At 38.0% G+C, this 250,680-nt stretch overlaps 3 protein-coding genes across 6 annotated transcripts; 2 read left to right on the top strand and 1 right to left on the bottom strand.

Moving 5' to 3' along the window:
- Positions 1-22,227: 22,227 nt before the first annotated feature.
- Positions 22,228-91,851, top strand: pcloa (piccolo presynaptic cytomatrix protein a). 2 transcript variants are annotated; one of them, XM_028449169.1, is made up of 27 exons: positions 22,228-22,740; positions 29,340-30,528; positions 31,907-32,893; positions 50,143-50,331; positions 53,923-57,988; positions 58,296-59,522; positions 59,644-59,798; positions 60,986-63,056; positions 64,292-64,339; positions 65,218-65,300; positions 65,457-65,532; positions 67,082-67,207; positions 68,645-68,753; positions 69,619-69,683; positions 69,803-69,981; positions 70,674-70,724; positions 71,926-72,056; positions 75,837-75,863; positions 77,660-77,753; positions 79,710-79,781; positions 79,852-80,098; positions 80,596-80,862; positions 83,894-84,035; positions 84,131-84,189; positions 86,673-86,807; positions 88,054-88,199; positions 89,066-91,851. In XM_028449169.1, exons 1-27 carry the CDS (start codon positions 22,541-22,543, stop codon positions 89,207-89,209), a joined length of 12,285 nt encoding a protein of 4,094 aa, XP_028304970.1. In that variant the 5' UTR covers positions 22,228-22,540; the 3' UTR covers positions 89,210-91,851. The 2 variants fall into 2 exon arrangements, with proteins under 2 accessions (XP_028304970.1, XP_028304971.1); XM_028449170.1 differs by lacking the exon at positions 64,292-64,339.
- Positions 91,852-108,630: 16,779 nt separating this feature from the next.
- On the top strand, positions 108,631-241,308 carry cacna2d1a (calcium channel, voltage-dependent, alpha 2/delta subunit 1a). 3 transcript variants are annotated; one of them, XM_028448506.1, is made up of 40 exons: positions 108,632-108,908; positions 133,685-133,766; positions 137,703-137,819; positions 159,986-160,051; positions 165,529-165,564; positions 166,826-166,946; positions 174,035-174,166; positions 174,728-174,797; positions 175,343-175,393; positions 176,513-176,612; positions 181,380-181,538; positions 185,792-185,896; positions 186,002-186,080; positions 187,053-187,102; positions 187,201-187,290; positions 188,777-188,839; positions 189,511-189,594; positions 189,747-189,821; positions 192,486-192,557; positions 192,645-192,716; positions 192,809-192,870; positions 193,780-193,856; positions 196,879-196,887; positions 199,546-199,554; positions 200,256-200,316; positions 200,941-201,047; positions 205,947-206,031; positions 206,205-206,267; positions 208,244-208,362; positions 209,197-209,268; positions 210,569-210,636; positions 210,735-210,773; positions 210,844-210,915; positions 215,848-216,000; positions 217,067-217,119; positions 218,795-218,850; positions 222,986-223,112; positions 223,576-223,688; positions 225,129-225,211; positions 239,808-241,308. In XM_028448506.1, the coding sequence occupies exons 1-40, from the start codon at positions 108,829-108,831 to the stop codon at positions 239,928-239,930; spliced, it is 3,255 nt and encodes a 1,084-aa protein (XP_028304307.1). In that variant the 5' UTR covers positions 108,632-108,828; the 3' UTR covers positions 239,931-241,308. The 3 variants fall into 3 exon arrangements, with proteins under 3 accessions (XP_028304308.1, XP_028304309.1, XP_028304307.1); XM_028448507.1 differs by lacking the exon at positions 196,879-196,887 and having other exon boundaries at positions 108,631-108,908; XM_028448508.1 differs by lacking the exons at positions 196,879-196,887; positions 199,546-199,554 and having other exon boundaries at positions 108,631-108,908.
- On the bottom strand, positions 232,903-234,999 carry LOC114464388 (rootletin-like). Its single transcript, XM_028448509.1, has one exon. The coding sequence runs from the start codon at positions 234,907-234,909 to the stop codon at positions 233,029-233,031; it is 1,881 nt and encodes a 626-aa protein (XP_028304310.1). The 5' UTR covers positions 234,910-234,999; the 3' UTR covers positions 232,903-233,028.
- Positions 241,309-250,680: the final 9,372 nt, after the last annotated feature.

Here is a 250,680-nt window from a genome sequence, read left to right as displayed (position 1 = left end):
GGATTTTCCGTTCAGAAAAGGATATTTGAAAAAAAAGAAAAAGAAAAGAAGTGGTTATTTGATTTTCATTTTAAATTTGTTTTTGTTTTTAGAAACAAAAACAAATAAAAAAAAATTATGCAAAAAAACAAAAAAATGGATCGAGGGGAAGTTACTGTTTTCAAAGTAAGAGCACTTTTGGGGACGGTGCTGTTTAATAGTGTTACAGAGGTTCGTGGACAAGGATCAGTATATTGTTTTTGAAACAATAAAACAGTGTATCTTGGGGAAGAGGACACGATTGCAGAAAAAGCTGAAAAACAAGGAGGTTTCTGCAGATGACGAGCTGTTTAGGAATGTCAAACATCATGATAAAGTAAGATTCCAAAGTCGATTTAGCCTGGGCGAGGGGAACCACAGGTCTTCTAACACACCTGTTCCCAATCAGGGGTAAGTGTACTTTTGGGGGTACTTGAACACATCTTAAAGGAACATATAAACATTTGTCAATTGCAATTTTCACATTTTATGACACATTTTTACATGCACACAGACATTTTCCTCATCCATCGATATTACATTATGGCACAACTCTTTAAAATATATCAAACATCTAAAATGGACAAAACATCAGAAATAAATGGATAAAAGGCTTAAAGCTGAGGTTAATGTTGGACACAATAAAGTGTTTAGACACAAAACCAAAACTAAAGGGGGCTCGCAATAAGACAGTAGGGATAAGGGGTACGTGTCACAAAAAAGGTTGGAAAACGCTCGTCATTTTGTTTTTAGAATCAGAAAATGAAAATCAAAAGCAAGTCTTTTTTAAATAAATATATTCTTTTTTTTAAGATAAATCCTTTGACCAAAACATCCACTGACCAACCCATGTGCTCCCATGAATTCAGTGTAAGTTATTCTGTTCTGTCACGTTCTCTGGGGTTAAAGTATGGACACAAATCCCCTTTTAAGTTCTATACTGAAAACCCAGTGTGAAATGAGACTGTTTGTTATTTTTGTGTACATATATACAACAATCTTAACCCTCTCTGTATATACAGTACATATAGAGTACAAAAACACCACTTGATTATTATTTATTGCTCATTTTTTTTGTGAAAGGGTTGCATTTATTTTTGATATTATGTCTATTGTTTTTTTTTTTGTTTTTTTTTTTTTTTGGCTCATCAGTATATTGGAGAAAACAATGACAACAAGAACAACTTTGATGGACCAACTGGGTGAAATCAATCATCTCCCTTTGTTTTAGTGGGAGATGTATGAGTTGTACACAAAGTCGATCTAAGAGGGGTTCACGCATTCGTCTACCTTTTTATTTCAGGGCTGAAATAAGCACAATTTTGTCTTCTTTGTCTTTCGAGAAACCGTTTTTTATTTGTCCAGATCCAACCATGTCATCTATAGCTAATGTGTGTAAGATAAGTCCCCAAACTAAAAAAAAATAAATAAAAAATAAACCTTAGCTGTGAATCTCTGTAAGAAATAGTGGAGAAAATGTTAAATCTAGTCTGAGGAGAAGACACATTGTACTGCATGTGAATGCTACCTACAGTAAGTGCATCTTTTTTATTGTCTTTTTACTTGTTCTGTGTGAAAGCAGATTTTTATTTACTTTCTCCCTCCCGCGAGCAAGGTGTGAATCACGTTATTCATTTTGCCAAAACAGTGATGATAACTATTCACTTTGACCTCGGCCAAAATTATCCAGAATCCAAGCTGCTTAATCTTGAAAAGATGCCTCCTTCTGTCACCCTTGCCTCTAAACACTTCTCAAAGGGTAACGAGTCGATGCAATAAATTAGAGCAGACAGTGTTTGGAGCCAACACGTGTGTGTGTTTGGGCTCTCCCTCTGAAATGTGAGAGAGCTGAAAGTTACTGGTGCTGTAACACAGTTCTTCCTGGCATGCATTCAGTTGTCTAAATAAACATCTCCTTTACAAAAGAAAGATTTGTTTGTTCTCATTCTCACTGTCGCCGTTCAGATGATACAGAGTATGGTTGGGTTCGAAATCGCATTCTATACTCGTACTAAGTTAAAATCAGTATGTAGTGCATTGATGTTAAATAGTATGAAAAGATTGAGTGTTAGAATCCGAATCAGAAAGAATCAAAATCAGAAAGGAAGTTTATTTGCCAAGTGCAATTTAAAAACAGTACAAGGAATTTAACTTGGTAGTTGGAGTGAAAGAGCACATATCAACACACCAGAGGGCGGCCATTTGCGCGCCCTCATATTTAGATGAACAAGTGGGATAAAAACAATGGGAGAGATTAAGTGGAAAAGGCCATTTTTATACTGAGTTCCCTATTGGAGAAAATAGTACAAATATAGGAAAAAAAACACTCAGCAGACATGTATTAGCAGGGAGACGAAGACATAACACTTGGGGGGGGTTAGGTGGTTCGTTGAGGGTAGGGGTAAGGGCGAAGACGGGGTAGGGTATCTAGCCACTGGATGACGCAAGCGTGCCGGCACGGGCATGTAGCGTCTGGCCGCACCACAGGCTCATCCCAGGCACAAAGGGGGGAGGGGGCGGGACGTTGGCTGATGAAGGTGTGGGAAAGTAAAACCTCATTCCTGAAACAGTCAGATGTGGTGTGGCGGCCTTGGTGGGCCTAGTTCACGAGATAAGAGTTCAGGTGGAAGGGAGGAGGGGGGAGGTGTAGGACAGAGAGTCCTGTCTGAAACTTCCAACGGTGAAAATGAGGCATTGCATAATGCATGTGGCGGGAATCCAATGGGTGATGAAAAAATATATTTTCTTGGCAGGTCAGCACATTATAACCTTGAGTCTTTACTGGTCTCCGTGATAATTTTCTGGCTCAAACATCAGGTGGCCGGGCATTAGACCTTTCCAATCTCTCCAAGATCGATTCCATTCCCCGCAAACGTTCTAGAGTGGCATCAAGCTTGCCTGTGAGTTCGTTCAGCGTGACAGTCTGAGAGGTCGTAGCCCGGCCCCATCCTTCAGAAATGACTGGCAACCTTCCCAAGACGGCCGCCAACAAAGCACAGACTTGCCTATAAATCAGGAAGCCGCTGGGCCCAATGAGCAGCAATCCTGTTACCATGATTTTGATCATGTATAAATCTTCGACGTCCTCCACAGAAAGCATAGTCAGGCATACGATCTTCCACTGATCAATAGCATTAAAAGACCAATTCCATAGTTAGCTTAGTCTTTGAAGTCTGCAGAGAGACTCTCCTGAGACAGAGCAGACAGAATGGTCAGATGGGAAAGAGAGTGGGAGGAGACAATGTGACCACCTTTGTCAAGTAGCAATAGGACCAGGATGTATACTATGTCGAGAATTTTTCTAAGTATGCACGGTGTGCACGCTAATCATACTCAACTGCCCCACGATGTATTGCTTTGACGTCATTTGGAGCCAGAGTCTGCGCAGTATTGTCCGATGGGAGGAGCCCTGTAACACGCCCCGCCCATTTAGCGTACTGCCCTGATGACTTGCGCAGTCCCGGCTAGGCCACGAACTTAAGTATCTCTCCCACTGGAAATTCTACCAACGGCTTAAAACAGTTTACTGCAGAACAACTCATTTTGGCAGCTCAAAAAAGATGAAAAAAACTGAAGCTAAAAATTAAATAGCGTCTCTGCTTTTCTTCACAACGTAACTGCTATTCACAAAGAGAGCTACGCTAGACCTGAGGCTGTCAATCATCGTCATATAGTGATGTAAAATCCTGTTTTTCAACCTCAAATAACTTGTTTAAAACAAACTTCACATAAAAATGAGCACCTGAACACAGCATAGGGTGATAATAACTAATGATCGCAGCAGAGTTTAGGTTTGGAAAAACATTATGTGAGGAATATTTTAACATTACAGTTTGACCCACATCCCATATGTTATCATTGAGGAGGCAGGGTTTATGACCTATACTGCAGCCAGTCAGCAGGGGGAGCTCTAAAAATAAAAGCTTCACTCCACCAGGGAGCTTGTCCGTTTCTCAGCATGTCTGCTGTAAATCCCCGGATTAGATCTTGCTCCGTCCGTTTTACTGAGCATGCAATCAGGGGAAACTTGTGCGTACTCTACCAGCTATATTTCCCAGCATGCACTTCGAACACGCGCATGATTTCTTTATTATTATTACCATTTTGTAAAAGAGTTTTTACCTTTTCTTCTTCACTTATTATTATTATTTTTCAATTATTATCATTAATCATTGAATTAATAAATGTATTTATCTACTTCATCCTTGCACCATTAGTAGCCAACTATTAAAAACAAGTAAATGGCCAATAATATAGACCAGGGGTCTGCAACCTTTACTCTCAAAGGAGCCATTTAACCTCATCTCACCCCAAATAAAGTCCTCCTGGAGCCGGAAAAATACCGCCTCAATGTATACAATACAGTGTATTCAATTCTATACAGTTAAAATTATATAGAATAATGTTTGATTTAATTTGATTTGATCAAGTAAATGGCAACTTAAAAACAGTTTAAAATAAAATAAAATGAATTGACATAAAAAAAATAACAACAAAACCATGTCTTGCATTTTCAAATTCTTACGCATTTCAGTTTACATGAACACAATTTATATAAATAATATTTTTTATGTTAATGTATTTAATGTATTAATGCATGATCATGTGATCAACACATGCTAATTGCTAATTTCTTGCCACACATAAAACATGCATATTTAACCGGCACATTGGTAGTTAAAATAATCTGTTCTCACACAATTAAAATCTCTATTTTCTTCCAGAATAGTGTTTTTGTTGGTTTAGTTTCTTACCAGGAATTTAAAACTTAAGGTTAGCCACAGGTGCAGGAAAGTTGATGGTCTGTAGATGTTGCAGGAGATGAAGTAGGAATGTGCACAACGTGATTTATTTTTAAGTTAACAAATTGTTATATCATGATTTGATTTGTCATTAATCATTAATAGCCTCTGTAAGAAAACTCTTTATTTCAGTATTTTTTTAAAGCTATATGGAGCTATATGGCAAAGGACTCAAAGAGCCACATGAGGCTCCAGAGCCGCAGGTTGCAGACCCCTGATATAGACCATGATAGCATACTCCGACACAGTAGGTGGCAGAAAACTAAAAGAAGAAGATACTGAATGATCCAGCAGAGGGCAGTGTTTTCCACTCTGGGCCTTTGCTTTAACTGAGCTGTGTGTAGTTGTGTGTCTCACTCTGACAAACTCTCAGTTATTACAGCTCAGCTCGGATGGTAAGTGCTGCTGTTGCTGTGAGTGTGTCAGCAATCACACTCCTGCCCTCATGCTTCACACGTGCTTATGTTGCCATGACAACTGTCTGTCTGATGGCTGGGAACACTGGGTTTTAGATGGAGGAAAGATGGTGTTTAGATGTTAGAGGGTTTTATAATAATCCTGCCTTTTAGTCTCTCAAGTGTTTTCCACCTCTCTACTCACTGTTGTGTTTCAAATTCTTTTGTTAACCTTTGCACAACCAGCATTTTATAAACATCCTGATTTACATCATCAAACAAGGTAAACCATAAAGTGTTATCATTGTTGCACCTGCTGACATGGAGGCTTGTCACCCTCGTGTACGTCAATAATATTATTATTTGCCATTTTGAGATTTCATGCATGTTATGTTATACTTTTGTCAGTAGGATGATGCAAGAATCTTGTTTTTCAAAACACTACAAAATCAAAAGTGCAAAAATCCTCTTTTCTAACTACAATTTCTCCATTTTACTGTTAAAATAAGGTCAGATTTAGGATTGAAATGATAAACTGCCACGCGTAGGGTTTCAACAAGTCTGATTTTTGAATTTTAAGCTCTCAACACCAGTTTTAAGTCTGTTGTAATTGTGAACCACTTATTTATGCATGCCTGTCAAGAAGCACACATGATAGCACACATGCATCTCGCCGACATCGGCACGGCGAATGAAGTTGCATCGGTGAAACGTATTATGGAGAGTGTTTGCTCATTGGGCAGATGTCGCGGAGACATCGGCGTTTGGACGATGGATTAAAGATGCTCAGTGCGGCCTCTCTACAGATTATTTTACCCTTTATTTAGCTCGGATCATTCAATTAGTATAAATATCTTCATATCTATAGTCTAGTATTTACTTAAATCTGATAGGAATATGGCAATATCACAACAACAACAACAAAAAACAATATACTACCACTAAATAGCTTATTATGTGTGGACAAAATAAAGAGAGACAAAGTTCATGATCATAAATGTATTTTCAGCAGCATAACCAAAACAGCCCCAGCACAAAAACAGCTTCATGGAAGTGACATTTCACAGTTCTACAGTGGTGTCACTGATTTGGGGGGAAAAACACACACAAAATGACGCATTAGGAGTAGAATGCCGACATCAGCGAGACGTATGCATGCTTTCTGGGGAAGTATTGATTTATGTCTTTTTTATTGGTTTACAACACTGGTCCCCAACCAGCAGGCTGCAGACCAGTAGGCCTACTGGTCCATGTACCACTTGGTAAAGAGGCGCAAAGAAAAAAACAAAATAAAGTGTATTTTATTTCAGTTAGTGTTCAGGATTTTTATTCTTGAAGAACACTTCCACTTTTGTGCTTTAGATGTCTTGATTCTCAAACAAACCTGCTTTAATAAAAGTGTGATTGTCGGCTTTGCAGAAAACTTGTTAACATGCGAGTCATGACAACAACATTCAGCAACTGATAAAAAATAAGTTTTATGTTAATTTAGGCCACTTGTTTTAGTTCAGGGTCCAAATACTGAGCAGTTTTAGATTAAAAGAGACATTTTATAGGCGGGTAAAACAAGCAATTTCAACATTAATGTGCCTTTGTTTATACAGTACTCCTATGTATCGGTTCCTGCAGAATTTTTACTTAAGTTTTTTTCATTTTTTGACAAATTTTATTTATTTATTTATTTTTCTTTAATTCATTATGATTGCCAGAATTTGAGGAAGAAAAACAAAATAAATGAATTTGTGTATTTGGAAAAGCTGAAAGATCTACAACTTATTTAGTTGTTCATCTATGCAATGGTTCATGTTTTCTCTGTCATTTTTACTTTCTCCTGCTTGCCAAATGTGATGCTCTAAAGGGCCAGATTTGGCCCCCGGGCCTTGAGTTTGACACATGCTGGTCTGGCTAAATAAAAAAGGTTTTATTTTAGTTTGCACGAGTCGGATGTGTTGCATGTGCCTGGTATTTATGCATGCACGTTGGAGGCTAGTCACGACTCGTGAAAGCAGCCTCAGCATCAGCAGCTCTGACTCATTCCTCCCTACGTCGGAGCAAGCCCAAGGGATTGTGGGAAATCACGTCTATAGGCAAAAAGAGGGGGAGGAGATTAAGGTCAAAGGCAGGACACGACAGCAGTACAATGACTTTAGATCACTATAGTTTACTATTATCTGCACATTAGTGGGTTTATTATACCTGTTCTTTTTGCTTGATAGTGCACTAATTTGCTGGCTGTAAAACTGTATGTTTTAAATGTGTACATTTAGTGGTTGTGTAACTAAACATGATAAATTAAGTCTAATACAGGTGTGCTTTCCTTTAATCTAGTAAAAAGTTTTATTCCAACAACTAGAATCTCTGCAGGTGAATGGCAGCTGTCACAGTAACCATGGTAATTAGGGTGGGATCTGTTGCTCAGCAGCACTTCTTGATGTTTGATGGCATTTCCTATTAAGACTCATACCTGCTGTGAAATCTACCTGCTGCTTTCTATTCTTACCCACTCACTCATTGTATTGACTTTTGATCATAAAAGGTTTCGTTGGCATTAAGACTCTCATATAATTGATTATAGGTTATGTTTCATTATAACAAAAACAAAATAGAGGATAATACTGTATATCTATGGTTGAATAAACAAATAGTGTTGAGCTAAGCTTTTATTGTGATAGCCTCAAAGTTGGTGTTCCTTGTGTACTTGACTTTATGCACCCTTCATTAGTAAAAAGTCAGATTGGGAAAATACACTGATGATAAACTAGTAAAACTAAGTAATTCACTTTTACTCGTGTGCATCCATGCATAGTTTATATCCAGGAATATGGAAAAAGATGGATGGATATTTCTACATATTAATGTGGTATTATATTTGCCTAAATATTTGGTAACCTTCAACATAATGGGAAGAATTTTGTTCAAAAATAAGGCCATTTAATGTCAGTAGATGAACACATATAGTGTCTGAAATAGGATATGAAATTACTCATTATGTTAAAAATCTGGGTCTGTGTCTGGTGAATCCTTTCGGAACCAGGGAGGGACATGAACAGAATGCTTGAAGCTGATTGGGTGAAGCGCCTGTCCACCATGATTTCTTTGAGCCAATCACACGGCATGCGCCGCAGAGACGCTGCTACAACGGCAACAAGGCTCTGCTGCTGAAAACTTTCTATTAGGATAGTAATGCTGCGGTCATTATGTCGTTGAGTGAGCTAAGGGCACGTTAACCATCCTCCTGCCTCAACATCTTTCTTTTTTGATTCGGAGCTATGCTAATAGCGGTATGCCAGCTAGTTCTCTTCCCGCAACTGCGCATGCGCAAGTTTTGCTTCAGCGCTTGCGCCTTCTTCACACCCAGATATCCCGCCCTAAACCACAACACTGCCTTATGATTGGTTCGAATCGGTCCGGTTCGGTTTCGAAAGGCAAAGGCGGGAACAACACAAGATGGATCCTGGTGTTTGTGAACACCAGGATAATCCATCTTGCAGGCAAGGTTAGCCTGAAAGCGCCTGACTTCAGTCGAGCAGCCAATAGAAATGCCCAAAACAGCTCATGGAGCACACGTGTTTGAAGAAAGATCTCTGATTGGCTGACATCCAGATTCCAGAAGCATGTATTTCAGAGCCAGTAGAAGGAGATGAGAATGAGATGAAACTTTGGATTTCAATATGCTCAAAGATGATTATGGATTTTTGACCAAATTATGCCCAAAAAAAAGTTACAAATTGCAGCTTTAATCATTATTTTCACTCTCAGTCAGATTTTGCTGTGCTGTACTACAAATTCACACATCTGGATTTGCGTACACAAGGTGACATCTGAAAAGTGTCAAAGAGTAAACAAAGTGAATGCTTTTTAGGACAAAATGCAACACCTACGTTAATCAAACCCAGTCCATTTGAATTTTATTTTGAAATACCCTTGAGGGAGTGTTAGAGTTTGCCCAGTGTCCTCTGGGATTGGTGTTTCTCCATCTGTCATTAGGAAGACATAGACATGATTTACTGCTGTGATCAACACCATAAACATGAACAGCTCACACACGTCCACTAGAGTAGCGTCCTGGACCGATGCTGTGATCACTGACCTATTCCTCATCGTATAGTAGTGTTGTACACCAGGATGAATAGGATTTCTTTCTGTGCTGGCATTGTGAGAAGTGCCTGAAGCCATATGGAGCCCACCAGCTGTGGAGCGTTCAATATATCCCATTCGTTCCAAATATGTGTTTCCAAGCACATTTGTATCTGCTCTGTGTGACTCATGTGTTTATCTGAGGGACGTAAAGCACTGACGCTGCAGCCTCTGACGCACCACCTCCACAACAGGTGTGTTCATTAATGATTCATGAACCAGGTGAGGACGTAGCACTTGATTAACATTCAAGGCACATTATGTTATCATTGATCTTGTCTCAGTAAGTCAGCCCATTACGCCCCCTGTGTAACCTCAGTGGAAATGGACTGGACTTTATTCACAGTGAGAGGAAAGAAAGGAGAATGTTTGTTTAAAGTTCACTATACTGTACATAATAGCTCCTCAATGACGTAACATGGCTGTGAGACTTTCGTCGCTTTTTTCATTTCTTTATGATTCGCAAGTTGTAGCCCTGTTCTAAGAGCGGCAAGGCAGAGCTGAACACATTTTGTTATTTCCTCCACCAAGGACTGGCCGAGGAAAGGGAAGTCTGGGCCTCCCTGCTAAGGATGCTGCCCCCGCGACCTGGCAACAGATAAGCGGAAGAAAATGGATGGATGGAATTTCTGGGTTTGTAATTAACCAATCTTTATGAAATTTGACTCAGTTATGTCAGTTTGGTTGCTCAATTACTCCACCTTGTTTCGTCCGGATTCAATCTGGATTGCACATTTCATCGCAATTTTTCCAAAAAAAAAAAATGAATGGGTGCATCCATACATCTGGACCTAATGTATCGTTATTGGAGATACACATTTCTTACAAGCCTTTAAAGTGTGAATGATCATGATTCATGCTACCAAGATCATTCACACAAAAAGCACTTTTTTTGTGGCTGCGGTTGAGAAACCTGATTTCATTTTGTAACATTTAGTGGGAGAAAATTCGTACGGTTGCTGTACGGACAACCCCAGATGCTTTTGGTACGTTTACTGAACTACACGTATGTAGCGTCTTAGGGTTAGGGTTAGGTTTAGGGTTAGGTTATAACCCTATATTGCAACAATTTTTAGGTTTAGGGTTAGGTTTACGGTTAGGTTTAGTCTCAGTCACGTGACCTAAACTGGCCAATGAGGTATGCTGCGTGATGACATCATCATTCGAGTCAGGTTTGCTGGAGCAGGAAAACATCTAAAACATGCTGGATTTTGGGACTGTCGAGGACCAGACGTAAGAAGTTGATTTACAGTAAGTGCTATGGCTGTAACAAAATAGTCAACTCATGATATGATATGAAATAGAATATAGGGCTCATGATACAAAATACTTACAATACGATATAAAAAAATCACAAAAATTCCCAATGAAGAGTACCCAATGTGAAACAAATCTTTGTTGATGAAAAACAATTTGACTGCAAAAGATGGAGACAGTGGGTGGGAGTGTTTGGCTTCACAAATAGATAATAATAAACAAATGTACCAATCTAACTGTTTTTTTATTGTTATCATTATTTCTCATTTCTGTATGATAAACGTTTTGAAAGCTTTTGTCTTAGGGCCTTTATACTTTGAACTTTCCATTCATTAGCTCCTCTTTCACTACTGCGCCAGTGTTTTTGCCTGTGTGTGATTCAAATATTACTAAGTAGCTAAACTACTACAGGAAGCAAGAGAGTCAAATGTCATTGCATCCTGAAAAGTTTTTTTTACTTGATTTTGTGCACTTTTGAATCTTCTATCGCTGTTTTTTTTTTTCTATTTCGCAGACTTCCGTTCCACTTTGCTGCTGGTACATCTCTGGGACTCTGGACTAGTTTGGATGTTGGCTTTTCTACAATGACCCAGAAATCCTATTAGGAATCCTTTCACCAACTAACAATCTCTTTCCTTGCCCTTCACCACAGCACAACAATCTGTAGTCATTTCTATTCAAGGAAGTAGGAGGAAACTACAGTAAGTAACAAGGGACATTTTAGCTCCAAGACTCCTTACAAAGTGCAAGAAGTTACAAGTTTGTGTTGTTGTTTTACTCGAAATAGCCCATTAGAGATGATAAAAACACGAACACATGTTCTAGTGTTTGTTTTAGTGAAATAATTTTGCGTTACGGAGCATTTTGTTCGTCTTGAGGGAAAAGTTAATCTTTTGTTGGAGAATTCAGCTCCTGCTGCAAGCTCATGTTTTCTGTTCCAGTGCAGTTACTTTAGTTCAGACTAAAAAATACATTAGCAGGAGATGAATAATAGACTACGTTGTTTTATCTAGTTGTTGTTTGTTTGTTTTTGGTGCGTTGACATGACCTTCAGCAATGGTGGAATCTGTGCACACATGCATTCTGTTCCGCGTGTACGAGAAAACAGCTTATAGTGCTGAGCAGTGCGTGATTGGTCCATCCCTCAGAGGAAAAGAAGATTAGAATGGGCTACTTACGTCTGTGCACGAGTGTCTTTGTCTGTCCTATTGAGTGTGTGTGCGTGTGCAGCAGGTATAGCCTACCCACATGCACTCTGTTGTGCACGAGGAGAGGGAGACAGGTTGAGGGAAAGAGAAGAGAAGTGAAGAGCACACCTCTGCGACTTTAGGAATATTTTTAGTCCACTGTATGTGCAGATATTGGCGTAGAGGCTGGACTTAGGCGCGTTCAGGGATGTTAATAGGGATAAGTGAGGCTCAGTCCGAATAAAGCAGAAAGTAAACGTCACTTGGAAGTACTCAGTCACCTGGGAAACTGCTTCACCTCATCACACAGTGACTTGGAGGACGTTCATTCTCACAGGTATGGAACTGTTTTTTCTAAAATGATGTGTTCCACAAGGAAGACACTCAGGGTTCATTAAAGTATTTTGACTGAAATGACATAGTCAACAGGTTGTGTGAAGGTGTGTGTGTGTGTGTGTGTGTGTGTGTGTGTGTGTGTGCATCTGTCACACTAAATTTCAGGTTTTTGCACAGCCACCAGTTCTCAGTTTTATTCTTCTCCTGGGTATTTAAATTTAATGAATGCGGTGCTATGAGTTATCTGGTTACCAGATCAAGTTACATCAGAGACGCTGAACACACAGCGAACAAACACACAGGGTTGTATCACTGCATTGAATATAGATTAAATATACCTCAGCATTTCTACTCTGCATACTTTGATGCCCCCTCAGAAAGCATGAATACATTCTCAGTAGGTATTAAAAACAAATCATTAGACATTAGGCATGAATTATTAACAAAATGCTACAGCATTAGCTACATTTAAAAAAAGGAAGCCATGAAAAGAAATATACACAGGAAACAAAGTGTCAGTAGACAGTAGAAACTGTTGTAAAATATGTTTATCAATCTTTATCATTCGTACACATACTTTTTAGCAGCTCAATGACCAACACTGTGACTAAAAATATGCATTTTTATTACAAAGCACAAAGGTGCCTTCATATGAAATAGAAAACCTCAGTGCCATATTATTATTTTTTTTTTTTATGTAAACAGAACACAGGGCTATGTACATCCGTCCTATATTTGTCTAGTTTTCTGTGGAATAAGTTTTTTTTATTAATGTAAACAGGTCATAACTTAATGTATTGTTGTTGTAATAATGTTGACGCAATAACTTACTTTTCAGTTTTTTGTTTTTTTTTAACAATTTTGTCATTTTAAAATTGCTTTTTCATGTTATTGTAGCCTATTTCCTGATCATTGTATAAGCATGGCCTGCAGGAAAAAGTAAAAATGACAGAGAAAACATAAAATATTGTGTAAATATTTAAATTCATTAAGATGTAGTTATATTCCAGTGCTTCTAAATTCCCAAATTAAATAAACTCCACAGTATTTGCAGGGGCTCGCAATTTTCCCATGCCTATAACACATGATGGCAGCCATTTTTAATCGCACATTGTTCAAAAGAGCTCTCAATTTTTCTAAAATCTCACAATCTATTGTTTTGATATTGTCAGTGTTTTACATAATTTACATCATTTATACTTGGAAGTGCAAACTGAGCATAAAAGAATGATGTGTTTGCCCCAAAAACTCTGCCAAAGTGACTTCCCAACATATTTCTGGTGTCTTCACGCACTAAAAGTTCTGACAAAACATTAGCAGATGTTTATTCTGGGGCTTACACCTAAAAGTTAACTTCTTACGCAGTATCGAAAACAAACTAGAACAAAAATAGTGTTTTGTCTGATGGAAAAAACACAAGAAATCCATGTAAGAATGAAGTAAAACAACTTCTATGCATTTGTCTACAGGATTCCACATCTTATAATGCACCAAACGTTTCTGACAATGTCAACAATTTATTTTCATTTTTTTATTTTTTGAGCAAATGATCTTAAATGTGATCTATGAGTGCCTACACTGTGTTTTTATTTAACCAAGAGCAGTTTTAAGTGAATGCATGTGGTTAGCATTGATTCTAATTAGCTCACTTAATTTCAGCTCTAGCTCCTTCCAACATGTGCCTCCTTTGAAACTATGTGTGTATATATGTATATTCTGAAATATTTAAGTCTTAAATAATTTTTCTTGTTTAGTGTTTTTCTGTCATGATTTCGGTCTCCCTGCTTTTGTTTGTATTTATTTTTTTTTTTTTTTTTTTTTTTTTTTTTTTTTAATCTACGTACAGTATACTGTATTAGGAGAAAAATAAATAAATCTATAACAAACTCTATGAAGAAAGTGACCCCATAAAAGAGTTCGAGCTGCTTTGCTACTTGTCAACAGTTGTGGTAAACATTCCATATTTAAATGTTGTGTAATCTAATTCAAGCCATTTCCACCATTTCCCTCTTTCTATGCAAAGGTAAGTGTTTACATGTTTTTTTTTTTTAAGTAAGTCATTTTTATTTAGAAAGCGCTTTTCTCAGATAAAAATCACAAAGTGCTGTACAGAACAGAGGAGAAATTAAAACAAAAAGAGCAACATCATAAAAGGAAAGTAAAACAGAGGTAAATTTACAACAACAGCATCATAAAAGGATGATAAAAGTTAAAAATCCATTTAACCAAAGGTTTTTCTGAACAGCGCAGTCGTCGAATGATTCTTAAGAGTCCACACAGTCAATATATCAGGAACATACTCTACAAAAGTACAGTATGTGTCCATACTATATATATATATATTTTTTTTTTATGATTCTAAATAGTTTCTTGTATCAATCCTTAACCAAAATAGTTAATGTATAATTAATGAAGTGTATTTGTTTATGTATGATGTCACATGTGAAAAGGCCCTGACTGCCGTGTACTAAAGTGCATCCTGGTGACTGAGCATATGTTCGTTCCCAGGCTCGTGTTGTTTGATGATGAACTCCTCCACCTGTGTATGTGTGTGTCAGTGTGTGTTACTACCCTGTTTGTCCATCTGCCTGTCTAGGCCAGTGCGTTTACCCCGCATGGCTGAGCACTTGGGTCAGTGTGTTTATAGGAATATGTGGGTGAGATACACACAAAGGAAAAGAAATGAAAGTGTATGTGGGCTGCTTCTGCTCCATGGCCTAGAGACCATCAGGTCACGCCTCAGTGGTCAGGAGGAGGAAGGGGCGGGACTAAGAGATCATCACACTCTGTTTCATCATTTGTGTGAACGAACCTATTTCTAAACACACTGTCACCAACGTGAGGAAGAGGAATACAATCTAAAATTCTAACAGTTAAGTCCCTCAAAATAGATGTATATAATGTAGATCTGAATGTAGACAGGAAATCATTGCCTGGTTCATCATCTACTGTATCTATCCAAACCAGATAATCTTAAATTTTATGATGACAAATGGCAACTTTAGACAAATTACAACTTGTTCACTTCTGATACAATACATGTATTGTAACCTTGAATATTGGCTGATGGCAATATCGAACAGATACAATATCAGCACGTACCATAAATACTTTTATTACTTATTATACAACAGTTAGTTCCGACCAAGTGATTTTATTGGATGCCAGACATTCCAAGAGTGCTGTTATAGAGTAACAACAGCACCGGGACTTCTCACGGATCATATCACTCCGCTGTACAGCTGATCTAAAATACCGTTAAATTTAATACATCTTGGGCTACACACTGTAGAACACTGTCACTACCTTCACACTGCAGGTCTTATTGCACAATTCAGATTTTTAAAAAAAAAAATCTGATTTTGTGATTGTTCATATTACATTGTAAATGCATCTTCAATCAGTTTGGAGCATAGATGGAATGTGACACTGAAGTGACCCACATGCTCAAATCAGGTACTAAGGTGACCCATGACCCCACAAGCTACGCTGTTTACAGAAGTTTGTATGAAGGCATCCAGTGTAAGACTGTGTGTCGCACCGAGAAAGTTTTTTTCCAACGGAAGTCAGCACTACATACTGTACCTTTAAGGAGAGTGAAAGAGTCGAGGGCCACGTTTATTGCTCTAGTCATGTGCAGTGTGATGGATACTACATCTTTACAGCAAACTGTTTGGATGCAATGACGTAGGAGTCATAGACTGTAAAAAAAAAAAAAAAAAAGTGTCTATTTGTACGGTTGCCGTACGGACAACCCCGGGTGCTATTGGTACGGATACCAATGTACAAGTATGTAGCGTCTTAGGGTTAGGGTTAGATTATAACCCTATATCGCAACAATTTTTAGGGTTAGGTTTAGGGTAAGGATTAGTCTTAGTCACATGGCCTAAACTGGCCAAATAGGGGTGCTGCGTACGTATAGAATGACGGTATATTGATATGCCAACTGTACGGCTAGCCACTGCCTTGATTATTTGCTAAATTTGGCATATAGTGTCAGTGTCCAACATCCATTGGTACACAGAGGACCAGCGTCACCGGTTGAATGGACTGAACAAGCTCCACCGCAAGGAAGCTTAGATTTTTAGAGCTCCCCCTGCTGACTAGCAGCAGCATAGGTCATAAACCCCACCTCCTCAATGATAACAGGTGAGATGTGGGTCAAAGTGTAAAGTTAAAATACTCGTCACACAATTTTTTTCCAAACCTAAACTCTGCTGTGATCATTAGTTATTATCACCCTACATTGTGTTCAAGTGCTCATTTTTCTGTGAAGTTTGTTTTAAATAAGTTATTTGAGGTTGACAAACTGGATATTACATCATATATGATTGACAGCCGCGGGTCTTGCGTAGCTCTCTTTGTGAGTGTGTGTTAGCAGTTATGTTGTGAAGGAAAGCCGAGACGCGTGATTTTCTTGATTTTTAAATAAAGTACGTTTAGATATTTGAGATGAAATATACTGTAATGTGGTTTTGTACTAACCTCTATGATCTGAACAAGCCGTTGGAAGAATTTGCAACGGGAAAGATACTTAAGTTCTTGGCGTAGCTGAAGTCATCAGGGCAGTACGCTAAATGGGCGAGGCGTGTTAGCAGAGCGCCTCCCACCGGACCTTACTGCGCAGACTCGATGGAAGATGGAAACGCCCCTAAGCGCCGTATTTTGGCTTCAAGAATATTAAATGGAAACACATGCAGTCACATTGATATGAGTCACATCAGATATGTATTGGATTTAGGACTGCACATGATGTTTGGTTAGATTTGAAAAAAATAGAATTCTGCTGTTCAGACTGTCGCATTTGGGCAAAAAGATCGGATACAGGTCGCAATTGCCTGCATTGTGAAAGTTGCTGCTGTTGTTACTTATTACAAATAAAATGCAGTTGTAGAACTGTTGTATAAAAGCAATATCACACTCAAGGTCATGCTGTTGTGTTGAAATATCAGCACTGGTTGGATTTGGCCGTAGCCTTAAATAACAGATAACTAATATAGGTTACTCTTCCTTGTCTTAGTAGTTCTAAAGTTTTAAGTTCCTTCTTTTTCCTGAACATTTGTCGGATATTCAGCCTTGTGAATGATAATTGCTCTTTTTTGATGAATAAATAATGGCTGTACTGTAGCCTTGTAAATATTTCCCCAGATGTCAGGACAGTAATTGAGATTGCTGTGAGACCAGTGAACAGTACAGAAGTGTCTTGTTTCAGTCAGTGTGATGATGACGAGCTGTCTGAGACTCAACATTCACCTTAGTAAACTGTACATATTGAGGTGATGTATCTGCTGTTTGGATGTTTGTTTAGCTTGTTTATCTTTATTTGTTTACGTCAAAATGACTATGTAGTACGTTCACATTAGATAGTATGGACAGATTGAGTACGCGAGAAATACCCAGATATATATTACATCGGGACATTTTCTAAGTATGCATGGTGGGGATAACAGTCATACTCAATCGCTCCATGATGCATTGCGAGCGGAATGTAAAATCGTCCTGGGACCAGCTTCAAGCTAAAGGTCAAATATCCCCTTTTCAAAACAAAAGCATCCCTTCTTGTCTTCCGTTAGTTTTCAACGCTTTTGTAAATATGGCTCTTGTTTTGAAGTTAAAGGGAAGTTTAGTCGGTAAATGGAGGGTCTCCGAAAATCTCTGCAATGTCGGAATGAAATGTGTATACGTGAGTTTTATGGATCAAATGTTCAGATGTTGATGTTTTACTTAGTCACTTTTTCACTTAAAATGCTTTCAGAGCTTTCAAAGGTGGAGAATCAACAGAGATATTTAGCCTCAGTGTGCTTCAGGTTTTTGTCCTTGTAGGTTCGAAATGCACGTTGGGTTAGAAGTATACTTCAGGGGGGATTTGGTCATCATCCTAATCCTCCGAACCCTACTTATAGTATAATAGACAGTATATACTTGTTGAATTTGTAGTGCATAGGTCGGAATATGCAATTTCGAACACAGCCTTTGACACAGTCATTTAGATACAGAAGTGTCTTGTTTCAGTCAGTGTGACATTGTCTGAGACTCAACATTCACCTAATAAACTGTACATATTGAAGTGATCTCTATAACTTGTATATATTGAAGTGATCTCTATAACTTGTAGATATTGAGGTGATCTCTATAACTTGTAGATATTGAGGTGATCTCTATAACTTGTAGATATTGAAGTGATCTCTATAACTTGTAGATATTGAGGTGATCTCTATAACTTGTAGATATTGAGGTGATCTCTATAACTTGTAGATATTGAGGTGATCTCTATAACTTGTAGTTATTGAGGTGATCTCTATAACTTGTAGTTATTGAGGTGATCTCTATAACTTGTAGATATTGAGGTGATCTCTATAACTTGTAGATATTGAGGTGATCTCTATAACTTGTAGATATTGAGGTGATCTCTATAACTTGTAGATATTGAGGTGATCTCTATAACTTGTAGATATTGAGGTGATCTCTATAACTTGTAGATATTGAGGTGATTGCTATAACTTGTAGATATTGAGGTGATCTCTATAACTTGTAGATATTGAGGTGATCTCTATAACTTGTAGATATTGAGGTGATCTCTATAACTTGTAGATATTGAGGTGATCTCTATAACTTGTAGATATTGAGGTGATCTCTATAACTTGTAGTTATTGAGGTGATCTCTATAACTTGTAGATATTGAGGTGATCTCTATAACTTGTAGATACTGAGGTGATCTCTATAACTTGTAGATATCGAGGTGATTGCTATAACTTGTAGATATTGAGGTGATCTTTCTGCTGTTTAGTGAAACCAGCACACGAGTGTTGCTCAGGGCTGAGCGTTGGGTCCACTGAGGACACATCTGCCCTGAGCTCCACAGGGAGCACCAAATGAGCACTGGCTGTCATATCACAACACGTCTCCTTGATATGCAGCAAAGCAGAGCTGATGTACATTAATATCCTTCTCCATGGATCTGCACATTTCCATGTCTGTGGCGCTAAATATAACTTGTAGCTGATTTGCAGTCATTTTGGTATGTCAGCGGCTGATGAAGGACCACTTTACCTGTGCTGTGTGTTCACATCTGTGACTCCAAGTTGGATTTTTGATTATTTTTCTGTCAGATTACAGCCATTTAAATGCAGGCGGTGTCTTTGTGATAACACAATCAATCAAATCTCTACAAGAAGAGAGTAGATAAGGAATTTATTACCATTTGTCTGATGACAAGTCGACAAAAGCTGTTTTCCCATCCTCGCCTCTGTAGCTGCCAGCCGCATTTTCATATCTGATAATGGAACGGGTTTACGTTGAACGTGAGGAACGCTATAAACGCCCCAAGCAACAGAGATAATAATCATCATCATCACATGATCTGTGGAGCTTCTGCTCTGTGTGGACGTGAGAAAAAAAAAGGAAGTGTTCATGCAGTATACATGAACCTGTGTGCGTTACCCAGGAGCCCCAGATACTTGACCTACTAACTGTGTTTACCACAGCCTGTGTGTGTTTGGTGTCACCTACTTCTAACACATCACTGACGTCACCTGTCCTCCATTTTCCCTTTCCCCCCCATAGCAGGAAGTTTGTTAGGCAGAAAGACTGGAGTTAGCCCCCTTTAAATAGCTTTTTTTTCCCTGCCCACACTGATGTCTTCAGATCACCTATCAGAGAGAGGACATGCGCACTAGGCAGGAAAACGAATGAGTCTGTGCTAAGTTTACCACAAAAATCAGAGGAAAGGGTGACGGCTTCCTTTCAGTGTAATGCAGTAAAAAGTTTTATTTCTTTATTTGTTTTTCTGAAGTTAACAGGATATTTTCCCATGAAACAGATTAATCTAATCATTGATACTTATTTATTTATTTATTTGTCTATTTATTTAATTATTTAAGTATGTCATACATTGGAGTGGCCAAACATTTGTCTGCTCGTTTTAATCCCTATTTTTTCTTTGATTTAACTGTACTAGTGCAGTGCCCGTAAGAAGTATGTCTTGCTATAGAAAAGTGGGAGTTTAGGTAGCTGTTTCATGGATGGTTTACATGGGAGATTTAATTCAGAATTAAAGTTAATTCCTCTTTAACTTGACCTTGTAAACACTCAATTCCTAATGGACATTTAATTCAGAATTACACACACACACACACACAAACGCTCAATTTTTTTTTTTATTATTAGGCACGAGCGCCACAAGCTGGTGAAGGGCCTCTTGCTCTCGTACTGGCCACACTATGAGGGAAGGGGCGGAGCCTATGCGAACACCACGTGCCCGTCAGTGACCAGGGACCCTTGTCAAGTTGGAGGCATGCCCCCGCGCTTTCCGAAAATGTATAGTTCATGGTACTCAAAAAGGGGGAAACAGTGGGTTGGATAATTATTTTCTTTCTTTCTTTTTTTCTTTCTTTGACGCGCCAGCGCCCCCAAGTACGCCAAAAATGCATTACAAGATTGGAATTGCCAAAAAAAAGAAAAGTAAAGTAAAAAACATTATTGAGATCACGGCAAAAAATACACAGGAAGTCCAGAATCTTGAATTGAAAGTAGAAAATTGCAAAATTGCTATTTTCACTCACGTTGTATTTTAACGCATTTCTCCTAGGGCGTTTCACTGACGTTGCAAATGAGGGCATTTTTGGAAAATGCTCCCATTTGCACATACAAATTCCGATTTGCATCAAATGTGAATCAGATGTTAAACTCCCGGCCCTAAACCAGCTCAATGTGGAAAAATGGACATTGGCGTGTTAGCGCCCCCTACAGAGTGAAGAGAATTTAATATGGGGCAAACGTATTTTAACGCACTCCACCTAGGGTGTTTCACTGACGGGCTTAAAATTGCTGGAGATGATCTAGAGAAGTGGGACATCATCAGGATGGCCAAATGGTCTAAGGCTCCAGACTCAAGGATTCTTCCTTCTGCTGCCGTGGGTTCAAATCCCACTTTTGACATAAACATTTTTCATTTTAACATTTTTAACATGGCACAGTCCACCTTTAAAAATACATATACGACAAAAATAAACATTTTAGGGTATTTCCTGAGTTTGGGTTAGGGTTAGGGCTAAAATAAAAGGGTTAGGGGGGTAGCTAAAAATAAATAGCTAAAATACAACTGACGGAACTTTAAGTCACATGGTGCACCTATCACGTGACCGAAACTGGCCAATGAGGGGTGCTGCGTATGCATAGACTGGCAGTCTATTGATACATTTCCGTATCACGAGCCACGGCCTAACAATTATTGATTCACTTATTGCTGATTATTGAGATTTCATTTAACACCTCACAGCACCCTCAATATTCTACAGTGGAATTAATGCTTCTAAATGAAAAGGAATATAATTAATTAAATAATCGAATCATCAATAATTAAATCGGGATTAACTGATTATCAAATTTTTCAGCACCTCTAGTAAATACATCAAACATCTGCTTTTTTTTGGGTGAAAAAAACCAAATCGATCAAATGCTTTATTTAACCAGGATAGTCTTTTCCACTGCAGGAGACATTATAACTGCACAAAGAATTGCGCTGAAACCTGGGCATGTTGACCAGCTTGTGTTTTTTCAATCAAATCTAAAAAGAAAGTACTAACTTTCTGCATTTATTTGTTGTGCTAGGCTTATACCTCAGTTAAGTTGCACTAAAGTCAAAGTTGGTTTAAAAGACAGGCAGATTGTATGTTATTTATTATTATTTTAAGTTGTCGGCACATGGCATGTTAAAGCCAATTTTTTGAGTGTAAAATATGCCAATAAAATATATTTCATACATAATGTTACCATGAAGGTGTACAAATTTACACGAGTTGTTTCTTAAATCATATATTAAAATCAAAAACGTAATAATCGCTCTATACTTTAATATGGGGATATATTGTATCGTATCGTATCGTGACATATGTATTGGGATACGAATTGCATCGCCAGATGCCAGGCAGTACACACCCTAGTATATACCATGTATCATATAAATTCCAAATCGGTCAAGAGTTTTATTGTGAAATACTTTAGTTTAGGGAAATATTGCTGAGGTTTAAATCAAGCTTTTACTTTTATAAGCTAATACGGGAAAGGCTGTAGTTTTATTTTGTAACAGCCTACCGGAAGCCCGCCGTGGGAAGGTGAGCAGTGGTGGAACAGTGATGACTGTGGAGGGAACCGTAGTGTATGAAGAGCTGCTGCTGGGAGGATGTTAGCCTGAGAAAAACAAGGAGAGGCGATGAGATGGAACAAGCACTGACTAGTGCTAGTGCTAGTGCTGCTAGTGCTGAGCTTTAACCGGCGGAGATGCTCCCAGACGCAGAAAAGCTCCGCGTTTTGTGGAGCTAAAACAGCCAGAGAAGGAAGGAGATAACACGGTGGTGGTGGTGGTGGTGGTGGTTCAGGGAGACGGAGACGGAGACGGGAGGGGCTCGTCATGGGGAACGAAGCGAGCCTGGAAGGAGCCGAGGGCCCACCGTCTGAGCTACCGGAGGGCCTGGCCCCGGACGGGAAGGGCGGCTTCGTGCGGGTATCGGACGGGTCTGCGGTCAGACTCCAGGACCTGAGCCTGGAGGACCGGAGGATGATAGCAGCGGCGATGTCAAGGACGCAGGGAACCGCGACTACTACACGAAGGCAGGGCTTTAAACTGCATTTATTCTGACGCATTTATCACCTTTACACATGAGACACAAACAGGTGCAACATCCAGTCTAATGATGCTCACAGTCTGATTCTCATCACAGCAAAATGCACCAAGAAATGCTGTAGTCTAGTGTTTGAATAATGTGAATAATACACCTATGGATGTGTGCATGAGTGAGGATGGATGGTGCCTTTAAATGCTGTGGGAACATCCAGTGTTCCTTAGAAATAGAATGAAACCACTAGTGTTTATTGGTACCACTCTGTGCTCTTTGTGGTTGTGAGTGACATCACTGAGACACACCTCCATCCACTATTTGAGCACATACGCAAAAATAACTGCCTTTCAGTGTGTTTTCTATCATATCTTACCAGAGAGAAAATAATGGATTACACGTATTCACGTTACTGTAATTGAGTAGCTTCTGTGTGTATTTCTAAATCAGTGTTTTTACTTATACTTAAGTATGTTTTAAAGTAAGTAATTTGTTACATTTCTACACCCAACCGTTACTGAGTAAATTATTATATTTTGTTAGGGCTGGGTATCACCAGATACGTCACAATACGATACATCACAATATGTTTCACACGATAACGAAATTTCATCCCCGATACGTCGCGATATCTGTGTCACTGAAGAAATTCAGAATTTATTGACGGCGCTGAATCAATTTCACAGGAATTACAAAACATTGTCAATGAATGACAGCCAAGTAAAATAAAGTGTACAGTATACTACACGCGCGCGCACACACACACACACACACACACACACACACACACACACACACACACACACACACACACACACACACACACAGTGTAAATTTGTAAATATCCACTCCTCACCTATTGTTTCATTGTACTGTGTATGTACTGCATTATCTCTGTGTATCGTGTGTGTGTATATATATATATATATATATATATATTGTTTTCGTCATGTCTTGTATGTTGCAAAAAAAATCGAAAAATAAAAATCGATATTTGGCGCCGGCGAATCGATAACGTATTGCGAGACGCAACCTCGCGATATATCATCGTATCGATATTTTGGCACACCCCTATATTTAGTGATTTTTATTTATTTTTGTTCTGTTTCAAGACACATTGAACATAATCCATATGTTCTTTGTCGTGCCATTTCTGATCAACACCCAGCCATGGCACTGGTTTAAAGGTAATACATTGAGCTTTACTTAGAGCACATATGTCAAACTCGAGGGCCCGGGGCCAAATCCGGCTCTTTAGAGCATCCGATTCGGGAGGAGGAGGAAGTGAAAATAACAGAGAAATCAAGAATCATTGTGTAAATTACCATATAATTCACTTGTAAATTGTTGTTGAAAGAACTCCAAAAGCTTACAATTTTTCTCAACTTATTCCACAAAATCTCACCAAATGAAATAAAAATTGATGATAGTAACTAGTCATTTTTGCTTTGAATGCTATTTAATTGACTACTTTTTAATTGTACTTGAACTTAAGTGCAATTTCAATAAAGTTACATTACTTCTATTGGAGTAGAATATATCAGTACTCTTTACACCTGCAGCTCACTCATGAAAACAGTAAACCCCCTCCAATCATGGCGTTTTTCTTTGATTCCACAGATTAAACATTTATTTTAAATAATGAAAATGATCTGCCTTGGTTGAATGTATGTTGACACAATTTTTTTTCTCTCCATTGGCTTTACATAAAATGCCACCATGTGTCTCACAGCTAATTGGCTTGGACTGAGAGGGAAATTGTTATTTATAGCCAGGCTGAAGATGGGGGCAGGGATAATATTAATATTAATCAGACTATAAATAGAACATAGACCCTAATTACTGTTTTTGTATAATGTTTTGTGTGACTAATAACGCCTCTGGAAATCTTCCAAATACTAAATCTAGAGATGGGCAACTTCTTATCACGGAGGGTTCCTTAAAAATATGATTGTCTGACCTGAGAGCCACATTATTAACATTAGTGTCAGCATTTAGAAAAATAACTTTAATTACAGGAATTAACAACATATTTTGTGTATTTCACTTGTTGTTTTGTCATTATGTGTGTTTTACAGTCTTTTGTGTGTATTTGTGTTGTTTTGTATATTCTTTTGTATTATTGTAATGGTCTTCTTGTGTGTTTTTGAGTGATTTTGTCTGTTATTGTTTTTATTTTTATTATTTTTTTATTTTTACATTTGGTGTTTTTGTCATCCTTTTGTGTGTTTTTCTGTAATTCTTTTGTGAAATCCTGCTGTTTAATCTATTTTTCGATAATTTTGTTTGTTTTTTGTAATAATTTGTGTGTAATCCTGCTGTTGTTTAGTCCATTTTCCTATACTATATTTGTATTTTTTGTTTTGTAATCATTTTTGTGTAAATCTGCTGTTTTGTTTATTTATGCCGTAATTTTTGGTATTTGGATATTTTATTTTTGTTATCCTTTTGTGTGTTTTTCTGTAATAACATTTTGTAATTTTAGTGTTGTTTTGTGTATTTTTCTATAAATTTGTTTGGTTTTTGTAATCATTTTTGTGTAATCCTTCTGTTATTTTGTCTATTTATGCTCTAATTTTTGGTATTTTTGTTATATTTTTGTGTTTTTCTGTACTTTTATTTTCTGCAATCATTTTTGTGCAATTTTGCTGGGGCTTTTTTTTGCGTGTTTTTCTGTAACTTTGTATGGTTTTTTTTGTAATGATTTTTGTGTAATTCTGCTCTTATTTTGTGTATTTCTCTGTAATTCTTGGTTATTACTATGAATACTGCTCAAAATTAAACGCCCGTTCAGTTGCCCATGTCTGCTCCAATGTATACTGAGTCCGGTTGCTGTCCAAAGTGCTAGAACCACATCAGCCTCTGTCCATGGTTCTGAAACCCTCTGCAGAGTCTGCCAGCAGTCGTTACTACACCTCCACTCACAGTGATTACTCACACTCTGCCATTTACAATCTTCTGTTACTCACATTAAACATTACCAGCAGCTCGGTTCATTGTAATATTTAATGGCCGAACAAGTGCCTCTTTCCATGTATACATGGGAGACCTGGAAGCCATCAATGGTCTGTTGGCGAGAAGGACTGTGACCTGTTTTGAGTTGGTGTTGGGGGGTTTATATACTGTAGCTGTTCACATGATCTAACCTCCAGACAGCTAGAGCAGGGATGGGACACTTTTATCACAGTGGGGGCCAAAAAAAGTGACTGTGTATGATTTGAGGGCCACTTTATCAACATTTATGACAGCATTGAGAATAATGACAAATCTGAGCATCAATTCAGGAAATAAAAATAAGGGTTTTTGTATGTGTTATTGTTGTCATTTTGTATGTTTTTCTCTCATTTTGTGTGCACGTGATGTTTTGCATTTTTGGATTCATTTTGTGATTTTCTGTCTTGTAATTTTCTGTTTATGGAGTCATTTTACCTATTTGTATTGTCGTTTTGTAATTTTTTCTGTCATTTTGTGTATTTTTATTGCCATCTTGTATATTTTTCTAATTATTTTCTGTTTGTTGTTGTTGTTTTGTATTATTTCTGGGGTCATTTAGTGTGTTTTTGGAGTCTTTTTGTATATTTTCACAGTGGTTTAGTATATTTTTCTGTTGCTTTCTGTAATTTTTTGTCATTGTGTGTTTTTGGACTAATTTTGTGTATTTGTTGTTTCTGTTTATTTTTCTGTCATTTTGTGTATTTTTGTTTTCATCTTGTATATTTTTCTCTTATTTTCTCTTTGTTTTTTTGTATTATTTCTGGGGTAATTTAGTGTGTTTTTGGAGTCATTTTGTATATTTGTATTGTCATTTGGTATATTTTTCTCTCATTTTGTGTATTTTGTTGTCTTTTTGTTTATTTTCATAGTAGTTTTGTATGTTTTTCTGTTGCTTTATCTTTTTTGTCATGTTGTGGGTTTTTGGAGTAATTTTGTGTGTTCTTGCAGTTTTTATGTGTTTATTTTGTCATTTTGTGTGTTTTTGGAGTAACTTTGTGCATTTGCTTTGGGTGTTGGACATACTCTGAGACAGTTTTCCTCTTATAGAATGATTTCCATACTTTGTTTTCATTTCAGTCTGCACTTTGTACATTTCTGTATAGATATGTATATTACATTCATACATTTCACATCTGCCATCTCTTCCTACTTTTGTGCCTTCCTCTAAATGGTTCGTTAGCGCTGACGCTCTGTGTGTGATGTGAACTGTGCCTTTTAGCCTGAGCTAACAAAGATGTGTCAGCTTACCCACACAGAGTGGAGCATCTCTTTCTTCTCATTCTACACTCCACACATCCTGTCAGCTCTACCCCAGGGCGGCCTACTGTACGTTGGGCATTCACTGATGTGTTGAATAGGGCTGAGAGCTAACTAAGCCATAGTTGTGACATATTAGCACAACGATGCCACCTCAGGCACATTTTAGACCCAATGTGGCTGTTTTAAAATGGCAACCACAAAATATTAATATTGCAGGGGTTTTAACTTTCCAGTAGAGCTGCAACTTTTCATAATCGATTAATCGGTCAATAAATGAATCGATGAACAATATTTTTAGAAAAACATACAGTTTATTTATAAAGCACATTAAAACCCTGCTTAAGCTGATTAAACTGAAATGAAAGTGTCTCTCACACACAAACACTCGTACAGGCACACACACAAACACTCGTGGTGCGCCCACACAAAGACTTGTTGTGCACCCACACACAAACACTCGTTGTGCACCCACACACAAACACTTGTGGTGCACACGCACACACACAAACACTCGTGGTGCGCTCACACACAAACTCTACTGGTGCGCGCACACACACACTCATGGTGCACTCACACACACACTTTGCGCGCGCACACACACACTTGTGGTGTGCGCACACAAACATTCATGCGCGCACACACACAAACACTGTGCAAACTCAAACACTCATGCGCGGCCACACACAAACTCTCGTGGTGCGCGCACACACAAACACTAATGCATGCCCACACACAAACGCTCTGTGCACACACACAAACACTCGTGGTGCGCCCACACCCAAACACTCGTGGTGCGCCCACACACAAACACTCGTGGTGCGCCCACACACAAACACTCTGTGAGCGTGTACAAAGCTGATTAAACTGAACTGAAAGTGTCTCTCACGCACAAACACGCACGCACGCACACAAACACTCATTCGGGCACACACCCAAACACTCGTGGTGCGCGCACACACAAACACTCTACGCACGTGCACAAAGCTGATTAAACTGAAATGAAAGTGTATCTCACACACAAACACGCACGCACACACACAAACACCCGTTCGGGCACACACCCAAACACTCGTGGTGCATACAAACACATACAAACACTTTGCGCGCGCACACAAACACTCATGCGCGGCCACACACAAACTCTTGTGGTGCGCCCGCACACAACCACTCATTTGGGCACACACACAAACACTGCGTGCGTACACAAAGCTGATTAAACTGAAATGAAAGTGTCTCACACGCTCGCACACACACAAACACTCTTGGTGCATGCACACACAAACACTTTGCGCGCACACACAAACACTTGTGCGCGGCCTGACACAAACTCTCGTGGTGCGCGCACACAAACACTCGTGTGTGCACACAAATCTCTGCAGGTGAAGCAAACGACTCTGCGTCACAGTCAGTGACATAAATCGCACGAAGCAAAGAATCAGCAACTAAATTCGTTGCCAACGCTTTTAATAGTCGATTTTAATTCGTTGTTGCAGCCTTACTTACCAGGTTTAAAAACTAGGGAACAATCATCTCTTCCTCTCATTTACATGTCTATATATTTCTTTTATCTAGAATAGTTTTTGTTTACTGAAAATCTGACGGAGAACAAAGAAAGTATCCGTGGATTCTTACAATAAAAATCCTATATGATGATGACACTGTTTTATTCCAAACAATTGGAATATAACAAGAAATAATATTACAATTAACTAAAGATTTAATGCATATGGCTTCCCTCCAGAAAAAAAATAAAAATAAAACAATAATTGCGTATATTACTGCACACACATACTTTTTGTGTTTGAAAGGGAGTACGTGGAAGTATAAACGGAATGGTCCCACCTCTTTTCCTACATTACAGTAGCAAATAATCAATTTTCAGCATCATGTTTTCCAATCATTGCTGCTGTTAATACATTTATTTTGTCTCATCTTTATATGATTTTGATTAAATATATACAAAAAACATATTACACACTTTCAAAATTGTCATTCAACGTAAATACATTTTCTTTATATATTTTTTTAATTTCTTGATATTTGTACACTTTTTTTAATTTCTATTGACAAACTGTTCCAGAATCTTATTCCACATACCTTGTTGTCCGCACACTCAGAGCAAAAAAAATGTTACTTTTAAGTTTGTAAGCCCCTTCCCTCTCAATAAAGAGCTTTTGAACGTTTTCTGCTGATAATTTATTCTTGGCCTTAAATACAACTTGAATAGTTTGAAAAACAACTAAATCTACAAATTTGAGTAACTTTGACTTGACTTAACTCATTTAAAACAACAAAATAACAATAAATAATCATTGCTATCACATCTTGTCTCTTTTCCAGACCCTCAGAATCTGATGCCCAGCGGTCCCAGCAGGTAGGGGCCTCCAGGGGCCCTGCAGGTCTCAGCAAAAGTCGAACTGTTGACGCCTTTAACCAGGGGCCCCCCAGCAGGGGCACACCAGGGCGCAGCCCCTCATCGCTCAGCCTTTTTGAGAACAGATTCCGGCAGGAGCCAAAAGACCCAGAGACCAAGTCCTCAGGCATGTTTGGCTCCAGTTTCCTCAGCGGGGCCAACCCCCTCAGTGCAGTGTCCTCCATGACGTCATCCGTCTCGTCTTCTATAACCTCAATGGGAGATGCTGTCAATATTCCTAAGTTTGGACTGTTTGGAGATGAGGAGGAGGGACATGCATCTGCACCACAAGAGGGCGGGAGACCTCAGGGAAAGGGCCCCCAAAAACAGGCTCAAGGCCCTCCTGCAAAGGGGCCAGGGCAAGGTCCCAGGCAAGGTCAGGCCCCACCAGGTCAAGGCCCAACCAATCAGGGACCTACTGGGCAGGCCCCAAGACAAGGGCAAGGCCCTTCTGGTCAACAGGGACCCAAACCAGGCCAAGGCCCTCCTGGTCAACAGGGACCCAAACCAGGCCAAGGCCCTCCTGGTCAACAGGGACCCAAACCAGGTCAAGGTCCCCCTGGTCAACAGGGACCTAAACAAGGCCAAGGCACTCCTGGTCAGCAGGGACCCAAACCTGGTCAAGGCCCCTCTGGGCAACAGGGACCCAAACCAGGCCAAGGCCCCTCTGGTCAACAGGGACCCAAACCAGGTCAAGGTACCCCTGGTCAACAGGGACCCAAACCCGGTCAAGGACCCCCTGGTCAACAGGGACCCAAACCCGGTCAAGGACCCCCTGGTCAACAGGGACCCAAACCAGGCCAAGGACCCCCTGGTCATCAGGGACCCAAACCCGGTCAAGGACCCCCTGGCCAAGGCGTAATGCAAGGATGCCCACCACAGCAAGCACCAGGAAAACAAGGTTCCCAAGGACCTGGGGTCCCTCCTGGAGAACCAGTGAAGAGTGCAGGACCTCCTGGTCAGCAGGGAGGGGGACCAGCTGGAGGTTGTCTTTGTCCTCTGTGTAAAACCACACAGTTAAACATTGGATCCAAGGAACCACCAAACTATAATAACTGCACTGAGTGTAAGAAGCAGGTCTGCAGCCTCTGTGGTTTCAGCCCGCCGGACTCAGCCGTAAGATCTCTTTCTTTACCTTAATACATCTGATTTATGAAGTAATCTTTAACTTGTATATGTTTACAACACTCTTTCTGAATCTCATTCAATCAAAACAAGTTCCAGCCTTCCACACCAAACCTGTGTCATTGTTGCACTTGGATAAGGTCACTTAATTTTTCTCAGCAGAAATGATAACTAAACAGTAAACATGTTGCTCATATGCAGAATTATAATTCAAGTTGAGTCTTGCATTAGCCTTTTGTGCTAACCTCTCTTGGGTAGAGGAAGCATTTTTTTTTTCATTAGTGGCACATGAGCTGAGAAACAGAGGGACCAGATGGACGCTGGGAATGTTGATCAAGGTGACTCATGCTATGGCCACAGGAAGATACAAGGCCAGGCTCTGCTGCAGAGAGAGTCAGTCACACATAACACATGAGTGTAGCACAGCAGAGGAAAGGGTTTAGTCAGGCTCACTGGTTATCCCAGGATTAGTTGCTTGTCAATGCTTGGGTTGTTTTGTGAAGCAGAACCATCAAAAATGGCAAAATGTCAGCCTAATATTTCACCACAGGCCTTTGACTGATCTGAAGTCACCCCACTGCAGCCTTATGTAATCAGCAACACACCGAAACATAGTGTCACATGGCTTCTTATTGGAAGGTGTTGAACCAATGAAAAATTATAATTTATCAAGGTTTCAATTAAACTCTTTATTATTTGTAAATACATATTAGCCCTTACCCTTGTTAACTGCAGCATTGAATGACGGATGGAAATTAGAGTTTAGCTAAATCTGGTGTATTTACAACTTACTACAAAAAACACAATGATATGCGCAATCCTGATCTGATCCAGATGAAACTTGGTTTGGTAAATGAGGAACCAACCCAACACAATTGAGTCCAGTTTCATAAAGATCAGTAAATTACAAACTGATTTTTGAAATTTTGCCAATAATGAGATCTAGGGATTTTTATTTCTTTTCAAACTGATCCAGAATCAGTATATTGATCTGGATCCCCTCCAAAATTAACTGAAATCTTCCATTTTGTAAGGTCTATCTTTGGTTAAAGTTTTGTCAAAATGTGTAAAGTAGTTTTGACATAATCCTGCCAGACAAATAAATGTTGGTGAAAATATTTCCTCCTTGGTGGAGTTAAAAATTCAATTTTAGTTTATTTCATAGAGGTTTTCTGAAGAATATCTTTCCTTAAAATAAAATAACTTTGTGCATTTCTTTTCAGTTAAGATATTACCTGGTATTTAGGTGTTGAGTCCAGTCCAGTGCATACATCACATAATGAAACATATAAACATATACAGAACTGTTGGCGGTTTAATGTGAGTGAACTGTTTGAATAGAATTAAACCCTTCTTCTTTTACCCACAGGGAAAAGAGTGGCTGTGTCTGAACTGTCAGATGCAGCGGGCCATGGGAGGAATGGATCCCCCGGGCATCACCAAACCCAAGCAAGGTTCGGCCCCACCGTCTCCACAGAAGGAGGGCTCTGGCAAACCTGGCAAGCTTTTGATCAAGCAGCAGAGCACCACCGACCAGGGTCTGACACCTCCAACCACGCCTCGGCAAAAATCCCCAGGCCCCACGTCTCCGGGACCGCTTTCACCAGGCTCTTCAATCGGAGGATCCCCCAAAATCGACCCCAAGACAGGTCGGCCGATGCAGCAGAAGTCCAGTCCTCAACCGTCTCCTGCCAAAGCCAAGCAGGAGTCCAGTTTCTTCGGGGGGTTTGGAGGTATCAGTCTAGGTGGCCTGACAGATGCAGCTAAGCCTCCTGCAGCTGCAGAGTCTGTTACCGGTAAACTGTTTGGTGGGTTTGGGGGTTTGATGGACTCGTCAAAGCCTCAAGCTTCAAAACAGGAAGAGTCCGTCAGTGGGAAACTGTTTGGAGGGTTTGGAGGTTTAACTGAATCAGCCAAACCTCCTGCAGCTGCATCTCAAATGTTCAGCTTTGGATCTTCTCTTTTAAGTTCTGCCTCCAACCTTGTCACTGGAGAAGAAGGAAAGGCTCCTCCGCCTGGATCACCTCCTGACTCAGGACCGGATTCTCCTGCAGATTCTGGACCCGGATCACCTCCAGATTCACCGTTTTCTGCTCCTGGGTCACCCCCAGACTCAGACTCAGCTCCTGATACGCCACCTGCTAGATCCAAAAAACCTCCCAGAGCCATTTCTGTGGACAAGGATGAGAAGGTCTCTGAAGCTAAAACTGCTCCTGTAACCCTGGCAAACTGCCCTCTTTGTAATATAGGACTGAATATTGGTTCATCAGATGCCCCAAACTACAGTATTTGCACCGAGTGCAAGAAGGAAGTTTGCAATCTGTGTGGATTCAATCCCACTCCTCACCTAGGAGAGGTAGGAGTCCTTTTTTGTTTTACCTTTCTTTGCTTGTATTGTTTTGCACCTTTTACATCCATTTTGTTGTAAATAAGTAACGCATCAACATCCTTCATTTTAATGGATCTCAAACTAATTCGTTGGTAAGACTCCTGGGAAATTGTGATTTTTCTTCAATGATTTTCAATGTGGTGGAGATTTAGGCCACTTCCTCCGTGTGAAAAACATTCAAACCCAGCTCGATTCTTTTGGATGTTATACCTAGACAAGCTTATATTTATAGGCCAGAGATAGGCAATTTTAATCACAGAGGGGGCCACATAAATGTCATTGTCTGATCCAAGGGCTACGTTATCAACATTATCATGTCAGCATTTAGAATAAAAACCAATCTGAGCATTAGTACAGGAAAGAATAAAGGGTGTATTTTTGTTGTTGTTTTGTGTGTTTTTATATTAGTTTTGTTTATTTTCTAGATTATTATTATTTATTTTCATTTTGTGTGTGACTGTTGTTGTTTTGTATATTTTTTGGTAATTTTTGTATATTTTTGTGTGTGGTGTGTTTTTGGAGTCATTTTGTGTAAATTTGTTGAGGTTTGTAAATTTAAAAAGTTATTTTGTGTATAATTGTTTGTTTAGGGTATTTTTGTTGTTCTTTGGTGTATTTTTGTGTATATTTTTTAGTTTTTTGATGTCCTTTTGTGTATTTTTGCTGTTTCTGAGTTTTTGGGGTCATCATTTTGTGCATAATTTTGCACATAAAATTAGAGCGATTCTGGTTCCAGAATTTCTATATTTACACTCAAGTCCAAAGATTTCTGAGGTACTCGGAGCGAATCTTAAAAAGCCTTAATTAAAGTGTGTGCTGTAGGATTATTGAAAAGTAGTCTGACGTGTTTCAGTCGTCAGGGCAGGTATACTAGAACCTGTTCCTAATGTTCTATGTTTATATTTGTGTTTATATGCACGCAAACGTGCTGGAAACTGAAAAATTTGGCCTCCATGTTCCATGATGTTCTAGGGACCAGATTGATGGCTTTTCTGCAGCATGGTCACAAAACTGTGAAACAGTGAAAAAAGTGCACAGTGCAGATGGTGTTCTGTGGTGAATAAGCAGTGTGCTATAGTTTGCCAAATACTGTTTCCAGTTGAGCGGTTTCTCTGTGTGCAGGATAAGAATATCCGATGATAACTTAAATATAATGCTTCTCAATTAGCACTTATTTGTTAATGTGACTCATTGAGATGTTTTTATAGTGACAGGTTGTGCGAGTCAGGTGTTAGTCAGTTTGCAGTGTTGCATTCACATGTTTAATTCAATTCAATTCAACTTTATTTTTATTGCACAAATTACAACAAAGTCATCTCAATGTGCTTAACAAAATATAAAGTTCATAGTAAGAATAAACAACTCAACAAGATCCACAATAACAAGCATTTAGCAACAGTGAGAAGAAACAACTTCATTTTAACAGAAAGAAATTTACAGCAGAACCAGGTTCAGAGGTGGCAGCCATCTGCTTCGACTGGTTGGGGTTAGTGGACAGAAGGACAAACAGAGCAGGATGGGATATAGACCATCAGAGTGTCCCAGACTAGTTGAGCCGTGAACCATTGATCAGGAGCTGCCAGCTCCAGCATCAAGACACCTGAAACAGAAAAGAGAGAGAAGGGCGAGGAGAAGCTTTGTTCCAAGTGGTTAGGTAACTTCCAACGTCTTGCGGCGTTTGCCATGGTCTGAAATGCTACCACTACAGACGAGACTTCATCTTGTACTGGGCACACATAATGGTCTGTGATTGTGACGATTATAGACGAGACCCTGTCCGCTTTAAGTTAACGCTATTATACGGTATACGCTTTAGTAAATAAGTACGTTTTGAGTTTAGTGGTTGTATGTAATGGTCTGAGGTGTTGACCATTACGTGTAATGGTCTGTGATTGTGACCATCACAGAGGAGACCATGTCCATTTGAGGTTTTTGCTATTTTACGTGAGGAAAAGGTAGTAGGTTTTGAGTTTAGCCTTAAAGGTGGAGAGAGTAGCAGCCTCCCGTACTAAGATTGGGAGCTGGTTCCAAAAGCGATTAGCCTGCCTCCTACTTCCTGTTCTACTTCTAGACACTTTAGGAACTTCCAGAAGTAAACTGAAAGTGGAGTGTTCTGATTTTTAAGGAGAGGTTTGATTACAGTGGTTTTAATGCTAATTAGTGGAAAATCATCTTTAAATAGTGGAGTTGGGATTGGATCTAAAAGACAGGTTGTTGGTTTAGAAACACTAACTATTGAGGTCAACTCAGATAGACCAATTGGAGTGAAACTGTGCAATGTTGAGGATATTTTAGGAGCTGCTTTGTTTAGGAAATTATTGAGCACTCCTGCAAGGGGGACTTTTCTTTCTAATTGTTTGAATTTTATCAGTAAAGAAGTTGATGAAGTCATCACTGCTCTGGTTGACAGGAATAGAGGGTTCAACACTGTAGCCTGGCTACAGTGTTGAATTCTTGTTTTCTTCTGTTAAAGTTGAGTAAAGTCGAGATTTTATAAGCTATCAAACTCTTTCTCCAGGCTAAATGAACCTCTACCATGTTTGAAGAGAGCCACTTCCTTTCCAGTTTTTGCGGTGCCAGTTTTATGAGACGCAATTCAGAATAATACCAGGGAGCGACCTTTTTATGGCATATCGTCTTCTTTTTAAGCGTCCAGCATCCAGAGCTGACAAAATTGCACTGTTGACAAGATCATCTATTTTCTCTGTCATAGGACATTGATAGCTACTCTCTGTTGATATATTATATGGATCAGAGGTAAGCAGTGATGGAACTAAATCTTTAAATCTAGCTACAGCTTTTTCAGACAGTGATCTACTATTGTGTTCTCTTCTCTCAGAGTTTAAGCAGGCTGATGTTCAGAATTCAAAGGATAACAAGAAGTGATCGGAAATAATAGGATTTTGAGGATATATTGTCAGATGGTCAATATTGAAACCATATGTTAGAACAAGGTCAAGGGCATGATTAAGAAAATTAGTTGGTTTGTTTACATTTTGTGTAAAGCCGATTGAATCTAGTAGTGAGGTTATTTTGTTTAGGCTGTTGTTTTCATCATCAGCATGAATGTTAAAGTCACCTACTATTATGGCTTTATCAGTGCTCAGCAGTGAGAAAGTCAGGGAATTCAGAGAGAAACTCCGAATATGGACCAGGAGGACGGTAGACTATTGCCAGTAAGATGGGTTTTTCTATTTTAATTTTGGGATTACGAATTTCAAGGGAAAGGCTTTCAAATGAATTCTGGTTAAGTTTAAACACAATTATTTTTCTGGTTGTATACGTATATTTTACATTGCCATTTTGAGAAAAAATATTGACGTATTCATTTTGGTCCATGTCTCCCAGCCGTATATATTGGCATTGTTGCTTCATCGGAAAGCAACAATTTACTGTTGAACAATATGGGCATGTCAGATATCAACAAAAATCTAATATTGAACATTACCTATAAGTCATTTTTCAACTCCTTTTTCACACAAACACACATTTTCACTTCCTGGGTTGAGTCATCTGTATCCCCTCTGCAACATAGTGGGCCCTGATTCCTTGTCATCCTCTGTCATAATGTAGCTGTCAGCAAGCATCCCTTTGCTGACGCATATGAGTGGGTCACTGCGTGTGTGCGTGTGTGTGTGCGTGTGTGTGTGCGTGCGTGTAGGGGAAGGGTTGGTGAGCAGTGAACTGTTTTTGAAAGATTGTGCCTTTACTGAGACTGACAGCATCCTAGGCTGCCCCCAGTGAGCTGGTAGAGATGTGTTTGTTTGTTTGTTTGTTTGAGCGACTTTTCATCACATCAGAAATATCACAGTTACCACAAGATGTAAATGTTAAATTGTGTTGCTCGATGCCTGATCAGTGGAAGGTCTGGTGTTGAAGGGCACGAGGGCGTGCATACTCAGAGGTGTCAACATGTGTGCGTGTGTGTGTGTGTGTGTGTGTGTGTGTTTAGGAATAATCTGCTTCCTAAAAGGATTTAAAGGCCAGCAGGAAGCCTGTTATTTCTATCGAGGTTTAAGTGTTCCATTAAACCCTCATCGATGCAGGATGGAAAAGTCAGAGTTCTCTCCTAAAAGATTTATTTTAGTTCCTCTGTGTTCACAGTCTTTTTTTTTTTTATTGTTCTATTATTAGAAATCTAGTATTGAGGATTTCTTCTTTTAATTTAGTATTTTTCCCATAGGAACCTTCCTTTGTGTTGCTTTCCCTCAGCTTTTCCTGCCTTGGCTTCTTTTGATGTAGGAAAAGCCTGAAAATGTGCTGCTCGGTGACGATACTGTTGCTCAGGCTCCGTGTCACACGTGTCCTTCTGAACAATGTGTGTGTTCACTGGAGAAGAGTTGAGTTATATAAAACGAGGGAAGGTGCTATTTTGGTCACAAGCATTTTGCGAAAATCAAGCAACCTGACTTATGAGGAAGCTGTAAGTAAGAAATAAAATGTGAAATAAAAAGACTAAATAAATGTGAAATAAGGAGGCAATAATCACGCTATTAATCTGAACTACAATTTCTCATCTGTTTTCATCTTTTCTTTGGTCGACCCCTATAGGGACGTGCACTGGCTCTGTATTACTTCGTCTATCCAACCCACAGTATGCAAAAACAAATCAATCATTATATTAAGACAGTTTGTCCAGGAAAATTTTTGACAGATTTAGATGTTTACTACTTATTAGAAAAAAAAACTGTTGTTACATTTAGTCACTTGTATCTAAGAATCTTGGCTTTCTTAGACAGCCAATGTACCAGCCTGAAGAGTAAATATTAGATTAGATAAAGAAACGTGTGGCTACAAGGTGGGTGGAAAATTTCCTAACTTGACTTTCAGGGTTTACACGGTTTACACATTTTCCGTTTTGTTTCTATATTATCGTCTTTCCCTGTTTCAATGACTTTATTGACTGTTAAACTTCCCGAATCGCACCAAACATGCTGAATAGGGTTAATAGAGTCAACTAATATTATTAATTTTACTGTAGGGAATTTACATAAACAGAAAATGAAATCACGCAAGGGTAGTAGCAGGAGAAGCAACATTAGCTACGCTTCTAGACCTTCCTTCAGCCTCCCATTTAAGAGGAAAACATACCATGGAAAATTGTGACATTGTCCCAAAACCTTAAAGGTGCAGTCCGCAACTTTCAGATCCCTCTCTAGTAGCTAACAAGCTGTTAGTCAGACAGCAACATCCCAGTAATATAACATGCACTGTTAAAAGCATATTACTGCAGCGCTTCTCTCTCTCAATGTGCACACACCAATCTATAAGCAGCAGGAGCAAACAACACAGTGTCACTTACAGCAGCCACACGAAGGCTGCTGCGCGCACACAAACAACACATGCACTACAGAGTTCTAGTGTAACAATTACAAATCAAACATAATGTAAATCAAGCAGCAGTAATTACCTTTCAAGCAGAAAAGTCACCAATTCCATCTTCTACTCCTTCAGACCATACACTGTAAACAACAGCTGTCAGTCAGTCCATCAAACACAATTCTGGCTCTGATTGGTTCTTTTTGCTCGGTCGCGGTGCATTATGACAATATGCCAAAAACAGCAGGAGCAGCAGGCGGGACTCAATGAGCCTGTTTTTTTCACACAAACTACTAGCTTGATGTAAGGCTGTCTTTGCATAGTGACAGCTTTAGCAAATATGACAAAAAGTCACTTTTATAAGAGTTGCAGACTTCACCTTTAATGTGACATTTTTGATTACTGCTAACTGGCGAATTGGCCTCACATTTTTCACCAAATTTCACACAGCTGTGTGATTGTTGGTGCAATGCTTCTGCCATGGTATGTCACCAGGTAAACTCATCAAAACCACACTTTGATGAAGCTCTTCATTCATTTTTAATCACAGGGTTAACACGGTTGCTAGTCGAACCTTAACATGTAGAAGATGATTATGAGCAGGATTATCAGCAGAATTGAACATATTTGTCTGTTTGTCACACAGAGCCCTATTTACAAAAGTGTTAATAACTAATGGAAGACCAGCAGAGATGCTTTTATTTTGAAAAGGGGATGTTTGACTTTTAGCTTGAAGCCAGTCCCAGGACAATTTTACATTGTGCTGGCAATGCATCATGGGGCTGTTGAGTGTGACTAGTGTACCCACTGTGCATACTTAAAAAATGTCCCGATATAGTATACATCCGTGTATTTCTCACGTGCATAATCTTTTCATAATGTGAATGCACTACGGACCCTTTTTGTCGTCAGACTTAATATGAGTAGTACGTTAGTATGACATTACAAACACAGCCTCAGTCACCTGTTTTCCAGTGAAAAATTTCTGTAATTCATGTTATTGTTCCAAAACCATGGTGCATGTGAGGCATTTACATGTGAAGTTGTCATTTTAAATAAAGAAGAGAGAAATATGCTTCTCTTTTTCAGATTGCTTTTACTGTTTTTAACACGTAATCATGGAAAATCAGAGCTCCTCCATGCTGTTCAAATCAGACGTGAAATGTATTGATAAAGGGGAAAGTCTGTTGATTTTTTGAGTAATGTCTGTGTGTCAATATTACCTATTTTACTTTATTGTTTATTTGGACAGTGCACATTAATGAACACCAGTACAATACTTGTGTAAATGTTGCCAGATTTAGCCATGAGCTACTTTCCATCCATAATCCTCTACATTTAAGACAATGACAATAAAAATACAGACATGGACATAGTTAACACATGGACATGGACATAATATATACATTATGTACAACTATAACTTACAATTTATTATTGCTATAAAACCTGACTGATTACTATTTATATCAGCTTCTTTAGGCTTTAAGTTTTATCTTCATATTGCAATTGCAGTCTAATTCTAGTAGCATTGTTTTTTTAACAGAGCATGCTTGAACAAACTTTGTTTACTTCAAATAGTCTGAATTACCAAATTAGCTAAATGTCAGCACAAGAATGAAGTGTTGAATTGTACCACTCCTTAAAGTTACGATTATTTCTTCTTCTGTTTTTTCTTAAACCTTAATGATTATTTTGCACTAATCGAGATTTGCTATACACAGACTTATTTTGGCTTATCTGTGGGAAGATTTTGTTTGTGTGTTTTGTTGTCATGTTGAGTCCTGATATGTTAACATACACCCACTGCGTGGTAATTTCTCCATCATCCTTCCTCATTGTTATTCTGCGATGGTGTCCACACCTACGGCCACAGTCTGAAGCCTCCTGAGGATGCACTGGTGGAGAAAATAAAAAAACTCATTCACAAATGCAACCATTCATCACCCTTCACAATCTGGTGTCACTGGACTGTCCCCCGTATAGTAACTGTAATGATTTCTATCATCTCTAACACTACATTTTAAATCCTGAAACACGGTTATTAGGACAATCTCTGCAGTGCACAGTGTCTGTACAGCTCAGTGGCTTCACAGCTCTCTCCCATCACTTGGCCAGGAGGCTGAAGTGTATAAAAATAGTCACAGCAACAAAAGCGAGTCATGAAGGGAGAACGCCAGCGTCTCCGGGGCAGTTTTCCCCTCCTCTCATGGAGTCAGTTGCCTTTTGTGTTCCCTCTTTCATTTTTTCCTCCTGAACTGGGCAGTTCTGACAAGGCAACCCACAGAGTCCCCACATGGCCATATGTGATGCTTCTGTATTATTATCGGATATTTGTTTGAGCTCCGTCCATCCGTCCGAGTTAAAAGGGACAGCTTTTTTCAGAAAACCGTTTAAGATAGGATAACCAATTTCAGTGTGTGGCTTTGACGTATCAATACCTTGATGAGTTTGAAATGAGAAGCGCGCATATTTTTTTCTGGAGTTATTGCCCTTGTTCTGGTTTTTTTTTACTCTGTTCGAGGTATCTTCAAAGGGGACAGCTTTTCTTAGAAACCCTTTAAGATAGATGTGTGGCTTCAGGGTGTCAATACCTTGATGGAGTTCAAAACTGAGAAGTGCACAATTATTTTTCTGGAGTTATTGCCCTTGTTTATTTTCTTTACTCTGTTCTGTCGAGTATCACCAAAGGGGACTGCTTTTCTTAGAAATTGTTTAAGATACGATACCAAATGGAGTTCCAAAATGAGAAGCCCACAAGTATTTTTTCCGGAGTTATTGCCCTGTTTCCTTTTTACTCTGTTCGAAGATCTTTAAAGGGGAACTGCTTTTATTAGAAATCGTTTAAGATAGGATAACCACATTTGGTGTGTGGCTTCAGGGTATCAATACCTTGATGGAGTTCGAAAATGAGAAGCGCACAATATTTTTTTCCGGAGTTATTGCCCTTGTTCCGTTTTTTTTTTTTACTCTGTTTGAAGTATCTTCAAAGAGGACAGTTTTTCTTAGAAACCATTTAAGATTTTATATTGTGATGTGATTATATTTTTTATGCTATACATCTAAGTTCTTAGATTTAGGGCAATTTAGAAAATGTTGTGAGTTATAATGGCAACCAATCTGGCGGGGGATGTTGATGACTGTCTTCTTGTTATTATTATTATTAACATTGTAACCATTTGAAAGCAGGGTTGGGTTCAATTACATTTTTCAGGTAAAATCACGTTTTCAATTACCCATGTTCGGTTACAATTCAATTACGATTGCAGTGACCAGCATTTTCACCAATTACAATTACTTTACAATTACAGTTATGCTCTAAATGGCTAAAGTTCAATTAAATGCAATCACAATTGCTGGAGCCTGAAATTAATGACCTAATAAAAGTTCACCTTACTCTTGTTCGTTTTCTGTTAGCATCTCTTATGATAACAAATTCTAAATCAGCTGTAAAATACACCAATAACAAATATCTGTCATCTAATTTACAGTATTTCCTATCTATTGGTTACCTTATTAGGCTTCCTAATCAATGAAAATATAGGTTTTAATATTTTTGGTGTGAGCATTTGAGCAGTATAGCCCTTGATAACATTTTTTTTTTAAATGGTATAATGTGGGAAGCTGGATATGAAACACATTTTAATAATTAACTGCATATGTGTAGAACTGTACATAGAACTGTAACATTGTTCCCCAGTTTTCCCTTAAATTATGATTGACAATTTTTATAGAATTTTCATGGCAATTACAATTACTAAGTCAATGACCTAAACTCAATTACATTTTAATTTACGATTACAACAGCAACAGATTTTTTTAAATTACAATTATAATTAACCCCAACCCTGTTGTTGGGTTTGTACTGAGATTTTTCAATTTTGTTTTTAATATTAGGAATACTCTCGTCGATGCGTTTTTATAGCCCCTTTAAAAATGATTAATCATCATTCCTTTTTTAAAGCGACAGGACTCTGCAGGTGTAGCAAAACCTGATGTTTAGTAACTGATCTTTCGAGACCAAGAAAAAAAAAAAAAGCCAAGACATCAAATGTGTCGGCAAAAGAAATGAAACGGCATAGATGCAAAGATGTTTGAAAACACACATTCTGATAGAGTTAGCTTAGCACTAATGCTGAAACTATTGCCCAGACTATTGTTGATGTCTTTAATTTGTGCTGATGTCCTTAAAAACTGTCTCTTTAAAAAGTGTATTCTATTTGCCAAGGGCACCAATTTAACTTGGAAACTGTTTCACCTCTAAAAATAATTTTCCCGCATTAAAGACAGATGAAGAGTGAAGTGGATGGGCTTATTTCCTCTCATACTGGGCTTGGTTTTGTCCTCAATGTAGGAAATGAAAAACCGGAAGGCTAGAATTAAAGGCAACGACTGACAGATTGCGAGAAACAAACACAGTCACAGGCGGAAACTGTTGTTTTCCATGGAAAAGCAGATTTAATTGCCTAAGAATAGAGATGAACTGAGTCATTGGGGGCAACAGTGGTAAGAGGTCAGAAATTGTTGTTTTTCCTTATTTCTCCATGCATGCATTAACTGTCCATTAGTACTTTGATTTGTTTAATGTAATATTATAGCACGTTCAGTTTTTTTCAGAATAGCTTGATTCAGTATCTTAATGTTTTTTTTAATACATTTTTATACACAGAGCTGAAGCATGAGTCTCCGACTTGCTGAGAATTTATATATTCCTCCTTTTTTCACATTTTCACCTAAAAATGATGGTTTACAAACTACAAATCACACTTTGTCATTTCTTTCTCTTTCTTTATTTCCACTCCCACATAATGTTAATTAGTTAAAATGGGAGATTTATTAGATTTGTATTTATTTTAGCTAGCAAACAAACTTATATCGACAGGCAGTGGTTGCAAAGATAATACTATGTAATGAGGGTCCTACAACAAAACGGTAAAATATCTCATGAACAATGTTGCTTTGGAAACAGAATTTTTTAATATAAAAATGGCAAAATGTAAGGCAAGGCAAGGCAAATTTATTTGTATAGCGCATTTCATACACAAGGCAACTCAATGTGCTTTACATGATAAAACATTCAATTGTTTAAAATCAATAAGAACATTTAAAATCATCAGTAAAATCAATTCAAATCATCAACAAACACATTACATCAACAACATGACCAAAAATCTCTCTCTCAATCATACAGTATGTAGCTAGCATTAGGCTGAAAGACCTCAAATCGAAAATGACAAAAATGTAACAATTCCCAGATCTAATGTAAATTTGGCAAATAAAAATATCTAAGTAAATTCAGCAAAGTTTAAAGGTTAGCATTTAAATACACGTTCATTATGAAACAACATTATGAATCGCCCAAAGCTAACGCAAATTTAATTATATAAGGTGAGAGTAAATGTGAGGTCCATTCATTTCCACTGTGTAGTTTTTAGGTTTATTTGCAACCATTCCAATGTTGACTTGGCATTTGATATGTAGATTTACATGTGTAATATCATGTTATGGTTGTTGGCAGGAGCGGATGTGTTGAGTCACTTCCAATGGTTTTAGAGGTTCTTAACTCTCACAGTCTGTTTGATATTCGTTATCCTCCCTTTTTCCCATTTATGAATTATTTGTTCTTCTTCACTTTGACGCCTTTATCAATCATTTCACTTCATTTGTTTGTCTCTGTTTAGGACATTAACTGTAGGGTGCACATCAATACTGTAGGTCACGTGTCAAACTGAAGGACCGGGGGCCAAATCTGGCCCTTTGGAGCATCAGAGAAAACAGGAGAAAGTAAAAATTACAGCAAAAAACGTGAATCATTGTGTAAATAAAACTCAACACACCTGGTGCTTGTTTTGCATGGTTGCAGTCATTTTTTGTGTTAAACTGTTGAGAAAACTCAAAATTCTTACATAGTATACGTTATTTTTTCTTTAATTAAATAGAAATTGGTCACAAAATCTAGGAAAGTAAAGATCCTGTTTGTAGCGCTATCTATCACTTATTTAATTTGATTAATTTCATCTTTTATTTGACAGGGACCATGCTCAGGAGCATTAATCAGCATATGAAAATACATGCTTTGTACCAGACTTTAGCTCTTGAAGCTATTTTCCATCTGCAGTCCCCATTGCTTGGATATTGTTGGTTTCTTACATATTTTGTATGGTATGTAAAGTATACATAGGAGTGCAAATTATGGCACAATAATGTTGAAATTACTCGTTTTCCCTCATAAAACCTGTGGTCACCTTGAGATCAAACTGGGCTGTATTTGGCCCCTGAACTAAAATGAGTTTGACGCCCCTGTGGATAGTGGAATTAATTGTATTGCAGTTAAAGAGAGAGTAGGGAAAAAAGGAATAGTGTGGGTTTTTTTTTTTTGTAAAGTTAGTGTTTAAAGCAAGTAATTTAATCCCACCTCTACGCAGGTTGTATCTAAATTTAGTTATATAAAGTCCCACTTTAGATCCCTGGCCTTAATATCACAATCCCTCAACATGTGAAAAGATTATCACGTCACAATATATCTAGTTACCATCTATGGTTGTTTTTTTTCCTCCAGTCTTTTAGCTCAAAGTGAGCTTGTAGAAAGACAATGATAGAGCTCACGATACGTTTGTGCTCATCAGTGGCGGATGCTTTAAGACTACAAGGGAACCTCAGCTTCCCCTAAAATCAGTGGTCAAATATGTAGTGTTGTGTGTACATTTCATTGACTAAATATATGACAGAACACATGTATGTTTAGTTCAGAATCAGCTTCTTATAACAGGAAACTGACAGTGACAGCGTGACGTTCTTCATTCATTACCGCAGCGTCACAGTGTTAATAAACAGTGGTGAAGTTCAGCTTCAATTGACTTCAATGGGACAGGATTTAGGGGTTGATCCACTGCAGTCAAACTAGACGCTCATTGGATAAATGCTCGGTTATGACGCACTTAGTCCCGCCCATCGGACGCCGGGCTTCACAGGAGGTCTATGGAGCAGTGGGCTGGATCTGTCTGTTCCGGACGCTGGAATAATGGATGATGATTGGATGATCTGTCTCAGGCTAATTCAATTTTGATTGACAGCGAAATGAGCCAATCAGAGAGTATGACGTTGTAAGCACACAGGCGGGTTTTTCAAATATTTCAGTCCGTTGCTCTGTGTTGACACGGAGACTTTGCTGATCCTCTCATAGCGAATTAACTTCTGACAAACCTAGTGTCTGTTTTTGGTGTTTGTGGAGACTGTTACTGCTTGTGTTGTGAGACTTTTGACCAAACACTCACACTCCAGCGAGCAGCAGCTAAGCGCGTGCGTGCGTGTGTGATAATCTACAAATAGTTGTTGACAACAAAATGTGAATTCTACTAGAATTCACATTTAAATAAACAGATACATTTTCTGAAGTAGGCAGAAAATGAGCTTCCCCTGCATGAAAGACCAGCAGCCGCCACTGGTGCTCATGTAGGTAACAGTTTTAGAACACGACAGATGAAGTGACAGAGTTGTCGTGACAAATTACGTAAATAATTTTTGAGTAGTGGAACTAAAGTTTTTAAGTTTGATTGAAATAAAAAAAAACTATGTTCTCAGTTTACTCAAATGTTACCTTGATTCTATCCAAATTTCTAAGTATAAGCAACTAATGCAGGGGTGCCCAATTTTTTTCAGCTTGCCAGCTACTTCTACCACAGACAACTCTTCACGATCTACTTTGTTGGGGGCTGCATAATATATTTTATGCAGCCCCCAACAAGTTTGACAGAACTTAAAAAATATACTTTCATTATACTCAAATGTCATCTTGATTCTATCCTAATTTTTAAGTATGACTAACACAAATGTATTTTCTAGTTTTGCTGTGAGAACTAGGCAGTCATTTCCTCCCCAAGGATTTTAATGCCTTTTCTCAATTTGTGTCTGTTGCTGACACCGTCATAGAATCATCTCTGTGGGTGTAAGAGTGTGTCAGTTCTTTGGCTCGTGTATGAATGTTAGAAGAAGTCCTTGAAGTGAGTGATTGAGTCTACTTTCATGAATCATCCAAGCAGCTGTTTCTGTGGGAAGACTGGATCTCACAGAGGCTGGTTACGTCCATTAAAGCTGCAGTAGGAGCAATAGCTCGGCCTGACCTGTCGTCATTCACATTCATTATAAGGCAAGTGGATGAATCAGATTCAATCATTGATATTCAGAAATCATTTCACAAAGTATCTGGGCCTTTCGTTGATCATCAAAGTAGGCTTTACATCATCAGGATTTTTGGGCCGAGCACCTATCACGATCAAAGAGTTTAAAAAAAACCATTACCGATCCGATCATATGAATTCAGGTTGGTTTTTTTAGGTACAGACCGAATTCCTTTGGTACTACCTGATACAGATTCACAGAAAATCAAACGGTACCTATACGCAGCCTTGTGACTGTGGGGGAGTGGAAGAGTTGAAGAATTTCCATGCAGGACCAGAACATAACATTTGTTGTCAGAGTGTGCGTGTGGGTGCGTGGCCCTTTAACTGCTCGACCAGTGTGCGGAGTGAGGGAGCGTGTTCGACCTGAGCAGATTGATTATAATGCCGTCTTTGAGTGGCAAAATAAACGTTGCAGCTGTTGAGCTCTGTGTCCACCATCACCCTGAAATGGACAGAAGTGTCCGGTATGAAAGCGAAGGTAAACGGGAGTGCATCTCATCGTTCTGCTAAGACGATAAAACAATACAATGGAAGCATCGACAGAAAGTTTAATCACAACAATGACGTCATTGATCGAATCAGCGAATTAAGACATTACAGCCGATCACATTAATTGCATAAAATGCAAAATATCGGCCAATCCGATGTAGCCGACCAAATCGGTGTAAAGCCTAGATCAAAGTGAATTTTTTCTTTTTGTCATAACAATATTAACAGTAATAGTTCCAGCAAGTTCATTTTGTCTTCTTTTTAGAAAAATATGTTAAGGTTTTGTTTATTCATGGAAGTTTTTTTCAGGAAATGTTTTGGATACATCAAAGTAGAGCTGCACAATTAATCAAATTTTAATCGTGATCACATTTTTGGTTGCCACGAATAAATTAATCTGATCGTTGGCGATATTTACATTTAAAATGTGGGCTCTGCTGCATATCTTTTTTTACCATTAGTTAGCGACAGCTCTGAGTGATTTGGTGGATTGACGAGAGCTGTGATTGTTTCCAATGAGTTGCATTTTGTGATAGAGCTCCATAATAGTGTATTTATTCAGTTTACTCTTGGTACATTTTAAATTATTGGGTTAATTTCTTTTTTTTTTTTTTTGCATACATTTTATTTAAAGCTTCATTTTGCACTGTAAACTGATCGTAAATAGCTTTTTTTTTAAGTAGTTCAAAAGATATACAGATTTTCCCCCAACATGATAAATAATTGTGATTGAAATATTGATCAAAATAATCATGATTATCATTTTGGTCTTAATCGTGCAGCCCTACATCACCTCTGAGGAAGACTGGCAGTTGACACTCAGAACATGTCAGGAGATCAAATTTCATGAAAAAAACTTGGTTGAATAACCTTAACATATAGATATTAACAGTAAGTTATCTGGAAATGATCATTTTCCCTTCACATGCCATTGTGTGAATCCTGAGTATTTTTTGTGTATTTTTAAAACATCAAAAGAGAAAACAGGTTGCCAGGTCTTGCAAAAGTCTTTGTTAAAACTATATAAGTGGGACATATTCATTTTAAAGGTAATATGCAATTCTTTTAGCATGTGCGAGTGAGTCAATAGTAGGTGCTATTTCTCTCAATGTTTTATTGTCCGTGATAGTGGCAGGAAGAGCTTTAAAGGGGCCTGTTATAAGATTTTGATTACTCTGATTTCGACGGGCCTATAAGTGGCTAAAGCCTCACTGTGACTAAGCATTTCCTGTTGACCATCGTCTTGCCAGCATTCTGTTCATGCTGTGAGGAGGTTATCTGATACCGCTGTCAGGCCAGAGAAACCCTCGTCTTAAGCCTTAATAGCCAGTAGGAGACGGAGGACTGAGGCAAACAACAACAAAATGCAGTAGATCTGGATTGTGTCTATCATCATGGTCACAGGATCAACTGGCTAACGTGATGCAATCTCTTGCATTGATTGAGTCCTTTTCCCGTTAGTTTTCTTCAGGGTTCAGCTTTATTTCTAAGTGTGACATTGTGCTACGAAGGCTGATAATAAGTGATAGTTTATAAGTGTAGGCTAACATCATCCTTTTACCATTGCTGTCCCAAACTTTTTATGGGGATGTTCTAGGGCTGGGCAATATGGACCAAAACTCATATTTCAATATACGATATAAATCTCAATAATTTTAATTCAAATAAAGTCGGACCAGAAAGACAATTCTGGGATAAATATGCTGATGCAAAATACCACACAGGCACATTTATTAGCAGCTGCACAATGTGTCACTTTTGGCTTTTTTTTCTATGGGACAGCATGTGTGAGTGAGTTCTGTAGTGTGGTTTGTCTAGGTGACGGTCTGGGTTAGGATGCACTCAGAAATCCATCTAATCTAACTCTGCTTATTATGCTGTTCTGAGAAGTAGCAAAAGCAAATAAATGGCAATAAAAAAAATAAGCGATTGAAAATATTTATATCGATATAGGCGATATTGTAACATTCTTTATCGTCAAATTGGAAAACTCGATATATCTTAAATATTGGTATATCGCCCAGCCCTAGGATGTTCATTAGAGTTATTAACCCTGGAACACTATCACGAAAGTTACTAACACCATCACTAACGCAAAGTGATTTATACTTATCTCATCTTCTTCAGCTTATCCGCTGCCGGGTCGCAGGGGCAGCATTCTTAGCAGGGAGGCCCAGACTTCTCTTTCCCTGGCCACTTCTTCCAGCTCCTCTGTGGGGATCTCGAGGCGTTCCCAGGCCAGCTGAGTGACATAGTCTCTCCAGCATGGCCTGGGTCTTCCTCAAGGTCTCCTTCCAGAGGGATGTGCTCTGAACGCCTCACGAGGGAGGTGTTCGGGGTCATCCTTCATATAATATACTCAATGAAAACTACTTGTCATCAAATTATGACAATACATGACAAATTGGAGTTGTACGTGATATAATATACCCAATAAAAAGAAAAATACACAAACCCAAAATAATGAAAATCATGTAAATAGTTACGCATTAGTGCGCTAGGCTTAATTCTTTTGATTCAGGTTCACCTCATATTGCTGTTCTTTATTTGCAGGCTTTTGGTAGTTTATTTGTGGATTTGATTATGTAAAAGAACAAATAGTCACACCAATCAAATCCAAATAATAAGGGATCTTATTATTTTTAAAAAAACAATTGAATTTAGGTTACACTTAGCAGTGAGTTGCTAGGCTATGCTTTGTGTGAACTTGAAGTGTGTTACAGAAACATACAGAGCATTTATACAAACATGAGTGGAGGTTTGGTGTATTTGCTTGTCAATGTGCTTTTTATGTAATATGTTCTGTTTTCCTCTGCCTACACTTAAATAGTGGGTACATGTATTTTGAGTTTTTTCAATCAGAAATCCAACATTTAGTCATCGACTTTAATCAATCAGCCTGGTACATTTTACACCTGTAATAAGAGCAGATGTTGAAATACGTTCCAGAATGTTTTTTTTACTCTAGCTTGCATTGGGCTTTATTACCTGAAAAGAGAGGTTTTTAAGCACCATGGTCACTATTATAAGTAACTATTATCCATGAGTACTAGACTGGGCATTTTTGTTTTTCTACTGGTTTTGTGAGCCTTGCAATATTTTCTTAAAATCATGAAATGAAAACAAGCAACTTCTTAAAACCTGCTATGTTTAATTTCCGTAGTACATTTTTTTGGGGTATTTAATGAGATAATTTTAATCATTCTTTTTCTTCTCTTTTGTTTATAGAAGGAATGGCTTTGCCTCACCTGTCAGACGCAAAGAGCAATGGCCGGCCAGTTGGGACACATGCCGCCTCCATCCGTTGCATCACCAAAGAAGGAACCACCTGCTCCCCTTCCCTCCTCCACCCCCATCCCTCCTGTTGTAGTTAGTAAACCTGTGGTAGAACCAGCAACCACTCCTTCAGACACCAAGGTAGAATCCTTACCCATTCCTCCAGAAACATCTTCTGGTGACCCAAATTCACCTGATCACAGCACACATTCCTCTGAGATCATCTCGCAGGAAACACTACATGCTGAAGAGCTAAAACAAACATCTCAGGATAAATTATTGGTAGAAAGTGTAGTTCCGCCGGTGCAAGTGCAAAACGCTACAGTCCACAGTGAAATATCAGCAAGTAGTGAAAAAGTGAAGGTTCAACCAGAGGTACATGGGTCGGATGTCGGTGAAATCCCAGTAGTCCAGCAACCACAGGTTAGCTCTGTCAATATGACAGATGACCTTTCCTTGCATGTGCAGGTAGAGTTACGAAATCAATCAAATAATGCAGGTCCGGACAAGGCACCCACCGAGGAAGAATTTGAATTTAAGACTGTTCAGAGTGAGGCCGCAGGTCTCCAGACAGATGCTGAGAATGTGGTGGTGTCTGTGGAAAATGATTTAGAATTGAAAACAAACACACAGGAGATGGAGCCTGTTCAGGAAGAATGCACAGATACAAATTTAAAAGAGGAGAACATTGCAGTGGGTCAAACAGGTGAAACCCAACTTACACAAGTTGATCAAACAGATACAGCAAATGCATCTTCTGTAGATGAATTAGACGTTTCTATAAAACCTGAGGGTGACAGTTTAACCCCAAGTGTTGACAATAATGCTGAAACAGAAATCATTACACAAAGAGAGGTCATAAATGCAACATTGTGCGATGACAAAGGTAATGCTCTTGAAGCTGATGAAAGTATGCAAGAGGTAAAACCAGAACCAGCAGAGAGTACAGGATCTAACAGTCCTTCAGAGGCATCGGAAAAACTTTCCGCCTCATCAGCAGAGTTTAAAAGTGAAGTAGTTGCAGCAAAAAACAATTCAATCGAAAAAGAGAAATCTCCCCTTTTGCAGATGAAAGATGAATCACCTCCGATGTCTCAGTTTGAAGGGGGGACTAAAGCTCAAGCAAGTGAGGTTACATCAATTCAAAATGAAATTAGCCAGCCAACTGATGAGGGCAAAATAACTGAGGAGAACAAACCTGAAGGTGATGATGAGATAACGTCAGTCAAAGCAAAAACATGTGCTGCGAAAGAGACAGCTGTAGAGGTTTTCAAAGATAAATCAGAACAAAAACCGGATCCAAACGCAAACTTACAGCAACCTTTGAAGGAGGTGGACAAAGCAATTCCTGGCCAGGCACTCGACATTTCAACAGAAAACACATGTCTTGAAAGTGAGACTAATAAATCAGAAACAGTGGTAGAGTCTGCACCAATTAAGCCCAGGGAAATACCAGGAGAAACACTTAAACATAATGAGATCGTGACAGAAACGGTGAAGGAACCTTCTCGTAAAAGCACTGTTGTGATAGAATCTGATAATTCAGGGCAAAAAGACGAGTTTATTGTTGAAAATGAGAATGTTTTGCTCCAAGAAGAAAAGCCTCCATCTGAATACACACCGTTAGAAGCAGGTGATAAAGCCAACAACGGGGTAGTTAGCTCTCTTTCTCCATCCCTCAAATCTGTACAAGAGGAAAAGGTCAATGTTGAAATAAAAGATCAAGCTTCAAAAATGGGGCGATTCTCTCCTCCCATTAGTGAGACACAGGTCAAAGATGAAGTCTGTGAGAAAGAAGTAGTCCAGAATGGGATGGTCGCTGGTTTAAAAGAGGCAAATCCTATCACAGGCAGTCATTATAAAGCAGAGGAAGAGGCATTAGCGCCAAGCAGCAGTGATGAAAGAGAGCCACAGTCTGTTAATGTCATTCAGGAATCTGTATCTGTATCTGAGTCAACAGCAGTGCACGGCAGTGTCACTACTGCATGCCTTAATGAGAAACAAAACCCAATTTCAAACAACAATATTGTCTCAGAGACAGTTACAGATAAAGAAAATATTCCTCCATCTGTAGCTTTAGTACCTGTAGATGAACCTAAGATCGCAGTCTCTGCAGCTAGTGAGCAGGACAAAACCCTAAATGAGGAGGCCACTAACAAAGATGATAAACCGAAAGCTAAAGCTCCAACTTTGGAAACACCCAGGGATGAAGATGCAGATTCTGAGGTGACAAACGCAATTAGCACTACTGTGTAGCATACTATTTTAGTGTAGTTTAGTTTATTTGAGCAATTTACATTCATATTTTTTACAAAACACAAGATACATCATTAGACTGTAATGAAAGCTCAAAAGTAGTAGGCCGAGGCAAGAAAGCTTTCAGGCAATTATTATTACAAACATACAAATAGCAACATCAACAAGAGAAAAGAAGAAAAAGGAATTTTAGTACATTCCGACACCACACAGAATTATCACAAACTCCACACATTTATACATATATTATATTGGTGTTTATGATATAGCATTTATAATAATTCCAAATATTACGTGGTTACTTACAATTAAAAAATAGCTATGTTTTAATGTAATTTGCATATTTCTCCAAAACACTTTTCTTATAATGTATTTTGAATTTCTGCAGATGAGTAGCACTTTTCAGGTTTTCATCTAAACTATTCCATAGGTTGACACCTTTTTGTGTGATACATTGACTTTTCAGGCTGGTACGAGTATACTGTACCTTCTAGATATGTGAATCTCCATCACTGACACCTATTCGATATGCATCTCGATACACTACCGGCGATACATTAGCGATACATTGAATCCCCTGGCGATACGATGCAATTCGAACAGGTATGGGTTCCTCACATCTGGAACCTGTTTATCACACTTTCGCAACTTAAACAGTAAACAGTGAAACAACATCACTCTCAATGAGTGACTTAAATTGACACTTTCAATTGTACAATGTCCATAATCCTTTCTGCCACACAGATACTAATATGAACTCTTCAGCAGCGGCGACGTATCAATACGAGTAAGCCCCTCAGTTTGTGTAAGGTTTAGCAGCACTGCATTTTTTACAAACCACATAATTCTTGTCAAGTTTGTCTTTCTACTTCTGATTTAAAGTTTTTAGGTGCGTTATAAATCTATAGCTGCTGCTGCTGCTGCTCTCATGGACCTCCGTGTTGTAACTTTGTTGCGGTAACAACGTGCTTCCCAGCTTTTCAGTTTGTGTTCAAAACAATACGCGAAGCAGTGATGGCGCATTCAATGTGCCTCGGAAATGCAGGATAGAATGAAATACAACATGAAAAAAAAGTGACCGATGCATCTCAATTTCACTCGTCAATTGTACCAATGCACACTGAAGGAATCGATACACTCTCATTGCGCACGTTTGTATCTAGATACCAATCCGTATTGATTCATCTCCACATGCTTAGTACCTTCTCTATTAGCAAGCTTTTGTTTGATTTATTTATTGGAAGTTGGATATTTCTGGCATTATACATTATTAACAGAGATTTTATTTTTATCAAGTTTTATAGTGTTAGATTTTAAGAACAGTGAGTTGGTATGGTCCCTATAGCCTACATTGTGTACAATTCGAATTGCATTTTTTTGGTGCTGTGAAAATAAAACAGGACCTAAAAACATTACTTTGTTACTTTGTGTTTGAATGTTGCTGCACTATGTAACAAAAAATGTGTGTGTTTTCAGGTCAAGATTGCGGATGCCTTGAAAGAACCTGCAGTTATTGAAATGGCAATCAAGGAGTGCAGTCCCACCAGCCCATCAGACCTAGCAAAGCTAGAAAGCACTTTCCTTCCTATTCTTGAGGCCCAAGCCACCCCGCAAGAGGAAGTGAAGCAGACAGACACTTTAAAGGCAAGGCGCAAATTGGAGGTCCTTCCCTTATCACCTGATTCACCAAGCTCGGAGGAGGACAGAGAGCATCCAGAGAATGCCAATGGAACAACAAAGAAAAAACTCCTCGTGCCAGTAGAAATCAAGGCAGATTCCCTCGATGACAGTAGTGAAAGCTATGGAAAAGAGAGCCCCATGTCCGGAGATGATGAGGAATTCATTAGAAAACAAATAATGGAGATGAGTGAGAATGAGGATGCTTCTCCATCTGATGAAGAAAATGAAATTCGTCATAAGATCAGAGAGGATGAGAGAAGACAAAAAGAACTGGAGAAAAGAGAAATTGTAGAAAAGAGCACAACAGGAAAAGCCAGAAAACTTACCAAGAAAAGCACGATAAGTCCAGAAGATGAAGATAAGGAACTTTACACCTGTTTGGATAAAGATGGCATGAAAGATGGAGCCGAACTTATAGAAAAAGAAAAGAGTGACCAAAGCAGCACTGCAGTTCGCCAATTCCCAACTATTGAGTTAAGTGCAATAAGTACCCCCATCTGTATACCTAATTATGAGGGAGATCCTGAAATGGAAATTCTGACTGACTCTCCAGAGGATCGGTCAAAAGGTGATGCTTCATCCAGTCTACATGCATCTAGCTTCACCCCTGGAACATCTCCAACCTCCATGTCATCACTGGATGAAGACAGTGACAGCAGCAGCCCAAGTCATGTCCGTTGCGGTGAAGGCAAGCAACACAGGAAGGCCAAACACAGACAACCTGGTCAAATTCTGCCAACTATTGAAGACTCCTCAGAGGAAGAAGAGCTACGGGAAGAGGAGGAGCTGCTCCGAGAACAGGAAAAACAAAAGGGCTCAGGGAAAAAATCTAAGAAAGACAAAGATGAAATTCGAGCCCAGAGGAGACGAGATCATTCAAAGACTACACCAAGTAACCTTTCACCTATTGAAGATGCCTCTCCAACCGAAGAACTAAGGCAGGAAGCTGAAATGGAGGAAATCAGACGATCATCTTGCTCAGATTTTTCCCCAAGCATTGAATCCGATCCGGAAGGTTTTGAATTCCATGCTGCGAAGATTGCAGCTGTTCAGAAAACATTTCAGCTGCCAACATCAGTGTCTCTTCACTCACCAACAGATGATCAAAATATTGACCAAAACATGAAAAAAACTCTGAAATCTGCTGATGAAGCTTATGAGGAGATAATGCTAAGGGCTAAGTCCCCAACATCTGACAATAGTGATATTCAAACAGAAAAAGAATCCCTATATAGTGGTATGCTCATTGAAGATTATGCGTATGCATCTCTTATTGACAATTCAACATCTGATTTGGAGGATCCTGAAAAGATGAAAGTACCTGCTCAGCCCAAAAAGCTGAGATCTCCAGATGAAGTTTATGAGGACATGATAAAAAAAAGACAGGAGATAATGCGGTTAGAGCAGGAATATGAAAAAATACAGCCAAGAAAAGATAACACAACCCCAGAAATTGTGCTGCAACCAGCTGAAATGTCTTTATCCACAAGTACTACAGTGACATTAGGCAAAGATGGGGAGCCGTTGTTGGATGCTGAGTCTGCTTATGAAAAGCTAATGAAAAGAGTGCTAACTCCTGGGACAAGTCCAACTCAGCAGGAGCCAGAAGCAGAAGCCGCTGAGTTTAGAAGGGCACTACATCCTATCCCAGACTTAAAAGTAACACAATGCTCCTCGGGAGAATTGTCTTCTGATGATGAAAGTATGATTAAAAAAGAATTTGAGACTCCCATTGACACACAATCAGCAACTGACACTGAACAAGTGCAAGATCTTTCTTGTTCATCTCCATCCTCTACATCCGATTATCCTTCTCAGCCCACAATCACATCAACTCAAGCCGATGCTGTGGATTTTTCAAGTGCAGTACCAAAAATATCAGCCCCTATAATTTCCAGTGTATCACCCTTGCCAACAGTTCCCCAGTACACTCCGGGTACAACAAGTATAGTGTCCACTGCTCCTCCTGTACCCCCTAAGCCAAATATCCTACGCAGAGCTAATTCTCAGGAAAGATCAGATGAACAAGTTTCACCCCCAATGCCTCCTCCCAAGCCATCTGTTTTTCCAAGAAAAGCTCCAGTTCCTCTTCCACCTCAAGCATCAGTAACTACAGGACGACCAGAGACAGTGGCTATAACCACATCTCAAGATTCTCCTACAAGACAAGTTGTTACTCCAACATACAAACCTCATTTCCCCCCTCCTGTTCCTCCAAAGCCATCCATTCCGACTGGAATTGGGGAAAGCCATAGACCAGCACATGGTATCAAACCACCAATTGCACCAAAACCTGGTTCACAGCCTTCTTCACCTGCCCATGTTTCTCATCCACCAAGACCTACTGTACTGACCACAAGTTCTGATGCAGCGGTCAACCTGAGCCCTTCCTTTGAGAATAAACCCACTCAACCTTCACCAAAGTCTCCCTCTTCACCAAGATTTTCTAGCAATCTTCATGACACTTATGTGGTCATTACACTTCCCTCTCAGCCTAGCTCTCCAGTAGAGAGTGTGACAACTTTTGCTCCCTCCAGCCCTGGCCCAGCATCTCCTTCACGGCCAGCATGGCAAGAGAGTCACCACGCACCACAGCCACAATCTCAGTCATATGTGCAACAGACTCAACAACCGATTCCTCCTCAATCTACCAGGGTGCCTCTGGCATACACACGAGTCATGGAATCCATTGAGAGTCAAGAGATCTGTAGCCCTGAAAAACATGTTTCTAGCTCATGTCATATAATTGAAGCAATATCTGCCTCAGCACAGGCACCAGTAGTCATGCCTAACCTCATCTCTCAAGTGGTCAAAACAGAAGTCCAAAGGACCACTGTCTCCGTTGTTCATGAAAGGTCACCACCACCAGTTCCAGCTCCCAGGGCAAATGGTATACCAATATCAATGGAGAAACCAAAGTCTCAATTACCAGCACAGAATGGACAGGCCATTCAACCCTTTGAGGTGGTGGATCTCAGGACTGTAAAGGTAGATCAACAATCCAATATGAATGGTGTGGATCTGTCAGCAGGTCCAGACTCAAGACATCAGTCCTTTACAACAGATGCCAGTCGACAGAGCACTGCAGTGCAGTCTCCTGTGATCAATCTTAGTGCTGAATCCTCCACAGTCTCAATAGTGACCGATAGCATCACCATTGTGACATGTTCTGCTACAATTCCACAATGTGAAACTGACATTTCTCAAGCACCTTCAGTGCCTCTTCAGCTGACAAAAAATAAGTCATTTGAACCCCTTTCTCAAATTGTTTACCGGCCAATTGATTCTCAGCCATCCACTCATCCTACCACAGAGATTCCTATTAATCTTTCATTCAGCTCAACCACAGGTGGTGGAACATTCCAAACCACCCCAATTTCTGTTACATCTTTATCTGCTGCAAGTTGTACTGCCAATGGATTAGCTACAGGCACAACGACTGTTGCGGGAGCTGTTGACCTGAGTACAACCAAGGCGTTCAGTACTGTGGTGTCAGTGGATGTTGCTTCATCCGAAGTGGTTACAGCAGTAATCACAGATGATGGAAAACCAGTTGATCTAACAGCAGGAAAGAGGGCAGTATGCTGCGATGTTGTGTACAAGCTCCCATTTGCAGGAAGTTGCACCACTCAACAACCTACCACTCCACTACCCGAAGATCGCTTTGGATACCGTGATGATCATTACCAGTATGACCGACCATCATACAATATGAGGGGGTTCAGTGGAATTAAACCTTCAATGTCAGATACTAACCTAGCAGAAGCTGGACTCTTCATTTACAAGAGTAAAAACAGCTATAATTTCAGTGGTACAACAGAGGGTGCAGTAGATCTTACCTCAGCAAAGATTTCTGATGCAGGTCAGTGGAGTGACGTTGCCGACCTGTCACTTAAATGTCACTTTGAGATGTCTCTACTCATTCATGGCTAATGTGGCATTTTCCTTTTTTTTTCTTTTTATCATCTGCATGGACTCATTTTTTTTAGTTAACTTTATTTTAGATTTTCCAATTTGTTTGCATGCCATTTTACTTTTTCACTTCTCTCTTGGATTTTTCCACGCGATATTACACTTTTTTTTATTATTTGGATCACGCATGGCTTGCTTCAGCTTCAAATGAGACACTGTTTTTTTGGGACTGAACTGATATTTTTGGCTTTTAACAGGTGAAGCTGTTGACTACTCCAAGAAAGGGACGTACACAGGAATGACGATTCCCCCCTTTTCCCAACCCAGGGTCACAAGTGCAGTTGGTACAATCTTTGGCACAAGCAGTGTCTTAAGGTCATCAAATGGAGTAGTCTATTCATCTGTTTCAGCACCAGTTCCTTCTACATATGCTATTACCACTCAGCCTGGGTCCATATTTTGCACATCATTCAATACCGTTTCAGGTATGCACACCAGTGACACTATGCCATCCCTGTCCACCCTCCAGAACTTGCCACTTACAAGGTCCCACAGTTTTATCTCCACAATTTCCACCACTGAAGAACAAGGAGATGCACCTCTCAATCTTGAGATTTCAAGAGGTAGCACAAATGCAGTTGATGCCACCACTGCAAGAACAAGAACTACCTCTCTATCTCTGGATACTTACACAGATGCATCCCTTGAAGCCATAGCTGCCTCATTGGAGGCTTTATCTTCACCGATAGTTCCTGGGGATGGTCAATATCAGGTAGAGCACGATAGGCTTGAAATGGAAAAACTTAAACAACAGCGGCTGGCTGAGGAATTAGAATGGGAACGGCAAGAGATTCAGCGTTTTCGTGAACAGGAGCAGCTTCTGGTCCAAAAAGAACTTGAAGAGCTACAGGCTATGAAGCAGCAGATACTAACCCAACAGGAAGAGGAGAGGCAAGCTCATCTTATGATGCAAAAAGAAACATATGCTCAGCAACAACAGCAGCTTGAGCAGATCCAGAGACTCCAAGAGCAACTTCGCCTCCAACTAGAGGAGCAAAAGCTTCGTCAAATGTACTCAGGTGGGGACACACCCGGACATGGAATCCAAGAGGCAATTGTCATTGGACCTGATGGCACTGTGCTGTCCCGCAAGATCACAGATAGTGGATGCCAAACAGATGAGGAGGATGAAACTATCAGCAACGCTTACACAGCAGGCAGAAAAAAGAAAAGCGTTAAAAAGAGTGTTGACAGCTGTGTGCAGACGGATGATGAGGATCAGGACGAATGGGAATCTCAGAACAGAACCCGACAAAGCCGACCACGCACTGCCAGAGGTGAACGGAGTGGGCAATCAGAAATGTCCCTTCAAGCCCACACTGAGATATCAATACAAACGGACACAGAAGGAAACATCAGAATGGATAGCAGGATGGAGCTCTCTGACTCAGAAAGGACCTCCCCAAAAAAACATTCGATCCAAGGTCAGTGTCCTTACCTTAAATCTGATTCTAACCCTCACATAGTTTTACATTACCCTGCAGATCCCATTATTCATCATCCTACAATCTTATCTTAAGTTTGTATACCTTGATATTTCACCAGGTGATACTGGCTCACAAAAGATTAGGAGTGGTACAGATCCCTTGAAAGTCTCTCCAGGAAGCCCCAGAGATGGCAGATCTTTACAGAGATCCATGTCTGACCCAAAACCAAGGAGTCCAACAGGAGAAGTTAGCCAGTATGGTGATGGATCTACAGTGAGTATTTGTTCCTAATACAAAAACCTGAAATGTAAGAATTCTTAGCCTCACTAATAAACACATCATGCAGATTTTGTTAATTTGTTATAAAGTAATCCCTCGCGGTTCACCTTTCGCAGCCTCTGTGTTTTGCAGATTTTTTTTACAGTGCAATTTTGGATGCACTTTTTACGGCATATGAACGCGCATTGTGTTTTGCGTCCTGATTGACATCGGTAAGTTTCACTGCCTGCTGAAGCGAGGAGCTGTGCTCTTTTTCTCCTCTCATAAACATAAACCACAAGGGAAAAAAGCCAGTGTGATTAGCGGCTAATGCTATCTAGCTCAGTGCTACAGAGAGAACTTTTACCTGCTACTACCACCTCCTCGCTAATTCTCATCCACGCCAAATCTTTCCTAGTCCGGTCCCGGTTATAAAGGCTGTGTCATACAGCTCCAGGTGGTCACACACAGCTTCTACTCCATGCTTGAATGGGTGAACAGACCGGTGTCCGTGTAACGGCCTGACCTCATTGTCAATAAAGACTCTGAATGCGTTCGGCATCAATGTCTGATCACTAGGTTTATGTTTTAAAATCTACGAAGGTTTGAACTTTGAGAGTGTTTAAACAAGAAAGAAATGTTAATTCCTGTCTGAGAAAAGTGTATACAGTGTGTGGTGAGGGGTTTTTCAGCCTTAAAACACGTATAATAATTATAAAAAATAATGCTGACTACTTTGTGGATTTCGCCTATTGCGGGTTATTTTTAGAACCCCCGCGATAAGCGAGTGACTACAGTATATGATTTATTTGCGATGGTTTAGAGAGGCATTTTCAATTGTATTTATATTGTGAAATTAGGTTATACTTAGGCGACTCTCCTTTGAGATTTGAGATTTTATAACCACACTGGAGGTAAAAGGTATTCATGTAATAAGCAGACAGGTGTTTATAAATTGAATAGGCATTCTTCTCAAACCATGGTGCAAATTAAGCACTCCTTGATGTTCATTTGAAAAGATAGTTTACCAAAACCCTTTATATTTCTTCATAGCTCTTATCAATGTCTCTTTTAAAAACATGATCTGCAATACCTGCACATTTTTTTATTCATAAGAATTTTTAGCAATAATTCTCAAAAACCTCTTATTTGTTTATGTATTCTTATTTTATTTACAATATTTATGCTGTGTTTTCTTACAGGGTAAAAGCTCAGCCAGCACACCTACAGGCACTCAAAAGAAGGTAAAGAGGACTCTACCAAATCCTCCATCAGAGGAGGAGTCAACAACTGGTTCTCAGACTGCATACAGCACTGGATCCGCTCGTCGAAGAATGTGCCGTAACTCCAATATGGCACGTGCAAAGATCTTACAAGATATTGATCGTGAGCTAGATCTAGTAGAGCGTGAGTCCTCGAAGCTCCGCAAAAAGCAAGCAGAATTAGACGAAGAGGAGAAAGAAATTGATGCCAAGCTCAGGTACTTAGAGATGGGCATTAATCGAAGAAAAGATGCCCTTCTGATGGAGAGGGAAAAGAGAGAAAGAGCCTACTTACAGAGTGTTGCAGAGGATAGAGATTACATGTCAGATAGTGAGATTAGTAGCATCCGTGAGTCAAGAGGTGGACATATAGGTGGTGATGAAGAGGAACTTGAAGGTCATGGTCTTGAACGTCCCAGGACAGCTCCTCAGTCTGAATTGGATGACTTTATTCCACCTCAAACCAAACATGAATATGGAAAATACTCCCAATATCAATACCCTCAAAGCCAATACCAGGAATCTATTTACCAGTCACCTCAGTCTTATCCATCTCACTCCATCTACTCTTCTGTTCCTTCACTCACTAGCTCCCAACAGCAGAGTTACCACCAAATGCTTTTGCTGCAGCAAAAAGCTGCCCGCCAAGCAGCCCTCCTCTCTGAGTTAGATTCAACAAAATATGATGTCATTAATCGTCAGCCTGACCCCACATCATCAGCTTACCTGGGCGTCAAGTATGACAAATACGGCAACCACCTTGATCTCAGAGCCTTGGATGTTGGAAGTATAGCAGGTAGTCCCATGTCAACTATGTCAGATTCCTATTACACAGACGTTGACCACCACACACCTCGAAGTTACATGCTCCTGGAAGATGCTGCAGAGCTAGCCAAAGGTTCCACAGGTATGTCCTCTTCTTATAGTCTGGCAGAAAGGGAACTGGCCAAAGCAGAGAAATTGCTGCGAAGGAGTGCTGCAGACCTTGGCTCAACGGAATACCTGGGATCAACTTCCAGACTCCATACTTATGGAAAAACTCCTGATGAAGAAGATACAATGGAAGAACCCTATGAGCTGAAACTGCTGAAGCAGCAACTCAAGCAAGAGTTTAGAAGAAGTACGGGTGGCACAGAAAGTTTAGATCAACTCACAGGTCTCTCCCAGCACTACTATACTCCAAGCTCTAGCCTCTCTAGTTACTCACAAAGACATTATCCCAAGTCGGAAAAGTACAGTATGAGTCGACTTACACTTGAGAAGCAGGCTGCTAAACAACTACCAACATCTATGTTATACCAAAAACACAAAACTCCACTATTAGATTCTAAAATTTCTTCAAAGTATGCATCTATAACAGACGGCAGGGGTTTGGAAACAGACTATAGCAGCTATCTTGGGTCCACAAGTGCATCACCAAGATCCAGTCGGCTCATGCAGGATGAGATTACCTTTGGCCTTCGCAAAAACATTGCAGAGCAGCAGAAGTACCTTGGGTCCACCTTAGGAGCAAACTTGGCCGGGTCCCTTAACTTTGGCCAGGGTCTAGGTCTAGACTCGGCCTATCCAAGTGGTAGCCGCTCAAGACCATCGTCCAGGCCAACTTCCTGCTATGGTCTGGACTTATCTCTCAAAAGAGACCCTTCTAGCTCATCACTAAGGCTTAAGGGAGACGGTGAGGCGTCTGGAGATGGAACAAGCTATCAAACTCCATCTGGTCGTACAAAACCCACTAGCCTTCCCATTGTGCAAAGTGGACGTGGTCGAATACCCATAGTAGCTCAGAACTCAGAAGAAGAAAGTCCTCTGAGTCCAGTTGGGCAACCTATGGGAATGGCTCGTGCATCAGCCGGACCTCTGCCACCAATCTCAGCCGATTCAAGGGACCAGTTTGGCTCTTGCATGTCCCTGCAGGATTCCCAGCAGCAGCAACATATCAGGGAAGAGCCAACCCGGGGTAGGCCTTATGTGCTGCTGGATGACCTTCAAAGCACCATGTCAGATAGTGAAGGTAAAGCCCAGACTTGTCACTCTATCGCCTACCTGTTCATTGTTTTATTTTCAAGCATTTGTGACTTTCATTTATTTTGCATGCATTTAGCAACAATTAAAACGCATTTTTGTTATCTTGTTTGTCGAACAAATTATATATTCATAAAACTTAACTACTTGTAGTTTGCATGCTTTGTGTAGATGTGCATGATATCCATATCTGAATATTCGGTTACATTTGGAAAATGTGTATAATAATACTGGTTTCTTGATATTGTTGGAGGTACTGAACCCTGCAAGCTTGACCAGTAAATTCACCAAACCTTTCGTAACTGGATAAATGAAATAAGATTTCTTCAAAAAATAAGTATGTATTTTAATCCGACCCACGTTTGCCTGGGCTGATTCTTTGCGTTGTTATAACATAATAACTCAATAATAATAAAGTGCCTCTATCGCTGAAATGGATTGCAGAACTGCTCATATTCCAAGGGCTGACATACTGTAAATCAACCAAAGAATTTTCTGTAGCACCAAAGACAACAAAAGCAGAGTTGAATTTGTGTCTGTCTGTTGTGTTGACATTCAATAGCCAGTGTGTAGGCATTGATCATAATTGTATGAATACTTGTGATTTAACTCATCATAATAGATGTTGGCTTGTAGAAAGACTAAATAGGTGTGGGATGCAGGTGCATGCATGTTGTTTTCTTTCTGCTCTTTTGTCTTTAATAAATCTGAATGTAACCTTGCATGTCTTGTGTTAATTGTTCTGTGTTAGAATTTGGTTTTGCATGTAGTCCTTTAATACAAGTTGAAGTATGAAAGTAAATACATCCAATTATTGAGGCATATTGTATGTGGTTGGACACTATGCAAGATTGAAATTAAATGAATGTGCAGAATAAACTTTTGCAAGCAAATAAGTAAATTTATTTAGGGCAAACAGATATATTTCACACAACATACATAAAGAAGATACTGTCAATGATTTGAGGTATTGACATAACCATATGAAGTAAGGCATTGAAAAATTACACTTTTAAAAGATCATGTTACTGTTTATTTTCAATTTAGACACTAATGTAAATGTAAAATGTGTTTTCTCACTCTATTCTCGTGAGAATGCTATACTAATCCAACATGTTTTGATGTCTTACTGTGCAGTCGTTTTGAATGAAGAATACCTAGTAACATTAAGAATTTTCTCAATTTCATTCTTCTGCAATGTAAACCCATTTGCCTTGATTCCAGCTTTAAGTGGTCCCCTGATGGCTTTGAACAGAGACGATGCAACCAATGGTAGAGTATTAGTTCAGTTCTTCAGCTATCCATCTGCTAATACACTCACTTGTGCCAAGACTCACAATCACATCAATCACGTTTGTTACTAACGGTTAGGGACATTACAAAAGCATACATTTCCAAAGGCTTTTGATCCATTTCTACCTTCATATATGAAATCATGTGTACATTTGACAAAAACTCTGCATTTCAATTTTCTCGACGCAGCATTTAAAAAATGTAACGCACTCTGACGCTCCTTAGCATATTACACTAACTTTAAATGTCAACATATTACTTCCTACTGAGTTACCTAATGTTTTCTGTAATTTCTTTAAATATTCTTCCAACTTGCACAATTATTCCACAAGGCATTGAAGGGATTTTCATCTGCTGTATTATATTTTAATTTACCAACAGACTTTGAAATATAGAGGCCCATCACTTTGGAACGATTTAATTCAGACTCTGAAATCTATAACCACTTTGAACTCTTAAAAAAACATTTGCAGAAGTTAATTTTTAGAAAAGTTTTTTTTTTTTTTTTTTTGTATTTGTATTCATCTGTTGCTTTGTATATGTTAATTGTTTACTTCTAGTTGGAATTAGTGAAGTGGCTTTATAAGACCCTTTGGTCTTCTTAACCTCAACCAGCACCATTATAAATGTTTGATGGAATGTTTTGTATGTGCAAACAAATAAACATTTTGCCAGGCATTAATTTTCAAGGTCAATTGAACTGTGAATTAGATGAAATAATTTTTATCTTCCTAATCTATTAAGTCTAACTAATTGTGTAATTTTACAATACTTAATCAAAACCTGACCTATTAAGGATTATGCTGTCGATCTGGATGTTATGAATGCTTTAATAGTGTTCGTTCCCATCTCTGAAGCCTACCACCTCAGACGGGAAGAGACAGACTGGTTTGAGAAACCCAGAGATGGGCGACCAGAGAATGGACAGGAGAAAAGACAGGTGACAAATAATGCAAACCAAACACCTTAAGTTGTATTCTATTGCAAGGCCAAGCACAAAAAAGTACTGTAATGCATGCAAACTGGATATTTCAAGTTTAGTTTATTTGTGATGTTGCACATTGCTTAACATCTCACCACTGTGTGTGGACAACAGGGAAAAGGTCTGTACTATCCCTTCCCTCACCTAAGGGTCAATTTACAGAGGGATTCCAAGGATCGCAGTGTCTCAGGTAAGTACCACCACTGTAGTCTGCAACGGTTAAATATAGCACCCTACGATAATGTGCTTTCAGAGGCACACATTAGGAGATGATGTCTTATTGACTGCAGTTCATGGGTAGCGCTCATCGCTTACTGACTATCCATTATGCAACTTCACTTCGTAGATATTGTTCTCCTATGATTAAATATAAATATTCATTTTCAGTAAAATGATTACACTGTTAATATGCTTAGTGTAGCTTATTTATTGCTCAAATGTCAGATCTGCGCTGCCCCTCTCATGCTTTGCCATTACATTATATTATCACAGGAAAGAAGATTTAAATATCTTTCTTGGCTTGCTTTTTGCATTTGGCACTTGTCCACCGTCATCAGTCACCTCCATGCTTAAAATGGCGCATCCCTCACACTTGGAATTCACTGTTGCATTTAATTAACAGCCTGCCATTAATTATTCTCTGAACTAATTCATATTATTTGGTCAGTTTGTGTTTTATTGGGCAAAGGATTCAGATTTTGTGTAATGGAAAGTTGTCAGTGTTGATAATTGAGGCTAGTGAAATTCAAAATAATTAACATGATAGGGGCTGTTCTTTTTTTAATCTTTTGGTTAGTTAGTAATCATGCTCATTATTCAAACAAATATAAGCTATTATACAATGAAATATGTATGGTAAGCATATAAAAGGGAAAAGAAAATTAAAACAAAAAACTCTACCTTGCTAATTTGTTAGCGATAGTATTCCGCTAGCAAGACAAGCTAGTTCTCCTAAAAGAAATCCTACATTAAATGCTTATTATCATATAGTCACCTACTCGGGCTGAGGTTGTGTAGATATTTAATGTAATTGAAGCCAAAAAGCTTCTACAAATGTATAATATAATAATTGATATGATTATTCTAATGTGTTTGCTAGTTATACTAAAGTAAGGATAAGGCATTGTTTAAAGGTTAATAAAAATGTTTATGTCACAATCATAATGCATTACTGCTCTATTTAAAAAAACCAAGTAGTAATTGTCGGTTGCTAGTTTATGTCATGAGCTGTATTAGTAATATAGAGCATTAAGGTGATCTAGTAATGACACAGGAAGTTGCACAATAATCAGGAAACATTTTGATATTCTAGTCATTTTGTAAAACTCAGAGGAAAAGATGCTAAAAACAATGAAGGAATCTGAGGATGTTTCATTTTTATCTTACATAACTACATCTATGAATACTCAAGTCACTTCCAAAATTACTCATTCAATCATGTGAACTCATGTTCATATAAGTAGAATATATTGGTTGCTAAGAGAACTGAAAGACCTCATGCTATGTTGCCTGTGGCTAATGTCAATGCTAGCTCCAGTGTACCACATTTACAAAATTCAGTGCCTTGGAAACGTCAATGTTGTTTATGTGTTAAATTCTTCGTTTGTGCTAACATTTATGCTAGCTGAATAACTTATTATTATTATTATTATCTGGGGCATTATGTCTGTATTTGTTTTTTAACTGCTTGGATGTATATTTTCATTCAAATTAAAGCTCCATTTTCTGTGATTGAATAGGAAATGGTCTGGGTATCCGAGTGGTTGGAGGAAAAGAGGTCCCGGGAAGTAACGGAGACATTGGAGCCTACGTTGCTAAAGTTCTGCCTGGTGGAGTTGCAGAACAAACCGGAAAGATTCTTGAAGGTAAAAAGTCCTTTGCTTTAAATAGATTTGGAGTCATTGAATTAACAGATGATGTTCTAGCTCCATTAGTGAGATTAGAAAATGTCTTTTTCTGAAAAAAGACTTTTTTTTATTTTTTTTTTAATTAATAATAATTTACTCCCTGCTACCCTGGACAATTTAGCAAGGGGTGATAGATGGTAATAATAATTTCCTGCTTTTGGTATGAATTAGATAGGCTGCTGTTAGTGTTTGGTAATACCATTAACATATATATATATATATATATATATATATATATATATATATATATGTGTATATATATATATATGTGTATATATATATATATATATATGTGTATATATATATATATATATGTGTATATATATATATATATGTATATATATATATATATATATATGTGTATATATATATATATGTGTATATATATATATATATATATACTGACACCACCTGCAGATAAATTGCTGCGTGGTATATTACCAGGAACACATTTTACAAGGTGCTATTGATTTCACGTAAGAGGGTTATGGGAACAGTTAACCCCACAAACCATCTCTGTCCATCTGGCTTCTTTTAGACGGCGAAGCATTTTCAGAGCTGCCAAACTGGTGATCTGTCTGTGGGCAGTGAGAAAATCACTGAGCCCTGTGAGGAACTGTGTTAGATCCATATATATTTAGAATCATTTTTAGCCTTTTTGGTGGTGGTTTCTTGTGCCATAGTTTGTAAAAACAAGATGTGTGAGGGCCTACTCTTGTATAAATGATATCAGTTTAAATATACTTCTTGCCTTTCACTGACGCATGCAGCACGTGAGTATCATCGCAAACAGAAGACTCTGTGGATGAGCTGTTTCAATCTGTGTAAGTCCTGCCAGTGTGCAGGGTGTTTGTGTTTTGTTGGAAACGGTGTGTTTGCAGTGCTGAATTCAGCTTCACAGTTAAATTAATTCTCTGTATTGTTTAGAAGATGTCTGTCTTGGTTTGAGTGGATTGAATCGTGTTGAACTATCTCCACCAGTGGTTCTTAAACTAGGGTCACACTCTTCTTTAGTACTGCAAAGTATCTGTTTTTTTACTTAAGGAAGGTGTGACAGAACGCGTTTGACAGCAACAGTGCAAGGCTTCAATGCATCATATCGTCCTACAAAGTTTCTATGGTGAAATATTGACAGACAAATGCTATTTTTTGACTTGGTTTCACCCATTAATGACCGAGGTTCATCAATCAGCTGTTGTTAAGGCCGTCTACCCCCATGTTTTTCTGAAGTTGTTGCCTGGCACTCGAGTAAAGATTAAGGCTTGTGTTATGTTAAAGAAGATTGCCTTGGGCAAATCTATTAGACCCTGCTCAGTCAAGGTGTGGTTTGGTTTGGTTTGAAGTGAAGTGTTTGAAATGTCTGGATGTTTACCTGAGTGTGTTCACCATGTTTAGGAATGCAAGTGCTGGAGTGGAACGGCGTTCTCTTGACCGGGAAAACCTATGAAGAGGTTCAAGGGCTTGTTGGGCAACAGTGCAATGAGGCAGACGTGTGTGTCAGACTGTGAGTATACTTTCCACTAGTGTTGTGCTCAAGACCACATTATCTGAGAACAAGACTTGCCCGAGACCAAGACAAGACCAAGACTTTTGGGAGGCGAGACCGAGTGAAGACCAAGACTGAGACAAAATAAGTCAGAGACAAGACCGATGCCATAGAAATAAATTTCAAAAACCATGACAAGGTTGAACAGTTAAAGAACATTCTCTTTTTAGTTTTAGTTTCTTTAAAATACAATTTACCGACAAAAAAAAAAAAGGTAACGCATCAAAGATATTTATCGTTTTACCAAGTTCTTCTCTTCATTATCACAAGACCAAGACCATTTAAATATGGTTTAGAAACCAAGACCGATCTTGAGTACTACAACACTACTTCCTACAGTTTTGGTGGTCATTTGAACTTTTCGTTATCAGTTTTTGACAATATTGAAAACTTGTATTTTCAATAAACATTTTTACTTTTAACTAGGGGTGAAACGATACACTAAGTTCATGATACTATAGACAATAGTAAACTCGCGATATTGATACGATGCCAAATTTTCGAAAAGGAAAAAAGACCTACGGCATTGCAGTTAGAAATATAACCATGCTTTGTCTTGACTTTAACTCTGGACATGATTAATTAAATAGAAATATTTTAGACAAAATTAAAAACATAACGATTGGGTGGTTTGTGGATCGTGGGGATTTTGTTTTTATGACACCTCCTTCGCGATACGTTTTATTTCCTTGACAATCACAACCATCTTGTGACATTTTAATATCACAATATCAGATTTTCAAATGCAATGTTTGTTAGTTTGTATATTTGCATCTATGATTGTATGAACATCTACGCTAACCATGGTGATTCTGTCTTTCAGTGATCTGAACATGTTGGCTGAGTCGGACGATTCACAGCACTTGGATTACCAGGAACACAGCAAAGGTGAGTTTCAGTGTTGTTTTTAGATATTTTTGGTTGTAACGCACTGATTATCCCATGTTTGAGCTATTATCTGAGTTCTTTGGGATGTTTTGCCAATGCTTGGTTTATGAACTTTTCAGGGGACAGACCACCAAGGTCACCTGGTGTTGATCCTAAGCAGCTGGCCGCTGAGCTACAGAAAGTGTCCCAGCAGCAGACGCCCTCCTCTTCCTCAGGTCTACCCACCACCACCTCAGCGACCTCCACCCCCGGGCAGCCAGGATCGCCCGCAGTTGGCAAGAAACGCCACAGCAGCAAGGCAAGTTTGTTTGAATAGCTGAAACAGGTCAAACTTCTCTGCTAATTTAATTTGGCTAAAATCTTTTAATTCTATAAAAATATGGAGCATTAAAAAGGCAACGTAAGAGGTTTCTATCATTTACATTTTTTTGCACGGGGGGGAAATTAGCATCCATCTGTAAAATTTTTTTGTGGCATTTTTAATGTGATAATAGCAGATGCTTAGGCGTCTTTGTCCCTGTCATCTGGTATGAAATGATGATGTTTTTCAGTGAATAGGAATGGGCAACAATGTCAAATGCTAACCAGAAAAATAGGAATTTAGCAAATGTACGCGTATATTGCAAAGTTAAATTGATTTTCTTATTTGTAAATTCAGAAGTTATTGAACCTAGATAATTGCATAAAAACTGACTGAAAAGATTTTACTTTTAGAAATAGAAATAGAAAATGCTTTATCATCATTACATGTAATTACATAATGAAATTTGAGTAGCAACTCATTATAGTCCCAAAAACAAAAAAAAAACTGTGTATGAAAGCACACAATATATAAAAGATATACAGTATATTAAAAAAAAACACTCATTCGGAATTGAATGATACGTTAAATATTGCTTTTTATAGAAGTTGTGACAGTTTTCATGTTTTTACTTCAACCACGAAAGATTATTTAGCACTATCTAAGCATGTTGCTCTTCTTTTTCACAGGCTTCAGAGGGAACCAAGACCCCATCGCACCCAATTTCTGGGGAGATACAGGTCTGTGCAACTAAGCAAAAACTGTGATGTCATAAGAATAGTTTTATTAGTCATTCCATGTCATTTCAACAAATTTTTTTAGACATTCCACGCATTTCACTCTAAACTAATTCAGATTTTTTTTACCAATTGTTCCTTAATTATTTTAAAAAGTGTCTATTTGTAGGGTTGCCGTATGGACAACCTCCGGTGCTATTGGTACGTTTACCGAAGTACACGTACGTAGCATCGTAGGGTTAGGGTTAGGTTATTACCCTATATCGCAACAATTTTTAGGGTTAGGGTTAGTCACGTGACCTAAACCGGTCAATGACTGACCTTATCACGTGACCTAAACTGGCCAATGAGGGGCACTGCGTACAGATAGAATATCGGTATATTTATACAGCGATCATACGGATAGCCACTGCCATATTTTAATTGGCACACTGTAAAGGGGGGTATATGTCGATTTTTGTGCGTCCTCATTTTTCTTCCATTTTCAGTTTCCAATATCTAAGAGATTACATCACATAGGAAACTGAAATGTGGTATAGTAATACAACTCAACCTACTCTCTCAGAATATATAAAGAGATTTGCTATGCATCCTTTCTGGTGGATATGCCAGCACCTCAAAAATGGGGTTGTTGGGTTTGGGGCTGGAACATGTTTGGTCCTTCGGTAAACAACTTTGCATATGCCTCAGCTCCCTGTGATTTGATCAGCTTTGAGCTATGAACATAGACTGTTCACATCACCAATGATTTGTCACATATATGGATTGTTTCATAGGTGAAATCCAAAAAAATAAAAATTTTAAAACTTTTTTTTTCTTTGGCCTGTAACAATAAAATAAAAAAACATTTTTAAAAAAAAAATATATAAATAAATAGGATGTATAGCAGATGCTGGAGAGTGGGAGGAGCTGTATTACTATACTAAATTTCAGCTTCCTCAGTGATCTATTTCCTGAGATATTGGAAGAAAGATATTAAAATGGTCATATCTCAAAAAGTATCTATCCGGTCAAACTAAAAATGAATAGTGTGTCTATTGAATTATCAAAAAACAATTGGTAAAAATTGCAGAATTTTTTGAGACCGAAATGACGAAGAACAAACCATTATTAAATATTGGGTAAAAAGATCCTTGATATTGAATGTGAGGCTTCTATCATGGTTAATTTTAATTCATTATGTCTATTATGTTTCTTTTTGCAGCTTCAAATCCATTACGATAAGCAGCTTGGAAACTTGATTGTTCACGTGCTGCAGGCTAGAAATCTCGCACCCAGAGACAACAACGGCTACTCCGATCCATTTGTCAAAGTGTATCTGCTGCCAGGGAGAGGGTGAGTGAGGGCCAGGGGGAAATGGGCTTCATTTAGCACATAATGATTTCTCTGACTGTGAAAATGAAAGGCTGTCCTGTTTTAGGCAGATTTGGAGTAAAAAAGAAAAAAGAAATCTTTAAAGATTTCTCAATGGAGCGAGTTGCTTTGTCAAGCTCAAATCTAATTTTCATTCATTGAAAAATAAAAAAAATCGATTTACAATTGATTTTGGCTGACCATGACATCTTTCTATTTACAGCACATAACATTTGTTTTATCAGCTCCATTGCACACACACATTTTCTACTCAGTGGATCCATCAGGTGTTGTGATTGATGATGTAATTCCAAAGGTTTCATTTAGTTACAGCTCCTATAGTTACAGACCTCATCATGCAGGGCAGGTGACACAATAACACAACGCAAACATCATGTAAGAGCTTCACTGCGCACTTTTCCTACCCCTGTTTATGGCTCTAGGTGTGAGCGCGGCACAAATCAATAGCTCTCATACTTACTTGCAATACAACCTGCACTATACCTCCTCCAATGCTCCCTTCACACTGTAATTGCTCTATAATGAAATTCACTCCTTCACCTTCTCCCAAAGGAATGCGTGCTTTTTTTCAGGAATCATTTCAGATAAAAGCAACGATGCACGGCTCTGTGCTTTTTCACATGCTGCTCGTGCACAGTGACACATGCACAGATGTAAACAACAGACTGGGCTAAAGATAGAATAAGAGAATGGCACCCTCTATGTCATGTTTTGAACTTTTAGCTCACTTTACTCACATTTAGCTCATTTTTCTTTCATTTGAGACAAATTCATGTAAGACAGCATGTTCTATATCATTGATAAAAATGTGTAAGCTAAAATATAAATGTAAAAGAGAAATACAAATGTTAAATAAAAATCTAAATGTTACTTCTAAATGTTTAATGTATATCTTAATGTCACTAAATCACTCTTCCCCTCTCCTCACTCACTGAACTGCAGTAGGTGGTGTGGGCGCTGACCTGCCCACTTTGCATAATTTCTAAACATTTAGCCTTACACTAGGCAACTGATTTAACATTTAGATTTAGATTTAACATTTAGGTTTACATTTAATATTTGGATTTAAAATTGAGGTTTACATTTAACATTTAGATTTAACATTTGGGTTTACATTTAAAGTTTAGATTTAGATTTAACATTTAGCTTTACATGTACATTTAACATTTAGATTTAGATTTAATATTTAGGTTTACATTTAACATTTAAATGTAACATTTAGATTTAGATTCAACATTTAGGTTTAGATGTAACATTTACATTTAGATTTGACATTTAGATTTAGATTTACCATTTAGGTTTACATTTAACATTAAGATTTAACATTTAGATGTAACTTTTAAATGTAACGTTTAGATTTAGATTCAACATTTACATTTAGATTCAACATTTACATTTAGATTTGACATTTAGGCTTACATTTAACATTTAGATTTAGATTTAACATTTAGGTTTACATTTAACATTTTGCTTTATATTTACCATTTACATTTAGATTTAACATTTAGGTTTACATTAAAATTTAAATTTAGATTTATTTTTCATGTGTACACATTTTTAAAAATGATGTAGAACATGCTGTTTTAAATGATTTTCTGTCTCAAATGAAAGTAAAATAAGATAAATTGTTTACAATATGTCGGCTATGTAAGAGTTTTTATATTCGGCACCCCATAACCCTCTGTGCACGCTTCTATACAAACATGCTCACTTAAGCACAGAAGTGCACATGCTGGTGTATATATGCAGTGTGTGTATACATGAGCTCCCACAGCTATCAGCAGTCACCCATGCAGAGCCTGTTCAGTTGCATCACACACGTCTCTTGGTTACCACATGAGGATCCAGTGGAAATAAAGGCTTAGCAGGTAGAAACTGTACAGAAACTGTTATTTATAACACGCAGTTAAACACAACATTCACATCATGTGATTGCTGTAGTTTTGACTGCACAGTTTTTTTTTTTTTTTTTACTCAGCCTTAACAAAACAACAACTCAACAGTGTTGTTTATGACAACCTATATTAAACCATTACACACACTGTGACTTAATCAGCTGTTTTTTATTCAGAAACTCAAAATACAATAAATAATTTAACATTATGCATTGTTATTTAATAGGGGTAGGACAATATCTCACTTAATATCACGATATTGAAACGTCACAGGATGTCTAGTCTGGTGATCCGCGTGTTGGGGGAGCGAGGCCAGTCGCACTTTAAAACGGAAAAGTCTTCTTTTATCCTTTGAAGTTTCCATGTTATTCAGAAACGAGACTAAAACTATTTTGCTGGAATTATTACGCAGAAGTCAAGGAAGCTTCAAAGGAAACATCAAAGCGATCAGCAGACACCTCTGACAAAGACTGGCAGTTGACAGTCGAAACAGGTCAGGAGATCAAGGTGGATTTCCTGAGGAACAGTAGTCTGAATAAATGAAACCTTTACATATTATTTTATCATTTATCTTGATTTTTTTTTTCTTAAATTCATTTTGGAGTAAAAGTCAAATACATTTTAATGTATAATTAATTAATAAAATGCTGTCATTTTTTTGTCATTTTTCTTTTTTGTATCGATCTTGTGAATCCACTAGCATGTATTGTATCTTATCTTGGAATATGTGTATCGACCCGGCCCTATTATTTATTATAAACACTAAACTGAAAAACATTTTACCATTGATTGCTGGAATACAAAAAGAAATAATTACATCCCCGTCAATGTAAAAGCACAGTGCCCGCAAATTACTAAAAATGGGTCTGCAACCCACTTTTAGGTCTTGACCCACAAATGGAGACCCCTTTTTTTTTTAGCCCATTAGAAAGTTGCATGAAGCCAGAAAAGCAGAACTCAGTCCTGAAGGTTTGTTGATGTGTTATCAGATCCTGTAAAGGGTGAATGTTCTATATCTATTTGGAGAACGTCATACAGCGCATTTTTAAGGAATGTTGGACAGAGAATCTTTTATTTTTAGGAAGTCAAGTGGCTCCCTTTGTATATACACTACTTTTGTTGTGCATATAGTCAATAAACCCATTCTATTCTATTCTATTCTAATAGGTAAAATGTAAAATGTTCTCTTTTTTTTGGCAATGCCACATTACATGTGTCTCAGTTGCATGTTTTATAATTGGTGCACTGGTTATGAATAGATGGTTAAAGGAATATTGGAATGTGAAAACTTAATATTTATTCTAGTCTGGATCTAGAATAGCATATCTAGGATATGAAGATTCATATGAATATGAAGGTGTGAAGATTAGGCTTTTTATTTAAAATAGGTCTTTCCAATGCACCAAAAGACAGTAGTCTAACACATGTTCATCTAAAATGAAACTCTTTATCTATGATTAAATATTTGTTCTGTGATAAAGGAGAACTTAACTATTAATAAGCACTCACAAGAAGGAAAAAAAAGTAATGTGATACTTCCACAGTTTGGTTTGACATTTGAAGTTCTCCACTCTAGTTTCCACATGATGCTTCACTAGACCTGAAGGTCCTCTCAGGCTCACCCACACATGTGCTTCCTGACTCTTTACAGCCCCCACTGTAGCCCTCCAAGCCCCTTTTCCCTAAAACCAAGCCCAACTTTTCACGCACTAAAGTTAAAATGTACAAGCATCTAATAAAATACACGCACACACATTCCACACGGTCGCTGACCCCCCCCACCTTCCCTCTGACCACTGTTTTTGTATGTTGTTTTCTATATTTAATGCATGCTGGACCCCCTCAGTCAGGTCATGGTTGTCCAGAATGCAAGGTATGTGACTTGCCCGCTTTGGGAATTTGGTTCTGTTTTAGTTGCAAATTGGTTGTCAGTCTGGTTTAAAAAAAAAAACTCCTTTTATCCATCTTTAAGTCTACTCGTAAAAGTAGCCACTAACTCTACTCACCCTTAAACCGCCGCATACCCCCCCCGTTCAAATGTTCCCATAACGTTCCCTCTATTGTTTGTAGTGTTTGTAGTGTTAGAGGCATCAATATATCACCATGTCTTATAACCTACATTAAGAAAAACTCCTTTTTCTCAGAAAAACCGTTGTGTTTTCCTGGTTGGATGGTTGGATGTTGTTGTTGTTACTGTAAAATTATTCCTTGACTGATTCTGTTTACATGAGTTGACCCCCCCCCCCCCCCCCCGTCGCTCTGCATCGTAGCACACAAACAACCCCCGCCCATGTTCAGTGCAGCCCTTTATTGTTTTCTAAAACTTTATTTTACGTCATTGTTTTTAACATTATTACGGCGATAATTTTATCGTTTTAACCTCACTCTCACTGACTTCCCCATATTCTATAATCTGACATCAAACCCTTCACACAACACTGCAAAAAACATCCATATTAACAAGTCATTCACTTTACTGCCACCAATCTGCTGGGAAACAAGGTGGTTTTTTTGGTGTTTTATTTCTTTATTTTACAAAAAATTAAAAATTATTCCATTAAATCCAGTCAGGGTTGGCGTCAATTATAGTTGTAATTGCGTACTTGGTAATTAATTACAATTATGGCGTAAACATAATTGTAATTGTAATTATCAAAAATCTGTTGCTGTCGTAATAAATTGTAATTGAGTTCAGATAATTGACTTTGTAATTGTAAGTGCCATGAAAATTCTATAAAAAATGGTAATTTATAATTTAACGCAAAACTGGAGAACAGTGTTACAATTATATGTACACACATGTAGTTAACAATTATTAAAATATGTTTCATATCAAGCTTTCCCACATTTTACCATTTAAAGAAATATAAATCTAGGTGTATACTGACAGAAAAAAGGCTCAGATACCCACAACAAAAATATTAAAACCTATATTTTCATTGGAACCCTAACAAGGTAACCAATATATAGGAAAGTAATTCACAATAGATATTTGTTTTTAGTGTATTTTACAGCTGATTTAGGACTTGTTATCATTAGAGATGCTAACAGAAAACTAACACAAGAGGAAGATTAGCTTTTATTAGCTTATTTTTTTCAGACTGAGTAATTGTGATTAATTGTAATTGAACTTTAGTAATTGAGGACGTAATTGTATTTGACCTTCTGAGGATAGAAAATAATTGTAATTTAATTGTAATAGGAAAAAATGCAGGTCACTGTAATCATAATTGAATTGTAATCGAACATTGGTAATAGAAAACTTCATTGTAACTGAAAAATGTAATTGACCCCAACCCTGGTTACAATTATTAATTTCAATTTATTTATTTGCTATTTCCCTTTATAGCTTCAGCCAAAATTTTTGTTTGGTGCTGTACTTTGATGATTTAATTCATCAAAATATCTCAATCAAAATGACTTGATAAACACGCAACTGGAATTTTTTGCAGCCCATTTTCACGTCGTCCCACTGTCCATGCACGCAAACTCCATACATCGTTACCATCCAAGCAACGTGCCTCACGTTTAATCTCTTCCCTTGACTCCAGTAACTTTTGTATGATGGTTTCCCCCCTTTAATCAGTCACGTCTTTCCTGTGCCTTATGACGGACTCTATTTGCGTGTGTGCATGCTTGTTTGTGTGCACGTATGTTTGTTTCCCTCAGTGCGGAAAACAAGAGGAAGTCAAAACACGCTGGAAAGAGCATCAACCCAGAGTGGAACCAGACCGTCATCTATAAAAACATCCACCTGGAGCAGGTAATGTGGGCGTGGCATTGGTACTGATGTTGACTCACTGTTTTCGTTCTCACAACACCTTTTCAACTGAAGGCTAACTGTGTGTTGAATTATAAACAATAAAAGTACACTAAATTTAACCAGTAACTGATTAAAAAACAAAAAAATAAGACAAGTGTTAACACAGGGGGTTAAGGGTTAGGGTTCAGGGATAAAGTCTCACTTTTATTGCTTTGATATTGCTTTGATGTTGCTTTTGTTTTGCGAGGTTTAAGATAAAGACTGGAGAAAAAAAGAAAACAAAGAAACTTCCAGCAAGATTCCTTTTTGTTTTCTTTTTGAATGGTATGTTAAGGTTTTGTTTATTCAGACAAGGTTTTTCAGGAAATTTTTAACTCCTGACATGAGATACTATTCAAAAAGAAGTTAAAATTAATCTTGCTGGAACTATTACGCAGAAGTCAAATTAAACTTCAAAGGAACCATCAAAGGCGATCAGCAGAACTCCTCTGATGAAGACTGGCAGTTGACAGTCAAAACATGTCAGATAAACATTTCCTGAAAAAACTTGTCTGAATAAACAAAACCTTAACATACAAAACAAAGAAATGGTTAGGGGACTTCCTGTCATCCTTGTATTGAATCTGGGTTGAAATGTAAATTTGCATCCAATAAGTGTGAATTTCTTAGTTGGACTGTGAAAAAAGAGATTATTAATAGTGGGCAGTGTTGGATCACGAATAAAATCTGGAATTCAAGGGATAGAATGTAAATCATGGTGCTTTTAAGCAAGCTAGGAACGTGGAACTTAGAAGCGATTTTAATTCATTCAAAAAGCAGCAGGGTGCGGCAATGAGTATTTTTCTTTAGATGTGAATATGAAATTTATGGTTTAGGTTTGCCTTTTTTTCCTGTAACCCTATTATGAATTCCCATATAGTGAAATAGATATAAATGTGAAATTGCTTCCAGATTCCTGTTTTCAAATATTAAATAAGGAAATGAGGACAAAGGCCTAACCCGATTCCAGGAATTGGGAATTTGGTTAGGGTTGTAAAAGTGAAATCTGGAAGTACTGTACCTAGGATTGGTGCCTCCAATCCTGCCCAGATAGCATACGGGTGGTCCACATCTTGCAATGATCCGGCACTTTTGCCATTTTTCTGGCCTGCACTGAATAGACGTGAGCCAAAATTGGCCCAATTTTGGCTGAATTATGGCAAGTTAGCATCACTTCAGACGTGGCCCTTGGTCCAGGCAACAATTTGATTTCCCACGCCTGGTTACAAGCTTCCAGATTTTCCCTAAATTTCCCACCCATATTTTCACATTTACCCTTATCAAAGACGGCCAAAATATGACCAACTTCCTTTGTACTACTTTCTTGTCTACACCCATTCTCACTTCCTCCAAGACTATGTCTATCAGCCACTTCCACTGAGGCCCAACAATCAACCATAAGTTACGTACATACACGAATAAATTAAACAATAATGATTGGTACAGATGACTAAATTGTCCTTTGATGCCAACTTACGAGGTTGGATTTTAGCCATAGTTGGATTCATTTTGCGTTTCATTGTAAATCACAGATATTATTTTTAGATGCGTTTTAAATGTAAAGACAGAAGCATAATGCTTCTCATTAATATCCAAAGTCTTCACTTTCTCTGACTAACCCATGTTAAGCCAGTTACATCTACTGTACTCAGTGGGTAGACATTTTAACAAAGTCAGTCAGAGCAAATTTCAGATGCATCATTGTCGAAATCAGTTCAAGTAGCCTCTGGTTTTTAAACTAAAATAAAGTTATTCATTCTCCAACAAGAACAACTAGAACACAGTGTTTTGAGAAAAGAATGCACGTTTTGTTCCGGCCGTGAATTAGAGAAAAAGGGAATATAATCATCACAACAGGTTTGATGCTTGCATTTTCTGTCCTTGACTATTTGTATTTGTATCCTTTGACTTTTCCAGCTCAGGAAAAAGACTCTGGAAGTTAGTGTGTGGGACTACGACAAGTGCTCCTCCAATGACTTTCTGGGAGAGGTAAAATATCATTCATAGCGTTTCGTAATTTCAGTTTTTGAGCTACTTTTCAAACTCATTCCATTTCCAGGTTCTGATCGATCTGTCCAACACGGCCCAACTGGACAACATCCCTCGCTGGCTTCCTCTGAAGGAGCAGAGTGAGGGGGAACACCAGAGACGTTCCCATTCAGGCCAGGGTAGACACGGGTCATCCAAACAGTCTTCCCAGCATTCCTCCCCGAAAACCACCGGTTCCTCACATGACATTCAGGATTCCCCCAAATCCTCTGTCATCAAGAGCCGAAGCCACGGGATCTTTCCTGATCCAGCCAAGGGTAGGATGCAGTGAATTCCCTTCACTTGCTTGATCTAATCACCATCACCCACTAACAACACTTTACGCTTCACTGCTGCTACCGTCACCTTCCCCCCAAGCTCTGTTTCCTTTCTTTCTGTCTCTTCTTCTTCTGCCTGTCAATAAGTCTTGTTCTTCTCACTTTTTGGTCCCACTTCCTTCTTCTGCTCATTGCTGCAGTCAGCTTCTGCTTCATGCTTTTTGCTTTCCCGTGCTCCATTTGTCACGAAGCTCAGAGGCCTAGCCTTACATGCCCTTCACATTTCCTCTAACACAGAGGGCAACATGGCCGAGGAAGGCTTTGAATGCTTACAAGAATGTTGACAAACTACCTTCAAATTAATTGAAGACAGAAAAGCAGATTACACTGGCTAGTTTGTGTATTACCCCTAGCCAACAGCACACGCAGAACAGCAGCAACACAAACGTAAAAGGTATGCAGTAATTATGGTAATTTGGTGAATTTGGTTGTTTTAGACACGCAGGTGCCCTCAATCGAGAAATCTCACAGTAGTCCTGGCACATCGAAGCCTTCCCCGTCCGAGGGCGGCCACAGCCACAGCCGCAGCCACAGCCATGGACATTCTCGCTCACACGGTGCTTCACGCTCCAGCAAAAGTGCCGCACGACACCATCATCAGGAGGGCGATGGCAATGGGAGCGGCGGAGGTGCTGCCATAGCAACGGGCGATGATGCCCAACAGCAGCAGGCGCTACCGCAGCCACCTCAGCGCCTCCAACCAAGTAAACCCAGGCGCAAATAAACACCACCATGCAGCATGGCCGCCATGCACTCATCTCTTCAACTTTGGTTCAGTTTTTATTTGGTAATTGTTTCTTTTTAGTTTCTTTGACCATCAGCTCCCTCTGCTCCTCCTCCCTGTTGTAGAGTGAGTCATTATTTCATCGCCTCTCTTCTGTACAGTATGCCCATGCACCTATTAAGACAATCACCTGTTTAATAGCACAATACTTTTAAATTAATTCATCTATCATAGACTGTAAATGGGAGTTATCTTATGATGGCCTAAAGTGCTTGGGGTCGGGACCCCATGTTGGATCGTCTAGAAATTGCTAAAAAAAAAATGAGTAAAACGGATAAAAAATTACAAACTATTATTATTATTATTCAAATTCACATAACACACAATACATATCAAATAACTGTATTCTATACTTAAACTTTCTCAAATACAAATCTAGTTAAAATAAAATGCAGTGTAAAAATATCTGATGGGGAAAAACGTTGGGAACGTCTGCCCTAAAGTTTTCCAGGATTATATTTCCTTTTAAAACTAGATTGACCTCAATTATAGTTATTGGAACATGAATATGTGCTTAAAATGATACAGTTAAAGTGTTTTTGAAACCAGATGAAATAATTGATGCAACTTCTCACTTGTGAAACAGAAGAAAGCTGCTACACCTCCCCCTTAAAATATTTTAACCTCTTTTCTTTTATTTTATTTTTTTAAGTTCATTCTGGAATTTTTAAAAATTTTTTTTTTTTTTTTTTGATGAATTAGCTTTTCTAAACTCCCCCCTCAGAGTTGGCTGTGCATGCAGTCCCCCTTCCCCCACTTTGTGTTCCAACCACCGCCCACACTCACACTGCACCCCAGTCGACGCTGCACAGCCTCGCCCATCTGTGACACTTGGGGACAGACAAGTGTGTGCAACCCCTCACTGCGGCTGCATGTGATTTGACTGTCGAAGCTGGTTACCATGGTGAGGATAAACCGCTTTCTGAATCTCCATCTTGCTCCTCCCTTCGTTCCACCTCCGTATCCCGGCGTTGACACTGTGAACACACACACAACAAACCCCCCCCAGGCCAAAGAGGCCGACTCTCGCTGAGAAACCAGAGGCACAGCGTAGTGGGCGTGCTCACCATTCAGAGAGCCCAATCCGATTGGCTGCCTGCGCTGCCGTCACTCGTGTCAGCCAAATGGAGCCGAGCAGACGGCAGACACCTGACCCTCAGGAAAGCCGTCTCAGAGGAGAGGCCGCAGAGCACTGGAGGTGAGAGTTTGAAAGCCAAAGAGTCTCCTCTCTGTCATGTGACTGAAACACAGATGGAGAGAGAGAGAATGAAAGAGAGAGAGAGAAAGAGAGAGAGAGGATGCTACTAACGCACACCAGCAAAGAAAAGAAGGGACGTCAGGAAGGCAGAAACACAACAATCACGTCACTGGAGATTCATGCAGTGACAAACTCTTCCTTTAAGGCCACCAACTGAGCCACTAATACCAGGAAGTCAATGTCTGATTGGAGTCTTTGAGCTTCATTGAACTGGTATTAGTGGGATTGACTTCATGGTGTTTGGTGGCCTGAAAGTGAAGAGTGTCTGCATGGATCTGTTCATCATCACATCATTCATGCTCCATCATTCTACCTGATCACATGTTAAATAATCCAATTAAAAATTATATTCATACACAATGTTTACTTTAAATACACTCAGATGTAAAAGTTGGATGTAATTTGAGCTCAGGGTTTCTCATACAGACGACTAACAATGTCAGCTTGGGTGTATGTTTTAGGACATCCTCAGGTCTCAGAGTGAGGTATCAGGAAAACCTCGGTCACTTGTCTAACCAAACGGACTCATGATGACTCAGCAATACCTCCATCAAATGAAACACTGTCAAATGACATGGCCTCAGGCTTCAAACTAAGTCGTCTGACTCAATGGCTTCAGGACATAAAACACCACATTGTATTTTGAAGAAATCGGAAATACACATAATGTCATCGATATGTGCTGCATCGGATACAATACAGACCCGCTTTGTCCTATCTCCAGCTCACACTGGGCACTAGGCAGGGGTACACCCTGGACAGGGCGCCAGTCCATCGCAGGGTTACATTCATAAAGACAGACAATCACTCACACGCCCATGAACAATTTCGAGACTCCAAACCAATGCGAGAACATGCAAACTCCACACAGAAAGTGTCCTCCCTGGGGCTTGAACCGAGGACTTTCTTGCTGTGAGGCGGACGTGCTAATTAATTTAATCAAACAATACATGAATATGTCTTTACTTTTGAAAAATAAAAGGGAGGAATGGCTTTTCAACTTGCTTCTTCATGTGCACTTCCGGTTCCTTCAAAATAAAATGCCATGTCGTGTTTTACGTTGTCACGTACTGAGTTTGTAACCATACTGAAATTGTAACCTAATCCAATAAACAAATAAAACATGCGTCCGTTCACTTTGAAAACAAAAATAAACAAAACTGAATTATTATTTTTTTTAGCAATAATTCATTTTCCGATTGTGCGCATGTGCATATATGTGCATATCAATCTCGGTGGGATGCAATCCCAGTACGCCACAATGGACTGATACTGTTGAGTCTGACGACTTTTATTTTGAAGCCTGAGGCCATTTCATTTGACTGCGTTTGGTTTGACAAGTGAAGCCTTTTTTATCTGACGGAGGTTTTCCTGATACCTGATACTTCACTCTGAGACCTCAGGACGTCCTACAATGTACAACGTACCTTAAGCCTCTTCTTAGGTTTGCATAATCATAAGTGTGTGACACCTCTGGCTTTATGTGTTTGTTTTATGTTACCTTTACATGTGACTTTTACTTTCTGGTATAAATATCAAACACACATTATCCATCATGCTTGTGTGCTGCTGTCTGTTACAAACAGGTCCACGTGTGTTTATAATCATTGTAATATCACACAATAGAGCTGATTAACAAGCCTTTACTTTACTGTCTCCCACTGATGATGAGTATGGTCGTGTCTCTGCACAGCTCGTGCTGGCTACAGATCGGGCGACGCCCCCATCATGGCGGCCTCGTTGGACAGCGGCCTGAGCGGCAGCGCCTACAGCCTATTGGATGAGGAAGGAGAGGCCAACGAGGTGGACAGCGCCATCTTCCAGGTTCCCCGACTGTGAGTCGCCTTTAGTTGTACATCCAGTCCTCACACTGCCCTCAGGTACATTCTAGTACAATATGTCTATGCTTTCATCGCACGTGTTTCTGTAGTGGGAAAATCTCCAACGGCACCGACGGGTTGAAATCATCTCTGGGACTCGACGGTGAAGGTTTGATTGATTTATTTAAATTTGACATTAGATTTGACTGTCTGTTGTTTGTTTATTATTTATTGACTTATTCACTGTTAAGTAAAGAAGGGCAGAATGTGACTCCATTATGTCGGGTTCATTCATTTACTATACCACAGACTTTGTTCTGGATCAGATCCAGATTGTGATTTCATCACAATTTAATTTTTTATTTTATTTTTTTAAATGGGCGTGCCCTTACATTAAGACATTCTGTATCATTATTGATTGGGTTATACATTATCTTACAAGCCTTTAGAGCCTGTATTATGAACACGGATTATCATATCTCTCCGTTGGCGGGCTTCACCTAACCAAACATTCTCCGTCACAGAGCAGCTGTACTATGAAGCAGGATATAAACACGTTCACTTTAGACAGGTGATTTCAGCCTGGCGACATCTACGCTCTAGTGACAGAGGTGGAGATGGCATCGCCAGATTCACCACAAACACGGAGAAACTGTGTAGAGCAATTTACATCACAATTGACGAATAATTCTTTAAGAATATGAAGAATTAAAATCCATAATCCAGACCAAAAACAACACTGTTGATGTAGCATAAGCAGGAATGAATGAATGAATGCAGGAATTGATGTTAATACTAAAATTGGTGAGATTATTAAGGGTGCCTCGATCCAATATTGATATCAGATATCGGTCCGACATCAGCCAGAAAAGGAATATCGGATTTATTATAATATACTTATTCAATTGTAGAATACTGTAGATATTATGTTGAAGGTTATAATGTACGTAAGCAATTGATTAATAATAAATGGGTCAGTTTTACTGTTGCTGACTATTATTCTCTGTTTGAATAACATCACTTGATCAAGCCTTTTCTAACATTCTACTCGCTCAGATCCTACCCAGAACAAAACCTGGTCCCGATCAGGTTAGCTGTTCAGCCTAAGTTACCATGGTGATTTAGCCCGGTAAGAAGTTAGCCAGCTTCATAGTACAGCACACACTGAATAAATCCTGGAAGTTAGTGCAATAAGAGGAAATCCAGCTTTGTAGTACAGGCTCTATACACATTGATTTGAGTAGAAAGTGTGTGTGTGTGTGTGTGTGTGCTGTTGTGATGGAGATCTAGGGTGCACCTCACATCAAAAGCAAACTAAAAATGGTGTGAAGTGATTAGATTTCTACAGTAACCTACAGATCGTATTCATCACTTTAATCCCTGCTCGTCCGTGTTGCTGTGAGTCATTTTATGATGACTAATAAAGCCAATGTGAACACATAACCTTTAAAAACACTTCACACTCACTCTCTGTTTCATTCTCAGATTTGCTGCAAAGTGTGAGACAGACATTTGTATGAATTCACACGTTCTTTCTTCTGTCTTTTCCACTGAGTTGTTCACCTACACCTACACCTACACCCAGCCCTAAACCTGTGACTGAATAGCTACAATTTATTTTATAGATTTCAACCACCCGCCCCCCTGTAGGGAAGTGGATCCCCTCTGTGCAACTGTATAAACAGATCCATTTCTCCACAGCATGAGGAACACAACGTAAACACAAACCAGCTGCATTTGTTGTTGACCCAACTTTCAAAACTGTCACTGACATTCTGTTACCACGGAAACTGGCATGCGTCATAACTTCCGTAACATCCTGATCGTTTTTTTTAAAACCATGAATTTTGTCTTTTGTGCAGCCTATTTCTGATATTACCACCACCGTACATTTACATGTAGTGAACAGTAGAGGGACACATTGCAGAGAAACATTGAATAGTGTAAAGAGTACTGATTTATCCTACTCGAGTAGAAGTACTGTTACTTGATTAGTAAAAAGAAGCTCAATTAAATAGTACTCAGAGTACAAGTTACTAGTTACTTTCACCCAATAATAACGATTTTATTCATATAGCGCTTTTTTAAGGAGATTCAAAGCACATTATAGAAACCATTATTCATTCACACCAGGGTGGTAAGCTACATTCTAGCCACAGCACCTACATACCACCAACATTCATGCACAATTCATACCTCTTCAAATAAGGCAATGTGGGTAAAGTGCCTTGCCCAAGAACACAACGACGATGACTTAGATGGACCGGGATTCAAACCCACAACCCTTAGCTTATTGGACAACCCAGTCTACCACTGATCCATAGTCGCGTATAAACTTAAACAGGCACACACAAAATAAAAGGTTCGTCAAAATGTACAAATCTTTTTTAATTAAAATAACACCGTTGAATCCAATTAAAAAATAAAAAATAAATTATCATGCTCCAAGAATATCTACATTTATGAAAACAGTGCCAGGGTAACAACATAACAGGTAGAAAACACAACCTGAACCCAAGAAATTGCCTATTTGACTGTGTGTGTGTGTGTGTGTGTGTGTGTGTGTGTGTGTGTGTGTGTGTGTGTGTGTGTGTGTGTGTGTGTGTGTGTGCGTGTGCGTGTGTGCGTGTGCGTGTGCGTGTGTGTGTGTAGGTAAGACCCAGGTAATGGGTGAGATCAAGATCGCTCTGAAGAAGGAGATGAGGACGGAGGGAGAACATCTGATCCTGGAGATTCTTCAGTGTCGGAACATCACCTACAAGTTCAAGAGCCCAGACCACCTGCCAGGTACCACAAGCCCCTCCTCCAACCCCACTCATTGGATCCGTCAATCACATTTGTAATAGAAACGCTATGACAGCTTGGAAAGTACAACACACACACACACACTTGTTCTGGCATCAAATCTTCAAGTGTTTGCCAGCTCTAATGGAACAACTGCTGCAGTCGTCCCCTCATACAGGCTTCCTAGCTTTACCGTGCTTTTAACTCAAGACAAAAAAAAATGAGCAAGAAGAATGTACGACACAATGCAATGTGTTCATGTTGATTTATAACCATCAAATGTGCAAATAGAAGTTCATCATGAGAATGTTTGATCAAAACGTCCTGTTACACAACCGTAGATGGTTGTATTGTAAAGCTGGGACAATTTATCGTGCAACAAAATATCGTGATATTAAAAAGAAAAGAAAGATGTATCGCCGAGGGTGGAGCTGCACACCAGATTATTAAGGTTTTTTTTTTTTTTGTATATTCCTATTGAATTGAAAAAGGTCATACCCCGGAGAAAGTCGAATAAAAGAATGACTATTAGGGATGTTTGATACAAGCTTTTTCCCAATATCTGAATGCCAATATTGTCCAACACTACATTTTCGATTTCCGATTTTAACCGATACCGATATGTACATAACACCTCTTCCATCTAATTCGAGGTCACATGATATGTAAATAAAATTAAACACTAAATAACAGATTAAGCCTACTTTCATACTTTTATAGAATACTTTTTAATCTTTAGTTATTGAAAAAGTGCCATATTTGTATTTAATGTGTTTCCAAAAAAACAGCACACATTGTTTTTTTAATATCGGTGGAAAAAATTATACCGATGTCAACCAATATTACATTGTATGGCTATTATCAGTGGGCCAATATTTTTTGTGTCTTTTTTCTTTTCTTGATATTGTATATTATGTTTATGCGAGTATAATATGTTAGCCATAGTTGGTTATTGTATCATATCTTGAACTCAATGTGTTGTCCCACCTCTAATGTATTGTTTTTAGATTATTATCAGATTACTTCAACAGTTAAACATGTTTTTACCTTTATGTAAATCTTAGATCTGATGAGATGCAGTCGCAGCTCTCGTGTGGTTGTCTTCATTGTGTTACATAAGGAGGACCAGTAAAGTGTTATATTGTTGTAGCACATCCTGCTTTTTTTCCTTTTTTTCTCTTTTTGGCTTTTTTCTTTTCTTCTTTCTCTTTTCCTTCGTTTTTTCACTGACACACTGTTATATGCACAGATCTGTACGTGAAGCTCTACGTGGTGAATATCGCCACCCAGAAGAGGATCATTAAGAAGAAAACCAGGGTGTGTCGACACGACCGCGAACCGTCCTTCAACGAGACCTTTCGCTTCTGCATGAACCCGACCGGCCACGCCCTACAGGTAAACACACAGTGTGTCACCGACACCAATGGTGTATTTTATACACAACACCACGTATAGTAGATAACCTGAACATATCACCAAGTTTATGGAACTATGAAGATAGGTGACATTAGCGCTTCTTGCTAACGCAAATAAAACCCACCATATTTTTTTGTTTTGATTTTTTATCTTTCTTTTTGTCTTTTTTACTCTTTTTTCTTTTCTTTGTTTTTCTTTCTGTTTTTCTTTTTTTTCTTTTTCCTTTTTGTCTTTTTTTTCTCTCATTTTTCCTCTTTTCTTCTTCTTTTTTTTTTCTCTTTTCCTTTTCTCTCTTCCTTCTTCCTCTCTTTTTCCTTTCTCTTTTCTTTTTTTCTCTTTCCTTTTTCTTTTCTTTTTTCTTTCTTTCTCTCTCTTTTTTTCTCTTTTCTTTCTTTTTTTTTCTTTTTTCCTCTTTCTCTTTTTTTTTTTTCTTCTTTTTCCTTTTCTTTTTTTTTGTCTTTTCTTTTCTTTTTTCTTTTCTTCTTTTTCTCTGTCATTTTCTTTTCTTTTTGTCTTTCTTTCTCTCTCTTTTTTCTCTCTTTTTTCTTTGTTTTTCTCTTTTCTTCTTTTTTTCCTTTTTCTCTTTTTCTTTTTCTCTCTTCTTCTTTCCTCTTTCTTTTTTCAATTTTTTCTACTTTTCCCTCTTTTTTGTTTTTCCCTCTTTTTCTCTTTTCTTCTTTTTTTTGCTCTTTTTTGTCTTTCTTTTTTCTGTTTCTTTCTTTGTTTTTTTCATGTCGTCTTTTTTCTTCTTTCTCTTTTTTCCACTGACACACTTTTATAAATACAGATCTTTATGAGACGGCTCACTATATCATTTCTTCTTCTCTCTGCTTTTTTTTAAAAAGCTGTTCCTGGTGTCCAACGGAGGGAAGTTCATGAAGAAGACTCTAATCGGTGAGGCGTACGTTTGGCTGGACAAAGTCGACCTCCGTAAGCGTGTGGTGAGCTGGCACAAGCTGCTTGCCAGCACAGCGCAGATCCACTCCTGAAGGAACTCCCACGTGCAAAGCATTCTGGGAGCCTCGGGGTCTTCATCACTGCACTATTGTCATCAGGGGAACGCAGGGTTTGGGGGTCGTCTCTGTTCCAATGCTTTTTTTAAAACGGTCTCATGATTTTATTACTCGTGTACGGGCACTGAACACGTTTACAGGGCGTAATCAAAAGTAGATACTCAGATACACGTTTACATTACCATGTGGTCATTCTTACGGGAACGAAAAACCTTTGAATAGATACAGGAAGTGAACACACACATAATTTATTTAGATGTTTTATCGATTAAATAAGAATTTAAAAAAAATATGGCTTCCAAAAGACCACAACAGAGACATTTTATTTATTTTTGTATTATATTTGTATCATTTATCCTCTATTATTTAAAACTCTACCTTTTGAAGGGGAATCTATTTTCTAACACACTACCTAGCATTCCTGTTCAGGAAGTTTGAAAAAAATATATAAATAAATCAAAGGCAAGCATCAAATTATACACAAAAAGTGCTTGTTCTGCACCATTTTCCTCATCTTTCCACTCTATATCAGAATCAGACGCTCTATACTGTGCACGTGTGTGTGTGTACATATGTTCGCCGTGCACAAACACACACACACCCACAGTCTTTAACGTTGTATATAGTGAGGTGTCATAGCAGAACATAATATAATAGTAGATGACTTTATCGCAGACAATCGAGTCTTGATGATTGTGACATAGAGATTTTATTTACCCATGATGCCCCATTAGAATGTGAGATGTTTACGTTTATCCTTGCCTTCTTTTTTGTGAAATCCAAGCACATTACGAGTGTTCTACAAACCAGTCTTGCTTTTTATTTAGCGAAGGGCAGTCGACGACTTTCCTTTTGTGGCTTTTTTGCACTTCTTCTTCTTCTTCTTCTTCTTCTTCTTCTTCTGCGTAGAATGTATAACTGACAACATAAAAGATGGAGGTTGTTTTTTGTTTTTTTGGTTGTTTTTCCAAAGGTGAGGAAGTAGTAGAGAAGTAAGATAAGAGGTTATCACTAGAGCGAGCAAAAACACAAAATGTGCCAGAAAAAAAAAAAAAAAGAGAAAAAAAAAAAGCACTCACAAAGAAGCACTAAAAACAATCCCACGATGTTGCCGTTGCTGCTGATGTTTTGGTCCAAATTTTTCATTTTTATTTTGTGTGAGCAAAATTCTGTGTTTTTCATCGTCTGTTTAGAAACGTCTCGCCCCCTTTTCCGTCAAAGCTGGTTACTTAGCAGTGATGCTACACTTTGAATCTAAGTGATCTCTATGCAACATCACACATGTGTCACTGCGCTTTGACTATAGCCAGAAAAAACAGGACAGAAAAAGCATCACCCTCCTCATTTTAATTGTTGCACTGCTGTTTGTTTATATCACCGACCGACTGGTCATCGCTTTAATTCGTTTTATCACGTGCTTTTTGTATCTTTTCTTTCTTTATCTCTTTCTTTTTTTTATTGTTGTATTATATTTGTTTACAGTACATATCAAGTGTACAGATAGTTTTTGTTTTTATACTCAGTGTAGTGCTTGTTTACAATGCTTAGAGGGCCTGAAACTCAGAGAACCAACATTTTTGCCCTTGTGCATGAACACACACACACACACACACACACACACACACAAATAAATTTCACCAAGCTTGTTATTTAAAAAAAAATAAATAAACAAACATTCCTGATGCATCTCATGTTGTTATGCACTAACTCGTTAGATTGTTTGATTTTTAAAGCTGTATGCATATATAAGGGGAATTAGCCCACTTTAAAAAAAAAACAATTTCTTCTTGAATGAAAAAAGTGGTCATTAAAAGCTCACCGTGTGTGTTTCTGTTTGTATTTTTAACTCGTATACCCATGTGCTTGTGTGTGCAGCCTCTTCATACCAAGTCCATGCATGCCATTGCCCTGGAAAAACCTTCTTTTAAATGTTGTCTGTTGGAAAAATATCAATCCTCACACTGAAACCACACACAGATGCTAACTCTCTCTATTTCCAGCCTTGTAAATACATAGCGTTTTTTATACAGGGGGTTCGGGAAGCAATAGGTATTTTAGCATATGACAAAAAAAACAAAAAGCATGTGGTCGTAGAGAGAGAACAGGACCTTTATGCTTTTTCTCTGGATCACTTGTACAGTGGATACACTTCTTAAAGGGATACAGACACACCTGACCCTTTACACCGAAACACTGACATTTTCCCAGTCCCAACACGGAAGTTTTATCTTAACAACTCGACTTGTAGTTGCAGGAGAATTTAAATGTGCTCAAAACTGGATGTTGCATGTTTCGTTGGTGGTTGATGATATTTTTATGTCCAGATATTATCAATAAAGACAAAAAAATATATAATATGACTAAGGTAGATACAGAACAAAATGTTATAGAAAGGGATACTATAAGGAAAACCTATAATTATTGACATTGTATGCTGACTGTACAAAGATTATGCTTGTAAAACCTGTCTGGTTTTTACTTGTAAGTAAACGAAAAAATAATAATCTAATGTCATGGTTTTTGTGATTGTATACGGAAGGTATTGATAAATTATGCAAAATGTGCTGTAAAAATGGCTGTTGCCCTATGTCTAAATATTAAATATGAGTACAAATGAATTATTTCTCTTGCACTGACTCTTCATTTTCGTATGGCATGTATAAACAATACTGCTTCTTTCTCATTTTTGTGTCCTACCTCTGTGTGATGTAATGACACTATAAAACCACATGGTGGCGCCACTATACATATTTACAAGGACGACATCAAGGCCAAGATGATCAAGTAAGACCAAGTTAAATAAGGAATATGACATTTAATAATGATAACCGATGTGATTATCATTATTAAACATGTAATATTTGGTTTGTTATTTTACTGAGAACAAAAACAAACAATGTATATAAGTTTCAGAAAAATACCTGTAAGAAATGAGAGTTGATTCAAAGTTAGCTGCTATGCTAGCTAGCACAGTTGAATCTTTTTAGCACTCATTTTTAGACTATAGATCTGAACCTCATTATCAGTGAAAATTGTGCCTCCCATAGGTAACATTTATCAGCTAAAATATGTTTATACTGTTAAAGTGGTGAAAATTTAGAAATGTCTAGCATTACAGCTGCTCCGTACAAAAAAAGCAATTAGCTATGTTTAGCTTCACAGCATCACACAAATGGTTAGTATTCACCCATTTTGAACTCTGTGGGGATTACTGACAGAAAGTATAGCTGCTGCGCAGCAATGGTCAGGGCCAGGTAATTTGAGGCAAAAGAAGGCCGCAGCTGTTAGCATTTAAATGCACATTTTAAACAGCTGTCAAAAATTCAGTTATTAAGATAAAAATTTAAAAAAATTAGACCGCATGGAGATGTTGGTAATTAGTTTTTGACAATGATTTATCACCTCTATAAATGAAAAACTGATGTTTAAAAATGCCATTTTTGCACCCACTCGAATTTTTGGCATGAGTGACAAATCAAAGTGGTGTAAAAAAAATTAAAGTAAGGTAAAATTCTGATATTTTTCAAACTTCATCTACCATGACTCCAACATTCTTATCATATAGTTTAATGAACTTTAAAAATGAATTGTGCACAAATTTGAAAGTAGTCTATATTCATACAATCTGATGCACTGTAGAATCCGTGCATTATTCGTTCATTCGTTTTTCATTATGTAACAAAAACATGAAAAACGAAAAAAAAAAAAACACTCATTATAAGCAAAAGAGCTTGAATTTGAAAAACAAGGCGTTTTCTGTTTTTTCATTTTGGTTTTGAAAACAAATATCCAATAATGAGTGTTTTTTTTTTGTGTGTGTATTTCTGAAAATAGCAGGATGATGAACTTCACAATATGTTTAATTGCACAAAAGTTTCTTCAGTAGGCCTATTGAGGCTACATTTTGGTGAATGTTGTTGATATGTTGTGAATTTCTAACACTTTGAACTTTAGAAACTTGCTATAGTACCACCTTTAGGACCAGTGGCTTGTTTTTGTAGCTCAGTCAATCTGGCATGGGACTGCATCTTTGTGCAATATGTGGTCGTTGTCATGCATGGGAAGTCAGAAGTAAGTAAGCCAAAGAAGAACGTGCACGATGACAAAAGTTCCTGGCAGCTTAGGCTGCCTAGCCTAAGTTATATTTACGTTCTTTTACCTCCATTAATATGCATTGACCCTCCAAAATCAAGGACATAAATTAGAAATGTTGGCAGTTTAATTTGGAAATCCAGGGTAAATGTGCCAACTGTTTATTTTGTGAAGAGTGTAAAACAGGGGTGGCCGATCCTGGTCTTCAAGAGCCGCTATCCAGCATGTTTTAAATGTTTCCCTCTTCCAACACAACTGATTCAAATGATTAACTCATCATCAAGCTCTGCAGAAGCCTGATAACGATCCTGGTCATTTCAGTCAGGTGTGTTGGAAGAGGGAAACATCTAAAACATGCTGGATAGTGGCTCTTGAGGACCAGGATTGGCCACCCCGGTGTAGTAATGCCTGCCTTGACTTTACTCTGCCTCCAGGGGGAGACAAAACACTGTTTCACCCAACCAGGCCTTGACTGAAATTAATCAAAATGCTACAGATGCTTTGTCGTTTATGGCTAAAACGTACATTATATTTTGACTTCATATTGATTTGTTTTGAAGCAGAACCAACATAGGCTAAACCTTTAATAGTTAATGATAAGGTGTAGATACAATCTTTCAATAGACAGTTGGGACACACCTGTTGCAAAGCCTGTACATTGCTGTGGTTTCTGTATGAAGCCTAAACTATACTTTAATAGCAAAAAAAAACCTCCATTTGAGTAAACGAGTGTCTGTTGTTTGTTATTAAACTTAGTGTTACAGCTCTTTGACAAGTATGATGTGTGTCATAAAAGATTGATAGAACTCTTATACCCCAAAACCTTGGTAACAAGTAATAAGTGTTGGTTATGTTGTATTAATGAAGGGGTCTATCAATTTATTCAGGTTGTATGCTACTTCTAAAAGAAAGTTTTTATACTCAATAGCTAATTAGGAGAGTTTTGTCAGTAGTTTAGAAAGTTTGCAGTTCTATAGGAGTGTTTAGTTTAGGAACTTTAATCAAGTTCTTAATGAATGATAATTCCTTGATGAAGGTTCTTTGGAGAAACCTGGAACTTTGAAAGTCAGGATTAGTCTAACATCTCAAAAGTGTTTGCTGTTTGATCAAAGGACTCAAAGCACTGTCAGCCGCCTCCCACTCTGACGCCTGTATTCTTCCAATCTGTATCCTCTTTGTGTTTTATGTTCCTCATTTCATCTTTTATTCTCACCCTCTCCATGCCTCTCCCCTTCTGTTTTCTCCCGCTCTCTTTCTGCTAGATCCCTCAGATCTTCCACTTCTAAAGATTTGTTTGTTCCCCTCTTTTGCCTTCAAAAGATGTGTTCTGCATCAGACAGAAGGCCTGGAAACACGCTCCTGTCACCTTGCGTCTTTGATCCGCTGAGTGCTTAACTTGATCAAAACGACAGCGATCTGGCCATTCGGCATCAGGAGATGCTGTCGGATGCGTTGGCTCATCCAAGGTCGGCCGGGGGTCTCACATCTGTCCAGTATAACTCGATCACGACGATGTGTCGATATTAAAGATGTTGCTTGTGTATATATTAGGTTATTCAAAGAAGAATCATGATGATTGCTGAGGATGAGATGACTCAACATTCACCATCAATGACTTCTTATCCTTTGGTTGATTGGATGACTATTCGTCAAGAGTTTTAATCAAACTTTATGATATAAATCTTGTTTCAGAGGATGGATCATAATACCTGGTTTTGGTTTTCATTGGCAGAGCTAAGAGAATTGTACTTTTACCAAATGGCTTATCTTTAACTATTTGCAATTCAGCTTTAGTTTATTTCCTGTTTGTGACATTTTTTGTTACAGGAGTGAAGTTGGTGTGCTTCATCTATACAGATGAACAGATCTGTGTATCATCAGAGTAACATTTTTATTGTGAACCCTGATAATGTTGTCCGCAGGAAACATATATAATGTGAAAGGTATCGGTCCTAAAACAGAACCTTGTGGAACTCCATGAATAACTGTATGCACAAAAGGAATCATTGGTAACTTAAACCCAGGGGGACTCTGAGACAAAATACTTAATGTTTCCAATTAAAGTGGACTTCTAACACAAAGACATGTTGGGTATTGAATAGCAGAGGATGGATGCCCGACCAAAGCCCAACGGGTCGGGTTGGGTTTGGACAAATATGTTGAACTGCTAGTCGGGTTTGGGTCAGACTCGGTCACATAGTGTCCTTGCGTGCAGCGTTCTTGCCATACCGCAGAACAAAGGAGGACAGCCTTGAAGCTTTCAATCGTTGATACAATCCTTTTTCTGAACAAGAACATGGTGTATCCTTAGCTTTGATACCTGGATTATGTAAATAGATCCACTGGGTCTCTTGTGCACACCGCTCGTCTGTTTGTGTTTGACGATTGGTTGTTGCCTCGTTCGCTGACCTGTTCTGTTTATAATAACAATTGTTTGGTATTAAAAGCGAGCTTAGCACTAAAACAAACGTAAATATGTCATTTGTAATCGGAAAAATTAGATTTGAACTGTCTGTTTCGGGTCCGGTTATTGCTTTGTTGGGTTTGGGTCGGGCTTGGACAAAAAAATGCGGCCCGATCCGCATTCTATTGAATAGGGATGGGATCAGAGAAAGACAGATCACAATATAATTCCATAGACGAGCATGGGCTCACGAACATTAAGATGCAATACTTTGTAAGGGGAAAGAAGACCAAAAATTTGCAGTTGGAAAAATAACCATGCTTTTATTTAACTTTAACTCTGGTGGACATACTTGTTCTGAGTATGACCTTTTCAACTCAAATGGAATATTAAAGTCTACATGGCCCAGATTTAAGATATGGGCATGTTATTTTTTGAACAATAATAGCATGTCTACATTTTCTGGCAGCAGTGGAGACCTTTGGAGGCATTGTGTCTCCTGCAGTGGAAAAGTCACGCTCGCTTGGGACAGATGTAGCAGGAATGGAGTGGAGTTTTTTTTTTTTTTTTTAAAGGATTTTTTGGGCTCTAGTGGCCTTTATATGACAGTTGCTTGACAGGAAGGGGGTTGGAGAGAGCAGGGAATGACACGCAGGAGAGGGTCCCAGGCCGGGAATTGAACCTGGACCCGCTGCAGGTGAGGAACTATAGCCTCTGTACATGGGGCGGGCGCTCAACCCACTGAGCTAAACACCACCCCTGGAGTGGAGTTTTAATATAAAGATTTACTGTTGCACAATTTATTGTACCTTCAGTGTTGAACCATAACCATCTAGGATTTGGTTTATCAACTTGCTTTAAATGATGAGCAAACCCAGATATTTTACTATCCCCCGCCACAAAGTGTGAAGAAGATATAGGTTTGAGCTTTTTCCGTCCGTCCGAGTTAAAGGGGACAGCTTTTCTCAGAAACTGTTTAAGATAGGATAACCAAATTTGATCTGTGGCTTCAGGGTATCAATACCTTGATGGAGTTCAAAAATAAGAAGTACGCAATTATTTTTTCCGGAGTTATTGCCCTTGTTTTTTTTTTTTTACTCTGTTTGAGGTATCTTCAAAGAGGAAAGCTTTTCTCAGAAATTGTTTAAGTTAGGATAAACAAATTTGGTGTGTGGCTTAAGGGTATCAATACCTTGATGGAGTTAAAAAATGAGAAGTACGCAAATATTTTTCCGGAGTTATTACCCTTGGCCTCTGTTTTGAACAAAACATTATTGTTAACTATTAAGCTCCAAATTAATAACAAAAAGCAAAGAAAAAATAAAACTGTGACGGTATGAGGGATTAACCATTACGTTAGAAAACATAGGGCTGCTTCCTACTTAGATTCCTCCAAAAAATGATCTCGTCACTGAGTGTCTCTTCTACCCAGAGGCCCCTCTTTGCTGGACCATAACTTCTACTTCTGACAGAGTAGCTTCCACTAATGCTAATGTAATCAGGCAGTGCGCAGAGGGGACCGAGGCTGCCCTTGTCCCGACTGAGACATCATATCACACACACTCGCCACCATTTCCCTTTCACTGAGTCTATAAGGTGTAACCATGACATGGAAAAGACTTGGCTGCAAGAAAATAGACTTATTTTAGACTTTTTTTTCCATTTGTGACCTACAAACACTGTTTGGGTCATTACTCAGAAGTAGTGGAAGGCATAGTAGGGGAAGAGCAGCATGCTCAAATCAGAGTAAACATTCTCTTCAAATTATGTGGGAAATGGATTGTAATGCATTTATAAGAAGCTGATGAAGAAAACTACTATTCTTTTTAAAAATGACCCTTCAGCATGTTTTCTTACTTGAATATAAGAAAACACCTATAGGTCTTGCTTAGCTTTTTTATTAGTGACCTTAAAACTTGGTTAGAGATACTTGCAATTCAATTCAACAAAGTCAACAAGTCATTTCTTTTAGGCAAAATTACGTCTTAGTTCCCATTCATGTCTATGGGAGCGTCAATACAGAAATCTCAAATGTTACTCAAGATAGAGTTGAAGATATCTTCAACTTGGTTTTGACTAGACAATTTCAATATAACTCACTTGCTTTTGTTCTGCTTCATCAAAATGACATTTGAGATACAATATCTGTAATGAGCCCCGTAGATATAAAAGGGAAAAGTGACGTAGATTTGTCTAGGCAGAGTGACATTGTAGATTATGGAAATGTTCATTTTAACGTGGCAGAATTTAATTGCAGATGTCTTTTACCTAAACTTCAAACAGCATCTTTGATTCCCTCTGAACAAGTTCAAATCCTTGGTGTTATTTTAGACTCTGAGCTCACTTTTATTCATCACATTAAAAATATAACAAAATTAGGTTTTTATCATTTGAAGAACATAGCCCCATTCTCTCTCAGGCCAACACAGAGATGCTAATGCTTTTATCATGAGTCGGTTTGACTACTGTCATGCCCTGCTTTATAGTTTTCCCAAAAAGAGTATTTCAAGTTTACAATTATTAAAGAATTCAGCAGCACATGTGCTGATGAAGACCAGGGGGCGGAAACATGTTATACCCATTTTAAAATTGCTGCATTGGCTCCCCGTGTGTTTCAGAATCGATTTTATGGTTCTCTTACTGGTTTTTAAGTGTCTTAATGGTCTTGTTTCAGAACTACTTCATCCTATGAGCCTTCCCGGGCCCTGAGGTCTTCTGGCGCTGGCCTTTTAATAATCCCCTTCACTTTGAGCTGCATTTTCTTTGTATGAAAAGTGCTTTTTAAAAAATAAAGATTGATTAATTGATTTTCCAGGATAGCAATTAGAAGGTAAAACAACATTAGTTCATCAACTAATGCTAATGCTAACATATTTCAACACAATCTTATGGGGGAAATGTGTGCCAACACAAGTTTCTCATTTTTTTTGTGCTGCTTAGAACGAATTTCAAACTGATGTATTTCAATTGGAAGTTATTTTCTACTACCCAGATTAGATTTCAATCCCAGTTAGGTTTTAAGATCAGGGTTTTATAATTCCTGTTAATAAAAATGAGTTGACAATTTCACAATCCAATGTGAGACTGGGTTGCATATTTGTAAATTCAACTGGTGGTCATATTTATTAATGGCAGTGGCTATCCGTACGGTTGCCTTATCAATGTACGTGATAGGTCAGTCATTGGCCAGGTTTTAGACTAAGACTAAACCTAACCTTAAACCTAACGTACGTGCACTTCGGTAACATTACCAGTAGCACCGGGGGTTGTCCGTACGGCACCCATATAAATAGACACTTTCTTTATTAATACAGCCAAAAAAAAGGTTTTATTGCTCAGAATCATAATATTCTGTTATTTGTAAGTAGCAGCCTTCATTACAAAATGTCAAGTATTTCAAACATGATTTTTTTGTTGTTTATGCGTTACTTCCTGAGAGAATCTTTCAGTGAGAGGAGGGTGACCAGATATTTAAAACAGTAATTTAACCAAAGGGGGTGACAGATTTTCAAAACAAACTATTTGTATATATGCTTTTATTTGTAATGAAAAAATGTCACATAAATGACGTTTCATTTTTCTTCCTTTTGGATGAAAAGTATTATTGCAACGGCTGAACCAAATTTAAAGTGGCCATCAGTAACAAAAAAAAAACATTTAAGTTAACATAAAATTGTTTTCAATAATAATAATAAAAATTCTTGTTTTGCCATCGACCATTCAGCATTGAGTTGCAAACGCATAGAAAACTTTTGAGCTTTTTAATTGGTTTATATTGCAAACGCTACTATGGCAACTGTTGTGATTGACGGCTGACAGTCCGCAGAAATCACGTTTTTAAGCGAGACGCGCTGCTGCTTTCACAGTCTTTTCCGTCAGCGGCAACAGACCAGACATTCCATTTAAACGGAACAAATGGAACTGAGCTTGTGAAAAACCGGAACAAATAAATAGTTTTGGGGAAATCGACCTGGACACGGGACGTAACTCTGAAAACTGGGACTGTTCCAGGTAAATCGGGACATCTTATTCACACTAAGAAAGAGGGAGTTACAGCTAGCAAACTAAGCTAGCATGTTAACTTTCTTGTAGCATGCTAGCTCTAAACGTGGGATTCAATCAATTTTTCAAGCTCCAAAAAATCCTCATTTTTTTGTCTCATTTTTCTTGTTCTGTTTACTTCTTAAAGGTTTTCACAGGGCTTTGCATCCCAGAGCTTTATATTAAACACACGGCTTAGACAAATTTATGAAAATAAATTACTCTTGGCAACCAATCTTTTTGCTTGAATGCAGTTTCTTTCAATATTCAGCACTGCTGAATGACGACGCTGTTAACGTGTCAATTTGTCTTGGCAAATGCAGAAAAATGTGACTTCATAAGCAACAGTGACATTTTAGCTTTTCAAACAGGAGTCAGACTTGACAGATGCTTCATCATATTGTCTTACGTCAGTGGGTTCGGACTGCTTGCCGTACACTTGACAGCTTGTGTTTTACTTTCCGTAATGTCAGTCAAGCAAAAAAAGAAAAAAAAAAGGACAACGGGATTTCAAAGTGTGAAGCAGCTTTAGATCCATAAAAAATAATTTGAAAAGCTTCAGCCCTGCAAATGTGCTCTAATGAGCTTATGCACACATTATAGAATTAAAACTCATTACGAGGCTTTCTCTTATTTGCCTGGGAATTAATATTTGCACATGAATGGTGGTTTATTGCAGTGGTTCTCACATGATTTGGCTTCTGGACCAACTATTAACCCTTAAAAACGGGGTGCGACTCAAATTAAGGACATTTTTCCAATATTAACAAACATTTACACAAAAATCTGGTGCAGTTTGTATCAAAATATTTTTCATAATGTCACTGTGCATTAGGCCAACTTGAGTAGTTGTGGAAATAAACTGTAGGTTTTGCTGATTAAACACATCCATTAAATTATTGAATGAAATATTTCTTAATATGTTTTTCTTCCATAAAGAAAAAAGGTATCTTCTAGGGAATAAGATAATGAAAAACTACATTAGTGCCCCTATGTAAATCAAATAATCAAATTAAACTTTATTTATATGGCGCTTTTTATATTCCAAATGTAATTCAAAGTGCTTGACATTATTAAGACTTTACATAGATTAAAAAAAAAACAATCCACAAGATATTCCAACAACATCACACAATATCACACACACAGACACATAGAATTAAGATGAGCACAATGACACATGATGTCCATGATGTGAGAAAAAATGGCTTTAAAATCGTTCAAAAAAAATACATATATCATATTTAATTTAAATTGTTTTTTGTTGTTTTTGTGCAAATCACTACGACCCATTGAAAAAAAGTATGCATCCCACTTTTGGATCCTGACCCACCGGTTGAAAAACCCTTGTCTATTGTGCTTAGAGATATTTGTTAAAGCTTAAATCAAGATGTGTCTACTAGATGGTACATGTGTTTTCTTGAAAATATATTTTAAAATTTTTTAAACTATCCCTACAAATGTATTTTCTGGATTCTAAAAGTCAATTAGCAATGCAAACATATTCCTATTAATTATTATGAACAGTTTTCACACAATCGCTATAAATAGATGATAAGAAGGGTTTTTTTTTTCAATCAAATAAAAGTTTTTGTGAAGTTTCCGCCTGACTTCGTATTTGTTGGATGAAGAATTGTTGGTTTTCCCACACTGGCTCCTGTAGTGAGGTGTGCAGCAACAATCAGCATCAGCAATGGGGAAAACAACAGGCTTGTGGTTCAGCAGTGAGGATGATGGATTTGTTGCTAGGCGACAGCAGCTTGGCTATATTCCCTGGATAGGTGGGCGGGGTCGGAGCAGATGATACGAAGCCACACCTTCTGCTTGCCAGTGACACACACACACACACACACACACACAGAGAATTCACACAGAAGAACAAGGCCCTCGTTGCCCTCACATTGATTTCTAACCTTTCTGCTGCCCTTTTTCAAGAAAAAGATGAAGTTTTTATACACATTGATCTTGGAAAACTTTAAACATATTGAAAGTGACAAGAGAACATTATCCATCCATCCATTTTCAGACCCGCTTGTTCCTGTTTTTCAGGGTCGCGGGGGGGTCTGCCGGTGGCTATCTCCGGCTGGATAACATTATCCTAGGGTTAAACCTTGCTGAAGATGATTTGCAAATGTTGGTAACAATGTTTCCACTTGTTGTCATGTTTTATGCCTTTTCCTATAAGTGATCCACTGTTTACTTTCTTTTATATTGAATTTTTTTTTTTGTTGAGCTTGAGGATAATGTCTACTTCTGGGTGTGAGTCTGTCTATCCATTGTCACGGCAAATTTGCGGTTGACCTCATTTGGAGACATGATTTATGCTCTGTGTTGAATGATGATGTCCAGTCAAAGCTTGATGATTTTATAAAAAAGGATTTATTATAAAACTAAATGAAAAAGAGTACAAAAAAAGAGTGTCCCATCTTGTATAGGAAGGGCAAGCAGCCAGGTACTAAGTAGGATGGTCCAAAAAAGTTTTTCCCTGGCTCCGGATATGCAGGACTGACTAACAGTTTCACAGCTTAAGCTTCATACAGATATGAGAAAAAGTCCCAACCCTGAAGGAAAGAAAAGGAGGGGGTCAGATGCCCAACAGTGGAAACGTTGGAGAACGTGTATGTTATGAGGGAGGCTAGCGCCACTGATATCTGTCCTTGATAGTGTGTGTGCGTGTATATCTGCATGTGAGTTTGAGTTTGGCCTTCACAGAGACTGTGTGTTGCTGGCACTGTGGATACAATACAATCTGTACTGTTAATCTAACATGACTCAGCTGTTCAAAAGTGTAAAGAGTAATGCAGTCACTGTGTATTAAAACATGACAAATTGTACATATGAACACACATTTGACGATATGATGATGAATATAATAATTGCCATAACACCATCCATCCAGCCATTCAACCAGTGTATCTTCTTCCTTAGAGACCCCAAGGTGTTTCCAGGCCAGCATAGTGGCATAGTCTCTCCAGTGACTCCTGGACCTTTCCCTCATGGGCCTCCTCCCTGTGGTACATGCCAGAAACACTTCCCTAAAGGCGGGCATATACAGTGTGAGCAGTCAGATCGTGTCAGAGTGTCGGCCCATACAGTGGGAGAACATGCATCGTGAGCTGCGCACATTCGGGCTCTGCACCTGAGTCGCACAGTTTGAGCTGGAGCTGAGTGCGACGATTGAAAAAATCTCACAGTGTATCCCAGCCTTAAGTAGGTGACCAGGGGGACATTGAAAACAGATGCCTGATCTAACTCAGCTGGCTTTTCTTGACATAGAGGAGCAGTGGCTCTACTTCAAGCTCCTCCCACATGGCACAGCTAGTCACCATATCCCTACAATAGGTAGAGCCCTGCCAGTCTGTGGAGGAAACCTGTGGAGGTAAACTTTAGCTTAGAAAGAAAACCTATAAAAGTAACTTATGTGCTACTGAGAAAAAATAGTTAATTAAGATGGATTGTGTTAATATGAAATTCAAAGGCAGCCAAGAAAAAAGGATCAAATAGACCTTACGCCATAGAAGAGTTCATACAATTTTGGAGGGGCTCAGAATCGATTTACTGATTCTGGATCAGTTTCAAAGATCAAAAAAAAATTAATCATTGGCGAAATGTCAATAATTCATATCTTGGCTGGTAATTGACTGATCTTTGTGAGATTTGACTAAGTTATGTGGGGTTGGTTCCTCAATTACCTCACTAAGTTTCATCCAGATCAGCTCTAGATTGCACATCTCATCTCAATTTTTCCAAAAACAAAAACAAGGGGAGCCCATACATTTTAACCTACTGTATCAATATTAATGGGAAAAGAAATGTCTTCCAAAGCATTAAAGTGTGAGTGATCATGGTACCAGATAACTGCCAATGTCTGGCAAATAATATATATATATATTTTTTCTACTTTGTCTGCACATGCTGTCGAAGGTTAACATTACAAGAAGTGGTCTTTTTAAGACAGCAATGCATGTTTTGTTATTGCAATTAAACAAAGAAATTTATTTTATTTCATAGTTGTGACACTTTATTGAAGGGAGGATATCAAAAGAGAGGGAAGTGTTACACCTAGGGGAGGCAGAAGGGAACAAGGAAGAGGGAGTCAGGGTAGGAAATAGAAAGTGTGAGGAAGAGTTGACTGTTTTAAAGTGAGAGTGAAATGTGATGTTGTAGTTCTGCATACTGTGCTTATTATGTTGTGTAATCCGTTCAGCCAGTCTGGTGACAAGTTTGGAGAAATTGATGGTGGTGACAGCACTCAGCTTAATGGCGGAGCCCCAGGCCACCCCACCATGATCAAGCAGCCCCTCAGACGCCCCTGAGATCCCAAGCCGAGAGGCAGACACCGCCCAAGCATGGGCCACCCCGCGCCGCACCCGCAGGCATGCAAGGTCAGTGTCCGCGCCGCCCGCCCCGGAAGATCCCCGCCAAGACCGGCCCAGCCAGCGAGCCAAGCCCGCAACCCCCAAGGGCGAGCCTCCGGGCGAACCATCCAGCAGGACCGCACAGCCTCAGATGGCACAAGGACAGCAGCCAAGGCCCCCAGCCCACCAGTGCGCGACCAACCAACAGCCAACACTGCGAGATGGAGGCATACCATCGGTATGACAAAGAATATTTGCCGCTTGACAGAGGTTTAGACTCTCTCAGGGTTCTCATTCTTAGTGATTTAAATACAGTCCTGTAAATGTGGGAGTGGTCTGGCCCACTTGGTTTCAAACAACGTCATTTTTAGCACCTGAACTAATTGTATCTGACACTGTGTTGATTTAATTTGGTACCAGTATGAGAAAAGATGGCTTCGCATCCTTTTCCTCCTTTGTCAGATTTGTGCACTTTTCAACTCTGTGAAGGCTAATGTTCCCTTCTTCTCTGCTCTGTAAATACATACCCCTCTCCCCTACATTCTAGTCCTGCCCGGCAAGAGGAGGTGTCAAGGGAGCGGCTTCTATATGAGTTAGTGAAACTTGAGAGGTGAAGCATGGATGGCTATTTACAGAGCCATTCTATTTGTGTGCTTCACATAACAAACAGCAGGTGAGCTGCCTCTTTATGCTTTGACCCTCAGTGGCAGGTGCCCCGTGCTAATACACACATTTATGTTCCTTAAAAAAAACCCAGACAGACCAATGTTCTTGGAGGAAAGGAAGTGTTTTTCATTTTTATTTTTTTAAGGAAAATGAAGTACAGCAAACTCTTCTGGCGTAAATTTAGCTGATTATCGCCGCTCAGGGAAAATGCCACTTCATATTAAATTAACCACAGCACTTGGTGGAAGTTGAATGTATTACCACATGTTTGCATAAGTGGAAACACTGCACTATTGAAATTAAATGAAGGCCTGTAATGTTATACCTAAAAAACCAGAGAGTATGTATTTGTTTACTTTGCATGCTTAATTAAATTGGACATGAATTGCAATCAGCCTGAGAACCTGAAACGCTTTTAGCCACACATGTGACACAAGACCAGAAAATTGTCCTCAGAATCCCTTTGTGTGGTAATATGTTGATATAAAAAATGTGACAGAAGCTGAGAAATTGAGAAAACACACAGACACACACAATCTTAAACCGCTCAAACAACTTAATAAAATAATGTTTATAATGGTTAATTGTGACTGTAGCGTTCCAATTAATCATTGGGCTGTAACTTCCTGGGTGCGTTCAACTTCCGGTGTGTTCCTTTATTGTGAGTCAGGTGCTGTAAGCACATATCTATGTGTGTAAAAGAGAAGAAAAAGGCATCATGGTGGCGTAGTGGTTAGCACTCACTTTTCTGTGTGAAGTTTGCATGTTCTCCCAGTGCTTGTGTGGATTTTCTTCAGGTCCTCTGTTTTCCTCCCATCATCTAAACCTTGACTGTAGGAGTGAATGGGAGTATGAGTGGTTGTCTGTTTATGTTGACCCTGCAATGGACTGGTATTTAAAACACGATACACAAAAAAAAAAGAAAAACTTCAAGGAATCAGTCCACCACCTGTACAGAATTATGTTTACAATGAATTCCCTTAAAGCCACACCGCTGACTTTTTGACCTAAAGTGTTGACCCATATAAGCTATTTTAAATGATTCCTCAGGCCAAGATACAGTGCTTGACAGTATCAATGCTCCGAGTGGGACTTCCCTCTTGAAATACCGCCCATGTAAGTTTGGAGAGATGGACCGTCTTTGGCCAGGTCATGTGACCTGGAGAATGCCTGGAGAACGTATCACTTTACGGCAGTCATGGCTCAGATATACTCATTGGGCTAAGGCCTTTGCTAGTATTTTTCCACCTGTTTGAATCCTGGTCATGGCCGAGGCAAGCAAAAAGTTTCAAACTGCTTCTGAGGAGGCTAAAAAGACGCCGCCAAGACCTGGCCCAGTCCATCGACCCGCCTTCTGCCCGGTGCCGGAAACTGCCCTGGGTTGCTCGTCCGCCCGACCCTGGCGGCGGGGAGAGAAGGGCGGCAGCAGCGGCGCGAGCCCAGCCCCACTTCGCACCCCAGCCCGACCGACCCAGCCCTTAGAGCCAATACTTATTCCGAAGTTACAGGTCAACTGTCTGCATATACAATCAAAAGACAAGGGAGGCTGGCCCGAATGACTGTTTGTTGATTTTTATGACAGTGCTGCTGCGCTTGTGGCCACTAGGGGCGCTTGATGTGAAAGTTGCGGGTTTAGCGCCCCGAGTGGTCAAAAGTTACACAGTGTGCCTTAAAAAAGGGTAAAGATCATGAGTCATCATTTTTTGTTTTAAATATTGTTAACAGGTACGAAAAGTAATGCGTGACAAAAGTAACCATTTAAAAAAAAAACGATTTACTCTGACCCAGCTGCACGTTAACGTCTCCACTGACATTAACACGTAGAGCGCCCAACACTTTACCAATTCAGGGAAAACTCCTGGTGACATCACAATCCAAAGTTACATCTGGAAGAAAGTCGGCGAGTAAATTAATTAGTGGTAAACTTTTGAAATCAAAAGGTTGTATTTTTATTGTTTCATGTGCCACATTAGTCTTTCAGTTTAGAAACAATCATATTATCATTGTCATGAGTGACTGTTGGGCCCCCGCTGCTAATGCTTGCTGCACTTTTCATTAAATGTTAATAATCCTTTCCTGTTGAAAAGCTCATGTTAAAATATAAAAATAATAAGAAAATAAATAAGCGATGAAAAATGAAAGAGTAACTAAACCCTGAGGTTTTGGCTGACGTGCGTCTTGGCTTAATATTCAAAACAAGGCCTTGCAATTCTCTCAAGCTAGTTTTTATAGAAGGGGTGGGGCCAACAGTGGTGGTTTGTGATGTAAGAACCCCTCAAAACAACACAAACCACTATTTTCAGCCAATACAGAAAATCTATTGTAATAGCAACCCATAGAGGGCAGTCACTCTTACATTTTTAAAACAAAATGCATCAGTTTCAAACACTTTGACTGAAATGTCAAGATTTGGACCAGGATCAATCAACAACACGAGTTCATACCAAAACACATTGGTCTTCAACAGAAAAAAGGTTGGTTTTTACTCGTCACTCTTTAAAGTGTAAGTCCACACCCAGTCACAGCAGCCCTGCCCCCACAGTGCTGAGTAGTTTCGCATGGAGCTGTCAATAGATGCCTCCTCCCATCTTTTATAGGAGGGGCAGGGCCAACAGTGATGGTTAGTGACGTTAGTGACACATTCCAATATGTGCCGTTCATTCCATAGAGGGCAGTCACTCTGATATTTTACAACTAAAAACCCTAAATTTAAATACTTAGACTATAATGTGAAGAGTGGGACTAGAATCAATAAACCACATTACTTACCGAATCATATGTATTCAGTGGAAAAAAAGTGGGTAATACTAATAATTCATAATGCACTTTACATTTAAAGGCAGGTTAGTTAATTTTCAAAAACTAGCTTGATTTTGAAAGTAGCATCCTCTGAGTGCTGCGCTTTTACCCGCCCCCTCCCCTTTGTGCTCCCTCTAAAGCCACGCCCCCACTCACATGCACGAACGCCAATGCTCCAATAGCAGACCTAAGTTAATCGCTTGTGTTGTGTTGAAACTAGGTCTCATGTCTCGTTAAGTAAACACTAAACTTTATCATTATTATTATTATTAAATGTTTAAAAATTTGACTAAAAACTGTTTTAATTGTCACCGGTGACGCGCTCTGAGTGTGGGCTTGTGCACGCAAGGGGTCGAGAATGAACACGGAGACGTGATTGGTTAAAAAATAACGAACAGTCTTTTTTCATTGATCTAAGTTTTTAGAGGCTTACAGCTGCTACAGATGTATATTTCCTTTGTTCCTGTTTCAGAGCACATATGATCTCAATTTCTGTCCGGACATAAAGAAAATTTCAACAAAAAAACTTTAAAAGTGTATCTGGGGAAAAATTACCTACCCTACCTTTAAACCAAATCTCAAAGTGAAAACTTTTAGGGTGTACTTACACTTATACAGTGTAAACCACAGGAGGCAGTCAAATAAAAAGGGTGTGGTGAAAGGGGGCGTGGCTCTGTGCTCAAGAAGCCAACCAAAACAGAAAATAGCATTTTTAGAGTCAAGGGTTTTCATTTAGAATGAATGGGGAGCATCTGTTGAATTGGCGGATTAAAACATATCAGTGTCTGTAAAACTTTGTCCAAGAGAATAAAAACATTTAGAATGAATGTACACGCCACTTTCCACTTTCATAGAAAGTGATTTTGGTGACTGTTTGTTGGTGCGTAATGGCACCGCTCTACTGGCCAAACTGGGGACCATAGCGCACTCCGCCCCCTTTCAGTTTTTGACACACACACCGCAGCAGTGCCTAAAGCAGTGAGACTATCAAACACACGCACTCACGCACACGCGCGGTGAATCTAAGAAAAGCACACTCCTCAGCCTGCTCATGGGGGTGGGAGGGTAGATGGTGGGGGGTGTAGATACCAGATGAGATTTGTATCCAAACGCGCACCGATGGCCGTGTGAGCCGATCGGCTGGGAACGCGCACATCTCCGTTGGATCTGTGGACATTATTTGGCGTCACCTCCCCGCCTGGATACACTTTTGTTGGGAAATAAAAACAGCAGCTATGGATTATTCCGTCTGTTTGTTCTTAATCATCTCAAGCATTTCGTCTGCGTCGACCGGACAATTCCCAACAGCGCAGATGTGAGTGGAGCTTTCCAACAGCCTGTTGGCTCTGAAACCACTGGCTAGTTTTTATTAGTAGCAGAAAGAACAACTTACTGTACTTTACTATAGAACACATGCATGAAGTGTTGATGTCTGTGTGTTTAGAGGAAAAAGCTGGACTTTATTTAAAGCTGATGTTTTTGGCTGTCACACCAATCATCTTTGGAAAGGTCTAAACTTTTACTGAGTCACAGGAAACCTGAAACTGGGAATATATTATTACAGGGGTGTTAAACTCATTTTAGTTCAGGGGCCAAATATGGACCACTTTGATTTTAGGAGGGGGGAAAGAACAGTTTTAACATCATTGTGCCCTAGTTTTTAATATCAGTCTCTGCAGGGTCTTCTCTTAAAGAATTCTTCATTTTATAACCAATTTTTGTTTAATTCAGAGGAATTTTGTGGATTTTTTTTTTTTTTTTTTTTTAGAAATTGCAAGATTTAGAGTTATTTCCCCAATTTTCAATTAAAAATGACTTCATTGATGTGATATAAACAAGGGAAAACTGCAAGCCCCTAAAAATGTAGTAGAGTTTAATTATAATTGGTGAATTTGAGAAATTTACAATTGGATTATTTGGTAATTTACACAAAAGTTAATGTTTCCTCATTTTTGCTATCTCCTGCCGTCCAAATTGGATGATCGAAAGGGCCGGATTTGGCCCCCGAGCCTTGAGTTTGACACTTGCGTTATTAGATCACATAATCTAACCCTGGTCTGCTGATTCATTAAAATGCAAATCTGTAAAACTTCATTTTTCTTCAATATGTGGACTTTTATTATTTTTCTGTTATTTGATATAGTGTAATTTATATCTTTGGTCATTTTTAGATCTTATTTCACCATGTTTGTAGTTGGCTCCTACAGTACTGAGAAGATACTGATACTGTTGGAATCTCAAATTGTCATTAGTCGTTGATTAGTTGACATAATTTAAAATTAGAGATCGGCAATATTATTGGATCACCGATATTAGCCGTATCGGTTTACATCAGATATTGAGTAACTGATACTCATTAAACACTCTTATTTTGTTGAATTCATTGAGTGGAACATCACATTAAAAGTAGCCATAACTTGTTATTGCCATGGAGAGTTATACTGTGTGACCTAAAATTAGGTTGGCAGGGAGGACATCTGTGTGTATATATATATATATATGTATATGTGTGTCGGCTATGGTCAAAAATGATAATATTGAACATCCCCACTTAAATGAGACATTTCCAATACTATCTATTTGATTTTAACTTTAAGTATTAATTAAAACCCACATTGTGACGAGAAAGGAGAAGGAGATTGTGTAACACCCATTGATAATATTAACCATCTAATATTCACAGTTAATGGTGATTCAATCAAAGGTGCAGAGAATTCATAACAAATACTGTATATAAATCGTGGGCTGTTATATGAAAGGCTTTGGCCCAAACTTTTGTTTTGCAAACTCAGATTAGACACTTTGTCGGGCCAGATTTGGCTTGAAGGCTGAGAGTTTGGCACAAATGCTCAAAACCATTTCAATAGTGAGTAATGGTTTTACAATTTCCCAGCATTCAGGTAAAAAACAAAATATAACAATTTATTATTATTATTTTTTTTAAATTATTCACCATATTTAATTCCCTTGTATTCAGACATTATTATCCAGGCTGAAGAAGCTGCCTAATATTACTATCTTTGGAATTAATTGATTAATATTGTTTGTCTTTGATGTGATAATGTGCACAGCCCAGGTTGGGAATTACTGGTTAAAGTGGTTTGATCTTAACTACGAGGTGTAATATTTCTGCTTACTCTGCATAATTTGGTTTAAATTGTATGATTGAGTTGATCCATTATCTGAATTAATTTTACAATGTTTATTCCAAACAGATTATATTGTATATCTAAATTGGCAGGGATACAACATCACTGATTGCAAACTTGCTTTACAAAACAATCGATTCAACAGGTTTTGGGTTATTTCCAGATGCTTCTAAAAGAAATCAAGACAATACTGAGGCTGAATTTTCTGAATTCCTCCCAGAGAGCCGGTGAGCCACGCTGGTACTTAGCCTAATGGCTAAACACGATGATGTCAGACTAGGCCAGCCCACTCCCTATATTTCATGGGCACTAAGTGGATTGATCTGTGGGCTCGGTAGCTGACATGATATCCACATTGGCCTGGCAAACAAGCTCAGCCGTAGCCCGGTTGTCTGTCTTTGGGAATCAGAATTAACTGAAGAATTAGAATTTTGATTATGAAAATAATCATCATCTGTCAACATCGTTGATTCTTAGCCAGTGCGTGTGAATTCAATCCTGATTTCTTCTCCACGGATCATCTAACTCACTCTGTGACTTAGAGCAACTGTATCTCGATGTGGTTTGTTGTAATGATGCTGATTGTGAATGACAAGCTTCACTTTGACCCCTCAAGGTGGAAGCAAAGAGGAGAAAGTAGAAGGGCAAGGCGGAAATGTGTGTGTGCTTTCCTCCCTTCCTTCCTCGTCACACTCCACTCGTACTGTGACTGTCTCACTGTGCTGGGCTCCATCTCAAACCTCACATTCCAGCTTCTGCCTGTTACAGATCTGTGTCCCCTCTCCGACTCTTGGCCCCGCCCTCCATGTTTCTGACTCGGCCTCTCCCTGTCCATCTTATTTCTGTTGTCTATTTATCCATCCTGCTCTCCTTTTTTGTTGCTCGAGGGCAGATGATTAGAATCGTTGTATCTAAAATACAAAGTCTGATGTCACAGACCAAGCCTCAGAGATCTCAGAACTAGAATATAGAGATAAAAACACACGATAGAGAAGGACTAGAAGCGGGAAGGGTAGATATCCAAAGATTAGATTAGTGGCCTGGTTGGTTTAAAGCTGCTCCCCCTGATAATTTTCTATTAGTTAAAGTCATAGTATATGCCTCATAAGCTGCGTTTCCATTATCCTTGGAAATGCACAAAATCTAACAAAAACATTTAAAGGAAACGCTTGAATTTTCGAAAAAATACTTAAATAACACTTTCACGAGGAGGTTTTTCAGACGTTTTGATATTAAAATGTGTCGCAAAAGTGCTATGGAAACACTTTTTCCGCAAATACATGTCATAGAGCGTGACGTACATGGTCACATGACCACTTCTCTCCGAGTAAAAATGGCGCGGTACATGTAAACCGAAGAGGAGACCGGGACATTTCCTAGCATTATACTTAAAATTTATCACTGACACATTAGACGTGAAACAACAAAGGAATACGGAGTGTTATAAGAACATTTGGAGCATCAATTGTCCTGCAGCAAAGTCTCGCGGGATGAGATTTCACGGGAGTTACTAGGCTCCTGCGCAAAACAACCTTAATCGGAAACACGTTCAAAGCGCAATTACACTTTGTTGACATTTAGAAATGTTGCTTTTATTTTCCGAAAATCTGTAATGAAAACCCAGCTATAGATCAGTAAATCGAAATATCATTTAGTCAGAAAGAGAAAGGAAAAAGGTCGAAATTACAGCTTAAAAGTTTTGTTTTTATCTCCACCGTTAATACTCCGGCTGTGTTCGAAATGGCGTACTCCGTACTACAAACAACAAACTCAATTAATATATACTGTTTACTATATACTATAAGTATGGTCGGGATGATGAGCATTCCCACTAAAGTATACTTCCAAGTTTCCCAAGATGCATTTTGAACTTACAACGAGAAAAACCTGAAGCACACTGAGGCTAAATATCTCCGTTGATTCTCCACCTTTGAAAGTTCTGGAAGTATTTTCAGCAAGAAGTGACCAATTATAATACATTTCATGACGACGTTTCGGAGATTTTTGGAGACTTGTCATTGTGCTACTGACAAAACCTCCGGAAAACAAAAGCCCTATTTACAAAAGGGTTTAAAAAAAAAAAAAAAAAAAAAACTAATGGAAGAGATGCTTTTATTTTGAAAAGGGAATGTTGGATTTTTAGCTCGAAGTCGGTCCCAGGACAATTTTACATTCCGCTTGCAATGCATCATGGGGTATGTATACTATATGTCCCTCACGTACTCTGTCTTTTCAAACTATCTAATGGGAACGCACTACATACTTATTATGAGGTCAGACTTAGTATGAGTAGTACGTTGGTATGCGATTTCGAACACAGCCTCCGTTTGTTGAGATTTTAGCGCATTGCATATTGGGATGTGGAGTCACGGAGACGGGTGTTCCGAAGTGATTTTATCTAATAAAAAAAATAATAATATCAATAGTGTCAGCTTTAATGCCGAACCAAATCATCCTAAAGGGAACGTCAGAATAGTGTGCATTTTTATCGCATTTACAACAAGGTCTTGCTATTAGATTAACTAATGCTACGCTAACACTCAACATTTGGACCCAGCTATTTTTACCTCCTTTACTTTCTTCTTAGTGTGCCCCCCCCCCGTTCTGTTTCACCCACTTTCACTTGTTTTGTTTTTAAAAAGGCTAACTAGATTTCATGCTCAACCAGCTATAGAACCAAGCTTCTCATGTTTGCAGCCTCCTCTTTGGCGATCTGTGTGAATAACGCGAGGAGCGTCTTGATCCAAACCGACAGCATGTGTTGGAGACAGATTCTTTGTGGTCACAGCGTAGATACACGAGTAGATATATCTGTAAAAATAAAGATCAAGATCGAAATTTGGAGAATTAATCACATGGATAGTTTTGGTCAGTTGGTGTCATCTTCTAAAACCACAGTGTGAAAGATGCAATTTGTGATTTTTGGGAGGTATTTTATTGAGACTTTTTAAAGTTTGGTTTCCGTAAATTAATGTTTGACCCAAAAGCTCAGGATGATGAGACTCCAGGCCCAGACTAGAAAAAGAAAATCATTAGCCAAATAATGTTCAAAATGCTAATATGAAAGCTTTGGACGGAGAGCCAAATGAACTATTTAAGTTTTCCTGAGCTAGCATTATTTTTCCAGCGTCCACCTCACACAGGGATTTTACCAGTCAACAATGCCAACAATGATTATTTATGAAACGTAACAACTTGTGAAAATAAATCACATTAGCATGACTTTCTCCTGATTAGTAATTACTTAGAGAAATGTACAACTTTGTATATCAAACTATTTAGATTTCGACATCCAGGTCAACAACCTTTACATCTTAATATTTCCAGTGCTTTCTACGTACCTGACCAAGGAGGAATACAGCTAAAATTGCATTTATTATTTCCTTCAAAATGTTAGATTCCTACTGCAGATCCAACTGGGTCATCATTATTTGCGAATAATTGTATAAAATTAGTCTTTTTAAACTGGTCTCATTGTTATAGAGATAATGTAATATAATTTAAGCCTTATTTATGCTGTATTTCAGATCCAATTATGGAAAAAAAACTTCCTATGTAATAGCAGAAGTAGATTTAGCCAGTCGCTAATCAACAATAATGACAGTTTGTTTTGTTTTTTTAATAATATGATTTTTTAATTTTTTTTTTTTTTTATTGAGGCTTTTTCTAGCAGTGAAGGTAATTATGTGTTGTTGTAGCAGTGTTTCTCAAATGGGGGTATCTGTACCCCTAGGGGTACACAATGGCACTGCAGGGGGTACTTGAGAGAGTGAGAGTCTAAAATTAACAAATGAAAGCATTACAAATATGAGGTTTGAATTGTTTATTTTTAGTTAAAAATATTAATCATAATAATGATCTTGATCAGAACATAAACTGAATAATCTTAGTCCCACACAAGGCGGGAGATGATGGGAAATGATCAAAAACTATAGAAATACATCTATTCAAGAGGCTCTAAGTACTGTTTCATTCCATTAATTAATTAAAATGTGTGTTATTGTTGATTTATTCAATCATTATGTTCAATTATTTGTTATACATAATATTCTGAGCAAAATGTTGTAGTCGGACAAAGGGTACTTGGAGTCAGAAATTAGAGAAAGGGGGTACTGGAAGTCATCAGTGCAATACGCTAAATGGGCGGGGCGTGTTACTAGGGCTCCTCCCGCCGGACCCTACTGCGCAGAGGGGATCCAAATGACGTGCAATTTGTAAGATGGAAGTGCCCCTTAGCGCCGTATTTGGCTTCAAAAAAAAAAAAAAAAGAACGTGGAGTGGGAACAGCTACGGTGCACGCCCACTGGTAAAGACAGACTGGTGGATGTTCAGAGGATGGACTCAATGTAATGAGCAGCAGATGGAAGTCGGCCTTAGGTTTCATTGATACTCAGCATTTCTTGGCCAAAAGGGAGTTGGTGCACGCAGGTATATTTCAGGAGACATTCTGTCACCCACAATCATGCAGCTGACGGGTTGTATCTGTTACTGAAACACGCACGGTGGTAAAAATCAATGCTCCATTTTCATATTTGGCCTGTTTACTTGCTTTCAAGATCTCTCTTTCAATCTGCCCTGGAATCACATCTTTGAGTCTTTTATTCACCAAGTTGTACAAAGTTTTTTGACTCTTACTAACTCTAAGATCTTCTTTGGCTCTGTCTCAACTCTGGTTATATATAGCAAAGTCCTTCAGTGTCCTAATTTAGACATAAAGATGTAGATACTGCACAGTTGCGTGTCGTGTCGAGGGGACTTCCCATTAATCTCCAGTTCCCTTCTAATATTGTATACTTCTTGCTTAGCGTCTGCTTTCCTAATGGGGAGAAAACAGACTCAGCTGGTGGCCACGTCCCCAAAGCTGGGTCATTCTGTACATGCTCCTCTGCCACATGGAAATTCCCAACAATTTTCCATTGCACAGTTGTCCAGGCAACATTGGCAATAGCTAACAGCTGTCTGGTCCAGAGCCCCTTTTTGTAAAGGAAGCCCATCGGCACATGGAAATGCACTACGAAGCTGTGGGAGCATGTTTTAAAGCTGTAAACTCAGCACGGGCCCTTCCTACTTGTTTACATATGTGGAGAAACAGGTCATGTTCTACAGTTTAAGGATGATGGAAAGTTAGTGAAATAAAATTAGTGATATGATCATTTCATTAACTTGTACAAAAATGTGTATATGTACATTTAATGAATCTGGGTTGGACGTCCTTTGTGATACAGAGACACTGATGTGTAGAACAGGTAGCTGGACTATTTATTGTGATTCACACACCGAAGTGGAAAACACAAAGAATGCCAACTTTTACTACTCTTTCACAACAAGATAACATTATCAAAAACCTGTATAAACTGTATCTCTATTTTATCCAAATTTGTTGTCATCCAATGCAGATGCCAGTGTGTCCCCAAAAATGTGGCCAAAGTGATATTTCTGGTATTTTTACGGCGTACCATCGCTAAAGGTTGATTTTGTTGCTTTCCACATAAACACTGAAAGACAGATGACATTTGATATCTCGCCAAGTGACGTCGTATCATGGGGAACACCATAAACAAAACCACAACTGAAATCACATCAAGTGAATAACTGTCTTCCTTTTCTGGTGAAGAAACAAAAACACGAAGAAAAATATCAGAAATGTAACTTCAAACATTGCAGTCTATTCTCACATCGTAAATTTGGCGTGAAAACACGACTCATTTCATGTAAGTTGCGGCGAAATCACAAAAAACAATGCTGCTCCTTTGAACTATCCTTGCTGTCTTTCTTCCAGAATCTGCATTAATCTTTTCCGCTTTGATGCCATCTTTACATTCTTCTATGATCCTTGCAATCCCACAATGCAATGCAAGTTCAAGTCACATGACCATTGATGACAAATGTATCTCAACCTTTGTGAGGAAATTCTCCTGTTTTTCCGATGAAATACCTAAGATTTTTCTTATCTTTGAGACCTAAACTATGTCTGAATTGATGTTAGTCATTCATGGCTACAGTTTAGGGTTGGCTTCTCAGCATGTTTGCTCCTAAACATGACCCCATTAGGACACATTGTTGTGATTTAGAGCAGACATTGACCTGCCTCTGGAAGAACTGTTGAAAATTCTCGTAAACTCACTCCTAATTACGAAAAGCCTTCCCAGAAGCCTTCCTAGAAAGGTTTGAGTGTGTTGAGTCTCTTCAGTGAGATGACAAAAGCCCATCTGATGTGTTATCCTTTGAAAGAGGCTCAAAAAGGAGGACCCGCCGTGATGGCCTATGATGGCTTCTCTTAAGGCCCTTAATGGAGTTGTGTCGAGACACAAAAGCTGTTAATGCCAGTGTTCAGATCTCACTGTACACGCTGTGTAGCCATCAGGGATATTAACGCTCAGCACAACACTAACAGTAGTCTGCTGTGTAGGCGGGGAGATTGACGATAATTGAGCATTTCGGTCAGAGGGTTGGAAAGCTTCTATTTATACATCAATGCAAAATTATCCGTTATTTGTGGGACTCGTGAGGTACAGGTGCATAGTTTGGTTTAACATTTACACTTTGTGTTAATGGCTTACGCCAGTGGTTCTCAGATTTTTTTTGGCTCAAGTACCCCCTTTCTCTTTTTTTTTAATCCAAGTACCCCCTTTGTCTGACTACAACATTTGACTCAGAATTCTGTAAAAAAAAAAAAAAAACAACTATAGATTGTAATGATGGAATGAATGAATGATAACACACATTTTTTAACTAAATATAAACATTAAACCCCATATTTTTATTTCTTTCATTTGTTGTTTTTTTCCTCTCTCTCTCCCTCTCTCTCAAGTACCCCCTATAGTGCAATGGCATACCCCCATTTGAGAAACACTGGCTTACGTAATTAGAGAATCACATGTTTGAATCTTTGAGTGTACTAACTCAAATCTAACCTAATCTGCTGGAACTAATATGATTTAGTTGCAGAAATGAAGTGTAATGTGTAAAAAACAAATAACAGAAGGTGACTGAGATGTGTAATCTGTAGATCTGTGTCATCCCTCTAACATCTTGATCATTATTAATACCTTATTAGATTAACTTAGTACTATTTTTTGTAAACATAGCTCGTAAACCAGCAGCTCATTTTAATTAATCATGCATAACATTGTGTTTCACATTCTGAGCAAAGTTGTTGGTGATTAATGCACAGGTTTTCAACCAGCAGGTGGGATTTCTCAGCAGTGAGTACAAATACTTGCAAGCGTCACAACAGTTTAGTGTCCTCTGATTGAAAGTGTTCAGACACCTGCAGAGGGAGGTGATACCATGGAAACTGTTAGTCCTGTTGGGACGTACCCAAGCCGTTTGACACGTCAGGTGTGAAAGAGGTAGATGTGGTGGTGAGGGTGGCCCTGTTGGTGGTAAGAGGTTTGGAGTGAGAGGTCAAACGTGGACATAAATCAGGGGGGGAAAGGCTGATCCAAGTCCATCTGTGTAAGTTTTAAACCTTAAAAGACAGTTTAGAAGTTCAGGTAACAAAACATGCTGATACGACAATGTTGATGCAATGTTTTTGGACTGGAAGTACTGTGACTGCAAAGAATGAAAAAAACAGTCATCAGAGGAAGAAATCACACCAATCCCTTGATTTGTGCCCAGACGAACAAACAAAAAAACTTGAAGTTACAGTCTGAAATATTGTGTCTGAATATATTATCAAAATGTACTGTGCAGAACTGTGAAATAAGAGCTGTTGAGATATTTTTTACAATACTGATTAAGGGCCATTTGTCCATCAATTGGCAACACTTAGTTTGTTTTTAAGAGGGTTATATCCTTAATTTTCCACATTTTAAACATTTTTATTACCTCCAAGCAGGTGATATTTTTACCAGCGTTATTCATTTGTTTGTTTGTCTGTTTGATTACGTCAAAAGCATATGGTTTTTGACAAAATTTGAAACCAAAAATAGACCTTATTCCATGAATTTCATTCAATTTTGGAGAGGATCGGGGTCAATATATTTATTCTGGATCACTTTCATGAACCAAAAGAATCCCTATCGGTCATCATTGGCAAATTCATATTTCGGATTGTAATTTACCGATCTTTAGGAAATTTGACTCAGTTATGTGAAGTTGGTTCTTCAGTTTTGCTGCTGAGTTTCATCCAGATCGGATTCAGATTGGGGTTTCCATACATTTGGACCTACTGTATTGTTGTTAATGGAAGTGTGAATGTTTGTTGGATTATGATAGTTACTGATATCTGGCATAGAGGAAATTTGGAGCTTGGCCGAGGTTTGCGCTCTCTGAGTGCAGTTTTTTAAAATTTTAAACCAGAATATCCTAGCACCCTAAACATGATTGTCCTACATATAATGGCTCCCTCATGGGTCTGGGTCTGCATTAGGGCTGCATTAGGGCTGGGTATCGCCAGGTACATCGCGATACGATTCACCGCGATATTTTTGCCCATGATGATGATTATCACAATACAGCAATTCTGCGATAATAGATATATCGTGAGAAATTTCATCCACGATACATTACGATATCTGACACTGAAGAAATTCAGAATTTATTGACGGCACTGAATCCATTTCACAGGAATTACAAAACATTGTCAATCAATTTCACATGAATGACAGCCAAGTAAAACAAAGTGTATACTTAACACACACTGACCACAACCAATGTTTAAGTCTTTAAGGGAAGACTGATACAAAATAATGCTTCACCAAAATATTGGCAATGATGTTTGTGCAAATTAACTTTAAATCATTAAAAACAAAATGAATGCAGAAAATAATAATTTCAGTGCTAGTGCTATCATCTTCTCTGTAAACATGGACACATATCAGTGCTGCTTCAAAAGCAGAATGAACTTGTTTTTATGAAAACTGCATATGAAAAATAAACATTTCGGTCAGTGCATTATAATATACGTAAACAACTGGGTGGTCTATGAAAACCTGGGCACACATTTGAACTTTTACTTGCCATCATGTGTAAAGTTAAACTTAACCCTGCACTGCATACTGCACATACAGTACATTCCAGTGCTAATACTAATAAATAATGTGTTCTTTGTAAACTTAAAAACCTGAGAACATTTATATTGTGCTTAGTACTTAACTTGTGTAAAAAGAAAAAAAAAATTAAAAATTGTTATTCGGCGAGAGTATGTTGATAACGTACCGCAAGACGAAATAGGGCGATATATCGATATTTTGGCACACCCCTAGTCTACATATCCCACTCTCTTTGCTTGACCTGCGTTAAACCGCACAACCCTGAAAAGGACAAGTTAGCACAGAAAATATATTAATGAGCATTATCACTCACTCATGCCTTTTTACATAAAAGATAGCCCCAAACATCAGTGATAAGTTTGCATAAAAGCTGTCAGTAAGTTTAAAAACAGGCTGAAACTCAAACATCATTTGCATCCCCTAGAAGCTTCATTACGCCAATGCCAACATCCTCACACTTCTATGTGTTCCTTCTGTTTTCACTGCTAATGTTAGCCTCTTCTTCCCTTTAAAAACACATTAGAAGCCCAAATTAGCAGGACTGAAGGAGGAGTGAGGGCTTTAAATCATATTATCAGCGCTGAAAACCAGGACTTCTCAACTTGATAAGATGAGAGTGTACATGTTTAATGGTGGAGTCACTGCTGTGATATTTGGGTGGGAACAGATGACATGTGGATCTATAGACTGTATGTGTAGTTCTGTGGTAGAATGTATCAGTGAAATCGCTGTGATTGGATATTGAGCTGTGTATTGTTGTGGTTGGGGACATTTTCAGATCAATATTCAATGAGTTTAAGAGCTTGTAAGATCATAGAAAAGGCAACTGTCCTCCATGTTAACATCCTGGTTCAGCAGTTGGAGAGTGAAACAACTTTTCTAAAGTTAGCACTCATTTCCTGTATTGGATTACAGTCTGTATCTTATCTTTGAGTGGGCCGTGACTGCTACTGCATCACACAATGTGAAAAAGTGTTTTGTGATAAGCTGTTCTGCTTTGACAGCCCATGTCGAGACTCATTCACATCCAGTTTGCTGAAGAAGTTGAAATGTTGTAGAATATTCAGGATGGTGTCGTCCTCACTCGATTCCGTTGGGGAATCTTGAGAATTCTCCACTGTGAGATTTTTATTCTGATTTGTGAGGAAAATGTGAAAACAAGGGATGGAAACTCATTTTTAAGGCCCTCCTGAGATCAGAGTGAGGGTCAGATTATGAATAAAACATTTTTTTTAAAGGGTTACTTAGGTTAGATAACCTACTTGGACTTTTCTTTGTTGATTTTATTCTGCTTGTGCCTGCATTAGTTCAACAAAAAACCGATTCAAAGAGTGATAATTTAGTTTATTATTTTGAATAATATCAACTGAAATAAGCAACGGTACTTGCAAATATTGAGAATGGTTGACCTTTGGTTTTTGACAGTTGCAGATCAGGAATGCACTGTAAATCCAGAATATTTTTCAAACAGATTAAGCTCAAGTACATTTTAAATTTTGAGACTGGGGTTTGCCAAAACTTACCTGAGGAAGTCAAAATCCTTCTGGGAAAATGTCCTGTGAACAGATGAGACCAAAGTAGAGCTTTTTGGTAAAGCACATCATTGCACTGTTTACAGAAAACGAAAATAAGGCCTTCAAAGAAAAGAACACGGACCCTATGGTCAAACATGGCGGAGGTTCACTGATGTTTTGGGGTTGCTTTGCTGCTTCTGGCACTGGATGCCTTGACTGTGTGCATGGCATCATGAAATCTGAAGACTACCAAAGACTTTTGGGTCACAATGTAGGGCCCAGTGTCAGAAAGCTGGGTCTCTGTCAGAGGTCATGGGTCCTCCAGCAGGTCAATGACCCAAAGCACACTTAAAAAAACACCCAGAAATGGCTTAAGACAAAGCGCTGGAGAGTGAATTTGGCCAGCGCTGAAGTGGCCAGCAATGAGTCCAGATCTATATCCCATAGAACACCTGTGACATCTCAAAACAGCAGTTGGGAGAAGGCACCCTTCAAATCTAAGGGGCCTGGAGCAGTTGGCAAAAGAAGAGTGGTCCAAAATTCTGGTAAAGAGGTATAAGAAACTCATTGATGGTTACAGAAAACGATTGATTTCAGTTGTTTCCTTCCAAAGGGTGTGCTACCAAATATTAGGTTGAGGGTGCCAATAATTTTGTCCAGTCCATTTTTGGAGTTCTGTGTAGAATATCAGATTTTTCTCTGCTTTTTTGTGTTGTTCCATTGCAAACAGAAGAAATTAACATGTGAATACCAATGCTTTTGTAATTTCAACAATTTTTATGGGAGAAGTGGTGCATTATCTGACAAAAGTGCAGGGGTGCCAATATTTTTTGCCATGACTGTACATAACAGGTCAAGAAAAATGGCAAAAAACAAAAATACATTCAAAAGAGACCAAAACAAAATTACATAAAAATACACCAAACAACACCGAAAAACTCTGAAAACATGTGTTGACAAAAGAATTCTCCAAACCACACAAAATGAAAGAAAAATATACAAAAATCACATACAAATGACCGGAAACAACAATGTTTTATTAATGCTCAGATCGGTCTTTATTCTAAATGCTGACTTGAATGTTGATAAATGTGGCCCTCGGATCAGACAATCACTTTTTTGTGGCCCCACTGTGATAAAAGTTGCCCATCTGTGGTGTATGGTATTGTGAAATACCCTAATATTCCGACCCTAGTCCTTGCTAGCCGTTTTAGCTAGTAAAGAAATAAAAGGGCTGGTTTTGCTATGGGAAATTAGCTAATACTTATACAATAATCAAGAAGGCTACACCTTTCTCTACAATCAGTGTCAAGCTTATTTTTTACAATGCTTGCCCAGCTTGAAAGGACATGGTGCCATAGTGAAAGACGAAGGGCTAATGTGGCCAGATGTACTGTATGACAGCAGTGCTTAAATGCTGAGTCATCGTCTCTCTTCCTGAATTGGCTTATCACACAAATCTGCAAGTCTGCATCTCACTGACGAAGGGAAGCAGTTCACTTTTTATTAGGAGTGGATTAGTGAGTCACTCAGATAAAAATCACAATGAGTTCTTCTACTTTAGATATTAAACATGCAAGTCAGTGGATGATGGATTGAAAAGTTTTGGTCTAACAGAACTGCATACAGTGAAAGATAATGTTAGCTAAGCCAAGCTCGCTGTACTTTTTACATAACTTTGCCTGTAACTTTAACTGTATATGAGATATTTAGGTGTTTTACAGATTTTTAGAGTAAATGTCAACCATACTGAATTACATTTTTAACTAATTTGTCTTCAAGGCATGAGTGCTTCTCACAGCACATACCTCTGCAGTAGATATGTGTAATTTTCTTATTGTCTTAAACTCACCTTTGTCATCTGTAGAACGTTTTTATATTGGCAGTACTTATACTCGTCTATACAGCTTCTAAACACGCTTAGCTAAATCTACACGAGGAGCCATGATATTGGACAATCACTCTTGCTTCTCAAAGACAATCAGTTTAGAAAATCCCATTGACCTTAAAGCGAACCCCGGCTACCAAGATGTTGGCATATACATGGTTGGTCAATGTTTGTGCCAGAAATGTAAAATTTGTAATAAAACCCCTCTATATATCTTAGGCAAGGCAAGCCAAATATATTTGTATAGCGCATTTCATAAACACATGGCAATGTGTTATGTGCTTTACATGATTAAGATGGCAACAGAAAACATTAAACTGTTTAAAATATTAAAATCAGAAGTGAAAACATTTAATAAAAAATAACGTGAATAAATATCTCCCTCTCAATCATACGCAGTATAGAAAAGTGTTTGTATTTATGAAGATACAAAAACTATTTCCACTAGTAGGTCGCCATCGTTAATTGCGTCGCAATGCCTGGGTAGTTAGTAATGTTAAGTGGTTTCTCCACCCTCGGCCCCCATTCATTTACCCTAATGTGCAGAACCTTTCCAATTTAAACCTGAAAGAGATATAATTGAGGACAATAATACTAAGACACTGTACATTAGATTTGCTTCAAAAATAAGAGGCCAGAGTCGACCAAAGTCGCAGTGTGTGTGCGGCAACTGCGGCAGCAACTATGGCAACTGAGATAAAGAGCATTTGTGTAAGGAATAGAGATTCCTTACACAAATTCCTTACACTGCCTTACGATTAATCGTAAGGCAGATTTTTAACTGCCTTACGATTAATCATAAGGCAGTTAAAAAACGATTCATAGGTATCACGGTTCACATCGATGCTCTGAAAATTGAATCGCAGTACTTTTTTTAAACAGCAGAGGGCGCTATATATTTATCCCTTCTCTTGTCCAGCAGTGTAGGCGGTGGGCAGAATCTGCTACTACTTTCTTTCTGGCTGCCTTCTACTCTTAAACATGTTCATAAATGATTCCTTACCCCTTTAGCACCGAAAGAATATCTGTAATATTACGTGAATATCTGTAAAAGTCACGTTTTCCTATTAGCTCTGTCTGCTAGTGCGTAGCATCTCTTCTTCACTGCAAGAATATCTGCATGCCAACCGACCACTGGGTTACCAGCGCCCTCTGCTGGTCCAAACAAATATCTGACGTAAATACAGTGCAATGACTGTTTTTTTAAGGCACAAAAAACATTTTCAGTTGCACTTTTAAAAAGAAAAATAACTTATGCAGTTTTGCATTGTTTACTATAGAACTAGAATTTAAATTAATAGGCTTCTTCATTTGTATTATTCCTTCATTTATTTCATTCAACATTTATTTTTAGTTAAATTGCATTGAACATTGTTTTGAATAGTTTATCAAGGGATTCTTTTGAGAATGAAAAATAAAAGGAAAATAGTACAGTATTTTCTAGTTTTTTTCCCAAAAAAAATAAAGGAATATTTTTCAGTCATCATTTGTCTACAGTCCCATTTTGTGAAATAAACCTTGAGAGAATCGTATTGTGAACCCAGTATCGTGAATCGAATCGTATCGGGAGTTGAGTGAATTGTTACATCCCTAGTAAGGAGCTCAACTTTGTGTCGTTTGGGCATAAGAAAAACATTAAAGCACTCTCATAACAGCAACTGTGTATTTAATCATAAAAATGACCTATCAGTGTTTCCATCTCTGATCCCATTACACACATACTGTATACAGTATTCACACATTTACCTTTTCTAATCAATAAATGCGCTAATTTGCCTTTAGGAAACTATCACATCCTATACTTTTCGGCTGTGGTAAATACAGCTCTGTTCTTATCTAATTTCACACTCTAACTCATTGGCACTGAGGACGTGGAACAAATCTGATGAAACTTTAATGTCCTCCTTTCAAAGGTCGAGCCATCATATTAGGAGAGCTGTTTGTCTAAACTCCAGCCAAGTGTGTCTTTCAGGAGACTGAACTTACGGTGATCTCTGCTGCATAGATGTCTGTTGAAACGTAACCAACACGTAACCGTGTGCAAAATTCAGACCATGGCTCATGTTTTTTTTAGCTTAGGGCAGGGAATCCTCCATGTGGGATGTTGCATCGTTACATTATAGCAATAAAACTAAGTGATACACAGAGTTAGATGTGTGTGTCCTATCTGAATATATAAGCCTGCAACGAACCCAGTAAAACTTATTATTCCTATGTCACATGTTTTAAGTACCGCTAAAAGTTATATGCAGGTCAGATATTTTGCAACCCTCGTTATGTCCAAAATATTTGCGTGTTTTACGTGTATCGGCATTGGCCGATGCACGCTGCTGTGTTCGCCGATCCACTTTATTAACAGAGCGACTGCTACAAGTTGCTCCGTGTTGCTGGAGACAGAGGCTGCAGAGTCCCCCCCCCAGCAGAGTGTGAAGCAAGCTCTTCAATCCCAACAGGTTTTAAACTTTCAAAGCATCTTTTAACTGTTAATTTAGCTTTGTAGTTAACGAGCAGCTGGCTGGAGGTTTGGCGTGTCCATGTGTGTGTTTCTTTCCCTCTCTGCTTCTCACTCAGCGCTACGCTGATAAGTTTTTAACTTTGAGAAGCAGTTTACTACTTGTTTGAATATTTGTTCTTGTTAATGTTGATGCACTTTAGAACAGAAACGTAAACAGTTTATTGCTTAATGCGCATCTGACATCACGGTATTTTCCTCTGCTAATTTATGTTCTGAGGTTGTGTTGGAATGGACTATTATTTGTGGTTTCTATTTGTGTTTAGTACTATAATTATATATATTTATCCTCAATAATCCTGTTAATAAAAATAAATCTTAAGTCACAGCTATTTTCAGGACAAGAATGAACAGTTCTCGTTCATATTTTTTACTTGTTCTTGTTCTACATCCCCTGTTTTTATTATTTGTTAAATATTTTGTTCCATTTTTATGATGTAAATTGATGGAGCAAAAGTAGAATTGGCTCTAAATATCGGCTCAAGAAAATCGGCAGTCCATATCAGTCATCGGCTAACGCTGATGGAAAAAAAATATCGGTATCAGCATCGGCCCTAAAAATTCCAGATCGGTCAATTCCTAGTCCAATTTGCTGACTGAGACTTTCTTCTTATTTCCTGGCTTATGCTTAAAACAACCACAATTACCAAAGCAGTCAGCATGGCCAGTGGGAACAAATGCTATTATATAAGAGGTAACACTAAATATATTTGTAGATTACTTTAGCTAGGTTATATTTATGATCGGTCTTCTGTCTTTTACACCCCTCAGAGGAGCAATGGCCAGTAACTGAGGAGTGTTTTGGAGTTAAGCACTTTGCTCTAAGGGCCCACAGTGGAGGTGGAGTAGAAGGGCTCTCTAGTCTTTATCTCAGGCTTTCACATGAACGTTTGAATGTTTGTGTGGATGTGAGAACTGATGAGTAATCCAACTGTGAATGCATGTTGAAGGGTACATATCAAGACAACAGTAGCTACCAGATAGCGAGGTGGTGGTGCATGTTGATAAGCACAGTCGCCGAAACATCTCCTCTTTTCTTTCCACAATAACAGCTCCTGATGTAGCCCTATGACAACAGTTTGATCTGTTCATTTGGTTTAGTTTAGTTTGATGAACAGTTTCTGGCATTTAATTTGTAGCAGATAACTATCCAATACTCACATTTTCAAAAACCTGCTAGAACCAGTCTTTTAGTCTTTAAAACCATAAAGGCTTGTACGGCTGTATCATCTGTAGAGCCTCCAATTTTCTTTAATCAAATTTCACAAATTCTGTTTAATGGTGTATGCACTTTTGCGTCACATCTGAGTCCCTTTAAACCTTTCTGTTTTGTTTCCGTTTCATCATCTTTCCCTTTTACTTTACTTCCTGAAATCATCCCAAACATGCTAAATAAGGTTAATCGTCAACTACAGTGTTTGAGATGATTTACACAAACTGGATAGTTACGTGAGATTACGTGGCTCTAGCGACGTAACTATCTCGTTTGAAGTTCTAGCAGTTATTCACACTGCTAGAACCTCAACCACCTGTTTAATGGGGAAAATATCAAAGAATTTTGTCATATGTTCCCAAACCATTAGTTTTTTAAATCTTTAAAGTTAATGGCAGCCGGTGAATCATCCTCACGTTTTGCACAAAGTCATGCGCAGCTGAAACTTACCACTACTTGAAACATAATGCATATGATGTTATGTGCGGAACTGCACATATTTGTACATTTGTTACATTTTGCAACAATCATGCCAATCCCCGATTTTTAATAAAGAACAGAAAAAAATTGAAAATAACGGATCAGATCGCTTTGTTGGACTCGATTGCTTTTTCTGTTTCAGAACGTAAATTCTGTTTTTTTTTTTCTGTCGGAGGCCCTTCATCCCTCCCATCTTTAGATACTGTTCTTGTTTATTGTGCTATATTGTTTGTTCCATGTATTTACGTGGGGATGCCCATCATGGTACCCCTTCTTTCAAAATGATGAAATTGAAAAATGGATCAAATGCAACTTGCCTTAACTTGCTTCAACAGAACACAGCATTAACTCTGAAATTGAATTAATGTCAAAGAGTAGGGTTGTCCCGATACAACTGTTTCATGTCCGATACAATACCATTATTGCGGCCTTGAGTATTGGCCGATACCAATATTGATCCGATACAATATCATCATGATTCATACATACTTTTATTACTCATTTTGTAGTGTGGGATGTTAGAAAAGGCTTGATCAAGTGATGTTACTCAAACAGAGAACAATAGTCAACAATTCAACTTCACTTCAGTAATTTTTTACTGTCAGTATATGGTGGGAACAACTGAGGGTGGGGACAAAAACTTATGGGGGCGCTTATATCGGAGATTTTAGATGCAGTCCGATAAAATTTGTTTTCTGGCTGATACATGATGGCTGGACCTCTAGTTTAAAAAAAATGAAATAAAATTCTACGTCATAGTTTGGGCAGAAAATGCCAGTTCCAGAATTATTAGTGAGCATGAAGTACTCAAGTATTTCAGTCTTCTTGTTCTTGCTTTTTTCTCAACAGTGAAATTACAGGACTGTGGTGCCACACCAGCCAAATAAATAAAAAATAAAAAAAAAGGTGTGAGAAAGTACTCCATGAGCCTCTTATATTTAAAAAAAAAAAAAAAAACCAAGTGAGTGATATTGATGACTCAGTGAGACAAGTGTGAGGGAAAAGAGGCTTGTGATGCCAGCAGGTCTCACACTTGGCCGAGATCCACATGCTTCCTCTCATTCCTAGCCCTGCAGTCAAGTGCTAATCAAAAGCACTAAATCTCATCAGCCATTTTGGTTGTTTCCTTCCTTTGGTTGTCGCCCACCCCCTAAATGTCCCAGGGAGTGGGTAAGAAAGAATTAGGGAGGAAGAATCAAACTGCAACACATTTATTCTACAGGAGAATATTACAATCTTCTTCTTGTTTCTCTGGCTTTATTTGATTTGTGTGGTTTCCTTTTAATTTTGTTGGATCCAAACAGGAAGTGTTTTCTTCAGTGCAAAGGAAGCCACACACCCTGGTGTTACAAAGGCAGTGCTTTCTAGTAATAAGAGGGGGATTTATGTTTGTGGAAACGACTTACCAGAATGCTGCTCAGGCTTTTAGTCATCACCCATGAGGCTTTTATTCATCCAAGATCAAAGAGATTTCAAATCACAATCAATGAGTCATTAGTGTTTGGTTTTCTCATGATCTGCAAGCTGACCACATAGAAGTTAAAGATGCAGCAGGAAACGAATTAAGATTATATTTGATCACTTGGAAAATATCTCTCTCATCACATAATTTGTTCAATCGTTGGCTTTTTTTGTGTTTTGTTTTTTTACCAAAGATGTTCATCTCAAGGAAAATGCAACTTATTTTTTTAGGATTACTTAATATTGCACTCGTAAATAAATTAAATTGGGTGAGAGTGGTGTTGATTCAACTGTTCAACTAATACAACGTACTTGCATAATCCGGCTGTTTTTAGACTGCAAACACCAAATTATTTAATGTTTTATAAGATTATTATTCTATAAAAATATGTGGGTGAATAAACATTCTTGAAACACAAAAAGCATATCTAAATATAAGCCGAAGACACCCTGTTTTTGAGGATGTCTATGTTAAAATCAATGCTATGGGGAAAACAGTAAGAACAGCAGGTGAAGTTAAGTACGAGAAGAACCAAGAATTAAATAGTTCATGAGAAATGTCTCAAATGTTTTTGATTCATTTATTTTTAAAAAATATTGGCCCTCTCTGTTGACTTTTTTGCTTTACATTTCCTCCTTTCATTCATGCTAACAGCCGTCGTGTGTGTCAAACGCTCTAAATAAATGCGCAAAACAGTCCCCCCAATTTAGTTTCATTTTTAGTTAATCATGTTGCATGTGCTTAATTACATTCTTGGCATTTCCTTCTACTATTATCTGCCCAGGTTGCACATTCATTACATTTGAAAGGGATTATTTGATTGTGGGGTTTTTTTCTCGGTCTGTTTGGCTTGCACACTTTATTAAGCATGCAAAACTTCAGAAAATCATGCCTCAGAAGAGGATTTATGGGAATATGAGGCTGGGCATCCAGAAAATGTATTAATTTTAGTCAATATGGGAAACATTTTCATTAGGGATACATTTGAGAAAAAATATGTCCGGGCTTGATACTTTTTAACATATTGTTTTTAGGAAAAATTTTACCCACTGAAATATCAAGTGTGAAATATCAAAATCCTTGCTTTCTAGTTCTGCAGTTTTTTTTTTTTTTTGTTTTGGTAATGCAGGTTCGATTGACGATTTTCAGCACCTTTTCTTTTCCTTTCCACTCCGTTACCCGTTATGGAAATCCAAGAACAACTTTTTAATGTCATTTTTTAAAAAGGCAATGAAGGACATTAGGTATTACAACAGGAACCATTGAGTACCTCAGTGTGTGATGTCTGTGACCCACTTTCATGTTGTCCAATCCACTCCGTTATAAAAAGGTAACGGAGTGGAAAGATCTTCATCATTCAAACCCATGTTTGAATTTTTTTTAGTCACTAAAAATGTGTTAAGTCTTTGCTGAAATGACTATTTAAATGACGGTCACTTATTAGAATACTGGCGGGGAACCTTGGGGTTGGTGGCGGGGTGCGCTGGGTCCTCGGCTCCTTGGGGCTTTCTCTGGTGTGTGTGTGGGGGGGCGGTGGCTGCCTCTCAGCTTGGGATCTTGGGGGCGTCTGGGGGGCTCCTCGGCCGTGGTGGGGGTGGCCTGGAACTCCTCGGCTCCTTCTGCTGGCCTGGCTACATCTTCGGGCCCGGGGTGGTTCTTGGGTTTGCAGTAGCAGTTCTTGCACATACATTGGTCATGGATGCACTGGCCTTGGGTTTAACCTTAAACACGTTGATCCCAAATACCAGTTTTAGGTATAACCACTCACTCTTTCCCTTTGTTCACAGCCACCACCATTATACTTAAGCTCCATACTTGTCACCAGACTGGCTGAACGGATTACACAACATAATACGCACAACTATAACATCACATCTCACTCTCACTTTAAAGCAGTCAACTCTTCCCCACCCTTTCCATTTCCTACTCTGACTGCCTCTTCCCTGTTCCCTTCCCCTCACCTAGGTGTAACACTGGCCTCTCTTTTTATATCCTCCCTATAATAAAGTATTTCTTACCCTTTCTTAGGGAGGCTGGTGATGGTCACAATTACGCAATAAAATAAATTAATTTATTTAATTGCAATAACAAAGTATACATTGCTGTCTGTAAAAGATTGCATTTCTTGTAGTGTTGACCTTCGACAGCATGTGCAGACAAAGTTTAAAAAAAAGAAAAATACATCATCAACTTAAAATGTTTGGATTTTTTTCTTCTTATGATTCCTCACACCGTCTGTTCTTGTGTCTTTGTGCTTTGGCTTTGGGAGCAGGTCTGTCCTGTATCTGCTTTCAGCCACCAGCAGCTGTTTCTTTGCTGGCTAAATATATTACACGGCAACGCCAAACATTTCCAGTGTGAGCATATTATAACTTTCTCCTGTGAAACTGTATTTCTTGAAATTGTGTAACATAGACAAAGTTCAGATGTCAAAGGATGCTATGCAGAGTGAGAGGTGAAGAGGTTATTATTTCACGGTGTGTGAAAAGGTAATTCTCTTTATGGATTTGGTCATCTATTTTTAATTGGCTGTTGTACATGACCCAGAGGGCAGTGCATGGGTTTACTTACATAATATTGTTTGTCGAGCTTTCAGGATGTACAGTTACACAGGAGGAGACGTAGAGTGTTATAAGGACAGTAAAGCATTAAAGCACATTTTGATTAAAAGCGACATTACTGTGATAGAGGATGTGACATTTAAATTACATTTATACACAATAGTGGCGTGAAAAACAGGTTTAATGTAAACATGTAACATCACATTTTAAAAGGTTAACAATGTAAACTGAGAGATGTATTGCTGCTGCTGCTGCGGCTACGTTGCCGTGTGTTTGAGGGACATTGGGCAATATAAATTAATTTGTTTACACTACTGAACGTGTAGGACTATTGAAGAAAAAAAGAAAAAAAAAACTGCAAAGTGACATGGTCTGATCAGTGATCAGTCTGGGTATCTTCTAATTTCCTCTTTGAAGGAGAGACTTTAATCTAAAAAATAGTTCTCCCTCTATTAACATTTGGGATTTTGTCGGGTGTTCTATTGAAAAAGTAGAAGATTTCAGTTTCAAAATTTTCTTCATACTTCCGAAGCAAACTTTATATTCTGCTTTGAGATTTTTTTTGTGGATTTTGCTTTATTTCTATAGAATACGGTTCTATTGAAGCACTAGGTATCAGTCAAGACAGGGCACCTCCTTTATAAAAATTTTTAAGATAATTTAAGACAAGGTTACAAATTTTCCAAAAATGACATTTCAAAGTACGCATCTCCATTTTTTTCTTTGGCTTTCCCTAATTTGATGTGATGAGATACAAGAATGCTTATTTAAGATTTCAAAGTTTAATCTTTTACCTTAAAGCTGCTACCCATAATAAGTTTTTATGAGGTAAAATCATAGTTTTTTGCCTCAAAGAATCAATAATCATTTACTCCAACAAGAGATGAAAAAAGTCGAAATGGCAGCTTGAATGACATGTTTAGAAACCATAAACGGATGCATAGAAGTGTTATGACGATTCACTCTGCATCATTTTTGTTTTAATTTCAGCGAGTTCGTTTTGTCTCTTTTGATTAATATGTAAAGGCTTAATTTGTTCAGACAACTTTATTTTGAAATTTACTTTGATCTCAATTTCAGAGTAAATTGAGATAAAAAATCACTTTTGTTTTCGTTTCCCCGTAATATCAGTATGAAGTAAAAACTCTTCTATGCACCCGTCTCTGTGATTCCACATCCCACAATGAAATATGCTAAAATATCAACAAACGGAACATTAAGTAGAGATGAAAAAAACTTTCAAACACCAATTTCAACCCTTTACATTTTTTTCAAGCAAATGAAATTGGTTTTATTGATCATTAAGGCCTTTACACAATGGATTTATCTGGTGTCCAGAGCTTTGACTTGTACATGTATTTTTCAACGCTTCAGATTGGAGGATGATGTTTTCCAAACAGTAAACACTCCCTTTAAGTCGTAATAAATATGTTGAAAATGCTTGATTTGATAGTGAGACTATATTCTGTCGTATAGCGATTTCAGTTACAGGAAATTAATTCCGTGATATCCCCGTTTTCTATTTCTCCTTCAAGTATATTTATGTTGTTTTTATCTAAGGCCTTGCGTTGAGCATACTGTATTGCCTTTACATGTATAATGGAGCTTTGGCTTTGAGCAATAACCTTTAATAAGGGGAGGTGTATGTGACGTCCATACCAAAGTGTGTAATGACAACCAAAGAGATTCATTGCTAATTTGATAGAGATATGGCCAACATACGTTCAACACTAATAACCTCAACTGAACTGAATGTCATTAGGCCCATATAAGGAACCACCATTATTTAATATTTGTTTTGGAAAATAAATTGGATTTACTCATTACTCTTCTAATTAAATTATTTTTTACGCTACTACATCAATGAAATAATTCAAAATTTTTGTACATTCATTGTACATGAAATCCTAATTAATGCACTGTTGCTGTCACTTTTCTGCATCTTGCTTCTCTCATCAGGAGAATACATTAACCAGCATCTCACCCCTGAGGTTGTGACACTCATGCTGACAACTATGAATAGCCATTGCCTTAATGCACTTCTCATGTGGAGTAGGGCAGTGTATTCACTTGGTTAGCCATTACTATTTCATGCTTCTCCTCTCTCAATTCACACTGATACATATATATATATATATATATATTGCATATATTTGTAGTAAGCAATAAAGCTCTGATTAGGTCATGGAATGATCAGCTTTTTATTTAAATTGGATGTGACTAAAGAAGGTCGACTAATTCTGCGTGCTGACTAAACACAGGCTCTTTGTGGGCTAAATGCTAATTTGTATTTGTGTGTGTTTGTGTTTTTAGGATAAAAGAATGGGTGGACCAGATGCAAAAAGACTTGATCTCATTAACAGACACAGCAAGTGGCATACACAGCCTAGCAGAGGTAAGTGCCCGACTCACTCATTGTTACACACACACACACATACACAGGCGTCCCACTAGGGATTAGGGGTGCACCGATTGCAATTTTCTTCCCGACCACCAATTTTTTTGAAAAGCCTGACCTGTTGATTCCGATTTTGGCCGATCCAGATTAATTTTTTTTTTGAATGTTCCAATCTTATTTTATTGTAAAAACATTGAACAACCGTGAAACAATACGAATGAGGTATTTCTAGAGTTGTCACGATACCAAAATGAGTAACCACGATACTATACCAAACAAAGTATCACGGTTTCGGGTATTATAGTGATACTGCAGCCTTTTTTAATTATTATTATTTGTATTAACTGCAATGTATTTGTACAAGTTAGAAATACTTATTAATTACTTATAGTGTTGTTTGGTGCATGATAAGAGTACATGAACAAAAGCATATAAGCAATAAAAAAACAAATAAATGAGTTTATGTGGGTGAAATTAAATAATCATTCAATTTCCTTTGCACATTAATTTATGTTTAACTAATATAAATAATCAACCTAGGATAACAAATCCACTGTCTTTTTTGAAAACAATCTATTTGACATTAATTCTTTTTCTCCAACGTAATAAAACCATAGAGGACATTACCGCCCACCATACTCATACTAACCTGGTATTCACACATAAATCTGGGTAAAGGGTTTCATGAAGTTGAATGTGTTCCCTCCTTTGACTTCTATAGCTTGGTGACAGCGCCTGCACAGTGGATCTCCTATTGCTTTACTGTCTCTGCCAAAGTAGTTCCAAATGGGACTTTTGAAATTAGGTTTTTTGACGACGCCGTGGCAGACTCACCGCTTGGGCCCGGTGCTTTTGCCTTGGTGAGTGTGTTGTCTCGTGTTTGTAGCTGTGCGCGCTTCTGGCTTGTTTGTTTGTTTTGAAGCGAGTTTCTATCAAAGCGAAGCTGTCTTCAGTTTGTTTGTGCCGGTGTAGAAACACACAAACAGCCAATCAGCTAACAGACGGGCGGCCCCAGTGTGCGGAAACAGCCTATCACATCCTCGGACGTCACCAGTAACAGGCAAACAGCCAATCATTCAGCAGCTGTGTTGTTTGGTTGCAGTAGTTGCCATGTTTTGTTTACAAGTGAGTAGCAGCATGCAGTGAGATTAGACTGTGCAGTGAGAAGCCTGGAGGAAATTAGAGGCGGCCGCTGTGTAGCGGAAACAGGCAACGGTAGTATTGTAATCCACGGTAGTACCGTTGTGTAGAATTTGTAGTATAGTAGGAACCGTTACAATTTGGCACCCGTGGGTATTGTGCAACTATAGGTACTTCTATCAGATATTAATGAAAAGTTTAGGGCACTTGAGTTCTTTCTGTTTGTAGGTTGCATGTTCTCCCTGTGCTGCGTGGGTTTTCTCCAGGTACTCTGGCTTCCACCCACAATCCAATATTTATAAAAGTCATCAGGAGATGACAAGACTTAACATGGTACAGATAAGTTGTTCTCAGACTTATTGTCATTCTTTATGTCCAAAGCCATGAACTCTATCATTTTCTCGTAGTATCTTTGCTCTTTTCACTGCAGCGGGCCACTGGCTCTTTGCTCCTGCTAGCTTTAGCTTTAGCATTACCTTGATTGCTAGCTTCAAATGCTGCATACTCAGCGGTGTGGTGGTTTCTTAAATGGCAAAAGAAGTAGCAATGTTTTTGCAGCTCCACCACAACCTTGGTTCCATATGCAAAGATCGACTGATCGTCCTTACTAGGGATGGGTACCTTTCACATTTTGAACAGTATTTGGTACTTTCGTATAATAATAAATGCTAAATAATACACATTTTAAATATAACGTATTTGTTTCTCAATATATAAGCTTTAAGGCTAACTTCCAACCTGTCTAGTTTTATAATGATTGTATAACCACTGTGATGCCATGTGTGTTTGTCTGTGTGTGTGTTTCGTTCGACATTATAATATCAGTGACATAGTCTCAGCCTTGACAGTAATTATCGTTTGCAGTCGTCACTTTCTTTTCTCACTTTCATTAACCCTCCTTGAACGACCTCAGCTGTCGAAACACATCACGTCCAAATATAGAAGCTTCTCATTAGCCGCTATAACTCTGCTTCATGTCATTCTGACAGCACAATGTGCACGGCACGCTCCGATGGGATCACAACTGTACACACAAACACACACACGCACACACGTACAGTAACATAGTTGCCTAAATTTAATCAAAAAAGAAGGATATTTTTAAATCTCCCATTGGTTCTCTTGAGACCTCCACTCTGTGGTGCACTTAGAGATGAAAACAGTTATTTGTTTAAAGATTTATGGAAATCTGTACAAAATGGTCTATTTGATTTTGATGAGATAGGGGGTTTTTACTTGTTTTTGTGCTTTTATGGAGAAAAGTTGTAAATTTTCTGCAGAAACATCTATTCTTAAAACAAATGCATAGAGACTGGAGGCACAAGTCATTGGTCTTGCAATCAGGATCAACTGAGTCAGAAAGTAGAAGTGATGCCAACACTGGTTCAGGTGGCACAGGGCGTGACTTTTAATGGAGAGGTTTGGAGGTTGAATTTAATGGATTTACCTGTGTCATTCGGCAAGACACTGAACCTTATTATGTAATTCTGAAGATAAGTTTTATCTGTTCCATACCCCACACATAAGGATTTAAAAGCACACAGACACACAACATTCTATCCAACCACTGATCTTCCTCTCAGCCAGAAATCTTGTGTGATCAAACGAGATCTAATAACAAGATCTAGTGCTACGTTCCAAGCAACACGGAACTCTGGATTTTCCAACCTCCTACTTAAAATAGTGACTTGGAACGCCCCCTGAAGTCGGAGTTCCTACTCGGGAAAAGTCAGGAAGAAAAAATTTCAAATTTTCTCACTTCGATTGGCTACATTCCATTTCATATCACAAATCACGAGGTAATGAATCAAGAGTCGTCTGCTTTCCACGCACAGACACAGGGAGTTTTGGTCGTAAATATTGAACAAGTTGAATATCTAAGATTGTGGCTCCCAACCTGTTTCGTAACCACTTATCAAAAAAATTAGCCTCTGACACACCTTAGACCACAGAATAATCTAAACACGTAAAATAATATGCCATACGCCATAGTTGTTTGGTAAGGAGTAAAATCTAGACAAAAATAGCCCGAATGTCTCTATTTGTTTACCTCACTTTAGGTTGCTCACTGTAGAGTCTTAGCTCTGTGAATTGGTAAAAGTGAATAGGAATGTGGCTAATTATTTGATGGTAAAATGTAAATTTGGTGTAGAATAAAAGACAAGTTTGGTGAAAAAGCTATCATCATCATGGGGTTAAATCTTATCCTGCTGTTATATGTATTTTTGCAGCATTGCTTGGAAAGTTCTAAGGTTGCATACAGTGAAATAATAAATGAAATGCATGTATAGATGTAAAAATCCCTGTAGGCTGTTAAATAATTGTCTTTTGTATTTCTGTTGCTGGAGCATATCTTCTAGCTTTGTTAATGGCTTACGTAATCTGACATAGCAAGTCAGTAAGAGTATGTTTGTCTCTATTCGTATAACCACAAAAGAAAGATGTGGTCAAAGATCAACGACTAACAAGAAGCTTTTAAATATTTTCACCTAGTATTCATTTGTATTCATGGTTCGAGAAAAAGGTCGACTAGTGTGTAGTTATGCTACTCATAGGTTTGATTTCAAAGTATGACTTAGTCTCAAGTGCAATATTCCTGATTTAGATGGAGTGAATAATCAGATGTAAATAATAGTTTAGACTTGGAGAGGGCAGCAAAAGCAAAATAAATCAAACTGATTCAAAATCAAATTTTCCATTCATCTTATTTCTGTCGAAATTATATTATCTTGTTTTGTAGTGTGTTTTTGTCTTGTTTTTAATATTACATTGTGTGACGTGTATCTCTCTTAGATATACGACAGACATAAATCTCACTTCAGTGTGGAGACCAATGATGCCCGACAACTCGTTGCAACGGCTGCTGGGAACATTGAGAGACTGCTGGCCAATCGCTCACAAGCCCTAAAGGTGAGTAGATACTGTCACTGCTTTTATTTTCTATTTAAGTGACTCAGAAATTTTAATGAGCAATAATGTGCATACAGTACAATTCATTTGGTCCTTGCTTTTATTTTTACTTTGTATCCACAATGGGGTCAAAAAGAAACTTTTTCCTTCACTGAGTTATTACCAAATACCCTAGAAACGAGTTGGGTTCCCACGTGTCTTGGCTTTGTGTTGAATGTTAATTAGAAACTGATTGCATGTTCATTTGGTGAGCTAAATGTGTGGGCAGCCCGTGTAACTCTGCACAGAGCCGTAGGTTTGGTTTTTAATTGGTCTTGGCATGCAGTTACAAATGAAGAAACATTAAGTTAAACAGTTTAATGTTTGTCCCTGCGTTTAATGGTATCCAGTCGAGCAAATGTACTGCGCTAATAAAAATGAAGCACATGTGTCTCAAGACGTGCCCAGTCTCAGCCAATCCTACTCAAGGGATTGTAAATATCCAGGTAAAGCCTTGACAGCTTGTCGCCATAGTTACATTCTCATCGATTGTGGCGTTCATCCTACTATAGGCACTTTGTTTTTCTATAAAACAGAAGTTACCTGTGGAGGAATGGTAAATATGTTTGCAGGAGGAAAGAAAGCAATGGATGCTGCTGTATTAGGCTGGGTTCAGACGGCACAATTCTGATTTTTTTCGGGAAAAATAAGATTTGTTTTTTGGTAATACGTGACGTCAGGCACTGTGTTAATGGAAGCAAGTATGGAGGCATCTGATCTTGGAGTGTGCGTGATGCACCAAAAATTTTGGCCATCGAAAATTTTCTGCCGAAACACTTTTCCTACCAAAAAAAGCGACCGAAACAGGAAGTTGTAAACATGTGCGCAAGCAGCTATATTTAAATATTATTTAATGTATGAGTGGGGACAAGTTAAACATTTTATTTTTTTTATTTCATATTGTGCATTGTTGGAATGTCAGTGCTAAATAAATATTTTCATCTTTTGAATTGATTTATTCTTTGAAGCATTCATAATAATTCATACAATTGGTATGTTATAATATTAGTGAGGTTAGTACACAGTCAGAGCCATTATTCCAATGGGACTAATAATTTACTAAGAATAACTATTTTGGTGTTTCAGTTTTTGCCCTTGGTTTTCTCATTTTCTGTTTTCGGTTTCGGCCAAGAATTTTCATATCGCTGCATCCCTAGTCAGCACCATAGCAGTCAACTAATTTTAAGAAGACGGTTTTTTTCCCCAATTTGTGACATTTATCACATTTTAGGTTGAATAAATACAACCTGGACATTCAGACCAGTGGGCGTGCGCTGTAGCTGTTCCCATTCAACGTTCTTTAAGCCAAAATACAGCGCTGCCAAAGTCTGCGCAAGTAGGATCCAGCGGGGGGAGCCCTGGTAACACGTCCCACCCATTTAACGTACTGCCCTGATGACGTACGCAGCCCAGCTACACCATGAACATAAGTATTTTTCACAATGGAACTTGTTCAGATGATCAGATCATAGAGGTTAGTACTAGAACTAGTAGCTCAACATAAAAGTTTAATGGCTTTCCTTCATGACGTAACTGCTTATGCAATTCACAAAGAGAGCTACGTCAATAATTGTTATATATGACGTAAAATCCTGTTTTTCAATCTCAAATAACTTATTTAAAACAAACTTCACAGGAAAATAAGCACTTGAATGCAATGTAGGGTGATAATAACTAATGATCACAGCAGAGTTTAGGATTGGAAAAAAATTGTGTGACGAGTATTTTAACTTTAAAGGTTGACCCACATCCCATCTGTTGTCATTGAGAAGGTGAGGTTTATGACCAATACTGCAGCCAGTCAGCAGGGGGAGCTCTAAAAATAAAAGCTTCACCTCCCCGTGAGCGTGCGTCGTCCGTTCTTTTAACAGTCTATGGTACGGACTTGCAAAATATCAGATGCGTATCAGATTCAGGAGCACATATGAAAGTGGCCTGCGTTGGATTTAAAAAATTAAGATTTGTTCTGTTCAAACTATCTTTAACAGATCAGCTACATGTCGCATTTTGGGAAAATAAAAAATATCACAATTTGGCTGCATTTGCCTCCAGTCTGAATGTAGCCTTAAGCACACATGACCTTTGAATCAGAATCAGAAAAGTTTATTTTGCCAAGTACAGTTTTGGTTGTTGTATTCAACCCATTCTGTGAAATGAATAAAAAGTCATCTTTATGGATGAGGATTTATGTAAATCACATTAAATTGTCTGGAGGTTCCTTTCGAAATGAAAAGATAAGCGAGGACGGCTAATGTTAATGACCTTGCTATCAGTATTTCTTTTCTTTCATAAGACCTCCATGCAAAGTTTTCTCTTTCATTACATTTTTCTATTTATACCCAAGGTTTAGCCCCTACACAGGAATCACATTCTGAGAGAAAGAAATAAATGTAATCATTTAATGTCTGTGTGTACCAGCGTGGGACGTAAGACACACCAACCGCCCACCGTATGCTGTGTGTTACAAAACCATCAATTATGTTACTGATAATACAACACGTAATGCTCCATCTACACTGAACAAAAAATGATTATTGCACAGGTGTGCCTGAGGCTGGACACATTCAAAAGCATTCAATTACATTTGAGGTCATTTAAGTGATTCACCAGGATAAGGACCAAACCCCTGCGACCCTGAAGAGTAGGATCAATATGTTCTCAGCCAACTGAGAAATCTACCATCAGATAAAGAACAATAAAACTGTCAAATAGTTTTTATTTCACCCCCTAACAATCAGTTTTTATCCTCGGCCGACGGGCATTGTCATCGGTTCGCCGTCCGTCTGTCTGTTTGTGTGTGTGTGTGTGTAGAGTGGTGTAGGTCTTTTATTGCAATACCCACCAACCATTCTCACACCAAAACATTGGTACTAATGGGGGGATTCAAGGTAATGGAAAAAAAAACCTCCGGTTGGTCGACTTTTGGCAGAAAAAACAGCGTTTTTGAGGATTTTGAAAAAAACTTTTTAAAGAAGGAAAAGGAGGTGGACCATTGATACATCACTGTCAGGTGACATTCACTCAGGGCTCTTGATTAGTGGTAAAATTTTTCCGATCTGATCATTTTTGGTGAAAAAATGGCATTTTCACCAAAAAAAAAGTCTCTATTTTTAGACTCTGATATTTAATGTAGGTGTGAATCTGAATTCATAACCCAGCAACAATTCATGCATCAAAACATTGGTGTAAATATGGGGATTCTAGGTAATGAAGAACATTTTCCAGTCGGACAATTTTTCGTGAAAAAACAGCGTTTTTGAGGATTTTAAAAAAACTTTGTTGTGAACTGATTTTAAAGAAGGAAAGGAGGCGGACCATTGATCCCATGCTGTAAGGTGACATTCACTCAGGGCTTTAGATTAGTGGCAAAACATTTTACCTTTGTGTTTGTCACAGAAACTACTACGTAATAAAATTGTATGCATAAACAGGTGAGTAATCATAATTAATATTGTTCTATTCTCCTACCGTATTATAAATGTAATGGATGATCCATTTCCAACTATAAATTCACTGAAGTGCTTAGCTTGGTCACAATAAATCAATGTAAATCATTTTTTGTGACAGTTAATATTTTGAGGATTTTTCAAATGTCAGGCTCAGATTTTTCCAGTGCGGGCATGTTATATGTTATGTATCACGTTTGTATTTTTGAGTGATCATAAACTGTGCATCAAAAGTACAATACACTGAGTTACATTAGACTTTATTGGTTTTATGGGATCAATACTATATTTTCAAAAAAATAAAGACAAAAAAATAATATTTCCTAAATGATTTGTTACTAATATTATATTACTATATGTATTTTATTAAAATGTATTTGACTTTGAGTTCTCTAAGTTTCAATTTTCGGGTACACCTATTTTCGTGTCACTTAAAACTTTTCCATTTGGTTTCCATTTTATCATCTTTTCGTCTTTAGTTGACTTTACTGGCTATTGGCTATTAAACTTTCCCTAATCATACCACGCATGCTAAATATGGTTAATAGAGTCAACTACTGTTAATTTACATTTATATGCTTCAGATGATTTACAAAAATGAGTTAGTTACATGTGACATTAGCTACAATGCTAAACTGACACTCAGAAACCCGTTTAACAGGGAAATGTCTGATCAGGCTACTAAACATTATACACCAACAACTAAAGCTGTCTTTGTACCAGCTGGTTTTTTCAGGTTTTAACACAGTCATAATAATCTGAACCGCTTGTTCATCACAACACATTAAAAACGCACTTCAAATTAAAGCTGAACAATTAATTGCATTTGCAATATTATCGCAATATCATAAAACGTGATTTTCTAATCGCAAAGGCTGCAATTTTTTTTTTTCCTTGTCCCGTGTTAAGTTCAGAGAATGTTTAAGAAGTGCAGTTAACATGAAACATGAAGTTAGATATGTTGAAGAGTTACAGCCACAGATTTATTTGCTTTATTGTCGTAATCTGTGCTTTAAAAATTACATTTTATATTTATCTAAAGTTTAGATAAATCTGAATTTGTTTATTATGAAACAGATTGATTTATTGCTTGTGTTAATTGAAAAATACATGTGAAGACCCCCTTGAAAAAGTAATCGCATATTAAATCGCCATATTGAGGGAAAAATCGCAATTAGATTATTTTCTAAAATTGTTCAGCCCGAGTTCAGCTGAAGCTCTGCATTCATTTAAAATCACAGGATAATATGATCACTACTACACGATAACTTGAATGATATTATGGGCGGAATTGCACATATTTGTTTGTTTGTCACACTTTCCTAGACGTTCAATGTTCCGTGTCCCGTTTAAAGATAACATTAGATAACTGTCAGATTGCTTTTTTCATTTCAGAACTTGAATTCTGTTTTTGTGTCTTTTCCACAATCCCTGAACATTGGAGGCCCTACATTAGCCTTTTTTGGATGGACAAAGTATTATTTTGAAATGATTTAAGTGTCACATGTTTCTTCTTGTCTCTATAAATAGTGTGAAAAACATCTCAATCCTTCTTTCCATTCATTAAAACTAATTTTTCTGATCTATATCTGGTCTAACGAGGGAAATCCGTATCCATACCACTCATAGCCGATCAAAGGTTCAGCTCCTTTCATGTTTTATATTTAGTAGTCTTTCTGAGATGCATTGAGGTAATCAAAGGAAAAGTAATTCCTGAGAGGAACAACATCACCAGTGCTGTAGAACGCTGCCTCAGTCAGAAACCCTTACATTCCTGTGTTTCTTATCAGATGAAGTTGATGGGTTTTTTTTGGATGTGTGGGACTGACTATGACTTTGACTTTTCTCTCTGGTCTTTTTAATGTGAGTCAAATTCATTAGACTGATGTTGTTGCTTTGTTTCACTGTGAAAACAACTTTGTCTCTTGATCCTTACACAAACACGTAATGAGACAACGCAGGCACTTGATTTGTTATTTATTCCAGTTCTACTGTATTCTCTTATTTTTACATAGTGTCAGTAAAGAAGCACTTTCTTCCTGTAACTAAATGTATTATGAATACTGTTTATCATTATTGTAAGTACAACCATGTATTCCCTCAGAGATTTATGAAATATCTACCCATTGTTATGTACAGTCGCTGTGCTTCAATGTGACTTCTGGTGTCCAAGAGATTTATTCAAACTGAGACATTATCATTGAAGAGCTCGTTTCTCCTTCCAGGTAATCATCATTTCTAAGTTGAAGGACATCTTGTTGAAGTTGTTATTGAGAGTTTTCATAATTTGTTACAAGCTCAAAATAGTTTTTTAGGACTAAAGCATTCATTATTGTTTTTTAAATCAGATTTTTTTACATATATATTTTTTCCATATGTGCTGTTTTGTTTCAATGCTTTGTCACATCAACTTTGAGCTATAGAAATGTTTAGAATGACAGTGTAAACTAGCATGGTCAATGTTAATGTCTCACACTCCAGGCCAGTAGGTGGTGACGCTGCAGATAATTTGTGGTTTAGTTCTACGTTAGCAATTGTAATTGTTAATGTAGATTTGAAATAAGACAAATAAGACTTTTTCTGGATTTGAAGTATCTGAAAGTCAAATAAAAAAAGCGTACTTTTGACACATCGTAACATTAAAGAACGAGAGCATTTCATAAAGCAAGACACGTCAATGATGGTTTTTAAGGTTTTGATTGAATCCGTAGATCATTATTTATTTTGACTTAGTTCAATGTAATGGTTTCTGTCACTTTACACACTGTATTTACTTTTACTATTCTACATAATAGCAATAATCTATATTGGGGTAACTTATTGACTAATTGTGAGCAATTATTCAGACACACGCACACAGTATTCATTCCATTGACCCAGGTCTTCTTTTTTAACCCACCCTGACAGCCGATAGCTTCTGTCTGATATTGAGGCCACCTCTGACTCCTCAGACTCTTTGCTCATCAATTATTTAATCGCTCCTCTTAACCAATATTCTCTGATGGGGCCTGTGGTTAACTTCCCCCCAAAGGAAATGGTCATTTCTCTTTCCACATTACCAGCTGTGGTGATCAGCTGATTAGCTCATTGATCATTGGAGATGGAGGAATAGTGTGTGGTAGATCCTACAGAACAAAATGTATACTACCTAATACATTAAGAAAATTGTTTGTTGATTTGTTTGAATCGCGCTTATTTTGAGCAAAGATCACAAAATTGCCCAACCACCGCCGTCAGGCTGACAACAAAATATGGTATTTTGTGATTTTCATGGCTCTGATTGTTCAAATTTAAGAGCTTTTGTAACTTCTGGACGCTCAATCAACAGAACCTTCACGTCTAAGAAATGAATTCCCTTTCGCAAACATATTCTACATTTCAATTTCAACTGCTTCAGGGCAGAACATTTTTAGCTTTATCTGGAACCCTCTCCAGTAGGGGTGGGAACCGCTGGGTACCTCACGATACGATACGCGATACAAAGCTCACGATAACAATTAAAAATGTAAATGTAAAAAAAAAAATGTAAAAATAGCCTTCACGAATATAAAATTCAAAGGAGAAATAATCAAGCAAAGAAATAAACTCAAGGGAACGAAGGTGTACATCAATGAAAACCTGACAAAACAAAATGCAAGCATTGCATGGAAGGCACGTCAAATAAAAAAAGAAGGAAAGATTGTCAAGACTTGGTCAAAAAACTGCAGGATTTACATCCTGGAAGAAGAGGACGGAAAACCAGTTCTTATCAAAACGATGGACAACTTGGGAAAATACGAAGGATCCACCTAAACAACAACACTACTGATGGTAATCATGGATATGGACCCAGATCTATATAAACACTGGAAACAAAACTCAGACTGTGATTATTTTACGGAGACTGATTTAAATGTGAAACCAAGAGTAAAAAAGGTCTGTCATTTATTCATTTCAATTACTAGGTGGTGGGGTGATTAAGGATTACATTAAATTTTAAATTCAAAGTGTTTATTGTCATATGTGCAGTTAGAAACACGTTTTTTTTTTTTATACAATGAAATTACTGCCTTGCTTATGAGCTGGGATATAATAATGTGTTTATACAAGTTAAATCTAACAGTGGAAAATACAACACTGCCAATAAAACTAACAACAGCAGTTAGAAACACGCTTATGAACTAAGATATATTACATTAAAATACTGCCTTGCTTGTGAACTGGGATGTAGTGATGTGTTGGATCTGATCCCATCATCAGACAGTGGAGGATACAACACTGCCAATGGAACTAACAACAGCTGGATTACCCTTGATGTAGAGACAAAACAAGGTGACATTGTGGATGAAAAGGGAAAAACCTTCCAAACACCTTCGAAAGAGGAACTATTCTTGAACTGGAGGAATGCTAACAACGTCTGGCAGGGAACAAGGCGAACACAAACAAAGATAGAGAGGACAACACTGACTACAGATGGACGTTCAGAAGAAATCAAGAATGTTTGACCAGAGAGACATGTAAACCCATGTAAATTTGCGATGGTAAAACAGGGGACGGGACCCGGATAAGCAAACTGCTTCTCTCGTCTCCTTTTTCGGCATGTACAAAAAAAAAAAAAAAAGTGAATGTAACCATGTCGGAAATAAACTGAATAAATAAATAAAAATAAATAAAAAATTATCTCACGATATGACGATACTGCGATTATCGATATATTGGCCAGAAATCAGTCTACGATAATCTTTGACATAACAAGAAGAGCATATTGATAATCAATCGTGCAAAAAATTATTGCAATATATCGCCGTATCGCTATATCGTCACACTCCTACTCTCCAGGACCAGACTTAAACCCTCCTGCTCTATTGTTCTTGTAGGTGGCAGATATATAGATCGTGGAATAATAATAATCATTGCATGGTAGGCATTGGTATTAGTCATATATCAATTTACTTTTAGATCTTTTTATTTATTGGTTCGTATATAATCCTCAGAGAGCGCAAACTTCCGCCAAGTGCCAAATATCCTCTTTACCATAAATTGGCAGTTTTCTGGATCAGCCATCCTAATTATTTTACCATAATCATTCACACTTTAACAGCTTGGAAGACATTTATATTCCTATTGGGCGCTAGGAGGGGGTACACCCTGGACAGGGCACTAGTCCGTCACAAATCCCATATTTAAATGATCAAATTGATCCAGAATCAGTATATTGATCTAGATCCCCTCCAAATTCCAATGGACTTTTTTCTGCCGTAATATCTATCTTTGGTTAAAACAATGTAAGTACTTTGGTGTAATCCTACCAACAGACAAACAAATACATAAAAGAAATGCAGGTGAAAATGGTATAAACACTATTGAATTTTCTATATATTATACATTGTCAATTGGAAAAACTCTGATTTCCTCTGACTCATCTTTAATCTAAAGGTTTTGTTGCTGGAAGACTTGGTTTTGTATATCTAGTAAGATATTTACAATTCTCTCATTTAATTTGACATTGGTTTAGTTACATATGCTCTCCATGTCATCTTAAGCAAAGCCAGGTAAATGTATTTATGAAACACATTCATACGCTGTGCTCTACATAAGTAGAAAGTTAGAAATGCAACGTTTAGATTTTCTTGTGGTGTCCTAAAAGCAATGACTTGTTGGGTTAAGAGGAAGGTTATTTGGTGTGAGGATCTCCCTCTGATCCATGGTTCTTACCTTGAGGGATTTGTTTTGACAAAGGCACCTGCTTAAGTGGATATGGCAGCCTGCCAAGACCTTCCTCAGACAGTTCGTCAGCGTAAAGTGGAGCGGACTGGCATACAGAGATGTTGTCGGGAGTAAACCAAGACTGAAAGACAGAACCAAGGAGAAGAAAAAAGAAAATCAAGAGGAAGAGAAGTCTGAGCTGCAGGGTGGACACATGCGATTTGAAAATTGATCGGTTGATGTTATTTCTGGCCCAGTTTTGCATTAGCACATTGGCAACAGAGTGGAAAGGCTTTGGCGGCTCACAACAGTTAGTGGAGCAATTAGAAAACTAAATTGGCGAGTGCAATACTTGGCCTTTTTGTTGCGTTCAAACCACTAAGCATTGCCTTGCAAATACAACATATCCGTAGGAGGCTGCTGGAGATGCATAAGCAGACGCGTCTCACCACTTTTTACAGAGGGATTCGTTGTTGAAAACGTATTTGTTCAGTTAGATCGATTGAATGGTGATCAAGCCAATCACAGCCAGCCATTTGACAAAGCCGCTGTTCTGAGAAGGTAAACTAAGAGTTAACAGCGATGAGTAAAGTGTAAGTAAAGTGACAAAAAATTAGTAACAGGTGGCAAAAAAATGTGGCAAGAAAAGAGTGAAAAGTGACTAAAATGGGCAAAAAGCAAAAAAAATTGATAAGAAAGAGGAAACGGGTGGTATGTAATGGCAAAAGATAACTTAAAAGAGCAAAATGTGGCAAACGATAGTGAAAAAGGGCAAGAATGTGGAACAAAAAGGAAGCAAGTGTTATTTATTGGGCAAAAGGTAGCTTATTTGGATGAAAAGTAGCAAAAAAATGGTTAAAGAATTGACAAAAATTAGATAAAAGTGTCAAAAACTACTTGCAAAAAAGGACAAAATTGAGAGAAAAGGGATATTTATTGGCAAAAGGAGCTAACATCTGGAAAAGGGGAAAAAGTGGTACAAAAGAAGTTGCAAAATGTCCAAAGAAAAAGGTAAAAAGGGGTTAAAAAGTTTCTTTCTTTTAAGGTTTTCTGAGAGAATAATAATTAAGATTAAGACATATAAAGCCACATGTTGAGTATCACTAACTTAATAACAGCTTTATCATGGTTTTAGTAAATTAAATTAGTAAACTAAATTGGGAGTTGATGGTTTCCCTACCCTTAGAACACCCTCACTTTTCAAATCGCTGCTCCACTCGTGTGCATAAGCAACTAACGTGACGGGGTTCTCTTGGGAAATGTTGCGCCCTGAGGTAAGTGCCACAGAGGAGACAGGTTGCCATGACGCCCATGGTACACAGGCATCATGAATCACCCCTATGTTCATGATTGAATCCTTGTTTTGGTGTTACCTTTATGATAAACACATTATAGATGACACAAAATTGTCAATACAGCAGGATTAGTGTTTGTGAAAATGTTCACGAAAAAAGAACGAGAGGCTCTCGTTCATTTTTTTTTTTTGTCTATTGAAGTGCTTTATGCTCTCGTCTGGAGCATAAAGCACTTCAATAGACTTCTGTTCACGCTCATGTTATGGAGTGAAGTGTAATTACGGAGGAGTCATGAATCTCCAGTGTCTGCAAGTGCATCATTAAACCAACACTGGATGACATGTGGTGGGTCATTAGAGACGACAGTCAGGGCCATAATCACAGGGTTGGTTTGCACTTAGCCACTGGTTCCCAGTCTTTTTGGGGTCCTCCAATTTGCTAGAAACAACAGAAACTGCATCTTAAAGTGAAAGTACACCCTAAAACCACATTTTTATGCTGAATACATACAGTATATGATTAGGTATTAAGTATTTATATTTCGTTTTTAATTGTAAAATGTCAGAGTGACTGCCCTCTATGGGTTGAACACCCGCTGTTACAATTTCATTTTGCTATTGGATGAGATTAAATGGTGTCTTTTTGAATCAATGACTTCATTAAATGTCATTGTTGGCCACGCCCTCCTATAAAAGATTAGAGGAGGGACTCACAGCACTCAGTGAGCATTGATTGACAGCGCCATGTGGGGGTGGTGCTGCTGTAACTGGGCGTGTCTTAACTACTGTAGGAGCAACGCCCATAATCGGGGGCGGCGTCCGAATATTCCCTCCTATCTCCTTTCCTAGCCACTTTTCCTTAACCCACAGAAGATCAGTGTTTAAGTGGTGGCCATGATAAGGAGCATTCCAATTCTCTAAAAGCTAAGGAAAGGAGGCTCAGTGCTTCCTTTATAACTAGGAAACACTGATTCATTCATACCAAAGGAGACCAGATAATGCTGACCCATAATTCCTTGTGGCAACAACATTTAAAGAGACAGAGCTCATCTGAGCGTTCACGGAAACTCCTGATGAATGAAAACAGAGTACTCTGTCATTTTAGCCACATGATGTTTTATTCAACATATTTCATTCACCTAGGAATGCTTTGTGCGGTTGTATATTTGTATGCCTACAACATTATGTAGACTTATATCTTGGAAAAATGCAACAACTTCATGAAATCATACTTATTTTGGATGAATGTTAATTGATTTCTGAGTGGAAGGTGAGTGTGAGCAACTATTCTCAACGTGACGTTCTTTTAGTTTGTTCTTTGGTTCCTCATAGCCTGGAAACCTCTTTTCCTTTGCTTTCAATTCAAACTTGTGATATTTTACATTATATCAGCGGTTCGAGGCACAGGGGAAAGTGTTATAAATTAGCTTTTCGTAGATCATTTTCAAAAATATTTAGTTTTTTCATCACAGGAAACGTCACTAACCTTCACCGCTGTCAAATTATTACATCACCTAGTGGAAGTGCGTCTGATTCTTCCTTTTTCCTAACTCCTTGTGGAAGTCTCCTAACACCTTTCCTAACCCTGTGACATGAAAAGTGGATAGGAAAGGAGATTGGAGGGACTATTCAGAATCTAGGATTCCTCCTCACAGCCCTCAGTGAGCATTGATTGACAGCTCCATATGGAACTGTGGGGCGGGGCTTTTGTGACTGGGCGTGTCTTAACTTTTCTCGGAGAAACGCCCATAATCTTATATATGTAATAATTTTTTTAATTTACCCCAAGTGGCAGGTCAGCGAAAATCTGTAGGTGTATTTACACTTTAAAGTACATAATGCTATTTATTCACTCTTTGATGCAAGTATGAGTTTTCTTTTTTTTTGTATTTTTTTTATTTTTGACATTTTTGAATATGAGCAGTGAGCAGTTGTACGTTCCAGAACAAAAAAAAGTCATATTTGTGCATTGGCTACTTGGGATAATGTAACACATACCGTTTCCTGAAAAATGTAACAAAACAGGATATTCATACAGCATCTTTAGAAGATTAATTAACCAAACATATGCAGTAGCTTTCAGATATAGTAACAAAACACAATGTATATGCACTCTTCAAAAACAAAAACCTAAATAAGTTTTACATATCAATAAATATTGTGTAATTATTTCAAAATTTTTTTAAATATTATGCTAAAACTGCACTATACATGTCACAGAATCCTTTTATTTAAAGAGATTTCACCTCTGGTTGAGAAACATTGCACTAAGCAACGTTTCCTGCTCATGTTTCTCACAGGAAGCGTTGGTCGTATATCCCACCTTGAAACCGACACACCACACAGAGCTCCTCAGAGTAAAGTGCTAGCGTTATTGCTAATCTTGAAATTGCAGAACAAAAATCATAAATTTGTCACATGGCAATGGTATTAGTCAAGAGCAATTATTGTTAAAGCCATTCAGCGCTGGAGCAGGAGGCCTCTTAGAGTATCAGGCTTATTGAAGCAGCCGTTTTCTGCTTATGAATAATACTGTGAAATATGGCTTCCTTCAGCCACATTAGAAGATTGGGAAAAATAAATTATTAACGTTGCTCATTAAATAAAAATATGATGTGGACGTAAACAGTTGTCAAAATTGTTATATTATGATTCAGGCAACTTTAAAAACCTTGTATTAATTTGAATGGATATTTAGGTAAATTAATGTTTTTAAAACACACTCACACACTTTGTGATTCTATCATATATTTCTACATTTTGGTTCATAACTTTAAGACATCTTGGTCTTTCTCATCACACTTAAGGATGTGATAGTGTGAAGCTATTTTTAATGTTGAAACAAAACGGAGAATCCCGCAAAACGACCATGCCAGAAAAATAGAAACATGAGTCAACAGAAGCTTCTTGTTTTTTTTAAATAAATCAATACACTATTTGTCATTTCTAGGGGTGTAACGATACACAAAAATCACGATTTGATACGTACCTCGGTATTGAGGTCACGGTTCGGTTCATTTTCGGTACAGTATGGAACAAAATGCAAAACATAAATTTGCTTGTTGTTTATTCGAAACTTTAGTAAACCAACAATGTATTTAACGTTATACAGAATATGAAAATAAAGTATAATAAAATAAAAAATAAAATACTATACTGTTGTAAAGTGCTGCCTGGTAATAATAATATTCTCAAACAAAAAATACAAAGGATATTATTTAAAAAAAAATAAGCTCCTCACAGCTCGTTTACAGCTTTTATCCGCTGCTGTAAAGACTCCGATGGCAGTTGTTACAGCTTTGGCTGATATTCGCACTCGGGTGTTGCCGTTTCAATTATTCAATGAAGAGAACAATTCATTGTGGTTAGCTATTTGACAACAAGCTTGCTAGCTCTTTGTTTACCAGTGAAATACTTAAATATTATAATATTACCTACTGAAGGCTGTCATAAACTCATACAAAATATTTGACTTTGAAGTTGTGTTTTTGTCATTGAAAAAATGTTTATGGCAAAAAGGGCAAAATAAAGATATAAAATGTATAACAATATAATGAAAACCTTTGTATTTCTGGTTAGGTCTGAAGTTGTTGAAAAGATCTGATATAAAACAGTAAAAAAACATATTCATATATGACAATTTGAAGATTCTTTTATGAAGGCTAATGTTTTGGTACTTGAGCTCAGAGTATAGGTTTTTTCAAAAAATGCTGATAGCTTTACAATTAATAATGCCTCAAAATCTATGTTTCTATCAATTATTGACCTACTCAAAGCTGTAATAACTTAATCTCAAATCTACCACTTTGCACCTTATTTTAGAAAAAAAAATGCACGTTTTGTGTTTTTTTTATTGAAAAAAAATGTGTTTTTATGACAGAAAGGGCATAAAAACATAAAAAAAAAATACAGAAATATAATGAAAACTTTACATCTATGGTTAGGTGTTGAGTTGTTGAAAAAATCTGATGTGAAAACAGTGGGAGAAATATTTATATATGATACTTTGAAGATACTTTTATGAAGGGTACTGTTTTGGTACTTGAGCTTGGAGAGTGTAGGTTTTTTTAAAAAAAAAAATGGTCATATCTCTAAAAGTAATATTTCCTCTAAATCAATATTCCTATCAATTATTGACCTACTCAAGGGCGTAATAACTTCTTATATAACCTTTTTTTTTTTTTTTTTTTTTTTTAAAAATGCATGTTTTGTGTTTTTTTCATTGAAAAAAAAAATGACAGAAAAGGCATGAAAACATAAAATAAAAATACAGTTGTTAAGCCTTCTAACCTAATACGGCAGCTTATCAGTTGTTCCCAGTGAGCTTTCCAATTAAAATTTTCAACAGACGAATATAAATTTACTTATTTACTATATGTGTTGTGTGTCAATTCCCCCCCCCCCCACCCACCCACATCTCTTTGTCAAAGTTACCAAAAATGAGACGCGCTGGTGTGTGAAACATTCTCTAACAATAAATCCACACGTCACATGGATGCTGCCAAAACACAATCTCCTCTCTGTTACACGTGACGTGGCAGCAAACGGGCGCACCATCCAGCTACATGTAATCATTCCTCATATAGTGACACAGCCAACCACAACAAACGTGATGGATACTGTGACGCGTTTGCCAGAAAACACTGTAACGAGTAATGTGTGCGTGCTGCGTACAGCTGTGTAGTGGAGTCGTGTTGATATTGGAGTGGTTCACCGCCAGCTGGCACAGAGATCACACACCGTCAGCGGTGAGGACGAGCAGCGCATCACTAAACTAGCATCAAACTCTACATCAGTGGTTCCCAAACAGGGGTACCCCTAGGGGTACTGGAGCACATTGCAGGGGGTTCTCCAAAATATTTGCCAATTAATTTAAAAAGAATCGGGAAATCTTCCCATTTTTTTTTTTTTTTTTTTTTTTTTTACAAATTCACCACAAACTAACAGTAAAATTGCTTAAAAAATACTATATATTCCAATAATTTATTGAAACAGGATCGAGGCCATTTATCACACTTCTGACAGTAGGAGATAAAAATTACATTTTACATAGGAGACCATATTTACTTACTATCGAATTAGTCACGTAAAAGTTGGATTGATATTAGTTTTTTTTAATTAAATCCACTTTTGAATTACACTCATTGTTTTGAATGTGTAGATTAAGTCTGAGGGAACCAATGTTCCACAAACGATAAAGCACATGAAGTTATGGAGAGGGTACTTATGATATGAAGAGGGGGCACACATGATTTGACGGGCACATAAAAGATTGGGAACCACTGCTCTACATCACGGGTGTCAAACTCATCTTAGTGCAGCAGCAAAATACGGACCAGACTGATTTGAACTGGGACGCAGATATTAGGAAAACGAGAAATTGTACTATTATTGTGCTTTAATTTGCACATTTATAAAATATATGTAAGGTATCGACGATATCCAATCAATAAGTGACAGATGCCAGTCACTGCAGGGTCTTCACTTAGATTTCCTTGATTTTGTGACCAATTTTTATTTTACATTAGGGACATTTTGGGAAATAATTTGTGGAAAATTGCAGGACTTTGAAAACATTTAAAGTTATTTCAACAATTTGAGATTAAAAATGACGGCCATCATTTCTAATTTGCAAATATTGTGCAGTTTCATTGAATTTGTGAATCTGATGGGCGTGAAATACTCACAACTGAATTAGTCGGTAATTTACAGTTATTCCTGGTTTTTCGCTGTCATTTTTGTTCATTTTTTGTCATAGCTTTCCGTACGTAGCTCTAATCAGGCTTTCATTACATCTGTACAGTACACACTACTACTTTAATTCTAACATATGTTATGGACATTTAAAAAAAAAAAAAATTTGGGTTTTTAATTTAGAAAAACATATTTTTTGTCCTAAAAAAAAAAAAAATTTGCACCAAAAATCTCAGTTGGCTTAGCTGACATTAATGCATCTTCAGTTCATGTGAGACAGTTTTAATAATCTATCATGAATGCCAATATTTTTGTTTCTAATTAATTGTTTGTTATTGTGATTGTCCATTCTTTAGAATAAAACTCTAAAGAAAACACTACTTTATTATAGCATTAATTCTCAGACGTGAAACCTCACAGTATGGCAGCAGGCAAAGATCAACTTCATTATCAATTCTTCAACTCAGCAAAACGCTCTCATCTATCATCTCATGAGAGTTTGCTGATACAATACATTTTATGCCAGCTCATTAGTGAGCCCCTAATTGGATATCATTATTAACCCTCATTTATTACAGCACAACACTCACTACTCACCCATAGCATCATTTATGCTAACGCTCTGTAACTCTGCATTGGATGGACGACACTGAAAACAGCCAAAAGTGCAAAATCAATCAATCTTTATTTGTATAGCGCCAAATCATAACCAATGGTATCTCAAGGCACTTTACAGTAGAGCAGTCTTAAGGACGGACTCTTCATTTTATGGATACACTCATATGCATATATAGGTATATACACATACATATGTATCCCACACCCAACATGAATTCATCATGGCGGCAAGGAAAACCTTCTGTTAAGCAGCAGGAACCTTGTGTGGATCCCATTCCTATGATGAACAGCCATCCACGTTATGCTGTGTTGGGTGTGTGCAGAGGAGAGGGTGGAGACAGAGCCGCTGAGACTCTGTAACTCCACACTAAGGATCCCAAGGACCTGCAAGACAAAAGCCAGAAGGAGTACAGGAGCAAACACACAAGGGAAGAAGCAGACATAGAGGGAGTGTTTGAGAGAGGAATGGGACCCTCTCCGGTCCCTCTCTAACCTAAATGACCTCTCTCTTAACGCCCTCTCCAACCTCTCTCCAACCGAGCATGCCAGACCCCCCCCCCGGCAGTCTATGCCTATTGCATCTTATTATGAGCTATGAGCTGGTTCCTAACTAAAAGCTTTACCAAAGAGGAATGTTTTGAGCCTAACCTTAAAGGTAGAGAGGGTGTCTGCCCCCCGAACCGTGGTTGGTAGATGGTTCCAGAGAAGTGGGGCCTGATAACTGAAAGCTCTTCCTCCTATACTACTTTTAGAGACGAATGGAACAACGAGTCGTCCAGCATTTTGAGAGCGTAGTGTTCTGGGGGGATTGTATGGCACTACAAGCTCCTTGAGATAGACTGGTGCCTGTCCATTTAGGGCTTTATAAGTGAGAAGAAGAATCTTGAATTCTATTCTATATTTTATGGGAAGCCAATGCAGAGAGGCTAATACAGGAGTAATGTGATCTCTTCTCCTAGTTTTAGTCAGTACACGTGCTGCAGCATTTTGAACCAGCTGAAGTGTCTTAAGCGACTTGCTCGGGCAGCCTACTAAAAGAGAATTACAATAATCCAGTCTAGAGGTAACAAAAGCATGAGACAAAACAAGTGTGAAACGTGCACAGCTGCTGACCTTTAACCCAATGAGTTAGTGATTTATCACAGAGCTGCTCAGTGATGTGAGCCGGCTCCTCTGCACAGTAATGTTGTGTATGTGAGCAAAAAAAGTCCAAGTTGACATCTTTAACTTTACGTGTACCCACAGCTTTAAATGAACTTTTTAGATCAGCAGCCAGCATGACTCGTAGATTCTTAAAGTTACCAACCAACCAGGTTTTACACCAGCCAAAATAAACCGCATTATGAGCCACAGAATGGATTTAAACATTCACGTTTCTTTAAATAGTTTTTTTTTTATTTTAGTTGATTGCAGAAAAACATTAAAATTGTAAAAATATATACATTTAATTTAAAAACAATGTTTAGTAACAATGCCTAAAAGGTGTAATATGGAACTTATCTGTTCTCGGTCAAATAGCATCGTCAACCTTTCACAAAACACAAGTCAAAACCACTGATTCATGTCAATATATCAAATGTCAATGTCAATATCAGATTGAACATTCATTAAATGCATATGAGCATAAATCAGTTAAACAGTTAAATGTACGTTGGTGGGAAATAACATTGCACATTGCTGTTATATGGAGTTCAGACACACACTCTCACACACACAGCCTTTGAGTGTCTTTTTCTATTCCATCCTAATGATGATTTGTGCTGGAAAAACAATGGTTTCTTCAGTAAATGACCCGCTGTGGCTTTAGACCACAGCAACGGCCCATAACCAGATTTAGCATTACCAACGAGCTGACGGGAAGCTGACACTGTGTTCACAGAGGATCGATGCAGATTGGTGGCCATTGGCTACTGGTAACTGCGTTTGGAAAGACCTTTGCTTGTTTCTAAATGTGCCGAACACTGACCAGCATGACTCAGTCTTAAAGAGCAACGACCACAAATGTTCTTATTTATACAATTAAGAGGTTCACATGTAATCAAACGTTCAGCACCTTTATTTTTTCCTCCAAGTGATAGGGCACTTTAAGTGGACAATAGAGGTTTTACCGGTGTCATGTACTGAGAGCGCATTGTACTGAGATTGTATATGCGCATATACTGTACCGGAAAATTCATTTATGATAAAAAATAATGTTACGGCAGAATTTGCGGTTGACCTCATTTGGAGACATGATTTATTGCTAATTCATTTTTGTTTTCAAAGTGAACGGACACTTGTTTTATTTGTTTATTGGGGATATGTTAGAGTTAGGGATATGTTAGGGTTATAATCTCAGTACAGAGGTAAACTCAGTACGTGACACCGGTATATCAAAGTATTTCTGTTTTATATAAAATGGTTACATACCGTCCCTTGATTGGTTTTAAATAGGGCCCCCCGATCAACGACAAAAAAAAAAAAAAATTAAAGTATGACCTTTTTTTTAAAAAAAAAACAACTTTTGACGATTTTTCAAATAACCTAAAATTAGGTTTTAGGTTATTTGCAGTGTTCATGTTTATTTTATAATTCACTCTTTTTTTGTATTTGCAACTGTGGATATAACATCATATTAAGTTTTGTTTAGGACACACCTACATAAGGTATAATACTTCCATACAATATTACGGGTACCCTGATGTTTGTATGATCATATATATAAAATTGTATCTTAAGATTGTTTATATTTATAAATAGTACAAAAAGTATTTAAATATACATAGTCTATTTTTCTATAGATATATATTTGTAAATAGTAGTGTATATATTTTTGTATATAGTGTATATAGTTAGTACACATGACAATTGTAAATATATGCGAGACAAATGACCACTCGCCTACACTGAAATGTATCATGTGACCACCCTGCCCAATCATGTACACTATAAAAACAGGTGTGCGGGAAAGTTACTACCTATGTCTGATGAAGGGCGGTCAGCCCGAAACGTCACGTCTTCTGGTGTTTTATTAAAAACTGAATTTGGGAGCAAACTATGCAGTGGTGCGGACCTTCGTTTCTTAATATATACTGTGCCTTCTCTTGATTTCACCATGTGATGATAGGGTTGGGTAGAAAATCCAGACATATACAGATAGAGTGGTTGCTGTGAACTAATGTTTTATAAATGTTGTCTATATGCCAGTAAATAGCTCTGAGGTTTCCCCGCTTTGCTACAAAGCTGTTCCTGCTACTAAATGTAATTACACAACTGTGAGGCTATTGAGATAACTGGATTTTAGACATTTGGATTGAAAGTCCCCAGGAGGCATTCTCAGTGATCTGCAGTCTTTTTTTAGGTAATGTTGCCTTAATGCCAATTGATATTGCTGCAGGAGACTTTTGGTTTTTCCTTTTTTGGGGAAGAGTAAAAAGTAAAAGCGAGATTCTGGGAATGGTTTTGCAAATGTTTTTAACTAAATCCAATGTTTTTAAAGGCACACTGTGTAACGTTTGGCCACTAGGGGCGCTAGACCTTTAACCTTCACGTCAAGCGCCCCTAGTGGCCACAAGCGCCGCAGCACTGTCGCAAAGATCACCAAACAATCAGTCGGGCCAGCCTCCCTTGCCTTTTGATTGTATATGCAGACAGGAGTTGACCTGTAACATCGGGATAAGGATTGGCTCTAAGGGCTGGGTTGGTCAGGCTGCGGTGCGAAGCGGGGCTGGGGTCGTGGCACGGCTGGAGGAGCAGCCGCCGCCCTCCAACCCCGCCGCCGGAAGCCTGGTGCTCGACCCTTCTTGGAGCGCGTCGGTGGCGTTCCCCTCGTACTCCCTGGCCTCGCCGCTGACGTCGGCCCCCTTTGCTGGGGGTCAGCGTGGCGGTCAGGGTTGAGGCGGTCGGGCGACCAGGCGTGCGTGGGGCGGTGTCCGGCACCGAGTGGAAGGCGGGCTGGAATTTCGGCGGCCAGGTCTCGGTGGCCTGGTCTCGGCCATTCTCCAGGCATTCTCCAGGTCACATGACTTGGCCAAACTCCCTCCAAACTTACATGGGCGGTATTTCAAGAGGGAAGCTCCGCTCGCAGCATTGATACTGTCAAGCGCTGTTATTGGCCTGAGGAATCATTTAAAATAACTCATATGGGTCAACTTTTTAGGTCAAAAAGTCTGCGGTGTGTTTAAGTAGGGATGCGCCAAAACCGAAAATGAGAAAAACCAAGGCCGAAAACCTTAACACCGAAAAAAACTGTGCCGAACACTGACCAGTATGCACTTTTAGGCCATTTTCGGCCGAAAATGTTCAGTGGCCGGAATTTCGGTGCATCACTGTTTTTAAGGCTTGGATTATTTTGTGATATCATGCTTGGTCCACTTGACACAATAATGTGATTTGATGAAGCTTCAAACTGTATGTAGGCCCTGCTTTAGAAAAAACACGTGGTTTAAAACTGCTACGCCTGGTAACTGATAGTGTACGCCTCATAGATCAATGAATCCAAACATCCAAAAGACTCCAAAAAGACAGAAGAAAAGGTTGAAATTTCAGCTTGAAAGTTTGTTTTCATCTCCACTGTAAACACTTCATTTGTTGACATTTTCACCCATTGCATTGTGGGATGTGGAGTCCCATAAACAAATGAATAAGAAGTGTTTTTACTTAATTCTTACCATGATTTTTTGTGTTTCTCAGTGATTCGACACTGTTTTTGTTCTAGTTTGTTGTTGGTAATCCCTGTGATATTAGAATCATACCGGGAACAAATCATGTTCTCCACATCCCACAATGCAATGCAAGAAATTGCAGATACAAACTAACTTTCAAGCAGTAATTTTGACCTTTTTCCTTTCTTTTTGGACTAAATGATGTTTCATTCATTGATCTATGAGGCCCACACTATGATTCTATTTAATAAAAATTAAAATTTATGGTAGATTTGATTTAGTAATTCATTGTTCATCATCACTCCTTTGATTTCACAAATTAATTTACTGTTTTTGGCCCCGCCGGATCTCGTCTCTTTCTCTGAGTGACTTGAAAGCCCTCGGTGCCATGCAAATAAGCAGGAAGATCGGATGTTATATTTCCCTTGGGAAATTAATGGTATAGGGCATTTCAGGACCAGGTACAGATTAGAAAACTGTGTCTATTACAAACCCATTAACCCAGTCATTAGGACCAATTCTGGAAAAAGATGGAGAAGGCGATGGTCTAATTTTAGTGTTGCATTGCGTCATTCATAGCATCATTCAGTAGAATACATTGCCTCAAGGGTTAGATGTTATGGAGCCAAGTCTTTTATTCAAGAGTATATTTCTAATTGCATTTATTTGTAGGATTCCTTTAAGGAGAGCTTTACACAAGAGTCACGTGTTCACATTGTGTTTACAGTGAATTATTTTTCTTTGTAGAGGTTGGCAACAGAAGCAGAGAAGTTACAAAAGGAGCATCACTGGACTGATTACGGACTCGGAGAGGTGAGTGAAAATGATTCGACGCACACATTGACATTGGGGGCGGTGCCTACATGATGCTGGAAATCTTGGTCAGAAACAACTGGGTGACCTCGAAATAGGATTTGGTTAGATGTCTTTATGTGGCAAATGGATGCTACGACCAAGAATCGGCCTAAACCGAGAACCAAAGTGCAAATAAATTATCGGTGAACAAAGCAAGAATAACATTTCATCAAGAGAAAAAAATATCTCCACAGAATTTCAAAATAGCTTTTTCTCAGATTTTGTCAAATTAAACAATGAAATTCTAAACAATGTAAATTATAAGATTTTTTATTTTTTTTTATTTGGGGGGAGGGAAGAGAAATGTTTCATCATGTATTCTGATATCTTCTGTGACAGCCAATCAGCTGCACTATAGGCATTATAGAACAGATGTCTACACCAACACCTTTTATTTATTCATATAGATTTATTTATTCATTTAAAAGGGACTGCACATATTAATGGCCATGTAAATATAAATATGCCAGAATTACAATGACAATAGAAACAAAAAATACAACAGATTGTTGTAAAATCAAATAACTCTAATATATCATATACCAGAGATGGGCAACATGTATCACAGTTGGGGCCACACAAAAAAAATCTGTCTGATCCAAGGGCCACATTATCAACATTTATGTCCCAACATTACCACAGAAAATATCAAAGAGTTTTGTGTATGATTGTATATTTTATTCTGTTCCTTTTGTTCATTTTGAATATTTTATATATTTCTTGTTTTGTGTGTCTTCTTATTTTGTTATATTTTCTGTTTTTGAATTTATATTGTGTATTTTTGTTGTTTTGTATTTGTTATGTTATGTTATTTCGGTTTTAATAGGTTTTTGGAGTTAATTTGTGTTTTTTTTGTGTGTGTGTGAGATTTTATGTTTTCCGAGTCATTTTTGTGTAATTGCGATGTTGTTTTGTGTATTTTTCAGTTATTTTTTGGAATTTTTGTAGTCGTCTTGTGTGTTTTTGGAGAACATTTGTGTGTACCTTTCTATCATATTGTACATTTACTTTGGCTTCCAGACAAAACTGGACCACATGTGGCCCCCTGGTTGCTGTTGTCTGCTATATACGGTACTAATACAGTGAAGGCCATGATGAACCAAATTAAATTGACAGCAGTCCTCATTGCAGTCCTCATGTTGAGTTAATAAAAAAAGAAATGTAAATGCATTCTTAATGAAGTGTTCTACTGTTTCACACATATGCTATTTACGGCCTGATCCATTGAAATAAGTGCATTAGCAGGTGTGTTAGCGTGGACACAACACTACTATTATTTTACTGATGGAATCACTCTGTTGATTGCTCAACTCACTGACTTTAATGCCGCAATGTTTCATAATGATCTCATTCTGAATTTACATTCCCTGTAGCTATTAGAAGATGAGTAACCGTATCCTATGTGCGTTTGGTGGTGACGAAGTTTCCAATGAATTAAGTTTTGCCATTTAAGATAATATAACTTTAGACAGCTCGCTGGTATTTGCCAAACCCTAATGATATTTTTTCTCCATTATAAACATTTTCTCATCATTTATAGTCACGCTTGAATAAAGGTATCACTTGAGGGAGATCGATTTATGCATACCAGGACTAATTGGGTTTGATATTCCCTCTCAGTGTGAATGCAAAGGTTCAGTAATTTCTGTTATTAGGAGGAGGAAACGTTTCAAGCATAATGAAAATATTGGGACTCACAGCACTACAAAATAAAATACACACACGCACACTGCCATCAACAAAGTTATTAGAGTCCATAATCAGTTAAAAACATTGTTTTTGTGATCTTTACTGTAATTGCTTAGAGAAGCTTGGCATTTTCCGATGGCCAAATATTCAGGCCAAGACATCCTAATTTAATGCATTACATTCAGTTAATCAATATTAGATTGAATCCAGTTACTAGCAAAAGCAAACTAGCCAGACATGTACTATGTTAGGGTGACCAAACAGCCAAAGATGTAATTACGCCAAGTTTACTCACACAAGTGAGGGACAGCGTCGAAGACGAGGCCGACAAAAACACACAGTAGGGTGAAAAAAAGAGTAGAACAAATGTCAGTAGAAAAACATAGTTACAAATACTTATGGTGCGTTCACACCAAATGCGTCGAAAGCGTCAAAAACGATAGGTGTACATTCACAATATATGATAAACGCGCTTCTAGGAGCGTTGAGAGGTCCCGCTGCGCATCCCGCGCCTCCTGTGCAGCGCGTTTTGATGCTTTTCATGCGGCGGATGCTGCGTGTTTTGAGATTTCCAGCTTTTGACGTGCGTCCGGTGCCTCCAACGCGACCAACGCTAGAGTTGAGATTGTTGAACTTTTGGGGCATATCGCGGTGCATCGACCAATCAGGACCGAGCGCAGCTCTGGTGAATCCAGAAACGGTGCCGAGGCGCAAATAAAGCCAAGCCACTCTCGATAATGTAGAGACAATGAACGGGAGTCGGAGGCGGCGTGTTCAGCAAGGAACTCCAAACTTTATTCTCCATTCACCACACTTCTCTATAACATCACAGTGCACACACTGAGGCACACCAAAATACATCCGACCGGAAACACCGCCTTCTAACACAATGTTCCCCACCACATCACAGTCACTGGGTGAATTGTGAACGTAACTGATCACCACAATATCATCCATTGTATGAACACCACCGGCAACAGAGAAGCCCCTCCCCTCTACGCGCTCCCGTCCCATCTTGTTTGGATGTGTGTCGCAAGCATCTTCGACGCAGGTGACAAGCGTACTGATTCAATGAGCACAAGCGTTCAACTAGGGGCGTGAGGCACAATTTTGATTCCCGAAATGCGTTTAATGTGAACGCCGCATAATTCTTGTTTGAAAAGAGGCTCTCAATTTATGGCTGGGGACCCCTTCATTGATTTATTGAAAAATGCAATTTTTCAGGAAATTCAGAGAAAATATTTGTTAAAGTTTTGTTTATTCAGACAAGGTTTTCAGCAGCAGGAATACTATCGAGGTTAGTTTTACTCTGGTATCACCTCTGAGGAAGACTGGCAGTTGACAGTCGAAACATGTCAGGATATAAAAATTGCCTGAAAAACCTTGTCTGAATAAACAAAACCTTAACATATATATAAAAAGATGACAAGATGAACTTCCTGGAATTATCAGACAAAAATCGTTTTGATTGTTATAATAGTGTAACTATACCTTAGTTTCTGTAGCTCTGCTGTGATATTCTGTGTTATTGAAACTCCTTATTTTCATTTATTTGTATTACACTGGAGATTTTTCCTCAGTTTGAGATGTAGCATATTATGTACATATAATATCAGTTTCTGAAACCAGAAAAATAGAGAATCACTGTATTATAAGGTATATTTGAAGAGTACCTGAAGTGAATTTTTATATCAAGCTCTATCAAAAGAATATATATAGTACTAGTGGTTTAGTGGGGTTTTTTGTTTAAAAGTCCTCTGAGTTGGTGTTGAGACAAAATCTGTGACCTGGCAAAATTGTGGTTCCTGCTTCAGCCAGTGGACGCACCAGAGCCACTATTTTGTCTAGTCACAGATTTTTGTCACGACACCTGTGTCTACAAGTCATAGGCAGGTGTAAGAAGTGATTAAGTCGCTCAATGTTACAGCATTAATTTAAATCTACTAGTGCTAGTCTGACAGATGTAGCAGCAGCTAAAGTTTGTGGCTAAGTGACTAACCTGCTGTTAGAGTAGAAAAAGTGTTTACTGTTAGCTACCATTAGCTACGGTTAACACACACGCTAGTCAATGCCCCTAAGCTGCACAAAAACAAAATTACATGACTCATTTAATTTTGTTTTGTTAAACTATGGTTTAATATTGGTAATATAAAGTGTTCAAGTAGGCTACCTAGCTGTTGACCTTTTTTTTTTTCTTTTCAAGAGCATTTAGCAAGCTAACTAGCTAACTCAGTAGCCTATATGTTTTTCTAAGTTTGCTTGCACAAAAACAAAATTACATGACTCATTATTTAATTTAGTTTTGTGTTGTGTTGTTGGTCTAATATTGGTAATATAATGTGTTGAATTACTTGGTTGTTGTTGTTTGTTTTTGTTTTGTTTTTTTAAAAAAAAGAGCATTTAGCAAGCTAACTAGCTATCTCAGTAGCTAATGGGTTTTTCCAAGTTTGCTTGCACAAAAACAAAACTACATGACTCATAATGTATTTTTTTTTTTTTTTGTGATGTAGGTATATGGTATAATATTGGTAATATGATGTGTTTAATTACTTGGTTGTTGTTTTGGTTTTTTTTTTTTAAAGCGCATTTAGCAAGCTAACTAGCAAACTCAGTAGCCTATAGGTTTTTCCAAGTTTGTTTTAAACTCAACTGCTATGTTTTTACAAGCACTTTGACACCCTCTTAAAATAGCAAAAATATTCTTGTAATTGATATAGCACCAAACATACAACATATTTATAGAAGAAATATGAGAAATAGAGATTTGTCAGTGCACATACACCCCCTAAAACGTGACATAAACTACATTTTTTTCCAGTCTGTGCTCTGCCGTCATACTCTCTCTGTTACACTGTGTTTTTCACTCTATATCCTCCCCTGAGGAGCAGTGGTGTGACCAAAGTGTGATTGTCACTTATAAGGTGTATGTTGTTGTTTTCTGTAACTCGGCCTGACAGAAAACGTCATGTGCCATTTGTTTGCTGTCAGCTCATTTATGCGTAAACCTTTTTTTCCTCCCCAAAAAAACACAAATTTACACTTGGAACATACTGTAAAGTTCACCTTGAGCACATTGTTGTAAAGCTAGATTTAGGTTCAGTTCAGATGTTGATAGATCAGTTTATAAATGGATTCGCTTAAACACTATTGAAGGTTTAAATTACCATTAAAATAATAAAAACTGTCCTTTTCTGTGCCATAACTTTCTGGTTAATTATTTAGCAGCACTGCTGATTTAGCAAAATAGCACCTCCAGTGCACACGTGCATAAAAACTTAAAGTAAAACAAAGTGAGCATAAAGAATATCCTAGTTACTGTATGTTATAGAGAAGCACATTATAATGAATCAGTTTTCACATATCTGCTGGTTAATTTTGTGGGGGAAAAAACTCACGTTGTTGACTTATCAAGACTTACAAATCGTATGATTTTAAAAAGATTAAAGCATTTCAGTTTGTAATGATAAACAACTTCTGAGTCTAAACTTTTTTTAGCTTTTTAACCTCCTGAGAGGTTAAAAATTACTGGAGTACAAGACGAGTTATTTTTTGATGTTATGACTCATTTAATCTGAACCAAGAAAAAAACGAATTTTCTGAGTTATTTGCATTTGCTTCAGGACTCTTGAAAAAAAGAAAAAGTTTTGGGTTTAGTTACTCTTTAAGGGGATTTTTATTTTATTTTTAGGAAGTTTGGATCTTTGTTTTTCTTGACTTGTCTAATTTCTCTCTTCATTCCTTTACAGGAGGAGAATATAGTTTACTACAATGCCAAAGATGTTGTAAGTACCATTTGGGTAAAAACATATCCCACATCAGGTATTCCAGACATGGACCAAACTACCTGATGGGGCTTTGTCTGATGAACTGTAAAATGAGCAACCTGAATCATAGACACACATAAAGGCTATTAATGTGCTGCAGGAATAATAAAGTGTATATCATGTTATCCTATAAGTGGATTGTAGAGGAGGTGAGTGCATTATAGATTAAAGCGAGTACATGTTTTACTTCTCATCTTTAACAGACTGATAAATGTGCATGTGACACTGTCTCCTCCGGCCTCGTACGTAATCTGTCTGCTCCGATGAACGTGAATCAGCGCGTGATTCCTGTGCACTATCCCTGTGGGAGCGAGTCGCACACTAGTGTCACTCTGTGTTTGAATGACAGACCCCTTCCGTTCCCCTTTTCTCTTTCAAACATGTGTTCATCTTTCCCCGCCTGAGATTCAGACTCACGTTCTCAGTTTGTATCAGTCAACAGTGACACGGGAATGAAACAATTACAGTTGGAGCCAAAGTCACACAAACCCATGTTCAATCCTTTCCATGTATTCATTCACTCACTGGCCACTGCGTTAGTGTTAGTTACCACCAGTGTTGGGAGTAACGCATTTCAAAAGTAACGCAATTACAGTAATGTATTACTTTTTGCTGTAACGCAGTAATGTAACGCATTACTAATAACATTTTGGTAATATTATAGCGTTACAACGCTTTTTAACCTGAGATGTAAAAAACAGCACCAGTAACTTGAAGAAACACCTGGACCGGTGCCACGCTAACACCAAGTTGACAGAGAGAGATGCAGTCGCGACGAAAAGAAAGAGAGCAGAGGACGAATGTCCAGAAAAGAGTCGGACAAAGCAGCAGAAATGAAGTTTCTCTCGGTCTGCCGTGCTAGCTTGAACCAAGTCACTTAATTTCAGTCTACGGAAGCACTTTTGAGATATAATGTAATGGGACAGTTGCATGATGGTAGTAGATCCCTACAGGAGCATTATATTTCCTTTTTGAATCTACCAGCGTTTATGTAATTATTTGTTTTTTAGTTAGCAGGATTACAGTTACAGTACTCCACAGATTTTGACAAGATTTTACCCAAAGCTAGACCTTTTGGCATGGAAGATTTCATTACATTTTCCAGAGAATACAGTGTACTGTATTTGAAAAATCTAGATGATCTTTGAGTGCATGACATTAAATATCATTTCATGATAACAGTCTCACGTTAATGTTTTGTATTATGATTTTTTTGCAGCTAAATCAAACCGAGAAGAACCGATATGTTCCAGATGACTTCCACATCGACCCTGATTTTAAGCGATCGGTCTCCTACAACACGACTGCAGTGCACATCCCAACCGACATATTTGAAGGCTGTAAGTTTTAACCGCACAAAGTTTTTCTTTCAAAATGTCCAGTCATGTCAATTTAACTGAACATTTTATAAACCTTGAATACTTGTATAGATTTTTTCGTCAGCAGGGGTCAAACTCTGTAAACCTTCACACAAAAACTCAGTGTCAAAAATTTCAAATGCACAACACACGAGAGCGAGGGGAAACTGGTGGACCGGGAGCCACACGCCACCCTTGGTCTAAGTTTGTGCAGCCCCCAATATAAAATGACAAAAATACACAACATCAATGAAAAAAATGACAAAAATACACAAAATAAACAATACACTAAAGTACTGAAATAACGACTACAAAAACAAAAAGGAAAGAACAATAAACAAAACAATACCAGAAATACACAAAAATTATTCCAAAACATAAATAAATACTAAAAAATACACAAAAATGACTAGAAAAATAAACAAAAATAACAGTAAAATGTACCAAATGACAGCAAACTGTGATAAAATTAGAGAAACATCCATAAATAAGTGACAGAAAGAGCCCTTTGCTCTATCCTGTTAATGCTCACATTACATTTCTGTGGCCTCTATGTTAAAAGTTGCACATCTTTGCCATACAACATCCGTTGCTTATTTTAACACTTACAGTACGTCCATAATTATTGTCGTGGGAGGATTTCAAACCTCACAGAGGTGTGTGTGTGTGTGTGTGTGTGTGTGTGTGTGTGTGTGTGTGTGTGTGTGTGTGTGTGTGTGTGTGTGTGTGTGTGTGTGTGTGTGTGTGTGTGTGTGTGTGTGTGTGTGTGTGTGTGTGTGTGTGTGTGTGTGTGTGTGTGTTCTGTCCTTTCCTGTTGCTGTCATCACTCTGTCTGCTCTATACAGTGTGAGCTCCATGACTTGAGGCTCAGCCTTTGGTCCTGTCTGTACTGTAGCTAACTGTGTGCACTAAGGCTAAACCTGCAGTGGCCTCTATATATAACCCAAATGCCAACGAAACCCAATGGTCAGCGTCGGCTCGGGCCCTGTTTAGCCCGGTCACCAGCTGCTCCTTTCCCTCACGTCCATCTCTGACCTCTCCGACCTCGCCCGTAGTTGAGTGATGGCCTCTCCAGTGTGAGTTTGTTGATCCTTGATGTTTGTTTGGTTGTTCTGAATGTATTTTGTTTATAAAGTAACGGGAGGAGCCAATGAGTTCCCAAGCCATTTCATTTCGGATCAACAGAACTGAAACATAGCCTCCAATTGGGTTTTTCTTGGGACCATATATAGTCACTTAGTTATACAGTTATTAGAGGACTTTTGGAGCTTAATACCTGTATAAGCTGATGTCCTCCAGGGTCCCCATGTATTCACGAGACACTGGGAGTGGTCGCCAGATGTCTTCAACAAACCAAGAATATTTTTTTTTTACAATTCAGCACATTTTTGCCTATTTTTACCCTTTTTCTGCAACTTCATTAAACTTATTTTAACCTATTTTTATCACCTTTTCTCTGGTATTTTTTTTTGCTACAATACTCCCATTTCTGCACATTTTTTCCCCTTTCAAGACATTTCCAGCACTTTTAAACCCTTTCCACCACTTTTCCCACCTAATGTTGCATATATTGACTCATTGTAAATTTTAAGCTCTTTTCACCATATTTCATTCATATTTTTGCCAATTTAACCACATTCATGATTTGTCGTGCCCATTATTTGCCAGTTTAAACGAATTGTTCCTACTTTTTAAATTACATTACCCCAATCTAGCCCCAACCCATTTTACCACATTTTCTCTCCATTTTTGCCTACTGTAATTTGCATTTTTTTAGCCAAATTCTGTTTTTTTAAATCCAATTTCATTACCTTTTCCACTATTTTCCATCACTTTTAACTCATTTTATTTCCGAATAAAACAAGGATTTACATCTTTTAAGATGATTACTATCTATAATATGGCGCAAATAATAATAAACTTCCTGGATAACAGTGGATATTATTCAGATAAATAAATAAATGTGGTTATCACAGATTCATAGAACAATGGACCATCATTTTGCTGACTTTATCGATGGGCCTTAAAAAGCTCTCCCTGTTATTCCCCCTTATGAGATGAGAACATTCAACAGCTTAATGTTTTAAGCTGTTGAATCTTTTCTGTTGCACTTTTTGATCATGTAAAGCGCATTGAGTTGCCTTGTGTATGAAATGCACTATACAATGTCTTATAGATGGCCCTGTCTCCACATGACTGTTCATGAATGTTCATGTGTTCAACCACCTTTAGGTACAGTGGGGGTCCCCGGTCTTTATTTTGGGGGTCGCGCGTTGAAAAAGTTAAAAACCCTTGTCTTAATGAAGGCGGTGCAGGGCGTGGCCCCATGTGGGCGTTCGTTCTGCCGCTGTTGTTGTCTTTTCTCTGTCGCTCTAACCCCATCTTCAAGGTCTTGCTGATATATTGATGTCGTTCCTGCTGGCTAAGACTGTTACCGTTACCATGGTGATGTGTCCTCGTGTGTCTGTGTGAATACAGAATACGCGGAAACACTCAGACACGCCCAGATGTAGAAGTCCTTATCGTACGGAGAAAGGGCTGCTGGTAACTTGATTAGTGGACTTTGTCTGGACCTTCCTGGCGTCCTTGTGGGGGCTCCTCCCACCACTTTAATATGCTGCAGACCTTTTTCTGGTTCATGAGGGGATTTTTTTTTTTTTTTTTCCGTGGCATCTCTCCTTCTTCTCACTCTGTCATACCAACCTACTATATTTGTTTATTTGTTTATTGAACTTTAGCTTCCACCATGGTGGTCCTAATCTTCCTGGGGTCCTTAAAAAAAAAAAGATTCTGGTACATGTAAGAACACTTAAACAGTTATAAATATACACTAACATTACATAAAAAGGTGCATCAAAAAACATTTTCATTATACCAACAAATAAATTAAAAAACACATAATATATACATTGAGAATGGTACTAAATACATGATTTTAAAGCATTTTTAAAGTGTAAAGTTGACATAGGTTCCTAGGCAATTTGTTCCTTAAGTTAAAAGTTCTAAAAAAAGACGTATATTTGTAAATAGAATGTCTGTATTTCCTGAAGAAAATGCAAGTGAGGATGCAGGGGCTGGTCCGTGTCATCAAACAATGCATTAGCCAAGCTATAGCATTAGCTTAGCATTATCATTAGCTAGATTTAGCCTATCATTAACAATATCCAGCATTAGCTAGCATTAACATTAGTTAGCATTAGCAATACCTAGCATTAGCAATAACCTAGCATTAGCTAGATTTAACCTAACATTAAGTATATCATTAGCATTGACCTAGCACTGGATTAGCATTTGCCTAGCATTAGCCCTAACCTAGTATTAGCCTAGCCAATGGGACCAATGTAAAATAATGTAGAAGATATGATGAAAATTTTTTAAATAGGTTGAAGGATCTGAAAAAATAAAATAATGTTTTTTTTAAAAAATAAATAAAAAAAAAAGCTGAAGAAAGTTGAAAAAGTTTAAAAAATGTTGTAGGTATTGGCTGAAAGTGAACAGAGAGTAAAATATTTTAAAGGTTGAATGGTTGAAATCGATTGAAGAATATCTGAATTGCTGAAATTCAAATTTGAAGGTTAAAAAATGGCTGTTGTGGATGGGGAAAATGGAAAATTAAAAAGTTGAATAGTTAGAAAAAAAGCCCATACATAGCAGAATGGTCAGAAATGATCTGCACGTTTTGACACCAAACTTTAGAAATCAGTTGAAAAATGTGGGAGTAGTTTGACTAAAACAGAAGCAGATTAATAACTATAATAAAGTGAGGACGTCTCCTGCAGCCTCACTAAATAGTTGGTAATAGGACGATTGGTGACTAAGTTGGAGTTTGAAGCAAGTGGATATAATGGGAGTATTTGATCTTTTCTTGAAACAATCTCGGTTTACCAGTTAAAATAATGTTCTTTAGAAATATTAGTAAATTATAATGATTTTAGTTCACGTGGTAGTTAAGGTGTACTGCATATCAGTATGTGTGTCCATTACAAATTTTCGCAAAATAAAAGCAATATTTCTAAAAAGTATAATTGCTTTTGAACGTGTTTCCATTGAACGTTGTTTAGGGGAGGAGCCTCAAAACCAGGAAGAGGAACGCTCAAAACCTCCTTATAACACTCCGCATTCTTTTGTTGTTTCACGTCTAATGTGGCAGGAATAATTTTAGTATAATGTTAAGTATAATGCTAAGAAATGTCTCGGTCTCCTCTGCTGTTTACACGTACCACACCATGTTTACTGGGAGAGAAGTGGTCATGTGACCAGGTCGCTCATGTCTTGTGATCATGTACGTCACGTTCTGTGACGTGTAATTGTGGAAAAAGTGTTTTTCTAGCACTTTTGCAATTTTTTTCAATACCGAAACGTCTAAAATACCTCCTCATGAAAGCTTTAAAATATTTTAGCGATATTTGAGTGTTTTCTCGAAATTCAGGTGTTTCCATTACCAGTTTTTATTGCGCTATTAAGATTTTGCGCATTTCCAAGTGTCATGGAAACCCAGCTAGAGATACTGGTCCTGTCGGGGCACTTCAATCCTCCATCACTTGTTACATTTTATCAGGCCTATTAATAATGTGTCGTGTGAAGACAAAAGTGCTGCCATCTTTCTCCCACACGTTCGCCCTGGTGATCCAGTGTGGGTGGTCAGACTGGGATTTATCATTGTGCATATACTACAGATTAATCAGACTGTCTGGGCATGAATGTGTTTAAAAGAGAGAGAAGTAGGAACATGGAGGGTGTGAGAATCACTGTGTGTGTGCGTACGTGTACAGACACACACAGCGACTCCACTGGACCTCATGGCTGCATGTCTTCCTGCTCATTAGGCAGACTAGGGATGAGATGAGAGGAGATGAGAAGGGAGCGACTGCGGCCTTGGCATCAGATCCCCGGCTCATCTGATGCCCGTTTGCATCAACGCTGTGTGGCACCTGTCAGCCCACGACACACACCCACAGTGACGGACTGAGATACTGTGACACAGTGTGTGTGTCCGCATTATAGTCAAAGCTTTTTTGGCCAAGCTCACAGCGTATAGAAGCTGATTTTCCTTCTTTTTACACTCTCGTGTCATCTGATACACGTCCTACCTCACTTAGCATGCTCGTAGCCAAACTTCCGTTTCCTCTTCCTCATGTCATTATCATATCCTCTGTAACCTGTAGCTTTTTATTGGATTGGATGTATTCCCAAAATGTTTTAATCAGCTGATTGGGATTCATTGTGAGACTCCAAGGTTCCACACATGAGTCATCACGTAATTTCATTCTGTTCTGATCAATTCTAAAACATAATTGTTCTTTAAAGGCACGTCTGGTGTCTGTATCACTGAGTACATGCTGAGGTATTCTATATCTCTATATCTACCTCATCACAGCTGCTATGAGTGGGTTGCATGTGGTTTCATGTTCATATAGCTTTCACACAGACTGTATAATTTCACTCTGCATTTAAAACTTGTGCTACCACCAAATAATTATCCATATGTAACAAGAGCGCCATGATCTTTGAACATACAGTACTTACATTAATCCATTTTCTACATTTCTTTATTTTGTTATTTCCTTTTCTGTTTTTGAACCCTGATGAGCGATTAGATGCACTCAATGTTATTTAACCATTGAGTTTACCAACATAGTCTGCAGCATAGGCTTTCATTGTTTCATACAGACACAACATAATTTCTTTCTAATAACAAAAACATGATGTATGCAGAAAATGTGTGATATTATTAAACAGTAATCTGTTATCTGTGTTGCTCAAAAGCTTTTCTGTGTACAAACTGTGTGAGTACACGCTGAATGAATTCTGACCTGATGCACACAAGCTTTTTGTCCCCCGCCACAAAGTGTGGAAGGGGGATATAGGTTTGAGCTCCGTCCGTTTGTCCGAGTTAAAGGGGACAGCTTTTCTCAGAAACTGTTTAAGATTGGATAACCAAATTTTATGTGTTGCTTCAGGGTATCAATATCTTGATGGAGTTCGAAAATGAGAAGCGAGTAGTTTTTTTTGGAGTTATTGCTCTTGTTCCGTTTTTTGGACTCTGTTCGCTGTATCTTCAAAGGGGACATCTTTTCTTAGAAATCATTTAAGATAGAATAACCAAATTCAGTGTGTGGCTTCAGGGTATTGATACCTTGATGGAGTTCAAAAATGAGAAGTGCGAAAATATTTTTCCCGGAGTTGTTGCCCTTGTGCCGTTTTTTTTACTCTGTTCAAGGTATCTTCAAAGAGGACAGCTTTTCTTAGAAATAATTTAAGATAGTTAGTAATTTGATATTCTGATGTGATAATATTTTCTTATGTAAGTTCTTAGATTTAGGACATTTAGGAATAGGTTGTGAATTATAATGACAACCAATCTGGTGGAGGATATTGCTGACTATGTCTTCTTGTTGAACTTGTGGCTGGTCCTGTAAAAGTGAAACGGGATCATTATAATCATCTCCATCTGTGGGACCAGGGGACTGTATTTGTTTCGCACAGAACCATTTTTTTTTTTTATTTACCTTCATCAAAGTACTAATATTATCACCGGCATTTTTTAAATTTGTTTGTCTGTTAGCAGGATAACGTCAAAAGTACTCAACAGATTTTGACAAAATTGTAACAAAAGATGGATCTGGATCAATATAGTGATTCTTGATTAGTTTCAGAAAAAGAAATCAATGCGATAGAAGATATTTATTCTCCATTTTTTTCCATCTCTCACATGGTTGTCTTCTTCTAACAAAGCTCCGGTAGCTTGTACCATTGCCCTGACCAACTTCTCTTCTTCTTCTTTTTTTGCGACTCTTGGGAAAGGACAATTTTTCTGTTCTACAACTAAAATATAAAGAAACTGAATCTGTCACTTCCTCACATTTAGCACCCTTTTATATTTCTGTAGAAATATTAGTTTGATGGCACTAGAATGTTTGCGTTGATGCTCACACTCAACTCTTTCCAATACAGTTATAACTGAGAAAGCTACCATGAAACTCTTTGGCCAGCTGTTAAGTACGACACAACCTGAGTCATACTGTATATCATAATTAAATAACTGTAAAACTTCCCTATGTGTGTTGTAGCTACCATCATTTTAAACGAGCTCAATTGGACAGAATCTTTGGAGGACGTGTTTCGGAAAAACAAAGAGGAGGATCCATCGCTTCTTTGGCAGGTGTTTGGTTCGGCCACCGGATTGGCCCGCTACTTTCCAGGTAGGCTATTCATTATTATTATTATTAGATACAGTACATACTGGTATGATAACATGTAGCTCTCTTGTCAGAATCCCAAAGACATGGTTTGGATCTGTTCTATCACAACCTCATAAAGTTTTTGGTTTTGTTAGAGAAAGTTGTTGCTTATGGCTGATGTTTGAATAAGTTGGGTGGTTAAGTTTGATGAGTCAGCAGGTTTAATCATTTAATACGTTTGAATGATTCTAATCATTATAGCAATAGAAAAGTTACTAAAACAATAGAAAATAGAAGATGGTTTTTGGATAATGTTTTTTCCATTACAATATATTGGTCCACAAAGTGACCAAATAGAGTACAATATTTAGATAAAATTTGAGTAATTTTATTTGGAATAAAGTTTATACATTTAACAAAATATTTTTTTTAATTATCTTTCTTTATTTTATTTTTTTTTCTCGAAGTTTTTAGGAAAATACACAACTTTTCACAAGAAATGCAACAAACTCAGCAAATCTTGTTTTCTTTACTGGGTCAATGCCATTTGGTGTGAGTTAAACAGATGTATCCATTTCCTAGCATCGCCTTGGATTGATTTAAGCAACTCCGCCAACAAGATTGACCTCTACGATGTGCGCAGGCGACCCTGGTTAGTGCTGCTCTTTAATCCCCATTTTTTTATTATCTATGTCTTTGTCACTCATTGGTCTGTTTGTCAAGGACAAGACAAGTGTCTTTTTGTCCTCACACACACAAAAACACTCAGTTAAAACAATCCTATTTAAGTCTCTGAACAAAGCTGAACCCAAATTAATGAACAGACAATAAAACCCTTGCAGAACAAAGGGTACGAATACAAAAGCTTCATTAGTCTCCTAGAATGACGTAATTCTGGCTGGAAGCTTCCAGAAGGCTTTTATACACAATGATATTCGTTAGCATCAGACGTGATGGCAGCTATTGACCACATCCAAGGAATGGCAACAGCATTTCAGGAACACATTGAACTGTTGATCTTTAGACAAATAACACTACAGGACACTATAATGTTGTTCAACCCTAAAATAGAAAGATTGAACCTCATCGTACAGCTAAATCTATTCTTCATATTTGCATTTATATATGATTTTTTTACATTTTGTACACTACATCCAAGAAAAGCATTAAGTGCGTGTGTCTGTGATTACTCACCAGGTACATTCAGGGGGCAGCGTCACCCAAGGACATGCTGATCCTTGTGGATGCGTGAGTGATGACCTCCTGAGTCATTTATTACAGTCTTATTTAATTTTCTGTCTTTCAGATATGTAGCTCTATAGCTAACTCAGACTGGGCACTGCAGCAGTGCTCACATTCCCTATTTACAATTCACCAATGTCCTTTAAAACCAAGCTTATATATTCATTTATATTCATGTTTTGATCTATAGCAGTGGTTCTTAACTAGTTTTGCATCAGGGCCCCAAAACTGTCCTTAATACAAGGACAATTTTCCAATTATCTCATTCTTCAGTTCTAAAATCCATGCAATAAATAGATGTTTTTACCTGAAATAAAACAGAATATTATATTTAATCCAGGCAGGCGTGACGGGTAAAAATGCTAGACTTACTTTCAAAGAACATCAATCAGAAAATAAAAACAACATCAAAGGAAAACATTTTTGTCCACAAAAACGTTAAATGAAATAAATTTGTGAACATAAAATGACAACAGAAATGACTCCAAAAAGACACAAAACTTCTCCAAAACACACATAACAACCATTTTACAGTAAGTCATGTCATAAACACATAGAGTGACTCCAAAAACACACAAAACAACACAAAGACATTAGGTGATGCTATTAACACACAAAATGACACCAAAAACAGACAAAATCACTCCAAAAACACACAAAACAACAACAAAAATACATTGACTGCTGCTATCAATACACAAAACCGCTCCAAAAAACACACAAGACAACAACTATAATACACAAAATACCAACAACACCTCACATCAACAAACACACACAAAATTAAAAATGAAGTCACACAAAGTGACCGAACTACAAAGATGACTCCACAAACAGTCAATACATAACGTTGGCTTGTCTGTGGCCTGTTGAGAACAGGTCTGCAACACTTTTGGGTCCGGATCAACATGTTGAGAACCACTGATCTAAAGTAAGAATGAATAACATAATACTTGCACTTCTTTATGAGAAAGTGAAGGAAAGGAATGATTCAACCATATTTGGACCCCTTTGATGCGTGAGCCGTCCACTGCATTTCTAAGTCTACAGTATATTTATGTATATATCATAAAGACTCAACGATATTGTGTTATACAATGGATGCATTTGTTTCCCAAACTACAGAAGTGGAAGCGTATCAGGACTCACGCTCAAGCTCATCCGGACATCCGTCAGTAAGATGCTGGAGACCCTGTCAGACGATGACTATGTGAACGTGGTCTATGTAAGTGTTATTGTTTTGATCTTTGGCAACACATTAAATGTCTTTATTTCATCAACTGCCAGTCTTCTTCAGATGTGTCTGCTGAACACTTTGATGTTTTCTTGACTTCCCTCAAGTTAATTTTGTCTTCTTTTTGAATAATATGCTATGGACAACTTTCTTTCTCAAAGCAATCAGCAGACGCCTTTGAAGAAGACTGTCAGTTGACGGTCGAAACAAGTCAGATCAAAGTAAACTTCCTGAAAAAAAGTTGCCTGAATAAATAAAACCTTTACATTGTATTGAAAAAGAAGACAAAATGAACTTGCTGGCATTATTTTGTGGAAGTCAAGAAAATATCAAATCGATAGCAGATGCTTCTGAGGAAGACTGGCAGTTGATAGTTGAAACATGTCATGAGATGAAAGTTATTTTCCTGAAAAAAAGTTCACAAAATGAACTTGCTGAAATGATTTTATTATTATATTTCATTATTTAGTGTTTTTAGCAAATATTTGAGCTGAAATGTATTGTGAATTAGTGTGTGTGTGTGTGTGTGTGTGCGTGTGTGTTGAACTTCCAGACGTTGATCACCGTTGATGTGGACTCATTTGTAACTGGACTGTACCAATGGCTTTAGATTTGAGTCATTAGTTTAAACATGACTGTGACCTTTCCGTCTACTGAGCGTCCCACATATGGATGGGTTAATGTTATGGCTGCATGTGTGCATTGATGCATAGACAGTTTGACTACAGTATGTTGAGCTGTGTGTCATATGTGTGTGTATGTGTGAGAGGTCCATCACTGGATCACTAGAGCTGAATCCCAGTATGTGTGACTAATAGAGTGAACACATGACACGGCCTCAGCCCAACCCTCCAAATGTCAAAAAGATAATAATAACAAATGACATTGTGTTGCATTCATGAGCCTCGTTTTTGATTCAGACGCATATTGGAAAATCCTGATGGAAATTCTGTGTGAATCTCTAGCTTCAGAGTTGTGCTGGCTGGCTCAGGCCATGAGGAAATAATCATCTGTCATCATTTAAAGCTCCGTCGCCTGGTCAGAGGAAGCTTTTCCTCTGGCCCTGGGTTTTTATTTGCAGATAAAGAAATGTGTTTTTTTCTCACTGGGTGAAGAATCAGGTGTCTTAAAGACATTTGGAAGGAAATTTGACCAAAAGTCGGCAGGAACGCTACCTTTGTTACCGTCTTTTATACAGTAGATGCGGTGAATGAGGAACCTTTTATTTGTTTTTCGTCCAAAATGCACAAAAGCGTTGAATGTAATCAGTGGCGGCTGGTGCATTTTTCTCCAGGGGGGGCTACAACTCCATAAAAGGTATACACCACAAACAGGGTTTGTGTAGCTTTGAACAAATAAGTAAGGAACTAAGTAAGGAACTAACCTCATTTATTCCCACAGAACCCATAAACGAGAAAGAACAAATGTAGTTTATACCAGTGGTGAGCAACATTTTTTAGCTCAAGTTCCCCCTTTCTCTTATTCCTGAATCTAAGTACCCTTTATGTCCAACTACAATGTTTTGTTCAGAATACTGTAAAACAGGCGTTCTCAACTGGTCTCATCTTGGGACCTACATTAAATCGCGACTCACTTTTTTTTTTTTATTCAACCAACCAAATTTAGTTTTTAAAAAATAGCTGTTGAAAACACACATATATAATCTTTTTTTAAACATAAATCTATATATTTTCAAAATAAAAGGCAAGTCCAACATGCGAGACAGACATTAGGTATTTATTTATTTTTGACCAGTTGCCTGCGACCCACTTTTGGGTCCCGACCCACCAGTTGAGAATTGCTGCTGTAAAGCAACAACTATAGATCATAACGATAGCGCCGGTAAACTGTGCCCAGAGACACTCTATTGACTGCGCTTGTACAACTTTTAACGAGAGTGGATGGTAAAGATTTTTGCGCCCCAAGGAGGAAACACGTCACCAATCAGACCCAGATAAACGTAACAACTTTACACATCATCAGTATCTATATGATATTTATTCTGATTATCTAAATACAGGTATAACTTTGTTTCCTAGTATTTTTAAATCATTATTCATTTTTATTATTTTTTACGTCTTACTCAAACTAACGTGCTGAGTGGTGGGGCGGCGCCCTAGCGCCCTCTATTGGCCAGTCGCCATTGAATGTATTCCTGTTGTGAGTTTAAGGCCTAATTCACTTCACTATGGATACACTTTGAACTGTCCTAAGGCTTCACAAATCAAACCTTTGAAGTAAAATAAAAACTTAATAATTCAAACAGTTGTGTTATTGTTAAAGACAAGCTTTAAGTATTAGGCAAATCTCCTAAAATGTTAGACTTTGGTGGAGAGATGAAGAACTGACTTTGTATTTGAGTGCTAATTTGTCAGATTTGCTTATGCCTCTTTAAATAAACTGAGAAAACATGAATCAAATATCTCAGCTTCGGTCGGGACTGAAATCTGTCACTTATTGCTTGGATATCGTTGGTTCCTTATTAAAATATAATTTTGGAAGAGCAAACTAGGGAACAGTATTGTTGAAATTGCTTGTTTTCTCCCAGTTGAGATCAAACTGGTCCATATTTGGCCAAACAAAATACTTAGAACCAGTTCATCACAGAAATGTAGGCAGAAGCCATAGAACCTCCTTGTTTATAGAAATACACCAAAGTACAGGTTGAAAGACTTGGCAGGAAAACATTTTCACACAATACTGGAAACATTATTTTCTAATTCCTACAGTAAACGAATTTCCCAAGAGACGAGGAAGTAAGCAGATGGTAAAAAGTTAATTTTATTTTTAAAGTTGAAGCTACCACCCTCGATGTTTTTTATTAGATAGTCATAGTGAATGCCTCGTTTCTCTTACTTTCTAAATTCAACTATACCCCCTTTGTCCGAGGACAACATTTTGTTCAGAATTCTATGAAAATACAACTATAGAGCCGAATGATAGAATGAATGAGTGTTAACGCGCATTTTAAAGAATTTGGTGACAGCTGTATAGATTTTTTTTATTATTTCCGGTCATCTCCTGCCTGGTGGTGACTGTACAGTTCATGTTCTAATCAAGATCATTTCCATTATCATTTTTAACCTTCCTGTTGTGTTCATTTGTCAGGAACAGCAATGGTGCTCTTGAATCAATATGACCCGGTGCATGTTTAATTATCCAAAAGAGGTATCCAGCCAGGATGAGTAGCGCTAAATACGCATCCAATGTGTTTTGTCCAGCTCCTTCCACTTCTCCCCAAAAACACCTCCCTTCTAGATTAGTCATTTCCAGAATGATTTTCTGTATTGAATCCAGCATGACAAGCTCAAAAGCTGACTTGATGTCAGTCAACATGAGTCACTGCCATCCTAGTGGGCCCTGGCACTGTCTTTATTACCGTATGTTTTCTGCAGACAGTTTTGCCTGATGAATATTTGGGGATGAAGACCACTGTATTTTACCATTTTTTTTACATGAATGTCTTGCTTGGAGGAATAGGAATAGCAATTCCCTCATGTGGTTCAAAATCAGGATCATTAGAATCAGAATTTAACTCAAGACAGACTTCATCTTCAGACACATCCTTCTTTTTCACTGTCATGATCAATGATGGTTTCCAGAGCCTCCTGGACTGTCATCCTTTTGCTTCTGCTGCTCACTTTATAAAAGTCTGCCTGACAGAGTGTAATGTTGGTAGATGCAGAGAATCTTTTAGATGTTTTTGCCCCTCCCCTGTTGAGTGCCCACTGAATGTGGGTGGAGTTTTCCCGCGAGAACATAAATGGTTCTCGTCAAAAGTCATTGCACCTGTGAGTGTGTGTGTGTGTGTGTGTGTGTGTGTGTGTGTGTGTGTGTGTGTGTGTGTGTGTGTGTGTGTGTGTGTGTGTGTGTGTGTGTGTGTGTGTGTGTGTGTGTGTGTGTGTGTGTGTGTGTGTGTGTGTGTGTGTGTGTGTGTGTGTGTGTGTGTGTGTGTGTGCGCGTGCGTGCGTGCGTGCGTGTGTATGAATTCAGAGGACGGATGTCTTGGCTGTGTTATCTTTAAGACTTCTCTCAGCATCTTTACTACTTGGAAACTATTTAACAAATGTGATCTGCAGAAATGAAAAACCCAGAGTGAGAATCCATCCCTGCTGATGCACTGAAGCATCTTTCACAAATGTTAGCATAAAAGCCAACTCTTGTTTGTGTGCACCATCAGAACTTGTGTGTTTTCTGTGCATACTGTACATGTGTAGAACATGGTTATGATTGAACAGATGTCTGCTATTAATGAGGCACATTGAAAACCTCTTGGCGAGCAGCGTAAGGTTAGTGTGTGTGTGTGTGTGTGTGTGTGTGTGTGTGCTCATGATTACATTTGTGTGTGGGCAGGTGGGAGTGTGTGTGTATGATCTGATTAGGGCCCATCTGTTCCTGTGCTTTATATTTGTTCAATGGGAATCAAAGATCAATCATATTTACAGCTGAAATCATACCTGCTTGCTGTGCAATAATAACGTAGCTCTCTGTGTCTCTACCTCCTCACGCCACTATTCTCACATCCCTCCTGTTTTTCCCGGCACTCCCACAGCCCCCTTCGGTCTGTGCAGATTTCACTGATTTCATTCTTTTTTATTGAAATGTGTTTTTAAGTTTTACCTGTTTGTTAAAACGACAGTGCATGACAGAAAGGGAGAAAAAATAAAAATACAATCCAAAGGCCACATATTTGATGGTAAATATGTGCCAGTGCCTTCCCTGCACTTCCTGTCAACCCTCCTTCCCTTTTCCCTCCAGTTCAATGAAAAAGCCACGGATGCAGCGTGTTTTCCAAACCTGGTTCAGGCCAACGTGAGGAACAAGAGGATCCTCAAAATCGCAGTGCAGAACATCACCGCCAAGGGAATCACCAACTACAAAGGTGGATTTGAGCTGGCCTTTAAGCAGCTCGCACAGGTACAGTGAGAACTAGGAGTTCTGTGTGTTGGATTATCACCTCTAGAATTCCTGGAGGTGCTGCTGTCTGTGGGTTCTATTCTCCCATGTGTGTAAGTCCAAAAAGCCGCGCAGTGGCGCTGTTTTTGGCTGTGTGCTATTCTCCCCCTGTACTTAAGTCAGTCGCTGCGCGCCTTCATCCCAGTTACGCACTGTGGGTGGAGCAGCCCTGAAATGTGGGTGTTCCCATTCAAATCATGCCTTGCATGCATTCTCCAGTCTGCTGAAGTTCTTTTCCTCTTACACGCTTCTAATCCTGGTATAAGTGCAGCGCCCCAATAAGGTGAAACATTATATTGCACTAGAAATATGGACTTAGTTACAATTTAAGCGACAAGGACTCATAATATTGTAGAAGAGACTCCTGGAAAAAATTGATCCAAAGTGACACTGTCATGATGTCACAAGCACGCCAAAGGATTGACCATCAGCATTACTAATATATTCACATTTACCAGTTTTACAAAACGTGTTACATTTCATTATATTTTAACACTGTGTACAACGTAAAGTCACAGTTTGATCCAGTACCAGAGTAAATAACAAGTGAAACATTAATGACAGATGGTGATGATGACGATGTAATGTAATGTGCACGGATGATGATGATGATGATGATGATGATGATGATGACGCGCTGATCAAGGAGAGAGATGTTAACTGTGACTCAGACAGAATGCGGCTGATCCTCACAGTGCAATAATCTGATTAATGATCTGATCAAATCAACCTGTTACATTGTTTATCAACGAAGGAGTTTCCAATTATAAGTCAACTTTATAAATTTTCACGGATTTCAAGACAGCCCAAAAAAATGACATCACCGCCTCCTTTCCTTCAGCCCGTCTTCATTCACACATACGCGCTTTTTGGCTCCTTGCGCTCGGTGGGCGTGTCAGCAGCTTGGGGCGGAGAATAAGCGTAGGAGGAGAAGCGCGTCACTGCAGGTGCATAAAAAAGCGCTTAAGTCAAGATGGGAGAATAGAGCCCTGTATGAATATGGGATATAACAATTTGCAGCTCAGTAATAATAGAAGTTATAGCTGCTGTGCAGCAATGGTCGAGTCCAGGCAACTGTTACACCCCAGCCTAGGAGAACTGGAGCGTAAGATGAAGGTGTGCCACCTTCCCTGGTCTCAAGCAGACACACGGACCTACAATTGCAATTATTTATGTACAATTACACACGTTAGAATGAGGATCAACTGAAGGAGGGACCTGTGGGCCAAACAAACCAGGGTCCCGGCCCCAATGTTGAAGAACACTGTTAGCGTAGAAATGCTGATTTTAAACAGCTGTCAAAAATTCAATTATTAGGAAAAAATGAAAACCAAAACACATATTACATCTAGACAACATGAAGATATTTGTAATTTATTTTTAACAATGATTTAATTCCTCCATAGATGAAAAATGTATGTTTGAAAATGCAATTTTTTGTATTTACTCCCATTGTTCACATGAGAAATTCAAAATGCTGTAAAAATATATATATATTAGATAAAATTCTGACATTTTCCAGTCATCTTATTTTTTATTTTTATTTTTTTTTTTAGTAAAGAGTGGTGCTGGCAGTTGCTTGCAGGCTAGATCATCAGGCTAAAAATGAAAAATCAAGATTCAGTCCAACGCTCCTCAAAGCAGGTTATTTTATTTTTTCTGAGAGCAGACATCTTTTCCATGGAAATAAATTCTATGAGGAGATTTCGCCATTGGTTTATGTTTAAGGATTTTTTATCTTTCCAATTCACTAATATTGTTTTTTTTGCTATGGCAAGTGCCGCAAGGATGGATTGTGATTGGTTTGCTGGAATATCAAGCATAGTCAGGTCTCCTAACAGACATAGATTTGGAGACAGAGGAATCCTGGAGTCCAAAATGGAGGACAGTTTTTCAGTAATTAGAAACCAAAACTGTTGAACTGGCAAACAAAGCCATACGGCATGTAAATATGAATCAGCTGTTCCCTGGGTGCACTGAGAGGAGATGTCTGTTGGGGAGAAGCCCATTTTATACATTTTCTGTTGGGTAATGTGGGATCTGTGGAGGACCTTGTATTGAATTATTGAATTATTGAATTTTTAGTCATCATAATTTTTTTTTAATGAATATTGAAAATGCATTAGTAAGAATTAGTAAGCATTAGTAAGTATTTGTTCACAACACCATTTACAGTCAAACATTTTGAGAAACTAGAGGCTTGATTTCCAATAAATCAAAAATCTGTGTATATTGTTTGTGTAGGACAGTCTGAAGATGGGCTGTAGGAAGTTTGGTGTCAATTGAGCAAAAATTGTGGGAGGAGACAGATTTAATAAGTTTTACAGTTTTTGATAAACAGAGTAACGGACTTCATAATTTGCAATACGTTTAAATGTACAAAAGTTTCTTCAGTGTTGAGGTTACATTTTGGTAAAAGTTGGAAATCTGTGGCACATTTGGTTGATTTGTTGTGAATTTTTATATCTTTGGACATTAGAGGTTATAGCGCCACCTTTAGGAATTTTGGCCTGTTTTTATTGCTGAGGTATGATTTAACCAAACAAGTAAAACAATTTATATTTATTTGTATTTTATGACACACAAACACACTGATAATCATGAAATGACACATCTCATAGTAAGGAGGATATACAGTAGATGCAGGATGTATTACTATTTTTTTAATCAGTTTGTGTCGCCAATAAAAACAGTTGTCTTCTACTATATAATCAACTGATGACCCGTGGGCCATATGTGGCCCTCAGCCTAACTTAGCGTAGCCTCTAAAACAAATCCCCCCTAAACTCAGAGCCTCTTAGAAATAATATTATCAACTTCACTTCAGAATAAACCTGAAGTTTATCAGAAAACAGGTTAAAACCTGCTCAGAATTCTTTTCATTTTGATAGTCGTAAACACAAAAACATGTTTTTTTATTTTGTGGATTTTATTGGTTATTTGACACGTCGAATCCACTTCGATATTATTCATTTACTTGTTGTTTTTAATAACCCTATATTAAACAGTAATATCATCAGTGCCTTCAAATGATTAAAACTCAGATATTTGTCTTGATTTATAGAAACATATAAATTATATGTAGGACTGGGCAAAAAAATCAATTTAATTGATTTATTGAAGTTTGAGTTAAATATATATATATATGTGTGTGTGTGTGTGTGTGTGTGTGTGTGTGTGTGTGTGTGTGTGTGTGTGTGTGTGTGTGTGTGTGTGTGTGTGTGTGTGTGTGTGTGCCATAGACATGTTTAATTTTTCATTCGCATTATGCTTAGATGCTAAGGGAAGAGTTTGGTATTATTTTAATTGTAATGTTATATGTTATAGCAGCGATTCTCAACTGGTGGGTCGGACCCAAAAGTGGGTTGTGGACCTGTACTGGGTGGGTCGCGGAGAGCTGGTCAAAAATAATGAAATTCCTAATGTCTGTCTCTCATGCTGGACTTGCCCTTTATTTTGAAAGGAACTTTTCTTTGACAGGCATGCTGTGAAATGCATGTTGCACAGGAAAATATATAGATTTATGTTTTAAAAAAAGATTATAAATGTGTGTTTTCAACAGCTATTTTTGAAAAACTGAATTTGGTTGGTTGGTTGAATTAAAAAAAAAAAAAAATATGGGTCGCGATTTAATGACCGTGGCAAAATGTGGGTCCCAAGGTGAGACCAGTTGAGAACTCCTGTGTTATAAAATATGTAGTTATCTGATTTCTTAATCAAAGTATTTAAGCTACTGTGAAGTTGCTGTTACACTTTTGCTTAAACCTGGGTTAAAGCTTGAAATAGTTGAATGACAGAGACTCATTTACTTTTTATTTTGGGATTATTCTATGTATTTTAACTTGTGAGGACAATCACAGCAATAAAGTTGTAATTTTGACAATATATCTGATGTCTGCAGTCATTTTTAAGTGCATTGAAATTGAATTTTTCTTTAAAAAAAATCTAAATTTTTTTAATTAGGCAAAATCGCCCAGCCCTAATTATATGTTTAAAACAACATTTTTCATCCTTTTAGCAATGTTTAGATGGGTGTCAGTGATCTCCCATCTCTGTCTAATACTGACATGTACTTCATGATCACTGGTGTCTTCATAATAACCAGTTATAATGTTGCTCCATCTACTGGTTGAATAAGTCGCTGCAGCTTCTCATTTTACCCTGTGTGTTATGATCAAATCAATGCATCACATTCTCGTGTTTGTGTCTGACAGATGAATGTGTCGCGGGCAAACTGCAACAAGATCATCATGCTGTTCACTGATGGAGGAGAGGAGAGGGCCGAGGAAATATTTAAGAAATACAATCCAAAGCAAGCAGTAAGAGCCAAAAACACACACACACACACACACACACACACACACACACACAGGGTTCATTTATTCTCCTCATCATCATCAACTCTTTTTATTTTCCCCTGTCAGGTGCGTATCTTTACGTTTTCAGTCGGTCAACACAACTATGACAAAGGACCAATTCAGTGGATGGCCTGCGCTAATAAAGGTACTTTATTACACATTTTAAAAAGGTTGATAACAACTTATAATATAACAAATCTATAACAAAGTGTATTTAATAAAATAAATAAATAGACATTTCAGTCTCTATTGTTGGACAACTTGATTAGTGGTTCACTTTAGATTAACACATTAAAAAAAATAATGAATGTATCACTTACAATGGACACTAATTAACCATTATATATATGTCAGAAAACACAACAAGCTCAAATTATTAAGCTTTAATCAAAAAAAAAAAAAAACGTTAATTGTCAGGCATTAACATGAGCACAAAGGGTGTAAAAGATCACTTTTAATGTTTTATTATTGTCATTGTATTAATATTGTGTTTTAATGGGTTCATATTAGTGTGCAGTTCTAATCAAAAAGTGAATTATAGACTTTGAATTTATTGAAACTTGAATAAAATACTTTATACTTTAATTCATGAATCCATTCTAAAATGTTTATAATAATGAAAAAATAGGTTGTTTTTATCCATCCATCCATTTTCATACCCGCTTATTCCCGTTTAACAGGGTCGCGGGGGGTTGTTTTTATAAAAACTCAATATTCTGCATTAGTAAAAACACATTAAAATAATTTTTCACCAAACTAATTTGAATTCTGACTGTGGCTGTATCTCAAGCACTTTGTATTTTGTTTGATAAATGCTATAAAAATAACATGTTTTAATACATTTATTTATTGTAATAAAACTGTTTAGTTAAAAGTACATTCATTTTAAAAAGCATTAAATAGATTAAAGGAAGGTATAGCAGTTGGTTGGTAGAGTTAAAAAATAAAAAAACACAATAAATACTACAGTAAATGCATATTGGATTTAAAATCAGTGTAATTAAAATAGTTGTGTAATCATTTATAAAACATATTTATCAGATATGTAAATATACTTTATTTGTGTTGTTCGTAGCTTAATCTAATTAGATGTTGTTTTTGTTTTTTTGTGTTTCAGGCTATTACTATGAAATCCCATCTATTGGTGCCATAAGGTTAAACACACAGGTAAACACACTGTGTGTTGTACTGTCCTCTAGTGGTGACACTTATCAAGTGCAGCCTTCAAAATAAAAGTCCCCTTGCTCTCACTCACTGTTGCTCAGGAGTACCTGGACGTTCTGGGTCGACCAATGGTTAAAGCGGACAAAAAGGCCAAACAGGTTCAGTGGACCAACGTCTACCTCGATGCACTGGTACAGTATGTTGTTAATTTAAACCACAATTTTAAACTGTTTATCATTATCTGGTTTTTCATCATCTATTTTCTAGCTGCAGTGCTGGTCGTGTGTATTTATATTAACCCAGTCAGCAGAAGAAATACATATACAGTATATATATATATAATTTTCTTTTCTGGGAACATTTAACCATTTGTCTAAGTAATAATAACTCTTATCACAAAGCCATTTAGAGTCACAACCAAAATAACTACAATATTTTACTGTCTTCATGTATGCTCATTAACCTTATGTCTTGGTGGAATAAATATGATTCCATGTACAAGAAAAAAAAAAAAGTGAAACTCCTCAAAGAATGAACCGAGTGAAAGGAGGAGCTCAAAGTAGAGCTGCTCCTCATTCTGTCTTAATGTTCTTATACCTTGTATAAAAGTAAATGGATGTATGGTTTAATACCGACATAGGCCACAGACGGCCCTCAATCTAATTATGTACGGCTCCTAAAGTAAAATGCACAAAAATAAATTAACAAATAAAAAAACAGACAAAATGACACAAAAAAAAAACACAAAATGAAAAGAAAAAAGTATAAAATGATTGAAAAATAGACAAAATGACAAAGATTACTTCAAAAACACACAGAACTACAGTATAAATACACAGAATGACTTTGAAGTGATGCAAAACAACAAGAAAATTACACAAAACTACCCCACAAAATGACAGAAATATAGACAAAATTACAAAAAATTTGAGAAAATGCAAAAACACATAAAACGACAAAACACAAAATTCCTCTGAAAATATAAGAAAAATCCACAAATTGACACGAAAAATGCAATAACAAAAATAGACTCCCAAAATATACTAAACAACAACAAACATAAAAAGCAAAACGAGTCCAAAAGAAACTTAAAATGACAGAAATATAGACAAAATAACAAAAAATGTGACAAAATGACTACAAAAACACATAAAACGACAAAAAACACTAAACTACTCTAACAACACACAAAACTACACTGAAAATACAGAAAATGTAATAAAAATCCACAAAATAACAAGAAAAATGCAATAGAAAAAATAGACTCCAAAATATATTAAACAATGACAAAAAAAGCAAAACGAGTCCAATATGACAGAAAATATAGTTGAAATAAAAAATGAACAAAATGACTACAAAAACACCCAAAATGAATCCAAAACTACAATAGAAATACAGAAAATGATTCCAAAAAAACATACATTACAGAAAAATACACAAAATGAAAAGAACAAGAACATACCAAAATGAAAGGAAACATTGTTAAACAACCATAAAACCCTTGTTGTTTCCTGTATTAACGCTTATATTGTCCATTATTCTAGATACTGACACTAATGTTGAACATTGACAGAAGTTGCCCATCTCTGGTCTAAAGTGTTGTACAAATATATCACTATGTAAACATAGTGTTCCTGCCTTTACTAGACATATCACATCATATGTTTGATTTTCTAGGAGCTGGGCCTGGTGATTACTGGAACTCTTCCTGTCTTTAACAAAACCCACACAGGCTCAAAGGTAACATTAGACTTTATACCTGTTTATTAAACACATGGACATTATACAGACATCTGGATGATTCACTTACACACTTGTAATTTGAAAAATAAACATTTACTGCTGTAGACTGGATACTTCCTGTGCGGACTCTTTTGGTCCTTGGTGTTGTCTGCATATTGTCAGCAGCTGATTTACTGCAGCTTATCTCCTGACCTCGTGTCTCCTCAGAGATTTCAGGTCTGAGGATTTGTAGTAAACTTGTCCAAATTATAAACAGGAGGAAAAAAACAATAGATAATGACTATATTGTCCTATCGCTTCAACTTTCTTGAGTTTCTCCTGCATAATTTCGTGTTAATGCGTAGCTCCCTTTAAAACTGTAGAGGAATGATTAGGAAGCTTAAATGTTTCAAGATGAATTGACATGTCTGCCTTAAAGGACTCAGGGTTACCGCCGCTTTGACTGAAAGCGAGCCTGGAAATATCTTGTTAGTGAGTCATTGGAGCAAGTGGAGCTTTTGGGAATCTAACCGTCCAGATTTCTACTTCACCCAGTTTCCTTGAAATCACTCAGAATCCGCAGAGGGACTTGAATCATCCAGAAAGACCAACAGCAATCACCCGCGGCCTCACAGGGAGCCTTTCAACTGCTCAAATGCTTTTTTTTTTTTTTATCCTTTCTCTTTCAGAAGTCTCAAAACCAGCTAATTTTAGGGGTTATGGCTATTGATGTCTCACTGGATGATATCAAAAGACTGACGCCTCGTTTTACTGTAAGAACACACACACCACAAAGCTAAACAACCCTTAACCCTTCCTGTACACACACAAGTGTACTGTATGTGTAAAGCAGATGTAACGTTTGGCTTCTGCTCTGTGTATTACGTACTCCAACAGATGTATTTCTCTCTCCTGTCTCTTCCAGTTTGGACCAAATGGCTACTACTTTGCCATTGATCCCAATGGATATGTATTGCTACACCCTAATCTACAGCCACTGGTAGGCCAAGTCACTCAATTTGGTTTTAATACTTTCAGATGTGGCCTTTTGTCGAGATTATCTACAACTACAGTGAATAGAACAAAAGCACTGCTGTTTTAGGGGGAAAAAAATCATCCAGGTGCGCATTAGCATCATGCAATGATTAGCATCAATCAAATATTGGACATATTGGATCGTCAACATACCTTATTGTTAATAAAAACACATACTCAAAGGGGTTAATCCTTGTTATCTGTCCTGGATGCACTGAAAATGTTTTATACACACTGAGAAAAGTGTTCATTAGCTGAGTAATAAGCTAGTTTGCATTAGCAGTTAGTAATCGCCGCTGACTCTTTAAATCATGCATCAAACTCATGGCCCGGGGGCTAAATCTGGCCCTTTGGAGCATCAAATTCGGCCCCCAGGAGAAAGTAAAAAATGACAAAGAAAACATGAATCATGGTGTAAATGTGACTTAACACTCCTGGTGCTTATATCGCATGATTGCAGTCATTTTTATTGTTTAAACTGTTGAAAGAACTCACAATTCTTACAAAATCCTTCAATTTTCCTCAAATTATGACATGTTTTCCTTAATTTGATAAAAATTGGTCACAAAATCTAGGAAATTTAAAGTGAAGATCCTGTTGGGACTGATATCTATCACTGTTTGCTTGGATATGGTTTGTGTCTGTACATAGAAGTGTAAACTAGGGCACATAACTGTTGAAATTACTTGTTTTCCCGAAAAAATTCTGTGGCACACTTGAAATCAAACTGCTTTGTATTTGGCCCCTGAACTAAAATGAGTTTGACAACCCTGCGTTAAAGGGATCGTCCACTGTTCTTAAAGGAAATCTATGCCTAACAAAATGCATTATGATGCACCACATTAAATTTATGAACTTTTTGACAGTTTAATGTTGTGTTCGATTGCACTCGTAGTTCCGACCTCCGAGGTGAATGCATTTTATTCAGTAAACTCAGAAAACATGGCTGGCCACAGCAAGCTGATGTTTTTATATTTTACCTCCTTGGTTAGGAGAGAGAGAGAGAGAGAGATAAACGTCCTACACTTTAAGTAAGACTTGAATGCAGCAGCGTGGTGAATCCTGCATGCTTCATAGAACCATAGACTGTAGATCAGGGGCGCCCAGCCCTGGTCCTCAAGGCAGGGGGCCTTGAGGACCAGGGCCATTGAAATGACCAGGATCGTTATCAGTTTTCTGCAGAGCTTGATGATGAGTTAATCATTTGAATCAGGTGTGTTGGAAGAGGGAAACATCTAAAACATGCTGGATAGGGGCCCTTGAACACCAGGATTGGGGACCCCTGCTGTAGAGAGTGCATTGAACTATGACGGGTATCATTACTTGAGCAGAGTGGTGTTCAAATGAACAAAGTAGGGATGGAAACACCATGGCAGTGTTATTCTGCACTTTTAGTAACACACATGACAAATTAAACTGACTGTTAACGTCTAACGGTGGGCGCCGCCATTTTTCTAAAACGTCATTTCGAATACCTCGGGGTGCTTGGATCCTGCCCGAGTTCCCGAATCGGGGTTCCAAGCTCTAGGGCCGTTGTATTGCACTTTTCCGATTCGTTCTGTCGGATTTATCCGAGTTCCGAGTGCAATCGAATGCAGCATTAGAGCTTCTGTTCCGCTATCTTGAAATCACGTGATTGATGACATCACACGTCCCCACTGCCTGTAAAAATCTCGTTGTTTCCTATTAGAGTGAAGCTTTCAGACTGCTTTATAGATCCTTTAGCAGCTTTTTTGGTCAAAAGACTCCCACCCAAAATGACTTCTATTCTCAGGGTTTATTTGTCTTCAACAGTCCGTTATTACTCGCTTACCTTCAGCCATCAGAACGTCAGCCTCGGACTGTTTAAGGGAGAGTAAAAACCCCTCAGGAGAGCTCTTCTTCTCTGCTTCATTGTCTACTATGGAACCGCAGAGTTGGAACTGTCGCTCCCTGCGGTCACAGGTTTTTTTTTTGGATCACAACTGTTTTTATCCTCTTTTCTAAAACAAAAGACTTAACTTTTCCTGATTATTTAGAGCAACCAAAAGCAGCACAAATTGTGATTTTGACCGAAAAAGTTTATTAAATGATCTAAAAAGCAGGCTGAATGCTTCACTTCAATAGAAAACAATGGGATGTTTACAGGCAGTGGGGCCATGTGACATCATCAATCACGTGATTTCAAGATGGCTGAACACAGGTTTTAAAACTGTAGAGTAGTCCCATTTTTAAAACTTAATAAAAACAAATACGGTGCAAAAATAATGTATTTTGTGAGGCATAGATCTTCTAATAAGTATATTTTAAAGATTTTAGGCCAAACTTGTAAAACAGTGGAGGATACTTTTAATCTTTAGCTGACTTTTTGATTATTTCATACACATCTTGTCATGTTATTTCAGCAATGGTTTGTGTTTAAGCATTCCAAAGCAGCAAGTTACTTATTTAACTCTGAGATAAAGACTTTTAAATGAGATTCAGTCATAGATTTTAAAGATAGATAGTTAAAGGGCTCCTACAACTCATTAAACGTAAACTTGAATACTTAATATATTATACCTGGTCCTATAATAAATCAAAATAAACGGTAAGCTATGACATTGGTACAATAAATATCTTAGTTATTTCCTCCTTGTTTTCTACGTAGACCGCTAAGTTTCATGAACCTGTGACGCTGGACTTTCTCGATGCTGAGCTTGAGAATGAATTCAAAGTGGAGGTTTGGGAATTATTTCATCCTCAGTACAACTTTATTTGCGTTTGTGAAAATTCATAATGTAGATGTTGTTTTTTTTTGTCTTAACAGATAAGAAGGCAAATGATTGAGGGATTAACAGGACATTACCCAATATCCACGCTGATAAAATCTCAAGATGAGGTAGATTTACTTCACAAGATGAGCTTCATGACTATAATGGACACACGTGTTTGACAGTTTACATTGCACTGATGAAAATGTTGCTCTTAAAGCGTTACATTGATCAAGGTCAGAGGACGTACACCTTTGCACCGGTGAAGGGGACAGATTACAGGTACGTTTGTAAAATGTGAAAAGCTAAATTATATGCAAACTCTCCAAAACTGCAATATGTGGATTCATTTGCCCAACGATTAAAAAAATAAATGGTTTAAAAGAGAAGCAACACCTTGTGTTATTATAGAAGTGATTCATCTTTGGAAAATCACTTGTTAGAAAAAATGTTTTATGAACCTTTTAAAGTCTTTAAAGTTTACAAAACTAAAGAAAAATGAGAAAACAATGCACTACTTTTTTTTATAATGTTTTTAATAATTAAAACCAAGATAATTACCCCCCCAAATTAGTGAATATATATTTCTATATTATTATTATTAATTCAATGTTGTTAAAACATTGTGCTTATTGTCAGTAGCTAGAGATGTTTTAACTTTTATATACTATTATTACTGTTATCAGTTCATATTCCCTAAGTTAAAAAAAATTAATGGTTTAAAAGAGAAGCAACACTTTTTGTCTTGACACATTATAGAATTATAGGACATTATAGAGTGGAAAAAAATACTTGATTAATCTTTTCTTTTCAGTATACATAACAATGCATTGCCAGTATTAGTTTGTATATATTTTTCTAATTAAAAACCAATACAATCTCCTTTAAAAAAACAACATTTTATTGTTTGATTGATTTTCCGGATAAAAAATTCTACAAATCTTTAAAATTCTAACAAATTAGTGAATTTATTTTTTAAATTACAACTAAATAACAGTTTAATTTATATGTAGTTGTTGAAACATTGTATTAATATGTTTATTATTCACGTTTTCCATTGAGATGTGTGGGAGTTTTGCACATTGGAAGTTGAACCCTTCACCTATTTGCATTATTTACATTGAACAACTCTTTGTAGCAGTGACACTAAGCTGATTTTGTCCTCCTGAATATGGTTTTTTCCTCTATCAGTCTGGCCCTGGCCCTTCCCGAGTACAGTTTGCATTACATTCGAGCCACGATCGGCGACACAATCACCCAAGCAAAGTGTAAGTGTCATTTTAAATCATGTTCAAATACCAACCGTCCTTTTTCTGTTTGGGTGTGTTTACTTTCCACATGCACGGACAAATGGAGCATGTGATTGGTACTGGTCCTTAATGCTATATTTAAGCTCCATGTATGGTCTGAGAAACACTTGTTATAGTCTCATATTTCCCATCTATCACTTTCAGCATATATACACTCTCACCCATAGGCATTTCTACCAAAAACCCACCCTCAGTGAAGGCCCCAGTGTCCTATAAAGCACAGTCATTTCTACCTCTGATGTACACTAGTGTCTACATGTCACCATGTTCATGCTCAGTCCTGTTTGGCTGCATCCACCGTATTCTTATTCCCATTGATTGTACTGTAACCTGTCATAGTCATGCCCAAAGCTAAACAGAACGGAAACATTGCTTCAAATGTTATACAGTCCATCGCTATAAAAAAAACTTCAGTATATTGGCCCGTTTCCAAACCTTTGAGCGGTTTTAAATTCCTTTTTGTGAGCAAAATTATTGAAACCGTTTAATGATTTTAACTGTGAAATGAAATTGATTTAAACTGATGTGAAGAAACTGTTTTCAGCTCAAATGTTTAACTGGTGCCAATCGGTGGATTTTAGTCATTATTCAACAGTCTGAGGAAAAGGGAATATTAAATTGTCAGGGATTTTTACTCAGCTCTGCCGTTTCAGTTTCTGTGTTTTACTATTAAACTGACAGAACTGTTTATAAGTGTGTCTGTTTTACAAAGATTTGTTAATGATCAGGAAATCCTGTTTTTGCCAGATGAAGTAATGGATTAAAGCCTTCAAAGACAGTGAAATCTTCCCCAGGAAATAGTATTAATCTTTGTTTGAATCAAAGAATGAATAAGAACAAGAGAAATCAATACATGCAGTTCTACAACTATTCCCACATTGAAAAACAATGATAATTTTTCAACTACATATGCATTTCCAAGAAGTAGTCTATACTCCCTTGTTGCAGCTAATCTGGTTTCCATTCAATAATATTTTTGCTCGCTTAAAATCTATCAATTGTTGGTGCTAACAATAGCTAGCTGGAATGAGAGCGTAGATATTCAACGTTTATTCTTACTGTTTTAAAATCTACCAATTGTTGGTGCTAACAAAGACAATGCTAACAATAGCGAGCTGAAATTCTAGCTATTCAACGCTTATTTAAATCTAACCAATTTCTGTGCTAACAGTCAGTGCTAATAATAGCTAGCTTTGTTCAAGTAATGTCAAACTCATTTCAGTTCAGGGGCCAAATACTGAGCAGCTTGATCATAAGTGGGCCACAGATTTTATGTGGGAAAATGAGTAATTTCAACATATTGTGCCCTAGTTTGCACATCGTTTTGCAAGCTTAAAATCAAGCATTTGTTGGTGCTAACAAAGACAGTGCTAACAATAGTTAGCCAGAATGCTAGCTATTCAATGTTTATTCTTACTGTCTTAAAATCAAGCATTTGTTGGCGCTAACAAAGACAGTGCTAACAATAGTTAGTTGGAATGCTAGCTATTCAATGTTTATTCTTACTGTCTTAAAATCTATCAATTGTTGGTGCTAGCAAAGACAGTGCTAACAATAGTTAGCTGGAATGCTAGCTATTCAATGTTTATTCTTACTGTCTTAAAATCTATCAATTGTTGGTGCTAGCAAAGACAGTGCTAACAATAGTTAGCTGTAATGATAGCTATTCAACGTTTATTCTTACTGTCTTAAAATCTATCAATTGTTGGTGCTAGCAAAGACAGTGCTAACAATTTGATGACATTTTTACTTTCTCCTGCGGGCCAAATTGAATGCTCCACAGGACCAGTTTTGGCACCCGGACCATGAGTTTGACACATGATATAAGGCAACCACATATTACATCATTATTATTCTTTAATTTAGGGCCAATAAAAACTTGTTTACATAAAGGTATACTGGGTTAAATCCTAGCTATTTTTAGCACTGAAAATGCTAAACTTGAAGATCAGTAGATCTTGGCCAGTGGTTCCCAAACTGGGGTACATGTACCCCTAGGGGCACTTGAACTCCTCTCAGGAGGTACACAGAAACATTTGTTTGTTTATAGATTTTTTTTTACATGCACACAGACTTTTTTCCTCATCTATCAATAACAAAAAGGTACAATTCTAATTCTAAAATAAGCAAAACATCAGCTATAAATGAATAAAAAGGTAAATTCCAGGTTAATGTTGGACGAGACATAGAAAAGAGTTTAGACGAGCCTGCAGACACAATTAAATAATGTATAACGGGAGCTAAGGGGTATTTGCGGTAAGAAATAAAGGCTAGGGGCACATGGGGCAATAAAGTTTGGGAAACACTGATCTTGGCATAACAGTTGTTGTTTCATTTCTATCCTGTACCTGCTTTATGTTAGTGTAGCATCACAGTGGTCGGACTCTCCCAGTTTATAATGGTTGATTTGCTGGGTCTGGACTGGACACCAGTGTATCACAGGACTTACACTTGTAGACGGACTATCCCATTTACTCACAATTCACTTTAACAAGGAAATATGGAGTCATTAACTTAGCTTTTATACATGTTTTTGGACCAATGGTGGGAAAGTCCCTACCCCTGGATTCAAACCCTTACCTCTAATTACACAAGGCTATATCTTTGGGTTTTTTTCAGGCTTATTGAAGAAAGTAGCACCAAATTTGATTTATTAGTTGAAATGTTTCTAGAGGTTTGGTAACTCCAGGTGCCGTCTTCTAACTTTGCTTTTCGCAAACAGTTTTCCTTTTCCCGGAAAAACAGATCTGTACGTCATCACACTCACCCTGAATTACCCCGATGACCTTGTGTATTTTCCACCAGCTGTTCACTCCAAGTGTTTCCTCCTTTTATATACAATATTATTATTCAATGATCATTTGAATAAAATATTGTGTGAGCCTGTTTGCTTATTTCTTTTCGTGCTCTTTTTGCCAAACTCCCTCTATCCTCATGGTGTCCCTCCCTCTGTGTCCTGCTGTGTTGGAACCCACCGCAGCATTTCTGGGCAAGTATTCTCCTCTTGTGCTTTATCCTCCCGAACCTACACTCGAGTACTCGTACCACCTGCATGTTTTGGATGTAACCTTGTTTCTGTTTACACACTTTGGAATTCAATTGGTCTTGACCACTTTTTCCAGCTTCTGATTAATAACAAGCTTTCTTTCAACTTTTTTTTTTGCATCAAATTTGCTTTCAAACCAGCACTTCGCATGCAATGCGTGCCCACCGATCACGTGTGTATTTATACCCCCCACCTGTTGCAGTGGCGCTCAGATGTGGTTTTGGCTGTAACTTCAGTGTAGTTGGAGAAACAGAGGACAGGATGTTTGTGTTACCTAAAGGTGAAGCTATAAAGGAGAAATATGTGAGTCGTGTCTGCCTTTGTTTTTGTCAGTTTTCTTTTTTTATAACCTTGTTAAACAACTCCTAATGACAGACAGAGTTTCTTTTAACACGGTGTTTCTCAAATGGGGGTACGTGTGCGATGACACTACAGGGGGTTCTAGAGAGAGAGAGGGGAAAAAAACAAATGAAAGCATTAAAAATATGGGGTTTTATAAAGTTTATTTTTCGTCAAAAATGATAATCGTACTGAAAGAAAAATCAACAACAAAATACACAAAATGACACCAAAAAGAGAGAGAAAATTACTATTACCAGCGACCCACAAAATGACAACAAATGAAAGAAAAATTCACAAGGTCACTGCATAATACACAAAAATAACAGAGAAACATACAAAACGACATAAGAAACAACCAAATGACACCAACAAAAACACACACACACACACACACACACACACACACACACACACAGAGAATAATTTAATTAATATTAATATTACACCAAAACAACAACAAAAACACACAAAATAAGTGAAAAATATACTAAATAATAAAAAGAACAGACAAACAACAACAAAATACACAAAATGACTCCAAAAACACACAAAATAATGGTATAAATCAGGGATGGGCAACTCTATCACTGCGGGGGCCACAAAAATGTGATTGTATCTGATCCGAGGGCCACATTATCAACATTCATGTCAGCATTTAGAATAATGACTGTTCTGTTTTTGTGGTTTTTTTGTTTTGTCAGTTTTTAATCATTTTGTGTCTTATTGGAGTCATTATGTGTAGTTTTTTTGGTGTGTGTGTGTGTGTGTGTTCTTGGTGTAACTTTGTGTATTTTGTTGTTATTTTCTGCATTTTTGTTGTAGATTTGTGCATTTTTGGGGTCACTTTCTGTATTTATTTGTTGTTTTTTTGTATTTTTCTGACATTTTTTGCAATTTTGTTAACGGTTTGAGTCTGTCTTTGTTACCATTTTGTGTTTTATGAGCCATTTGTGTATTTTGTTGTCGATTTGTGTATTTTGCTGATGATTTGTGTGTTTTGGGATTTATTTTGTGTATTATGTCGGGCTTTATATTCCTTCCATATTCTTGAAATACAATTTTTTGGGGATTTGTTTTGGGGGCCGCACAAAATTAGACAGAGAGCCACATGTGGTCCCCGGGCCACCAGTTGCCTGTCTGCTATAAATGATCTTGATTAGAATATGAACTGAAAATATAAGAGTCAGTCTTGGTTCCACACCATGCAGGAAATGACTGTAAATGATAAAAAAAAACAATAGAAATAAATCTAAATACTGTTTCATTCCACTTTTTTAAAAAATAATAATAATTCTCTAAAATGTTTATCACTCATTTATTCCATCAGTATTCTCTAAATTATATATTTCTAGTCGGACAAATGGGTTACTTGAGCCAAAAACAGATTTGAGAACCACTGTTTTAACACACCAAGCCTTGTCTTTCACCGTGTGTTTAGTCATCGTCTTCCTGCTGTTTGTGGGCACTCCATCAAACTTGCCTGCAGTTCATTGTTATCCATGGAGGCTAAAGTAAAAGCTAAGTCTTGGCTTGTGTCTGCATTCTTTCTCAGAGAGTCATTGTGTAATGTAAATGTCAGAAGAAGAAAAAAAAAAAGTGAATGGAGTTGAAAATATTATGTTGCAATTTTCCACGTCTGTTAGTCTGGAAATTTGGGTTTCCGTGTGGGACTAATAATCCATTTTAAACCCATTGTTCCCCTTAAATTTTCAATAAACAAAAACTAACAGGAACATTATTGTATTGGTTAAAAAGGGAGTACAGAAGATAATCATTAGTTTTTGCTTGAATCCCTTTGCCATCCATCATTATTAAATAGTTTGATGGATTCGTAAGTGCTGAACAAATATCAAAGGAACCCAGTTGGATGTTATTATTCTTCAAGTATGACCATTGCACCCCTTCTTTTCTTAGTCTCAATGGAACACCATGAGCTGCGGTCGCAACACTTTCATGTAGATTATGATAATAATGCAAATACATGATGGAACACATTGAGCATATCACTCGCAGAATGCTAATACTACTGCTAAAAACAGCCACAGTTTAAGCCTTTCTTTGTTCTCCATTTACATCCACCACCCGGAAACCTTTGATTGTTGTACAATGCAATATTTCTATTCAGGACTCGCTCTGTGAATAAAATATTGTCACTTTTAACCCCTGTGGTTTTCCCCCTGTCTTTTTTTTCTTTTCCCACCCTGGGGGATGGGTCTCTGTTCGCTCACTTTTTCTCTGCTGGGATTTTTTCCACTCCAGGGAAAGATGGCAAGTACTTTTTTCCTTTCATCACTCTCCTCCTGTTGTTAAAGTGTCGGTCTTTAACCCAGCCCAGTCTTTATTCAACCCTAACTTATTATTACCTTTTTTTTCTCTCCATGTTTTATAACATCTTTAAACTCTTTCAGCTTAAGAACCAAAACAATAATTTGTTGGCTCCCCCAGTTGCCTGCATAACATCATTAAATTTATGAACTACTGATAAAATGACTGAACCTTTAAAACTTTGGCATCAAAATTGAACATCATACTCTTATAAATGAAGCTTTTGGATTGGAATAGTGAACAGTTAGTCATTCTGTGTTACCAACCCAAAGGAAAATTGCCTCATTTTAGTTCATGACTCATAGCTGAAGAAAACACTGCTCTGTTGTGTTATATACAGTATTTTTGTAAACTGTAAACTTTTTTGCAACATTTGCATTACTTAATCAACTTGAATGATGCCTGCAGCCTTAAAAAGCAAATGATCTTTTTTTTTTTGAATTTTTTACTTTGGACCAACCTTTCTTTTTTGCAAAGCTTTGATCTGTTAAACAGTCAGCCCTAGTTGTATCTGTTGAAGCCATCAGTGTATGAAATGTTGGGTTTTAGAGTGGTTTTAGCAGGTGTTGTAGGTAGAGTCACATCTCATCTGCATAGAGTGAAACCTTTGTGTTCAGGCTGCTCACTGTTTTTTCTCTCTTCAGTTTCTGAAAGCCTGATGGCTGACAAGTTTGATGAATATGGTTATACGTTCATTGCACCGAGGTGAGTCAACATTAATTTTTTTATACATACTGACTATTTTGTCTTCAACTTAAAAGGGTAACTAAACCCTGAGGTTTTGGCTAATGTTCGTCTAGGCTGGAAATGTTCAAAAATGCCTTGATTATGGGCAGGGCTCCTGGAGCAGTTAAGATACGCCCAGTCTGTACTACAAAATCTATACTATGCTAGTAACTACCTACTCGGCCAATACTCACTATACCTCTCTACTCACAATTTGGTAGCACTTTACAATAAGGGTCCCTTCATTAACGTTAGTTAACCTCTTAAAACCCAGCCACTCTTCTCCGAAAATCACATACCCATAACAAATAATGTTTTTTTAAGCTTCTACATGACCTACATGGCTATTTTTTTTTTCAGATTGAAGTAGGACCCTTAGTTGTTACAAATTATGTGAAATTTTGGAAGTATATGATACTGAGTGACAATAAATCATGTTTTTAATACAGAAATCTGTATTCCGCCCCAAAAAAAACTAGGAGATTTACATCAAATATAAAGCCAATTCTCAATAGGGAAGGCTACAAAAGCAGAAGTAATTGAACTAATTTTAGTAACTTTTTGAGAGTTTGTGCAACTGTATAAAAAGTGTTTTTTCTGCAGGGTTTACTGTAAGGACTTAAAGCCACCGGGCAAGAACACCAACAACACTGAGTTCCTCATGGAGTTTAACACGTACATCGACACAAAGACTCCAAACAACCCCATGTGTAAGTGTTTGAAATGAATATATACTGTATGATGCCATTTCTCACCAATGGTTCCTGATTGGTTGAGCTATAGTCTAAAGGGGCAGTATTATTAAAAAATCACATTATATTGGTTTTGCTACAGTAATAGAAATGTATTTAGCCTCATTCAGAAGGCCAAAATTGAAAAATCCCTCCCTTGTTATTCCACATTTTGTTAAAAAGTCAGCTCCAAATGGGTGACTTGGATTTTTCCCCCTTATGACTGTTACGTTCAAGTACATAGATAATCTGAAGCACAGCGTGAGCGCTCACAATCAGTTTCGCTTTTAGCAGCCGTTATATCGCCTCATATTGCTTTTGACATGATCTGACATGTTTGTGACCCAATGCGATGCAGCAATAGGACTAAACAATGGACTACCACCTTAAAGGGACTATTCCTGTGGTTAGAAGAGTTGATGAGGTGAAGGAAGTGAATATTAATGATTTACTGCTGTTGTGATAAACACACACTGAAGCAGCGTTTGTCAGAATTACAATCACAATAGCCACTTAAATAACCATGTGTTTTACTGTAATGTGCAGTTTTCTGGCTGAAAACAATAACAGTGTGTGGATAGCAAAAGAAAATCGCTATGGTAATAAAGCTGTGGCGTAGAGTTTGTGTCTACAGACACGCCTACTCATGCATATGTATGAAGGCCCAAAAACAGCCTTTTTTTTAGAAGAAGTCTGAAAGTGACTTTTCAGAGGACTAAAACTCCAGAAAATAGGCGAGTTTGGGAAAATAAACCTCAAATACTATGACTTTGGAGATGGGTGAAAAATAGCATAATACTGGACCTTTCTAAGAAAAAAAGAAAAAAAAGCTGTTCTCTGTTTATGGGAATATACCCCAACCATCTGGCTCAGTGTTAAGGTGTGCACTTGAACATAAAATGGAAACGCGCCAACCATAAGCTATCCCCAGAGGTCTCTCTTTGCAGTGAAATACGGGGTCTGGCAGGATGGTTTTGGTGTGCATGACCTGGCAAGGCTTTGTGATGTGGAACCCCCGTGTTCGTGTTACCTATTTGATGCTAACTCCAAAAGTCTGACCATCACACGGCTGGCTGCACATGTGTGAGGCACGTCGGCTTAGATGTGACACACGCGCGCTCCCTCGCACCCAACGTTCACCAGTAATACGCCTTCCACACCCCACCTATAGCCGCTCGACCTCATCCAATTACTGTGTGTTTGTGAGAAAGAGCAGGACACGTCAAGCCAAGAGCGTGAGCAGAGCAATAAAACACAAATCAGGGGCCGGTGGACCTTCTCCCTCAACATCTGACCAACGCATTACCATCTTTGCCATTTCTTGAATACACTCAGATATGTATCACTGATTTTGGGGGGCATAAAAAGAAGAAGAAAAACCAGCGTTCCCTGATCTTTATTAAAACACTCCTTTAATGGTCACCTAAGGATATTACAATACAAATGGCTAATGTGTACATATAGAACACCAGTGAAATTGAATAAGTACAATAGAAACATACCAGACATTTGTATAAAATGTGGCTTAAAAGGTACGTTAATACATTGTATGTGGGAATGCAGTGAAATAAAACCTTTTTGGGTAGAAGTGAGAAATGTAATTGAAGAGATCATTCTAAAACATATTACGTTGGATTCTAAATTATTCATAATGTCTCTTTATCCGGATAAACTAAAGCAGAAAATAGTTTTATTGATTGCAAAGAGATGTATTGCTTTAAACTGGAAAAATATGAACGTACTCTCAATGGTTAAAACTAATGTTGTCTAGCTTACCTTTGGAAAAGATAACATACATCCATAAGTCAAAGCAATATATATTCAAAAATATTTGGGGGCCCTTATTGACTTTCTTAAGGACTTGGATGTTTCTAACGTCTTAACTAATTTTTGAATATCTTGCAGTTACGTACAATATGTAGATATGTTTACCTCCTAAATTCTAAGAGAAGGCCCTGTGTGTCTTTTTTGCGCTTTTTATTTTTAGTTATTTTTTTTTGGTGGGGGGGGGTATTTTTGGGTTATTTTAATTTTGTTAATGCTTTTCTTTGTACATTTGTTTTCTATGTTTGTATAAAACAAGTTAGACTGAATTGCTCCCTAAGTATGAGTATAATTAGTGAGGATGCAGAAGGCTCACTATGGTTATCCGTTGTCATTAACTCCTCCTACACTGTTTATCCAAATTCAGAAGGTTTCCAAGATTTGTTTGTACTTGTATAATTTGTAACTTCTAACTTTTTACCTTATTACATTTCTTATTTCCCATTCTTTTCTATCAGAAATTTCAGCTTTTTATACTTTTAAGCCCTTCATCCCAAGCCATTATTCAACCGATTTTAACCTTTAACATGTTCAGCTACCTTCAACCCATTTCAACTTTTTCAACCTTATTGCTAATGTTCAGCTATTGCTAGATTAATGCTAATGATAGGTTAGTGTTAATGCTAGTTTAATGCTAGCGCTAGACTAATACTAATGCCAGGCTAATGTCATTGCTAGCTTAATGATAGGTTAATGCTAATACAAGGGTAATGCCATTGTTAGGCTAATGCTATTACTAGGTTAATGCTAATGCTAGGTTAATGCTAGCACTAGACTAATACTAATGCAAGGCTAATGTCATTGCTAGCTTAATGCTAGGTTAATGCTAATACAAGGGTAATGCCAATGTTAGGCTAATGCTATTACTAGGTTAATGCTAATGCTAGGTTAATGCTAGCGCTAGACTAATACTAATGCCAGGCTAATGTCATTGCTAGCTTAATGCTAGGTTAATGCTAATGCTAGGGTAATGCCAATGTTAGGCTAATGCTATTACTAGGTTAATGCTAAGGCTAGGTTAATGCTATCTAATACTAATGCTAATATTTTACTAAGGCTAGGTTAATGCTATCTAATACTAATGCTAATATTTTACTAATGTTAATGCTAGCTAATACTTATGTTAATGTTAATGCTAGTTAATGCTAATGCTAGCTAATCCTATTGTTAATGTTAATGCTAGTTAATGTTAATGCTAATGCTAAGCTAATGCAGCGTGATGCAGGCCAGCACCTGCATCCTCACTTGCATTTTTCTTCAGGAAATGCAAATTTTCTAGTTGAAAATTAAATGACTTTGAAAAGGCTCATAATACAAATTAATAAAAATATTTATAGGGGGAAAAAAAACACTCTAATACATTTCATAGTTTAATTTGAGGTTCACGTTTAAAGAAACCCTTCAATCGTCTCCATGCAATCAATCCAACAAAACTTTTCCCTCAATTTAATAACAACTTTCACCATGATTGGATGTTAGTTTAATGGAGTTCATTGAGAGCCCAGAGGGAGAGAAGTGGGGTCTGGCCCATGTGGCCCATGGCGGCTCGGTCATCGTTACATGCTTTGCTTGGTTAAGCCACTGCAGTGGCGAAGAAGTACATTAGGAATTCCTGGGCTGCCTTCAATAAAGAAACCCTAATGAAAACCACCGTGTGAGGAGGGGGAGGCGGAGAAATAAAGTGTTACACCAGCTGCTTTCTCTGATGTGTGTGGTGTGTCATAAAAGTCGGGCGAGGGTGGGGTTGGGGGGTGCAATCGAAGAGCCTCGATGTTAATGGACTGAAGCGGGTCGTCGAAGGGTTGGAAAAGCAGGGCACACCCCAAAAGAAAGGCCGGGGCGGCTTTTATTATCTGTTGAATTTGTCATGCGGTCTCGTCAAAAGTCTATGAAAACCTTTTATTTACACCTTTACCAGCAACACCACAGGCTTTATTTGTTACTTTTATTTCATCAAAAGCACGACATTACTTTTTCTGCAATATCTGCAATAATCTCTGTGAATAAGATTTGTCAACTTGGTTTGATCTTATTAATCCATAATTTCCTTTACCCAATACTTAATGAGCGGTGATAAAATGACTAATTTACTGAATTTATTAATACTTTAGGATAGTTTATTAAGCTGGACAATACAATTAAATACAGAAAATCAAGTGATTATTACTTTTCAACTCAATTTTAATCACAGGGTTAGAGCTGGGCAATATGGACCAAAACTCATATTTCAATATTTATTCGCAAAATGGTGATATACGATATAAATGTCGACATTGTTAATTCAAATAAAGTCTCACTAGAGAAAGACAATTCTCGGTTAAATTTGCTGATGAAAATTGCCACACTGACACAATATGTGCCACTTTTGGCTTTTTCTCCTATTGGGGACAGCACATGTGAGTGAGTTTTGTAGCGTGGCTTATCTAGATGAAGGTCTGGGTTAGGACACACACAACAATCTATCTAACTGTGCTTTTCATGCTGGTCTGAGAAGTAATGAAAGTAGGGACTCCTAACACAATTATTTTAATATAAAATGAGCTACAAAATAAAACTCTATCGATAACAGCGATTTTATAATTGTCTATATTGCCAAAATAGAAAACTTTTGGACATTGAACATTTTGGATCTCGATATATTGCCCAGCCTTACATAGGGCTCTTTAAAAATGAACCGCAGCTGCAAAAAAGTGCTGTACAAACCAAACAGTAAGAGACTAAAATATGAAAAAAAGGATCATTTGCAGAAATCTGAATAAAAAGACAACATTTAATGTAAATAAAAGCAGTTAAAAGAATGGTTGCATGTAGTGATGAAAGTATAGAAACTAGATTAAAATATTGATTCTTTGCCCAACACTACATTTTCCACCTTTATCCTTCTTGTTTTTCAGTTATTTCTTTAATTCTGTATGTTTCTATATATGCATATGTTAATGGTTAAATAGTTGTTCATCCACTAGATTTCTGATCCTGAAACACTTGTTCCACAGCTAAAAATACACTCATAAATCTGAGAATCTGGAGGATAAATCTTGTCTCCTGGCTCCTCAGGTAACGTGGAGCTCGTGAACCGGTTACTCCTGGATGCTGGCATCACCTCAGATCTCATCAAGATCTGGAAAGAAGTCGGACTGCAGTAAGTGAAGCTCCAGTAATCGCTTTTCATAATGAATGTCCAGGCGGAAAAATGGAATACATGTGCTTCAAGTTTTTCAGGGTCACCAGTAAATGTCAGTGGAAGCAGGAATAAAGCACGTTCCAGATTTCTGTAACTCTGTGCTTTATGGCTTTATTTTCTCCACTCGTCAGGAATGGTGTCTCTGCCAGATTTGTTGCCACTGATGGAGGGATCACACGAGTCTACCCCAAAAGGTATTCATCCAATGACGTTGCAGGGATTGTACAAAAAAAGTAGGTAATGTGTTTGGGATTATCCCATAAAGAATAATGATGCAGTCCGCAGGAAGAGACGCAATTTACCCAAGTTGTGTTTTATGTTTCATTGTTTCAGCTGAATTCATTTTTCACATCTGAAAGACGCATCTATTCAGTGTTTGAGTCACGGAGTTGAAGGCTAATCAAAGTATAGCTCATGGATCCTTGTTTCAAAGCTTTGGTGAACTTCTCAGAAAGGTTTTCAAAGGGCTTCACTTTGAGTAAGATATGGTTTAGATACATCCAATGAGACACATGTGAATGAAGTCTATCAACCAAGTCAAAAAAGTCTCCTTCAAGAGTGAAAAACACCAATTATTCACTTGTGACAGGTCAACTGGTGGCCTCAGGGCCATGTGGGGCCCTAAAAATAAGTGCACTAAAGGGCTTCTAATACACACAAAATGATGAAAAAATATACAGCATAGCAAATTGATGAAAGGACACAAAATGAGAGCACAGACACCCTGGTGGAAATATACTCAAAATGAGATCAAAAACTCTCAAAATGACTCCAGAAACACACAAAATGCCGCCGAAAATGCACAAATGATGGAAAAATATGCGATATAACAAAGTGATGAAAGGAGACAAAATGACTCATAAACACACAAATTCACTCAAACACACAAAAAACGATAATACACTAAACTCTCAAAATGACTCCAAAAACACTGAAATTGACAAAAGAAATCCAAAGACCGGTCCAAAAATACACAAAATGACAATGAAATACACGAAATGATACCAAATACACACAAAATGACAGACACAAAATGATAGAAAAATACACAAAAGGACTCCTAAAATACACAAAATGACTTCAGAAACACACATGTCGACAACAAAAATACAAAAAAATGAAAACAAAATACACAAAATGATACTAAATATGCACAAAATGATAGAAAAATACACTAAACGACTCCAAAAATACACAAAATGAGTCCCGAAACACAAAATTACAACAAATTACACAAAATGACTCCGGAAATAGACATATTGATAACAAAATTACAAAAAACTAGTCCAGAAACACAAAATGACAACAAAACACATAAAATGACAACATAATCCACAAATTGATTGAAAAAACACAAAAAGACTCCTAAAATATACAAAATGTTTCCAGAAACACACAAATTGACAACAAAAATTTAAAAACGGGTCTAGAAACAGAGAATATGACATCAAAATGCATTAAAATGAAAACAAAATACACAAAATAATACCAAACATGCACAAAATAGGAAAAAAACACAAAATGACTCCTAAAATACACAAAATGAGCCCAGAAACACAAAATTACAACTAAATACACAAAATGACTCCGGAAATAGACAAATTGACAACAAAAGTATAAAAATTAGTCCAGAAACACACAAAATGACTACAAAACACATAAAATGACAACATAATACACAGAATGATTGAAAAATACACAAAATGACTCCTAAAATACACAAAATAAGTTCAGAAATACACAAAACGAGAACAAAAAATGCACAAAACAACAACAAACATCTCCTGTCGTCATGGTCAGATTGCTCATTATTCTAATTGCTAACTTAGTCGATCTAATTATTTTTTGGCCCTCACTGTAATAAACATTGCTCATCCCTTATCTACTTATTCTATGCATTTTATCAACAAAGTCTGAGGAAGAAAATGAAGAGGATTTGCTTTAGCTGCAATAAAAGAAAGCTTTCATTAGACATTTCCCTCAAAGAATGAACAGAAAACACAAAACCAAAACTTACATCAGGTTTTTACTCTAGGTAACTGTGTACGTCAGCAAATATAAAGAGAAGTTTGAATAATGTTGATATATCTATGGAGGCCCAGAAGGTCATTGGATGTGTTGAACGTTACATAAATGAATAATCTTTGTGTTTATTTCATGTCTCTGACAGTGCTGGGCTGTACTGGAAAGAAGAGGCAGAGACGTATGAATCAAGTTTTTACAAGCGGAGTTTGAACAATGATCTGTACATCTTCACTCCAACCCCCTTCATAGCCAAGGAGAACAGCTGTGCGTAACACACATGGGCGAGCACCAGCTTTAGCATTAGTCACGTACCTCTAGGTGTATCTTATTTAAACAGTTCTGCACAGTTATTTGCATTTTATTTCAGCCGTACCTTTAAAAAGGCGACCAAAATGTTAATATTTTTTTATAAAATTGAACATCTAATATTGTATGTTTTTGTGTCAGGTTACATTCTCTAACTACAAGATTTATTAAAAGTGGCTTAATCTCAGAACCCGATAAAGCTTGAATAAAGAAACATCTCCTTTATAACAGCAAAGCCTTTAAAAATAATAAGTCATCTGCGAGTTAGTAACTTTGTTTTAAGTTATTTAGTACAGTCTGAAGATTTAAGCATTAAAGAAATATGTCAAGATTGTCAACAACTCCTTTGACTACTGATAATAGTGTGACTACAAACACTCCAATACTTTCATTATCCAACAAAGAAACTCAAGAATTAGGTCTAAAGATGCCCTAAATATCAGAAAATGTAACTTAACAGTGGGAATCCTCGTCCCACAATAAAATGCATGAAGCTTTCAAGTCGCTAACAATCGCATTTGTTTGTTATGGACTCAAAAAACAATCTTGTTTGTGAGTAAATTCCCCCGTTTTTCAGAGAAAATACCTTCGGTTTCTTGATCTGTGAGGCTTTTGCTATGTCTTTATTTCATTTTTATGTATCTATATTTGTTAGTTATCGTCCCCAGCCGCTTTAAAATTGTTAAGGACTAAAAAAAAAGAAGTCAGATAAAACACATTGATCCACTCATACATGACGTGTTGTAATCATGTGATGAGATGTAATGTTACACTGTGTGTTCTTTCTTACAGCGACCGATGACTCAGTTCTTATTAGTAAAGCAGTGAACCTGAAAATCGACCAATTCATGTTGAAACCTGCAGGTAAGGAATCACACACACACACACACACACACACACACACACACACACACAAATATTTTATAAACCTGAGATGAAAATGTGATTATCTGCTCCGAGGGTCACATTAAAAACGTTTCTGGCAGCATTTAAAATAAATACCAGTCTGAGCGTTAACGCAGAAAAGCACAAAGGAGTTTATGAGTTTTTGTTTTTGCTTTGTGTATTTTTTTAGTTTCCCTTTGTTTTGTCATATTGTGTATTTTTGTAATGGTTTTGTGTATTTGCATTTTGTATGTTATTCTGTAATTGTGTGCTTTTGGGGAAAATTTGTGCATTTTTTTGTCCCTTTGAGCAATTTCTGTAATTTTACATCTTTTTTTCAATATAATTGAGTGTTAGCTGTTGTTGTTTGTGTTTTGGAAGTCATGTTGGGTGTTTTTGTTGTTTTGTGCATTTTTTGTTATTTTGTGTATATTTGTCCTTGCCTTGTGTGTTTCACGGTCATTGTTTATTTCTGTAGTAGTTTTGATGGTTTTTGGAGATATATTGTGTATTTTTGTTGTCATTTTGTGTGTTTTACTGTTCTTTTTTCTAAAGTTGTAATCCTTTTGTGTGTTTATGGGGGAAATTATTGTTACTTTGAGCAATTTCTATCATTTTGAATGTTTTTGGAGTAATATTGTGTATGTTTGCTGTTGTTTTTTGACTTTGTGGGTTTTGTAAGTAATTTAGGCTCTTTTGTGTCATTTTGTGCGTTTTTTTGTTGTTTAGTGTATATTTGTACTCTCCTTGTGTGATTTGGCAGTCATTTTGGTTATTTCTAATGTAATTTTTGGATATATATTGTGTAGTTGTGTGTGTTTTTGTACTGCCTTTGACCAATTTCTGTAATTTTGCATTGTTTTTTAGAGACATGTTGTGTATGTTGTCGGTTTTTGTATTTTCTGTCATTTTCTGTGTTTTCTGAGTCATTTAGTGTCATTATTTTCTCATAATTAGACCATGTCTGATGTAAAAATGTGTCTCGTCTTTTGCTCTGTGATCACACGGACACTCACAGATTAGATCGTTGTCATGTACTGTACCTGTGAGTTTCAAACACAGCTACACGTTTAATGACCACCACTGACCGTCTGTCTTCTCCCCTCCTCTCCATCTGACACACACACACAAACACACATACACAAACCACACATCAACTGGTCCCACAGCCTGTGATCTCTTGCCAAGTTTGCATTGTTTAAGTTCAGAGTGTAAAGTTTGCATGAAGGTCCCAAATGATGGAGGACGTCTGGCCCTTGTGTGTTCTGTGTTCTCCCAGTGGTGGGTGTGAAGCTGGACATCAGTACGTGGATGGCGAGCTTCATCAACACCACGTACAAGACGAATGTGAGTGGATCTTATGAGCATAACAGCGTAAAGGCATGAACACGCACTGTGTGATCCGACTCCAACCAATCGTCACTCTGCTTTTCTTGTGATTTAAGTGCAACGATGAGATCTGCGGCTGTCAGAGAAATGATGAGGTCAGTGGTGCAGCTTTGGTTATGAATAAAAAGATCAAACATCTGATGAATCCAGTGTTTGTTATTCCAGTACGTAGACTGTATCATCCTGGATGATGGAGGCTTCCTGGTCATGTCCAACAGAGACGAATACATCAGTCAGGTGGGCCTTTGCTTTCTATTGATATTCAGCTTTTTATGGTTGGAGATGAAAAATGATTCTTGCTAAATTGCTCTGAAATCTACATTATTTAATTGATGTTAGTGCTGCAAAAACTGTGATTTAAAATGACATACCAACCTATGCAAACTATCCTTATTTTAGGATACTTTTATTATTATTAGAGGCACACGAATATAAACATTTAAAGTGTAAGTACACCCTAAAACCACCTTTTTTATGCTAAATACATACATGATCAGGTATGAAGTAATGTAGTTTATTGATCCTAGTCTCACTCTTCACATTTTTAGACAAAGTATTTAAATGTATTGTTTTTAGTCGTAAAATGTCAGTGTGACTGCCCTCTATAGGTTGAACGCCAGCTATTGCAGTTTACGATTGGCTGAGATTATATTAGTGACATCACTAACCATCACTGTCGGTCCCGCCCCTCCTATAAAAGATGGGAGGAGGGATTAGGTTTCCTCCTCTCACAGCCCTCAGTGAGCATTGATTGACAGCTCCAACTGTGCAGCACTGTGGGGGGCGGGGCTGCTTTGACTGGGCGTGTCTTCACTACTCAAGGAGCAACGCCCATAATCAAGGCATCAGCTAAAACCTGTGGGTATACATACATTTTAAAAACATGTGATCCCTATTTTATCTGTCGTTGGTATCGGCTTTAAGAAGCCATATGAGTTCAATCTTTAATCTGTGTATTTAATTATGAATTGCTTAACCAATTATTACGATGTATTGGATCTAAAGTTATTTTGAATATATACAATTACTGCCCACTATAGCACAAAAAAACTGCAAAAACTTAGTTAGGTTGCTCAATTAGACTCCGTATCAGTTTAATGTGCATGAAAAATGATGAATAATTGGTAGTCAGAGGGGAATTAATTGAATATTTGGCAAACTTTTAGAATGAAGCTGCTAAAATCTCAGTTGACTTGTATTTTAGTTAAGTTTTGCTTTAAAACTCTCATCCAAGAGGCTTCTTCTGGTCCTCAGTTCAAGTTGGGAGTGTGTGTCTAGACTGGAAATTGAAAGGATTTCTTGATTATGGGCGTGGCTCCTGGAGCAGTTAAGACACGCCTATTCTATACTTTAAAATCTCAAAAGAACAATCTATGCTATGCTAAGTAGCTGCTCAATGCTCACTATACCTCTCGATTCACTGTTCTCTCAAATCCACCAAAACAAACCACCATTCTCAGCTAATAGCAAAAGTCAATTGTAATAGTGGGATTAAATTAAATTAGCTTTTTAAATCCCTAGCCAGCATGGCTAGTAGATTCTTAAAGTTACCCCCCCCCCCCCCCCCCCCCCCCTTTTCTCTTGACATCCGCTCATAGAATATCCATGTCAAATTACAGCCCGATTCAATGAGCATTAACAGAGGAGTAGTCCTTTGAAAGCTGGGGCCCCCTGGCGCCCCCGTGGCACATACGTATATACGTATATATATACTGGTATGTGTCAATGATTTGGTACCACCAAATATTTGACTCACAAATAAATGACAAAACGACTTTAATAGAAATTGCCTAAAAAAGTGGGGTGAGCCCTTCGGGCCCCTAATCGAATTGTGCGAGGCATAATCAGAATCTACGCTGAATTACCTTTGAAACGATATATTACATGACTATGTTCCCATAAATTTGGAAATACTCAGAAATGTGGGGTAGGCCCCCGGGGCCCCATTTTAAAAAAAAAAGGGCTCCGAGCATCTCATCATATTCATTCATAGTATTCATACCAAACTGCATTTTGATCTAACGAGAACTAAAGGAGGAGTTGTCATTTGAAAAATGGGGCCACCGGGGGCCACCTGGTATCCTTGTGACACGTATGAGGTAATGGGCCCCATTTATATATTGATATGTGCCAATGATTCGGTACCACCACTCGTCGTAATATTTGACTCACAAATAAATGAAAAATCGATTTTCTGGGTTTTTTTCTTTTGGGGCCCCGTTGGGCTCTCCTGGGCCCCAAAACAAAAATCGGGCTTTGCGCATCAATGCGTACACATCCATAGATTGTACCTACCAAAGATCAAGCCGATCCCTTCACGAATGACAGAGAAGTATTGATTTTAATAGTGTACACAACAAGCTGAAAGTGGACATGAGGAAGGAGAGGCGTCCTCATCAGCCACTGTCTATCCAGGAGCTGGAAGTGGAAAGGGTGAGCAGTTTCAAATATCTTGGGGTCCACATCAGAGACGACCTCACCTGGACCCTCAACACCACACAGCTGGTGAAGAAAGCTCAACAGCGGCTGTACTTCCTGAGGAGGCTGAGGAAATTTGGAATGTCCTCAAAGATCCTCAGCAACTTCTACAGCTGCATTGTTGAGCCCATCCTGACCAGCTGCATCACCGTGTGGTACGGCAACACCACTGTCATGGACCGCAAACGCTTGCAGAGAGTAGTGAAGACTGCTACGAAGATCACAGGACTCCGCTGCCCTCTCTGCAGAGCATCTACAAGCGCAGAGTCCACAGGAGAGCTGCCGCCATCATCAAGGACTCCACTCACCCCCAACACGGACTGTTCACACTTCTACCCTCAGGCCGGAGGTACAGAAGTGTGAAATGCAGGACCAGCAGACTCAAAAACTCCTTCTTCCCCTCGGCCATTAGACTCCTAAATAAGTGATCGGAGTCTAATGAACTATTCATTCACCCCCCCCCTTCTCCACTGAACTTTGCACACCACCTGCATTCGCACTTTAGATGCGCCCATGCACAGCTAACACCATGTCTTTCTATTATGAAACAGCTTTTTGCACATACCATTGTATATATCACCTCTCCTCTGTATAGTTAATATATTTATATTTGTATTTTTAATTGTACAGGTGTTTTGTATTTAATGTTCAGGTTTTGTTGAGTAACAGTGTTGCATGCCACTGTTCGTTATTATAGTTCTTTTATCTCGATTTATTCCTTTATTACGTAGGCATTCACTGGCGGTCGGCAAAGCAAGAATTTCATTGTACAGGGAAACGTGTTTCTAACTGTACAGATGACAATAAACACTTTGACTTGACTTGACTTGAAGAACAAAGTGAGTGGCGTTTTGAGTGCGGTAGCGCGGCCTAAAAACACAGCTTTTATCTACAGTGAAAGAAGTCATCATTGAGTGTCTTCTATCCAGTAAGACTTCCACTAACCCAGTGACAGAAATCGACCTCCTTCCAGTACCTTCTGGTTGTCTCATGCTCTGCTAACTGTGGGCCCCCGCTGTCATCTGAGTAAATGTTTTTCAGGCCTCCCTCCTAATCAGGCTTGGCTGTGCTCAGGATAAATCAGTGGCCCTCTGAAGTTTGGCAGCAGCACTAAAACTCTGGGTTCTTGTTTGGAGAAGGCCGTGTGCCCTCAATCATTGTTTCCTGCACCAGCAACGTTTCCCTCACCCTGAAAGCTTGGGGGAGTGTGCAGCCTCGGCCTGTGACTTTTTAATTCATTAGCTGTGTTATTAAAGCAGGAAAGACGAGAAGCCAACTTTAACCTTATAGTGAAGAGGATTTATGGGGGGTTTTGGGGCTGGAAGAGTAAAGACAAATGGATCTATAGAGGACGGCTTGTTACGCTGACCTTACAAACTAAAAGGAACACGATAGTTTGTATTGTTTAAAGTGATCTCACCCACACACACACACACACACACACACACACACACAGATAGGTAGAACTCGCCGTGCAAAATCCCTCCTGGATACACAAGTACTTCAACACTTCCATCCACACGGTCCTGTCACACCTCCGAGATGGCGAGACAAACTACTTCCTCCGAGTGCAAATTTACAGCCGCCTTGTGGACGGTTTTAATCAGATTATAGCAAAGTCTATCACCCAGGTGGAAGGCTGATTTACAACGTGCGATCGTCTACGGATCCACTGCAAACACTTTCTGCTCATGCGTGCGTTTTCCTAACAGTTTCCTATCACGAACTGAGAAATATGGAGGAAATCCCCCCCCCACACACACACACACAGGCATCCACGCTGTGGATTTGCTGGGTTTTTTAGCTCATATATACATCTCAAACATCTCTCACTGGGACATTGCTTCACAAATGATTTCCCTTCTGAGGTTTTAAAGTCAAAGCTTTCCTAGATCCTGGAGCCCATGTGTTGTGTAATTTATGTCATTAAAAGTACAAGTACTCATGTTACTGTATAATTGAGTTGCTTTTATGGGTACTTGTACTTTTTTGGGTATATTTCTAAATCAGTAATTTTATTTCTACATAACTACGTTTTAAAAGAAGTAATTTGTGACGTTTCTAGACCCAACCATTACTGAGTAAAGTATTATTTTTTGGGATTACATTGTTGAGGTTGGGGTTTCTACCTATTATGTTAATGGCCATGTGGCTAACATACAGTACTGTTATAGAGTTCATAAATGTAGCTCTACTTAGAGCCTGATGATATTTTATTTTGAATTAAATTCATTGGTGTTATTTTATTTAATAAAATAATCACAATATTGTTGATTTTAAATGTTACTGCTTATTTTAATGTTTTTATTGATTTTTAAAAATGTTAAATGTTTTCTGTTGCACTTTTTAATCACGTTACCCCTAACCCTAACCCTAACCCAGGGGTCTGCAACCTTTACTCTACAAGGAGCCATTGAAGACAATACAGTGTAATAAATTCTATACTGTTAAAATTATACAGAATAATGTTTGATTTAATTTGATTGATATTGATCATGTAAATGGCAACTTAAAAACAGTTTAAAATAAAATAAAATAAATTGACATCAACATAGCTCCAAAGGTGTCATAATTTAGCAAACAACACTTAATGACAACCTTCCATGACACTTTATTCACGCTAATGACAGCGTTATGTCAGCCTCATGTATAAAACTTCTGGTAAAGTGTGACTATTTTTTCTAATTCCAGATCGGACGTTTCTTCGGGGTCATCGACCCCATCCTGATGAAAACTCTGGTCAACTCGTCCCTGTTCACCTCTAAGAGCACCTACGACTACCAGTCGCTGTGTGACCCCGAGAAAGAGGGCAAGGCGGCTGCAGGACTGCGTTCCGTCTATGTGGTGAGTTATAGAAGCCAGAGATTACACACACACACACACACACACACACACACGTGCAAAGTTGCATGTTCACACCTTCTGATATCCATACATTTTTACTCATTACTCAGTTTCCAACATGAGCTGAGGTCCAACTGCAGCCATTTGACTGTTCTAAATGGTCCCAAAAAACACACACACGCACGCTAACGTACACACACACACAGCCCATCGCACACCGGGGAGCCATAAATCTGATATAGCAGATGAGAAGGGAAGCAGAAGGTATGGTGAAAGCGTTAGAGAGTAACAGTAACAGGATTATAGGTGCTCCAGCATGCTTGGCTAACACAGCGAGTGATGTAGAAACAGACTCTGGTCTTCGTCACACGTAAAAAGCACAAGTTACAGTGAAATGATGCAAATTGCGTGCAGACTTTAAATCGATATTGATGAATTTCTCCCCATGCTGAAAGGGTTACATCACTGTTAGCGCTAATGGGCTGATACGTTGTAAAAAAAAAAAAAAAGAAAGATAAAAGTGTTCCATTGCTCCATGCTTTTTGACATTCCTCACTCCGATTGGCAAAAGTGAGCCTGTAATCATCATAAACGCGTACGATACATGCCTGACTGGCCGAGGTGGGATGAAGGATGCAGATTTCTAGGTGATCAAAGGCGTCGTCAAGTGCAAGTGACGCCTCTGACACGGTCAGTTGAAGCTCCTTGATGATTCCACGCTGACAGGAGAGAGAGCAGCGCTGAGTCACCAAAAAAAACAAGGCCCTCGCATGCTAAGCGTAATCAAAGCAGCATGTCGGGCCTTTTTTTAATTCAAACCGCTTGTTTTCTCACTGCTGCCTTGTTTACATAAATATTCTTGCATCTGTCGAGAAGGATCCTTACGCTAATTTCCTCCGAGCGAAGCGGAAAAGAAAACCTTACGCTGTTTCTTTGTGCGTGGCCAAACCTCGACAACCGCAGTAAACATAAACAGGACGTTTTCAAAGTGACTTTAAATGATTTCTTAAACTATTCCTAATAGATTCAATTTGTGGTTTTTCCTATTTTGTGTCCCCTCTCACAGCCTACAATAGCAGATATTTTGAGTTTGGGATGGTGGGCTACAGCTGCAGCCTGGTGAGTCCCTTCTTTCCAACATGGTTTACATCACAGGTGGTTTACTATCACAGCGGGGGCCACAAAAACGTGTTTGTTGGACCTAAGGGCCACTTTATCAACATTCATGTCAGCATTTAGAATAATGACCAATCTGAGCTTTAACACAGGAAACAACAAAGAATTTTTATAGTAATAATTGTGTTTTTCTGTCATTCTGTGTATGTTTGTTGTTGACTTGTTATGATTGACTGTTTTGGTTTTTTTCTGTAAAATGTATGTTTTTTTAAGTCATGTTGTGTATTTTTGTTGTTTTGGTTGTTTGTTAGTACTGTGGGTTTTCTTGTCTCTGTGAACTTTTGTTCTAATTTTCTGTAATTTTGTATATTTTTTGAGTCATTTTGTGTATTTTTCTTGTCGTTTTGTTCATTTTTGAAGTAATTTTGAACTAGTTTTGTGTGTTTTTGGACTATTTTCTGTATTTTTCTAGTCTTTTACTGTATTTTCCTGCAATGTTGTAATTCTTTGTATATATTCTTACTTGTATTGTTTTTTGGGAGTAATTTTTTTGTATTTCCGTTGTGGTTTTGCTTGTTTGTTAGTACTGTGGGTAATTTTTTAGTTTTTCTTGTTTTTTTGGGAACTTTTGTTCTCATTTTCTGTAATTTTGTGCATTTTTTGCTTATCTTTCTTGTCGTTTTATGTTTTTAGAATAATTTTGTGTATTACTGTTGTTGTTTTGTTCCTTTTGGAGTTTTGTGTGTTTTTGGAGTATTTTCTGTTTTTTTTTTGTCTTTTACTGTATTTTCCTGCAATGTTGTAAGTCTTTGTATGTAATATTACTTTTGTTTTGTGTATTTTTATGTTTGTTTTGTGCATTTCTGTTGTCGTTTTGCTTGTTTGTTAGTACTGTGGGTATGCTGGGTAATTTTTTTGTTTTTCTGTGAACTTTTGTTCTCATTTTCTGTAATTTTGTACATTTTTTGTATATTTTTCTTGTCGTTTTGTGTTATTTGGAGTAATTTTGTGTGTTACTGTTGTTGTTTTGATCCTTTTTGAAGTAGTTTTAGAGTATTTTCTGTTTTTCTTGTCTTTTACTGTATTTTCCTGCAATCTTGTAATTCTTCGTATTTTTTAATGTATTCTTACTTTTGTTTTGTGTATCTTTCTGTCATCTTGTAGCGTTACTTTTTCTTTGGGGGGCACGTGAAATTAGATCGAGGGCTGCATGTGGCCCCCGGGCCACCAGTTGCCCATGTCTGGTTTACATCATTGTCCTCTTTTTAGAAATACAGCATGAAAACCAGTGTTGTAGGTCCTTAGACTGGATTGTAATGGAAACCACATTGAGATTTTCTCCTGCAAATGGACACATAGCATCTGTTTAACAGCAAAATTATTCCCAAGACACAACATTCCACAAATCTCTTCCCGGTCCATGCTGCTGATGTCATTACCAGCTTGTTTAATAAGCACCAAAAGTGGATTTTCAAACATCTGACAACGCAACGACAATCACTGAATAAAAGCCACCGTTAAAGCTTTTTTAAATGAAACTCTGCCTTTACACACAAGCTCAGCCCTTCAAGTCACACATGTTGTTAGTTTAGTCTTGGTTTGCACGGATGATTTATTGTATATTATGTTCCAATGAATCTGTACATTTTTCATCATTTGGAATTGCTTTTGCTTTTAGGTCAATTCTGCAACAGTTACTGGTCAGCATCACATTCCCAAATGTCCTGGATGCAGGTGAGCTCCCATTAATTTAAAAAAAAGAGCTTAGTGGGTTTTGGTTTTTTTTTTAACGAGGAACGTTTTGCCAGCGTTGAAAAGCTTAAATGTTCTTCTGTTTGGAATTTAACAGTAATAGATGTTGACTATAGGTTACATTAAAATATGTTGCAGCAATACTGGCTACTTAACAGGCAGATGTAACAATGGGGCCAGTTTGGGAGGTAATGTGGCTCAATTTTTCAGGTTGTCAGGTGTTGCACATTTAAAATTGTTTAATAAATTAATAGATATTAGGGGTGTGTATTGCCTGGCATCTGACTGTACGATTCGTATCCCGATACATACGTCACGATAGAATATATCCCGATATTAAAGTATAAAGTATAATTTATATATATATATATATATATATATATATATATATATATATATGTAAATAAAAAAAAAATCGATCCAAGAATCGCACGACATAATATCACGATATATCTCCGAATCAATTTTTTCCAACACCCCTAATAGATATACTTAATAGATTAAAAAATGAATAGCATGGTAGAGTTTAACTGGTAAAAATCTAGTTCCCAGCTTTTTTCTGTAAAATACCATTTCTTCCCACAATCCGAATACACAGGGGAGACAGTTGTAACATTTTCAACATATCTGTCTCTAACTTTAGCTCTTTTAGCCCAGTGTGTTTAAACTGCTATACCTACTAGCTTCAAGTGTCTGCTAATAAATGGCCTGAATTAGAAAAAGCCTGTGCAACACAATCAGAAAATGCATAATTTAATCTCAAGCACAAGGAGAGAAATGTTACATATGACACCATAATCCAGGTCAGTTGTAACATAGCATGAGACAAAATGTAACATTATGAAATAAAGGCCAGTGACTTAAAATATTAAAGCTTTTAATTCAAAATGGCTTTAATTCTGCAGAGTACAAGACTTAAACTACACAAACATTAATCAAACTGTATACAATGTGCAATTAAGCATTAGTATCTAAAGTTTAGAAATAAAGAAAATGGACAAATTGAGAAAATATACACTGGCTTCTACAGTTGAACGTAGGTGTATCAATGCCTTCTTCAAAATGTTGAAAAGAAACCCCTCTGTCAGTCTTTCTCTACTAGACAAAGTAATATTAATGACAAAAATCTACATTTTTAGTCATGCATTTTGTCAAATTCCGCTTGGAATATAAAATGTTTTTAAATGTTACAACAAGGTTGTTACAACTGTCCCTGTGTGCATCATGTAAACCGTTACCATATCAAATTTGAATAAAATATAGCCTAACAGACACATAATCAACATGAGATCAATTAAATGAGTTTAACTACAAAGCAGGCCATGTAACACACAAAAAATCATGTTTTCCCTCACAAATGTTCCTGTGTCTGTCTCAGGGCACTACTTTCTTCACATGTGGACTAACGACTAAACTGAGCATGTGCAGAGAGTAAATTAGGCAATTCCTAACTTGTTCCTGAAGTTCTGCCAATGATGAGAGATAAGAATTTTTTGATTATTGAAACAAATCCAGAATCCAAACCAATCCAAAATGTAATGGAACTTTACATGGCAGAAGGTCTATCTTTGGTTTAATACTTTTAATACGTTTGTCCTAACCCTGCTAACAGACAAACTAAACATTAAATAAATAAGCACTGGTAAAAATGTGAAGTCTTTGGCAGAGGTTAAAATATTATTATTATTATTATTATTATTATTAATAAAACCCTGACAATAATTGGCATTTAACATCAAATATATATTAAGAAAATCAAAGAAACAATAATAACACTACAAGTTAATCAAACGATTACAATCACACTGGGAACCACTTGTATTAACCCTCAGAGGGATTTGCTGGTGGATAATGTCTTACTTTGGGTTGCAGATGCCCTACCTTTTTTGGATGTTCCACCAACATTCCAAGGAGTTTTAAAAGTTGTTTTCCAACAATTTGTAATGTAATTTTAAACCGTTCAGCTGTAGGGAAGGCATTGCTGTGAGCAACCAAGTGAACACTCACAGGCACATGTTCATTCAAGCATTTGTTTGAAAAATGTTTGGCAGATTTTCCTTTAGAAAGAAAGTGCAAAAAATGTCAAACTAGGTTTCAATTCCACCTTCTGTACCTGCTTACAAAAACAAGGACCAAAGGGCATATAAGGCCAGAATCACCTTAGTCAGATCTAAATGTTGAAATACAGAAAAACGCACCCTAAGGTCAAATTAAAGAACCTAAAGAACCCACGATTAAAGCTGATATCTGGAGTTTCTGAGAAATCTGTTTATGTATCATGCTTTTGAAATGCGAAAAAATACCTAACTAGTCTTTTAATATGGTCTACTGCCAATGGTCATTCATAGACATTAATGGTGCAGTCCGCAACTCTCAGATCCCTCCCTCCCCGCTGCTCTCTCGCCCTGCCTCCAACTCTTTCCAAAGTCCCTCCCTCAGAGGAGCTAACGAGCTAACATTAACCCAACAGCAACATCACAGTAATATAACATGCACTTTTAAAAGCATATTACTGCAGCGCTTCTTTCTCTCTCAATGTGCACACACCTCAGCAGCAGCAGCAACAGCACAGTGTCACTTCCAGCAGCCCTCACGGCGGCTGCTGCCCGCACATGAACAACACATGCACCACAGTTACAAATCAAACATAATGTAAATCAAGCAGCAGTAATTACCTTTCAAGCAGGAAAGTCTCCAATTCTATCTTCTACTTCTCCAGAACATACACTGTAAAAAAGATGGCACTCCAGCCCCGGGAAAGGGGCGGGAACTGTGAGCAACAGCTGTTAGGCAGTCCATCAAACACAATCCTGGCTCCGATTGGTTCTTTTTGCACGGTCGCGGTGCATTCTGGCAATCTGCCAAAGGCAGCAGGAGCAGCAGGGGGTGGGACTCAATGAGCCTGTTTTTTTCACACAAACTACTAGTTTGATGTAAGGATGTGTCCATAGACCCCTATACAAATGCAAGGAAGCACCAGCTTTGCCAAGCCAATAGGCTTTGATTTCCTGGAGCGGGTCACTGTCAACAAAGTGAATGCACGTGCATCTCATAACAGCAAACGGGTTGCACTGAGCAGTGTAGCGTCATGGAGGAGCGCTCTGAAACTCCAGTTACCCATTCCACGATTGCCAACGTATAAAGCCTCTACTAAAAAAGAAAAGAAAAGTCTGCGTACAAAGCTTGTGGAGTTCTTAAGTGTTCTGAAAAACGATAATCTTTTATCATAAAGATGTAGGCCTCGTAGATCAATAAAATTAAAGATCATTTGCTTGAAAAATGGATGTAAAAGGTTGAAATTGACACTTTAATGTTTGTTTTGATCTCCACTGTGAACACTCTCTCTAATTGACATTGTCAGAAAAGCTGTGCGCATTGCATTGTGGGATATGGAGTTCCGTAAACAGATGGATATAAGTGTTTTTACTTCATTCTTTCTTGATTTCTTGTGTTTCTTCACCAGACAAAGACAGTGATTGGCTTGTAATTCGATATTCCCAGTCATCGCCGCAAGTCGCGCGAGCACAAAATGACCCAAATTAACTTAAAGCGGAATTTACCAAGTTAAGTGTTTACAAGAAAAAGGATTTATCTAATTCGGAATTAAAAGTGGAATAAAGCAGCCACCTAATTCGGATTTAAGTTTAATTCGGAGTTAAATTAGTATTAGGAATTATGTGTTTACAGGGTTAGGTTAAAGAGGAATTAACTTTAAATCCGCTTTAAAGAGGAATTAAAGCTCCCAATGTAAACGTGGCCAATAAGAATGAAGTAAAAACTCTGTCTACGGGACTCCACATCCCATAATGTAATGTAAAGTTTTTCCGACAATGTCAGTTAATGAAGAGTTCACAGTGGAGATGAACACAAACTTTTGAGCGGCAATTTAAACCTTTGACTTATTGATTTATAAGGCTTTCATGTCTTTATTTGATCAAATAAATCAGCAGCTTTGAATTTAAAAGCTCTTTTTCAACTAAAATCAAGCAACACAAATGACTTCTCGAGTATGAAACTAAAACCTCTAAAAGCAGGTTTTACAAGGACCATAAATATTGTCACATTTGATCCATTGGACTTAGGGTGACTGTTGACGTATAAATGTGTGGTTCCACAGCTGAAATGGACGACGAGATGTCAGACGCTCTGCACAAGGAAGTGTGCATCACAGAGCAAACTCAGTACTACTTTGAGACAGACAGCCTGACGTTTAGAGGCTCCGTCGACTGTGAAAACTGCTCCAGGTAAAACTCACAGCAGACATTCACACACGCATACGTTTAAGTTGTTATCAGTGAGATACAAGTTAAGTCCCATCAAGAACCCAAAGATGGCTGTGACGTGCACACAATGGTGCACGTTTTGGATTTAAGACCCCTTTGCGTCCCCTAATGGAGTGCCAGTGCCGCCCAACATTCTCCACACGTTTTTGTTTTAACGACTGCCATAAAAATGCAGAGAAAAATCATTTGTGCCCAGTGACGTGTGGAATTTACAAATGTTCTTGGAGGACAGTCAGGCTTGGCAGCTATGGGTCGGATCCTCAAACGTCTAAAAACACCTGCTTCAATGTAGCATTTGCGTAAAATGTTAAAGGTTTTTTGGAAGATTTGTTAATGATGTCATAAAACTCCTTTAGCAGCAGTTAAAAGCAACACGCCAGCAACATGTCAGCAACTGTTCTCGTGTGTTTCTGCTCCTCCTCAGACTCTACCACGCTGAAAAGCTGCCCAAGACCAACCTGGTTTTCATCATCGCTGATGCAAAAGTCACCTGCACGTCCTGTGACACCAAGCCGTTGATACAGGACGAACAGCAGTGTATCCTTTTATCTTCACCACCATCATCTGGCCGGGGAAACGTGTGCGTTTGATTCACTGAGCAGATGTTCGGGGAGTTGGTGATTTTAACAAGACAATCATGGAAGATGTAAAAGAATTCAGTCTGGATTTCTTTTGTCACGTTTTTTTTGTTTTTTAAATCAAGCTGTGACGACAATACCTACGCTTTTTTTTTTTTATCCCCTTCTAAGAAATCTATTATTAATAACTGTCTAGATTTGTCTGTTCTTGGTATCCCATTTGATTTGTATGGCAGATGGGATTGTTGGATAAACACAATTCTCTTAAACAAAGTTGCTTGGAAAACGTAAGGTTGAAAAATAGCAGCTGAATACTGGCGGTATGCGCTCTGAGTTCAAAGAAGGAAAAACGGCTTCTCCGTGCAAGAAATGCTCCAGATGTAGTGAAGGTGTTACATTAGTGGAAGAATAAGTTGTTTTATTTTTTACTGTTATGGCTGTCACGGTGGTAAAGTGATGAGTGTGTCTGCCTCTCAGTAACAAGGCCTTGGGTTGGATTCCCTGGAGTTTGCATGTTCTCCCTGAGCATGCATAGATTCTCTTCTTCCTGACTCAGTCCAAAAACCTGCATACTAAGTTGATTAACTGTACATTGTGGATAGTTGTGAATAGGTTTGTCTATGTGTTGGATTTCCGTTTGAAGAAAGTTTAATAACTGTAACTGTAAGATTAATAGGATTTTTGTAATCTAGAGCCGACTTGCCAACAAATAAATAAAGCCATATGTAGTGATCATTTATAACACTTTAACCATTTTTGCTTATTTTTTACCCTTTTTCTTATTTTTATCATTTTTTCTTGCCATTCTTTAGCTCCCTTTAGTGCATTTTTGCTACATTACTCCCGTTTCTGCTATTTCTCCATCAAATTTAAATGCATTTTCTACATTTGTTTTCAAGACATTTTTGGCACTTATAAACCTTTTCCACCACTTTTCCCACCTAATGTTACATATGTTGACCCATTATTGTCACTTTTAACCTCTTTTCACCATACTTACATGTAATGCTTCACCTTTCTTTTAACCAATTTTCTTTCCGATTAAAATGAGGATTTACATCTTTAAGATGCTATATACTATGGTGCAAATAATAATAAACATCCTGGATAACAGTGGATATTATTCAGATAAATAAATAAATGTGGTTATCACAGATTCATAGAACTCATTCATTTTGCTGACTTTATGGATGGACCCCAAAAATCCCTTTATTCCCCCTTATAGATGGCCCTGTCTCCACATGACTGTTCTTCAATGTTCATGTCTGTGTTCAACCACCTTCAGGTACAGTGGGGGTCCCCAGTGTCTGGAACCACTGTTTGAGAACCACTGGTCTACAGGATAAAGTGTGTGTAAAATGACTTTGTTTATGTCATTATCCTGACTCGATTTGTCCAGCTGACGGACCTAGTGCCTGTGAAATGGCTCTGAACCCTCGCTACAGGAAAGGACCTTCAGTGTGTTTTGACAACAACGAACATGTAAGTTATAATATTAATAATCCACACCATTCTGGGTTAATATACAACTTAAAACTGTCATTTGAGATGTTTATTTACACACGCTGGCAACTGTCATAGAGGCATTTGTATGTGGACACCTGGTGAGTGTGTCTGTAATATCAATGCTGCTGTTTCAGCTCCGTTTGGTTTTCATTGTCTCCTTTGGGAACTGTTTAGCTTCTGAGCTGCTAACGGTTAGCTGCTAACCTGCACTTTGTAGCTCAATAGTATAAGTAGAAAACTTTTCATCCATTAGCATCTTTTTAGTGCTACGACTGAGCACAGCTTCATTAGCTAAACTAAAATTCTTGTTGATCCAAGCTAGCATTAGCATTTAACCATTAGCGGAAATTGTGTATTTAAATATTGCTATTGGAGCACTTTTTGACAAACGGGAAGATATTTTTATCCAAACATTTGTATTTAAAGCTTTTGTATTAGCATTCTGTTAATGCTAACATAAAGAAAAACTAACTTAGCAATTAGCACATGCTAACCCACCTGTCAAATCCAGCTCAAGTAATTCCAAGTGACCCAGAAGAAATGAAAGTTGTTATATTATTAAATATGTATTTTTACTGCTTTAATGTTTACATCAAGAGTTCAAGGTAGAGTGAAATTCACTTTATTTGTAGGGGATTGTTGCACCATTTTCATACAGTGCTTTTTACAGATTACGGGTACATTTAGGAGACTTTTTCACCTATCAACTAGCAAATTCAAATCTTTGAAGATTCAAATAATAAAAAAAATCATGAACATTTTTTGCTGAAAGGATTGTGAAGATTGTCCGAAGCCCAAAGTATGTAGAATATTTATTTAGCTTTAAATGTTTTTACACGCACAGTAGGTAATAATTTCAGCTCTTTATTTTGTATCATTTATTTATGAAGGGGACCCCCACCCCCAAACTAATGCTTGTTGAACACAGATTGAAAACCACTATTCCAAATGTTTTAAGTCAGTGTTAATTTTGACATTTTGATTTAGTTTTAGTCAAACTCTTTTGACTAAAATACGACTTATTTTTATTCAAAATTTTGTCATCAGGACTATTTTAGTCGACTCTTTCTGTAGTTTTGTTTTTATTAGTTACAAAAATATCGACATTTTTGTTTACTTGTATTTTTATGCATAGTTTATAGTCATTGTCGTTAAAAAATTGTAGCCGAGGAAAACTGATGAAGTTTTTTGGTCAACAAAATGAACACTGTTTTCATCCAGTGCGTTTGCTATCTGCTATCCTTCCACTAGTGAATCCCCTTTTTCTAGATAGTTTAAGAAAGGATAACCAAATTTGGTGTGTGGCTTCAGGGTATCAATACCTTGATGGAGTTCGAAAATGAAAAGCGCGCACATTTTTTTTTTCGGATTTATTGCCCTTGTTCCATTTTTTAGACTATGTTCGAGGTATTTGCAAACGGGACAGCTTTTCTTAGAAAACGTTTAAGATAGGATAACCAAAATTGGTGTGTGGCTTCAGGGTATCAATACCTTGATGGAGTTTGAAAATGAGAAGTGCACAAATGATTTTCCAGAGTTTTTGACCTTGTGCAGGGGACAGCTTTTCTTACAAACCATTTAAGATAGTTACTAATTTTATATTCTGATGAGATAATATTTTCTTATGTATACATCTAAGTTCTTTGATTTAGGACATTTAGGAAACGGTTGTGAGTTATATTGACAAACAATCTGGCGGGGGATGACTATATCTTCTTGTTTCCTTTATATCTTAGACATGACTTTTTCTTCCACATAATTACAACTGTCCTTATAAAAATGTAACTTATTATTTCCCCCAGTTTGTAATAAAAACCATGCTCATGCTGATATTGTAGACTGCACCAATCAAAAAAAATCTCTATATTAATCTTATATTTGAGACAGGATTAGGAATCTGTTTAGGCCTAAATACTTGAGGATGTTGAATATCACTGTAGTCCTTCTTTTAAAACAAGAAATAATTGATCTCTTACCACCATACAGTATGTTATCAAAGTAATCCTATGAGTGGTTCATTTGCATCTGTAATAAATACTAACGTAGTATTTTATATTCAGAGGTAAACAGCCATCTGTGTACAGATTATGGATGAAACACCAAAACCAAACAAGCTGAGTCTTTACGTATGAACCACAGTGTTTGAATACGCTTTGTTTTTGCTTTAATCCTCTTCTCCAGCATCAAAGCTTCTGAGTCTTAACAATGGACTTTTCCTCGTGCTCCATGTGCGTCACTTATATGCAAACAGCTAATCTCTCGTGCTTTCACTCACAGAAATCCATCTGTATTTTTCCAAGTATTTTTATTATTTATAAAACACTTCTGTACTCTCTTGCTTTGGTTTGTGGACTGTTTGGACATTTTGTTGCATGACTGTTTCTCTCTTTTTTCTCTTGCCTGGCCCGTGGTTGGCTGTTGATGTTTAGGATGAGGCCATGTGCCGCAGGAGCGCAAGCTCCCCATTGGCTGCCTCTCTGCTCATGTTACTACTGCCACTGTTCATGTGCTGTCTCGGGTTAGTCTCATAACGCTCGCTTCTCTTTCCCACTCATTAACTCATTTTCACTACTTAGGCCCTGTTTACACGACAACGTTTTGCTTCTGTTTACATGTACGTTTCCAAAAAGTTCCACAATGTTTTCAAAACAATCTTTGTTTACATGAAACCGCTGAAAGCATTAGAAAACCATTTCGTAAACATGCCAGGCCAATAGATGGCGGCATGAACCAAAATAAGTGAATGTGCAGAGACACTTCCACCGAACACAAGTAAGAGTGTTTGCATGCATCACTATTTGGAAATGCAATGTATTTCTCCAACAGTGTTGATTTACTTCACTATCACTTGTATCAGTGGAGACGTATTTCATGTCTGCCGACAATCACAGTGCTGCACTACTTCTGAGAGATCTTTGACTAAGCCTGGGGTCGGGCTTAATTTCTATCTTTTTAACACAGACTCTGGTTAGACGCGGCTCTGAAGCTGCGTGGTGAATGAACGGTCAGGTGATGTGTTTCAATAAGCGTAAGATAACACAAATATTTGCTGAGGAGGTGAATGGATGACTGTCCTCTGGTACATGAATAAATGTTATAAAATGCATAAATGACTCATTCTTGACTCATCGTGTTGCTGTGTGTCACGTGTAGAAAGCAGGTTGCTGAGTTGTGTGTCTTACAGGGCGACCATGGAACAGTGGTAGAGTGGGTTGTCCAATAACCAAAGAGTTGGGGGTTTGAATCCTGCTCTATCTAAGTTGTTGTGTCCTTGGGCAAGGCACTTAACCCACATTGCCTTGTATGAATTGTGCATGAATGTTGGTGGTGCTGGTGGTTGGCGCAAATTGGCAGCCACGCTTCTTTTCTATTTATTTAATTGCAATAACAAAACATGCTTTGCTGTCCTGAAAAGATTCCACGACATGTAGTGTTGACCTTCGACAGCATGTGCAGACCAGGTAAAAAAAAAGAATGTATGAAACTTACCTACATAACTCACCGAGATGTGAATAGTGTCTGGCAGCAATGAGTTCAGGATTAAAGAGAGATCAGCTTTATTCTGGTTCGGGTTATATTCTGAAGGCTACAGGCCGGGTCAGGTCTAACTTTGTAAGTCTGATTAAGGGCCGACTCAGGCCATGTTGGATCCATGCTATACCTGGTCTTCGAAGAGACAATGGGAGTAAAGGTTGTCTGAGCATCTTTGCTGAGGGTGATACCGTCACCTCTGACCTTATTAACTACGAAAACTGTAGTATCCACTACTAAAAACATTCTCTGTCAAACTGACCTGTGTGTTCAGTCTAATAGAGCCAAACATACGTAGTAGAAACTTGGCTGAATGCTGCAACTTGCTCGGTGGCTTTCGTTGGTCAAACATCGATTGTTTTTGTTGGTATGGTCAGCAATGTCGATCAAATGTAACCTTTTAGCATTTAAGCTCTTTATGACGTTTTGCCTGTTTTTAAACCATAAAATAAAACCATAAATCAGTGTATGTATTAAAAAAAAACTAAAAAGTCTTGAGAGAAACATTTAATCGAGTGCTTTTACTGCAAGGCATGTGCTCTACATGATTTAAAATGTACAACAGACATTTAATGGAGTTAAAAAATCATCCATAAAAACTAGGGCCGTCAATCGATTTGAAAAAAATTAACTAATTAATCACACCGTTTTCTGTAATTACGTTTTTTTCATTGTGGTAATTCCAGCAAGTTCATTTTGTGTTTTTTTTTTTAAATATGTTTTCATTTATTCAGGCAACATTTTTCTGGAAATTTACTTCGATCATCTGACATCCTTCAATTGTCAACTATCAGTCTTCCTCAGAGGCGCTCGCTGATCGCTTTGATGTGTCCTTAGGGTTAGGTCATAAGATCATGAACACAGATTTGAACCTTCAAGAAAGAAATATTTATTCTCCATTTAACAGGTTTATTTTATTTTATTTTACTTCACTCAGAGAAAGAAGACCCGTAAAGACCACCGGCATCCATTTACTTTATTTTATCTGTCAAACAGTGTTGTATGCCACCATTTGTAAACTTTGTGTGATTTTCCAAACAAAAACGACGGTGACGGTCGTGTAATTAATTGCTTGTTTGAGCCGAATGGGTCACATACACTTTGGGTTAAATGTCAATTAGCTCAGCGTGAGAAGCGTTGTGTAGAAGCTCCTTGTCCTGAGGTGGTGTTCTTCTTCCTGGATGTTGAACGTTATCTCACACTCTCAGTCCATCACTGGGAGGAAAGTGTAGAGGCTCCTCCTCCTGCTGCTCTGATCAATGTTTCATCCTCCCAGTAGGAACACTGGTATGTTTCAAGCAGCTGATGGACAGCAGTCTAAAGGCCCAATAAAAAACATTTGATTTTTCACCAAATTCCCTGTTTTCCATTATTTTTTAAGATAATATTTTATGAATTTTTACAGAAAATTTTGGTTTTCAACTCTTGTGAGGAATTAAATAGTAATAGTAATAATTCTGCTCTCCTTGTGTGTGTTCATCACAATTTAGCAGTTAGCCTAACTCCTCTTGAATGAATACGTGGTCAGGATGTAGCTTCCTTTGCTCCACTTCATTCTCGATGCACCACGTAAACGTTTCAACGTGGAGTAAAACTGTAGAACCGAAATAAAACAACTACTATCAGCATAGCATCATAAGCAAAGGCTAAACACACAGAAAATTAGCATATCACATGTCGGAGTTCCAGTAAACCAACATAAACGCATTTGCATCTTAAAGTAATCAAAATGCACATTATAGTAAACATTTCTTACAAATAAAGCTTAAACAAATTTCAGCTCCTAAATCTTAATCAAAAAATTACAGATGGTGATGTCGATGGGGTAAACACAAAGCAGATGGCAGTGGATGGACATCTCATGTGGCTTACAGAGAACTAAAGAAGATGGCTGACTTCCTGTCACATGCCCAAAAAACTGACTTTCAAAATAAAAGACTCCACAGAATTGACCGAGACTAAATTAACATGCAGCACTTATATTATAAAATTAACGGCAGAACAGTAATAAAAAAAGAGCCATAATTAAACAAAACTGTATCTCAAATGTATTTGTATAGTGCATTTCATACACGAGGCAACTCAATCTGCTTTTCATGATCATAAAGTACAACAGCCTAAAAATCAAAAACATTAAAATCAACAGCAAAAACATTTACAATCATCAAAAAACACATTACATCAACATCAACATGACCAAAAATCTCCCTCTCAATCATACGCAGTAGAGAAAGAGTGTAATTTAAAGGTGCAGTCCGCAGCTCTCAGATCCCTCTCTCCCACTCCCTGCCCGCTGCTGTCTTGCCCTGCCTCCAAACTTTCCAAAATCCCTCCCTCAGAGGAGCTAACAAGCTAACGTTAGTCCGACAGCAACATCACAGTAATATAACATGCACTGTTAAAATCATATTGCTACAGCGCTTCTCTCTCTCTATGCGCACAAACCTCAGCAGCAGCAGCAGCAACACAGTGTCACTTACAGCAGCCCACACGGAGGCTGCTGCGCGCACATGAACAACACATGCACCACAGAGTTCTAGTGTAACAATTACAAATCAAGCATAATGTAAATCAAGCGGCAGTAATTACCTTTCAAGCAGAAAAGTCATGTTCTATTCCTCCAGACCATACACTGTAAAAAGATGGCGCTACAGCTCTGGGAAAGGGGCGGGGCCTGTGACCAACAGCTGTCAGACAGCCCATCAAACACAATCCTGGCTCTGATTGGTTCTTTTTGCTCGGTCACCGTGCATTCTGGCAAAAAGATGCAGGAGCAGCAGGGGGCGGGGCTCAATGAGTCTGTTTTTTTTATACAAACCACTAGTTTGATATTGAGCTGTCCTTGCATAGTGACAGCTTTAGCAAATATGACAAAAAGTAACTTATATAAGAGTTGCAGACTGCACCTTTAACTATGATTTATAAATGTTCACATTGGATGCTGACTTCACCTCTGCTGGCAGTTTGTTCCACTTCTTTACAGCATAACAACTAAACGCAGTGTCACCATGTTTGCTGTAAAAAAGTGTCATTAAAAACCATGTGTAAGCTCTAATTCAAAGGTAGATCTAAGTTGTACTGTAATTATTTCTAAAGTCTTATAAAGTTGTATGAGAGCAGAATTGTCACCCAATCTCGCCTCAGGGATCAATGGTTTACTGAATCTGAGGGGGGGAGTCACCATTGAACGGTCCCTGGAAACGTCCTTGTAGAATACAGAATAAATAACTTCATTTACACAAAGTAAAAATAGATTTACAAACCAACTCAATATATATAAACGTTTATTTAAAAAGGGTTTTTTATTAGAAAGGGCCAAAGTCTGCATCTATCTGCTCCAGAATCAACACCAGTCCAACCAGTGCTGTGGAGTTCATCATGAGCTGGAGGTCATGGACCGTGGATGTAGTCCTGGTCCTGTTGGTTCTGGTCCACAAACTGTGTCCCTGACTCCTCCATGGGAGAACATCCGCGTTAACATCTTCCTCCGTTTTTCCTTCCAAACAGAACAAATGTAGAATCTTGTAGTGATTTGCCTGCTGTTGAGCTCCTTTACTTCTTTGGCCGAACTTTGTTCTCAGCCTCCACTCTGCATCCAACTTGCATGTAGACTCACTTCGCAGGGGGAGTTTTTTTTTTTATGTATATATATTTTTTAAACTTTATTAACAAAGCTCTGCAGGTGAAGCAAACGGCTGTCCGACAAATAAATCGCACAATCGAATCGATGATAAAAATTTGTTGCCAGCAAATTTAAACATCGACTTTTATCAATTTTTTTTATTTGTTGTTGCAGCCTTAGTTAACATGCAACGGATTCGTTTAAACAATGATTTCTTTTTAGAAGCTGCCTTCTCCTCCACCAGCTTTTTCAAGCTCTGTAAGGCGTCTTCTGTTTGAGTGAGGGTGGCCTGCAGGGCTGACAATTTAAGATTTTTGGCCTGAAGTTTTCTCTTCGCTTTATCCAGCTTGGTCTGGAGTTGCACCAGGTTTTGTTGGGACTGTTTCTCATTAATGCAGTGAGTTTTTTTTAATAATGCTTTCTCCTCCAGCAGTTGGATGCATTGGTTTGTCTTGGCTTTCAAGTCACTCTCAGTCTGCTTGAGAGTGTCCCTCAATTCTGAAACGAGAAGATTGCTTTGTTTTAATTCACCATCTTCACGCAGGTTGTCCTCCAACTGCTTGTTTTTCTCCCCTAATTTTCTTTTTGACTCCTCTAAAAGTTTGAGGTAGGAGATTGTCATTGTTCGCTCTTCTTCCCTTTAGTCGCTTTGTTTTTTATCTTTTTCTGAAAGAGCAACGTTAAGGTCTGAGATTTCCTTTTTCAACTTTTCAATGATGCAGTCGGTTTCTTTTTCTTTTTTCAGCAACATTTCCTCTTTCTCTCCCAAATGGATGTTTTTCTCCTCTAGCTCCAGTTTGGCTTGACCCATTAAATTTGTGAGGTCAGTGATTTGTTTGGTCAGGTCTTGAATCATGGAGTCCTTATTCTTTTCCATATTCAGGGTCATTGTTGCCTCTTTTTCCCATTGGTTGCTTTGCTTTTTATCCTTCTCTGAAAGAGCAACGTTAAGGTCTGAGATTTCCCTCTTCTGCTTTCCAATGATGCAGTTGTTTTTTTTTTCTTTTTTCAGCATCTTTTCCACTTTCTCTCCCCAATGGATGTTGTTCTCCTTTAGCTCCAGTTCGGCCTGATCCAGTGACTTTGCGAGGTCAGTGATTTGTTTGCTCAGGTCTTGAATCATGGAATTTGAATCCTTTTCTATATTCAGCATCATTGTTCGCTCTTCTTCCCATTGGTCACTTTGATTTTGATCCTTTTCTGAAAGGGCAAGTTTAAGGTCTGAGATTTCCCTCTTCTGCTTTCCAATGATGCAGTTGTTTTTTTTGTTTTTTTTCAGCATCTTTTCCACTTTCTCTCCCCAATGGATGTTGCTTTTTTCTAGCTCCAGTTTGGCCTTTGTGAGGTCACTGATTTGTTTGGTCAGGTCTTGAATCATGGAGTCCTTATTCTTTTCCATATTCAGGGTCATTGTTGCCTCTTTTTCCCATTGGTTGCTTTGCTTTTTATCCTTCTCTGAAAGAGCAACGTTAAGGTCTGAGAGTTCCTTTTTCAACTTTTCAATGATGAAGTTGGCTACTTTTTCTTTTTTCAGCATCATTTTCTCTTTCTCTCCCCAATGGATGTTGTTCTCCTTTAGCTCCAGTTCGGCCTGATCCAGTGAATTTGCGAGGTCAGTGATTTGTTTGCTCAGGTCTTGAATCATGGAATTTGAATCCTTTTCTATATTCAGCATCATTGTTCGCTCTTCTTCCCATTGGTCACTTTGATTTTGATCCTTTTCTGAAAGGGCAAGTTTAAGGTCTGAGATTTCCCTCTTCTGCTTTCCAATGATGCAGTCGGTTTCTTTTTCTTTTTTCAGCATCATTTCCACTTTCTCTCCCCAATGGATGTTGTTCTCCTTTAGCTCCAGTTCGGCCTGATCCAGTGACTTTGCGAGGTCAGTGATTTGTTTGCTCAGGTCTTGAATCATGGAATTTGAATCCTTTTCTATATTCAGCATCATTGTTCGCTCTTCTTCCCATTGGTCACTTTGATTTTGATCCTTTTCTGAAAGGGCAAGTTTAAGGTCTGAGATTTCCCTCTTCTGCTTTCCAATGATGCAGTTGTTTTTTTTTTCTTTTTTCAGCATCTTTTCCACTTTCTCTCCCCAATGGATGTTGTTCTCCTTTAGCTCCAGTTCGGCCTGATCCAGTGACTTTGCGAGGTCAGTGATTTGTTTGCTCAGGTCTTGAATCATGGAATTTGAATCCTTTTCTATATTCAGCATCATTGTTCGCTCTTCTTCCCATTGGTCACTTTGATTTTGATCCTTTTCTGAAAGGGCAAGTTTAAGGTCTGAGATTTCCCTCTTCTGCTTTCCAATGATGCAGTTGTTTTTTTTTTCTTTTTTCAGCATCTTTTCCACTTTCTCTCCCCAATGGATGTTGCTTTTTTCTAGCTCCAGTTTGGCCTTTGTGAGGTCACTGATTTGATTGTTCAGGTCTTGAATCATGGAATCCTTATTCTTTTCCATATTCAGCTCTTCAACGTTTTCATAACTATTATCAGCAAAAGTAGCTTTCCTTGGATTTCCCTCCATTTTCAATTATCTAATGCGAAATAATGTATTTGACGCAAAAAAGATAAAAGAAAAGTTTTTCAAGCAATACAGTTCCGTGTGTGCAGTGAAAAGAATCCACGATCACAATGAAAACAAATGGAATAGAACTCCTGTTAGTGTGGCTGCTATGACATCATTGCCTTTCATCTCTTATGTTTTATAACCCAGTGCCATATTCTTTTTTTTTGGGCTGATGACGTCATCAAAAGCTGGTGACACAAAGGACACACTGGAACATTGATTGATCTATACCCCAGGGTTGGGTGTTTGGGTCAGTGGTGGGACGCGCTGGGTCCTCTGCTCCTTGGGGCTTTTTTAGGTGTGTATGTGGAGGCGGTGGCTAGTGCTGGGGGGTATACCGGTTCATACCGAATACCGGTGTATATTTTTGTTATGATATAAATTTTTTTGAATATACTGCCGTACGCGTGTGTTTGATTACACAACATTTGGAATGCTAGGCTGTCTTCTTCAAGCTGTGGACAAAGCCGGAGCTTGTTTTGCATGAGGAGTGGCTAATCTCACCTTCTACGTCTTTGCTCAGAGCTGTATGCACGTTACGGACATGAATAGTGGGAGATATATCATCAAAAAAAATTCCACTGCTAAGAATATATTGCTGTTACTGGGAGCTCAATGCTGTCAACGCCGCTCACACGCAGCTCTGATCAACACAGTCTACCTGCAGCTCAAAAAGTCATGAGTCAGGAGTCGTCGTCGTTTTTTCTACACACAAACTTGAGGTGTTTAGATCATAACAATTGATACAAGTTTAATATTAATTACCTGTTTCTAGCGATGTAACAATTAATCGTAAGGCAGTTAAAAATCGATTCATAGGTATCTCGGTTCTTATCGATGCTCTGAAATTTGAATCGCAGTACTTTTTTTAAACAGCAGAGGGTGCTATATATTTGTCCTTCTCTTGTCCAGAAGTCAGCCTTGTACTCTAAAACATGTTCATAAATGATTCCTTACCCCTTTAGCACCGAAAGAATATCTGTAATAATCCATGAATATCTGTAAAAGTCATGTTTTTTTATTAGCTATGTCTGCTAGCGCATAGCATCTCTTCTTCACTGCAAGAATATATGCATGCCAACCGACCACTGGGTTACCAGCGCCCTTTGCTGGTCCAAACAAATATCTGATGTAAATACAGTGCAATGACTGTTTTTTTTTTTTTTTAAAGTCCAATTGCTAAGGTACAAAATACATTTTCAGTTGCACTTTTAAAAAGAAAAAACTATTATGCAGTTTTGCATTGTTTACTATAGAACCAGAATCTAAATTAAGACTTCTTTTTCATTTGTATTATGTCTTTATTTATTTCATTCAAGATTTATTTTTAGTTAAATTGCATTGTTTTGAATTGTTTATCAAGGGATTCTTTTGACAATGAAAAATACAAGGAAAATAGTACAGTATTTTCAAGTTTTTCCCCAAAAAAATAATGGAATATTTTATATTATATCATAATTTGTAAAATAAATCGTGAGAGAATCGCATCTTGAACGCAGTATGCTCGGCCACGTTTTTGTGTCTTCCAGGCTGGAGGACGAGTCAATGACATCGATCCCTCTCTCTCTGTTGGTTGATTGGCAGATGCAGTAGAAGGATTATTGTCACACGGACGCGTCGCCCACCCACTGATCTGTATCTTCTGCAGAGAGAGACAGAGGTGTCACTTTTTCATACACGCTGACAGCAGATGGATTCATTGTGAGCTTTAATCAGTCAATAATTGTCAAAAACTGACAAAAGCAGAACTTCGTCCAAGCCGTGATGCACATCAGCTGAAGCGTTTATGCCAGTTGGATACGAATGATTTGAGCGTGTAATTGCTGGCTTTGGACTTTTCGCATGAAAGAAGTAGCGTAATGTGACTAATGCAGCCTCGTTATTCTAGAGATCTTTGTTGGTTGGAAGAGGCAGAAGATCAAAGCCCAAAGAACCCGAACCAGATCATGAGTACTAAGGCTGCAACAACGAATTGATAAAATCCATGAAAAGCGTTGGCAACTACCTTAGTTGTCTATTCGTTGCGTCGTGGGATTTAGGTCACTGACTGTGACGCAGAGCCATTTGCTTCACCTGCAGAGCTTTGTGTGCACGCGAGGAGTGTCTTTGTGTGTGCGCACCACGAGTGTTATTGTGTGTGTGCACAAGTATTTGTTTGTGCGCGCACGAGTGTTTGTGTGTGCGCGAGGAGAGTGTTTGTGTAAGTTGTGCGCACGCGTTTGTTTGTGCTTGACAGACACTTTTATTTCAGTTTAATCAGTGTTTAAATGTGCTTTATAGATGAACTGAGTTTAAAAAATTTGTTTTTGATTCATCGATTTTTTATTTGACCCATTAATTGTTTATGAAAATAATCGTTAGTTGCAGCTCTAACGAGCGCAAACGGAGACTGAGTTTCTGCTGTCAGATGTCTGTAGGCATCACAACATCCAGGAGGAGCTTCAGAGAGGTCAAACTTCTAGTGTGAATGCTTCTTGGATGAGTTTTTAATCTGCGTGGGAGCCTTAACACTAGCATGTCCAAGATTTTCTTACTCCTGTTGCCCTGTCCAGAGGTTGCCAAATGACACTGATTTGCAACTCCGTGGGCCACCTCTCTTATGTAAATGCAGCCATTCGATCGGATTGTGCAGCTGGGCAGTGACAAACTTTGGGGGTTGGTGTAAATGATGGCCAGTGTTGAGAAACCAGTGTTTCTTCCACATAGATGATGCTTGTTAATCCAAATAACATTATATGGAATTATTGGATAAGAATGGCCAAATTAATATGAGCCATGTGTGTTGTGATCAATTAATAAACCACAATAAATAAAATTAGAAAAAGAAAAACAGTATTAAAGCAACCAAGCTCCTGTTTCCTAGTCCTGTATTTTCACTATTTACCTTTATTGTTTTTGAAAAGTGTTTATAAATAAAATGTATTGTTGCTATTTATGGTAAAGCGAGATTTCCGAGTGTGAAAAGGACTGTTTGAGTTCTCACTTTAAAAAGGTAAATTCACGAGGTCCACCATTCACTGACCAGGTCCATGATTATTTTTTTAAGCTATTATTTTACAAATTTGAAGAAAGTGCACAAGATGCACAAAAATCAATGCTTCAACAGGGAAAAACAATCTCAATCTCTGTTTACACCATCAGTTATGCTGACATTATCCCTTTTGACCTTTGACCCAATGCGGAAGTACTGAACCATAGTGAAAGTTTGAAAAAGTTGTGAAATAAAAAAAAAAAGAAAAAGTTTGCATGTGGCAAATGCATAAAGGAGGTGTGGCAGTGCCAGAAATGTTCACAAAATCTCTAAGAAATAAATTTCAAACTGTGTTGACGTCTCACTATTACTACTTACTACTTTCTGTCGCAAAAGTTGAAATATAAGTTGCAACCTCTGTAGCTGCTGTATGGGAAACACAAAGGAGAATACAAAAGTTCTTTGTGTCCTGGAACCTACCCAGCCACCCCCCCACCCTAGCTGAGGGGGGAGTAGTGGCCTCAGTAACATAACAATGGTCACAAGCTGAGTTGTTCACACTTGGACTTTAAAGGTATAGGTGTCAAATTAAAGATTAAGATTAAAAATTAAATCAGGCCATGTAATGTTATTACATTAATGGAATTTGTCCTCTGCATTTAACCCATCCCTGAGGAGCAGTGGGCAGCCATTTTGCCTCACCTGGGGAGCAGTTCGGGGGACTTGCTCAACATCCAACAGTGACGGCCCAGGTGTTGTTTTTTCCCTGTTGGAGTGGGAAGTGTTTTCAAAAACTTCCACTCTCTAGCCCGTTTTTAAACATTTCCATTTTAAAGCACCAAAACGCTGTTGCTGTGTAAATGCACCGCCAAAACGCAACAAAGCTTTTGCGCTTTAACTAGAAAACGTTTTCGTGTAAACGGGGCCTTAGTTCTGTCTTATCTGCTGTATGTTTTTTTATCCTGGTTCCTTTCCATTTTTTCCTCTCCGGCCTTTTCTACCTCTAAACATCTTTTTCCCACACTTATCCCCCTCACCTGTCAGATACTCATTTATTATCGTACCGTCTGAGTTCACCTCCCCGTCTGTTTCTGTCTCTCGTCAACATTTACTCCAACTCCACTGACTTTGAACTTCCAGCCATGCTCTTTGGATCCCTCCATCGATCACGTTTGTCTCTGTCCGTACACCCCACTGTCTCTAATGATTACTGACTTATGTATAAGCTCGGAAACACGGGCAGCTCACCTCTCATTTGTATCCAGATTTGTGTGTCTTTTTTATTTGATCTCGACTTCTTTATTTTGTCTTCAGAAAAAATATATCAAGACATCTGTTCCCTTGAACCTCCAGATGCGGAACAGCGCATCAGTTTCGGTTAAAACTTCCCAGTCAACGATTTATAATAGGCATTCTGAAGCGTTTTATGATAGATGTTTTCTGACCTTTTGTATAAACCCTGCATAGTTACAACCAAGCATTTACTAAGCCATTCCCATTTGTTACTCTGAACACACACAACAGAGAACACAATGTCATCTGTAAATATAAGTACATGCAATGAGGAATTTTTCTGGAACCAACAATATCTAAATCTTGAACTAAAATGAGTTTGAGGCCCCTGATTTACACAGTGATCTGCGAGCCGAATTGGATGCTCCAAAGGACCGGATTTGGCCCCCAGGCCATGATTTTGACACATTTCACTTGGGGCCATATAATGAAGTACAAAAATTACCTTTTTATTTAAAGGTAAATGTCTTTTTCTTGAATAATTTTTCAGTATTTGGTTTTCTAACAAAAATGTCCGACCGTTCGCAGAAATTGCACATAGAGAAAGTGGTTTTCAGTCATTAACTGCGTCCTCTCTCTGTGGCGGCTCCAGGAGGAGGATCCAGACTGTGGTGGGGTGTCCACCTTGAGTCCCTCCCTGTGTCTGATGGTGGCTCTTCAGCTGCTGCTGCTCTGGGTTGTGACCGACTCCAGACACCACGTCGTCCCTTCATGACCCTTCAGATTCACGCCGACATTTTCCGCTTCCTCCTAATCTCCAACATGGCAACCAGCAGCACTGCCGCCGAAATCAGGAACACTCGACGAGGAAGAGTTAGTTGAGGGGATTTACAGAAATGTGTGAGCCCCAGAATTTGCCAGTCTTTTGTTTTGATCCTCTTGTTTTCAGGGGTTTTCAAAATGATTTCATCAGAGGGATAAAAACGCATAAGTAGTGTGTCAGAAAATAAGGATTTGAATGATAGAGAAGTCTTTAAACCTCAGCTATTCGTCATCCCTTTAATGGTTCCTGCCAGCTGAGATTAGAGGAATCCAGGCTTTTGTTGTGATTGGCAACTAAAGAACTCTTAACTGGCCTGATGTCACTGAGAATAAATATCGGATTGCCTTATGGTATCAAATGGATTTAAATTCTAACGGAAGAACTTGCTTTTTATTGATGATGTTGATCTGTTTATTCACTACTGCCACAAACTTCACTTCCTTTATAGTCCACCGACTTTTCCCCCTGCTGATTTGCAGTGTTTCATTATTTATTATTATTTATGTTTGGTACAGCTGTCAGAGTTTGACGCCAAATTATCCAATCACGAGCTCTATGTCTGTCATTAGCTGAGTTGCTAATGTGTTGTGTCACGTTTTGAGAAACAACCTACAGAACATTAACCGAAGCCTCAAGGAAATTTTTCTCTGCTCTCGTCTTTCATATTGATAGAAATAATGTTCGTTGTTAAATCTATGCCAAAAAAAAAGAAGAAGAAAAAGAACTGCAAACCCCTTCACTGCCACAGGGTGCTTGGATCAGTTATCAGTCTAGGTATGGCAAAGGAAAGCCAGCGCACCAACCAATTCTATCTATTTATATATAGCACCAAAAATCTTGATCAGACAGGATAGGAAATTTATTGCGACACTATTTTGTGGTGAATTACAAACAATTTTACACGAGATCAAGCTGCAGCGATATATTTTTTAAATATTATTTTATATATTTATTTTTTTGTACTGGCATACATTTTTTCAAATTAATATAAAATGTCAGTTTTCATTAAGTCATGTCAACAATTGCCCCCCAATGTGGCAAAGCCTTACCGTCACCATTCACTCAAACATTAACTGTAATAACCGTGAAATAATTTACTTTAAATGGTTTAAAATGGTTCTTTTAAACTATATCCATTTGCGATAACATTGGTGTGGTGAAACTAACGGTGGTATATATATGCCTGACATTTACTAACACTCAAATATCAAGTGCCATTTACAGGAGAACTGTAAACTTTTAGATCCTATTACAACATTTATGCAATGTTTGCCAGGCGAGATGTTTCACAAACTGTTTCCCTGCTGCATGGTAACGGCTGATATTTAAACACCATGGTGTGCTCCTGCTTTAGTGTACGACGCTGGCAAGTATGATATTGTGAGTGTCAGGCTGTGTAAGTGATGAAATGGGGGGTTGGATAAGCGAACACTGCTGTTTTCTTGGGGAGACAGCATTTGGATCTGCCCTGAGTCGGCAGAAGAAAGGGAGCCTGGATGGTCTGCATGATTTTCAAAATGCAGCCCGTCAGATTGTTTCAAGCCATCTGGTGTTCACTAATATTGATGACCATACCAGTGATTTATCCCACTTACTACATATTCCTTACGTTCTTATATTACCCTTCCAGAAAAAAACGTGTTGAAGTGTATCATTTTGACAGTTTTGGAGTCAGTCCACCAATTTGGTCCAGAACAAAGTATTTCGAAAGCTTTTTGATGGTTTTTCACTCTAATATTTTCAAAAATTTTCTCCTAAATATCTTCCTTTCTGCCCTTTTTATCTGATGCCATGTATCTACTGTAGTCTGTGAAGTCCATTCTATAGCCAGAGGTGTAAAGTGTATTGCTGAATCCTACTCAAGCAGAAGTACTGTTACTTGATTGAAATTATACTCAAGTACAAGTAAGTCCTACATAAAATACTCAAGTACAAGTAAAAAGCAGCTCAATTAAATGGTGCTCAAAGTAAAAGTTACTAGTTACTTTCACCCCCACATTTATTTTGGGTAATAAATCTTGCCACGGTTAGCTCATCAAACATCTCATGTATAAACTTAAAAAAGGAAGAGACTAAATCTTTCACGATTGGAACATAATTTATTTTTCACAAATGGAGCTGTATGAAAAAAAAGTTTGTCAAAATGTAGAATTATTTTAAAAATAAAATAACAATGAATTAAATTCAAAATAAACAAAATCTCAGGCTTTAAGTATAGCTACATTTATGAACTGTAAAACTCAGCAAAAAACTTCCATTCAATGCTTTTTTTGGCCCAGTGCATTACATTTAATCTGGTTGGTCGGCTATGATGTGATGCATTTCATTGTTGTCTTGTCATTTCATTTTTTGTAGTTTCACAATGTCCGTTGATCATTTTAAAACAAATAATAATTTACTCAGTGATGGTTGGGTGTCGAAATGTAATGAATAATTTTACTTCTTTTAAAACATACTTAAGTACAAGTAAAATGAATGATTTAGAAATATACTCAAAAATTTACAAATAAAAGCAACTCAATTACAGTAACCTGGGTATGTGGTTACACAAGTACATTTTGCCAGTGTAAGTGGGTATAGAACAATGATAATCACCTGGCAGCTGTTGATCCGACCACATCTGGCCAACCCGAGCTTTCCATCTAGTTCAGTCTGGAAAGTTGGTTTTGATTTTTGTGTTTTTTAAACACAACAAACGTTTCTACTAACTAAAAAATAAAAAAAAAACCATCAAAAGTCCCCAATGATTAGAAATCTCCACAAAGACAAATCTATTTATGGAACATATTTTGGCTCAATGAAACTTAACATGTTTTACACAGGCCACGCCACATTTTTCAAACAGAAAAAGCTTTAGAAAAGATGAAACCAAATCAAAAACAGCCTCGACACAAGAGTGCAGTGTAAGATCAAATACAGGCAAAAACAGAAGACTTTAACATTGCCAGGAGAGTGAAATCAAGCTTTCGCTTGTTTGCTTTGGGATATAAAGCAAGAAATAGTGGTAGATTGAGAAGATTTCACAGGTTTTGACAATTCATTAAATATTAGATGACAAAAATGTAAAAGGTGGTACATTTAAATTCTACAAATGTAATTTGAGTCAGTTCTGGTGAAATAGGAGATTATGATAGATTGATGAATGGATAAAAGAATGGCTGTGCGAATATGGGGATGGATGGGTTGGTGGGTTGGGTTTTGGGATGGGTGGATGGTTGAATGGATGGATTTGGGGATGGGTGTATGGCTTGATATGTGGGTTGGGTTTTGGGATGGACGGATGGTTGAATAGATGGATGGATGAAATGTATTGCACAAAAATGTAACAATTGAAGTTTCCTTCTTACTAGGACGGCAATGCATGTTCATGCCATGTAGTGTAGATACTGGTAAGTACTGGTATGGTCATTGGGTATTTTGGGCAGGCCAGTGTGTCACAGATAAATGGGTAAAAATACCAAATTTTCCCAAATACTTTGGAGAAACCCCATGAACTCTAGTGTTGTCCTGATCTTTTCTTCCATAGACTCAAAGTGCTAAAATCAGATGCTGTCACCTCAGGAATAATGAGCTCTCCATGTGATAGGAAGTGATTTTGTTTCTGTAGGTGTTCTCTGTACGAATCGTGTGCTTTGGCCTTTTTTTTTTTAATCTCTGGAATCTTGGGGATTGCCTAGTGTGTGTGTGCGTGTGTGTTTCATGCGTCTGTTACCTGACTGCTATTCTTTTGGCAGGTGATTGGAGGGCCTGTCAGTCAATCCCTGCTTGCCTTTGGTTTTATGGCCGGCTCTTAATGGAGGTATCGCCGAGCCACAAAGGCTTTTGGGAAGGTCTCTGTGGACCTCTCTGTCAGTCTCCCTCGATTGTGCTTTAACCTTTAAGTGAAGCCTGGTTCTCTCCAGGATCAGTCTTGTAAAGAAAAAAAAATTTACAAAACTAATGTTGTTCTTGAGAAAAAGAAAAGGAACAATGTTTATAATTCTGGAGATAAAAGTGTTTATCCATGTGGAAATAAGGTTTATTCAGAATAAAAATTTATGATTACTATAATTTGCATTGATTTCCGAGTTCTGGTTCATGTCTGATTATTGCAAAATGTCTGTTTTCCGTATGAGATTAGATTTCTTGTAATGCCAGCACACATTTCCCATCCAAATATGTGAGAATGAGAAGGAAGGACCCCGGGTCTGCACTCCCGGTGTCAAGCCCACATCAGAACTGAACTCCGAGCCAAAATCAACAAGATCCAGGAACGAACTCTTCGAGAGTCCGGCCATGTCTCTCCACAGCTCTGAATTTAGCTCAAGGACGCACCCATTAACAATGGACCATAATTTGTCTCTGCTCATAAATTCACAGTGATTCCTGTTTTCCTTATTGCTGCTTGATTAAATGGTAAGTGACTTTCTCATTATTTCCATCAACACTCAAACCTGAAACCAGCTGTGTTCAAGTGGATTCTTAAAGCTACAATTCCTGGCCAAAAGCTCATTTTACTTATAATCGTCGACACTAAAGACATGAAGAATAGTAGTGTACTCGCATACTTTTGGTTACCCAGGGGTGTTTAAATGAAAACAGTTACAATGTTGTTTTTAAAGGGCAGCAGAGCTGTTGAAGACCGCATTGAGACCAATAATATGAAATCATAATCTTCATTGACTGTGTGACAGAAATAGATTGAAATGCCGTCCTTGTGGATAATTCCTGAAAAAACAGCTTTGTATATTTTAATCAGTAATTGTATTTCTGTTTTTAAGTGAATAATATATGTTTTGTTTTTCTCTGACCCAATCCAAACCCCTCCTTTCTACGTGTTATTCCTCGTCTGTTGTCTGTCATGGATGAGTTGTGATGTCAACAGCACACGATGGATTTCCTGCCCAGAGCTTTGGATTCTACGGACCTGCTGGTCTGCAGACAGAGGTCACTCCTGTTGTGTTTTTGATTGTTATCCTATGTCTCTGGGTTTGCCGTCACATGTCACTGGTTGATATATGGCCTCCAGTCCTCCATTTAAACCAGCACGTTAAGAAGAAATATAATTTTTCAGTTTTGAAGTAATTATTGGGCAGTAACATTTCTCTCAAGTTTCTTTTATGAAAATAATATTTCTATTGACCGTTTAATTTGTAAACTTGAATACAGAGCCCGCACATGAAGATAAAAAAATGAGGCATAGGACAATTTTAATCATATTGTGTGTGTGTTCTGATAATCTCATCACGGAGCACCACATACACTACGATTCTGTCCAACCACTGATCTTCCTTTAAGCCAGAAATCTGGCGTGATCAAACAAGATCTAACATCTTTCTCAGTCAGTTCGCTTCCTGATTGGCTACATTCCGTTCTACTTCACAAATCATGGGGTCAAGAGTCAGGAGTCATCGGCTTTCCTCACACACACACAAGGAGTTTTGGTCATAAATATTGAACAAGTTTAACATTTACGATTATCGGCCTTGACCTTTTTCAGAGCTGATTATTGGGACAGATTTACTCTTAAACCTGCAGTTTTCTTTTGCCGTCATTTGGTCAAAAAGTCATACTAACCCTTCAGCATATTGTAATCCAAAGAGTTCTGAGAGGACACCTGACCTCTGCTACTTTTCTTGGCTCTGTATTCAAGCTTTAGAAATCAGCCAATCAGAGATCTTTTCACAAACCAAGTGTTCCATGAGCTGTTTTGGGACATACTATTGGCTGCTTGACAAAAGTCGATGCATGTTCAGGTCTTATTGGTAGTGAAGGTGCAATGCATTCCTTCCGGCAGGAAAAGTTCCTTTCGCTGCGTCGGGGACAATGGTTTACACATGCAGAAAAAATTGCAAAACAGACAAGAAAAATTGTGTCTCAATCTTGAACAAGCATATCCAAGGTTTAGTTTGTTGTCTGGACGCAGAGCAATGCCGGTGTGGAACCTGACCACCTGTGGGCGCTGAGACGGGGGAGGGGTCACGGCAGCACCTGCTGCTCGTTGAGAACAGTAACTACAGAGTGATACAAGCTTTCATGTCAGAGTCTCTAAAACATCAGAAAACTCTCCAATAATGCAAGAAAAAGTCGCTAGATTAGTCACTAGTCGCTTCTGAGAAAAGTCACTGCAAACTGCTCCACAGGTTGTGCACATTCACGAGGATGCCAGTGGATGTGAAAAGAAAACATGAAATAATCCAGTGCTGTCCTTGGTGGAGAAGAAAGAAACTGGACAAAAACAGCCTTATTACCTTTATGTGTGCACACTACTCCTCACAGTGCTAGATACAGAAGATAAGGTTCTATCACTGTGACACTTCTAAAAAGAGTTCCTGATGTTGTTTTAACTTTCTTGATAGTCAATAATGCCTTTTTTTGTTGCACAAAAACTGAAATACGGATGCACCTTTTAGTTCTCAAATAACAAGACCACCAAGTCTCCTCATTTCCCGCCTTCTCAGTTTTTGTGTGAGATTTTAAAGGTCGTTACTTTACTTTTGGCTGAAGGGGGACATTTATAACCTCCCAAATGAACTTCATACCCTATCATTTAAATTTCAAACACCTCATAAAGGCATTTACTTGGCAAGGGCTCAAGAACTAATCATGGCTGCTGCCATAAATATCTTGTGATACTTACAAGACACTTGGGGACCTTTTTTTGAGGAAGCTGAAAGTGATATGCTTAGCATATCTTGTTCCTTCCCTTTGGCTCTTTCTCAATGCATAATCTAGCAGTGAGTACACTGAGGGTTAACAATCAATGTCATGCAACTCCTTATATACAAATGATTCATTAATAATTTTTACCAGAATACAAAAAACAATGAAATTTCAAGAAATGTTCAACAAAAAATAATGATTTTTGTCAAACCTAAAGACATTTTACAGAAAACTTGAAAGTGATGTATTTTGTTCCAGTGTGAATTCAGTTTTGCTGCATCTGCCATTTAACTTGTTACCATATGTTCTCAGTCCACCTGGAGGGCAGATATCTCCCAATAAATGTGTTGATAATGTTGCATTTTAATGAGTAACCTTCATAGCTGTAGGGAAAGCATCGATGTTGGCTTCCCACACGATGAAAAGACTGCTCGAAACTTGTAAAATGTTTATCTCTTAAGTACAAAAGATGAAGACTAGCCTTTGGTATGTTTTCCATCTAAACAAAGGTGTGTTTTGATCAACCCCAGGTTGTTTGATAGGAAAGCAATACCTGAAATGATTCATATGGTCTTCTTAAATGCTCTGTAAAACAAGAACAATGCAAAACTTATGGCTTCAAAGAAGTTTAAAATCTGACTCTCATCCACCTGTCTGGTTGTCTCTGCACTTCCTTAAGTATGTCTCCCCCCTTTGTGAATCATCTGCTGGCCATTACTGTACTCACTTAGATTGTAATTGCTGCAGTCTGGTAGTGTCAACATTTCTGGCCCCTTTTATGTTTCCTCTCTTTTGTTTTGGTCCACGAGAAAGTGAGACTGCAGCGGAGATCTGAGCAGTATCGGGAACACAAACAATAACAATGACCAATGCTGGAGGGGGCTACTTTTTCCTCTCAGGTGCGTGCCTTGCTTGGTGGCTGCAAGTTGATGTGGTTTTGTATTAATTGACGCTGTCTGGAATATGTGTTTTGAGGCCGGTTGAGAAAAGCATTTCCATATTGAAACTTGAAGTAAATGTAATAGCTTAGTCTGATGTTCTTACTTTCTATTCTATTCTGTTCTTTTCTGTCCACTAATCTCAACCAGTTCAGCAGATGGCTGCCACCTCTGAGTCTGGTTCGGATGGGGTTTCCGCTCCATGGTGCTATACAAATAAAGTTAAACTGAATAAAATTGTGTCCATGACTGTCTCTTAAAGCTGCAGGTCGTAGAATCCTCTCCCCGCATCATTTTGAAACCGAAACTGAACTATGTTTTCTGAAAGCTCTTAAGGACGTTTTTCTCAATATTGACTAGTGACAAATGTATGGACTTTATCTTAGATTTTTATGGTGTTTTAGAGACTCTAACATAAACGCACGTATCACTCGAGTTACTGTTCGGAGTAACGCCGCTGCTGCCGTCAGCTCGTCCCCACCAGAGAGCACACACTGCTGATTGCCGCTCTGAGCGGACTGAGAACCATCACTTCGCTTCCAGACTATAGAATTAATTCACCTTGAATAAGCTTATCTTGGTTTACACGCTTCTGTTATCACTCTCTCTCTGACACCTGTGTGTGTATGTGGGGGGCGGATCCTGCGCAGTCACGGGGATCCATGAGGACACCAAGCAATCCGTTCCTTCTCAGTATGTTTGTGGCTTTAAACTGTTGCTTCTGAACCTTGGTCTGCATTTTTCCTCTTGATTTGCTGTGTAACCGTTGTGTCTAACACTGTTATGGAGACTTTTGCTGGGACGTCATTACACTTTCACTACTGAGGGTACCTCGAGCAGCCAATAGTCAAAAACAGCTCACGGAGCACACGTGTTTGTAGAAAGATCTCTGATGGGCTGAAGTTCAGCGTCACGCTCCTGGATTTATAAATGTCATTTTACTGGGGCAGGAGAAGGAGAATAGCTTCACTGTCCACTCAGAACACTTTGATTACAATTCGCTCAAAAATGATTATACATTTTTGACCAAATGATGCCAAAAAAAACAAGATCAATGTATTGCAAGTTTTTCTTGAAACTTGAAACTAAGGACTTTCTGGAGTCCTTAGTTTGCAAATTTTGCTTTAATTCTAGGTTGGTGGTCATGATTACTTTGTTTAGTTTTGTTCCTGAACAAACAACAAAGCCATGCCCAGATTTGAACCTGGATTTTCTTGCTGAGGCCAAGTTTACTTTATTTCTCACCTTTGTAACGGTATGGCAAACACTGACAAAAAAGGCCTTAAGCTTTTTGTTTAGAGACACTAAGAAATGTTAGCAAATATATCTGAGTCTCTAGATAAGCCAATGGTAATATCTTCTGTTTGTTCTCATGATGACAAACAGTCATTCCAATGAGTCATGGTAAACCAAATTATATCATCCATGATTTGTCAGCATCTTATCTCCCCTGCTGTGACTGGTTTTGTTTGCTTCTTAGCATTTCTATCTGTCAGACAATTTCTCCCTCAGAGTCACAAACAATGACTAATTAACCATTATGTCTTGTCAGCAAGACTAGCAGTTGTGATGACTCTCTGATGGTGGTTGGAAAAGCATATCAGATAGATCAGATACAGCTCAGTTACATAACTGCTGTCTCACAGACATTTATGTTCAGCTTGAATGTGAGGTATTTCCTCTGCCGTGATTCCCAGGTGTCGAATCGGGACCGCTAGCCAGACATTGGGCCCAGTGTAATAACATGCAGTGATTAACCACTGAAGTCTCTTAAAGATCTTCTGACACGCCAGGCTCTGTCTACTGCTGCTAAAATCGACTGCAGCTGCATCTCACAGCTGGAGCCAGACTCCTTTTCTGCTATCTTACACACAAAGACTAATGTTAATGCATACAAAGGCCACACAACAGGCAAAACAAAGTCATAAATACTCGTGTGCAAAGTGACGCTACTTTCTTTAGCAGAGGTGTTTCCTATGATTCACTTACAAACTATCAAAACAGATGCAGATTGCTCATTCAAACACACGCGCACCCCCACAGACATGTCAAAGCTCAAAATTACAAGAATGCACATGAGACAAAAATGTCTGTGAGCACACTAGGCAACATACGGCCGTCATGTGGCGAGCCTGCATGTGTGGCACTAGGGCCATTAGATGCTGAGTGAGTGCAAATGTGTTTTAATGCTTAATTAGTGCAATGGGTGGGGGGGGGGGAATAGAAGGCACAGGCCCTTAGTCTCATTCACCACAAACAAGGGATACTCTATGTGCTAAAACAACACTAAAATGAGCACATTTGATGCTCAATATTGTCTAACAAGTAAACTGACATCTAGTAGCGTAACATCATGGTGATGGGCCCAGGTTCAAATAACTGGTGCACGTTGCAAACAGACACAAGCTGGGTTTCCATTACCCTTGTAAATGCGCAAAATCTAAATAGCGCCATAAAAACTGTTAATGAAAACACCAGAGTTTCGAGAAAAAAAAATTCATATCGCTAAAAAGTTTTTACGCTTTCATGAGGAAGAAATTCAGACGTTTTGATATTGAAATGTGTAGCAAAAGTGCAAAAACACATCACAGAGCATGACGCACCTTGTCACCAGACCTCTTCTCTACAAGAAAACATGGCGCTTGAGAGAACAACTATTGTCATCATGTAGGCTAACGTTACAGGTTCTTAACCAAACACTCATTCAGCGAGTTCGCTGATTCCGACCTCTGAGGCTGCAGTAACGGGAAAGTCACATTTGGCCACCTGGAGAAATGGGACGTGGCAGTAGTGTTGTTACCAGTTCATTTATGGTATAGATGGATAACTGCCACTAACCTCCGACTAACTTAGCTTTCGCCTGTGTTTGATGTCTTTTTGGGCCATTTTACCTTTTCCCTCATTCTGCTCTTTTCTTTCGTTTTGACCTTTTGTGTCCCACTTTTTTGTTTGGGCTTGTTAAACATGATGATGCTTTTCATAGAGCTACATCGATTGACTTCCAGGTTGGATATCAAGGTGATTGGACGAATGATTATTTCCTCCTCTCTTACCAGCCTTTCAGTGTTACCTTACCAACCCACTCCAAGCTATTCCATTCATAAAAACAAGGGCCTGTGGCA

Source organism: Gouania willdenowi, chromosome 6 (genome assembly GCF_900634775.1).
Source record: "Gouania willdenowi chromosome 6, fGouWil2.1, whole genome shotgun sequence".
NCBI classification, from domain to species: domain Eukaryota; kingdom Metazoa; phylum Chordata; class Actinopteri; order Blenniiformes; family Gobiesocidae; genus Gouania; species Gouania willdenowi.
Note: the sequence above shows the minus strand (reverse complement) of the source record. Positions and strands in the feature narration are given on the sequence as shown.

Bases quoted from the DNA above. Each gene is read 5' to 3' on its own strand.
- LOC114464388 (XM_028448509.1), bottom strand. From the start codon at position 234,909: ATGGAGGGAAATCCAAGGAAAGCTACTTTTGCTGATAATAGTTATGAA.
- cacna2d1a (XM_028448506.1), top strand. From the start codon at position 108,829: ATGGATTATTCCGTCTGTTTGTTCTTAATCATCTCAAGCATTTCGTCT. The intron at 208,363-209,196 runs GTGCGTAACACA...TCTTTCTTACAG, and splicing joins CATAGCCAAGGAGAACAGCT to CGACCGATGACTCAGTTCTT. The intron at 223,113-223,575 runs GTAAAACTCACA...GCTCCTCCTCAG, and splicing joins GACTGTGAAAACTGCTCCAG to ACTCTACCACGCTGAAAAGC.
- pcloa (XM_028449169.1), top strand. From the start codon at position 22,541: ATGGGGAACGAAGCGAGCCTGGAAGGAGCCGAGGGCCCACCGTCTGAG. The intron at 50,332-53,922 runs GTAGAATCCTTA...GTGTGTTTTCAG, and splicing joins CCACTCCTTCAGACACCAAG to GTCAAGATTGCGGATGCCTT. The intron at 72,057-75,836 runs GTGAGTGAGGGC...GGACCCCCTCAG, and splicing joins TATCTGCTGCCAGGGAGAGG to TCAGGTCATGGTTGTCCAGA.